This window comes from Trachypithecus francoisi, unplaced genomic scaffold (genome assembly GCF_009764315.1).
Source record: "Trachypithecus francoisi isolate TF-2019V2 unplaced genomic scaffold, Tfra_2.0 Lachesis_group2, whole genome shotgun sequence".
Classification (NCBI taxonomy): Eukaryota; Metazoa; Chordata; class Mammalia; order Primates; family Cercopithecidae; genus Trachypithecus; species Trachypithecus francoisi.
In genome coordinates this window covers 44,150,185-44,438,542 of record NW_022681465.1, presented here as the reverse complement: position 1 = coordinate 44,438,542, position 288,358 = coordinate 44,150,185, and the positions used below count along the sequence as shown (strand labels likewise).

General features: G+C 35.7%; 1 pseudogene; it reads right to left on the bottom strand.

The window, feature by feature from the left end:
- Positions 1-96,468: 96,468 nt before the first annotated feature.
- On the bottom strand, positions 96,469-253,361 carry LOC117066037 (annotated as a pseudogene).
- Positions 253,362-288,358: the final 34,997 nt, after the last annotated feature.

The following is a 288,358-nucleotide window of genomic DNA, read 5'->3' as shown; positions in this document are numbered from 1 at the left end:
AGTGGCTGGTACCAGTTTTTCCTTTCCATATTTAGTGATTCCTTCAGGAGCTCTTGCAAGGCAGGCCTGGTGGTGACAGAATCTCTCAGCATTTACTTGTCTGTAAAGGATTTTATTTCTCCTTCACTTATGAAGCTTAGTTTGCCTGGATATGAAATTCTGGGTTGAAAATTCTTTTTTTTTAAGGATGTTGAATATCGGCCCCCACTCTCTTCTGGCCTGTAGGGTTTCTGCAGAGAGATCCGCTGTTAGTCTGATGGGCTTCCCTTTGTGGGTAACCCGACCTTTCTCTCTGGCTGCCCTTAACATTTTTTCCTTCATTTCAACCTTGGTGAATCTGATGATTATGTGTCTTGGGATTGCTCTTCTCAAGGAGTATCTTTGTGGTGTTCTTTGTATTTCCTGAATTTGAATGTTAGCCTGTCTTGCTAGGTTGGGGAAGTTCTCCTGGATAATATCCTGAAGAGTGTTTTCCAACTTGGTTCCATTCTCCTGGTCACTTTCAGGTACACCAATCAAACGTAGGTTTGTTCTTTTCACATAGTTCCATATTTCTTAGAGGCTTTGTTTCTTCCCTTTCCTTCTTTTTTCTCTAATCTTGTCTTCTCACTTTATTTCATTAAGTTGATCTTTAATCTGTGATACCCTTTCTTCTGCTTGATTGATTCAGCTATTGATACTTGTGTATGCTTCATGAAATTCTCGTGCTGTGTTTTTCAGCTCCATCAAGTCATTTATCTTCTTCTCCAAACTGGTTATGCTAGTTAGCAGTTCCTCTAAACTTTTATCAAGATTCTTAGTTTCCTTGCATTGGATTATAACATGCTCCTTTAGCTCAGAGGAGTTTGTTATTACCCACCTTATGAAGCCTACTTCTGTCAATTCTTCAAACTCATTCTCAGTCCCGTTTTGTTCCTTTGCTGGCAAGGAGTTGTGAACCTTTACAGGAGAAGAGACATTATGCTTTTTGGAATTTTCAGCCTTTTTGTGCTGGTTTTTTCTCATCTTTGTGGATTTATCTACCTTTGGTCTTTGCTGTTGGTGACTTTCCAATGGAGTTTTTGCATGGTCATCCTTTTTCTTGATGTTGATGCTATTGCCTTCTGTTTGTTAGTTTTCCTCCTAACAGGCCCCTCATCTGCAAGTTTGTTGGAGTCTGCTGGAGGTCCACTCCAGACCGTATTTGCCTGGGTATCACCAACGGAGGCTGCAGAACAGCAAAGATTGCTGCCCGTTCCTTCCTCTGGAAGCTTTGTCCTAGAAGGGCTTCTACCAGATGCCAGCCAGAGCTCTCCTGTATAAGGTATCTGTCGACTCCTGCTGGATGGTGTCTCCCAGTCAGGAGGCACGGGGGTCAGGGCACACTTGGAGGCAGTCTGTGCCTTAGCAGAGCTTGAGCACTGTGCTGGGAGACCTACCATTCTCTTCAGAGCTAGTGGGCAGGAATGCATCCTCAGCTGCCTCTTCCCCCAGGTGCTCTGTCCCAGGGAGATGGGAGTTTTATCTATGAGACCCTGACTAGGGCTGCTGCCTTTCTTTCGGAGATTCCCTAGCTGGAGAGAAGGAATCTAAAGAAGCAGTTTGGCTATAGCAGCTTTGCAGTGCTGACTGCAAAGTCACACAGTCTGACTTCCAGGAGGCTTTGTTTACACTGTGAGGGGAACACCGCCTACTCAAGCCTCAGTAATGGCGGACGCCCCTCCCCCCAAAAAGCTAGAGGGTCCCAGGTTGACTTAAGTCTGCTGTGCTGGCAGCAAGAATTTCAAGGCAGTGGATCTTAGCTTGCTGGGCTCTGTAGGGGTGTGATCTGTTGAGCAAGACCACTTGGCTCCCGAGCTTCAGCCCCCTTTGCAGGGGAGTGAATGGTTCTGTCTCGCTGGCATTCCAGGCACCACTGGGGTACAAAAAAAAAAAAAAAAAAAAACACTTGCAGCTAGCTCTGTGTCTGCTCAAATGGCCATCTGTTATTGTCATCAATAAGATTTTAACTTTAACTGAAAGGCCAAGAAAGGAGAATAAACTATATAATTATTCACTGGAAAATAATTAAATTTTTAAAATTTTCAATCCTGCTGGAGATGGCATCTGGCTGGTTTCAGATTAGCTTGTAATAGGTTTCTTTCTATGACATTCTTTCTTGCCAACTTGTGAGCTTCTGCTTTGTAACATTTAATTTATATTTTCCATTTCAAGCTAATATATATGTTGATTTGTACAGTTTTCTACTTTAGCCTTATAGGATTGCCTTTTGAGTGATTTTTCCCTACTTACTACTCTATATAGTTAGATGCTTGTTTGAGACCCAAAGAAATATGTTACTGACAACTACTTAATATTATTTGATTAACTTATAAAAAGCAGAAAATGTCTTTCTGCCAGGAATTGATACAATATTTTAAAGCATAACTAAGGACTACATAATTTATGTGGTTAGCATTAATTTGGATAATGAAATCGTTTCTTTTACTTAGTAAGTGGAATACTAAATGATGTACCTACTAAATGATTATGGTATAAAGTAATATTTATAAGTAAAACACTTAACATATTTAACAAAATGTTATGTGAGATAATATTTATAGAAGAATAATAAAACCTCTTGTGCTCCTGGGACACTATCCTCTTGAAAATAATGTCCACAGTTCTAGGTATGATCAAAATATATTTTGGATTTACAAATAGATTTTCATTGCCTTTCTTTAAGAATGTAAGTTAATTAGTGTTTAATACCTACTGGTTTTTTAGAAAAAAAAAAGAAAAACATTCGTGGGTATGTGTGACAGAAAGTGTGTGTGTGTGTATGTGTGTGTGTTTTGAAAACATGCAGGTCCCTTCTGTGGTGAACTTGTATGGCTTAGCTGCTACATCTTTTGGACATTTAGAAATATTGTTATTTGTGAGAGAACATGGTAGGATTGCTACAGACTATGGGCAAAACAAACATAAACAGTTTAATTGATGTTAACAATAATAATAGATTGTCTCTAAGACCACAGAAAAATATAGGGGCAGAGGTTCAATTTTTCCATACAATTATGAACATGTTTTAAGATTTTCATGCTTTGATTTTTTTTTTTTTAGAAACAGTAGGAGTAACAGCTGTAAACAATAGTAATAACAACTGTAACAAGCATTAACCGAATCACTTCTTACCCTTCCTCTCCTCTCTAGCATTACCATCTTGATTCAAAGAGAGATTGTTAATTGCAGTGTAAAAGTTTATTTCCCCAATGATCTGGCATGAATAAAAATCGACAATACCAAATTATTGGTCTCTCTTCAACCCAGTCTTCCCAACTCTAAAATAATGCCCAAGAAATTTGGTCTGTAATTATCTTAGGAAAATACTTTGAACATGGCATAGCTCTTACCAGAGATTTGAAAATCCTCTTGGAGTAATTTTGTTAGAGACTGTGATAAATGACAGAAGACTAGAACTAGATGAGAGACCAACATATGAAGTTTGTTTCGTAAGAATCTCAGGACTATCCTATAGTGAAGACCTTCCAGAGCAGCTGCAGTCTGGACTGTGCAAGGCTGAACTGTCCAACCTGGATTTATGCCCCAGGAGTAGCTCTCCAAGTGGCCCATTTTCTTTAGAAATAATCATTCAACTTACTTTTCACCTGTGTGTTGTGGGTCTACATGGACTTGCCAAGAAGGGCAGTTCCTGGTGGTTTTTCAAAGTTAAAAAGAGTTGAGAGACACCATCCAGACTGACACCGACACTAACGAGATATCACATATAAAGGAATAAAAACTTTATATAATAAGACTGTTAAAAAAATTCATTATATATTTTCCAAATTGGAGAGAGGCAACAAAATCCATTTGTTTTTTCAAACATCATCAATAAACATCTCTTGAAGAATTAATGCCTATGTATCAGGGATAATGCACAGTGGGTACAAATACTCTAGCAGACTCTCCAGCCAGTATACAAACACGGACTTTTAGGAATTAATTGGGCAAGCAGTTTTTGGTGTTTTTGATTTCCAGAGGTTGGAGCACATCAACTGATTTCCCAAACTCACTGAGTCAAATGAGATACTAGAATTAATAAAACACACTCTCTGACCTCAAGTAAACTGACAAAATATTATAGCAGGACTAAAATTTTATGGTAGCTATAAATGCAAACACTAAAAATGTTACATAAGAGTAAAAATGAACTTTGTTGAGATTTAGCACATATTCTTTCATAAAAGACACATACCAACCTTGTGAGGGAAATGGCAGTATTCCATTTAGCAAATGAGAGAACAGAGGTGCAAAAATCCTCAGTTCAGACTCACACTGCAAATACGTAGCAGACTTAGGATTTCAATATGTTTTTTTGTCCCCTCAGCTCTTAAACCTATGTATTTCCATTATACCTACTAGAAATAAATATATACATATTTGAAAGTGAAAAAGGGACCAAACACTTCCACATGGTTGTGGGTAGAATCAAGAAAGGTTTTGCATTTTTAAATGCTTCAGGGCCAGGGGTGGTGGCTCATACCTGTAATCCCAGCACTTTGGAAGCCCAAGGCGGGTGGATCACTTGAGGTCAGGAGTTCGAGACTAGCCTGGCCAACATGGCGAAACCCTGTCTCTACTAAAAATACAAAAATTAGCCAGGCGTGGTGGCATGTTCCTGTAGTCCCGGATACCCTGAAGGCTGAGGCAGGAGAATCCCTTGAACCCAGGAGGCGGAGGTTGCAGTGAGCCGAGATTGCACTGCTGGACTCCAGCCTGGGTGACAGAGCAAGACTCCGTCTCTAAAATAAAATGAAATAAAATATAAAAATGTTTCAAAGTTTGAATAGGAGTTGAAGACAATGACAAGATGAGAAGCACTTTATTTGCAGGGCTCAGAGGGCATGCTCACACATTTTACAGTGATCCAAAATATGTTTTTTTCTATATTATGAAATATTAGAGAATTAATCAATAATTAAATATACAATTAAGAAACAATTTACCATCTAAAGAATGAGCTACTTCAAATAATTTCATAAGCAGGAAATGAATTACAATAAAATAAAATCATAAATGAAATGCCTTATTCCAAGAGCATTATTTTGTTTATTGTCAATAAGAGCAAAGAAAATAGTATTCTGCCTCCAAAGAGTTCACTGTGTGTGTTTATTACTGGCAATTGCAGAGTCATTTGAAAATATTCCTGGTGGTTATATTTATCCTCTCGTAATTTTACACAAAATATGATACAACTATTTTTCTTTTCCTTTTTTACTGTTAAGGACACTTAACGTGAGATTACCTTTGTACCAAATTTTAAACTGCACAGTACAATGTTGTTCAGTAGAGGCACAGGGTTGTACAGCAGATCTCTAGAGCATATTCATCTTGCATAACAAAAACTTATACTCATTAACCAGCAACTTTCCATTTTTCCTTTCCCTCAGCTCCTCGCAACTACCATTCTGTTCTCTGTTTCTTTGAATTGGATTATTATATATACCTCATATGAGTGGAATCAAGCAGTATTAATCTTTCTATGACTGGGATTATATAACTTAGAATAATGTCCTTCAGGCTCCTCTGTGTTGTCACAGATGGCAGAATATCCTTCTTTTTAAAGGCTGAATTATATTTTCTTGTAAATATATACCACATTTTGTTCATCTGTTTATCTGTAGATGGACATTTAGGTTGTTTCTAATCTTGGCTCTTGTGAATAATGCTGCAATGAACACAAAATCTTCAAGATCCTGATTTCAATACTTTTGGATGTATACTCAGAAGTAAGATTGCCAGATCACATGGTAATTCTGTTTTTATTTTTTGAGGAGCCATCATACTGTTTTTTATAGTGGCTGCACCAGTTGCCTTTCCTACAAGAGTGCATGAAGCTTCCAATTTCTCCACATTCCTGCCAAAACTTGTTATCTTTTGTTTTTTGATAATCGCCATTCTCACAGGTGTTAGGTGCTATTATATGGTAGTTTCAATTTGCATTTCCCTGAAGACTAGTGATGTTGAGCATTTTTTCACATACTTGTTGGCATTTTTATGTCTTCTTTAGAGAAATATCTATTCAAGTCCTTTGCCCAGTTTGTAATTAGATTATTCGTCTTTCGGCTGTTGAGTTGTACCTTGCATATTTTGAATATTAACCCCTCATCAGATATATGGCTTTCAAATATTTTGTCTAATTCTGTATGCTGCCTTTTTACTCTGTTGATTGTTTTATTTGCTGTGCAGCAGCTTTTAGTTTGATATAGTCTCCCTTTATTTTTTCCTTTTCTTTTATTTTAAATGTAGGGGTACATGTGCAGGTTTGTTATATAGGTAAACTTGTGTCATGGTTGTTTGTTGCACAGGTTATTTCATCACCACCCACTACCCTCCAATAACTGTGTGTTGTTCTCCTCTATGTGTCCTTGTATTCTCATCATTTAGCTTTTCTGTTGCCTGTGCTTTTTATGTCATACCCAAGAAATAACTGCCAGGCATGATGTCGTGAAGGCTTTCTCCTATTTTTCTTCTCAGAGTTTTACATTTTCACTTTTTACATTATTGTTAAGCTTTTTTGAGACCGTTTTTCTTTTTGTATAGTGTTAGGGCCATATTTCATTCTTTTGCATATGGATATCCAGTTTCCACAACAATATATGTGAAATTTCCCCATTGTGTGTTTTCTTCCCCTTTGTGTATTCTTGGCATTCTTGTCAAAGATCAGTTGACTATATACACATAGATTTATTTCAGGGCTGTCAATTCTATCTTATGTGTCTATTTTGTCTTTTATATCAGAACCACACTGTTTTAATTAGCATAGCTTTGTAATATATTATGAAATCATTAACTGTTATGTCTCCTGTTATGTATTTTTTTCTCAAGATTGCTTTGGTTATTCAGTCTTCTCTGGTTCTATAAAAATGTTAAGATTTTTTTCTATTTCTGCAAAAAATGTCATTGGGAATTTGGTAGGGATTGCATTGAATCAGTCGATTGCTTTGGGTAGTATGGACATTGAAACATTATTAAGTCTTCCAATTGATGAGCAAGATATCTTTCCACGTATTTGCATCAATTTAAATTTATTGCATCATTGATTGTAGTTTTTAATATACCAGTCTTTTACCTTCTTAGTTGAGTGTACGCCTAAGAATTTTATTCTTTTTTATGCTATTATGAATGTGATGTTTTTCTTAATTACCTTTTGTATAGTTCATTGTTAGTATATATAAATGCTACTGATTTTTGTGTGTTGATTTTGTATTTTGCAACTTTCCTGTATTGGTTTATTAGTGTTAACTTTTTGTGTGTGTGTGGAGTCTTTGGGACTTCCAATATTTAAGATCATACTGTATGCAAACAAGGCAATTTTACTTCTTCCTTTCTGATTTGAAATGACTTTCATTGCCTAACTGCTCTTGTTAGAACTTCCAGTACAATGTGAATAGAAGTGGTGAGAGTGAACATACTTGCCTTGTTTTTGAAGCTAGAGAAATACTTTTCATTTTTTCACTATTGAGAATGATGTTAGCTATGGGCTTCTCATATATGATCTTTATTATGTTGAAGTAAATTCCTGCTATATATAGTTTGTTGAAAATTTTCATTATGAAATTGTGTTAAATTTTGTCAAATGTCCTTTCTGCATTCATCAAAATGATCATGTTATTTTCATCCTTCAGTCACATTAATTGATTTGCATATGTTTAATCATCTTTGCATCCCAGATATAAGTCCCACTTGATCATGCTGTATGATGTTTTTTAAGTGCTATTGGATTTAATTTTATATTATTTTGTTGAGGATTTGTGCATCTATATTCATCTGGGATATTGGCCTGTAGTTTTCTTTTCTCACATTGTCTTGGACTTTGGTATCAGGATAATGCTGGCTTCATAAAACAAGTTTGGAAGTTTCTCTCTTCTTCAATTTTTTGAAAGGGTTTAAGAAGGATTGGTGTTTGTTTTTCTTTAAATGTTTCATAGAATTTACCAGTGAAGCCATCTGGTTCTGGGATTTTCTTTGTTAGGAGGTTTTTATTTACGTTTTCAGTCTTACTCATTATTGGCCTGTTCAAGTTTTCCATTTCTTCATGATTTAGTTTTGGTAGGTTGTATGTTTCCAGGAATTTATCCATTTCTTCTAGGTTATCCAATTTGTTGGTATATAATTTTTTATAATAGTTCCTTATTTATTTCTGTTGCATCAGTTATAATGTCTCTTCTTTAATTTCTGATTTTATTTTCAATTTTGTTGATTTTTTAAAAATTCCAACTGTTTCACTGATTTTTAAATTATTTTTCTGTTTTGTTTAATTTTGTTTTGATCTTTGTTATTTCCTCTCTTCTGCTAACTTTCAGCTTAGTTTTTTTTTTTTTTTTCGTTCCTGAAGGTATAGTTAGGTTGTTTATTTTATTTGAGATATTTCTTCTTTTTGAATGTGGGTGTTTCTCACTATAAATTTCCATGATAATGCTGGTTTTGCATATATTTCAAATTAAGAGGTAAGAGATGGAAATAACATTTTCCATAACTGTTCTAAATATACTTATGTAGTAATTATGTCTTAATGTTTTTCCTCAGAAAGTTTACATTATCATACAACAAGAGTTGGTATGTAATTATTATTTTAGTTCTTTACCTTCTGTTCCACTCAGTGCTTAAAATGTTGCACAAATTGTGTAGTGTTTTATGTTTTTATTCTAAATAATATGTTCTGCTGTCTGACAGGAGCAGGTCTCTTTTTATTCAGTAATACTGCATATGTTCTTCTAAATAAACATTTTTCAAGTTTATTTTAAATCAAGAATTATATTATTAAGTTCAAGTTTTGATTTAAAGATTTAGATAAGAATGGTTTATATGAGATACTTGGAACTGGACGTAGAGATATACACTGTGATTCATGCATAGATGTTGCTATTGAATGTAATACTGGCTTTCTGTTTAGCAAGGAAAAACTGTTTTATTTCATATAATAAAATCCATTTATTCGGATTTGGTTCTAAGTTTTAGCAATTACTTTTAGACATGTAGTAAATTATTATCTGTTATTTTCTTATTTAACTTTTTACGTTAATATTATGTTAAAAGAGTCTCTGATATTCATAATGATCTTTGGATTTCTAAAGGGGAGAAAAAATCAATATTCGTTCATAATGTTAATAATATTCTTTTAGTAGAGTACTGCATTCAAATTCCTAGTGCTTTATATAATTGCCAGTTATCTTTCTCAGTGAGATGAGTAAGAAGTTTGTTTTGTCAAAATAACGGACAAGAATATGTTCATGTAAGGTGAGCAACTAGACTCATCAAGTAATGGTTTTAAAGAAAGACAGACAGGAAACTTGTCAAAGGAAAAAAGATAATGGTTCCAAAAGGCTAACATAATACATAAGAATTTTGCCTAGTGCTAGTCCAGTGAAAAATAGTCACAATATAATAAACAGTCAACTGATTTTCAAAAAGAGTGCCAAGATACACAATGGGGAGAAGATAGTCTCTTCAACAGATGGTATTATGAAAACATAAACAAAATAAAATAAGATAATGATAGGTACATTCAATAGTTAAAAATGAGCATTAAACAAGAGAAAAATTAGCAAGTAATGGGGTACAGAAATTAAAAATACTTTGGCAGAACATTTTTTGTTTTGAATTAGTAGGAGAAATTATGATGAAATATATATGCACATTAATTTTCTGGGAAATAAGAAATATGTAACCTAAATATTATTATTTTATAATAATATTGAATAATAATATTGTTTGTTGCATGTTATATATATTTTCCTCAATAAAGGATAATATGTATTCAAATTAGTAGAAAAAATTCAAGATCCCAAGTAAATTAATGGGCAAACAATATAATAGTTTATACATGGGAAATACAATGGATAAATAAATGGGACAAATTTCTAGCTTCTTTAGTCATCAAAGAAATATAAAATAAGGCAATCTTAAAATTTTTTTTTCCCACAGTAAGGATAGTAAATAAACAAACAAAAACCAAAACATTCAATGTTGGCAATACTGCAAAGAAATTGCCATATTTGTTTATTAGTGCCAACTCTGTAATTTCATACAGAGTTTCTGAAAAGTAATATGGCAGAGAAGTTAAATTGCTTGAGACTTGAATATCATATTTTCATTCCTAATTTTATCCCACGTAAGCAATCTAACAGAAGCTTAAATACACTTAAATATGCTCACTATTGCTCTAGTAATGATAGCAAAACATGAACAAAATAAAATATTTTACTAACATATAGTACAATCTATTAGAATATACATGCATGCATATATTTGTGTTTACGTGTGTGTTGTATATCCATTTCTATAAATATGAAGGACCTGTAGAGAAACCAAAATGTTTATGACATAATTCTAAGTGAAAAACAGTATATAATGCATTACACTAATATTGCAAATAAATAAACATAGGTGCCACTGATCATTAACAGTGGATAGTGACAGGTTAATCACATTAATTAACCAATTCATTGGCTTGCTAATGTTAACATTACAAGGCATTTATTTGACTTGTAGATCTCTTTGCCTTTTTGTGTACCTAACCTATTTGCTAGATAAACAGGTATCATTTATGTCCCGATTACTTACAAAAGGAATGTATTGACCTAAATACTGAGTCAACAGATTTTGAAAAATAAAGATTAAGTTGAAAATTGTAGTAACGATTCTGGATGTATTTCCAATCTGATGAGCTATTCTTTACACTGAAATGTTATGCTGGAACTTTGGTAAATTCAACCTGCATACAGGGCCAATTCTCATTAAAATGACAGTGAATTTACAGTAGATAAAAACATGATTGCTAATGCAATTGAGTCATTTATTTATTCATTTTAATCATAAATATATCTTGCATCTCTAGTATGTGTCTGATATCATTCAGATCCTAAACAAGACTGAAACTGCAGTTGCTATTACAGAGCTTATAGTTTTTTTTTTTTTTTTTTTTTTTTTTTTGAGACGGAGTCTCGCTCTCCCGGGCTGGAGTGCAGTGGCCAGATCTCAGCTCACTGCAAGCTCCGCCTCCCGGGTTTACGCCATTCTCCTGCCTCAGCCTCCCGAGTAGCTGGGACTACAGGCGCCCGCCACCTCGCCCGGCTAGATTTTTGTATTTTTTTAGTAGAGACGGGGTTTCACCGTGTTAGCCAGGATGGTCTCGATCTCCTGACCTCGTGATCTGCCCGTCTCGGCCTCCCAAAGTGCTGGGATTACAGGCTTGAGCCACCGCGCCCGGCCACAGAGCTTATAGTTTCTAGAGAAGAAAACCAGTTGCCACAGACTCATAGGTGCCATGTTTACATTCCCTGGGAACCCTTTATTGGTTTGGTGCGTCTTCTCTGAGCTGTCATGATAGGATTTTGCTGCAATGACACACATCTGTAACCTTTTCTGGAGTGTTGCTCTTAGGATAGTGGAGTCATCTTACTTGGAGAGCCTAGGAATTAAGCCCTACCTCCCTGCCTTAAGGAAGTCTGTATCCAATGACTGATGCTGTGTACAGAAGTCCAGTAACTACCTTAAGACAGGATATACTTTGTGGGATAACTTAAGTTTTGGAGCTCCTCTGTGGGATCAGATTGAAGCTCAACTTTATGCCAGCCATATTTTGCTGAACTTCCTCTTTCGCTGTCCTGTTTCCCTCACTCTCATGCAAGTTTTTTTCCGAGAGTCCTCTCAATGTAGGAATCTTATAACCTAGATTAGAAAGTCAGAGGCATCTTCCTTGAGAAAAACGCATTTATATAAGACCCTATGTCTTTTGTGTATTTTGTTTAAAAAAAAAATAACATGCATTCGTGAAATGGATGCCTGTGATCTTTGATGATGACCATCATGAAATTCATCAATTAATATCATGACTGAATCCTTTTTCTTATTAGCATCAAACTGTAAACGTTGGTCACTGATGGGAATGAATCCACCACAAAGAGTAATGAGTTACTCAGGCACAATACCTATCAGGGCTCATTAGAGACTGCTGTAGGAAACATCCATGAAACTGTACCATTGAGCACTCCCTTTGACCTGCATGTGCATGTTTGTGTGTATATATGTAAATGCAGTTCTCTCTCTCTCTCTCTATATATATATATACATGTTTGTATTTCACAGCTGGGCATAGTTTCTTCGGTAATGAAAACTGGCTGGTAGAATTTGGGTGATAACCAAAATGACACTATGTTTAGCACAACTCTATTATGAGCCTCTAGTTCTATGTTTCTGCTTAATGCCACAGATATAATGCTTTTCTTAAATCAAATTTTGGAGTTAAAGTCCTTATTATGAATTTTAGTAGGACATTGATTCTCATCTATATCAGGTGTATTCTGTTTAAGGCACAGACCATAAGTATAAGCTGCACCAATCGCTGAGATCTTGGTGGAGAGAAGAGGTACAACTTTAAAAAAAAATCTGCGTGGTAGTTATGATGAAATCAAATAAGAAGGTAGACAGTCCTACTGCTTTTTAGTGTTTACTGTGCACTGCACACTAGAAAGCACAATTATGCTATATACAGTTTTCAAGTGGTTGTTATCATGGCAAAACACATGAAAATATTATTGATAAAAGGTAAGTGATAATAAAAGCCAGCAATTCCCATATACAATGTTTAGAAGAAAAAATAAATTTGGCAAACATGTTTGTCATGATTATGTTTAAATAATTCTACTTCACAGTATATAATATGGCTTATTAAAGGGCACATTTATTTTAAAATTCTTTTCATGTGCATAAAGAAGAACTGAAAGTATCCAGCAATATGTTGAAGATATCACAGAGGCACTGTAGCCATTGTGAGGATCATAAGTGGATGTAGCTTCTCATATTGACATTATTTTTAAAAATAGAATTTTTAACTTTTGAGAAAACAACACTTTCATTATCCTGGGACAATAAATTAAGCATCCAAATATAATGTTTGTCAAACTCTTTGGGAAAAGTTATCTTTTAACATGGATAGTTTGCCAGTATAATGGTAATCTTGGTTGATATCTATTATATTTTAGAGATTTTTGAATTCCATAAGTATACCAGAAGTAATAATACTCTATTATTTGAAAAACTTTAAGAAGATATTTTATAAACATTGCCTTTTTCCATTTGGACTTAACAGTACATAAAATTGATATCATTGTTATTGAAAGCATTTGAAATGTTATAGTAGAAAGCATTTGTAAATATGTACAAGAGAAAAATAAAGAAAGGAAAAGCATTTCATTAAACAGTGGTTTAAATGCCTTTGTAAGTGGAAACTATGGTAGGGGTTAAATATGCATTTATTTTAGCAAAGCTTCTTTTATTTTTTTCTTTTTCTTTTTTTTAAAAAAATCAACAGGTAAAATCACTGTTATAACTCAACAAATTGTAAAACTGAGGGGCTCTTGGGTCCAGGACTCTTTGGAGAGAAAATACTAGCTCAATATTGTACTTAGCCCCACAGTAAATTAATTACTTAGGGCTTATGTGGTTTTTATGCAGGACACAATCATTTTGAAGGTGGGAGTTGTTTATTAAAGGTATATTAAAATCAGAATCTAGGCAAGAAAATAGTGAATAATATGCAAAACAAATGCTGAACATAGTTAATTATCAATTAAAAAATTTAAGAACATAAGGTTAGGTTAAATGCTGTAGAAATTTGGCTGAGACAACTGTATCCTTAATATTATTATATATCACCCTCTGATTAGTAAATCAGCTGATGCCTATTCATGGAGGACCTCCATGCCCAAGAGTTTAATAATTGAACAAGACAATGTGGAGCAAAGCAGGCTTATACTCTAGTTAAGAACATGAGGAATGATAAAATTAACAAATAAAATGTTAACACAGATGTATATAAGAATGTCACAAATAATCATGTGTTTAGTTTTATAGCATGGATAGAGAATAAGACACCCACTAAATTTAAATTTTCATATGTGGTATTTATGTCTCACTCTGTCACCCAGGCTGGAGTGCAGAAGTGTGATCACGCCTCACTGCAGCCTCGACTTCCCATTAGTCAGATGATCCCTCCACCCCAGCCTCTCAAGTAGCTGGGATTACAGGTATGAGCTACCACATCCAGCTAATTTTTGTATTTTTTGCAGAAATGGGGTTTCATCATGTTGTTCAGGCTGGTCTTGAATTACTGGGCTCAAGCTCCTGCCTTGGCCTCCCAAAGTGCTGGGATTACAGACATGAGCCACCTTGCCTGGCCAGGAATCAATTTTTGTTTATGAGAAAGGTCTTTAATTTTGTTACAAGGATCTCATTTTGTATTCAAAATGGATCATGCTCATAGAATTAATTTGAGATTCTTCCTGTTTTTCCTTTTCTATAAAATAATTTGTAGAAGATTGAAATACCCATTCATTTAGTAAACTTTCCTATAAAACTCTTTGTGGCTTTCTTTGTAGAAAACTTTTGAATTACTTACTATTTTTCTTTTTGGTTATAGTACTCTTTAAGTTCTATTTTATATTGAATGAGGTAATATAAATTTGTTTGGAAATTTGCGGAGTGTTTGCATATTTTTAAGTATATTGGAATAAATTTTTAATCATGTGTTATTATTTAACAATCTCTACTACACCTGTGTTTGTATCATTTTGTTAATTCCCAATATTATTTGACTGTTACATTTTGTTTTATTCTTTTTAATTAGTCTTGCCAAATAATTCTCAATGCTACTACAGAGTCTTTTATTAGGCCAGACTTTTGACTTTGTTCTTTAATCTTCTCTATTGTGTTTTCCTTTTTATATTTTATTAATTTGTCATATTATATTTATTAGTTCCTTATCTCTGCTTTTCTTGGGTTCATTGTATCATTTTTCTACTAATTCCTTACGATTGATGCTTAGTTTATTAACTTCAGTCATATACAAAGAGTTGTGTTAAAATCTATTCTGATCATGGGCTTGTCAATGTATCTTTGTAGCTGCCAATTTTTTTTTTTTTTTTGCTTTACATATTTTGAAGCTATGTTTTTAGATGTGCACCAATTTGGAGTTATTGTATCTTATTGGTGAATTAAAGCATATCACATATGTAGTTTTTCTTTATCTCTACTAATTCTTTTGCCCTGAAGTTTATGTTGTCTAAAATTAAATGGTTATACCAGGCTTTCATTGTGAACTATTTTCTTCAGATGTACTTCCTTCATCATTTTACTTTCTACCTTTCAGTGTCATGTTTACAAATACTTCTTAGAAGCAATTTATAGTGGGATTTTGTTTATATCCAATCTAACTCTTAAATAAATAAGAGTGTGGAATGCTTTAAGTCCCATCATCCTTCCTTTTATGTGGTATTGTTCTTTAGGATTTTTGCACTATCTTGATTTTTTCCCCCATTTGTAACCTACTAAACTAGATGTTATTATTATTTAATGCTGTCAATAGTATTTTATATTTACCTATAGACTCACCATGTTTTAAGGTTGATTTTCTTTCTTCCTAAAGTTCATCTTAAAATTTCCTTTAGTGAAGATCTGGTACCATGCTAGTAAACTCTCAATTTTTGTTTATTCCAAAATGTTCTTCTTTGTTCTTGGTATTGAAAGATAATTCAAGGGTTGAGATTGTAGACTTACCTAATTAACTGGAGGATTTAGGAGAAAAATATATCCCTATTTTTAAAAAAATATTTGTTTCAACATCTTCTTAATGTTTTTATTTGGAATGAGAGCCACAGCAGTCTTTTTGGTTATAAAATTCACTCTTTCCAAAGCTGTGCCAATCTTTTTAGTCAAAATGCCAAATGTTGGATATGTATATGCTTTGCAAATTACTATATGGGCAAGAATGACTGCCACCTTGTAGAAACACCTCCTAACAACAAGAACAAGAACAATATCAAAAACCTCAGACTTTTTATCTCCCAAACCACATCTTGCCACCTGAGGTTTCCCAGATGATCTTTTGGCAGTTCCAATTTGTCCCCTTTTTACTGTTAGCAGAGTTATTTCTCTAAAATGATCATCTGATCACTTCTTCCCTTTGCTTAATATTCTTTAATGATTCCCTTTATTCATTATGATTAAATGTAAGCCTCTTTGCCTTAAACACAAGTCTCCTTCTGATAAACTTCCTGTTGACCATATCTTGCCATTTCCTTCCCCTTCCCCACATGTAGTACTTTGAAATTTCTTATGTGCCTCTTAGACTTTGCACACTCTTCTTTTTTTGTGTAATGCTCCTCTGATCCCTGCTGCCCTTACCCTTAGCCTTATCCTTATGCTCCACCCTTTCCCCTTGGTTTTTCTCTCTGTGTCTCCATATTTTGTGATTGTCTTATGAGAAACATTCTGTGTATCTTCAGTCTGGGCTGGGTAGTTCTCTGAATTCTCTCAGCATAGCCAGCACTCATTGTGCCTTATTAAAATCATCTATTATTTGACTGATTCTCTTTCCTATTCTCTGATTATTAGAGCTAATCGAAAGCAGAGGCTGCACTTGTGTTCATCTGTTTCTATAGTGCCGAGTATAGTGACAAACATGAAGCACGTGAATAAAAAAAAATTCTGGCTTAGTTACTAGGCTTTAAGTAAATGGCTCATTAAAGTAAGAAAACAATCTTTAAATATACCTACTGCAGAACTTCTGCTGTTCTGAGAACAGTATTTCATGGCTTACCTAAATAGGAGTAACAAAATTATTAGTTAACCTAAGTGTCAACACAAGCACAATCTTCTTAACTTCCCTTTTCTATTTATCTTCAATTAGGGAAGCTTATACAAAGTCAAATAGCTGCTCTATGTCAAAACCCTTTCATAGTAACCATGGTGGAGTATGAAATAATTTACTTATATGTAAAATTTTGGAATTTTGGTGCTTGGAAACAAATTAAGATGGGAGAGTACAGATTATTCTTTGTTCTGACTCTTCTCTTAATTATTAAAATCCTGATTCTACTGCTTCCTAGTCTAGGGAAGCTGATATAAAAAAACAAATGAAAACCAAAAACCTTGTTTAATTAAACACAGTATGTACATTTTCACCTCTGGCTAACATATTTACAGACATTTTATATAATTTACATAAATGGGTGTTCATTATCGGTCTTGCAGTTATTCAGTTATGTCTCATCTGGAATTTATAGAGGAAAATTCTCATAAATTCAATTTATACAGTGCCTGGCTCAGTACCATCAGAGACGCATAATACATGTTTTTTATAATGATGTTAAAATGTTCAGTTGCAAACGTGGGCTGTGGTCACATAATCTTTCTATTCCCTGTTCAATGAATAATTCAAGTAGTAGCCTTCACACTTCTCATAAGATTGAGATGATATATCTATTCCCAAGTCTTGTTTTCTATTATTGAGATGTAAGACGCTACTGCAAATGCAAAGTCTCTGGGGCCTTGTTACAGTGGCCAGCTTCAAGTTTCCTTTGTGAACTCAAAAGGATGTGCCAGGAGAAACTTCAGAATAGAATCACTAGTGAAAAAGCAGGCACAGTTTTGGGGGCAATGTTCACATTACATGGAAAGTATATGTGTTTTTAGCAAAACTGCGTGTGCTTGGAAGGAAGGGGGTGTTCCTTCACCGTTTTTGTGTTTTCTAACATAAACAAGTAGTAAAATCTCTTAGTGGATATTTTTTGAAAATATATACTCTTGTATGTGAATGGCAGATTTTAAAATTACATGCTTTGCTTATGATTATAATGTGGTACTGCACATTAATTTGATACTTGTAATTACAATAACATATAAGAATCCCCAAAAATATTTATGTGTTTTTTTGTGTGGGGAGAAAACAAAGAGAAAATGTAAACTGGAATATAAAGCTACAAACAACTATCCAATTTATCTTATAACAAACACCCATTGGACAAAAGCAAAGTAAGGCATTCATTAAGTCTTAGATTGTGATCATTAAAATATAATGCTTATTACTTCAAAGGAAGATAATGTGAGAGGTAAGCTACATAAGCCACATTTAGTTTTAAAGGAAAATGTTCTGTCTTGAATGAAAATATTCTCATCTGTACAGTAGCTGAGACTTTACATTTTATTTCAAGTATGTAAAAATAAATACAGCAAAACCATTTATTCTGTTTCCCAAAGATATTAAGTGCTTCATGAAAGCAAAGAGCATTAAACTCTAATAATGAATTTCCTATAATTATGGACAAACAACTTACTAAGTTTTTTCTTTCTAGATCCTGACTTAATGAAACCAACCATTTTCTACACTACTAACTTTCCTATTTCAAGCGGTGCCTGGAAAGAAAGTCCTAGGTGAATACTTTCAAAAATATTGCTTCATTTACAATTTTGAATAATACTTTCACAAGAATTCTGATAACAAAGACAGCCCAAAAAGGAAAAACAATAGAAAAGTTTATGACGTATAAAATGAATTCTTCAAAAGAATTTTGTTTCGAAATGCCAAGGGTTATAAGTCAAATATATGCAGTGCACATTACTATTTATTACCTTGCATTGGCTGAAATTCATCTCTTCTGACAACTCTGGGTAAATCATGTTACATATTTCATAAAATATGAGTGTTGGTCCTTTTCTGAAGATGCCACTTACTGTGTGAACTCACTGCCATTGGCTACATCCCAGTTGCTGTAAGCTCCCTTAAGACCACTACTTCTGCAGAGTCCTATGGCAGTTGAATCAGAGAAGAAAAGGTATTTATAGAAAACATATGCAAAAGGTTGATAGCTCGTCCAGTTTTTAGTGCACAGACTGACAGCTAAATACAAATTGAGAAATGTAAGTTTCACTTTGAGCAAATTTACTGGGTGAAAACCTCATTTTTTTCATTTCATTTGAATATGTTCACTGCTTCTCAGAATATGCAACTTTATAGTAAGCATATTTTTTATTCTTGAAGGCTCATTATTTTACAGTGAGGTTACTGAACCTAGACCACATAGTACAGATTACCCAGCATAATATTAATCAAAATATACATGGCAAATGGGATTCCAAACAGTGCCAAATATGCATCTGCTTTCAACAGAGAATAAAAAAGTACATTTAGCACCTTTATTAAAAGGTATTATGGGCAATTTATTTTTAAGCCATCTCTCTAACACTATTAACTAGCATATAATTTAATGTACTCCCAAGCAACTTGACTTTTACTGTTTCCTTCAAAACATTAATTTGTAAAAGCAAGTTAATGTAAAAGATGCCTTTGACCCAGAGAAAAGATTCGAATCATTAAAAATAAATTAAGTGATCTTTTAGACACATGTAACTGTTACTTTGGGGCTTGCAAAATAACATATTTTCTGTTGCCATGTATGACATGATATTTCATAAGGAAAAATAAAGCTAGTGCTACTTCTACTGGAACAGTTTATAGCCTCTGAATGAATCAAATCAGTTTTGGAAGTTTTGCCTAAATTTGAACAGAGCTGCCCGATGCCTAAATATTCCTCAATGAACAAATTAGAGGAGTTCTGCCAAGTTTTTATAAGGGAGAAATACGTTCTATGTCCATTTAGGAAGTTTTGGATTGTTTAGTGGGCACTTGGTTTTGTACATCTTTATAGTGTTAACTTTATAGAGAAAAGGAAACCAATTCACTGCTATTGAAATGTAGCCAGCCACTTTTATACTAAATAGGCAATGGAGATAATAACAGGAAAATAAAAAAAGTTCTAGCTTAAGCAGTATAAGATAAACTGAAAACTGTGACATGTTTATGTGGGTAAAATTTTTGAGTGGTAAGTGGCAAATAAAACTTAAATTAAGAAAGTAATACAAGGATGAATACTCCCTTTAAGGAAGTGAAAGTATTCAAGAATAATAGTACTACATGAAAAATAACAAAAGCAAAAACAAAATCTCAATGTCACCTGGATTGCCCACAATAAAATTCCACTGCCTTACTGTAGGTAACTGCCATGAACAATTTGGATAGTATCCTTCAAGGTCTTTTCCTATATATTTACATAATGATATATTTATATCTTGGATGCATGTGTGCACATGTATATAAAATAAGCACACATTGCATATGTATATATTATAAATAGTCCACAGCCAGTTTAGTTTTCACTTGATAATAAAATGAACATCAGTACTTTACTATATACATCTTTTAGTTTTCTTATTTTTTATGCTATTTTTGAGTAGGAACGTGCTTACATAATTTAAACCATTCGCTACTGATAGATATTTGGATTATTTTTACTTTTTTTGTTTAAAAAAAAATCTAAAGAAATCCTTATGCTATCTGGAAGATAAATTTCTAAGTAATTGGTTTTAATAAATATTGTAAAATGATCTGTGACAAATTTTTATTAGTTTGTGTCCTCTCTCAACAGTTGATAAGACTTGCTAAGACTTTCTTCATATTTTTATACTTTAAATTATTGATCTTTAATTTTTATTAATCTACTAGTAAAAGATATCATGATATTAATATGCATTTCCATTATTACTGGTGAGGTTGAGCAATTTTACCTGTTTATTATACATAGGTACACACACACAGATTCCATTCTTATTTCTGTTATTTATATTCTATAAAATTGTTGTGAATACGGAATTAGCAAATACTGAATTATTGATCCTAGGGAAAATACATACATACTTATGTTATATATTTATATATATAATCTTACATATATTATAGTTTTAAATCCTGAAAAACAACTCATCCTAGTAGATTCTTCTTTTTTTTTTTATTTTGCAAAAGAGAAAATGTTCAGGAATGTTAAGTGGCTTACCTGAGGGTACCCCATTACCAGGTGCCACTGTTTGATTTGAGGGTTCCAAACAAATTTTAGGGAATAGGTGAATTCTTAAATATGAAATAATAAATAATAAAGATCAACTGTACACACACAATAGACATATAATGTACATACATACATATCCATTTGAATTGTCTCTTAAAATATTTTATGGATGTGTTTATTTTCTTTTGTAGAATCCATCTCTAGATTATGTCCGTTACCCTTTCTTTATTCCGTATTTTCCAAACATTTTCTCCCAGTTTGGACTTCTTATTTTAAGTCTGTTAATAGTATATTTAACCATTCAGGAGAATTACATTTCTATGTAGTCAAATATGTCGATATTTCCTATGTCTTTTGTGTTTTATTTAGAAAGGACTTCTTCACCAACTGATAAAACAGTTCTCTTTTCAACTTTCAGCACTTTAATTCACCTTGAATTAATTTTTGATTTATATTATGATGTTGGCGTTTTTATTCATCTTTTTTCCAAGATGAAACTCAACTGTCTCAAAGATATTGCTTGAGTCACCTATTATTTCCCTGATTTCAAATGTTCCCTTTATTTCTAAATATGTATGCTTTGTTTCTGAGCTCTTTACTCTTTTTCATTGATCTATGTGTCTATACCCAAATCAAGAGACATCCTGTTTTAATGGTTTAATTTTACAACGCATGATTGGAAATAAATCCTCTTTTTATGGCCCTTCTTTTTCAGAATTGTCATGGTAATTCTTTAATATTTTTCTAGATGCAATTTAATAGTGGCTTTTAAAATTCCATAAAAGGTTTTCTTATATTTGTATTGGATTCTATATTAGTTACCTACTGCTATGTAACAAATTACTCCAAAATTTAGTATCTTAAAACAACTACACTATTAACTGCATCAAATAGAAAAAATGTTATCTCAGAGTTTCTGTGAGTCAGGAGTCAGCCCCAAGATAGTTTTCCTGAGTGCCTCTGCCTCAAGGTCTTTCATAAGGCTGCAAGCAAAATATCAGCTGGGACTGCAGTTATCTCAAGGTTTGAGTGGGGTCTCATTTGATTCCATGCTCACTCTTTTGGGTGTCAAGATACAGTTCCTCATGGACTGTGGGAACAAGGGCCTTACTTTATCTCTGAGTGTTAACCAAAGGCTGCTCTCAGTTTCTTGCTGCCTTTACTCCTTTATAAACCAGGGTATAACATGGTCACTGGACCTCCCTCAGAACCAGCCACAGAATGAAAAAGAGGGAGTGAGACAACCAGAATGTTTTTTTGTAATCTAAAGTCAGAAGAACAACGCATCACTTGTGCCATATTTCATTCATTATAAGTGAGTAACTAGGTCCAGTCCACAGTAAAAGGGGTGGGGGTACTACACAAGGGCATAAACACCAGGAGGTGGCTGTTGTCAGGGGCTGTTTTAGAGGTTGCCTATAACACAAATGCATAGAATAACTGCCAAACTGACAGCTTCACAATATTGATTCTTCTCATAGAAGAATATGGAGGATTTCCTTAATTCAATAGTTGTTCTTATATATGTTTTTATTATTTTGTTATTGTGAATAGAATTTTATGAATTTCTAATTGGAGTTGATATCACTTTTTTATGCATTATGGTAATTTTTTATTTTTCAGTGTACACAGCATTATACACATGACAGGCACTCAAAAATTAGGTGAATTGTATGCAGATGATATAATTACAGCATTTTCAACCTTATGATACCACTTAATTCAAGTCCTAGTATTCCAGATGAGAAAAATGAAGCCAACAGAAGTTCTTGCTCAAGATCTTATGATTAAGATATAATTTAAAAATAATCCAAGCACAACGTTTGCTTAGGAAATAGGTGTTTCATTCATGTTCTTATTTAACCTATTTGTTTAGTAAATAAACTTGCCTTTTCACCAGCATTGCAGAATTGTATCTCATCCCTACTACTGCTGGGATCAGTGAAGATGTGATATATTTACTGTTGTCTTTAGAACACTGATGCTGTCATTTATATGTATCAACACATTTGCAAATGCTTATACACTTTCTCTTTCTAACTTGATGGTTTTAGGCTTCATTGTGAAGTCTCCATCCTTTGCTGCAATTGGAATGATTTCATCTCCGCTCACATAGAGCTTTGTTTCTGCCTGGACTTTATTGCTTACCACAATTAGACCTGCATTGTGATTTGGTGAATAGATGTTTGTGTCCCCTACTATTCTGGGGCTGTTTGAGGGTGGGGAATCACATAATGATCATCTTGGTTTCTCTATAGCACCTAGCCCAGTTGTTTGAATACAGTAGAAACTTCATAAATGCTGAATAAATTGTTTTGTTCAGTCTAATATAATGAAATGATAGTTACAGGACTGTGTTTCTGAAATCAGGCATTTTGCATGAAAATGCTAACCAGAGCCTCTTGCCCACTATTTGAAGAGGAGAAAGAATATAATACTTGGCAACACAAAACAACCCACCAATTTCCTAAAAGATAACTAAACCCAGCAAAATGTGTAGGTAGAAGTAACTACCATGTTAGGAGTAAAAAGCTTAAGCATCACTTTCTGATCACTAATTAATTAGGCTGTTAGTAATGACTGTGTACATAGTAACATGTACAGTTTTTATACCACATCATAAATATTTTGTTTATGATAAGGCATAGAAATAAACACACATCAATAAATAAAGCTGTTAGGGAAAAAACAAAAAGTTACAATAAGAGTTTGTTTCTTGTAATAAATTCTTCATCATCTGCAGCTTAAAAAAAGTTGAGAATTGAACTGGGGAGAAGGATTGAAGCAGTGGTTTGTCAAGGGTTATGGAAAGAGGTGGTGTGAGGAGTTGCTGTGCGTGGGTGACTGTGTTGGTCCCCTTGGGCTGTAGTAACAGAATACCATTGACTGGGTGGCTTATACACAATAGGAATTTATTGCTCCCGGTTCTGGAGACTGACAAGTCCAGATTCAGTGTCTGGTGAAGGCCAGCTTCCTGGTTCCTAGATATTGCCTCTCACTGTGTCCTCACATGGTGGAAGTGGGGAGGGCGCTCTCTCGGACCTCTTTGATAAGAATACTAATCCTATTCATGAGGTTTCCATCTGTATGGCCAAATCACCTCCTAAGGTTCCATCTCCTAACACCATCACTTTGGGGGTTAGTATTTCTTTCTTTTATTTTTTTAATGCTTTTCTAAAAAATTATTATTATACTTTAAGTTCTAGGGTACATGTGCATAACGTGCAGGTTTGTTACATATGTATACTTGTGCCATGTTGGTGTGCTGCACCCATCAACTCGTCAGCACCCATCAACTCGTCCTTTACATCAGGTATAACTCCCAAAGCAATCCCTCCCCCCTCCGCCCTCCCCATAATAGGCCCCGGTGTGTGACATTCCCCTTCCCAAGTCCAAGTGATCTCATTGTTCAGTTCCTACCTATGAGTGAGAACATGCGGTGTTTGGTTTTCTGTTCTTGCGATAGTTTGCTGAGAATGAAGGTTTCCAGCTGCATCCATGTCCCTACAAAGGACACAAACTCATCCTTTTTTATGGCTGCATAGTATTCCATGGTGTATATGTGTCACATTTTCTTAATCCAGTCTGTCACTGATGGACATTTGGGTTGATTCCAAGTCTTTGCTATTGTGAATGGTGCCGCAATGAACATATGTGTGCATGTGTCTTTATAGCAGCATGATTTATAATCCTTTGGGTATATACCCAGTAATGGGATGGCTGGGTCATATGGTACTTCCAGTTCTAGATCCTTGAGGAATCGCCATACTGTTTTCCATAATGGTTGAACTAGTTTACAATCCAACCAACAGTGTAAAAGTGTTCCTGTTTCTCCACATCCTCTCCAGCACTTGATGTTTCCTGACTTTTTAATGATTGCTATTCTAACTGGTGTGAGATGGTATCTCATTGTGGTTTTGATTTGCATTTCTCTGATGGCCAGTGATGACAAGCATTTTTTCGTGTGTCTGTTGGCTGTATGCATGTCTTCTTTTGAGAAATGTCTGTTCATATCCCTTGCCCACTTTTTGATGGGGTTGTTTGCTTTTTTCTTGTAAATTTGAGTTCTTTGTAGGTTCTGGATATTAGCCCTTTGTCAGATGAGTAGATTGCAAAAATTTTCTCCCATTCTGTGGGTTGCCTGTTCACTCTGATGGTAGTTTATTTTGCTGTGCAGAAGCTCTTTAGTTTAATTAGATCCCATTTGTCAATTTTGGCTTTTGTTGCCATTGCTTTTGGTGTTTTAGACATGAAGTCCTTGCCCATGCCTATGTCCTGAATAATATTACCTAGGTTTTCTTCTAGAGTTTTTATGGTTTTAGGTCTAACATTTAAGTCTCTAATCCATCTTGAATTAGTTTTTATATAAGGAGTAAGGAAAGGATCCAGTTTCAGCTTTCTACTTATGGCTAGCCAATTTTCCCAGCACCATTTATTAAATAGGGAATCCTTTCCCCATTTCTTGTTTCTCTCAGGTTTGTCAAAGATCAGATGGCTGTAGATGTGTGGTATTATTTCTGAGGACTCTGTTCTGTTCCATTGGTCTATATCTCTGTATTGGTACCAGTACCATGCTGTTTTGGTTACTGTAGCCTTGTAGTATAGTTTGAGGTCAGATATCATGATGCCTCCAGTTTTGTTCTTTTGACTTAGGATTGTCTTGGCAATGCGGGCTCTTTTTTGGTTCCATATGAACTTTAAAGCAGTTTTTCCAATTCTGTGAAGAAATTCATTGGTAGCTTGATGGGGATGGCATTGAATCTATAAATGACCTTGGGCAGTATGGCCATTTTCACGATATTGATTCTTCCTATCCATGAGCATGGTATGTTCTTCCATTTGTTTGTGTCCTCTTTTATTTCACTGAGCAGTGGTTTGTAGTTCTCCTTGAAGAGGTCCTTCATATCCCTTGTAAGTTGGATTCCTAGGTATTTTATTCTCTTTGAAGCAATTGTGAATGGAAGTTCATTCATGATTTTGCTCTCTGTTTGTCTGTTACTGGTGTAGAAGAATGCTTGTGATTTTTGCACATTAATTCTGTATCCTGAGACTTTGCTGAAGTTGCTTATCAGCTTAAGGAGATTTTGGGCTGAGATGATTGGGTTTTCTAAATATACAATCATGTCATCTGCAAACAGGGACAATTCGACTTCTTCTTTTCCTAACTGAATACCCTTGATTTCTTTCTCTTGCCTGATTGCCCTAGCCAGAACTTCCAACACTATGTTGAATAGGAGTGGTGAGAGAGGGCATCCCTGTCTTGTGCCAGTTTTCAAAGGGAATGCTTCCAGTTTTTGCCCATTCAGTATGATATTGGCTGTGGGTTTCTCATAAATAGCTCTTATTATTTTGAGATACGTTCCATCAATACCGAATTTATTGAGAGTTTTTAGCATGAAGGGCTGTTGAATTTTGTCAAAGGCCTTTTCTGCTTCTATTGAGATAATCATGTGGTTTTTGTCTTTGGTTCTGTTTGTATGCTGGATTACGTTTATTGATTTGCGTATGTTGAACCAGCCTTGCATCCCAGGGATGAAGCCCACTTGATCACGGTGGATAAGCTTTTTGATGTGCTGATTCGGTTTGCCAGTATTTTATTGAGGTTTTTTGCATCGATGTTCATCAGGGATATTGGTCTACAATTCTCTTTTTTTGTTGTGTCTCTGCCAGGCTTTGGTATCAGGATGATGTTGGCCTCATCAAATGAGTTAGGAAGGATTCCCTCTTTTTCTATTGATTGGAATAGTTTCAGAAGGAATGGTACCAGCTCCTCCTTGTACCTCTGGTAGAATTCAGCCTGTGAATCCATCTGATCCTGGACTTTTTTTTGGTTGGTATGCTATTAATTATTGCCTCAATTTCAGAGCCTGCTATTGGTCTATTCAGGGATTCAACTTCTTCCTGGTTTAGTCTTGGTAGAGTGTAAGTGTCCAGGAAATTATCCATTTCTTCTAGATTTTCTAGTTTATTTGCGTACAGGTGTTTATAGTATTCTCTGATGGTAGTTTGTATTTCTGTGGGGTCGGTGGTGATATCCCCTTTATCATTTTTTATTGCGTCTATTTGATTCTTCTCTCTTTTCTTCTTTATTAGTCTTGCTAGAGGTCTGTCAATTTTGTTGATCTTTTCAAAAAACCAACTCCTGGATTCATTGATTTTTTGGAGGGTTTTTTGTGTCTCTATCTCCTTCAGTTCTGCTCTGATCTTAGTTATTTCTTGCCTTCTGCTAGCTTTTGAATGTGTTTGCTCTTGCCTCTCTAGTTCTTTTAATTGTGATGTTAGAGTGTCAATTTTAGATCTTTCCAGCTTTCTCTTGTGGGCATTTAGTGCTATAAATTTCCCTCTACACACTGGTTTAAATGTGTCCCAGAGATTCTGGTATGTTGTATCTTTGTTCTCCTTGGTTTCAAAGAACATCTTTATTTCTGCCTTCATTTCTTTATGTACCCAGTAATCATTCAGGAGCAGGTTGTTCAGTTTCCATGTAGTTGAGCGGTTTTGATTGAGTTTCTTAATCCTGTGTTCTAGTTTGATCTCACTGTGGCCTGAGAGAGAGTTTGTTATAATTTCTGTTCTTGTACATTTGTTGAGGAGTGCTTTACTTTCAATTATGTGGTCAATTTTGGAATAAGTGCGATGTGGTGCTGAGAAGAATGTATATTCTGTTGATTTGGGGTGGAGAGTTCTGTAAATGTCTATTAGGTCTGCTTGGTGCAGAGGTGAGTTCAATTCCTGGATATCCTTGTTAACTTTCTGTCTCATTGATCTGGCTAATGTTGACAGTGGGGTGTTGAAGTCTCCCATTATTATTGTATGGGAGTCTAAGTTTCTTTGTAAGTCTCTATGGACTTGCTTTATGAATCTGAGTGCTCCTGTATTGGGTGCATACATATTGAGAATAGTTAACTCTTCCTGTTGAATTGATCCCTTTACCATTATGTAATGATCTTCTTTGTCTCTTTTGATCTTTGATGGTTTAAAGTCTGTTTTATCAGAGAGTAGGATTGCAACCCTGCTTTTTTGTGTTCTCCATTTGCTTGGTAGATCTTCCTCCATCCCTTTATTTTGAGCCTATGTGTGTCTCTGCATGTGAGATCGGTCTCCCGAATACAGCAAACTGATGGGTCTTGACTCTTTATCCAGTTTGCCAGTCTGTGTCTTTTAATTGGAGCATTTAGTTCATTTACATTTAAGGTTAATATTGTTATGTGTGAACTTGATCCTGTCATTATGATATTAACTGGTTAGTTTGCTTGTTAGTTGATGCAGTTTCTTCCTAGCGTTGATGGTCTTTACATTTTGGCATGTTTTTGCAATGGCTGGTACCAGTTGTTCCTTTCCATATTTATTGCTTCCTTCAGGGTCTCTTTAAGGCAGGCCTGGTGGTGACAAAATCTCTAAGCATTTGCTTGTCTGTAAAGGATTTTATTTCTCCTTCACTTATGAAAGTTAGTTTGGCTGGATATGAAATTCTGGATTAAAAATTCTTTTCTTTAAGAATGTTGAATATTGGCCCCCACTCTCTTCTGGCTTGTAGAGTTTCTGCTGAGAGATCTGCTGTTAGTCTAATGGGCTTCCCTTTGTGGGTAACCCGACCTTTCTCTTGGCTGCCCTTAACAGTTTTTCCTTCATTTCAACTCTGGTGAATCTGCCAATTATGTGTCTTGGAGTTGCTCTTCTCGAGGAGTATCTTTGTGGCATTCTCTGTATTTCCTGAATTTGGATGTTGGCCTGCCTTACTAGGTTGGGGAAGTTCTCCTGGATGATATCTTGCAGAGTGTTTTCCAACTTGGTTCCATTTCCCCCCTCACTTTCTGGCACCCCAATCAGACGTACATTTGGTCTTTTCACATAATCCCATGCTTGTTGAAGGCTTTGTTCATTTCTTTTTCCTCTTTTTTCTTTAGACTTCTCTTCTTGGTTCATTTCATTCATTTGATCCTCAGTAGCTGATACTCTTTCTTCCAGTTGACAAGTCAGTTACTGAAGCTTGTGCATTTGTCACGCATTTCTCATGTCATGGTTTTTATCTCTGTCAGTTCGTTTATAGCCTTCTCTGCATTGATTATTCTAGCTATCCATTCTTCCATTCTTTTTTCAAGATTTTTAGTTTCTTTGTGCTGGGTACGTAATTCCTCCTTTAGCTCTGAGAAGTTTGATGGACTGAAGCCTTCTTCTCTCAACTCATCAAAGTCATTCTCCATCCAGCTTTGATCCGTTGCTGGCGATGAGCTGCATTCCTTTGGAGGGTGAGATGCGCTCTTATTTTTTGAATTTCCAGCTTTTCTGCCCTGCTTTTTCCCCATCTTTGTGGTTTTATCTGCCTTTGGTCTTTGATGATGGTGACATACTGATGGGGTTTTCGTGTGAGTGTCCTTCCTGTTTGTTAGTTTTCCTTCTAACAGTCAGGACCCTCAGCTGTAGGTCTGTTGGAGATTGCTTGAGGTCCACTCCAGACCCTGTTTGCCTGGGTGTCAGCAGCAGAGGCTTCAGAAGATAGAATATTGCTGAACAGCGATTTTACCTGTCTGATTCTTGCTTTGGAAGCTTCATCTCCGGGGTGTACCCTGCCATGTGAAGTGTGGGGTGACGGTCTGCCCCTAGTGGGGGATGTCTCCCATTTAGGCTACTCAGGGGTCAGGGACCCACTTGAGCAGGCAGTCTGTCTGTTCTCAGATCTCAACCTCTGTGTTGGGAGATCCACTGCTCTCTTCAAAGCTGTCAGACAGGGTCATTTGCATCTGCAGAGGTTTCTGCTGCTTTTTTGTTTGTTTGTTTAGCTGTGTCCTGTCCCCAGAGGTGGAGTCTACAGAGATAGGCAGGCCTCCTTGAGCTGCTGTGGGCTCCACCCAGTTCCAGTTTCCCAGTGGCTTTGTTTACCTACTTAAGCCTCATCAATGGCGGGCGCCCCTCCCCCAGTCTGGCTGCTGCCTTGCCGTTAGATCGCAGACTGCTGTGCTAGCAATGAGGGAGATTCCGTGGGCATGGGACCCTCCCGGCCAGGTGTTGGATATAATCTCCTGGTGTGCCCTTTGCTAATACCCTTGGTAAAGCACAGTATTGGGGTGGGAGTTACCCGATTTTCCAAGTGTTGTGTGTCTCAGTTCCCCTGGCTAGGAAAAGAGATTCCCTTCCCCCTTGCACTTCCCAGGTGAGGCGATGCCTCGCTCTGCTTCAGCTCTTGCTGGCCGGGCTGCAGCAGCTGACCAGCACCGATTGTCCGGCACTCTCTAGTGAGATGAACCCAGTACCTCAGTTGAAAATGCAGAAATCACCCATCTTCTGTGTCACTGGTGCTGGGAGCTGGAGACTGGAGCTGTTCCTATTTGGCCATCTTGCTCTGCCCCGATATCACTTTTATACAAAAGTTTCTCTCTCTCTCTCTGTATGTGTGTATATGTGCATATGTATTTATTTTACCTTTTGACTTTTCTCTGTTAGCATATTTTGTCTCTAAACAACAATGGCTTTAATTTATACCTTTTATATATTGATACTTCTTAGTTATTTTTCTTATTTTATTGCCTTGGTTAATACAATCAAAATGAAGCCATTTAGTTGTAGTGGCAGCAAGCAGCTTGTGTTACTGTTGTCTTCAGTGGAAATGTTTAATGTTTTCCATTAGCATAATAATTGTTCTTTCATTATCAAGTTATAATGCTTTTCATCTTTTATTCTGATAATAAATTGCATTAGATTTTCCAATGTTGAAACTATCTTTCCATCTCTAAATTGTACAGGTTATTACACTGTTGAATTCAGTGAGCTGGTATTTTATTTAGGAGTTTTGTGTACACATTCAAATGCAAGATTGTTGTGTCTCTTCTGTTTTTCTTTATCATAAGATTTTAATATGTCTTATGATACACTGATAGAATGCTTTAGACTACCATTTTAGCAATAATTATATAGTTTATAGAGTACAGGAATTAGTGTGATATCATGTAATGATTTGCCTGCAGAATCGTGAAATTAACAAGAAGCAGTAAAGTGAAATTCTTTCTTTCAAACTTTTATTTTAGGTTCAGGGTTATCTGTGCAGGTTTGCTACATAGGTAAATTGTGTGGCACCAACATTTGGTGCAGAGATTATTTTATCTCACAGATAATAAACACGGTACCTGATAGGTAGTTTTTCTATCCTTACCCTCCTCCCACCCTCCACTCTTAGGTAAGACCCAGTGTTGTCGTTTCCTTCCTTGTGTCCATGTGTACTCAATGTTTAGCTCCCATTTATGAGTGAGAGCATGTGATATTTGACTTTCTGTTCCTGTGTTAGTTCAATTAGGATAGTAACCTCCAGTTCCACCCATGTTCCTGCAAAGGACATGTTCTTGTTCTTTTTTATGGTTGTATAGTATTCCATGGTGTATGTGTACTACATTTTGTTGACATAGTCTGCTGTTGATTGGCATTTAGGTTGATTCCATGCCTTTACTATTGTGAATAGTGCTGCAATGAGCATACACGTGCATGTGTCTTTGTGGTAGAGTAATTTATATTCCTTTGGGTATATACCCAGTAGTTGGATTGCTGGTTCCAATGGTAGCTGTGTTTCAAGTTCTTTGAGAATCACCAAACCACTTTCCCCAATGACTGAACTAATTTACATTCACACCAGCAGTGTATAAGTGTTCTCTTTTCTCCACAATCTTGCCAACCTCTGTTATTTTTGACTTTTTAATAGCAGCTATTTTGACTGGTGTGAGATGGTAACTCATTGTGGCTTTGATTTGCATTTCTCTCATGATTAGTGATGTGGAGCATTGTTTTATATTTATGGGCCATGTGTATGTCTTTTTTTGAAAAGTATCCATTCGTGACCTTTGCCCACTTTTTAATGGGACTGTTTTTTACTTGTTTATGTGCCTAAATTCCTTACAGATTCTGGGTATTAGACCTTCGTTGGATACATAGTTTACAAATATTTTCTCCTATTCTGTAGTTTGTCTATTTAGTCTGTTGATAGCTTCTTTTGCTGTCCAGAAGCACTTTGGTTGAATTAGATCCCATTTTTCAATTTTTTGGTTTTCTTTCTATTGCCTTTTGTGTCTTTGTTATGAAATATTTGCCAGGTCCTATGTCCAGAATGGTATTTAATAGGTTATTTTCCAGAGTTTTTCTAGTTTTCTATATTTATGTTTTTAATCCATCTTGAGTTGTTTTTTGTGTGTGGTAAAAGGAAGGGGTCCAATTTCAATCTTCTGAATATGGCTAGCCAGTTAACCCAGCACCCTTTGGGGAAAAAGTCTTTTCCCCACTGCTTCTTTTTGTCAGTTTTGTCAAAGATCATATGATGTAGGTATGTGGTATTATTTCTGGGCTCTCTACTCTGTTCCACTGGTCTATGTGTCTGTTTTTGTACCAGTACTATGCTGTTTTAGTTATTGTAGCCCTGCAATATAGTTTGAAGTTGGATAATATGTCTCCAGCTTTGCTCTTTTTGCTTAGGATTGACTTGGCTATTCATGCTCTCCTGTGGTTCCATATGAATTTTAAAATGTTTTTATTCTAATTCTGTGAAGAATGTCATTGGTAGTTTGATAGAAATAGCATTGAATCTGTAAATTGCTTTGGGTAGTATGGCCATTTTAACAAAGCTGAGTCTTTCTATTCATGAATATGGAATGCTTTTCTGTTTGTTTGTGTCATCTCTAATTTATTTGAGCAGTGTTTTGTAATTATTGTTGTAGATATTGTTTACCTCTCTAGTTAAGGATGATCCTAGGTATTTTATTCTTGTTGTGGTTATTATGAATGGGATTGCACTCTCAATTTAGCTCTTAGCTTGAATGTTGCTGGTATGTAGAAATGCTACTGATTTTTGTACTTTAATTTTGTGTACTGAAACTTAGCTAAAGTTGTTTATCAGATCAATAAGGTTTCAGGCACAGACTATGGGATTTTCTAGGTATAGAATCATATTATCTTAAAACAGAGATAGTTTAACATTTTCTCTTCCTATTTGTATGCCTTCATTTATTTCTTTTGCCTGATTGGTCTGGCTAGGACTGCTAGTACTATGTTGAACAGGAGTGGTGAGAGGGAGTATCCTTGTCTTGTTCCGGTTTTCAAAGGAATTGCTTCCAACTTTTGCCCATTCAGTATGATGTTGGCTGTGGGTTTTTCATAGATGGTTCTTATTTTGAAGTATATTCCTTCAATGCCTAGTTTGTTGAGGGTTTTTAATATAAAGAGATGTTAAATTTTATAGAAAGCTTTTTCTGCATTTGTTGAGATGGTTGTGTGGTTTTTGTTTTTAGTTCTGTTTATGTGATTAATCACTTTTATCAATTTGCATATGTTGAACCAACCTTGCATATCAGGGATAAAACCTACTTGATCATGGTGGGTTAGCTTTTTCATGTGCTGCTGGATTTGGTTTGCTAAGTTTTTGTTGAGGATTTTTACATCTATCTTCATCAAGGATAATGGCCAGAAGTTTTCTTTTTTGTATGTCTCTGTCAAGTTTTGGTATCAGGTTGATGCTGGGCTCATAGAATGAGTTCAAGAAGAGTTCCTCCTCCTCATTTTTTTTGGAATAGGAATGGTACCATCCTTTCTCTATACATCTGGTAGAATTAGGCTATGAATTCATTTCATACTAGGCTTTTTCTCTAATAGGCTTTTTATTACTGATTCAATTTTGGAGCCCACTATTGATCTGTTCAGGAATTCAGTTTTTTCCTGGTCAAACTGGGGAGATTGTATGTTTTTAGGAATTTATTTCTTCTGGGTTTTCTAGCTTGTTTGCATGGAGGTGTTCATAGTAGTCTTCTGAAGCATTTTTTGTGTTGTTGTGTGGTCAGTGGTAATGCCTCCTTTGCCATTTTTGATTACATTTATTTCAGTCTTCTCTCTTTTTTTCTTTTATCAGTCTAGCTAGTAGTCTATCTATCTTATTTATTATTTCAAAGAACCAACTACTGAGCTCATTGCTCCTTTTAATGGTTTTTCATGTCTCAGTTTCCTCAGTATAGCTCTAATTTTGGTTATTTCTTGTCTTCTGCTAATTTGGGAGTTGGTTTGCTCTCGTTTCTCTAGGTCCTCTGGGTGTGATGTTAGGTTGTTAACTTGAGGTCTTTTTAATGTTTTGATGTGGGTGTTTAGTGATGTATATATCCCTCTTAACACTGCTTTAGCTGTGTCCTAGAGATTCTTGTATGTTTTAGCTTAGTTCTCATTAATTTCAAAAAATGTCTTGATTTCTGTCTTAATTTCATTGTTTACCCAAAGGTTATTCAAGAGCAGATTGTATGATTTTCATATAATTGTATGGTTTTAAGTGATGCTCTTAGTATTGATTTCTATTTTTATTGTGCTGTGGTTTGAGAGTGTGGTTGATATGATTTTGAGGGTTTTTTTTTGTTTGTATTTTTTTTGAGACAGAATCTCACTCTGTCACCCAGGCTGGAGTGCAGTGGCCGGATCTCAGCTCACTGCAAGCTCCGCCTCCCGAGTTCACGCCATCCTCCTGCCTCAGCCTCCCGGGTAGCTGGGACTACAGGCGCCCGCCACCTCGCCCAGCTAGTTTTTCATATTTTTTAGTAGAGACGGGGTTTCACCGTGTTAGCCAGGATGGTTTCAATCTCCTGACCTCGTGATCTGCCCGTCTCGGCCTCCCAAAGTGCGGGGATTACAGGCTTGAGCCACTGCGCCAGGCCGATTTTGAGTTTTGATAATCTGCTGAAGTTTGTTTTATGCCTAATTGTGGGGTTGATATTAGAGTATGTACCATGTGATGATAAGAAGAATGTATATTCTGTTGCTTTTGTGTACAGAGTTCTGTAGATGTTTATTAGGTTCATTTAGCCAAATGTTGAGTTCAGGTGCCAAATATCTTTGCTAGTTTTATGCCTTGATATTCTCTCTTACACTGTTAGTGGGGTGTTGTAGTCTCCCACTATTATTGTGTGGTTATCTAAGTCTCTTTGTAGGCCTCTAAGAATTTGTTTTATGAATGTAGGTTCTCCTGTGTTGGGTGCATATATATTTAGGATAGTTAGATCTTCTTGTCGAATTAAACCCTCTACCATTATGTAATGTCTTTCTTTTTGATGTGTGTGAATTTGATCTGTCATCATGTTGTCATCTGGCTATAATGCAGACTTGTTTGTGATTGCTTTAAAATGTCAATGGTCTATGTACTTAAGTACATAATGACTGGTAGCAGTCTTTCCATATTTAGTGCTTCCTTCAAGAGCGTCTGTCAGGCAGGTCTGATGGTCATGGATTTCTTTAACATTTGCTTTTCTGAAAAGGATCTTATTTCTCCTTTGCTTATGAAGTTTAGTTTGGTTGGATATAAAATTCTTGGTTGAAATTTCTTTTCTTTAAGAATGCTGAAAATTGGCACTGAGTCTTTTCTTGTTTTTTTTTTTTTTTTTCCCGGAAAGGTTTGCTCTTAGCCTGATGGGATTCTCTTTTTAGGTGAACTGTGCCTTCCCTCTAGCTGACTTTAACATTTTTTTTTCTTTCCTTTTGACCTTGGACAATCTGATGACTATGGTCATCTTGTAGTATCTCACAAGGATTCTCTGAATTTTCTGAATTTGATTGTAGGTCTTTGTAGTGAGGTTGGAGAAATTTTCATGGACAATTTGCATAATCCCATATCTCCCAGAGGCTTTGTTCATTCTTCTTTAATCCTTTTTCTTTATTCTTATCTGACTGAGTTATTTCGGAGAAGTGCTCTTCAAGATCTGAAATTCTTTCCTTAGCTTGATCATTTCTATTGTTAACTTGTGATTTTATTTTGGATTTTTTAAATATCTTTTGATGCTCTTGAGGTTTTGCTTATAGTATGAGGTGGGTTCAGTCAACTGACTTTACTTCTGAAAGATTTTAGGGGGTCAAATCTCAGCTCAGCACTCCTGGGTTGCATTTTCTAACACTGGGGGGCTGGTTTCAGGCCTTTGTTCTCTGGCTCCTCCAGGTTAGGAACCTGCTATGCTGGAGGAGATGAGGTATTCCTGAACTATTGGCCACAGCACTCTGACGTGTGGTGTCAACCAAAGCTCTTTGTCAGGGAAGTGGCAGTGAGTTCTGTGCTCGTTCACAATTGCCAGCAGCACAGGCAGTATGGTTAGGTGCACAAGAGTTGGCTGGGGCAGGGTATCAGTGGGAGCGGGACTGTGTTGTTCCTATATGTGCTCACACAGGTGGCAGTGGTAGCAGTGGGGGCGGCACGGCAGGCTTGGGGCTGTCGGCCTCCATGTGTGCGCTTGTAGTGTTGATGGTCGCAGTGTGGGGTGGAGGGGCAGGGTAGTTTGAAATCCTTAAATATATAAAAATCAATATAGCCCTGATTAAAGTCTTTAGCATGCATTCATTCTTCACATGTATAATGCAGTAGTAGGAGTTTATTTTAAAGTCGTACTTTTAATTGAAACTCTAAATTACAATTCAGAAAGTGCATTGCTGTAAGATAGTATTTTTTAGACATTGGAAAATTATTTAGGATGAAAGAATTTTACTTTTCTTAAAAAAAAAAAAAACCCATACTTGTTATGTTTTGAAGACATCAATGTTTTGTTATTTCCTTACTGTAGATGTTTGCTGTTTTGGTACAAGATGTATCAGAAATATCTATTACTTTATTCTGAAAACTAATAGACCATTTTTGAGCAGTTTTTCAGTTTATAAAAAGAAATAGAAAGACTTCCTACATATTCCCTCACGCACTACCCCCTGCCTAGTTTTCATTATTATTAACATCTTGTATCAGTGTACCACATTTGTATTACCTTATTTTTAATGACCTTGAAAGCAATTATTAAGTAATCTTCTGCTGTGACTTGTTACTATTATTTTTCCTGAAAACATCTTGCAATTTTATATTGGATAATAAATTTGGGGAAAAAATTGGATAAAAAATTTGGAAATAGTGGGTATTTATATTTTAAAATGAAAATAAGTTCATGATTGGTTGGCAAACTAGTAACATGCTTAAAGAAAATAAACATTTCTATTTCTAAACATTAATGGATTTTTTAACACTTAAGAAAATAGAATGTTGAATGTATAATGTAAACCATTCTTTTAAGTTGTATTTAAATATTGCCCCAAACAGGTGAGAAGGAATCACTCAATGTAATAAATACTGGTAAATATAAATATAAAACAAACACCTAACATCTATTTAAAAACTTTTAACATCTATTATTTATTTATTTATATAGACAGGGTTTTGCTCTGTTGCCCATGTTGGAGTGCAGTGGTGCAATCATGGCTCACTGCTGCTGTGAACTCCTAGGTTCAAGCAATTCTCCCATCTCAGCCTCCCTTGTAGCTGCGACTGCAGGTCCATACCACCACGCCTGCCTATTTTTTAAATCTTTTCTAGTTACAAGATCTTGTTTTGTTGCCCAAGCTTGTTTCAAAACCCTGAGCTCAAGCACTTCTCCCACCTTGGCTTTCCAAAGTGCTGAGATTACAGATGTGAGCCACCGTGCCCAGCCTTATACAATTTAATGAGAGCTAGAGGTTTTTATACTCATAAATGTGAGTAACTATCTGATATTTAACTTACTTCTTCAAATATTAAAAAAAAACTTAACTTTTTCCCCTTATAAACTACAGGTTGTAGTTGCTTTGCTCTGTAGTTTTTAACCGTTTTCCCATTTAAAAATAAAAGGTACAGCTCGCTACCAATGGTCATTTAATTATTTTGCACAAACACCCTCTTTGAGGGTGAAGCAAATCTGACTGACTTTCAATGTAAAAATAAAATATAAAAACTGTTCTTGGAGTTATTTCTAAACAGAACTAACATCAGAATCATCTACCTCAGAAAAATCAGCTTCATCAAATGAATCTTTGGCCAACTATTCAAGAACAATGTTAACATCACATGTAAGAATGCTACATTTTTTACAATTTGACATTTTCAGCAATCGAGAATTACTATATTTTTAAATGGAAGTACCATTACTAAAATAGAAAATATCTTCTGTTTCCAAAGTAGATATATTAGGGCAATGAGAGAATAATAGTAAAAGTAAGATACTGTGTGGCAAAGTTATCTCAGGGTAAACACTACAGCTGCAACTGTCACCAGCAAGTATTCTCAGGGCGAATGAGAAAAGGGTTAGCTTTTCAAAACAATTAATTGTTATTTTTATTAGACTATTCAGCTGATAAAGGCTTTATAAGTTTTTTCTTTTAAATATTTGAAAAATGTTTTGACATTTTGAGTTTTATTATTTCTTTATATTTTGAGCTATCATTGTCATGTAAAGAATACTACCTTGAGAAGGCCTATGTTATGGTTCTCCCAGGTAGCTGGAGATTTAAATTATTAACAACCGTTTAAGGGAAGGTGGCAACATTGTCCAATAAGTAAGTGTGTGTGTGTGTGTGTGTGTGTGTGTGCGCCTGTGTAGTGTTTGGTGTGGGAGAGATGTTGTTGTGAAGGGAAGGCTTCCAAACTTCCCTGTACATCATATGTACCCATCCAACATTACTTCTCCTCCAGACATATTTCTTTTTGCCCCCTTCCAAAAGATATTCAAAATAATAACAAGGGGTAAATCAAAAGTAAAGGGAAAATAAATAAGAATTCATATGCTAATATTGAGATAACATAATGCTGAAATGGTTTGATTTCAAGTAGTCAATGACTTGATTGAGCATGTTTTAGAATCCTTCTGATCTTTGGATAGCCATGCTGATAGACTTCTCAAACATTATGAGAACCACTTTTCAAATGGTGGAGGTAAGAGTACCCAACAATCTGCTCCTCCATAAAAGCAAGAAAACAAGTGATGAAAAATGTTAAAATAACATTTTTCAGAATTCTGTAAATTAAGTAAATATTTGTTACTACAATTTGAGGAAAGATACATTTCCTTTCTACTAATTAAAAAAAGGCATATTATCTACATTGCTGTAAGGACAGTGAGCTGTCAGGGTTCCCCATCCCCATGTCCCTGACTGTAGCTCCACACTAGCCTTGAAAATCAACAGCCTCAGAACTACCATATCTGTGAAAGGCAATGGCCTGGCAGCTACCTAAGGGGATGAGAGGTTTCAAACTCCCCCAGAATTCTATCTCCAGAGAGTGTTACTATTTGCCCTGTCTGGCAGTTCCATGAAAAGCTTCCTCCTTGGGTGTTGTCTTTTTTCTCTTTTCTTTTTTTTTTTGAGACAAGTCTTGCTCTGTTGCCCGGGCCGGAGTGCAGTGGCATGATCTTGGCTCACTGCAACCTCTGCCTCTCTGCCTCCCAGGTTCAAGCGATTCTCCTGCCTCAGCCTCCTGAGTAGCTGGGATTACAGGCACGTGCCACTACGCCCGGCTAATTTTTGTATTTTTAGTAGAGAAGGGGCTTCACCATGTTAGTCAGGCTGGTCTCGAACTGCTGACCTCATGATCCACCTGCCTTGGCCTCCCAAAGTGCTGGGATTACAAGCGAGGCTTGTCTTTATTAGAGTTCTCTCTGTGTACACAGCTTTATCCCCAACACATTTTTATAAAAAATCAGTGGCAGTTGTTTTACATCACAACTACCTGAGGAAGCAATAACAGTTGGGGCTAGCAATCAGCTGATTGAAAAAAGAAGAAGAAGAAAATGGGAGAATAAAACGTCCATAAAGGGCTTTGTAAAGTGCCTACATATTTCTGGAAATCCATAAGGCCACAAAAATGTAGAGGACTGTACATACATCCAGGAATGATAGGAGAAGGGGTTAATCTTTTACCCCTGCTGATTTAGACGCTCTGTACTAGCAGGAATTGAAAGCTAAAGTAGAGTTGTAATGCTCCTGGCAGGGGTTAAAAATGTGTTATTGAACACATGAAGAATGCCTGGTCAAGGTTGGGAGGCTTACTGGATCAAGAGATCTAGAAAAACCTTTGTCAAATAATTAGCCAACCACTAAGCCAACCAAACAGAGACTTCAGTGGCCATACATAACAGAACACATAATTTTCAGATTTAGTCCAAAATAATGATTAAGCAAACAAACATCAGCAATAATTTCTTGCTGGGAGGGCACTAGTTGTGGGAATATTCAATTACATTTATAGAATTGCCACATTATTTTGTTTAAAATATCTAGTTCTTAAGAAAAATTACAAAATGTGCAAAGCAACAGACAGGGTTGACCAATACACAGGAAAAAAGGTAATCAATAGAACCTGTTCCTGAGGAAGCCCAAATATTGGACTTTAGAAAGATGTCAAATCACCTATTTTATATCTATATCTATATCTATATCTATATAGAGAACTAAAGAAAATAATGTATAATTAGAAAAGTATGACAATGATGTATCAAAAGAGAAAATATGAATAAGGAGATAGAAATGATAAAAAAGAACCAAATGGAAATTCTGAAGTTGAAAAGTATAATGCCTAAAATAAAAAATTTAGTAGAAATGTTCTGGAACAGATTTGCGTTGGCAAAAGAAAGAATTAGTGAATTTGAAGATAGGCCAACTGAGAAGATTCAGTATAAAACACAAAGTAAAAAATGAGTAAAGTGACAAGAGGCTCAGAGGCATTAGGACACAATCATACTAATATGTACATAACAGAAGTTTCAAAAGCAGAGGAAACTGGGAAAAGGATAAAAATAATATTAAAGAGATAAAAACCAACAAATTCTCAAATTTTAATATAAAATTAAAAAGAGTTTTAATAAATACATCTAAGAAGTTCAAAAATCTCCAAGTAAGATAAACTCAAAGAGATTCACACCTAAGCATATCATAATCAAAGTGTCAAAACTAAAGATAAAGAGAATTCTTGAATACTACAAGAGAAAGATGATTTGTTACTTGAAGATATTATAATAAGATCAGCATTAGGTTTCTCAGCAGAATCCATGATGGCCAGAAGGCAGTGAAATGATCTATTTAAAGTGGTGAAAAAAAAAGATTGTGAACCGGGAATTCTGTACCCAGTAAAACTATCCTTCTTGAAGTAAAGAAGAAATCAAAACATTCCCAGATAAACAAAAACTGAGAATGTTTGTCATTAGATCATCTTTTCTACAAAAATACCAAGGAGTCCATTGAGTTCAAATGAAAGGTCACTAGATACTTACTGGAATGTATACAAAGAAATGAAAAACATCAGCAAAGGTAGCTAGATAGATAAATATGAAAGAAAGTATAGAAATACTTTGTGACTCTATTCTTTTTTCTGTATGATTTAAGAAATTACTTCATAAAGCAATAATTTAAAAATCATGTTCTTTAGATATTTTGAGTTCCTGGCATCTACATATGAAATTTAATATTAGTTTGTCAGTTTCTAAAGAAAAGCCAACTGGGGTTTTGATAGGAATTGCTTTGGATCTATAGATCAATTTGAGGTATATTTCCATCTTAAGAATATTAAATCTTTTGGTCTGAGATTATGAGGTATCTTTCCATTTATTTGGTCCTTCTTTAATTTCTCTCAGCAATATTTTGTAATTTTCAGAGTAAAAGTTTTGCATTTCTTTTGTTACATTTATTCCTAAGAGTAATATCCTCTTGATGCTATTTTAAGTGGAACTGTGGTTTTAATTTCCTTTTCCATTGTTCACTGCTACAACTGATTCAGAACAGTTTTACAGGAATACTTTTAGTCACTGTTTAGGTAACTTGGATAACAACTTTGGTTTTAGGAATGAGAAAAATAGATTCATTCAACTTTTTATAGTTACCATGACTAATGCTCCTAAAATTGGAAATGTTTTGGCCAAACCACAATTTTGGAAGAGGAGATCTGAGATAGATAACTATGTAAGTGTTTCAATGCTGGAATATGTTTTTTATGAGGGTTGATAAGATCTTACCAGATGATTCTATGGGTTTGCAGACAAAGAAACTGGTAGAAATTCAATTCAGATTCTTGGAAAATGCAGTTGCTCTTTGACAGAACTCAATGTGAATTTTGAAGTAAACTATGAGAACTCTGTTACCATTTGCTAGAAGGTTTTTCTATGAATTTTGGTTTTAAAACTTTGCTACCATAGGAATAAAACATTTTGAATTCATTAAATAAATTGAATATACTGAATACACTTTCAGCTTCCCATATAAGCCAAACAATAGCAGCTGTCTATTGAAATTAACTTTTATACAGAAATAAAGTTTATATTTGGTTTTGTTTGTGCAACTTACTAAAGTTGTTTACAGGAAGTGAGTGTTATTTTGCACAAAAAATTAGAAAAAGAGGATCACACTTTTTTTCAGCATTGTCTCTATGGTTTACGTAGATAGAATTATCAAAGCATAAAAATTAAATATATGCATATTTTGTGTGTATATGTTCACGTGTCTGTCACCTGCTTCTGAAAAGGTCCCAAATATCTAGTAAATTAGAAACCATTGTTATATAAAATGATTTAAATAATTCAATTTAGGCTTCAAGGACAAGTGTGTACTTTCATTTTAGAATTACTGATTTGTATTTTTTATTTTTCATTCTATACTCAGTTGCTTACTCAAAATCTATATTTAATTATTTAATAAAGTTGCAAACTTAACATTTCCAATATTGTCTCCTGATTTTCTCCTACTAAAGATGTTCCTCCCACAGTTTCCCTCATCTTAGTTATTGACAACTCTTTGCCTCCACTTGCTCAGGAGAAAAGCCCTAGTCATTCTTGAATCTGCTTTCTCATACCCCATGTTCAATCTACCAGAACACTGTGTTACTTTCTTTACATTGATTGTCTGATTTAGTGCTAACAAACCTATGCAGTAGGTATTATTTCTATATTTAAATAAATAAACATTAATAAAAGACAATAATAATCATAGCATTTACTAGGTACCAGGTACTCTTCAAGTCATCTTACTTATAATAGCCCAAATTATCCTACTAATAACTCTATATGGTTGTTACAATTATTATATTCATTTTACGTGTGGAAAAACCAAGGCATACAAGGCTAAGTATCTTTTCCAAATTCTCATAATTTGTAAGTGTAGGAGCCAAGTTTCAAACCCAAACATAGTACACTAAAATACATTAAGCACTTGCAACTCTAAAGAGGAAGTTTTAGGAAAAGTTTCTAAATGAAATACTTCATAATTAACAGACACTAAATGTATAGGATTTTATTTTCCTTTTCTTACCAATATCCAACACACATTTATAGTTTTCCACACGTGCCGGATATTAATGCAGAAAGATGACTCCAGTGTGTTTCTTGCCCAGAGGAAGATCATAATCACATAGGAGAAGAGAGAAGAAATTAAAAAATGAATAAATGAATGAAGATGTCATTAAAATATGAAATATATGAGTATTTTTCATATATTATAAGATGGAGTGCTAAATATATTGCAACAATCACTTGTGATACACAAATAAGTTTGTAAAATAGAAATAAAGTATTCAGGCTGAGCATGGTGACTCATGTCTGTAATCCCAACACTTTGGGAGGCTGAGGCAACCAGATTGCTTTGAGCTCAGGAGTTTGAGACCAGCTTGGGCAACATGACAAAATCTCATCTCTACAAAAATTATAAAAATTAGCCTGGTGTTGGTGGCTCTAAGTAGTAAGCCTTTAGAACATTCTATTTTCTTTTCTGCTAAGAAACACAAGTACTGCATCTACAAGGTATGTATGATAGAAAATGAAATTAAATGAAAGGTCTGAAAGATGTGTTTTGAACTAAACAAAATACAACTTTAGATTTTTGGGGGTATGTGAATACATTGCATTTTTCTTACAGAGCATTTGACAGATAAAATCCAGTTTGTAAATTGCATAACTGTAATGATGTTATATAAGATTTAAATGTATTAAATGCAACAGAATATTTAACCAAAGTCCTTTCTCTTTTTCACAAAAACAAGTCACATGCAGAGAAAAGGTAACAATTGACAGATATATTTTGAAACATGGGTCTTAAGTATTTACAGAGTTTAGAAAAGAATTATTTTTAAGTCTCAACTACGTAATGTTTAAGGTTTCTCAGATTATTCAAGTTATTGATATTTACCTCTGTTTCTATGACTATCAAACATGCAGTAGAGAAAATAAGAGAAATTGTTCAAAAACTGTATCCTCTATAAGGAAGTTCATTTTAGGAGCAAGTACATCTTGCTGCTTGAATAGTTCCTTTTAAATGAACTCTTGATGATGTAAAAGAACAAGATTTATCTTTAAAGATGTAAAAGAACAGTCCAGTAGAATAAAGTACATGTGTTTTCTATGTAAATTGCAAATATGAAAAACATTTTACTTCATGGCATTAAAGTCACAGGTCAAAGTCAAGAGTTTATTGCCAATTTAGAAGAAAATTTCTTTTCAATGACATATGGCATGACCTTCAACTTCTACTAGTTGTAGAATGGTTAAGGTCAACGCTTCGTACGTTCAGAAAATCCAAATGATGTACATGACAAATGGTAGAGTCTATCGTAACTGATTTCTGGGGCAAACGCAGTAAAATATTGCACAGTGGGATGAAAGGTTATTGACCTTGTGATATTATGTCTGACACTAATCATTATTTCCCAATTGAGCTGTTTGAAAGGATAGTTAATATTTTGTTTATTTTTTCTGATTGTTTATAAGAATTGGAAATGCTCTGCCCCCTCCCTGCACCCTACTAAATGGAATACAGCTATTTCTGTTGGGATTTTGTCAACTAAGGACAAGTTTAAGTGAACAAAAGAGTGTTTTAATTTACTTTCAGTATAGTTTTTCTTTTTTGCTTCTGTTTTAGTCAGAATTTTGTTTTTAGCCTCACACAATAGGAAAAAATACGAACCTTCATGAAGAGTTAAAATTTCAGTGTTAATACTTTACTGTCCAGAAAGAAAAATAATATTGAGTATTCACTCTTTATATACTAAAAGTATCCTGGCTTTTTTTTTTTTTTTTTTTTTAAAGAAAGCCTCAATAAACACTGATTTAGACATGTTTCATCTATCTCCTCTCTAAAATGTGCTCTGCTTCTGGGTTCTGTAGCCCTGCCAGTGGAATTTTTTTCTCTTTTCCCAAGTTGACATGTTCTCATCTATTGTCCTTTTCTCCTACACTCCAGAAGTCCAATTGCCAATTAACAGCTGCTACCCAGAGATTTTCTCATAGCACATTGGACTAAGGCTATTGTCCTTTTTCACTATATGTCCCATTCATTATGGGACTTTGGCTTCTTTTTGTATTTTGAAACCTTAATACATCTAAGCACCACATATGCATTCATCTGCTGTTCTTTCTGTGTAAACCATGGTCTAAATTTCTCCGCACTAAAAATGCATTAGAGATCATCATTTGAATTTACTTTAGGCAACTGGAGATATGACAAGAAATAAGCACTACATAAACGAATTTGCCCAACTGTTAAACCTATGAAGGGCAGGAAATGTGTATCCCACGCATTATTCTCCAAGTCTTCTTGACATGACCTAAAGCAGTAAACTTGAGCACCCGGAGTATCTGTGTAAGCTAAGAAAATGGGCTCACTCTGGGCCCACTATTCATGGGACTGCAGATAGAAAGAATCCTAGAAGCTGTAGTTACAAAATAAAATTCTTCTATATCTTTCATTATGCAAAGTTTGTCTTTAGTCACTATTATTATTACTTTTGTTGTTGTTATGTTTATTTTCAGGTTTGTTACTTTGTCTATACTATTAATCTACTAATATTTCTATTATTCTAGAATCAACCTTGCTATGCCCCTAACTTTGAAGCAACAAAGAAAAAAAGATTTTCTATTTTAAAAACAGAGATGACTCTATAATAGGCTGTAAAATGGCCCAAATGTGAGACCAAGTATCATGAAGAACTTTCCAGGTAACTTTGGCGTAAGAGCTGTAAGAAGTTGCACATCATCACTAACCAGTGAAAGTCAAGCACAGAATATTTATGAGAATATGATAAAAACCAGGCTAAAATTCTTTCTTAGGAAAGCTCACAAGAAAGGAACTCAAAATGTCTGGCTCATTTTTTAGGAAAAGTGATCCAAGTACAGAAGTGTCCCAGGTCAGGAAACAACCTATTCCCATCACTTTTTTAAAGGTACAGCCTAGTCTGCCTTCCTTCCTTTACAGCATCGTTTACCCATGTAGGATATTTTGAGAAGCATCCGTCTCTCTAAAATGCTTTTCCCTAATAAGTTAATTAACCATTGAAATAATTATTTTAAATGGTAAACTAGGACGTTGATGATTCTGAGGCCGTTTTCTTGTAGCAGGGATGGCTGGGTTGTCATCGTTTTGGGAAAGTAAGAGCAATTCCATCGTTCTTAAGAAAAGATAATTTAGTATATAATAAGAAAGGCGTATTAAAAAACTAAAAAGCAAAAAATGGTATGTTCTTCAAAATTTGGTCTGTAACTAACCTTGTTCACTTCTTCACCATGAAACAAAAATTTCCCTTCTCGTCATATATAAACATCCTTATAAAAAAGTACAGTTTCTATTCTGCATTTTTCTAAATCTGTCTCAAGGAAGGTGAGTTTCAAATGAGTACCTTAACAAAGGAAACCCTCGGATTTCCTCATCTATGTGGTATTACTTGTATTTTATGAATGCCTTACAAACAATTAGTTCTTTCTTTTTTGGAGTCAGGCATCTATGAGACAGTTACTGAATTTAAAAGCACTACAGTTACTTGTAGAGTTCCTGCATTACTCAGGGTTATCCAGAAAAATAGAACCAAGAGTAGTGTATGTGTGTGTGTGTATATATATATATATATATACACACACACACATACACACACACACGTATATATATATACACTTGTATATGCACATGTATACAAAACAGTGTGTATATATATATACACACACACACACATACACACACATGTATATATATACACTTGTATATGCACATACATACAAAACTGTGTGTGTGTGTGTGTGTGTATATATATATATATATATATAGAGAGAGAGAGAGAGAGAGAGAGAGAGAGAGAGGAGATTTATTATGGGAATTGTCTCATGAGATTATGGAGACCAAGAACTCCAAAATTAATTTGGGACAAATAATTGCAAACCAAAGCTTGAGGTTACCTGTCTGATTGAGAACTGTGATGGTTAATTTTATGTGTCAAACTTGAGCAGGCTATGAGTTGTCCAGATAGCTGGTAAAATATTCTTTCTGGGTGTGTCTGTGAGGGTATTTCCTGAAAAGATGACAATTTGAATAGGAAGACTAAGTAAAGAAGATCATATTCACTGGTGTAAGTGCACAGTATCCAATCTGTTGTGGGCCTAAATAGAACAAAACGGAAGAAGAAGGGCAACTTTTCTGTGTTTCTATTCCAGCTGACACAGGGACATCCATCTTCTCTTGCCCTCGGACATTGGCATTCCTGATTCTTCAGCCTCTGGACCCAACCATAGACCCTCCTCCACTATGCCTATTCTCAGGTCTTTGGATCAGGAGTTATACCAGGTTTTTGGACTTGGACTAAATTACAACCACCAGCTTTCCTAGTTCTCCAGATTGCAGACTGTGGGAGTTCTTGGTCTCCATAATCTCATGAGCCAATTCCCATAATAAATCTCCTCTCTGTCTTCTCCCCCTCTCTATATATACACACACTGTTGTGTATATATGTATGTATATATATACACACACAGACACACACACACTTGGTTCTGTTTTTCTGGATAACCCCGAATAATGCAGGAACTCTACTAGTGACTGTAATGTTTTTAAATTCAGATGGTATCTTAAATTATAGATAGAAAAGCTGAGATCCAAAATCTTAAGTTATTACTCTCAGGTCATAAAATAAGTATGTTACAAAGCTGAAAGTAAAACCTGAAATACTAATTCTTGGATTGGTACTCTAGCCTCCAGTATATCACACTGCTTTTCCAACCTCAGTTGACCAAACTCTCCCTTAGTTAGACTGTCTTACAAAAGCCTATTGTTTTATATATTAAAATGAGGAAATAATTTTTTAGGTTTGTCTTGTGTATGCAAGCAATATAGTAATTATTTTTATCTCCATTTTTAAGGTATGTAACCTGAGTCTTTATGGAATTTCCCAGGCCACATCTCACATCAAATTCTAGACTATGAATTTCTAGGGAAGTATAGACTTTTATACTATAAGTAACAAACCTATGTTCAAAGACAGAAATAATTTTTGCAAGTTAATAAGGAAAGAAAATGTCAGAATCTGGGCATATTTCATGTACTGTGATGGTGCCAATCTCATGGACTCTCTACTCCTGGTTTGGTCTGTTCTTACAATAAAAGTGTCAAAACCTTGGTCAAGTGCAATGCACAGGAGTTGCATCCATAACAGCAGTTAGTCAGAAAGAAGAGGTATTATCCAAGGATGCTACAATATAGTAGCTTTCCACTTGAATTAATCATTTTCAGAAAATAAGACTAAAAGTACTGTTAAGAAGCAACAAGGGCAAAAGGGAGATTTACTGCTGATCGAAATGGACTAGTAATTCTTTGTTCATCCTCATAAAAATCATGCAGTGCAGCAGGGGGGAGAAATTAAAGAAGCATTTAGAAGGCCAGTGGCAATGGTATACCACTGTAAAGACGAAAGAATGAGAGCATATTAGGTGAACCATAGCACCAAAGAAAGAGAAGTAGGTGCCTACTGTCCTCCTTTGATCTTACCTTATTCATCACGGCAAACTTGTCTATGTAACATAGGAAGTTTCTCCTTACAGGAAAAGAAAAATATTTTGAAAGAGACATATAAAATCCTCTTGTGCAATTCTTTATGTATATGTAAAAATATATTTCTGCCAGAATTGGAAGATGAATCATATTTGTAGTATTTGCTAAAGTGTAAAAATTTTGTTGACAACAGAGATACATACTTTAGATTACTTTTGTAATTCTTGACAAAATTTTCTATAGAGGTTTTAATTTCTAAAGATATTTGAACTTTTCTGATGTGCTTTCATGCCTTTTTTTCCATTCATTTATTTGTTTACAGATATTTGTGAAATGGCTGCTGTGGCTGGACTCTGTCCTAGATGCTGGTGATGCATTGGTGAATAAGACAAACCTTGCTCTGACTGTTGGAAGCTTACATTTTCATGATGGAAAGACAAACAATGCACAACTAAATAAACAAGATGTTTTTGGAGAGTGACAGAAGAACTAAGATCAGATTGGTAAGAGTGTGAGTTCCTATTAGGAGCTAATCGAAAGTGGTCTGGGAGGATCATTGTGATGAGGGGACTCTAGAGTGAGAAGGAGCTAGCCAGGGCGAAGATTATTATTAATTTCTTTTAAGCACTCTGAGAGGTATTTTGACCCTGTGCTAATGCACCTATTTTATGAAATAGGAGCATGAGACATAGAGAGAATAGCTGACTCCCCTAGGGAGCACAGTGCATTAATAGCATAGCCAAGGCTAAACCCAGGCCTCCTCGTTTTTCTATGACCATGTTTAAAATATGAGAAATGCATGGCAGATTAAGATTTATAGTATGGATTGGTAAAATAAATGCAAAATAAAATGTTCATTATTCTGGAGTGATGTATATTTTTCTCACTCAGTGTTATTGGATTTGTTTTCTGTGTTTTTTGTTTGCTTTAGTGCAGCTTATGTCTGTTTGTGTATTATGAACCAGTGCTTCAGAGTACTCATTTCTTTAAAAAACTGTAACTTAAATTAGCAATTATGTATGTTTAAAAGTACATATTTTACCAATAAAGAGAAGGATTTCAAATAGTTTTATATTAGCAGGGATTCAAGAATGAAATACATATACTTTTCTTCCCAGAGCCTTGTGCCCATTTTCTAAACTTCTGTATTTTAGGAATCCCCCACTAAAGATAAAACTGCCAGACACTCAGTCTCCCAGCATCCCTTCTGGCTTGTCTAGGACAATTGGATGCATCACCCCTTATTCTGAATTAGGAACTAGAAAACAAATGAGCAAGGGTTAGAATCCATTTTCATGGTAGATGGCGGCCAAGCATCAATATCATTCATATTTCAGGGGCATCAGAAAAGGCAGGGCCAGTGCCATGCAGAGTGCCCCAAGCCAGCCACAGCGGCAGTGCAGGGGCAGCATCTGGTACTCATGGGCTGGGAGTCTTCTCTGAGGTTTGGATTTTGGGGTATGACTTTGCTGCTGCTCTTGCTCTTGCCTAGCTGTTTTTGATTTGTCCATTTCTGAGATGCTTATCAGACTGTGGACATGTCAATATGTCTCAACGTAACATCAGTAAATATCTTCTCTGGTTAAATAGGTCAGAAGTGATTTCTGTTATTTGTAACTTTCAAATCATATCTAGATACAGCTTCTCTGAATAAAATTATGTGTGTGTGTGTATATGTATGTATAACAGATATTAGTTTTATTAGAAATCTCAGATTGGAGCTAGGTCAGAAGACAAATATATGAAATTTATAATATCTCCACAGGAAAATTCTGCCCCTATTGAGAACCTCTGGAATTTTAAATTCATTGATTCCTAAGGCAGAAATCAGTGGTGGGGGAGGTGCGGGTGGGGTGGAGGGAAGAAACATTTGGTTGAATTTTTGTCTTTTGTGGGTCCAAGATTCTGAGCATTATGGAAATACATTTTGCAAACACAATTGAGGGAGCCTGAGAATCATGGGAGATGCCACATATATAAACAAAGCCAATCTGTTACAAATTAATCTTAAACATATATAAAAACATATGGATAAAACACTTTTCAAAAAAAGTTTAAAAATATTTATAGTATATGTTTTGTGAAAATTATATTGAGCAAAATGAGAGCGAATTTCTTTAACCAATCTTTTTCTACTTGTTTTAGTCTCTACATTCACAGAGTTTCATATTTGGAGGAAACAATAAAACTTCTCAATAAACTAAAAGTAAACAAACAAACAAACAAACATAACTACCCTATCTCTAAAAGAAAGGGAGGAAATAAAAAGTCTACTAGCCATATCCTGAAGGGTGAAATGCCCCAAATTTGCAAACATATTACATAAGTGAAATATGAGTGCCAATATTGCATATCTTTAATAATTTTCTTGCATATCTTTAATAATCATTTTAATAAATTTCTTAGGAAGAATGGGTGGCTTTTTGAGATGAAAAATAAAGGTTTTATTTTTCAAAAGCCTATAAACCATAAACTCAAATTGAATTAGCAAAATATGTAGTTGCCATTTTTATAGGATGGCATCAGATACAATTTTTGACTTTATCTGCATGCTATGACTATAACACCAGTGGGCATAGGATTTTACTTCAAGAAGCTAACAGATAATTAACCATCTGAACACCCTAATGAGTGACTCTCTAACTTGTATTGGAGAAATTATATATGCAGATGACATTGCAACATTGTCATTTCTACTTCATTATTATTTCTTGTTTATTTATATTTCCATTCCTGGGTGATAATGATTTGTCATTCAATATAGTAACCATCATCCTTTAAGATCCCAGTATAAAGTACAAGTATAAATTCAGCCTTATTTTAAAACATAACCCTCACGATTATGCTGCTATCAAAGAGTTTAGTGCAATGTTCTTGTGATGCATTACAAATATAAACATTCCATTGTTTCAGCAGAATTGAGCTTCAAATAAGAACAGAGGGCACTTGACAGACAGGTATCAAAGTTTAGGCATAATTAATATCCTTCTCTGACCCACAGGTCAAGAACTAGGCTTACATTAACACTGAGTAATTTAGATTAACAAAGGTTTATCGAGTAAGCAGCAGGGGATCCACTGGAATGCCATAAATAACTGAATAGTGTTATATGGAATCAAGAGGATATCGATTGAGTTGTTGTCCTGGGAACACTGGAGTGGCTTCTAATTTTCTTCAGCACTGTTCTATAATAGGACATCCCTGCATGTGTTTCCAGATGGTGATTTTTCCTGAGTGCCAAAGTTAAGTCAATGCCACCAGAGAAAGTGGGAGAAGAAACTACCCTACTATCCACATTTAGGGAATTCTCACTGAAGGTATGATTTCATCTCTTAGCATCTCTTAGTGACTTAATATTCAAAAATTTTAACTGATGTTGTTTCATTTACCACAAGGTAGAAATTCCAGCAATGTAAATTAGTTGTTATTAATAAGTCCTAGATTTCATTGTTAAAAAGTTAAATTTAATGATTCTACAGGGAATACATTTAAGGGAACAAAGTAAAAGTGAGAAGTAATAACACATAAAATTCAGTGTTTTACCTCATGTCTTTCAAAAGCTTTGCAGACCTAATTCCAAACACTTTGCAATTGTTCTTGTATACCTCTTGTCCCCCCTTCCAAGTTTCTCACATTCCTCATTGGCTCAAAACCTGTCATTTGCCAAGTCCCATCCAAATCATCACTAATCCTAGTTTTGGAAGACCATTTTCATCTTCCTCCTGACCTCCCTCCCCTTCTTTGTCTCTTGTGATTTTACAGTGTCAACTTCACCTATAAATAGGCTTTGTCTCTTCCACATCAGGCCTCTGTGGTTCATTCCTTCTCTGCTGGTTCTCCATTTCCCCCTTTTAAAAGTCTAGGAATTAGCTTGACTGAAACAGCTTCTCTGTAGAAGGTAGAGAAAGGTAGAGGAAACTTAACTGAGAAGACAATTAAGACTGGTGTGAAATGATAGTAGAAGTTGGGAAAAGGAGGCTGAGGTAAGCAATGGGTAAAAATATGTATATAACATATTATATACATATTTTTACTGGATTTCCTCAAAAATGTATGTTGTGATGCCATGAAAGGGAAGGATGTGTTGATTTTCTTTGGTTGTTTAAATATCTGTCACTTACCTTCTTGTATATAGTTTTGCTGCTCTAATTTCAGTTTTGATTTTATAAATCCCAACTTGCATTTTGTTTTTCATATCACAACAAAATAATTTCCCTGAACTTTGAACAGTAAAATCAAATTACATGGAAACCAAATGTCTATAGGTCTTTATAATCCTAAATTATGTGTTACTCAAGAAATGGCATAATGAGTGCAACCTAGGTTATTGTAAAACATGTGCATGCCTTAAGAGACCTGGATTCTCTAGTACTATGCTCTCCATTTAAATGCCTAAGTTTTGTGTTGCTACTTACATTCAAATTTATAGAAGCATCCTGAGAAAAACCTAAGTGAAGGCTATATCATATTAATTTCCTCTCAGTGAATATCCTATGGATTTTCCTAAAATAGCAATATGTACATTTTGACATATTTGAATATATAGCTCTGTAGTAGTCCATTCTCATGCTGCTAATAAAGACATACCCGAGACTGGGTAATTTATAAAGGGAAGACGTTTAATTGACTCACAGTTCAGCATGGCTGGGGAGAAATGTACAATCATAGCAGAAGGAGAAGCAAACGCATCCTTCTTCATGTGGTGGCAGGAGTGAGAAGTGCAGAGCAAAGGGGCATGGGAGGGAAGACCTTTATAATACTATCAGATCTCACGAGAACTCACTATCATGAGTATAGTGTGGAAGTAAACATCCCCATGATTCAATTACCTCCCACCGGGTCCCTCCCATGACACTGGGGATGATGGGAACTACAATTCAAGATGAAATTTGGGTGAGGACACAGCCAAACCATATCATTCCACCCCTGGCACCTCCCAAATCTCATGTACTCATTTTTCAAAACCAGTCATGCCTTCCCAACAGTACCCCAAAGTTTTAACTCATTTCAGCATTAATTCAAAGTGCACAGTTCAAGCCTCATCAGAGGTTAAGGCAAGTCCCTTCTGCTCATGAGCCTACAAAACCAAAAGCAAGTTATTTACTTCCTAGATACCATGGGGTATAGGCATTTGGTAAATATGGTCATTCAAACTTGGAGAAATTGGCCAGAATAAAGGGGCTACAGGCCCCATGCAAGTCTGAAATCCAATAGGACAGTCATTAAACCTTAAAATTCCAAAATGATCTCATTTGACTCCTTGTCTCAGATCTAGGTCATGCTAATGCAAGAGGTGGGCTTACACAGCCTTGGGTAGCTCCACCGCTGTGGCTTTGCAGGATACAGCCACCTCCCAGCTGCTTTCATGGACTGGCATTGAGTGTGGCTTTTCCAAGCACATGGCGCAAGCTGTTGGTGGCTCTACCATTCTGCACTCTAAAGGACAGTGGCCCTCTTCTCACAGCTCCACTAGGCAGTGCCCCAGTGGGGACTCTGTGTGGTGGCCCCAACCCCACATTTCCCTTCTTCACTGCCCTAGCAGATGTTTTCCATGAGGGCCCTGACCATGTAGCAAACTTCTGCCTGGACACCCAGGTGTTTCCATACATCCTCTGAAATCTAGGTGGAGGTTCCCAAAACTCAATTCTTGACTTCTGTGCACCCACAGGCTCAACACCACATGGAAGCTGCCAAGCTTGGGGCTTATACCCTCTGAAGCCATGGCCTGAGCTGTACGTTGGCTCCTTTTAGCCAAGGCTAGCCCAGCTGGGACACAGAACATCTAGTCCCTAGGCTACACATAGCAGGGAGCCCTGGATCCAGCCCAGGAAACCATTTTTCTCTCCTAGGCCTCTGGTTCTGTGATGGGAGGATCTGCCATGAAGGTCTCTGACTTGTCCTGGAGATATTTTCCCCATTGTTTGGTGATTATCACTGGGCTCCTTGTTATTTATGTGAATTTCTGGAGCCAGCTTGAATTTCTCCCCAGGAAATGGGTTTTTCTTTTCTATCACATTGTCAGCCTGCAAATTTTCCAAACTTTTTTTTTTTTTTTTTTGAGATAGAGTCTCACTCTGTTGCCCAGGCTGGAGTGCAGTGGTGCAATCTCGACTCACTGCAAGCTCCATCTCCTGGGTTCATGCCATTCTCCCGCCTCAGCCTCCCAAGTAGCTGGGACTACAGGCACCTGCCACCATGCCCGGCAAATTTTTTGTATTTTTAGTAGAGATGGGGGTTTCACCGTGTTAGCCAGGATGGTCTTGATCTCCTGACCTTGTGATCCGCCCACCTCAGCCTCCCACAGTGCTGGGATTACAGGTGTAAGCCACCGCACCCGGCCTAAATTTTCCAAACTTTTATGCGCTGCTTCCTCTTGAACACTTTGCCATTTAGAAATTTCTTCCACTAGATCCCCCAAATCTTCTCTTTCAAGTTCAAAGTTCCACATATCTCTAGGGCAGGGGCAAAAAGTCAGCAGTGTCTTTACTAAAGCATAACAAGAATCACCTTTGCCTCCCAATGAGTTCCCCATGAGTTCCTCATCTCCATCTGAGACCACTTCAGCCTGGACTTTATTGTCCATATCACCATCAGCATTTGGTTAAAGCCATTCAACAAGTCTCTAGGAAGTTCCAAACTTTCCCACATCTTTCTATCTTCTGAACACTCCAAGTCTCTAGGAAGTTTTACCACATTTTCTTTTATTCTTCTGAGCCCTCCAAACTGTTCCAACCACTGCCTGTTACCCAGTTCCAAAGTCAATTTCACATTTTCAGGTATCTTTACAGCAGTATCCCACTCCACCCGTACCAATTTACTGTATAAGTCCATTCTCAAGCTGCCGGTAAAGCCATACCCAAAACTGGGTAACTTATAAAGGAAAGAGGCTTAACTGATTCACAGTTTAGCATGGCTGAGGAGGCCTCAGGAAATTTATAATCATGGCAGAAGGGGAAGCAAACACATCCTTCTTCATGTGGTGGCAGGAGAAAGAAGTGCGGAGTGAAGGGCAGAGTGGGGGAAGCCCTGTATGAAACCATCAGATCTCATAAGAACTTATTATCATGAGAACAGCATGGAGGTAACCATCCCCGTGATTCAATTACCTCCCACCAGACACATGGGGATTATAAGACCCACAATTCAAGATGAGATTTGGGTGGGGACACAGCCAAACCATATCAAGCTCATCAGGCACTATGATAATTTTAGCTTTCAGAGTTTGAGACTCTAAAAATTGAAAATTCATACCTTTGGATTTACGCTTCAGGTTAAACTAGTGCCAATACGAGTGGATAGAGTTAGGTAATGGTTCTTGGTCAGAAGTGATTTTGTCCCTCCTCCCCTACATAAAAGACATTAGGCATTACTTGATTTTTATAATTCTATGGGTGCTATTGGCACCTACTGGGTAAAAGCCAGGAATGCTGCTAAATAGCTTACAATGAACAGAACATCTCCCAAACAATTATCATATCTAAAATGTCAATGATAGTGACAAGGTTGAAAAACCCTTGATCACATATTTATGAAGTGGTCTTACCAAGTTTTTTTCTCTAGGCCTTTGACAGCAACCAAGACGTGACTTCAAGATATGCTGCTCAGCACTACTTGTATAACTTTTGCTGTGATATAGGTTTTTAAAAATGTATCTTTTAGGCAATATATCATAATACAATCCAAGAGAAATTTAGTTAAGAATATTCTGACAGTGGCAGGAGGCAGTCAAATGCCTAGGCAGATTGGGGAGGGTCCCTGGTAAAACCCCACCTTCAAACCAAAGACAGCTTAAAGCCTACAAGCCAAGCTACAAGTTCTGGGTAAATCCACAGGCCAGACTGAGAACCTCTCTTCCCTTTTGGTACACTTTCCTCTGATTGATCCCCACCCTTCACCTATTTTGCATATACCTACCCTTCACTGATTGATTTTCACACTGTCATGTCCACCTTTCAGTAGTGCCTTTGTTTTAGCCTTTTTTGCTTACTCACAAGCAAATCAGCATGCACTCCTCCATTTTGGGCCCATAAAAGCCCCAGACCCAGCCACAGTGAGAGACTGACCACACGACTTTAGGTGGGGGACTACCCTCACATCCCCTCTCTGCTGAAAGCTGTTTTGTCACTCAGTAAAACTCTTCTCCCTCCTCACTCTTTGTTAGCGTAACGTCATTCTTCTTGGATGAAGGACAAAAACTCAGGACCCACCAAACATAGGAATTGCAAAGAAGACTGTAACATTCTGCCCTCTGCTGGTGAAGGGCAGTCAACCCATGTGATGGGAAACAGTGGTGGGGCCAATCTGTTCTTGGAGCCATGGGTCAGAGTAGAGTGATGGGACTGACAGAGCTGTTTACACACTGCTGTCCATGAGGCTGTGGATGACAGGACTAAAAGAGCTATTAGCATGCTGTAACACCCTCTCTGGGGCTTCAGGGTTGTGGGCTTCCTTGTTTGGGTGCCACCATATTTCCCTTGTCTGGACACTGGAGTCTAACATGCGAGTCACTTGTGACATGCTTGGTCCAGCCACAAGCCCTACACAGAGCCTGCTCCTGTACTAGCACTTGCAGTGACCAGCCAGACCTCACACTAGTTCACCCACACATCCCCTGCATCCAGGGGGTAAGTGTACAGTTGCAGCATCTGGGGGATCTGCACTGGAGCACAAGCCAAGATTTGCCTGGCAGGCCAAGTGGGTGGGATGCCTCCTGTGGTGAACCCACGGCCAAGCGAGGCCTGGGCAGGAGCATTGCTGACTGGAGGTCTCTGGCTGGCAAAGTGGCTAAGAAAAATCGTATGTCATTTCTACTTCAATTATGATGGGTAATAAATATGAATTTTAATAATATTTTTGATTTTGATAAAGACACTTCTTATGTGAATACTATTCTGTCACTTTATCCCTTTTTTAGCTCAAATGTTATTCCAACATACCTTAGTGATAAATACTGTGAGTAAACTTTAATCTAAGTTTCAGAAAGGCTCTGAGTGTCCATATATTGACAAAGGATTCTAAAATGCTTTAGGTTATTATTTTTATCCTACAGATTAGGTTTTGACTTTTAATATTTGTTCAGAAAGTATAAAGCATTGGAAAATTAACTGTTAATTTATTAGAATTTTTAATTGCTTTTCCGAAAAGTATTTACTCTTTCATATATAGACCTTGAGTTTTTTTTAAGTTCTGCAATTGAATCAAAATACTGATAATAAAGGCTTATTTTATATTTTCTCCACTAAAAACTTATTTAGATATTCTACTTTGCATATGTGGGTATATAAAATAAACCTTTATTAATCATGTAAGGTTACTATAAATAGTTTAATTCAATTTAAGTTTTTGAATTATAGAATAAAAGTCTAATTGGAATTACAAAAGTTCACCTTCTGAATTGAAGTCCCCTATACAATTGAGTTTGATTTTAAATATTTATTGAGCATCTTGCATGTATAAAGCATCATATAACATGTTATATCTCTACAAATAATCTACTTAGTCATTTCCATCACAGATCAGAAACACTTCAAATTAGGTGTTTCCATTAAGATGTAGTAACCCACAAGATAACAACAAAACAAAAACAAATCAACATAATATACAAAAATCATAATTTGTGTAAGGTATTAAAGAGCTGAGATTATAAAGCAATCAAATGAGCTGATTTCCAAAGGGTGACAAGACTCTCCAACAGAGAAGGTTCACACAAACTGTTTCATATTTGGCAGAGAATGAATGAAAGAAGAAGCCAACATAGAAGTGAGTAAGAAGAAAACAAGAAAAATTTTAACAAATTCTTAAGAACTGAATGTGGGCTAACATAACAGTTTAGAATCCCTGGGAGCCTCAGGCAGATGGGTAGTCCACATACATTTCTCCAGATCTTTTTCATAGTGTTCCATTGGGTGTCAATGAGAAAAATGGGAGTAAGGCAAAATACTTGAGAAAGGACTATTTGGTGGTGCTCGGACACCAACTCCACACACTTTCTAGAAGCTTCTGTCATTTAAAGGAGGAGTCATAAGTCTAAGTCACTGGGGAGGAGTCAGGAGACCCTCTAACACCCAGGGTGCAGGAAAACATCAACTTTTCCTGAGGCAGGGGTAGAAACAAAAGCAGTTTTAGCACACAGGATTTGCCTAAAACTGAGGTATGAGCAGAAAAACTAAGAAAATCCCTGGCTTCACCATTATACTTGTCCCAATTATCAAGCAACAGCAGTGTGACACTGAGGGAAAAAAATGTGGAAGAATGTAAGAAAAGACCACCTCTATAGTACAGAAATGACTTGTCTTCTGAACGCTTAAGGTGAAGCAAGAATGCTGAGAATAATCCTCTGGCACCCCAGACCACCCAATAAGTTCAAGAAAGCAGCAGCCCACCACTGGAAAAATTTGAAATCACTGCTATACTCTACAAATAACAAGAAAAATTATGCCAGTAACGAATCCCAAACCTAGCTCAACTGCTGACTACATTGACTAGACCGCTGACACTGATAGCCTAATCAAAGAAAAGTCATGTCTTTTTTGGCCATAAGTTCTATTTACTTTAGTCTCTACTGCTCTTCTACAACAATTTCTAACATTAAAATAAAAATATAAGACACACACACAAAAGCAATTGAAAAAAAATGACCCCTTGTCAAGAGACCAAATGGTCAACCAAACCAGACCAGAACCAGAGATGACATTTATTGAACTCTCTGTATCAGGCACTATATTGCCTACTTTATGAATGAGATATAATTTAATGCTATTATTCCCATATTATATCCACATTATTTATAATCTATTATATATGTTACACATATGAAAAAATGTGTAAAGAGATAAAGACATGTTCCCAATCCACAGAACTAGTATATGTTGGAATTAGGATTTAGATACAAGTCAGTATGTTTTCAGTGGCCAAATCAGTCATACAATCTTCCAAATATGGCAGTATAAGAAGAAGTAATTGAGCACAGAAATTTGTGTATGAATTATTTCTTCATGTACTTTTAGAAAAAGATACATGACAGTTATTTTTTTCTAAAAATAGAATTAGAATAGGAAGAATGTTAGAGAATAACTTTCTATGTGCTATTTCCTCTGCTTCTATATCAGTTCTCAAGTTTTCTTACCTAAATATCTGCTGAGTGTTAAGAGATTCATGTCTATGGGTTATCTTGTTGAACAACATTGATTTAACTATTTAGATATTTAAATATACAGCCTTGATAGTTCTGGCTGTGAGGGGAAATATTTTATTGGAAAATCTACTAGACTCCTGGGAATATTAAAGTTTCAGTCTTTCATTCTTTCCAAGGCAGCAGGTTCCAGAATGGAAACATTGTTTCAGGTTGGCAGGAGGTCTATAAGACAGGTAAATATTTTATCTTCATCCTACCACTAGACCAGTGGTCACATATAGAGACCATTTTTTATAAATGTTGGAATAGGATATAAAAAGGAAACAAGAACATGAAAAAGGCAAAACACATTTTGGAAAAAGGTGCAAACAAGACCAAACCCTCCATTCAAAATTTAATGTTAAAACTCTCCCAATACTAGTGTATTTGGTTAGTACAAGGGCTAACCAAAGGACTTGAGGAATCCAAATAATTTATACAGGTCTAGTATCTCTTATCTGAAATGCTTGACACCTGAATTGTTTCAGACTTCAAATTTTTTCAGATTTTATAATATTTATATCTGAAATAAAATGTTTTGGGGATAAGACACATATCTAAACCCAAAATTCATTCATGTTTCATATACACCTTATACATGTAGACTGAAAGTGATTTTATACAATATATTTTTGTTTTCTTTTTCTTTTTTTTTCTTCAGACAGAGTGTCTTTCTGTCCAGGCTGGAGTGTAGTGGCACAATCATAGCTCACTGCAACCTTGAACTCCTGGGTTTAAGCCATCCTTCTGCCTCAGCCTCCTGAACAACTAGGACTACAGGCATGTGGCACCACACCCAGCTAACTTTATTTTTTGTAGAGGTGGGGTCTTGTTATGTTGCCCAGGCTAGTCTTGAACTCCTGGCCTTAAGCAATCCTCCCAACTTGGCCAATATGTTTTAAATGTTGTGCATTAAGCAAAGTTTGTGTTACATACTTATGTGTAGAATTTTCCACGTGTGGTACTTTGTTGGTGCTCAAAAAGTTTCAGATTTTGGAGCATTTTGGTTTTCAGATTTTAGGGTTGGGGTGCTCAACCTGCACTTAGTTGCTTGGAAGACCTTGGAGAAAGGATTCATAGGGAATTGCGTGTCATCAAGAAAAAGATCATGAGGAGACGATCTGTGTTAAAGCCACACAGATTCAGTTGTCCCCAAACATTTCATGAGAGGTTTGCCCCAGGTACCAGCTACATATAGTACCTGGATAATTGGTTCAGTTTTTTTTTTTTATATTATAAACTAAGAAAAGAGATGGCAATCTCTATTGCTTCAGGCCTGGCCAGCTGATTCCATCTCTCGTAGTCCTAAAATCAAAATCTTGGGCATCATAAATCCAATTAAATTAAATTTCGTTAATTTAATTTAATTCAAGATGAGATAATTATTATAATTATGAGAACTAAGAATTCATGAAAAGAGGACATATGAGGTTCGTGTAATATACTTTGTTGTTGCCTACAAAATGTCTATTGGTTACTTTCTACTTTGCCTATGGTTTCTGTTTTCAGCCAACAAAAATGACCATAGTTGTTTTAGCTAATTATAATAGTTTATACCCTTGATGTCCTGAAATAGTTGCCATTACCTGTATGGGACTTTTGAGAATTTAAAATGTAAACAGTCCAAATTAAGATATGCTGTGAGTATAATGTCTCATCAGATATTGAAGAAGTAGTACAAAAACATTATATAATTTATTATTCTTATTATTAATACATTATTTATTTATTTGTAGAAACAAGTTCTTGTTATATCATCCAGGCTGGAGTGTAGTGGAGCAAACATAACTCACTGCAGCCTTAATCTCCTGTGCTCAAGTGATCCTACCACCTCAGTCTTCTGTAGTAGCTGGGACTACAGGCACATGCCACCATTTCCAGCAATTTCTTTTTTTTTTTAAATTTTGAGATGGCGTCTTGCTATGTTGCCCAGGCTAGTCTTGAACTCCTGGCCTCAAGTATTCCTCCCATCTTGGTCTTTCAAAGGGCTGGGATTACAGGAGGGGCGCTGAGCCCAGCCTGTTGTTATTTTTAATACTTATGTATTGAAATAATAATATTTTGATTATATTACATTAAACAAGATACATTACTGAAATTTTGCCTCTTTTTGCCATTTTAATGTAGGTATTATGAATTAACAATTACGTATGTGGCTTGCCTTATACTTTTATTGGATGGATAGCAGGTTTTGAGTTGTATATTTTAAAGAGTCTTTGTTTTGCCTTCATTTTGAATGAAGAAATGTTAAAAGAAGTCCTTCATGCAGAAAAAAAAATAATACCAGATGGAAATACAAATCTACGTAAAGGGGAAGGTCATTAGGAATGATAATTGTATGGGTAAATATCATTACTTATTATTTAAAATTACTTTAGAGGATAATTGACAGTTCACAAGAAAAACAATGAATAATGAAAAATATTGTGGAGTTTGTAAATAGATGGAAACAAATATATGACAATAAAACCAAGCCCAAGAGGGAGGTGTGGTAGTTGAAGTATACTGTGTTAAGGGTTTTGGGCTCTAAGTTAAGACTACTTGATGGTATGACTTGAAGGTAGATTATGATAGCTAAAGATGTATTTTATCAACTCTGAAGGAGCCCATACAAATAGTATAGCTAATTTGTCAACAAAGAACATAAAGTGGAATCATACAACATATGACATTAATCCAAAAGGAGGCAGGAGAGGAGGAGTACAAGGAAAAGGTGATAATCATAGCACACAAATAGCTATTTGGTAGATTCAAACTAAAAGTACCAGTAAAATCTTAAATGCAAATGGTTTAAGTGCCTCAATTAAATTTTCTTTTCTGATTTTTTTCCAGATAGACTAATAAAAAGCAAGACACAGCTTTGTGATGCCTACAAACATATAAAAATGTAAATAGGTCGAATGCAAAAGCATTAAGAAACCACACCCATATTAACACTAATTCAAAGAAAACTGTAGTGAATTGAAGACAGATACTTAAAACACTGCTTATATATGAATGTTAATAGCAGCGCTGTTTATAGCTTTCGTCTTCCAGAATAACTATCAGTTGTTAAACATTTACCTGCATACTCCAATCCTCATAGATGCAGGAAAAATGTTTGACCAAATTCAACACCAATCCATAATTAAAAATGCATTTCAGACTGGGTGCAGTGGCTCACGCCTGTAATCCCAGCACTTTGGGAGCCTAAGGTGGGCATATTGCCTGAGGTCAGGAGTTCGAGATCAGTCTGGCCAACATGGCGAAACCCTGTCTCTACTAAAAATACAAAAAAAAAAAAAAAAAAAGCCAGGTGTGGTGGCATGCGCCTGTAATCACAGCTACTTGGGAGACTGAGGCAGGGGAACTGCTTGAACCAAGGAGGTGGAGGTTGTAGTGAGCCGAGATCGCGCCACTGCATTCCAGCCTGGGCGACAGAGCGAGACTCTGTTTCAAAAAAAAAAAAAAAAAAGCAGTGCAAACTAGGAGCAGAAGGAAGCATCCTCGTGTTGATAAAGGACATCTACACAAAACCCTTCAGCTAGCATTGTGCTTACTAGTAAAAGACAATTTTTTCCACCTAAGATTGGGTCTGAAAAGATATTGCTCTCACAACTCATATTCAACATATTATGGGAGGTTTTAGGCAGTTCAATAAGGTTAAAAAAATTAAAAGCATACAAGTTGGAAAGAAACTGCCTCCATTCACAGGCAACATAATTGCCTACATGGAAAACTCCAAAGAATCTACAGAAGAGTTACCAAACTAATAAGTTACTTTAATAATGTTTCAGGTTGCTAGGTCAATAAACAAAAATCAATTGAATTTCTATATCCCAGCATTAAAGAATTGTAGATTGAAATAAAAATATGTATTACTTACAACTGCACACAAAATTATGTAAATCTAATAAAACATGTTCCAGGCCTTTATGCCGAGAATTACAAAATACAGATGAAAAAAGTCAAAGATGATGCAAGTAAATGGAGAGAAATGTGTTTTTGAATTGGAAGATTCAACATTGTTTAGATTTCACTTTTCTCCTAAATAATATATAAATTCAAAGAACTTCCAAAAACATCCACGTAATATTTTTTAGACATTATCAAGTTAATTCTAAGATTTATTTGGAAAGGCAAAAAAAAAAAAAAAAACCTAGAATAGCAAAAAACAACAACAACAAAAAACAAAGTTTAGAGCTCACACTAAGTTATTTCAAGACTTACTATGAAACTACAATAATTTGTCAATGCAGCTTTGATGAAATTATAAACAGACCAATAAGACAGAATATAGAATTCAGAAATAGCCTCACACAAATAAAATTAGTTGATTCTTGACAAAGATATGAAGGCAATTCAATGGAGAAAGAATTACCTTTTCAACAAATGGTGCTGGAACAACTGGATCTCTATATGCAAATAAAAAACAAAACAAAAACTTTGATATAGAAGAAAAATTAACTCAAAATGGATTATATCGCTAAATGTAATACATACAACTAGAAAAAATTATCAAACAAACTTTGTGAAACAAATCTTTGTGATTTGCCTTTGGTAAAGATTTCTTTGGTAAAATTTTAAAAAAGCACAATTCACTAAAAATTAAGAACTTGAACTTTATCAAAGTAAAATACATGTCTTTCAAAGACACATTGTTAAGAGAAGGAAAGGGCAAACCACAGACTAGCTGAAAATAGTTGTAAATATTTGAATCAAGTATAGAATTTTAATTAGGAATATATGAAGGAATTTCAAAACTCAATAATGTAAAAACCTCAAACTGTAAAAATCCTAGAAGAAAACCTAGGAAATACTGTTCTTGACATTAGCCTTGGCAAAGAATTTATGGCTAAGTTTCCAGAAGCAACTGCAACAAAACCAAAATTGACAAGTGGGGATGTAATTAAACTAAAGAGGTTCTGCACAGCAAAAGAAACTACCAACAGAGTAATCAGACAGCCTACAGAATGGAATAAAATATTTTCAAACTATGCATCCAACAAAGGTCTAATATCCAGAATCTATAAGAAATTTAAACAAATTAACAAGCAAAAACCAAATAATCCTGTTAAGAAATGGACAAAGAATATAAACAGATACTTTTCAAAAGAATACGTACAAGCAGCCAACAAACATGAAAAAATGCTTCACATCTCTGATCATCAGAAAAATGCACGCCAAAACCACAATGAGATACCATCTTATGCAGTCAGAATGGCTATTAATAAAAAGTCAGAAAACAACAGATGCTGCTGAGGCTGTGGGGAAAAAGGAATGCTTATACACTACTGGTGGGAATGTAAGTTAGTTCAACCACTGTGGAAAGCAGTTTGGTGATTTCTCAAAGAACTTAGAGCTATCATTCAACCCAGGAATCCCATTATAGGGTATATACCTAGATGAAAATAATTCATTCTACCAAAAAGACACATGCACTCGTATATTCATCACCACACTATTCACAATAGAAAAGACATGAAATCAACCTAGGTGCCCATCAATGGTGGACTGATTAAAGGAAATGTGGTCCATATATACTATGGACTACTATACAGCCATAAAAAATAATGAAATCATGTCCTTTGCAGCAACATGGATGCAGGTAAAGGCCATAATCCATAATCCTAAGCAAATTAACGTAGGAACAGAAAACTAAATATTGAACCTTCTCACTTATAAGTGGTAGCTGAACACTGAACACAGAAAGAAGAAGAACAGACACTGAGGCCTACTTGAGGGTGGATGGTGGAAGGAGGATGAGGATCAAAAACTACATACGAGTATTATGGTCACTACTTGTGTGATGTGATTCATACCCCAAACTTCAGCATCACACAATATACTTATCTAAGAAACCTGCACATGTACCTCCTGTATCTAAAATAAAAGTTTAAATTTAAAAATACAATGAAATAAAAAACCATAAGAAAGTAAACATCCCAGTTAAAAATATGTTCTAATGATTTCAACAGACCCACTACCAAAGAAGACATACAGATAGAAAATAAGCACACAAAATATGTTCAACATCATTAGTTGCTAGGGAAACACAAACTAAAGTCAAATCTCATAGAACAGAAATAATAAGTAAAGACAAAAACCAACAAACCATGAAGATGGGAGCAGCAAATGGAAATCTCATCCATTGACGGTAAAAATGCAAATGGTACAATCACTTTACAAGTGTTCCCTAGAAAGTTACCATACCCTTACTACACCTAGCAATCACATGGTAAAATCTTATGTTCACACAAATATCTGTATGCAAATATTAATATGGTTTTATTTGTTATTCACATAAATATATACACAGGCCCAACTCAATATTATTCAAAGGAGTTAAACATTTTTTCAAAATGGAATACTACTTCCAGCTATGATAATGATTTAAGTATTAGACTTAATCTTCTACTGTAAACAATGAGCAAGTAAAAAAACACATGGAGTGACTGTTTTGTGTGACAATGACAATGGGCTCTTACCTCTGAGAAAAGCAAAACAAAGATGGTGAGCCCCAATGTCACCCAAGTTTTCTGCCCAGTGGGAGTTTCTAGATTATGAGCACAGTGAGGGAAACCTAAATAGAGTCTGTTGGCCATGCTGAGTTGGAGCTGGAAACTGGAATTCAGGGAAACTGAGACAGCTAGAAGTTTCAGCAAATAGAGAATTACATAAAAAGTAGTTACAGATATCTGCATGGGGTGTCCTTCAGTATTTCATAAGAATTATACTGCATATAAATAGATTCAAACTCTACAAAATATGACTAACATTCATTTTCAGGTGAGCAATATTGGTCTTTAGTATCCACCAATTTCTCCTAGATGGACTCTTTGCCCTAATCTTGGAGGCCAGGTCCCATATGTACATTCTTTACCACACTAGCCATTTTCCCCCATCTCAACCAAATAAAAGATTCTTTTCACTAAGGGGTTTGATAGCACCAATTGACCAAATAAAACATGTTAAGCGAACTTACTTGATTAAAAAATAATTGATCAATATCCATCATGGACAGTAACAAAAACTGTGTAGTAACGACAAAGAGATAGACACATGAATCAAGGGAACTATATAGAGAATAAAAAAACTGACCTACAAAATATGGCCATTTGATTAATGTTAAAGATGCAAAAGCATCTTAAATGAAGAAAGATGAGCCTTTTAAATAAATATTGTTGGAACAATGGGTCATCCATTTGAAAACACATAAACCTAGACCTAAACTTTATTCCTTACACAAGAGTTAATACAAAATGGATCACAGATCTATATTTAAAACATGAATCTATAAAAGCTTTAATAGAAAACATAGGAGTCAATCTTCCTCCTCTGAGGTTAGGCCAAGAAATTTTAGAAATTACGTGAAAAGCATGATTCATGAGAAAAATTTTTGGAAAATTGACTTATTTTAAACTAAAAACTTTTTTTTTTTTTAACCAAAGACACTATCAAGAAAATAAAAAGACAAGCTACAGATTGAGTACTTGCAAGTCATGTCTCTGATAAATATGAGGAATTCCTAAACCTCAATAATAAGAAAATAACCCAATTAAGGGCAGAGTGTGGTGGCTCATGTCTATAATTCCAGCACTGTGGGAGGCTGAGGTGGGCAGATTGCCTGAGTTCAGGAGTTCAAGACCAGCCTGGGCAACATGGTGAAATCCCATCTCTAATAAAGTGTAAAAAAATTAGCCAAGTGTGGTGGTGCACACCTGTAGTCCCAGCTACTAGGGAAGCTGAGATGGGAGAATCGCTTGGACTCAGGTGGCAGAGGTTGCAGTGAACTGAGATCACACCACTGTACTCCAGCTGGGGCGACACAGCAAGCCTCTGTCTCTAAATAAATAAATAAATAGACAAAAACTTGGACACTTCATCAAAGAGTTGTAAGTGTGAAAAATAATTACATAAACTATATTCAACACTATTATCCATTAGAAAAATTCTAATGAAATAACTACTAAACACCTACTAGAATGGACTAAAATAAAAAATACAGTATCAAGTGTGGTAAAGATGTGGAACAACTGTAATTTTCATACATTGCTGGTGAGAATGCAAAGTGATACAGTCTGGAAATAGATTGGCAATTTTTAATCAGTTAAACATATACCTACCACATGAGTCAGCAATGCCACTTTTACCCATGTTCCTGAGACTAAAGAAGACTTACATTCACACAAAGTCATGTACATGAATGTTGATAACAACTTTGTAATAGTCATACCTCTTCTGTGGGTAGGGTTAGGGCAGAAAATAGCTGAGAATTTGGTTCAGGGAACTTGTTTCACGAAGATGGAGAAGTGGTTACTAGGCACAAAGAAGGGCTTAGAGACAGCAGAAATGGCAAAATTGAAAGTACTACTACGATTAGGAAAGCAGATGTTTTTGTGGCAGTTGGCATTGATTGATAACCATGACATTCCTGCCAAGGGAAGTACCATAGAATGAGTAGAACTGACGTTTTCATATTTCAATGAGATGGTTGTTGATTGCAAGAAAATAGTGAAAATTATTTTTATTCACACATCTGAATGTATGGACTTATATTCATTACATATATAAATCTTAACTTTTTTATTCTTAAAAATGTTAACTCAAAACAAGTCCTCAAAGAAATACACAAACAATTCTTTGTATTTTTGGGGTATCTTTGTTATTCAGTTATATTGTCTTGCTTTTTATCTGCTTTGAGGAGTTATTTGACCCTATTCATACTTGAAAAACGAGGGCAGAATGTAATTTTTAATAAGGAGAATATTATAACCTACTAATATTCTATGTGTCTTTTACTTCTCTAGTTCATTGACTGTTGAAATGGTATACATGTATGAATAAAAATTTATTCAACAAATGTTTAAGATTATTAGTTAGGTACCTGCTAGATTTTGACACAGGTTTTCTAGCTCTTATTTCTTTTAGGAAAAAAAAGAAATAATGGAAATATGTTTGCTATTTTGCCTGAAGACTCAATTATCTATGATTAATATTTGATAAAATTCCAACATGGATTTTGGGATTCCCACTAAGTTACCTGTTTATGTTCAGTAATATATGAGAGTCGCTGGGAAAAAACAGTTGCCTACTCTCAAAGTTAGATCTATCACTCACCTTTGACACAGTAGGCAGTGATATATTGTTAGATCTTCCAGAAACGTGAGTTGGAATTTCTGAGACAGCATTAAATTGGTTTGAAATGTAATTATCTTTGTCAGCAGACACAGCGTAGTATATTGGGTACCAGTTCATCAGAAACAGTTACTGTAAAATGTGTGGTCCCTCAGGGCTCTATTCTTGTCCTTTTATTTTTATATTTATATGCTTTTCATGGCAGTATCATTAATAGATCTGGATTTGATTATCATACCTATGCCAGTCTTACTCAGATTTACTAACTGGTTCTTGTAGAACCAAGTCATATGATTTCCCAACTCCCTTTCTGCTTTATTAAGACTTAGAATTGAATGATAGGTTAGTTCCTTCAAAAGGATATTCATAGGAAAACATTAATATTAATCTATCTATTTTATGGATTTTTTTCATATTGCACTTTCTTTCATCTAGATTACATGACATCAATTAAAAAATTATATTAAAGGACACTATACTGTCCTTATTGACTGCATTCTTATTTCTGTGTGGCATGGGAACTTCACAAAATATATTTTTTATTGTATTATGAGTAGAAGTTGTACAGAATTATGATTTCTTTACTCTGGAATTCTCTAATTTTTGAATCAGATGCAGAGTTATGTAAATCCAGTGGGACCATCCGATTCTATCACATTATAATAGAGTCACTAATAGAAATGTCCCCGCAGCAAATTTTATCATTCTCAAGATTTGAAGTGATTACAAAAGTGTGATGGATGATATAGTGTGTTTTAAAAAATGATCTCACAGTGAAATGCTATGGTGGTCATCTTTGGCTTCTGGGACCAAGTTTCAACTCTTAAAAATGATCTTCAAGTCCCAAACCTCCCTTTTTAGCTGAATCACTCAGTTTATTGTTTGTCTCTTTGTTTGTATGTATGGGTTATTAAGTTACCTACCAACAGGAGTGAACCAGAGATTCACTCATTCTGGAAAATACGTTAACCTTGCTTTTTCCCCTTAAAATATGGTGTTAATGAGTACCTCTCTTTTAGTTTTATTTCAGGCCACAAAGGCCATAATTGCGAAAAGAATTAGATATTCTCTTATCCTAAAGTAAGATGTTTTGTTATCCTTGCAGCACATGCTAAGAGACAGTAAGCTAGTCCTAGAACTGCCTCCTTTCTCACGTGTAAGTTGTAACAGAAGAATGTTGAATACTAAGGTGGGGAGAGATTTCTTTGAAGATATTTTTTAAGTGTGCTCTGGATTCCCCATTCATTTTACGGAGCACAGAATTTCTATGCTGTCCTCTCAAGTGGATTTTTATAAGGCTAATACAAGGTTGGATACCTTTGTGAGGTCCAGATCTGCTTCCCAAGACACATCCACTTCACTTCCTCCAAACTCTGAAACTGAAGCTCATGCAGATGCAATTACTTCTCTGTGTTAAGTCTTCAGGAAGAGGCACTTTCAGCCAAATTTGATTTTCTTTTTAGGTATGGAGGTAAGGAGGTAAAGACAGGTATTTTCTTCTCACCTCAGATCAAGTGAAAGAAACTTCAAAAGAATGACTCAGGAAGTTCAACAAAATTTCACTGGAATTTGAAGGATCTCATGACTCATCCTCATTCATACCTAAAAAGACAAGAGAATCTGGCTGCAGGTGCCTCTTCCCGAAGACTTAACACAGAGAAGTAATCACATGTATGTGAGCTTCAGTTTCAGAGTTTAGAGGAAGTTAAGTGGGTGTTTCTTAAGGAACAGATGTGAGCCGTGCACAAAGTATCCAACCTTGTGTAGCCTTTTAAAAAAAAATTCCACTCAAGAGAACCACACTGAAGTGTGCAACTATCTCAACAGAGGAGGCGTTGCAAATGGCCAGCCAGTGCCAGCATTGTGGGAGCTACAGTGGGAGCGCCTCATCAGAAGCATCTCTGTGGAATCCACAAGATCACCCAATGAGAGAGAAAACAGCAATGACTCAACAGCCATTCAGAGGGTACCACAGTATAATCCTACCACCCATATCAGACTAAGTTTTTCTTCTTAATTTCCCTTACCTATGTTATGTTTCCCAGGCCCTGGAAGTAGTTTAAATTGGATAGTAGTTTGATGTTATTAAAATATATTGGGCTGACCTAAAGTTATGGGGTCAGGAGAACGGTCGGGCATTTCAATTATTTAAAGGTAACTGGAAAAATCTATGGGACCTGTCTTTTTATTTCAGGGATGGTGATAAATGAATCCTCATAGTGAATTTGTAGTACTTAGAGTTAGAAAAAAAAATAAACTTGCTTTTTTCTTCTCTCCAGTGAAGTCCAGCTTATCCTATAAATGAGCTGCATTAGTTCTTTTTCCATAATCTTCACCTGCACAGATCAAAGTTCAACTTCCAAAATGAACTTTCAAACCGAAGTCTGTTCTGACTTTATGGATATTAATTTCTCTATATCATATTTTCTCCATGAAAATCCTTTCTCATTTCTACATACTTCCAAGGCACTTTGAACTTCTTTCACACTGACCTGTCTTCATGGATTGGACTGCTTAATAAAGTGTAACAATTAAACACAAATAGAAACATAAGGAATGCATCAAAGGAATTACAATAAGGAGCCTCAATGGGATGCAGTTTTCCCTGAAGAAGTGACCTTCAGATGAGGAGTGAAAATGAGTCAATGTTAACCACCTGAAGTCAGAAAGATAGTGTGATTCAGGTAAAAGGAGAAGACTGGGAAATTGAAAAAAATTATGATTGCTAGGGTAGAGAGAGGGTAAAAAGAATGAAAATACTAGAGAAGCAGGCATAAATTTGATGATAGCCTTGCAATCCTTATGTAACAGTGCTTGGATCTACTCAATATTTATTTACTCTTCTTTTTGTAACAAATTCCCAATTTTTAGCTGGGGATATTACCACCTGAAATAAGTGTTAAAAATTTTCAGCCTCCCTACTGGCTAAGTATGGCATTTTTATTTAATTCAGGGCAATATGGTATGATGAAGTGAGGTGCATTAATTCTGAAATGTGTTCCTAAAGGGCGAGGCCATTTTGCCACCTCTCTCTTCTCCATCCTGCTGTTTGGAATGTGGTTGGGTGGGCAGCCATCTTAGATGGCAGAGCAAAGGCAAAACCTGAGGAATGACAAAGCAGCAACATAGAAGGATGCTGGATTGTTTGATACTGGAAGCAATGCTTCCATTCAGTCCAAAGCTGACTTCCAGACTTTTACATTAGGAAGACATTATTTTCTATGTAATTTAAGTCACTCATGTTGAGTTTTGTTACTCACAGCTTAGCCATATACCTAGTAAAACCACATTAAAGATTTTTCACTTTATCTTAAGGGCAAGCACTGAATTGTTATGCAAATGAAAGATAGATATTAAAGATGCAAATGGTTTGAGAAGGGGGCTGGAGAAGGCTAAAGAGTGTTTTTTCAGATGAATGGATAATTTATATGGCACAATAAGCAATGCAGTTTTACAAAAGAAGAGGTATAGACTTAAGTAATTAGAGGGAACTTTAAGATGTAGAACTGGGACAGGAATATAGGAAATGAAGAAGATAGTTTTAGAAAAAATTTCCACTGTTTGGTGGAGAAGGAGGACAAAGAAACAAGACGTGAGTATTGAGAAGTCATAGGGACTGAGACACCAAGATAAAATGAAGGCAGATGACATTAAAGCTCTGAGAGCTAGACAGAACAAAATGAGTTTGTTTGGGAAATCCATAGTGAATCATGATGCAAATGTTTGAGAGGGCTGATACATCTTTAGTAGGGTTTTGTGAAAATTGATCTGGTAGTATTAAATAACTATTAACTCCATCCTGGAGAGGGGGATTCATTAATCCCAGAAGAGTACCTAAATATAGTATATTGAAATGCTAGACAAAGATATAGTATCTATAAAATGTAATTTGTGTACAAGCTAATTTTATTTGTATTTAACATGAGAATCAACACTGGCACCCACTCTTAAACAGAGAGTCACACATTACATAATATATGCAAAGCATTCTGGGGCAGGAAAGGTGTTCCCCATCATCTTATGGTACCCTCAGTAGTTTGCTTACTTTCCATGCCTTGTTACTTGTCATAGTTTAGGAGTATCCTATGAAGAAGATTTGTAGATTACCCTTTCTGGTTTTATTTAATCTTATTTTTCAAAGAGTACTAGTAAACTAGTCCCCTAGAGAGAGTTCACATCAGAAGCAATACTAATAGCACTGGCACAAGTAAACTACTAGAAAATTGCTGAGTTAGCATTTCTTTCACCCTTAACTCAAGTTTCTTGTCTTTATTACATAGAAAGTTTAAGTTTTTATATAAATTACTTTTTATAGATGTTATATCTTTACCTAGTTTTCTAATATACTATATTGGGTGTTCCTCTGGGGTTAAAGCACAGAGTCAAACTGATTAGACCTAAATCATCACTTTTAAAAAAATTATACTTTAGCTTCTGGGATACATGTGCAGAACGTGCAGGTTTGTAACATAGGTATACACGTGCCATGGTGGTTTACTGCACCCATCAACCCGTCATCTACACTAGGTATTTCTCCTAATGCTATCTCTCCCCTATCCCCTCACCCACCGGCAGGCCCCCATGTGAGATGTTCCCCTCCCCGTGTCCATGTGTTATTATTGTTCAACTCCCAATTACGAGTGAGAACATGTGGTGTTTGGTTTTCTGTTCCCGTGTTAGTTTGCTGAGAATGATGATTTCCATCTTCATTCATGTCCCTGCAAAGGGCATGAATTCATCCGTTTTATGGCTGCGTAGTATTCCATGATGTATATACGCTACATCCAGTCTATCATTGATGGGCCTTTGGGTTGGTTCCAACTCTTTGCTATTGTGAACAGTGCTGCAATGAACATACGTGTGCATGTGTCTTTATAGTAGAATGATTTATAATCCTTTGGATATATTCCTAGTAACGGGATTGCTAGGTCAAATGGTATTTCTGACTCTAGATTCTTGAGGAGTCACCACTGTCTTCCAAAATGGTTGAACTAATTTACATGCCCACCAACAGTGTAAAAGCGTTCCTATTTCTCCACATCCTCTCCAGCATCTGTTGTTTCCTGACTTTTTAATGATCGCCATTCTAACTGGTGTGAGATGTTACCTCATTATGGTTTTGATTTGCATTTCTCTAATGAAGAGTGATGATGAGCTTTTTTTCATATGTTTGTTGGCTGTATAAATGTCTTCTTTTGAGAAGTGTCTGTTCATATCCTTTGCCCACTTTTTGATGGGGTTGTTTGTTTTTTTTCTTATAAATTTGTTTAAGTCCTTTGTAGATTATGGATATTAGCCCTTTGTCATATGGATAGATTGCAAAAATGTTCTCCCATTCTTAGGTTTCCTGTTCACTCTGATGATAGTTTCTTTCGCTGTGCAGAAGCTCTTTAGTTTAATTGTATCCCATTTGTCAATATTGGCTTTCGTTGCCATTGCTTTTGGTGTTTTAGTTATGAAGTCTTTGCCCATGCCTATGTCTTGAATGGTGTTGCCTAGGTTTTGTTCTAGGGTTTTTATGGTTTTAGGTCTTATGTTTAAGTCTTTAATCCATCTTGAGTTAATTTTTGTATAAGGTGTAAGGAAGGGGTCCAATTTTAGTTTTCTGCATATGGCTAGGCAGTTTTCCCAACACCATTTATTAAATAGAGAATTCTTTCTCCATTGCTTGTTTTTGTCAGGTTTGTCAAAGATCAGATGGTTGTAGATGTGTGATGCTATTTCTGAGGCCTCTGTTCTGTTCCATTGGTCTGTATATCTGTTTTGGTACCAGTACCATGCTGTTTTGGTTACTGAAGCCTTATAGTATAGTTTGAAGTCAGGCAGTGTGATGCCTCCAGTTTTGTTCTTTTTGCTTAGGATAGTCTTGGGTATACGGGCTCTTTTTTGGTTCCATATGAAATTTAAAGTAGTTTTTTCTAATTCTGTGAAGAAAGTCAGTGGTAGCTTGACGGGGATTAGAGAGGATGCAAAAAAAATGGAAAACTGATCCATGCTCATGGACAAGAAGAATCAATATCATGCAAATGGCCATACTGATCATCACTTGTTAACCTAACAGTAAGACAGAAAATTAAAAGTGAGCATATTCACTCATATGTCTCACAGACTGATGGTCAATGATAAATAGATGTATTTGAGGAAGAAGCAATGAAGGAGCCTGGAGACTAGTGGAGGGGCTATTTCTGGCTATTTTTAAGCTTTTTGATTTTTTTTCTAAAATTAAGTGAATTTATATAGGTGCGTGTTGTGATGACCCAAAATTAAACGAAAAAGAGCAAGGATTAGGATAGAAAGAGAAAAGTGATAGATCTGAAATGTATTTTAAGTGTTATTTCCTTTATGGTAATGCTCAAAATGTTTCATCTACCATAACTAGCAGTTTCTTGGATGGTGCATATAATATTTTAAACTTTTACCTTACATTCTATTTGAAACTCTTATGTGATTTTAACCCTGGACTTTGAACTTTTCATGTGTTCTCCCTACATCTTTTAGATTAACAGAGCATTGTGACAGAATCTTAAAAACATAATAAAACTTTAGTCCTTTCTTGATTCAACAACACCCCCTTTCAGTTTTATAATTTTATTCAATCTCATGTCCCCCACTTTGTAGATTGGTTCCTTAAAAAAATATTTTCCCAATTGGTCATAGATATGGTAAGAATATTATAAATTCAAATGCCCCAGTCAAAAGAGGCAAATATGTAGGATAGGATTTTATTTACAAAGTCAGGTATTCCCTGAAAATATTCCTGAGTTAAGTTATGGCTATCCTTAGTTTGCTCACTTCCATTTTGGCATGCAAGGAGTTAAACTACATATTATGGCTTGTTATGGTCTGTTGTGCTCATGAAATCACTCAATTTGGCTACTCTTTGTGCCTCTTTAGATACTGGAATTGTAAGTACAAGAAATAGTTAAATTATAAATAATGTATTTGTGTTTTAATAATAATTTTGTTTATCAAACCTATTACACAATAATATAAAGAAATACTTAACACCAACCCATGTTTGTAGTCAAAATAAAATTTAGAAATCTAGTTGTAGGTGTATTTTAAAGCAAATAGAATGTCCAATGGCTCTTACTTTTTAGTAAACAGTGGGAATTGGTCATTAATTTGAGATGTATAAACCCTTCCTGGAGAGGAGACTGGGATTACTACTCTAAGCTAAAAGTACATTCACCTTCAAATTTGGGAAGTCCATTTCCTTTTCATAAATTAGTTTATATCAACTAAAAATCGATCTCAGAGGGATCCAAAGACAGGTTTCTCTTGGTTTTTAGCACCTTATTGGAGAAAAGTTGTAACATCAAAGTAAAACAAATTAAGTGCAACCAGAATCTTTAGAAACCATTTGGGAGCCAAAGAACATCTGACTTACGTCATTAAGAGAAGGAGCAATAGTACCTTGTGGACTGTTTAATACTCAGTCTTGATCTCTGACTTAAAAATTTACCTGTAAATTTTTGTTTTGATTATTTTTATGACTATGTTATAAAGACCTTTCCTAAAGAATTGCTCATGTAAGTGTGTGTGTGCATGCCTGTACGTGTATTGCCAAAATGAGCATTTTTCTTTCTACTGCCTGGGAAGATCATACTCAATCATTAGTATTTACATAGCACTTGTTTCTATCAAATTCTAAGAGCAGAGGGATTCTGTTTTAAAGTCATCGGTAAGACAGTTTGTTTTTCTATGAACATACTGAAATTATGCACTGGGCAAATTAGTGAATTTTACCAAATATGTCTCAAGGATAAATATAGTAATTTTCACAGTGAATGTTTTCCATCTCTCAGGAAATCTATGTTTGTCATGAAATGACAAGTTTTTTTGGAGGGTTGGGGGAATGGGGTGGTTGTCTTTGAAAACTGATTTTAAATTTAATTAAATAACAAGGCAAACCTGAAAAATATTTTACATTTAATGGAAGAATTTAAGCATGATCTTTTGGTGGAATGCAAGTGGCAAAAAAATTTAACACATCTCCTGAAGAAACAGATTTTCCTTTTCCTGGGTTATCATTATAAACCGTAACTTTAAAATTTTAAATTATGAAAAATATCTTATCTTGGGAATGAGAATTTATACCAATAAACTATTCTTGTAACGTTGTAACTGAGAATTAATGTGCTTTTATAAGATGATAACTTTACTATTTTTCTGTGCAGTAATGCCAAAAAATAATCAGGCTTAAAATATGACTTGACTTGTAGTGTAAATTGGCATAAAAGATTTCATATTTGTGTCTTTACTGCTATATTTTTCTTAAGAATGAAATGAATAAAATACTAGCTGGAGAAGTACCTAAGATTTTACGCCTACTAAAGGCATGTAGATAATATAAAACCCAATGTGTACAGATGACCTAAATTCTTCCTATGTCTTACCAGTAGCTCTCTGTATAGACCCAGATCTTCAAACCAGTTATTAAAATTATAGTGAGAGTTAACTATGAGTATGGTCATGTGCCAATTATCTGATAATATTACAGGGATGTGAGCTGAGAAATACTAGAAAAGTATAGCTATAATAGAGTTCTTCAAATTATTTCTCTAAGAAGTATTCTTTCTGGTGGAAATTAAAAAAACAAACCAGAAGAACCACAACAATAAAACAGCAACAAAGCAATGGTGAAGTGTTTTGCAAATAGTTTCCCCAAATCAAATTAAAGTGGCAAAGCTTTCATTTTATGTCTATCTCTCAGATCTCTATGAATTTTTGTTTTCTGTTTGGTTTGAGTGATCTATATAAGGAGGCTTTAACAATGAAATGCTGTGGAAGTGACCTGTTTGTTTTTCTTTTTGTGTCTTTCTGCTGTTTATGTGACACTTCGTTTAGGGAGACCTTACCTTATGGCCCTGTTTTTCTTTATGCCAAAGCGATGTGGATTTTAGTGGTTAGTTTAATATTTGACATCATAGTGTAGTCTCTTTATGTCTTAAGCCACTCTCTGTTTAGAAAGTCTAATTAAGACAATCCTTAATGTAGAAAGTAAAGGGCAAAAAAAAAAAAAAAAGCCAAGCGTTTTTTCTTCTCGTAAAATTGTTGTCAATCAGAAATTATGTTATAAGTGGCTCTCCTATCATATCCATGTGTAAAAGAGCACTGATTGACAAGAAAGATTTTATAAATTGATATGATTCATCGTTAGCTTTTAACTAGTTTTCTGACTGACAGTTTAACAAAACAAAAATGACACCACCTGGGGTAAGAGTAGTCATAATAATAATAACTTTTTTTCTAGAGGATATTAGGACAACTGACCACACATATGTTAAGTTATATATTATCTCTCACTAATCTACTACTAATGTTTAACTATCTCCTATAAAGCTGATGCTACCAATATAAAGTAACTTACCATGATTGACAAAAATTCCACAGTGGTTGTTTCAATAATTTATAAGCTAATTCATTATTGTTTTCCTACCAATTGGCAGGATTTTGTGTTTGCATCTGGAAGATGTTTGAGATTCTGCATAACCCAGGTTTATTTTCTGTGTTTGCAAAATGCAGGATGTTCCCTTTAATAACCTGAAATTTTAATAAGGACCTAAGAAATAGTTGAAAAAGTGAATGAACTTGTATTTAAATTAGGTCTTTGAGAGCTTGGAGATTCTAACTTGGTGAACTCTAATTAAATCCCTTAAGGCCACTGGGTCTGCCTCCCTAGTTCTTGATAGTGAAAATAAGGTCTTCAAAAAGAGTCCCTTGGCAGTATACAAGTGGAGGGGAAAAAATCCTGCAACCCTTCACTATAGCATTTTATAAAGCCGGAATTCCAGAAGGAGTTCCAGACAAGGAAAACAATAGAGACTGAAACCCGAGAACTAGTAAAGCAAGGAAAGTAAGGGAAATAGAATTTGGACAGAGTGGTTATTCAAGAAGAACATCACTCATTCAGATCAGAGCATGAATGCAGAGCAAGACAAAGGGGCAAATAAGATATACTAGTGCTGGTAACGACATAGCAAATCTTAGTTGGCACATTTTGCAATTAACATTTCCAGTAAGAAATGCTCAAATACAAAACTGCCATTTTTCAGTTCTGACATTATAGTGGCTTTTTCCTCACGGCACATTTTCCACATAAATATCTAAGCATTTTTTTTTTCTTTCCAGCTAGATTTCAGTACTCATTTGTGTGGGTGAATTTAACTGTGATGGTGGGAACAAAACAGGTATTGAATCTACTTAGAGCCAAGAGGAGATAAGTAAAAGGTAATCAAAACGTGGACATTAAACTTGAGCGTTTTTTCAGCATCATTGCCTATGCAACAATACAGATATACGAATTGAGTGGGTGCTTCTTTATTTCTGTCAATATGCTAGAAGGTGAAGGTACAGGGAGATTTTGTACTTTCTCCTTAACATTTAAAATACATTCTAAATAGTGTTTCTTGGTATCATAAAATTCACAGTTGAACCTCCTCATCCAGTTATGAACCAATAATCTAAATCACCTCCTAAAAAGAAGAAAGAAATACCAACTTTGCAGATAGTTTCCCCTGACTCGCAGATATTCAGTTAATACCAAAATATCCAGTTTGGCTGCCAACATGTGCATCATTTCCCCCATATACCTCAGTCTCATTTCTTTTCACGTTTCGGCATTTGCACTCTGTTTCTGAGTCTTTATTTCAACAGATTAAAGGAAGATAAAGATCTGCTAGTGGTGACAAAATACCCACAGAGGTTCCTCACCCAGTGGACTCCTGTGAAAATCGACAGAAAGCTAATTGAAGAGGAGAGGCACGCTGCTTGGCTCTCATTAGTCTATTCCTGTGCCATGGCCACGTGGACCAGTGCATTCTTTCATAACTGATTGATATGTGATGCCCTCGCACCCCCCATCCTGACCAAATGTTCTACAAAGTAGGAGCGATGTAGGAAAACTTGGAATTTATACTTTTGTAGTTTGCTCTACTTTTTATTTCAAAAGGCTTTTAAAGTTCTATGAACACTATTTAGATCACTTGTATGTCTAGATGGAAATACCGATTCTTGATGCTCTGAATAAACCCCTAACCCCAAAGGGATATTGAACTACTGGGTGCTAGCTTTGTTCTTAAGTATAAGTTCCAAAAAGTTTTATTTACTTTTTGAACTCTTTACTAGGATGAAAGTATCACAGTGCTTTTGTGGTCTGCCACTTAAGTGGCTTCATCTTTTCTTGGGGGAAAAAAATGAAAGTAACAAGCAAAATATAGAGGAGATTTTAGTTCGTTCTTTGATCAAAAGGGTCATTTATTGATCTGGGGCTTAAAAGGAAAAGATCTGTTTTGGGGAAAGTCATTGTACTACCCACAGTTTGAACTCTTCTTTTTTTACTATCTATTAGAGCATGATAAGTCTACATTTTTTTTTTTTTTTTTTTTTGCAGAAGCAAAACTCACAATTAAAATAAGAACTCCATTATCACTATGATCATATGACTATTGCAGTAAACTTGCAAAACTGAAAATAGTATCGACATTAATTGAAATGCTGGTAATGTATAGTCTTAAATAGAGATAATTTCTTTTAAATTGTGACTTTACATGACTTTTTTTTTGTTTCTTCTTTTACTTCAACAAGAAAAGGAAAATGAGTTGTACTTTAAAATTAAACATCATCTGCTTTCTTTTCTACCCCTTCACTTTTCAGACTCCAGGAATCAGCTTGAATATTCTACAGAGGATTGTCCAGTGACTATAAAATAAACTGGAAGCAGAAATTTCAGTAATTAGTTCAACTATAGAGTCGTTACGTGAACTACAACAAGTTAGTAAGTCCTTCCTATATTTGTTTACTTCTTGGAATCTTATAATAAGGGAAATAAAAAAATCAGTGTTTTGAATTAGAATTATTTCCCTTCTAATAAGGGAAATAAAAAAGTCAGTACATTGATAAAGTGAGGTACATAGGATATTTTATAGAAAAGACATTTGACTTAATAGCATCATACCTAAAGATTTTTGGATGGGTGTATAATATATCTCTATAATGAGATAGATACATATCTATGTATGTGTGTGTGCATATGAGCTACTGTCATAAATTATGTACTCCAGCATGTTACACAAATATTGGGTAAATACATGGAAATTTGCTGACACAGCTTTTCGAAACTTTGTTCTTTGGACTAGTGTTTAATAAGATATTGATGTGTATACTTTGGAGGAAAATTGTACCTGTTGAAATAAGAGGGAAATTATTTTTTATAGAGATTCACACTATAAATTGGAATATTAATGACTCTGAGAAGGAATTTAGAAAGAAAGTCTTTGCTTCTAACACTTACTTAATCTCATTATAGTGTTTAAGGTAAAACCTTTATTAAAAATTCAATCACTGTTCCAAATACACATTCCAGAATAAAACTTTATATGGGCAAAAATACACATTTTAAAATATCACAACACTCCTGTTTAAATATTATCTCAATTGTTTACTAACTGTAATACCAGGGGAAATTGTTTAGCCCTTTCTTATATGTCAATCCTTATTTGCAAAATGAAGGTAATATTTATCCTGTGCTTGTTGTAAGTGTTTACAATATATGGGCTGTGTGATATATCAACTTGCTGTGCATTCCACTCTGCTCTGCTATTTTAGTTGAGTTTTCTTTTTAGTTCCTCTATTTTGATATAATTGGATTCAATGTCATCGTTAAGTGAGTTCCACATGGGAAATCGTAGGTTTCAAGAGGTTGTCAAAGCAATACACAAAACTAAGCATCTATGTCAGCTAATAATGTATTTGCCTACAAATGACAGGAAATCTAACTACAATGACTTAAACAGTTTTTGTTTGTTTTTCCATATGTGGGAAGTCTAGAAAAAAGCACTCTTGGGATATTATATGCAGCAACAATAGCATTAGGGACCAACATTTCTATCTTTCTGCTCCTTCATCCTGGGCATGTTGACTTTCCTCTCCTTGCTTGTCACTTTATGGTGACTAGATGGTGAAGTTGCTGAAGCCGGTGAATAAGTGGTGATTGTACCTTCAGGCATCATGTCTGCATTCTGGAGAGAAGAGTTCAGGAAGAGTCAGATACTAAGCCAGGCCCATCTATCATGTAAAACAAAACTTTTCCAGAACCATCTAAGCCAGAACTGGTGCAGGTGGCATCTCTTGCTTCAAGGGAGGCTGGCAAATTTGGCGAAAGTGTTGTAGTTGAGATAGACCAATCATCATCCATTGCCCAGCTCTAAGCTTATTGCTGACTCTAAGACAATTGTAGTTTTCTTAACAAGAAAGAGAGAAGCAAAATGACATTATTTGCACAAATTGACTTATGTCATAGATTCCCTTTTAAATGCATAAATTAATATGACTCAAGGATAGCATCCAGAATTAGATAATGACCCAGAAAAGTTTTCATGTTTAAGGTGGAGGAAGTCAACATTTGGGAATTTGCATTTTTAACAATCCCACGTGGTAATTCTCACCAAATGGCTTTGCTTGCCAAGCTCTCTAAAACATGGAGCCAATGCACCTAATTTCAGTGTGCAGGGAGAGTGAGGAATAAGGGCAAGCAGGCAAGGAACAGATGTGGAAAATAAATAAATGGAATGCTGTGTTTTTATGTCTGGCTACTGCTTCCCAATAGGCCATGATGTTACTAGGCAGGTGTAACAGCTCAGCACACAGTATATTCCTGGACATGCTGTATGAAATTATTAAGTTGGAGGGTAAGGAAAAAAGAAGACCTTTATCATCCTGGGTTCCCTTTTCCTCTCTTTCCTGCTGGTCAAAGCTTTCCCCACAGGGAGTTAGCGCTCCATCAATTCCAAGTTACATCATTCTGTCCCTTTGCACGCCAACATCTTTGATGCAGAAGATGGTGTGTCAGATCTCATGTCCTGTGATGAGACATTCCGTTAAAATCCAGAAGCAGAGGGAAAGCATACAAACTCCAGGAATGCAGCTTGTCTGCCTAGCTGTGTGGCAACTGCCAAGGGAGAGAGATGACGCTGACAGAGGGAATGCTTGGTTGGGCCCCAGTGGCAGCAGCGCTGTCCAGAATGGGAGAACCACAGGAGTCTGCAAATGATAATAACATTTTTTTTTTTTTGTCTGATGCACTACATTTGAGAATTGGTGCTTTAGAATTTAATTTATCTCTGGAGTCTAGATTAACTTCAAAGTTAAAAGATCCTCATGCCAATTAGTGTTGCCCCATATAACTTCTACAAAAGTCTTCAGGCATAACAGGTTTCCTAAACCTTCATTATAGGCTGTATTGCTGGTAGACAGTGGATCACACTGGTTAATAACAGGACTTTGGTTTCACACACAATGAGACTTGAATCTGGGCTGTGCTGTTGTTTATCTTTGTCACTCTGGCAAGCCATTTTTTAACCCGGCCTCAATTACATATATATATTGTATATTTTATATTACAAATATATATATTACATATATATGTATATATATTTCACTAAAAAAGTGAAAGTATTGACAATGTTTTTCTTTAAGGCTTGGGGAGGATGGTATCTGACAGTCTGTTTAATGAATTTGGTATACAACTTTTTGTCAGATATAACTATTTCATTCACTTTATCCTTCTTTCTTGAAGATAATTTCTAAAATTTCAATAGCTTTGCTTGTCAGGTCAATCAAACTTCAACAGTCTGGAGAGCCACAGTGAGTCGGGAATTTCTGGGTTTTGTCTTGCTCTCTGGTCCAGGTAGACCAGAAGAGACCACACAAATCCCAGACCAATTCCACTTTGAAAAATGCAAACTGCTGAACACATTTTGCTTTCCCTGGGGAAAAGTCTCAGGTAACATATGAGGATGTTGAAATAACACCACACCCACCTCTTACCAGAGCAGCTAATTTAAAATCACTCGCAATCTGGGAGAATCTGTCTCAATATCTTCTTGTAAGAACCTACAGCTAACTGTTTGCTGAAAGGTTTCCTGAGAATAGGATCTTATCCAAGGCTTTGTGACAGTGGTAACTTAGAATGAGGCTACAGAGATCTAATTAAAAAGGTGATTTCCTAACATATGGAGTGCCTATGTGAAATCAAGAGAGTTTTCTCTGCTGGGGGAGAGGCTGACCCTGTAAATTCTTATGACGTTAGGCTTAAATCTTAGCTGCTAAACACCTTTCAAATATTTATCTCTTCCCAAGTAAATGTACTCCCTGCAAAGCTCTATTTGTTGACTTTTATCCCAGTTGGATCGACTGTGGGGACTGTATCACTGAGACCTGTGCATTAAGTGGTACATATGTTGAATAAACAGCCAGACAGCTACCAACTGTCAAGCTGCTTTACTAGAGTAGAAAAAATAAGCACATATGCCATGTTGAAAAGCAAAAGAAAAACAAAAGTTTATCATAGAACTAGGAAGTGATTCAGGTAAAACGCAGTCACGTGCTTATGTGCATGATTATTCTTGAAAATATCATTATAATTTTTTTGAAGGATAAATGAAAATCCAGGAATGATCTCAAATGTAGCATTAGATATGAAATCTCCCCTGGTGGCTCATAGTTTATTAGAGAATTAATAAATGGGAAAGGACACCAGGTATGTTAATATAAGCAAAAGCTGGAATGTGTGCTCAGTGAGGAAATGCAGGTTTGATTTTCTTACAAGTGGCAGATGGAAATAAGGGGACAGGTTGTTCTTTACAGGTATGGATGAAACAACAGAACACACCAGCTTTTCTGGCAAGGAGAGTGGAAGTATTTATAGATAGTTTTCCATCTTGTTGCCACCAGCATTGCTCTCCTATAATACCATAATGGAACAACATTGACTATGCATTCCAGGTGGCCACCTGCAGAGTAGAAAGGATCCTGGTCACCAGCAATTGATTTGTGCAGGAGACATAGTAGCCCTGTTACTTTAAAAGTTGTCTCCGCTTATTTTGGTAAGGAAATGAACTGAAGTTATAATCATGAGTGTCAGTTCAGGTGCTCTGGAAGCAGGTGGCAAGCAGGTTACAAGTGCAAAAAATGTATTAGAAGTATTATGCATTTGAGATAAAGAGGAGAGGGGAAAGATGATGAAAAGAGATCAAACGATGATGCAGGTTTAACACTTAGAAAAGGAGCAGGGAAAGGAAGGAGAATTGGATAGAAGGGACCTCAGAGTACAGTGTTGCCCTGACAAAGTTTCAGTCAACTCATTGATTGCCCTAGAGGATTCCATGATAGACAAAAGCAGCCAGGCCCTAGAAGAATATTCTGCCATCATTGGTGAGAGCAGTCCATGGAAAATATGTGTTCTTATATTACATACCAGGGCAGATTCCAAGGGTGGTACAACCAAAGTTTGTTGGCTGATTGCTTTTCTGTGGCAAATTGTCTCTTGATAGGAGAACTGAGTGGAACAGCTCTGTGGCTGAGACAGTAGACTTTCCAAAGATGACATTGGAGTAGACTTCTAAGAAAGAGTGACTTTCACACATTCATTTCTAATAAAAGACAAATATGACTTGGTCAGTGTGGATTCTTTTATGAGTTTATATCCATAAAAAAGCCTCAAGGTGGTAAAACACTTTGTGTCAGCCTCTACTCATTTTCCCATCCGTTCTTTTTTGCATGGTTTGGAAACAAAATATACTAGACAGTCAGGCAGAAGTTTTCCTAGGGTGGAAGAACACTATCAAATTATTATTTTTTCAATTTTACTTTAAGTTGCAGGATGCATGTGCAGAATGTGCAGGCTTGTTACACAGGTATACATGTGCCATGGTGGTTTGCTGCACCTATCAACCCATCATCTAGGTTTTAAGCCCCACATGCATTAGGTATTTGTTCTAATGCTCTCCCTCCCCTTGCCCCCCATTCCCCAACAGGCCACAGTGTGTGATGTTCCCCTCCCTGTGTCCATGTATTCTCATTGTTCAGCTCCCACTTATGAGTGAGAACATGCAAACACTATCAAATTCTAAGAACACAAATGCACTTTGCTGGTTTAGTGATGAAGAGCCAGGAGAACTGAAGTTGAAATCCTAGTTTTGTCACTCCCTAACTAAGAAATTGAGTAACTTAATTTCTCTGTGTTTCATTTTCTACATAATAAAAAAAAGCAAAAAGCAAACAAACCAACACACAAGCAAACCAGTATCAAGTAGTTTCCTTTGCTGAGTGATTTTTTGAAAGATTTCCCTATTCTAGAAACTTTTATTTTTATAAGATGTTTGCTGTAGTTTGTGTTAATCTTAAACACTGAGGAAGCCCATCTGGCTAATTCAGGGTAACCTCCCAGTATCAAGATCCTTAATTTAATCTCATCACCAAAGTCCCCTTTGCCATGTAAGGTGACAGAATTCATATGTTCCAGGGATTAACACATGGACATCTTTGGAGGACAAAGAATGTGGGCAGCCTGGAGAAGCTGGAAAAGGTAAGGAATAGCATTCTTCCCTATAACCTCCAGAAATGTAAGCAGGAATAGAAAACTAACATGCTACCCAAGTTGCCTGAGTTTATTCTCACTGCACTAAATTTCACTCTACTGACAGATACAGCTGTCCTTCCTCTTATCCCTAGGTCGGGTCTGCCGATCTGAGTGACTAGCAGATGTCATATTCAATTAGTCTCCAAAATGTCTCTTGCACAGCTCTTTTGTTGCCTGTCTCGACGCCTTTGCTTGTGCTCTTTCCAGTTTTGGAAATGACTCAATCATTGGCTCTGCCTATTCAAATCTCAGGTATTACTTAAGGTTCTGATAATAACCTGTGTCCTTCCTGAAGACTTTTCTACCTACTCTAACTCACTCCAAATGCTTACAACTGAGAATTCCAATTATTTAGAATCAAAGACTGGCACTTTAGTTCAGAATGTTTCATATTAGCAATATCTCCTCCAATCCAAACAGTGTCAAACTCCTCAAGAGCAGGGACAATCTGTTATATATCTTTTGTGTCTCATTCAGCCTCAGCCAATGCTACACAGCCAGTGCCAAATCAGTGGTAGATTAGTACTTTGTTTATTGAGAAATAGTAAACATTTAAAATATAAATACCTCTGAGAGTTGATTACATCCTTTTAGCGATGAACATTTCACTGTAGTTTATGTAATAAATGGAAGCAAATTCTTTTGTATTTATTACATTTTAGTTGACAAATAAAATTGTATTTATTTATAATGGACAACATGATGTTATGAAATATGTATGCACTGGGGAATGGCTAAATCGTATTAATTAATATATGCATTACTTTCCATTATCATGTACATACACATCACTTAAAATCTACTCTCACCAATTTTAAAGAATACACTATGTTGTTAACTACAGCCACCATATTGTACAATAGATCCAAAAGATCTTTTGAATTTTTTCCTCCTATCTACCTAAAAATTTGTATCATTTATCCAACATTTCTCCCCACCCTGGAGCTGCGGTCCTTGGTAAGCACAGTTCTATTTTCTGCTTCTAAGAGTTAAACATTTATAGATTCCACGTGTGAGTGAGATTATGCAGTATTTGTTCCGTGCCTCGCTTATTTCACTGAATGTAATGTCCTCCAGGTTCAACCATGTTGTCACGAATGACAGGATCTCCTTTTTTGTTTGTTTGTTTGTTTGTTGTTTGTTTGTTGTTTTTAAGGCTGAAGAGTACTCTGTTGTTTATGTACATCATATTTTCTTCATTCATCCATCCAGTGATAAACCCGTTGATTGGTTCCATATCTTGGCTTAGAAGGGGGCCAGTGGGTTTTCTAGGAAGCCATAAGAAGGCTTGGAAACATTGCTTATCAGGGTAGTAGGTGGAGGCACCAATCGGGCAGATAAAGATAGGGAGAGGGAAAGTAGAAAGGCCAGTTTCATCGATTTCACATTTTACCTTGACTGTCCACATGTTTAATATATCCTTGCATTCACAGAGTCTATGTTCTGAGAAATGAGGTAGTTGATATGATCAAAACTGGAATAAAATGTATATTTCATCAAGAAACAGGTGGATCTTAAGAATTTGGTTAAAAAAAAAAAAAAAAGTAGAATTTGGCATAGTTTGAATGTTTGCATGTAGAAAGAGAATATTACATTGTGGCATTTCCCGTTTCTTTTTACATGTGAAATTACAGTGAACTTATAAAAATCCCCCTCTGTCTTTTTCTTTTTTTTCTTTTTTCTTTCTTTCTTTTTCTGAGACAGAGTCTCACTCTGTCGCCCAGGCTGGAGTACAGTGGTGTGATATCAGCTCACTGCAACCTCTGCCTTCTGGGTTCAAGTGATTCTCCTGCCTCAGCCTCCCAAGTAGCTGAAATTACAGGTGCATGCCACCACACCTGGCTAATTTTTGTATTTTTGGTAGAGATGGCATTTCATGTTGTTGGCCAGGCTGGTCTTGAACTCCTGACCTCAGGTGATTCACCTGCCTTGGCCTCCCAAAGTGCTGGGAGCCCAGCCCAACTCTGTCTCTTTGTACGCACATGCATACATATTTTGTGTATATATTTAACCACATCATCTATCTGTCATTACTTTCCATTAATTATATTGCTAAAATATGTGAATAATTTAAATTTTAATTTTAAACTTTAATACTTATGAAAAGGATAACTGCATAAAAGTTAAATTAAAAATACAACCATAGGCTTATGTTTCCAGACAGGTTTTGAAAGAGTACATGTGTTCAATCATAATACATTTCCTTTTCTAACAAATAGCTAAAATTTATTCTAACTCTAAATCATTAATATTATATATACAAGATTGAGCTCTGAGAGTTTATTAGAAAAAAAGTTTACATTTCTCTCTCCCTTCAATGCTTTCATAAACAAAATTACTTTAACATGACTTTCAATGAGCAAATATAATATTTACATTTTTGCTCTGCAAAATTTCTTTAACAAATTGGAGTGTAACTATACTGTCAGTTTTTATATATTGGTGAATAAGGTTTGTTTTAGTTAATTATCATCTTTCTATAACTGAATAACTCAGAAAAATTATATATTACCAACACAACCAAAATAAAATAAGATTATTATTATATGTCCTCCAAATGTTCTTTAACGCTTTTTAAAAAGTGTTTATTTTGTTATGCTTTATGAGTCAATGCATTGTGCTATATTCTGAATATAAAGAGATATTTAAATAGGACTTGCTTTGATGAACCAACCACGAATTCTGAGTTTTAACATGCATGCTAAGTTTTATAAATTTGGTGTGAAAATGAATGGGAATTCATGTGGGTTGTAACACAGAGATTCATAGTATCAGAAATTGAATGAATGCACCACTAAGACTATTTAAATTTCCATTGCCTCTTCCAGTACTCTCTTGTATTTGACCTGAATTCAAGAACTCACATGCCATTTACTTAATTGTGTGTATTTTTTAGGCTTATAGCCCATATTTCAACTTGGGAATGAATTTCACATTTCTTTGTGTCCCAAGCACAAAGCGTGTTGAACATGAGATTCTTAGTAAACAACTGATTGCTTCAAGTTTAGGTCCAGTCCACACTGAGACCAGTCTGTGATAGACTATCTGGACATCCTTATTCAACCCAAGCATTTGGAAAAATGAAGTCCTTCCGGTGCTTTTTTTTGACTATCTCCAGGAAAGGGATAGTTGTCTAGTTATCCGGAGTTAGCCAAGTAGTCTCTGATTTTCAGAAATCATCCAGTGTAATATGAAACTCATTACATCACAAATACCCCTGCTTTGAAATGAATTATTACCTATACAGATCCAATTTAATCTATACTTCACTTTTCTTCTTGTGGATGATTACTATGTTATTCCTATTGTCTATTACTATTGTTATTCCTATTATGTTATTCCTACATATTGGGGACCTTAATAAATATTAGTTGAAGTAAGAAATAAATGATGTATTAATGTTAATGAATCATCAATCTAGAGTTAAACAATCCTACAGCATAACTGGCATTTGCTAGGACAGTCCTTGAGAAAAACCTTCAGTTATTTCAGGAAAAGGAACAAGGCCCCAGAGGTCTGTTACACTGGAAACTGCCTACCATGGGTAACCACCCATATAAACTGGTCCCAGTCAGCATATTCAAGATGTTTGTGCTAGTGGTGCCACAACCTATTCCTTGGCCAGAAGACCCTCTTCTTTTATAATTCAAGAATGCTTAAGACTTTCTCTCCAAAGTGTATTGACTTAAAAAGCTAGACATCCTAGAAGTGGCTGTACATCCTAGAAGTGGCTGTTCTATACCTCCGATAGAACATGGTGTGTTTCTAATGGAGGAATTTAGAAATAAATATGGGACATTTGAGGCTCTAGACTTCACAGAAACTTTTTGTATTATACTTCTTTGTCTCCAAAGGCAAAAGGTTGTGACATATACATTTAAATGAGTTATTGTTACTGTGAGAGGGATTCTGCCACAGTAAATAGTTGTTGAGACAGTAGAGAGGTGAATGAAATCAAGTTACAGCTGATACTGGGGTGTGTGCTTTTGGTTCAGAGTAAAAGACTGTATATTTTCTAGTCCATGTGATGCTGTTACATTGGTTTATATATTTAAAGGAAAATTAAACCCTAAATATGATGCTATCTGAGCCCTTTCCTGTGGCTTCTTTAAACTATAGGGTTTGGTAGGTTTACACACGGAAGTCTGGAGAATGGGGGTGGGACATATTGCAAAGAATAACATGTCTGAAAGTTAAAGTTACAGTGACAGTAGTAGGAGCCTTTAAAATCAAGCTGCAGTGTTCTTTTCCTATGCTAGGGTCACAGATAGAAAGATGATGAAAGTGAAACACACGCACACACACACATATAAATATACTCACATATATGTGAAGTCAGTAATTAATTCAGTAGTAAATCTGCTTAGGCCTTCCTCTTCTATTTTCAAAATTTCAGGGCTTTTGTCTACTATTTTCTAATTCCAAATTTCATTTGAAAATAAAAACCTGTGATCTTTCAACAATTTTTATACACAAAATAAAGTTTAGGAGAAGAAAAGCTAGCTGTGAGAATGACTTGAGACGTGGTCATTCCTATCATTTTAGTTTGAAATTCAGCAAGTAGATCACAAACACAAGTACGCTCCAGGGAAGGAAGAAAACGTGCTATCCTGTGGGCTGTCCTAATACCCCTTCAATTCCTTGAAAAGTCTTTCCAGTATGTATAATTAAGAGGGCATTCTCTGCCTCATAAAATTCTCCAAAATAGCTTTATTTTTTATTTTTTATTTTTTTGCTGTGGCTATTTTGCTTTTGCTGCTTATTTCTACCTAACGATGAGTTTTGCACATTCTGTATCTTTGTCCTAGCTATGCAACAGATCTAACTGCCCACCTTTCCAGGCTCATTTTGATGAGGTAGAACCAGAATTACAGTTCTCTGGTAGTTTGAGAATAAGCACTGCTGTAATATATAACATTTCTGAGAACACAGTGACCTTTTCCTGTTAGTAAGATTCTTTGAAATCTTGGGGATGTTTCCATTGCTATATTGATACATCTTATGTACTTTGCCAAAACCAGGCAGTGATATTTCCATTTCTGTTCTCTCTTTTTCAGCCACCCTCTGGGCTTGCTTTGCACCCCACACTATAAACACTGAACATGGTGTCTGAGTATGAGACAGGAATGGTCTAACCACCTGGGAGTCTAAACCTCCTCCATTCATTTTCAAAACAGGATCACAAAAACTGTGCTACACCTGCTTGTTCCAGACAAGGACTAGATTCCCTAGTTCTTAGATAGTTTTACAGACCATTTCCCTACATATTCAGCTGTCAGCTATTGTTACTTTTTACAATCCAGAAGAATATGCTAATTATACTGACACATAATGCAATATGCTTAAGAACATGCCACTCAAACGTGTGGCTCTCAGGAGAATTCTACCTTCAAGAAACTTCATCTATAAGGAAATACCCCTTTGAGATAAAGGCAGTTCTTTTGTAATAACAGAGGGGAAGGCTAAAATGTGATTTACAGCACATCACAACACTCGATAGTGTGATTTAACTGTTGTATAAAAACATATAGATTTAGGTTGAATTTAAATAGATGGGTGAGAAAGAGAGAGAAAGAGAGAGATTAAAATAACAGATGACTTCCAACTATAAAAAGTTCTCTAAGAAATGACAGAATAGTTAATGCATAGATTTCAAAGAAAACTACTGTTTCATACTATTGAGTATTAAACCTCTAATTTCTATAAAAGTCTCTAATTTTTCCACATATTAAGTCAAGGAGCTAAAAATGTCTTCTGTGGATATTTTTATAATAATATTTTCTGTTATAAAAAAGGCATTGCCAGACACTACCATCTGTCGTGTAGACTGACAGTGTATGAATCTGATGTCTTTCTGTGACTTCCTATCTTATATAATTGGAGGTTTCAGCCCAGAATGATGCTTCGTTTCCACCTAAGGACAACCAAGTTTGAGTTCGCCTGAAATATTTTAATCATTTCCCTGCTATGCGCTGATAAGACCAGTATTCTGCATAGTTAAAAGCTATAAATGTGTCTATTGAGAGGGTGTTAAAAATTCTCCTCTGAGCTTCTGGCCATCATCCAGAATTATTACCATAATACCTTCTGAAATGAGACAGAAAACATAATGCATTATAATTGATAAATGTTTCATTTGTACTTACTTTATTTTAGAAATTTGAAACATTCAAAATGTTTTGGCTTCATCAACATGGGGAAAGGTTTATTTTACTATTTTTTGATGAAAAAGCTGTCTTTGCAAAGTGTTTATGTAAAGATTGGAATATTTGTCTACCATGCTTTTAAAAGAGTTCAAGGACATTAAAACTACTCTATTGACTCAGATGTGTGCATGTGTGTGTATGTGTGTAAGGGTACATGTAATCATCCTAATCCCAGTCAAGGAGACAAGATTATGGATTCACTTTTGTAGTTTTTTATTTTAAAAAAAAAAACCTTTTTCAATAAAAGAGAAATTGTTATAGTTAAAACCTGTTAATTGGAGATAATGTCTGTGTAACTGAGCATTGTCCAAGGGTAATGACCTCCTGGTGCTAAGCCGTGAAAATGTTGACAGGAAGCCAACACATTTGTTTTCAAAGCAGGAGACATAGGTCCTTTGACATGATTCTATTAAAATGGCTTTATTTTTGTTGCACTACGTAATAGACAGCAATCTAATCATTCTAGTTTATGTTATCACTGCACTCCCATTTTTCTACCTCCAAATATCTTTGTAGGTTATGTTTTCACTGCTACTAAATGCACCAATTAGCACCTTTGCTGCTGCTGAGTAGCTGATCTCATAATAATACAGTCAGTTAAGTTAATTCGGTAGGTTGTCAAAAAGCGCTGAAACGAGTTAGTATTCATTAAGGTATGCCACTCAATACAATGTAATAATCAATGCTTTGTAATTCATTGTAGCTGACAAAAGAGGCTGGGTAATGTATAAAGAAATAGTGACAAGGGTTCCCCACTTCCCTGCCCCATACTTCATTTGGCTAATGTTTGAAATTTCATTTGTCTAACGTATAAAATTTCACTTAAAAATATTCTTCTGGGTTGACTGAGATTTTTATCAGTAAGAATAAAGGATCTAAGAGCTGGTTTCCTTATGGGATTAGATGTGCATGAAGGAGTGTTAACCTGAGGTAGGGAAAGAGGAGATCTTAAAGTATTAAAGCATCCATAATGTGAGGACTGGAGGAGCTTAGGACCAATTCTGAATGCTCTTCAGAGACAACCTGAGTGGTGACTGCTGAACCACTTGCATTATGGTTGTATGGAAAGAATAATTGCAATGATTCTCTTTCTGGCTATAGAGGGAAACTTTTGTCATACTTTAAAAACACTTATATTAATATCCTGGCCCTATCCTCAGTGATTTTTTAATTCAATTGTTTTAGGATAGGGCCCTGGTAGTCACATCAATATTTTTTTAAGCTCAATAGGTGATTCTAATTCATAGCCAGAGTCTTCTGTTCTGTGGCTCTGAGAGTCACCAGGAGGGCCTGTTGAAACACAGTGGGCTGCACCCCTACCCCTCCAAAGAGCTTCTGGTACAGTGAGTCTAAGGAACAGCCTGAGAATTTGCATTTCTGGTAAGTTCTCAGGTGGTGCTGATGCTGCACTAGAATGTATAGGAAGCCATTTAAATTATGTCACCTTAGTCATTTCTTTATTCCTGATGACTTTCAAAGGAAAAAAAGGGAAGACTCAAGACGGCAAGAGTCAAGTGGGGGCCAAGTTAGACTGTGTTTTCCCCTTACACACCACTGTGTTGTGGTAGTTCTAAAATAGCTTTTTGATTCCTTTCAAGTTTTCCATTTCCCTGGTTTATTTAAAATTTGTTATTTCTAAACACATAGATTTTTAAAAAAATACTAACTTTATAGCTAATACTTATTGAAAATTCAGTAACCATCAGGATCCAAACTCAGTGTTATATATTACCTCATTTAATCTTCACCACTTAAACAGATGCTCTTATTATCATAATCAGTATTTACTTTCTTAAGGTCACACAACTAATAGGTAGTAGATTTGGAATTGTAATACAAGCAAACTGACTCTACAGCCTAAAACCTTAATTTCTCTATACTGCTTCCGCATACCTAATGATTTATGAAACATGATCTTACAACTCTGTGGGGCTAAGTATATCATTGTTTATTATCAAATTTTTCTTGATGACGGAATGATGATAAAGTAGCCTCCATTTATTGAGTGCCTGCTTAGGGCCATGCACTATGGTAAGCCCTACTGTAAAATTCCCAAGTGTTTAAGGGATGAGACAATTAAGTGGTGAAATTAGGGGTTAAATCTATGCCTTCTGGCGGGTGTTGGAGTTCTGCCCCCGCAAAAGGAACTATTTAGGTTCCTGATAACATTCCAGTTTTGGATTCAAAATTCTGAAAAAATGCAGCTATGGTCCTAACAACATCCCTGTATAATTCTGGGAAATTTACTTTTGCTTAAGAATGTCTGATATGAGTTCTGTTACAGTTATAAAAAAAAAGCTTTGATTAAAATGGTGGTCATTTTGGTGTATGAATATGAGGTCCCTGAGGCTTGAAGAGTTGAAGAGTTTAAATGACTTTAACTAAGATCACCCAAACTAAACAATGGAAGTAGGAATAGATAACTTTTAGGCTTATTTCCTTTCTGCTGCAACAATTTACTCCTCATGTCTGGTTTTGCACCTTTTCTTAGATCACCTGTGTGAGAAGATCACAGTACAAACCATAAATCCTTAATTTTTTTCTTCCATAGCGCGTTTCTGAGTGGTGGCCCAATGAGTCTTATGAGCAAATAGAAGGAAGGACTGCTGCTAGTGTGTTTTCAAGAGTCGTGCATAGCCCTCCAGGAATCATTGTCTAGACCTCACGAGCTTGTTGTGAAGAGATAAATAAAATAGCAGATGCCAAGTGCTTGGCAAATAGGAAGCACAAGGTTCAGTAAATGGTGGCGATTACTGTATTGTCCTAATGGCAATAGGAGGAGGGAAGTGAGAGGGAAGAGCAAAGCTCCGTACTAACTCAGATGACTCCCAGGTTTCAAAGATATCATTTGAGTATAGAAAATATTTGGTTAGTATGTAAAGAAAAGTGAACTTTTCAAAAGTCAGTATCAGTCATTTTTATAGCTCTTGTGTTTATGAGGTTTATCAACTCATATCAACAGGTTCAAATCAATTTGACTTGCACATGCTGCGTGCATACTGAGAACCAGGTGATGTGCAGATTTATTGTTGGAGAGCTGTTTCCAGTAACTTAGTGCCAAGAAATATTGTTATTATCATGTAGAGGGGTGGAACTCTGTATACAAAATGCTGAGGCACAGGAGACATTTATTTTTCTGTCTGTTGTTCTGTCTGTCTGTATCTATCCTCTCTCTCTCTGGCTAAATTAACTTTCTATTTTTTTTTCTTTTTTCTTTTTTTTTTTAAATTATACTTCAAGTTCTAGGGTACATGTGCATAACGTGCAGGTTTGTTACATATGTATACTTGTGCCATGTTGGTGCGCTGCACCCATCAACTCATCAGCACCCATCAATTCGTCATTTATATCAGGTATAACTCCCAGTGCAATCCATCCCCCCTCCCCCCTCCCCCCTCCCCCCTCCCCCCTCCCCATGATAGGCCCCGATGTGTGATGTTCCCCTTCCCGAGTCCAAGTGATGTCATTGTTCAGTTCCCACTTATAAGTGAGAACATGTGGTGTTTGGTTTTCTGTTCTTGTGATAGTTTGCTAAGAATGATGGTTTCCAGCTGCATCCATGTCCCTACAAAGGACGCAAACTCATCCTTTTCTATGGCTGCATAATATTCCTACTCATCTGACAAAGGGCTAATATCCAGAACCTACAAAGAACTCAAACGCATTTACAAGATAAAGACAAACAACCCCATCAAAAAGTGGGCAAAGGATATGAACAGACATTTCTCAAAAGAAGACATTCATACAGCCAACAGACACATGAAAAAATGCTCATCATCACTGGCCATCAGAGAGCTGCAAATCAAAACCACAATGAGATACCATCTCACACCAGTTAGAATGGCAATCATTCAAAAGTTAGGAAACAACAGGTGCTGGAGAGGACGTGGAGAAATAGGAACACTTTTACACTGTTGGTGGGATTGTAAACTAGTTCAACCATTATGGAAAACAGTATGGCGATTCCTCAAGGATCTAGAACTAGATGTACCATATGACCCAGTCATCCCACTACTGGGTATATACCCAAAGGATTATAAATCATGCTGCTATAAAGACACATGCATATGTATGTTTATTGCGGCACTATTCACAATAGCAAAGACTTGGAACTTTCTATTTTTTAAAGGAATTAAAAGGCTTTAATTAAAAATCATGAGTGGATAATAGAGTGTAGAAATAGAAAATTTACAAACTATTAAAAACTGGAATCACTGTTCAGAACAGATGGATCATGAATGGTGGTGAACAGCAGAAAGATATTATGGATGAATCTACATTATTTTAGCTGCTCCCCATGCCACCTGTCTCAGAGGAAAGCCTGACATTTATTAGATATTGAACTAGACTAATGCTGGCAGCAGATCCAGTGATTGTAACCTGCTATCAGTAGATCCTTCCACTGGGTTCAAAATTTTGATCTGCACCCCACACTTCGGAGGAATCTCCTTGATTTGGGTGCCTTGATGTCTGAAATTATTCAGCCAATCAAATGATTTGGAATGGTGAGTTTATGAGAAGTAGTTGGAGCAGATGCATCCAAACCTGCACTGAATCCAGTGTCGCCATGAGTCGTGGGAAAATAAGCCTGTTGCATTGCCCACTGGTGCAGCTTAGTCAACTCTAGAGGTGATCCCTCCAGATAAGCATTGAAGCACATGGACAGGGTGGTGTAGGGAAAGCTCACGCTGTTGCTGCTTGTGATATACTTGTCCTTACCACCTGCAAAGATGACCAGAGAACTCAATAATGGCTTGGGCTGGTAAGGGATAGTCATGCCCTTCCTGGGGTACTGGGAGAGACTCCAGCATGACTATGCATGTCTGTTTGACACACTCAATTATGGATTGCAGAGTGTTAGCAATAGTGATGGCCCACTCAGTTGAGTTGGGAGCATATCCTCTGTCAGCTGCACCTGAGCCTCTACACTCTCTCATATTTCCTTGATTTTGCAACCACCTTTTCCAATAAAAGGGTCACACTGATTAGGATGACCAAGGGTCTACTGGCACCTGTGCTATTGGTTATAGAGCTGCTGATGTCCTCTTCCAGTTTGTCAGTTATCATAGGAAGCCTTTGAAGATGGCATTAGTGAGTCCAGCCAAAGTGATAACTTTCTCAGGACAATTTTCTAATTTCTTTATTGAAAAACATCCGTTTGCAAAGTTGGGGGCATTACCCTATATGACACTAGATGGTATAAGTGAATTTAACATAAATTATTTATATTATTAGATATTACTTAACTGTGACTGCATGCATCATAATGCTGTGTTTACCTGATAAACCACCACCATGCCCAGCTATCTGTTTTTTTTTTTTTTTTTTGAGACAACGTCTCACTCCATTGTCCAGGTTGGAGTGCAGTAGCATGATCTCAGCTCACTGCAACCTCTGCCTCCAAGTTCAAGTGATTCTACTGCCTCAACCTCCTGAGTAGCTGGGATTAGAAAGGCGTGTACCACCATGCCCGGCGATTTTTTGTAGTTTTAGTAGAGATGGGGTTCCACCATGTTGGCCAGGCTGGTCTCGAACTCCTGGACTCAAGTGATCTGCCTGCCTCGGCCTCTCAAAGTGCTGGGATTACAGACGTGACCCACCGCGCCCAGCCCTAATTTTGTGTTTTTAGTAGAGATAGGGTTTCACGATGTTGGCCAGGCTAGTCTTGAACTCCTGACCCCAGGAGACCCATCTGCCTTGGCCTCACAAAGTGCTGGCATTATAGGCATGAACCACCACGTCCGGCCTAGTGTTTATGTTTTGACTTTTATTGTTTGTCACCTATTCATCTTGATCATGCTATTTCTTATCCCAACATTTGGCATATCAGTTCTAACACAGTCTTGATATGTAACCTCTTTAAAAATATATACATGTAGGCTGGGCGTGGTGGCTTACCCCTGTAATCCCAGCACTTTGGGAGGCCGAGGCAGGAGAATCACTTGAGGCCAGGAGTTCAACACCAGCCTGGCCAACATAGCAAAACCCTGTCTCTACTAAAAATTAAAAAATTAGCCAGGTGTGGTGGCACATGCCTGTAATCCCAGCTACTCAGGAGGCTGAGGCAGGAGAATTGCTTGAATCTGGAGGCAGTGGTTGCAGCGATCCGAGATTGCACCATTGCACTCCAACCTGGGTAATAGAGTGAGACTTTGTCTCAAAACAAACAAACAAACAAACAAAATATATATATATACACACACACATATATATATACACACACATACACACACACAGAGAGGAGAGAGAGAGAGAGAGAGAGAGAGAGAGAGAGAGAGAAGCCCACCCCAGAAAATATTTTAAAAATAAAATTATAAAAATAGGACAAATGTTAAAAGTGAATTCAAAATTTAACTGTTATTAGGATTTTAATGTTATCCACTCCAGTTATTTGGAAACAATTTAAAATGTATACTTATAACAAACATATCCATATTTGTTGCATCAATAAATACAAAGTTTAAGTATTATAATTGTCTTCATTCTTTATTATTTCTTTTTGAGACAGAGTCTCGTTCTGTCGCCCTGGCTGGAGTACAGTGGTACCATCTCTGCTCACTGCAAACTCTACCTCTCAGGTTCAAGCAATTCTCCTGCCTCAGCCTCCTGAGTAGCTGGAATTACAGGAGTTCCCCATCATACCTGGCTAATTTTTGTATTTTTTTTTTAGTAGAGACAGGGTTTCACCATGTTGGCCAGGTTGGTCTCAACTCCTGACCTCAGGTGATCCGTCCGCCTCGGCCTCCCAAAGTGCTGGGATTACAGGCATGAGCCACCATGTCTGGCCTGTCTTTATTCTTTAACAGTAGTTACAATTAATATTCTAAATACAGTCATAAATTTTATCTAGTGGACCAGTGATAATATACTAAAACCTTCCCCCACTAGTAGACATTGGGGTGCTTCAAATTGTTCGTAGTGTAATGCTATACCTTCATATATGTAACTTTTTCAGTATTTTGACTGATTTCATTAGGCTAGATTCCAAGGACTGGGACTGCCTTTAACAAGGTATTTGTCAAATTGCTTTCTAGAAGAATTATACTCATTTATGTTGTCATCAAGAATGAATGGGATAGTAAGTTCACTATACTTTCACCAGCATGTTAGATATTTATTTACTTATTTATTTTTGTAGTTCTATATGTCAAATGGTACTTGCTTTAATCTACATTTTCTGGTTACAAGAAAGTTCTTACATTCTCAAATCTGTATTTGATAATTCTGTTTCCTTTAAATGTCAATTATCTGTTTAAACCCTTATCCATGTATCTGTCATATTATTAGTGACTTTTCTATCGGAAGTTTGAATGTTTCACATGCATCTTTCACATGCATAAAAATAAAATCAAGTCATTAAACCAATACTACATTTGTTGGAAAATTTCTCAGTTTAACTTTAAAATTTTTTTATATTCACATTTTAAATGTTATGGTACTATTTACTGATATTTTCCTTTGTGCATTTTTTACATATTCAAAGAATTGAAAATAATTTCTTTGTTGGAGGTTTGATAAATATCAATATAATTTTCTTTTTTCTTTGACTTAATTTTCAGTAAAATCTACTTTTTAACACATCTGGAATTTGTTTCAGGCTATGATGTGAAGCGAATATATTTGAATTTTAAATAATTTACTATACAGTGACCCAGCTTCCTGATTTCCCTTACAAGTTGCCAGATGCCCACTGAAAGAAGAATGTTCTTATATTTTGTGTTCATTGAGATAACATTGGTTACTTTATTAAGCATGCCAGAGTTTTTTTTACTGAGAAATCTATGCCTCACTTCATTTGTTTTCAAAAAGTTGAATGATCAGAAGGGTATAATTTAATACAATATTATTTTGTATATTTTGTGTTACCCTATTTATTACAAGAGTACACTTTAACAAACTACTGCAGGTACTTTTGGATTTTTATAAGTATATTAGCCTACAATTGTTAATATATGTATTTTTTAATGTTCTAGGTGAACTTAGATATAAAAATCTGAGTTTGAAGTATGTCCCAATGACTGATTCGTTATGTGATTTTACACAAAGTTTAATCTTCTGAGTCTGTTTTCTCTCCAGACAATAGGGATAATGTAATCTACATTATGAGACAATGATAATAATTCAATGAAAAAATATATGTAAAATGATCAGAAGATGGCCTGATAAAGAAGAAACCTCACAGATGCATTATTTTCTTCTCATGTTTTTATGGTATATGCTATCGGTCATCTGAACTGGTGAAAGAGAACCAATGCTCCTAGTAAAATCCACAGGGACAATTTTTGACTTTGAATATGTCTCCTTTAAATTTTGAATATAGTTATTTCTGGGGGGGCGGAGCAAGATGGCCGAATAGGAGCAGCTCCAGTCTCCAACTCCCAGCGCGAGCGACACAGAAGACCGGTGATTTCTGCGTTTTCAACTGAGGTACTGGGGTCATCTCGCTAGGGAGTGCCGGACAATCGGTGCTGGTCAGCTGCTGCAGCCTGACCAGCGTGAGCTGAAGCAGGGCGAGGCATCGCCTCACCTGGAAGCGCAAGGGGGAAAGGAATCCCTTTTTCCTAGCCAGGGGAACTGAGACACACAACACCTGGAAAATCGGGTAACTCCCACCCCAATACTGCGCTTTAAGGAAACAGGCACACCAGGAGAATATATCCCACACCTGGCCGGGAGGGTCCCACGCCCACGGAACCTCCCTCACTGCTAACACAGCCGTCTGCGGCGATCTATCTGCAAGGCAGCAGCGAGGCTGGGGGAGGGGCACCCGCCATTGCTGAGGCTTAAGTAGGTAAACAAAGCCGCTGGGAAGCTCGAACTGGGTGGAGCTCACAGCAGCTCAAGGAAGCCTGCCTGTCTCTGTAGACTCTACCTCTGCGGACAGCGCACAGCTGCAGCCCATTAGGGGAAAGAGCGGGGGCGGTGCAGACGCGAACGACTCTGTCTGACAGCTTTGGGGAGAGCCGTGGATCTCCTAACGCGGAGGTTGAGATCCGAGAACGGACAGACTGCCTGCTCAGGTGGGTCCCTGACCCCTGAGTAGCCTAGCTGGGAGACATCCCCCACTAGGGGCAGTCTGACACCCCACACCTCACAGGGTGGCGTCACCCCTGAGAGGAAACTTCCAAAGAAAGAATCAGACAGGTACACTCGCTGTTCAGCAATATTCTATCTTCGGCAACCTCTGCTGCTGATACCCAGGCAAACAGGGTCTGGAGTGGACCTCAAGCAATCTCCAACAGACCAACAGACAGTCCTTCTGACTGTCAGACGGAAAACTATCAAACAGGAAGGACACCTATACCAAAACCCCATCAGTACGTCACCATCATCAAAGTCCAGAGACAGATAAAACCACAAAGATGGGGAAGAAGCAGGGCAGAAAAGCTGGAAATTCAAAAAATAAGAGCGCATCTCCCCCTGCAAAGGAGCGCAGCCCATCGCCAGCAACGGATCAAAGCTGGTCAGAGAATGACTTTGACGAGATGAGAGAAGAAGGCTTCATTCACCATCAAACCTCTCAGAGCTAAAGGAGGAATTACGTACCCAGCGCAAAGAAACTAAAAATCTTGAAAAAAAAGTGGAAGAATTGACAGCTAGATTAATTAATGCAGAGAAGATCATAAACGAAATGACAGAGATGAAAACCATGACACGAGAAATACGTGACAAATGCACAAGCTTCAGTAACCGACTCGATCAACTGGAAGAAAGAGTATCAGCGATTGAGGATCAAATGAATGAAATGAAGCGAGAAGAGAAAACCAAAAGAAAAAAGAAGAAAAAGAAATGAACAAAGCCTGCAAGAAGTATGGGATTATGTAAAAAGACCAAATCTACGTCTGATTGGGGTGCCTGAAAGTGAGGGGGAAAATGGAACCAAGTTGGAAAACACTCTTCAGGATATCATCCAGGAGAACTTCCCCAACCTAGTAGGGCAGGCCAACATTCAAATTCAGGAAATACAGAGAACGCCACAAAGATACTCCTCCAGAAGAGCAACTCCAAGACACATAATTGCCAGATTCACCAAAGTTGAAATGAAGGAAAAAATCTTAAGGGCAGCCAGAGAGAAAGGTCGGGTTACCCACAAAGGGAAGCCCATCAGAATAACAGCAGACCTCTCGGCAGAAACTCTACAAGCCAGAAGAGAGTGGGGGCCAATATTCAACGTTCTTAAAGAAAAGAATTTTCAACCCAGAATTTCATATCCAGCCAAACTAAGCTTCATCAGTGAAGGAGAAATAAAATCCTTTACAGATAAGCAAATGCTTAGAGATTTTGTCACCACCAGGCCTGCCTTACAAGAGACCCTGAAGGAAGCCCTAAACATGGAAAGGAACAAGCGGTACCAGCCATTGCAAAAACATGCCAAAATGTAAAGACCATCGAGGCTAGGAAGAAACTGCATCAACTAACGAGCAAAATAACCAGTTAATATCATAATGACAGGATCAAGTTCACACATAACAATATTAACCTTAAATGTCAATGGACTAAATGCTCCAATTAAAAGACACAGACTGGCAAACTGGATCAAGAGTCAAGACCCATCAGTCTGCTGTATTCAGGAGACCCATCTCACATGCAGAGACATACATAGGCTCAAAATAAAGGGATGGAGGAAGATCTACCAAGCAAATGGAGAACAAAAAAAAGCAGGGGTTGCAATCCTAGTCTCTGATAAAACAGACTTTAAACCATCAAAGATCAAAAGAGACAAAGAAGGCCATTACATCATGGTAAAGGGATCAATTCAACAGGAAGAGCTAACTCTCCTAAATATATATGCACCCAATACAGGAGCACCCAGATTCATAAAGCAAGTCCTTAGAGACCTACAAAGAGACTTAGACTCCCATACAATAATAATGGGAGACTTCAACACTCCACTGTCAACATTAGACAGATCAACGAGACAGAAAGTTAACAAGGATATCCAGGAATTGAACTCATCTCTGCACCAAGCGGACCTAATAGACATCTATAGAACTCTCCACCCCAAATCAACAGAATATACATTCTTCTCAGCACCACATCGCACTTATTCCAAAATTGACCACATAATTGGAAGTAAAGCACTCCTCAGCAAATGTACAAGAACAGAAATTATAACAAACTGTCTCTCAGACCACAGTGCAATCAAACTAGAACTCAGGACTAAGAAACTCAATCCAAACCGCTCAACTACATGGAAACTGAACAACCTGCTCCTGAATGACTACTGGGTACATAACGAAATGAAAGCAGAAATAAAGATGTTCTTTGAAACCAATGAGAACAAAGATACAACATACCAGAATCTCTGGGACACATTTAAAGCAGTGTGTAGAGGGAAATTTATAGCACTAAATGCCCACAAGAGAAAGCAGGAGAGATCTAAAATTGACACTCTAACATCACAATTAAAAGAACTAGAGAGCAAGAGCAAACACATTCAAAAGCTAGCAGAAGGCAAGAAATAACTAAGATCAGAGCAGAACTGAAGGAGATAGAGACACAAAAAACCCTCCAAAAAATCAATGAATCCAGGAGTTGGTTTTTTGAAAAGATCAACAAAATTGACAGACCGCTAGCAAGACTAATAAAGAAGAAAAGAGAGAGGAATCAAATAGACGCAATAAAAAATGATAAAGGGGATATCACCACCGACCCCACAGAAATACAAACTACCATCAGAGAATACTATAAACACCTCTACGCAAATCAACTAGAAAATCTAGAAGAAATGGATAATTTCCTGGACACTTACACTCTCCCAAGACTAAACCAGGAAGAAGTTGAATCCCTGAATAGACCAATAGCAGGCTCTGAAATTGAGGCAACAATTAATAGCCTACCCACCAAAAAAAGTCCAGGACCAGATGGATTCACAGCTGAATTCTACCAGAGGTACAAGGAGGAGCTGGTACCATTCCTTCTGAAACTATTTCAATCAATAGAAAAAGAGGGAATCCTCCCTAACTCTTTTTATGAGGCCAACATCATCCTGATACCAAAGCCTGGCAGAGACACAACAAAAAGAGAGAATTTTAGACCAATATCCCTGATGAACATCGATGCAAAAATCCTCAATAAAATACTGGCAAACCGGATTCAGCAGCACATCAAAAAGCTTATCCACCATGATCAAGTGGGCTTCATCCCTGGGATGCAAGGCTGGTTCAACATTCGCAAATCAATAAACGTAATCCAGCATATAAACAGAACCAAAGACAAGAACCACATGATTATCTCAATAGATGCAGAAAAGGCTTTTGACAAAATTCAACAGCCCTTATGCTAAAAACGCTCAATAAATTTGGTATTGATGGAACGTACCTCAAAATAATAAGAGCTATTTATGACAAACCCACAGCTAATATCATACTGAATGGGCAAAAACTGGAAAAATTCCCTTTGAAAACTGGCACAAGACAGGGATGCCCTCTCTCACCACTCCTATTCAACATAGTGTTGGAAGTTCTGGCTAGGGCAATCAGGCAAGAGAAAGAAATCAAGGGTATCCAGTTAGGAAAAGAAGAAGTCAAATTGTCCCTGTTTGCAGATGACATGATTGTATATTTAGAAAACCCCATTGTCTCAGCCCAAAATCTGCTTAAGCTGATAAGCAACTTCAGCAAAGTCTCAGGATACAAAATTAATGTGCAAAAATCACAAGCATTCTTATACACCAGTAACAGACAAGCAGAGAGCCAAATCAGGAATCAACTTCCATTCACAATTGCTTCAAAGAGAATCAAATACCTAGGAATCCAGCTTACAAGGGATGTAAAGGACCTCTTCAAGGAGAACTACAAACCACTGCTCAGTGAAATCAAAGAGGACACAAACAAATGGAAGAACATACCATGCTCATGGATAGGAAGAATCAATATCGTGAAAATGGCCATACTGCCCAAGGTGATTTATAGATTCAATGCCATCCCCATCAAGCTACCAATGACTTTCTTCACAGAATTGGAAAAAACGGCTTTAAAGTTCATATGGAACCAAAAAAGAGCCCGCATTGCCAAGACAATCCTAAGTCAAAAGGACAAAGCTGGAGGCGTCACGCTACCTGACTTCAAACTATACTACAAGGCTACAGTAACCAAAACAGCATGGTACTGGTACCACAACAGAGATATAGACCAATGGAACAGAACAGAGTCCTCAGAAATAATACCACACATCTACAGCCATCTGATCTTTGACAAACCTGAGAGAAACAAGAAATGGGGAAAGGATTCCCTATTTAATAAATGGTGCTGGGAAAATTGGCTAGCCATAAGTAGAAAGCTGAAACTGGATCCTTTCCTTACCCCTTATACGAAAATTAATTCAAGATGGATTAGAGACTTAAATGTTAGACCTAATACCATAAAAACCCTAGAAGAAAATCTAGGTAGTACCATTCAGGACATAGGCATGGGCAAGGACTTCATGTCTAAAACACCAAAAGCAACGGCAGCAAAAGCAAAAATTGACACATGGGATCTAATTAAACTAAAGAGCTTTTGCACAGCCAAAGAAACTACCATCAGAGTGAACAGGCAACCTACAGAATGGGAAAAAATTTTTGCAACCTACTCATCTGACAAAGGGCTAATATCCAGAATCTACAAAGAACTCAAACAAATATACAAGAAAAAAGCAAACAACCCCATCAAAAAGTGGGGAAAGGATATGAACAGACATTTCTCAAAAGAAGACATCCATACAGCCAACAGACACATGAAAAAATGCTCATCATCACTGGCCATCAGAGAAATGCAAATCAAAACCACAATGAGATACCATCTCACACCAGTTAGAATGGCAATCATTAAGAAGTCAGGAAACAACAGGTGTTGGAGAGGATGTGGAGAAATAGGAACACTTTTACACTGTTGGTGGGATTGTAAACTAGTTCAACCATTATGGAAAACAGTATGGCGATTCCTCAAGGATCTAGAACTAGATGTACCATATGACCCAGCCATCCCACTACTGGGTATATACCCAAAGGATTATAAATTACTCTACTACAAAGACACATGCACACGTATGTTTATTGCGGCACTATTCACAATAGCAAAGACTTGGAATCAACCCAAATGTCCATCTGTGACAGACTGGATTAAGAAAATGTGGCACATATACACCATGGAATACTATGCAGCCATCAAAAAGGATGAGTTTGCGTCCTTTGTAGGGACATGGATGCAGCTGGAAACCATCATTCTTAGCAAACTATCACAAGAAGAGAAAACCAAACACCGCATGTTCTCACTCATAGGTGGGAACTGAACAATGAGATCACTTGGACTCGGGAAGGGGAACATCACACACTGGGGCCTATCATGGGGAGGGGGGAGGAGGGAGGGATTGCATTGGGGAGTTATACATGATATAAACGTCATGCACATGTACCTAGAACTTAAAGTATAATAAAAAAAAAAAAAAAAAAAAAAAAGAATATAGTTATTTCTGATCTTTAGGGAATTTAAACAACATAATGAAAGTATAGAGCTAATACCTATTCTAGGCTCTTTTAATTTTTTCTTATGTTCAACTACATGCTAAGAAAAGATAACTCATTTTAAAACTTCCCTAAGGCAGAAATGATGGTAAGTGTTTGAACTTCAAAGGGTTTGCCTAGTCAGATGAGGACTGTATGCTTAGTAAAAGTAAACAGATAGGAAAGAGACCAATAAGAACAGTAATTAAATAATGTATGTAGCTCAAATGTCTAATTATGATATTTGCCTTAAAAAAATCTACCTAGGATTTCTGTTTAGTTATCTATTAATGTGATTTTAGAGACATGGGAAAGACTCCTATCACAATCTATCCAGCTTGCCATCCATAAAATCTGACACACATACCTGTGTTATAACACGTCTCATTGTGTCCAGTGATCTTTTTTACTAATTTGTAGCCTGCTAAACAGGGCTTTATAAAGACAGAGGACAGGTCTTGTACTTCTTTGCAGTGATCCTGATGATCATTAGGATTCTCTATAAAACTTTCATGTCAGAAGTTCAGTATTCCTATATTTAGGGCTTTTGTACCATTGTGCATGAGATTATAATTACTGTTGTCTAAAACTTCATATAGGATCTTGGACAAGGATTTGTCAGGTTGGGGCCTGGGGGAGGACAAGAACATAAGAGACTAGATACTGAACTAATAATGATGCAAATAAGTTGATTTAGCTGAATTCTTTAAAAAGCAGAGCCTGAGGTACGGATTAAGATGCTATTATTTTATTTAGAAGATTTAAGCCCACTGAAGTATAAATGAAAAACAGAAGCAAAGCGAGGAAGTTGAAGAGAAATTTAATGCCTTATGTTACAACACTGGTCACCATTGCATGATGAGTCACTAAGAGATACTGCCAGATGCATAGTGCATGTGTTCACACAACACATAGAACTTCTTCGGAAGTGTGATAAGAATGAGTCATTCCTAGGAGAGGGAAAGGAGGAGAAATGTGTGTTCCCAGCTTTCTCCCATCTCGAGTTACCTATTGGTCAAATCTTACGCAGAGTGTTTTGCCCCTACACTGATGGCTTGTATAACCTGGCTTGTCAGTGCCATTCAGAGAGATCCCTTGTATTATGGACTGTTTCATCCAAGTCCAAAGGTAAACCAGTGATCATAATATGAATGCAGACTTGACCAGAAAAGAGAGAGCAGAAAAGGTGGTCAAGAGAATCTGAGAAAGCATACAAAGTTTGTTTCCTAAAAATGTAAGAGATGTGGACATTAAGGAAGTTGGGAGCATTGAAAACTACAGTTGTAGGGTGATAAAAGTAATACTTTTTTGCTGTATTGGTCAGGTCAAGGGTTGCTATATGCAAAACTAATGCATCCCAAATTACGGTGGTTTAAATCACTAAGAGCTCTGTTTCTTGCTTCTGTCTCAGTTAAGTATGGGTTGAGGGAACTCAAATTCCTTTGACTTAGTGACTCTGCCATTTCTAGGATTCCTAGGATCCAGAATGCCTCCAGTGTATCCTCTGCATCTGGCTGCCAGGCCAGGGAAAATAATGACAGCATGGGGGATTGCCTGGGGATTTTTTATGTGCCTTATTGTGAGGCATCACACAACCCCACCTAACAGCAGGGGAGACTGAGGAATGTAGTCTACTAGTATACCCAGAAGGACGAAAGGAGGGCTTGTGAACAGTTAGTAGTTTGTGTCAGATATCCTAACCAGGTGAAGTTTTTGCTGTAGGAGAATGTTGCACAGTGGTGGTATACTTTGACCTTAATCTCCTTAAGTAATGAAGTAAAGATTCATTTTAATCAGATGCCACTCTTTTGCCCTCTGCAAAATTTTTCTAAGTTTTCCCATAACATCACCATCTTGCTTTTGCTTTTTCCGGAAAAATGTAATCAACTTGAGGAATCAATTCTACTCTAGCTTCCAAGACAAACCTTCACCTTAGGGTATTAATATTACCATCTGTGAAGGTACTCATGGAATCAGCCCCTCCAGACTCACAGAAGCTGGGCTTCCCAAATGAAACTACTACTTTCCAATGTGTGGACTCACCATCCTTGCAAGGTAATTTAGCAAACTTTATATAAGCTATGCCTTAGCCTGAGACTTTTCACAGTCACTGCACTCTTTGATAATTTCATCCCTAACTTTTCTCTCAATGAAAAGGCAATTTACTGACTTTTACCAAGAAAATTACCTTTCTTATTCTTCTGTCATTGCCTGTAAAAGACAGCTGGGAACAAAATGGTGAGGCAATTAATAAAGTTCTTCTTAATTTCTCTCTTCACAGGATCCTGGTACAACAACTGCCTATAAACACTTGCCCAGTCTGAGATCAAGCTACTAATTGCAGTAGTCACAATAGGAGGTGTCTTCACTATAAAAAAAAAAAGTATGAAAATTTTGAGTATATTTACTGTGAGAATGCTTTGCAAAGACTTGACAAAAAAGTATTTCACATTGTAATAGTCCTGGAGCATGAGTCACCAGGTAGTAATCAAGTTGTCCTTTTGAATCAGAATGAAGACCATCAATTTCAAGTTAGTTTTTTTATGTCATGAATGGAATGAGGAAGAGATACCATAGCTCTCTTTTCGGAGAGAATCAGATATACTTTCCAGATACACTTGGGACACTGTAATCCTTGGCACAGGTTACATCCATGTTCTCAAAAAGGAGTTTGCATCATTTTTGCAGAACGTGCTCATGGCTCTCATATTAAAGTCTGTTCTGTGGAGATACATCCAGAAGTTCAGCATAAATACACTGATTTTCAAAAACCTTGGAATTATCCTGCTTATACCTTTTATTATCTGGAAAAATTATTCCAAGTAATTGGATCTTGGTTTCCTCATTTGTAAAATGAAAATATTGTTATTTACCCCATAAGGATATTAAATTGATAAGATAACACACATGAGAATGATCAGCAGAGTGTCTGGCATAGACACTTTGCCTTAGAAGTATTGAAATGATATTTGAAGTTTGACATTGTTGATGCTGATTGACTGCCTATTTCACTGCATTAGTTCTCTCTGGTCTTCTCTGGGATTGCCATCAAGAATTTTAAAATTTATCCTTAGTCTGAGCAGAGAGAAAGAAATTCATATGCCATATTTTTGCTTTTGATTTGAACTTATAGATTCAGACCTTCCTTCTAGACATATATCCATGTTTTTGAAGATGTTCCCATCTCTAAATGACTTCTTTCCTAATTGTGTTTGTGTATTATACCCTGATCTCCTGATCCTGTTCTTCACTGTGGCTGCTAAACTCTAAAATCTCTAGTATAGAAGTCCTCCCTTATCTGCACAGGTTATGTTCCAAAACCCTTAGTGGATGCCTGAAACTGATTAGTACCAAACCCTATATATACCATAATTTTTCCTATATATATGTACCTATGATAAAGTTTAATTTATAAATTAGGCACAGTAAGAGATTAACACAGTAATTCATAATAAAATAAAGCAATTTTAACAATCTATTGCATTGAAAATTATGTGAATGTGGTCTCTCTCTCTGTCTTTTAAAATACTTTAGTATTTTTGGACTGAGGTTGACTGTGGGTAACTGAAACCACAGAAAGAAAAATCATGGATAGGTGGGGAATGCAATAATATAACTCATTCTGCAAACTCTCAAACCGTTGCTTGAATCTCACTAAGAAATTTCAAAACAACTTTCTTTGCAAAAGTGAAAGCACAGGTAATAATGAAGCCAAAATAAAGTAAAAGGTACACAGCCCAGTCCTGAGCTATAGATAAGCAAGGCATCTAATTATTAATCTGATGTGAAATGATACTGGCCCCTAAAGATCCTGTTATGGATATTTTATGGATCATTTTGAAACTAGTGTTCTTGCTGCTTATTTTTCCTCCTGATGAGGAAGGAAGTAAAAATAATCACATGCTATGGCTTTGTGAAGAACTTTAAGGGAAAGTAAAACATGAGTTCTTCTCATTTTTTCCTTCTAGGTTCTAATTCTTTTCACATTTAACTGGGGAATCAATGAAATTCAGCCCTTTTGACTCTCCATAAACATGGGATAAGTGGTGAAAACTGAACACCATGATGAGAGACTCCAGACCTAGATTACTTAATTAGTGTTTTGTCTTAGGCAAAGCCTTAAATCTCTGTTTCCCAGTTTTCTTACTTATTAAATGGAGTAATAGCTTCCTTACATCACTAGGATATTTTGAGAATTAGATAAAATTATGAATGTCAAAATTCTTTTGTAAAAAGCAAATGTTATTTTTAGACAAATATAAAATGTTGCAAATAAGTGATACTCTCCCACCCTCTCTATTATACTAACGCTAGCATATTCAATTATAAATATCAGCATAACTTAATTTTATAATACTTAATATAAATAAAAATCTTATGGAAAGTGCACATTATTTTTCTCACTGTAGTCGTTCATGACACTTGTCAAATTATCATCTCAGCACAACTTTAACTTATTAACCAGGTACATTGTAATTCTTCATCAATGTGCTTACTGTGGAAATTTACTTAGAGCAATTTGATAAAGAGCTGTGCTAATTCAATTATTGAATTTCATGCTTTATATTTAAAGTCTATAAACAAAAATTACCAAAAAGTACTTAAGTTATTGCATTACTTTACTGCTCTGAATAGCATTTGTACTTGAGATCGGTAGGCAGCATATTTAAGTGATGTGTTCATGAAAGTGAAATATTAAAAACAGCTTAAGAAAATCTCCCATCTGGCAGTTAAAATTGATCAGAAATCTACTCTTCAGCATTATTTTGAAAATAGCATGCGTTTTTAATTAAAACTGTTCATTCAATTTATTAATGTAAGTAAAACCTCCCATCTGATCATGTTTAACTTAAGAAAGTGGTTTTCTAAAACCCCTTTTATGAATTGAATGATACAATTTTCAATAAAGAATAGTTATAAAAGATGTCAGACATTTATTTGCTATTAATCTTTTTTGTCCTTAATTTCACAATTGATCTATGAACATGCTTGCTTAAAAATATTTGATGAAGTCATGGTCTTAATTCTTATTTTATTTTAAATCTAAGTGAGCTACAAAGGATCTAAGATAAAAATCTTTAATAAATCATGTTAAGGGATACTTTATGTTAGTTAAGTTAAATTAAGTTTCAATGGACAAGATATAAGCAGATTATTAAGGTTAAAATTTCTCACAGCGAGAAATAAAAGCAAATTACAAATGCTTTTATTCAGTTGCTATGTTCATTACATACATTATTGAAATTAATCCTATTAAGAATCCTGTTTCTCCGCAAAAGGATTTCAGCTCAGGCCATTGGACTTCAAATCACAGGCATTTCATCCCTTCCCTACTTGTCCTGGCTATGGGAGGTTTATATGAACGACTCTGCTGGATTCTCTCCAGGAAGCTCAGTACCTGGATTAGATGCCATGATAATTCCCAGACAAGGTTGCTTGTCAAAGGGATTATTAAGGCTATGAACTAATACCTTATAAAAATGGAAAACAAATTTCTTTAACATGTTAACTATTCTGGGTAAATGTCTATATCCTTCATGTTTTACACTGGTTAAACATCATGCCAACCATCTTAGATCAAAAGTAGGTAATTTCTCTGTATGTTCAGGTACACAATATTATTTCTGATGTGTTAATAGTAATGGCTCTCCTTTCCAAGTGAATTTTTAAAATACATAGATAGTTTATTTGTGATTGAGACTTCTAGATTTTAGAATGAAAGTCAACAGGTGTGGGAGATATTTCTGCAACCCACTTAGTGATTAATGGAAGCATACCATGTCACCAGTAAATGAAAGTCAATGGGCTTAATTATTGTCAGCCTTCTTGAATGATTATATTTTACATAAATATAAAAAATCTAATATATATTATATGTATAAGTTATAACATAGTATATATTCATATATTATATATTATATGATATATATTATATAAATATAAATATATAAATATAATCATTCAAGAACTTACAGTTAAGTCCAAAGTCATGACCTTTATGTTTGGCTGTTGTTATTAGATTCTTAGCCTCGTTTCACAGGGTTTGGGATAAATGTGTTTGGAGGATCTTTCAGGTTATGTCTCTCCTTGTAAATATATCTATAGTCATTAGGTGCAGAGTGTCTGTATCTTCCACTGGCACCTTATATAATTATAGATATATTCTACTTTTCAAGTTTTCCAGTGTGCTTGTTTCATACACAATCAATAGCCATGTTCCCCAGCAAGGGAGCAAGAAAAGGTTGAAAACTGGTTCTACCAACAGCTCAGCTTGTAAAACCATGAATGCTATCTGTGCTGTTTTTCAGCCTATATCTATGATTTGTATCTCTGAAACTTTCACTTACATAATCTTATCAACAGCATTTCTCAAAATTATCTTATTTCCAATGATTTATCCAAGAATTATATTGCTACTGCTGTTTCCAACCTTTTCAACAAAAAATTTTATTAGCTCTAAATATGTTTCCTTGAAAATAAATTCCAGAGTGTTGTTTTAAGTTACTTATTTACCATGATTTTGAGTTTTAACAAAAATAATTTATTAGAACTTATAAACCTGCATGCAAGACAAAATGAATTTTAAATGTGTGAGAAAGTCAAAGGAAAGGGAGAGTAAAATTTTAAAAAGTAAAATCCAGCCAAATTGAGGTTGGTACATAAAATATTTGCCCTGAAGTTCTATACACGTGCTAAAGGTAGACCACAAATTCAACTTTAAGCTTTTTAGAAACCAATCAAAAGTGGGAAATGTAATCAATATCTCCAAGGTATAAGGAAATGAGTTGCTTCGGAGATGCATATTAACTATTCATGAAACTAAGGTTAGGAAACAAATTTTTATACATTTTTATGTTGGAAGAAAGAAAAATTGAAAACATGTATCACAGAGTAAGGAGTTTCTAAATATTTCCCAAAATTCTAAATATTGGGAAATGCTATCTTGCCATGGTACAATCTAATAAAAGGTATTTTTGTGGGAAGGTAGTATTTATAATATGTGATCCAGTCATAGTACCCTTTGATGGTCCAGCTGGTACAAGGAGAGATTTCAGAATCTCTGAAATTCTGCAGAAGAAGTGAGGAGCAACCTCTCTGCAAATGGTCCCAAAGCTTCAACTTCAGCTACCTCAAAATAGAACTTCATTTCAGCTTACATTCGTCTGATCCTTCTTGGAAACTGATGGCATCATTGCTCCTAAGTACAAGGTTCTCCATTCTCTCACTGGTTTTATTAAGAAAATCCTACAACCATGGATAAGAAAGACTTAGGTAGAGAAGAGTGGAGATTATTATTTACTCATCTCTGTGACTCCAGGGTTGCTATTGAGATGCAAGGGCACACAATAGATGCTGATACATGTTGCTTTCCTACAAACTCTGAAATTAACTATTTTAATGTAGGCAAATAACTTCACCTATAAAAGAGGGATAATGATACTAACCCTGGTGGAACAAGATAAATTAATACACATTGGTTATTAACAAGCACTTAATAAATATTTGCTGGATCAAGGAATGAAGTCTAACGCACTATGCAATGTAAAAGATGAGAAATTAGTAAATTATCTCAATACTGCCACAATAAATATTTTAGTATTGGATTTCCAAGGCGATATTGAAAAAGAGAGTATCATGTTGAATACAGGAAAATGTATTACTTTGTAGAAGAGTTACATATACAGATAATTAACTTACATATAGAGGTAGACTATTAAGTGCTAATATTCTCAGTAACACTATTTTAATAAATAATCTAAAATATAAGAATATGCATTTTTCCCATGATATGTAATATAGGCATATTTTTATTTTGAATGAGGATAAAAAGCAATTTGCAAGTTTTTTTTTCAATTACACAGACTTTCCTTCAAAAAACGTGTATCACCATAGATCTAAATTCTAGTATGAATGGACTACATATTTTTGATAATTCTCTCTAAATATTTTTTCTCTGTACAGAGATTTTGACTGATATCAAGTAATAGGAAATTTAAGATTATATTACCTAACATAGTAGATGGTGAATAAATTTTGTCCATTAACTGACAATCAGTTGATTAACAAACACTTGATTTCTAAATATACTTAAATATTTCTAGTCTAATCTTACCATCACATAATCATGTTCCTTATTGAATAATTTATCTACTTCTAAATGTAACTCTTCTACAAAATAATACATTTTCCTCTATTCAGCATGGTACCATCTTCTTCAATATTGCCTTGGAAATCCAGTCCCCAGTATTTGTTCTTATATCGTTTTATATTGCATAACTTAATGCTGAGCTGTAGATTTCCAAACTGGCCACCATATGTATGATGATACGTATAGCTGATCATTTAAAGAGCTATATGTATGTATATGCTTAATAACAATATATACTGTAGTAGTTTTGGTGAACTTTCATCCATGCAAAATACCAAGTTGTCTTCTACTATTGTGCTTCTTCCTGGTCCACCATTTCTGATGGGGGGATTTTTGGATATTTTGGTTTTGTTCTCGAGAAATATATACCTTTTCTTCTAGCTCTTCTGCTCTTTTCTTCCTATTCCTCTTAACATAAGTTTTTAAAAAAGATATCTACATTTTACATTTTATTATATAACACTGTCTATTTCAATATGATCTCTAGTCTACTACTTTCCAATTTGTGATTTAACAGAAATCAACTCCACCAAACATAATGCAGAAATTATTGATCTTTTTGAGCCATCTGTATGTTTTTTGACTTTATAAATTCAATTGGAAAATTTTTAATTTTTATAACTAATTATATAATTTAAAAATTTAGTTTCAACTTAAAAATTGAAGTAAAATTTTTACTTATTTATAACACTGACTTATTCAAAAGTGATGGTTTGGATATTGAATTCATCAGGTATTGTGTTGGTTATTAACTTGTTCAGTATTTCCAATTTTTCACCATTCAGGCCCATGCTGTTACATCACTTTCAGGTCCTGCTGTGCTTGCAGGAAGGGGGACATGAAACTATTTCCACTCAATGAATTCCTAGCAAAAGTAACGTGTGTCAATTCGGAGCCTTACCAGTGCAGAATCTTCTAGAGTTATACTCTCTGGGGCAGTAGTTGATAACATTTAAGATGATGGCTCACTGTCAGAACCTTGATCCTTGAATGAGTTCATTGATCAGAGCTCCCCAGCCCCCGCCCCCGTTAATTGTATCCTGAACAAAAATTAACTTCCTTTATTTTAAGCCATTGAGGGATCTTTTTTTTTTTTTTTTTTTTTTTTTTTAAACTACAGCATAACCCAATTTAAAGAGACTGGTACAGGGAATGCTTGGTTTTGAAATTTTCTGGGTAATGTTAAAAAATATTTGAGATTGCAGCAAGCACTGCCAGTGTTCTACTCAGACCCCTGCAGATCCCATTTACAATCCCTGCACACCATTTTCTCACTTTTCATGTGTTTTCGCATCTAACAGCATGCACTTGCAATTCTCTTCAGAGGATTGCCCTCGAGTTACTGAAGTTACTTAGGAGCACATAAGCCAATGATTGACTGACTCATGAAATCCCAGCTTTCTTACATCCAGAGAGAACAATCTTATGATAAACTTACATCCCAGAATTTCCTTGCAAGATCAGTCTGAAGTTACCTTCTGTGGGAGCTTGCATGAAATCTTCCATTACTTAACTGCTTCTTGTTTCTATACTCTGCATCCTGACTCCCTTCTAGGTTTCTCCTAGAAGGAAGTCTTCCTTAATAAATCACTTGCATATGTGGCTTATGTTAGAGTCTGTTTCTGGGAAGTCCTGTCTAAGACTAGGAATGGAATATACAATATGTAATTTCATAATAATGTTGAAGAGAATATGTTTGGCTGGATTTTAAAATACAATGGTATGTAAAAATGACATAAAACTTTAGAAGGTTGATTTTGAACTTTTAATCATTTAAGCTAGGAATTTTATCATGTTTAACTTGCTATTCTTCAGCAGATCAGAATATGTTGCTGCTTAATTTTTCTTAGTCACACATGCTTTTTTTATAATCATTACATCATTTCTCCACGTTGGGTGGTGGATTTTAATTATTCTATCTGTTCGCTGTCCTCAAGCATCTTCAGACCCTGGAAAACATAACGAGATATACATGCGATTGGGTCAAAGCCTGTGATCACATAACAGACCATAGTTCACTAGCCACACAAAAGTGAAATCTACCAATGAACTCTCATTACTGTAGTGCTCTAATGAATTGTTGTAATTGACCATTGATAATGATGGCATAGAAAAATAAAGGGGGAAAACACTTCCTTCTTCTGATTATGTTTTGTGGTGTCAGTTCTTAAATGTCCTTAATTTTATTTATCCTTTTGGCTATGATATTCTGCATGCTAACTTCCATGACATACAATTCTGATTTTGATTTTCTCTTTGTTTTACTTCTGAAATTATATTGAGATCCAATTATATATATTTTAGGAGATAAAATGTTTTTGCAATTTATAAATGCAGAATTTCTTCTAAAACAGGGTACTTTATCTTATTCTAGGTTAATAGGGTCTGTGTAGACAGAATAGATTACCACAAGTATCCTTTGTTTGAATGTGTGTCAACCTCTGAAGAAATAATGAGTATTCTCTTGGGACATGTACCTTGTCATGATGTGGGGATCTTTGAACTATACTTGGTTGGTCAAGTAAAAAAGAAATTTTCAAGATTTCATGTATATTCTAGTTAGTGAAGTAGAATGCCTAAAAATTTAGTTACCCCTTATCTCTTTATTATCTGTTCTCTCCATTTTCCCTCCTTAGATTACTTCTTGAGATAACTTATATGTATGTTTGATGAACAAAAATAAAAGTTACAAGCAAATCTTTAGGTGCCATAAATTTTATAGAGATAGAAGAGAAACATACCTACCACTTATGCCTCTGAGATATAGACAATCATATTAGCCCATTTTCATTTTCACACTGCTATGAATAATTACCTGAGACTGTAATTTATAAAGAAAGTAAGTTTAATTTTTTCACAGTTCCACATGGCTTAGGAGGCCTCAGGAAGCTTACAATCATGGTGTCAGGTGAAGGAGAAGCAAGAGCCTTCTTCACAAAGTGGAAGCAGAAAGAGAGAGAGCACGAGGGGGGAACTGTCACACTTTTAAACCATCAGATCTCATTAGAACTCACTCACTATCATGAGAATAGCACGTGGGAAATCCTCCCACATGATCCAATCACCTCCCACCAGGCCTCTCTTTCAATCTGTGGGGATTAGAATTTCACTTGAGATTTGAGTAAAGACAAAGAGCCAAACCATATCAACAATAAATGATGTATGTGAGTATAGTAAACACTTGGAAAGTAATATGACATTATTTAATTTTAACATATACATGTATCTTTTGACTTAGCCTCTTCATTTTAAAGAATTTTTGTAAAAAAGTGATAATACATAAAACATATACAATGAGATTTATTTTACCGTTGGTTATAATGGCAAAAACCTGGACATAATCTAGATATCTGCAAATAGATGAATCGTACATGGTTGCAGAAGTTAAGTACAATTTTAACTGGGAATATTTTGTAGCTATTAGTATGAACGAGTGAAATTAATATATCCTGATCTGAAAATACGCACTTGATATAGAAAAGAGCAATTGTAGAAAAATGGGTATCACATGAACCAATTTTCGTTAAGAGAAAAATCCCTCCATATTATTATAAGCATAGAGGCATATCTCAAATAATGCACACTAAAATTTTAACATTGGATAACTCAGAGGTAGCAGAGCTGGGGAAGTGTTGTCTAATAACATTTTAATGTGTTTGTATTATTTAGCATGATACGGCATGTGCACATTTCTTTTGATAAAGTAAAGTGTTTTAAAGAAGAGTGAGGAATAAAGATAAATAAATGTATCTGCCTCTTTTATTTGGGAAGTTCTTTTATGATAAAATTATTCTTTCTAGGCTAAGTATATCTATTTTTCTCAAAGGTTTCTATTTTTGACTTTTGACAACAGATTTCATTTGGAGTATAAATGTAGAAAGACCCATTTCAGACCTTATTTAAATGCAGCACCCACAAATGTAATATATGATGTAGGAAGATGGAACTAGCTATGCAAAGATGGCCAAATAAGTTTCTGTTTTCCATGTTATTAGGCAGAGGTTGCTCCTCAACTCTATGAATCCACCTTCAAAGAAATAAAGAACACAGATTATCCAAGTGGTTAATTCATAGACATCCCTAATGTTCACCAATACTTCTGGATCTCTGCTTCATGTGGACATGCGAAAAGGATTATGACTTTTCATTCCCTTAAAGTAGACAAGGGCATCAGAATTACTCTGAATAATGACATGTGAGCTCAGATGCTTGGTATTATTTCCAAGGGAACAAGTAAGAAGCTTTCTGTTGTTGTTTATTACCACAGCACAAACTGTTATGCCTGACTAATAACAGTTACTGAACACACTTCAGCTGTCTTTATAACACTTTGATCCTATACACTAGGAGTTGGCAAAGATTCTATAAGTAGGAGACCCAATTTTGGAATTACATATGAAATAAAATTTTTTTTAATTCCGTAAAATTCCATTTTTTATCCAATGAGAGTTTGTATAAGGTTGATCGATATAGGTTCATAGCTTGGCTCAGCCAATTACTTGGTAATCTTGTACAAAAACTCCATTTTTCTCAGCCTCAGTTTCCATCACTAAAATGAAAGTATGCATGCCCATGTCACATGGTTATGTGAATTAAATAGCATAACTTGTGTGACCTAGTGCTTTATTCATAGCGTGTGTTCAAAAACTGCTAGTCATCTGTATAGGAAATCCTTGTGAAATATTTTAAGTGAACTTGAGAGTAGAGAGAAAGATGGCTTTAGGATAAAAAGAGGGAGGCCGTTATTGATATCAGGAATGTCCATTACCCCCAATTTGAGTAGCTTTGCCCATTGAGGCTTGGAAAATGTTGTAGATGAGTATGCATCCTTTGGAATCTTAGATGTTTAATTGACTTTATGATATTTATTCCATCATGGGAGAAAAGCTAATAATTTCCCTCATACAGCCAAAGTAAATCAATTTACTGAGTTCTATTTAATTCTCTATTTTATTTTAAATTTATTGAAACACAATCCTCTCTCTATTTGAGCCCCTTGTCCATCATCTTCTACCATGCAGGCATTAATCTGAAAGGTAGGCAGAGTACTGTTCTCCTATCTGCTACCTCTCTGCTTCTATACCAAGATAGCATCTACCAAGAGGAATCTGAGCAGATTGCAGAGGAATTGGCACATGCATTCCAGCATGGAAGTCCCAAACACTGAAATTCTGTAGGTAGAAACATACCAGAAAAATGCTAGTAGTACAACTCCCACTTATGAGTGAGAATGTGCGGTGTTTTTGTTTTCTGTTCCTGTGTTAGTTTGCTGAGAATGATGGCTTCCAGCTTCATCCGTGTCAAAGTACATGAACTCATTCTTTTTTATGGCTGCATAGTATTCCATGATATATATATGCCACACTTTCTTTATCCAGTCTATCATTGATGGACATTTGGATAGGTTCTAAGTTGAACAATGAGAATACATGGACATACGGAGGGGGACATCACACACAGGGGTCTGTCAGGGGTTAGGAGGTAAGGGGAAGGGAGAGCATTAGGACAAATACCTAATTCAAGAGGGGCTTAACACCTAGATGAGGGGTTGATAGGTACAGCAAACCAATATGACACATGATACCTATGTAACAAGCCTGCACATTCTGCACATGTATCCCAGAACTTAAAGTAACATTTTTAAAAAATGTAAAAAAATATGCTAGCAGTTATACTTGGAAACGGAGTCAGTCATGTATATATCACTCATTCACATTTCAGAGCATGGAGCAATGGGGATGGGAGAGCTATCACCTTAGTAAACTGAGCTGCTTATTTAAATAAATTCATGTAAGCCACTGAGAGTTGGAGTTGATGAGCTCAGTAATTTAATTTCCAGCCATGGATCTTGGAAAGATATTTCACTATTACACATTTGGTCAGATTGAGACAAATCAGACTTAAAGGTTATGACATGGTAACTCTGAATGATTACTCCAAGGCAAAGTGTTTCTATTCCTTCTTACCAGGAATTAGTTTAGGAATGGGCAATTCTGGCCATTGATATATGACAGACTGGGGGCACTTCTGAAAAACGTTCCCTTGCTCCATCAGTCTTAAAAAGAGACTTAAGATAGTGTCTATCTTCCTGTAAATGTTGTCATGTTTGGATATGATGCCTCAATCTACTGAAGTCACTTTATGACTATGAGTGTATCATTTTGAGGACAAATCTAACGCACTGAAATATTTGATGAGATGGCTAAACTTTTTTTGAGACAGAGTCTTGCTCTGTCACCCAGGCTGGAGTGCAATGGTGCCATTTTGGCTTACTGCAACTTCTGCCTCCCGGGTTCAAGTGATTTCCCTGCCTCAGCCTCCTGAGTAGCTGAGATTACAGGAATGCACCACCATGCCCGGCTAATTTTTGTATTTTTAGCAGAGACGGGGTTTTCACCATGTTGGTCATGCTGGTCTTGAACTCCTGACCTCGTGATCCACCCACCTCGGCCTCCCAAAGTGCTGGGATTACATGAGATGGCTAAACTTCTGATTATACTGATCCTGGAATTGTACTGCTGCTAGAGACTTCTTGTTATATAAAATGATTTTTTTTATTGTTTAAAACATTTGAGTTAAATTTTTTGTTACTGTGACTTTAGGTTGTTTGTTTGTTTTTTTTTTATTTAGACGACATGTTGCTCTGTCTCCCAGGCTGATGTGCAGTGGCACAATCTCAGCTCACTGCAACCTCCACCTCCCCAGTTCAAGCGATTCTTCTGCCTCAGCCTCCCAAGTAGCTGGGATTACAACCACCTGCCATCATGCCTAGCTAACTTTTGTATTTTTAGTACAGACAGGGTTTTGCCATGTTGACCAGGCTGGTCTTGAACTCCTGACCTCAGGTGATCAGCCTGCCTTGGCCTACCAAAGTGCTGGGATTACAGGCCACTGTGCCCAGCCCACCTTAGGCATTTAAATTAATACATAGCTAGATTAAAAAGTTGAATTTAAAATTCATAATTATTGAATAATGAAACAAAATTGATTGAATTTTTAATATGCACTTTTCAAAACATAGCCAATGCTTAAGAACACAGATGTAGCCTATGCTTTCAGATTTTGCAGTTAAGTAATTAAACAATTTATCTGCACTACAACACAGCATCAGTATGCAAGTATATGTCTGACATCATATGAGAAGGATGCCTGATCCAATCTTGTGAGATCAAATAATGCTTTTCAAAGGATAAAACTTCCAGTCTGCAATCAAAATGATGAAGAGATGTTGGCTAAGCATATAGAGCGACAGTTGTAAAGACCTTTTTGTGTGTGGCAAATGACACGAAGTTATTGGCTACTTTAACTGGAAAATCCAGTTGTAGTCTGAGGCCCAGCTACATTGATAGGGTTAATTCATATCATCATGAACAACATGAACAGTTTGGACAACCAGAAAGATGGAATTCCCACTGGAAATGGGAAAGGGAACACAAGTTTTGGTGGAAATATTAAGAAACTCAATTTTGAATGTATTAGTTTTGAGATGCCATTTATATTTTCAGATGGGGAACTCAATGAGATAGTTAGAGATACAAATCTAGAGTTTAGGGAAATTTTCTTGGCTGTAGGTACAAATTTGTGAATTGTTACTGCATAGTATTGAAGATAGTACTGAAGGCAGTGAGGCTGGACAAGATCCCTGTAGGAGTAAGGATAGATAGAAAACAGTAAAAGGTTCAAAGAATGCATTTCTGGGATTCCAACATGGAAGGGTTGGGGAGATAAGAGAAAATATGTAAAGAATATGAAAATGAGCAGCCATAGACGTAGGATACAAATCAGAAGAACATTGTCTTGGAAGCAGATATATGTAAATATAAAAGGTGGAGAGAGGTGGCCGGGCATGATGGCTCATGCCTGTAATTGCAGCACTTTGGGAAGCCAAGGCAAGAGGATCACATAAGCCTAGGAATTTGAGACTAGCCTGGGCAACATGGCGAGATCCCATCTCTATGTAAAATTTTAAAATTAGCTGGATGTGATGGTGTGTGCCTGTGATTTCAACTACTGGGGAGGCTGAGGCAGGAGGATTACTTGGGTCCAGGAGGTTGAGGCCACAGTGAGCCATGTTCATACCACTGCACTCCAGCCTGGGCAACAGAGTGTGACCCTGTATCAGAAAAATAAATTGTAGAGAGAAGAAAAATATTTCCACAGGGCCCTTACACTGGCCTGCATCTATGCCTAAATATTCAGCCTTCTCTCCTGTGTCTGTGGGTGGAATTTACATTTACCATTTACATATTCTTAGAAAAAGCTATCTCCCCCTTCCTAGAATTTTCCTATCTTCTTTGACCTGGAAAAGTTTGACCTAAATAAAGAGGTTATGTTTTATTTGCTAAGTAAAAGTGAGGAGAAAAATGAGCAATACTATAGGAAAATAAGCAAGCAATAACATACTGCTTTTGTTTCCTTTTTCCTCAATCCTTCAATCTCAAATTTTGAGGTTGGCGACACTAAAATCTCTAAAAGGTAATAAGTTGTCCTCCAGATCATGACCCTCTCGCCTCAGCTTCCATAACTACAGGTGTCTTTGCCATCAAATCATTCTAATCTGCTTACAGATATTCATATTTTTTGTAAAGTTCGATAATTAGAACTTGGGAAAGAAAGCTAAATTTTCATCTTGCTTTCATCATAATGCAGTCATGTAACCTTATGTAATATATGGATGTATATGAGATATAGCCAGTTAACAAAAGTCTAGTAATCAGGAGAGCTGAATCCTATACTTGGACGGGTCATTAACAAGATTTCAAATATGGAAGCAAGTAAGTTTTGAATTCTAGAACTCACACTCCCAATTAGTGCTCAAACTGCCTCTTGGACTCCTGTGATGAAAAAATTAACATTGGAAAGTGATTTGACAATGTTAAAAGCATTGTGCATGTAATCAGTATGGTTATCTATTTACTTTCTTATTTCAAAGATAAACCAGGAACATCTGGATACCCTTACACCGTGGGTACCCTGTTAAAGACTCCTTTCTAAAGGGGTGTGTGTGTGCATGTGTGTGTGTGTGTGTGCGCGCCTGCCTTTGTAACTGTGTATATGTATAAAACGCTAGTTGTTTTGGATTGATTTGTTAAACCTATTTAGAAAATGTGTTTCTTTCCTAAGCACCCATTGGCCTGATTGTCACTAGATGGCAGAAACAGATCCTACTTCTGTGGGAAAATGAGAGTTCATTTTGCATTCGGGAAGGGCACAAAAAGCTTCCCACAGACAATGTTTACAGGCTTTCTTTATTTTGACATTTCTTCTGAATACATTAATGTTTTTGGAAATTCCCTGTTAGGTCCCCTGCAGGGGTATACTGCAAAGTGATCTTGGCTTACACAGGAAAAAGAATGGCTTGCATTCTGCATTTCAGTTTATAATTTTAGAATGAATACTACTTTATTTAAGGGCAGGGGAGAGTGTGAAGGAGGTGGAGTTAAATACTAAGAAAAATCAAGAAGCTGTGTCACATTACTAAAGCACTGCTGCTGTAATATTTCATCTGAGCCATGACTTTACTGAGATGACTTTACTATAATTCATTCTCTTTGGGGTAAGAGGAGTTGACAGTCCAGGTGTCAAATATAAATATATTGTACAATTCTCTATGTAAATTTTTGTGCTGAAATTTTTTTTCTCTTTCTTCCTTTCCAAATCAGTTATTGCTTCTGAGCACTATTAGTTTCTCATACAATTAAATGACTGAGATAGTACTTATTTGCAAAGCCAAACCGATGTTCCAGAGGCTTTATGAACAATGTTTTTTCAGTGTCCAAACAATCATTGATCTTCAGCTTCTTTGTACACATGCCAATTATGGTATTCCTTAACAATACCTAACTAGAAATGGCTTAATTCAGAGAAAACCATTACAATGTGTTGAGGCTGCAATTGTAGATGAACGATTATGCTTGATGTGTGTGCTCCCATGTATCTTTAAAAACACTTTAAAAATAAACCCATCTTTTAAAAATTACTTTTGTTCCTCTTAGAAAATATTTTTATGTCCATTGGGATCATTTCTGGCCCATGAAAAGGACAGTTTTAGCATTGTATTTACTTGCTTAAAATGCAATTTAAAAATATATGTTTCATGTATTTGTGGTTGTGGGAATTCCAAAGCCATAGGAAGAAATGCTTGGTGAATTCATTTGCATACCAATACCCAGAATGCTTTTCCAGCTCACTGCTATTTAATCTAAGTCAGCTGGTGTTAGAGCCCTGGGAACAAACTGAATGATTTTGACATGCTTCTCTGTGCATGTACTGAGTTCTTTTTCTGCATGCACTGAGTACACAATGAACACTCAAAATTTCATCTCTACTATAAATTTTTTAGAGAAGACTTAGATATTTCTAAATATTTATTTTCTTTTCAATTTTTCTTTAACCCTTTCTATTAAATGTTATTCTAATTACTGTAATAAAGTTCTAATTGATAAATGAGTCTAGAACTACTGATTACCTGGAATACATGTTAACTTGAATAACTTGTGACTCAGAACACAAATGGGAGAATTGGAAGAACACATTCATCCATTTTGAAAAAGGTCAAGTTGGAGAGAATAGGATACATTTGAGAAAATCTGCAGATTTGGTGGCTGAGAGCTGATGGGGTCTTATCAATGTCAAAGATTTAGCTGATCTATACTTTTAATGTATTAAGGTGTGGTGATGGCATTGCAAATATGTTTTTTAAGGGTACGTATGTTTTTGAGATGCATTTGGAAATGTTTACAGATTAAATGAGATGCTATCCAGGATTTGCTTTAAAATAACATGGGAGAGGAAGAAGTAAATGGGAGTGTAGATGAAATAAAATTGCCATTTGTCTATAATTGTTGAATCTGGATAATGAATATGTGGAGGTTCATTATATTTATTATGTCTACTCTAGTAATTTTTGAAAGTGTTTGTAATAAAGATCTTCAAAAGCAGAAATAAAAAATATATCACAAAGTACCTGAGCATTTGAGTTTAGTCTATACTTTCCTTCCAAAAATGGTTTGATTATCTCCTTAGGCATTTTAACACACATATCTATGTGAAAGAAATTTTGTCAATTAATAGATAAGAGAAAAGAATACATGCAAATTTCTCTTGATTTCTGCCCTCCTTCCATCTGCTTCTGTTTGTTACTCTGTCCTTCCTGGATCTGTAATCATATTCTGCCTTCTAGATACGGTTCAGTGGTATTGAAACAGTCTCTTTGATCTTACACAAATTGTTTTGACCTTATGTTCTCTTCTTAACACTCTCTCTTCTTCAGAAGATTCTTTAAAAATTATTTATACTTTCCCTGTTCTCGTCTTGCCCTACCAGCCATTCTTGAAAACATAATAGTGAAAAATATACCATAGACTCAAAGAAAATGATGAAATGAACACTCATGTGCCAATTATCTGCAAGGAAATAGAATATTTTCAGCAATTTAGAATTTCTAATATGTCTTTCCTTAATCATATCCACCTTGTGCTATATTGTATATATTGCAATAAGGTAGCAACCTTACTGAGGTTTTTGTTTTTGTTTTCCATGGTGGTCTTCATTGGTTTACCACTTTGTATCTATTAATATTATTAAACCTCATTTTTCAGTTTTACCTGCTTGATAGAATTTTAAACATTGAATCATACTATGGTGCTTATCTTGGCTTAGAATATTAGGCCTGACAGACACTGATTTATATAAATAACATTTTTATTTTTTATTTTATTTTATTTTTTTTGAGGTGGAGTCTCGCTCTGTCGCCCAGGCTGGAGTGCAGTGGCCGGATCTCAGCTCACTGCAAGCTCCGCCTCCCAGGTTTACGCCATTCTCCTGCCTCAGCCTCCCCAGTAGCTGGGACTACAGGCGCCCGCCATCTCGCCCGGCTAGTTTTTGTATTTTTAGTAGAGACGGGGTTTCACCGTGTTAGCCAGGATGGTCTCGATCTCCTGACCTCGTGATCCACCCGTCTCGGCCTCCCAAAGTGCTGGGATTACAGGCTTGAGCCACCGCGCCCGGCCAAAATTTTTAATTTTATAATCCTTCTGGAGATTTTTTCATATTTCTATGTAATCTGTAATGAATGGTCTGTTGTCTGTATAACATCAATAGTTATGTCTCTGTGTGTTTGCTTTTAAAAATCATTTCCTCAAAGCCCTCAATGGCTCCCTAACCTACTCAGAATAAAATCCAAAGTCTTTGTTTTATGTCCCAAAAGGTCCTCGGCCTCCTTCTGGTATAGGTTTGTTCTCACTCTCTTCTTCTTGCCTTCTTTGTCATTGATTTGGCCACAATGGCCACTTCAGTCTTCTCTGAAGATGCCAACTACTATTCTGCCCCAGTGCTTTTGCGCTTGCTGCTGTCCCCTGGCTATGACAATTTCCCCTGACATATTTGTGTAAATTGCTTCCTTCTTTCTTCATGTTTTTCGTCAAATGCCACCTTAACTGAATGGCTTTACTTGGCTCCTTATCTAAAATCGCAAATTGTATTGTCACACTATGTCCTCTTTATTCTGCTTTAATCTTCTTTTAATCTACTTATTTATTTTGTGTCTCTTCTCCATTTCTCTCTCCAATATAATAAGGTTAATGAAAGCACAGACCTTTGTGTTTGGTTAATTCTCATAACCTCAGTATTTATAACATTGTTTATCATTTAAAAGGCCCTCATTAAAGGCTTATAAAGTGAATAAGAGTGTCAAAAAAAGACACCAGAAGATTCAGAAAATATGTGACATGGTGACTAAGCACAGGAATTTTGAATCAGTCTGCCTGTGTATGACTTTGTCACTCACTAGTTGGACAAATTACTTCATCTGTTAGTATCTCATTTACCTTATTTTTAATCTGAAAATCATGATTGCAATTACCTCATAGTGTTGCTGTAAGGAGTAAGAAAGATGTTACAAAGAAAACCATTGTTCTAAGTGCTAGTTCTCATGTCTGGTATATAGTAATCACTCAGTAAGTATTTAACCCTTATTATTATTAGCAGCGTAAATCAACGCAACTTATGGATTTCACCATTTATGTAAGAAATATTTATTGAGTCCCCTACATGCTAGACATTTTGCTGAAGATAGGGGTTACAATAGGACATAGATCTGCCTTAAAAATTACTTCATGAGAACACAATATAAAGGTATATTTGCTATTTAAATATTTTGAATTAATCTAAAATGTATTAATGAGTGTCCAACACTCAAATACAATTCTAAAGAATAGCATTTTTTTCTTTTTACATTATACATCTGTAAATAGCAATTCAAATTTCCACCAGGGCTTAGCAAGTTGATATTTATTAAAAATCTCTAACTCTGGCAAAACTCTCCCTTCAGTTCATATGCTATTGATCCTCAGCTCCATGAAGAGAAACGTAAAAATCATCTAATAATTGTACTGCCACTCCAAAATCTGTGGCTTACAAGCATAGGAAACAGTCGATGATAGATTCAAAATACTGCCTCTTTATCATTTACCTTACTTTAAATGTTATCTTTTTTATTTTGTGAGTTGAGGCAGCAATGAGTGGGGCTTGTGGCTTAAAGTAACTTGTATAGATGTGTTCAAAAGTTATTCATGCCCCCCTGCCAGCTGTACCCCTCAACCCAAGTGTGTGTTCAGGTAAGCACCAATTGACATCTCTTGGAGTCAAAGCATTCTTCAGAACTTTCTTTCTTTCTTTCTTTCTTTTTAATTTTTCTATTGAAAAATCTTTAAAACTTTTGTTTTGTGTTCCCTGATCCCTTGCTTGTCACCTCATGAGTTCCATTTGCTTGTTTCTTAGTTGCTCAATGTTATTTTTTTTGTGCTCAGCAGCACATCATTTAATACTAATTTACTCTATCTTGAAAAAAAGTATATAAATAATTTTTAAAGGTAAGCTAAAGGACCATCTTTAGAGCAGCTCTGATATGTTTTCCAGGAAATTGGCAATACGTCTGGTCTCATGAGTGGATGTTATAATTCAGGCAGAATTAAATAGTTTCCTTTTCTCACCCTGGTCCCCCAAGCAAAAACATTTCCACCATTTTCTAGTCAGAATCTAAAATACATACTTGAGTATAATTCCTTTGGATCCTAAAGGTTTTTTGGCCTTAGAGTCCCATATTTAAATAGAAATTCTAATGAAAAAAATGTCCCCTCAACCTTTGATTACTCTTATCACTCTGGTCCCTGTACCATTTAGTCTACCTTCAGAAATATAGTCTGGATGCCTGAAGACGTGGGGCATTTTATGAGGAGGGGAATCTTGAGAGAGGGGAGGGACACTGCAATGGGGACTTATGACACTACTAAAGATAAAAGTCGCATATTTTATACTTTTTCCCCAGACCCTTCCATGAGAAAATGAATTTAGATCTGTAACTAGTCTAATAGAATGTGGTTACAATTCTAAAATCTTGGAATAAAAAGACTATTTTTGAATTAATTGGGTTTTCATTGCCACTCACTCTTTTCTTAATAGAAAGACAGAATATTTGAGGAAAATAATTTAGTTTCATTAAGTTCTTCCTTTGACATGAAAAGCCCTTAATTTCAAAAAGCTATTTCCAATTAAGTTTGCAAACCAGTTACCAACTGTCTACCAAACATATTATTAGTAATATGGATATTTGGGGTGTTGCCAACATCAGCTTATAAATGGGCTGTTCTAAATAGTGTCATACATTTTCAACAGCTTCAGCCAAATATATACCACTATTTCCATTGTTAATTTATTTTTCCATGAATAGGCTTCAGCTTGCCCCCAATGATTTTGTGAGTGAAGCCTAATATTGTTTTTAAAGGAAAAAGCTCAACATTGCCATTAGCAACCTAGGTATAATGTTCATGACCAAAAGACTTACAAAACTCTTAGGGATCAATTGGGGAATCTAGTACTCTGTTTAAACCAAGAAGAGAAATTAAGCTCAATGCTGAGAAAAGAGAATGCTATCTACCAGTGCACATCTATTAAGTGGTTGCTCTAAACCAGGCTCCAGACCAGATGAAAATAACAAACTTCTTATATTTAATCAAGAAGCTCATAACTTTGTGCTGAACAAAGGTAAGTACGCAATCCTTTAACAGGCTATGTTTCACATACTTGAAGAGAGACTAAAGAAGGCTCCCCAGAGAGAACTTCCAGTTGTATCTATATTCTCAGAGAAAACTATTAGTTGAATGTTGAAGAATTCGGTAGAAAGAGAAAGACATTCTAAGAAAAGGAAAGCATGAAACCACAAGGGGAGGACTAAAAAGTCTAGTAAGGCAAGACCAGAAAAATATAGAAGAGTGCTGGGAAATATGACTGGAGGGAGCTTTGAAAAGCATGGTTCAGAGAATGGACTTATCCTGTAGATTCTAGGAACCATGACAGTTTTAGTAGGTTTGCTCGAAGTGCATTTTGAAAGATATATTGGAGTTAGAATGATATTACTTCCATCATGGCAAGAAATCAAGAGGAAACTAATTAAAGTGGTGCTAGTTTGGATGGAGAAGACTGAAATAATTTGCAAATTACTTTAGGTAACTGACTTGCAGGAAAGTGAAAGAAAGGGAGAAGTAGGTTTCTGACTTGGGCAACTAGTCTGAGGGTAGTATCATTTTGATATAATGTATGAAGGGAGAAAACACATAAGAATAAAAGAGGATTTGTAGCTTGAGTTAGCAGCATATCTGGGTAAAAGTGCGTAGTGGAAAGTTAATAACAGAGATTTGTAGTTGTATAAATAGATGTGTCAGGAGATACACGGTATCTGAAGTTGTCAGGGTTAGGAATGAGATTACACAGAGAGTGAATAATGGGAAACTAGAAATTGAAGAAGAAGGGAACATTGAAGAACACTGAAGCTTAAGAACTCTGTATATCAGGAAGATCTCAAGTGCAAATACATGTAAAAGAACCAAGAGAATGTTGCATTACCAAAATTAGGGGAGAAAAATCTTTCAAAATTGTGGGAATAGTAAATAGTGCCAAGGGTATCTTTAGGATCAAGAAAAATGAAGACTTAAAAGTGTCCCTTGGTCTTGGTGATTAGAAGGTGATTACTGACCTTAACAAAAGCAATTTTGGCGAACAGAAGTCAAATGTTAGTGGTTAAGAAGTAAATTGAAACTGTGGAAATTGAGACAGTGAATGTATATTATTCCTTAGGAAGTGTGACTCTAACAAGTAACAGAATTTTTTTAAGTAGACGCTGGGCAAGCAGGAAATGTTTTTGTGTGTCTAGTTTTCTTCTTTCTCTTACTTTTTCAAATGGAAGATAATTGAAAGAATCAATTTCAAAGGAAAGACATTAAATAAATCAATTTCTTGAAATCTTTCCTCTAATATATAAAACAAGATATTCGATGTCAATAAAAGTAGAACGGGATCTTTCAGAATAAGGTAATTCTTGATAGTGAACGCTTGATGAAAAATGTCCTATTTTATTTTTTATGATATCAATCAGTAAAAACTTGATCATGGAGCAAAACAACTGATCTAGTGTGGAGGCAAAGTTCTATTCCTGAACAGGCATAGGGCCATCTTTTTTTCCTTGCATCAGTATGGGATGAAGTATGATGTTTGAGGATAAATCATTTTTTTAAAAAATGGTAAGAGGCAGAAAGTTGAGGAAATGAATTTTAGATAATCTTTGTTTTCCCTACAAAATAAGAGACAAATATATACTGGGAGTGAGTAAACATTTAATACTGGGTTTCAAGGGAATAACAAAATTTTGGAACAGATACTCTAGAAATGAAAAAGGTATTTAAAAAGGACATTACAATTACCAATCAACCTGGAAGGCACTGTTAAAATCAGAAGCCATATATTTGTAAAAACACCAAGAATCATTATTTTGTGATTTTTTCTCCAGCACTGCTCAGCATGTAGAAATGAAGACAGTAGATGCTTAATCTTATCAGGTATAGGTGTTGATAGGATATGGGCACAGGAAATATAAGCATAAGAGAGAGGTTTAAGTCATTGACCAAGGGTTTTAGGCTGGCTAGGGAGGGAAGGATGGCCAGGAGGTAAGGCCATGTAGAGACCCACAAGAAAATAAGGGGCAATGCTTTGTATTTCTGAAAGTGGTACAATCAGAGAAAAGAAAATGAGCCAAGCATTTCTTTCACATGTACTAGAAATACATACATCCGAGCTATTATAAGGGCTGATTAGTTGAGAAAAGTAATAGTGAAAATAAAAATATTGAGAAAATAGGAAATATGTTTTATAAAACAAATCAGGATGAGTTTCAATTGACTTAATGCAGAGTGGTATCTTTCAGGGCAAAAGCATAGTAATACAAGTACAAAGTAGAGAAACAGACAAAGATGAGTGGAAAATAATAGATTTGGGTACTGTCTAAACAAAGGCTTATATGTTTAGGGCAATTGTGGGGAGAAATAAACTTGGATTATTTTCTTTTAGACAATTTCAGAAATCTGAGGATGTAGGGACATTTTTGAAAAGGTAATTGAGTATGTGAGACAAGAAATGAAAGTAAAATGTCCTAATTTCCAGCTGAAAACCCCCTGAAATTTTCTCCCATTTCTATTCATAGTACAAACAGTGGACTATCAGGAGCAATGTGCAAAGAATCATTTGTTGCATAGATATATTTACTTCAGATAGAGCACCAAGACTCAAGTTCATGTTCTTGGTATAATTTATATTCAGATTTATTGGGATTTATTTTCCTTAAGTGCATTAAAAAGAAAATAGGTTTCTCAAGAACAGCATGATATATATAAAACAAATAAACAAGGGTTGGCTAATGTTTTAATGTAGTAGAATTTACAATCATACAATAATATATTGAATGGTATAATAACAAATGACCCATGAATGGATCAAATAGTGAATCTTGTATTTGATGTGCATGTAAGCTTACCCTAGCTCACTGAGACACACTTTTAGATGGGCCCCTACCTTTTTGCTGTTCTCTGTGGGCCAGAGCACTCATCAAACAATGCTCCCTGGACAGCTGGCTCTGCCATGAACCATCTGGAGTTCCTACTCCCTAGTGATGCCCATTACGGAAAAGTTTCCAGTCTTCAACTTCACCTTTAGGGAATCTATATATCATTTAACGAGACATCCAGTAGCATATTTACCGGATGATGCTGGCAAAAAGAAGTGTTTGGGGAATTCCAACAGTTTTATTTTAAGATAAATTATAACTACCTCAAAACCGTTGAGATCAGAAAAGGTCCATCTTCTCAAAGGAGCTAACAGCAAACATGAATTAAGCAATTACTATGTGCTAGCCACTGTGCTAAGGGCTTTAAATGCATTGTTTCACCACCCCATGAAGAAATTATTTACAATTATAAGTCAGGAATCTAAAATTTCATAGATTAAGCAAAGTCTCCGGTAAATAGCAAGCAGCACTTACCACAATCTGTGTACATTTGTTTTTGAACTTGTGTTTTTTGAAGACATACTGGCTTTGGGGCATCATTTTGGGTAAAGGGGTTAAAAAGATATATAAGCTGTATATCTTTCAGGCAGGTTATTTATGCTTTACTAGTCCAGGTGAATATGTGAACAACCTTCTATAACATGATAAGTTCTAAAATAGGAATGTATACACAGTTCTTTGGGGGCAAATTGGAGAACAAATGTTTTTTCCTAAGAAAGAAGAAAAAGTATTCATAGTAGAGGTGAGTTTTGAACTGGGCTGTAAAATATTATTAGATTCCACTAAAAGAACTTTGCATATATTTGAATGATACAGCTTAAACATTTCATTCTCTACAATCTGAGAAAATTTACCAGGCATCATTAAAAAAAATTTTTTTTTACTGCTGTTTTATGCTTCCAAGAGATAGAGAAATAAATAGAAAGGGGGATTTATAGCATAAAACAGAAAGAAAAGGAAAAAAAGAGAACAGAAACAGAAAAGAAGAGAACAGAAGTAGCAATCAGAAAGAAGAGAGGAACCCAGATGTAGGAATATGTAAAATAAAGATAGAAGCACAACCAGGATTACAAATGAAATTTGAAATAACTGGAAAAACAGAAGCACAAGAGGAAGAGGTGTCTAAGAAAACTGGTGGTGAAATAAAGGAGGGAAGATTCATAGAAAGGAAAACAGAGATTTGAGAAAGAAGGCAAGAGAAATTTTAAAAGCTATAATTGCACTGTTGTTTTAGGCTGTTATAATAAAAATATAATCCCTCAATAATTTTTGAACTAAAATATAGAAAATGCTTGTTCATAACAGTTAAAATCAAGAATGCTCAGAAAACATATTCATGTATTTGTCTTTCATATAGATATAAACACATCTTTAAATATAGGAGATGAAGTCAAAAAAAATCTGATGTATAGCTTCATAGTATCTTATTTCCTTGAGTCATATTTTGAAAACAAAAATCAGTGATGCTGATTTTGGAGTCTATCTTCAGAAAAGACGACACTAACTTTTCATAGAGAATGAATGGCTTTGTTTTAGTATTTTAAATAAGATATGTATTTCAATATATGATTTTTCTTTAAAAATTCTGACATCCTAATTTGTTTATAAATGGTTGAGTTGATGTGCTTTCAGAAAATATAGAGAACATCTTTAAGGTAGTGGTAATACAAGGCTTTGGTGCTTTGTGAAAATTCCATTTCTGTTTCTATAGAATTGTTTGTGTTTAAATCCCACTACCACCCACTGTTTTTTTGTTGATGTTCTGATGTTTTTAAGAGTGTATGTATGTGTGTGTGTTTATGTTGTTGGGGTTGTTATTGTTACAGTAGAAAGACTGGGGTGTGGGACTTTTCTAACTATCGCTGTAAACTCTTACAACACACAACAAACAGCCGATCCGAGAAATGGCAAACATTGTCTGTATTCTCTGTGCACTTGGCAGGGATTTTTCATATTGTATATTATTGGCTCTGCTGTGTGATAGCACAACAGAGCCTTTGTAATGCTCTGGGCAGAGCGATTTATATACTGCGACTCTACTAAGTACCTTTCCCTCTGCTGGTGTTCTTCCACTGGCTCAAAGAGAAAGTGAGTCGCCCAAATAAAAAAAGTATGGATTGACATTGCTTAGAGCACAGGATGCTGTAAAGGCAAAATAAGTCTTTATATAGCTCACATTAAATATCATTATTTTCAGTTGAATGGTAAAATGAAGGTTAGCCCAAAATGAAGAAAAGGATATTTTTGTCTAGCAGACCAAGATAATTAGAATCTGGTTTGCATGCACCTGAGTTTAATGCTCTAAATATGTTATGTCAAGGACCATGGACTCTGGGGGTATCTGGCTATCAGTGCTTTTCCTCATCAACTGCTCAGATTAAAACTTATAAAAGATGGATGCCAAGAGGTCCCCTTTCATCTGTGGTCACTTTTTAAAACGGGTTACTGAAAATTTAAGTAACTTGGCTATATACACTGCTCAATAAGGACAGCAAATATAAAACCCAGTAACAAAAAAGTGAGAATGAGTATTATCTTTCCCCTAGATTTGTTCCATCCAAACTACAAGCTAAAAATCTAGATCTGACAGATAAATTACCTAGGAAGATACAGTTATGATTTTTTTCATATATCATATTTAAGTTGACAGTGGATCTTATACATTTGAAACTTTACTTCCTTCTCAAAAGTAACCCAAAACATTTATGTTTTCCTGAATTTATTTAGACTTCATCAGTACCACTATGCCTGTACTTTTATAAGGAAATCTGATTGATAGGATATTCTAGCATTAACTGGACATAGGCTGTGTTCTCTGTTATGAGATTCAACCAACACGAGCTGGTCTCCAATTTGACATTTTTATTCATATTAAAAGGTTGATATTTGGATTCACTCATATTCAGTCATGACATGTTCAACAGCATGACTTTAAAAATAGCATAAGATGGATAAAAATAATAAGGGAAAGAGATACTAGCAGAATGTGATGCTCCAGTTAATGTCACACTGACCTGAGGATATAGAAAAATGTCAGTTTTCTGTGGTTAAAGCAGACCACAATGTGTGTGCAGTCTCAGGGAAAAAATGATTATGTAAAAGAGTGATGATCTTTTATTTGCTGTTTGTTCACTTCTTGGTTAACTGTGGAAAAGATCAGGAAGACACAAGAAGAGTAACTTTCTGGTCCTTACTAGAACAATAAGGTAAATCTGAGGAGGAGATAGGAAAAAAAGAAAAAGAGCTTTCAACTATTTTAAATAAAGTTTTTTAAATGCACTTACTTAATGAATAATATTATTTTGATTTAAAACCCAGGTATTTGTATTCTTCTTCAAATATGTTATAAATCTATTCACTTCTTTAAAATCTCTGCCAACAATGATCCATCCAGTTATTACCTGACATCCTTTTTCTGTAGGGCATAAGGGATAATCTGAGTACATTTACCTAATGTATTATCCCACAAAAACAATTTAATAGCTTATATGAAAACTCATTGAGTTAGCAAAAATTGAAGACCCGATATGATTTGTGTCCCGACTTTCAAACTTTATAGGTATGAAAATTTTGCAATTAAAAGTAATTGTAAAAATCACAATTACTTTTACACCAACCTTACTTACTGTAATAAAAAATTATTTGAGTAAGAGGAAGCAACTGAATCTGAAATACAGAGGACTTATCTAGGTACAAAAAGACTATACTTAAAAGCGAGTTTCTGATTTGATTCATAAGTAGGCTGCAACATTTTTTTCCCCAGAAAAATACTATGTAAGGTCTTTAGAATTATGGCATAGTCTTTGAAAATGACATTAAAACTACTAAATAAAGTATATGGTCCTTGGCTATCCTTGAATGAATAGAAGAGTAGAAGTATATCTTATGAAGCATGCATTTTATACCATTAAATATTTGAGAAAAATGGATTATCCTGTCAAATATGTACAGGACATTTTGCGTGTTATAACTCTCTCTCAAAATTCAAGAGGCATATTAATACATCAAACTTTCGGAGAAGGTCTACACTCAAGAAAACTGTTTACTCTACTTTAACACAATATCTTAAAAACGTATCTGACCATGGAATCATTTTATTACACAGCCCCAATTAATACCCAGGAAAACCAGCATTTCAGATAACACCATTTAGGCATGCCAGCTGACAGTGGAGAAAAGTAACTACATTTTAAAATAAACTGTCTTGCAAGGTACCAAGTAGTATACATTATTATCTTGTTTAATATTTATATCTGCCTGGTAGGTATTTTCTTCATTTTAAAGATGAGGAAACTCAGGTTCAGAGAAGGGTACTTATCTGCTTTGGTAACAGAAACTCAATCAGCAGCCGGGTCAGAATTCAAACCTAGGTTTATGTGATTTCAAAGCCCATGATTCTCTCTCTCCTCTTCTTGCATCTCCTGAAAATGTTTTGCTGCATGTTTAAGTCCACCACCCAATTTTTGTACCTTTTTGTAGATCAGAAACAGAGTAAGTGACTTTTTCAAAAAAGTAAAAGGTAACCATTGATCATTTTTTGTCTGTTACATTGAGATCATACTATTTGTGTTTTGAAAGAATTTACTGTCCAAGGAACATCAAAAAAGTGCTTTAATGACAACGATAAGCAGTGTTTGTTAGGAACCCAGATCAATGGAGCAGAAAGTTTGGAATTTAAGTGCTCGCACCAGGGTGAGATAAGTATGTGTCTCTCCTTCCCTTCTTCTGCTTAGATTACATGGGGCCATTATCATCATCACATCCTTGGATCTTTCCCAGGGTCTGTGTCTCCAAACATTTTTAGTGGCCTAGCAAATCCTTAACTCATTTTGTAAATAACATTCTACCTTCTCCATGCCTGCATATGAAGAGTTGCAAGAGACTTAGAGAAAAATCAGACATACAAGATGATGAATCTCAAGTCCTTAGAGCTACTCCATTTTCTACACTTCCGCTTTTCTCAACTACTCTTTCCCATTTTCTCTTCCCTCCTCAAACTTTTTCCAGACAGAATCTCGCTCTGTCACCCAGTCTGGAGTGCAGTGGTGTGATCTCTGCTCACTGCGACCTTTGCCTTCCAGGTTCAAGCAATTCTCCTGCTTTAGCCTCCCAAGTAGCTGGGATTACAGGCATCTGCCACCACGCCCGAGTAATTTTATGTATTTTTAGTAGAGACGGAGTTTTGCCATGTTGGTCAGGCTGGTCTCAAACTCCTGGCCTCAGGTAATCCACCTGCCTCATCCTCCCAAAATGCTGGGATTACAGGTGTGAGCCACTGTGCCCAGCCCCCACCTCAAACTTCTTATGCCAGTCCCATATAATCACACTCTTCTGGTGACCTTATTACCTATTTTAGGGACAATAGAACAGGCCAAAGTTCTACATGCTCCCATGTCTATCAATATACTTGCATTTTTATATGTGTTCTGCCTTCTCTGATAACATAGAGTAAATTTATCCTTATTTCTATGCCCAATCCCCCTGACCTTTTATTTTTCCTCAGAAATCATAAAAATGTTTTTTTTTTTTTTAAAACTTATTTGGATACATAGTAGATCTATATATTTTATGTATAGAGCACATGAGATATTTTGATGCAATCATACAATGAATAATAATCACATCAGAGTAAATGGGGTGTCCATCACTTCAAGAATTTACCATTTCTTTGTGTTATGAGCATTCCAAATGTACTCCCTCAGTTTTTCTAAAATTTACAACAAATTATCGCTGACTGTAGTTACCCTGTTGTGCTATCGAATACTATATTTTATTTATTTTATTTTTGAGACAGGATCTAATTCTGTCACCAAGACTGGAGTGCAGTGGTGTGACTCCTGGGCTCAAATGATCCGCCCACCTCAACCTCCCAAAGTGCTGGGATTACAGACATGAGCTACTGTGCCCAGCCAAAATACAAGATATTATTCGTTGTATCTAATTATATTTTTGTACCCATTAACCATCCCCATTTCTCACAGCCCCCCAATCCACTGCCCTTCCCTGCCTCAGGTAACTATCCTTCTACTCTCTGTCTCCATGAGTTCAATTGTTTTAATTTTTAGCTCACATAAATGAGAATATGTAAAGTTTGTATTTCTATGCCTGACTTCTTTCACTTAATATAATATCCTCCAGTTTTATTCATGTTGTTGCAAATGACAAAATCTCATTCTTTTTTATGGCTGAATAGTACTCCATTGTGTATATATATCACATTTTCTTTATCCATTCATCTGTTGATGGATAATTAGGTTGATTCCAAATCTTGACTATTGTGAATTGTGCTGCAAGACACATGGGAGTGCAGATATCTCCTCAATATACTGATTTTCTTTCTTTTGGGTATATACTTAGCAGTGGCATGTGTACTTGTTATCAAGAATTTTCCTGAAAAACTCCTTTGAACCAATTCTAACCGGGCTTTCATTGCTATCCATCCCCTTAAACAGTTGACATAGGCAACAGTAACTGCCATGTGGCAAAACGTAATGATTGCATTACAATTCTCTTCCTATTTGACTTCACAGCAGCTTTTTTCACACGAGTGATTACCCTTTCTTTCTTGAAACACTTTCTTCCATTAAATTCCAAGACACTGTCACCTCTGTTGTCTTGCCTACCTGTTGCTCCTTTTAGTCTCCTTGGCTAATTCCAGAGAGCCACAAGATCACTGAACTTTTCATTTTTGTCAACTTTCACTGCCTGAGTGAGTTCGTTTTGTCTCCTGTCTTTAAATACCGTCTATTTGATGATTACTCAAATGAATACATCCTTTCCAGATTTCTTTCTCTGAAGTCTTCACATTGATATCAAATGGGAACTTCAAAGTCAAAACAGAAATCCTGAATCTTCCTCCTCCTGCAACCTTTCTCATCTCCATAAATGGCAACACTTTCTTTCTGTATACTCTTACTGGTTTAGAGCAGACACTTCATTATGTAGCACAGCTCTCCAACAGCCCAAGCCATTGTCTATCTACTAACACTATACTGGTTAATAGACCATCGTTCATTCTATAAGCTTAGCTGTTTCAGGGTAATGGTTACAGTAAGAAACTAAAATTTAAAGGCGTCAGTCTTTTACCTAACTTTCTTCATTATGAAGCAAATTCCTTGATGCTTATGAATGAGATATCTAGTCAGCAATTAGATTATTTTGATGGCAGAAACATGGTAGATAGATAGGTAGATAAGAAAAATCCAAATCCAGAAAAGGTTTTTTTTTTTTTTTTTCTTAGTGAGTCAAATCTCTGATCTCTCCATGATGGAAAGAATTTAGTGTAATAGGCAAATGGATGATTGAGTCTAGTGATTTATAGCAAAATTTGAGAGTTTCAAATTGGTCTATCATGCTAACACCTTGACACTTAGCAGGGGAAGTAGCCAGATTAGTTTGGGTGAAAGGGAGTCCATTTCACTGGGCTTGTATATATTCTTTATCTATGCTATACCAGCATTTTGTAAGTCCATTGTGAACATACTGACCTAGGGGGTTACTGTGAAAAAGAAGCTGAAACCATTCACACAGAAGTTTCTTGTCTGCCTGATAATTGAGAGCCTCTTCCACAGTAGAGGCAAACAAACATTGTTCTGTGGGACACAAATACTCTCCCATGTTGAGAATATGCCAAGAGCTCCACCCAGACACGTTTTGCCTAACCCAGCTTGTCATTAATCCTCAAATATGTGGAATCCCTGATGACCTGACCACATTTCAGCTACTGTATACATGTTGGATAAAGGTTTACTTCTCTTATGACTATATCTCCTACCAGGAAAAGTGGGCAGTGAGATGTGCCATACAAAGTACCACCCCACAGAAGATTTTCTTTATCCTTCAGGGACTGTCCTGAGGGTTCACTCTGGCTGGAGCCAGCATATGGTACAAAGCCAACTGTAAACCAAATTCAATTTTTTCTCCTCAGTCAAATAATCATAGGGAACTCCTTGGGAGTCCATAAATGTGGACTGATAGATAAACAGAAGCATGACAGGGATTGTCATGCTGAAAAGGTAAGTCAGATTTTCCTGCAACTTACTTTTACATTCATACACTTCTGCCCTTTACCATATGTAAAACTTTCATTTGACAATCAAGGGATGTCGGTACATCTGAATTCATGGCTTCAAATGACACTGAACAGGTTATGTGTTGTTTCACAGTGAAGGGTAAAAAGGCCGAGTTATTTTTAAAATGAACAATACTGTTTGCAGAAGACATAATTTTGCTAGAAAATTCTAGAGAAAACTGAAGTGATGATCTTTTCGTCTGGTGTTAGAACATTCCATCAGGTTTCAGATAACCCTCCTACCACTACACAAAAACTCACAAGCTGTAGCCTTGCTATCACTCACCCATAAGCAAGCTTCAGGTGTTTATTGAGATAAAGTGCCACATTTATTGTAGTATTTGTGCATTTCTTAACAATCTGACATTTGTAAAACTGAGCTACTGTTTTTGTTAGTTTTCTATTTTTTAAAAAATGTGTCACCAATTAAGTTGTGCCCCTGGACTCATTTTTCCCATAAGCCTAGTCTAGTGACTTTGTTGTATGTTTTTGCATAATGTGGTGACTTTTAGAAACACATATGTACCACTATAACAGAACTGACTATACAACACAATGCTGCAAGAGATTCCCACAAACAGGAAGATAAGTCAGATATTTGGAGACCAACAATAAAAGGCATTTTTTTCCCCACAGAAAATGGAGTAGTAAATGCTAAGGACTCAAACAAGAAAGTGAATGCAGTACCAAAGTATCGATTATTTACTACATAGCAGATACAATATTAACTTTTAAAGTTGAAAATTTTACAGGAGAATTCTCAAGGTAATGTCAGAATGGTAGGACAAACATCACATGACACAGAAACGACTGGGAATGACTGCCAAGGAGATACTTTTCATTATAGACTATTAGAAATACTTGAGTTATCTAGTCCTTAGGAAATATTTGGGTTGAGCCAATGATATGGCTCCTTTGAAAAGGAAAATTAATATACCAAAATGCATGAATGTGAGACTGTCGGGCATTCTTCCTTTAAGCAGTTTATATACTTAATTATGAGAGGAATGACATATTCGTAAACCAGTATTAATAGGTGATATGTTATCAATACCAAAATTTGTGCTGTGAATTCTTTGGAGATGGAATCATGTTTGCTCCAAAGAGCAGGTGTTGGTTTTGCTGTTAAAAACAAACAAAGCAATTTGGATGTAGAGAAAAAGGAGAGAACATTCTCAGAGGAAGGAAAAAGAGGGACAAAGGAAGAAGGGAGAATGTGCCTGACACATTAGAAAGGAGTTTCAAGGAGGAGGAAATCCAAACAGAGAAATAATGCAAGAAGTAATCCAAAGACAGTTAGAAAGACAAATTAATAGCATGTGTAAAGGAGTATTTTAAGTGGGACTGTGGAGTTGGAAGTCAAATTAGCTAAGTGGGGTGAGGGCAGTGAGGAAATATAGAAGCGGTGGGATTCAGACCACTTGTTTTTACAAAGTTTGACAGAAAAGATGCAGGAAAGGCACTACAATAGTTAAGGTTCAGAATGTTCAAGCAAAGTTATTCAAAAGAGCATATATCCATGCTAGAAGACAAACATGAGTCTATAAAAATCTTGAATCAATATAAACTCTTTGATCTGGAGTATAAACTATACACATGGGTCAAGGTCATTCTTTATACTGAAGTGTTTTGCATTACTTTTATTGTTTTTGTTCATTTATAAATGTTTTACTTATTTACTCTAGTATCTCATTTATAAAGGGTACATTTTCATTCAAAATTTATATTTTTAATACATAATTCTGAAGTAAAATTATGAATATTCTCATGGTTTTCTATTTAAATTGATTTGTGAATATTCTTTTTTTTTTTTTTTTTTTTTTTTTTTTTTTTGAGGCGGAGTCTCGCTCTGTCGCCCAGGCTGGAGTGCAGTGGCCGGATCTCAGCTCACTGCAAGCTCCGCCTCCCGGGTTTACGCCATTCTCCTGCCTCAGCCTCCCGAGTAGCTGGGACTACAGGCGCCCGCCACCTCGCCCGGCTAGTTTTTGTATTTTTAGTAGAGACGGGGTTTCACTGTATCAGCCAGGAGGGTCTCGATCTCCTGACCTCGTGATCCGCCCGTCTCGGCCTCCCAAAGTGCTGGGATTACAGGCTTGAGCCACCGCGCCCGGCCGTGAATATTCTTTTCTGCTCAAATCACCTTACTTTGGAAGTGCTTTAATCAGTTTTATGGTATTTGATTTTATTCCTTGAACCACAAATCCTTGATATAGTAATCTAGAACATGGCTTAATAAAAACAATCAATGAAGATGTCATTTAAAGGTAATCATACACAGCCAGTAAAAATATGATTGTCATTAGCAGTCTTAAAAATTTGTAACACATGAGTCTTAAAATAATCTTATCAATTTGTTCAGAAACTCCAGTTAAAATAATTTTTTAAAGAATACTTTTATAATAAATTTCATTATAGTTTCATTTATAATGAAAAACAAAATAGAAAAACTCCAAATAGGGGAATAATTAAAATGAGTGTGGTATTTCTATACAGTGAAATGTTCAGTAGCAATTTGAAAATTTTTCAAATACTATATGATCATACAGGAAATTCTGAATACATAGATTACAATATAGGGAGAGGAAACAGAAAGTTAAATTTATATTTTAATGTGAGTTTAACATTATAAGTATTATGTGTATATATGGAAGAAATTTATCAAAATTAACTGTTGTCTTTTGTTTTAATTTTTCTTGATTGTGGCTTTATGGATGATTTGAACTTTTCTCTTTGCGCCTGCCTGCATTTTCCAAATTCTTTATTATAAACATAAACTACTTGTATAATTGGAGAAATTTTTAAAAAAATTTAAATGATAAACACACAATAACATCAAAAATACAAAATGAGAAGACAGCAAGTTAACCCAAACTCTAACAAATGTTGTACATAGAAATGACAATAGTGATATTATAGTTTTCATCATACAGTTACTGTAATTAGAAATAAATGAATGCTTAGCTTCAATGTGTACTCTTGGAAAAAGCTGATGAGAAAAACAAAGGAGAAATCTCATTCTTTTTTGGAAAGGGCATTAGAATTTTTTTTTAAAGCAGAAATTAGGTTTGCTACTGAATCACTGTGTTTGCTACCAGATGCTTCTCTTTAGTTTTTATGAGGATCGTTGTTGTTCACCTCTAAAAAATTAACTACTGTTTGGCTAGTGTGCAAATGCTAAATCAAACACCTGCTTTCAAGACATTCACTGTTGATAGTCTGCCGACTCTAATCCATCTGATGCTAGATGTTGCATTTTTGGAGGAAGTAATATAAGAGGAATCTCCACCTCTAAATCATGGAAAAACATGGGGATTCTCCTTCTGTTCTTTTATCACGTTTTTTAGCATGCACACTCTTATTTTTTTATTTTTGTAGCCTTTATATTCAATACCCATTTTCTGCTTATTATCCCATGACCGCAGGTACTAACAAGCAACTTTCTGGTAATTTTATTCTGAGATGCATCTGCTTCTTAGCTGGACATCTTTCCTTGTGTTTGCTAGGCGATGTCCAAGGTAGGTTTTGCCAAGATCCTATGTTTGCACTTAGAGATAAATTAGACAGATAGATAGATCTGTTGATACAGAGAGATGATTTTAAATTTACACACACACACACACACACACAAACTTCAATTCATAGGTAAAATAAGTTATTTTTTCATCTTGAATAAGTTGCATTAATTTCAGAATCTTGAAAGAATGTGGTATATGTTTAGGTATGAAGCAACAAGTGACTTCTCCATTCATCAAAAGTTTGTTGAATGCATGTTTAACCAGTAGAACACAAGAACCTGTGGAGCAGACAAAGATTAATTATACCTGTACTCATGCAACAATGTTTGTGTTCCAAACAAATTATATTTGCTTGTGTTTAAACGATGCATAAATCTGATGCGTGCAGATGAACGTGTGTTCAGGATGAGTGAGCACACTTGTTTGAATGTCATATTTATCCCTGTATTTTGTCAGAAAATTAACTTCTTTGGAGTTTGTGCTTGAGCTGAGCATATGGTTGTTGATCTCTGGAGATGACAGCCTATCTGAGCAATAGCTCCTTATGGCTCCAGCTCTCCTCGGCTGGCAGATGCTTTGGGCTTTTCTACAATTAAGTGGAGATCATCACTGTTTTCTTTGAGCACTGCTGTGCCTTGTACTCTGAAGTGTTTTGTTAATCACTGTCTGCCTTCGACAGAAGCTGCCAAAGCTCTCATTAAGTTTGAATTTTGAGATGTCATGCTCGAATGATGGAATTTCATCCTTTTTCTGCATGAATGGAATTGGCTATGGAAAGGTGCCAGAAAAAAAAATCATGTCACTAAAGTATACTTGCTTTATATTTCAGAGATAAAACAAAAGGCAGTTGGGGGAGGAGGATTCCCAATAATTTGTCAACCCTGGAGCATGTAGTTTCCTAGGTGATATAATTGTTGGGTGCTCACCCTTATTAACAGGAATGGTTCCTTCATTGCATAGATCAACGATCAGTCATTTCCTTGTTCCCTAAGTGAACTTCAAATGTCTTTTCTTACTGACTCCAAGACCTTTCATGGCATTTGATATCGACTCTTGGTATGCTGAAACAAAGTAGATGTAAGTTGTACACAAGTAAAGCAATTGCTTTAATAACCTGTCTGTCTAATTGGAGGCAAGTGAAGATATTTGATAGTAAAAGAAAAAAAAACCCGTCACGTTGCCCTTCAAAATAATTGCGTGAAGTTGTATAGAGACTAAAAACTAAATGCATCTGTTGACTATTTAATGATTTGCTGCAGGAAACTAAGTGTTATGGGAAATACGGTTTGAAAAGACATTACCCATTTCTCTTGGCGAATCTAATTGTTTCAGTTGAATGAGGAAAAGTAGAAAGCCTTAAAGAAAAACAATACTTAGAGTAATTAGCTCTAATGCCTAATCACTTGAGTCATAAAACATTTATAAATGTATTAAACTGACCTATAAAGTCCTATATATGCAAACACTGACATCTTCCACTTGTTAACAAACTTCAAAGGCAACACTGTTTTTGTGTCCAATGTGTCTGTGGCTCAATTATTTTAGTCAACAGCTTATGTGATGGATATTTTATGGAAACATTTTAATGGTCACAAACAAAACAAAATTCAAACCTGTTACTTAGCACTAGGAAGAAAGTTGGCTACTCTGGCTGCAGTAATCCCGCAACCTCTTGACTTCTGTATGAATACAACGTGCATTTTCCGTAAAGACAGAAACAGATTTTTATAACACACTGTTTAAGTACAGTGCCTACCCTTTTAGATTATTTTATTGAATGTGCATATTGAAAGTGCTGGAGTAAAATGCTGATTGAGACTTTTGAGGTAAAACATTAGCTAATGAATTTTATGGGTGATTAGAAAATTACTATTATTTCTGCACTCTCGGAACACTTGAGGAATATGCTCTAGGAAACTTGTTGCTGTAACAGTAGAAGAGAAACGTAAGATCTTCGACAGAAACTAAGAAAAACTTTCAGATAAGTGTATGTTCCTATAAATTCCTGATTTCATCTTTTGTCCTATGTTTAGACAGAGAAGCTGACCACTTGTCTGACATAAATTCATTTATACCATGAGATCCTACTCCTACTACCCAAAATATCAGCTCCACCTTAGGTTAAAGAACTGCCTTTAGAAAGAAAAATAACATTAAGTTACAAATATCCCTTGAGCCAGATTTTTCTCTTTTCACATCAGTAGGAATTATACATCCTACTTAGCTCACTGTCTCCTATTAGAGAACAAAACGTGAGGGTAGCTGCCAATTTTAATAAGATCTGAAAGGCCTAGTGTAAAGCATTTCTCACAGAGCTGACTGGCAGAGTGCTCACTCGTTGGATGTACTTGATGTTTTAGAAATGAGATGGTGGTGCTCTGGTACACAGAGTTGCGAGAACTAAGGGAAAAAATGTTAACTTGATCTATTTGACAATTTAGAATCCAAGTTCACTCCCATGCTATTTCAGGGGAAGATGTAACAAATATTGGAAAAAAAAAATATGGCTAAAATATCTGGCCTCTGTTCATAGATTTGAGCCATATGGGTTACAGAGAAACCACATAAACTATCTAAACTTCATTATCCACTCTGTCTACCTCCAAGTGACATTGTGACTATAATATAAATTGAGTATGGAGGACCACTGAAAACCTAAAGCACTGTGCAGTGGTAAGGCAATGTAACACCAACATTCAACTTCAAAACCTAGTCCTTTCTTCATTGACTCCTTTCTCTAGATTCTAGATTTCAGGAAGTATTCACATCTAAAGTGACTCAAACAGATATTCTTTTAAAGAATTTTCTATAATGGTAATGATAGAGCACTTGGCAACTCGGTCTTTCTCTCTATATAATACTTGTGCATCGAATGTATGTATATCATTGAGATCTATATTCTTCGATTTATGATAGCTGTTTAAATATATTCATATTTGTCTTTAGAATTTGTGTACATATTTATTTATCTCGAATATTGTCCAAAATTAAAGGAATATTATCTGCCTGGAATAAGTTTAATTATTCAAGTTCATTTTCATTAAATGATTTTGAAATGTGTTAAAGTAGAGACTAAACTATAAGAACATCCTGACATTGATAAGAAATCTGTCAAATAATTTGAAAAAATTTAATCATCTTCAAAATGGAAGACCTCTTTTTTAATTCAAAAAATTTCTTTTCTCTAATTGGTAAAGTGCAAATGAGGTAGAAAGATAAGTTTTATCATTTTTAAATGCACCATTTTTTTCTAAAAAAATAAAAGTGGTAACTCTTCATTTTAGAAAATACAGACAGGTAAGTAAATAAAACCAAAAATATGGGGGTTAAGGACAGACATAATCCCATTACTCAGAAATAACCAAAGATATTGGTCAGGCATATGAAAAGGTACTCAACATCATTGGTATTAGAGAAGTTCAAATCAACACCACAATGAGATGTCATCTCTCCCCATTTAAAATGGCTTCCATCCCAAAGACAGGCGATAACAAATGCTGGAGAGGATGTGGAGAATAGGGAACCCGCGTACATTGTTAGTGGGAATGAAAATTAGTACAACCACTAAAGAGGATAGTTTGGAGATTCCTCAAAAAATTAGAGCTACCATATGATCTAACAGTCTCACTGCTGGATATATACTTGAAAGAATGAAACTCAATATATCAAAGAGATATCTTTACTCTCATATTTATTGCAGCACTGTTCACAATGGTCATTATTTGGAAGCTACCTGTGTCCATTAACAGAAGAATGGATAAAGAAAATGTGGTACATATACACAATGGAGTAGTATTCAGCCATAAAAAAGAAGGAGATCCTGTCATTAGCAAAAGCATGGATGGAGCTGGAGGTTATTATGTTAAGTGAAATAAATCAGGCAAAGAAACACAAACTTCACATGTTCTCACTTATTTGTGGGGGCTAAAAAAAAATCAAAACAGTTGAACTCCTGGAGATAAAGAATAGAATGATGGTTACCAGAGGCTAGGGAGGGTAGTTGGGGCTCAGGGAGAAGTGGGGATGGTAAATGGCATCAAAAAATAGTTAGAAAGAATGAATAAGACCAGCATTTGATAGAACAACAGGATGACTATAGTTAATAATAATGTAATTGTACATTTAAAAATAACTGAAAGAGTACAATTAGATTGTAAACAAAGGATAAATGTTTGAGGGTATGCATATCTCATTTTCCAAAATGTGATGAGTATGCATTGCATGCCTATATCAAAGTATCTTTTCATGTACCCCATAAATATAGACATCTACAATGCACCCACAAAAATTAAAAGTATAGAAAAATTGCTGTTGGTCCCTTATAGTATGTTTTTTCTTTTCTTTTTTTTTTTTTTGAGGCGGAGTCTCGCTCTGTCGCCTGGACTGGAGTGCGGTGGCCGGATCTCAGCTCACTGCAAGCTCCGTCTCCCAGGTTCACGCCATTCTCCTGCCTCAGCCTCCCGAGTAGCTGGGACTACAGGCGCCCGCCACCTCGCCCGGCTAGTTTTTGTATTTTTAGTAGAGACGGGGTTTCACCGTGTTAGCCAGGATGGTCTCGATCTCCTGACCTCGTGATCCGCCCGTCTCGGCCTCCCAAAGTGCTGGGATTACAGGCTTGAGCCACCGCGCCCGGCCATTTTTTCTTTTATGTAAATATGATCATCTCAATTATTGTATAATATTGAATCCTGTGCTTTCCATTTAACATTATATAAAACTACATGTATTGTTAAAATTCTAAAACAGCTTTTTGTATGTATAATTTCACATACACATTGCTATATATATGTATATATATTCTTTGTATGTGGATTATTTTGTCAATATTATGCTATCGTGAGCACTTAGTATTTTTCCAGTGTTTTGCTGTTCTAGATAAAAATACACTAAATGTTTTCCCAAATAAAACTTTTTCTGAACTTGGTCTCATTTTCTTATTTTAGAATATAAGGAATTTAATTCCTGCCTAAAAGGTCATGTGAGAATTGTTCAGGTTTTGATATATAAGGCTAAATTTCGTATTTGGACTTTGATTTAAAACTTGATAGACTTTTGATTTTCCATCAATAGAATCATATCTCACTGAACTTCTGATTAGGAGAGTGAAAACCTTGTAAAGTTTTTCTTTCTTTTTACATGCCAGCGCCCCCAGTGTGAGCACACACAGACACATATATATTACAAAATAGAGAAGAAAATGTTTTGCATAAAAGTATCTAATGTCTTTCTTTCTTGAAGGAAATATAAATGACAATGCTGAAATACATAGTACTTATTGGCAATGTAACCTCTTGAGTGTTAGCAGAGAAGGCAGAAAAGTTACCCCACCATTTTGTTTTTCAGATGTTCTCTAGCACCACTGTTCTTACCTTCTCAGTACCTATTCTCTTTCTTCCCTCCATACTCGCTCCTCTCATCTCCACTCCATCACCATTACCACATTGGCTTTGAAACATCACTAAAGCATTTTTAAGGAATACAATTCAAAATGGTACAATAATTTACATCGTCTACATTAACATAATGAGTCTTTTTTTTGGTAATCTATTTTTATTAGATCTTTATGAAAGTTAAACTAGATAACCCACATTAAATATTTGACAGAGTGCCTTATGGATGTTCAAGAAAGCATTAAGTTTCTTTTCTCCTCATGTTATGAATAAACTGACAGAGCAGTGATGTAACACTAGAAAGCTTATAAGGTGTCTATAATTAATGTCCAATATGTATTAAAAGTACACTAGCTTGGGTTAAAAAAAAAATCCAAAAGTTTGGGAAAATCTTCCTCAGCGAGACAAGTGCTATCACTAAACACATAGCTATCTAGGGACATGCATCCATTCCTTTTCTGCTAACATTTTGGAGACTTTTCTGGGATAGACATGACTACAAGAGTTTTCAGAGGTTATAATATTTTTAGTGTTTGGAATCAAACAAAAAAAGTAGAATTTAAGATAGATTGTTGTCCCTGTACTTCTATTTTTCTGTCTTTGTTAAGACAATATGTTTTATGTATAACTTAGTGGTACCAGTATGAACTCAGTGCCAAATACCTTGGAAGTGTTAAACTTATAAATATCGGGATTTATTTAAAATATAAAACTAATTTAATTGTACTCATATTTTAATGACATGTATTTTTGAGTATTTCAAAACAATCCATTTAAAAACAAAACGTGTTGCTTATGCGAGGAAAGAGATTTAGCTAGCTAGCATGGGCATGACGAGATGTCCTGCAGTCTATTGGAAACAGTGCTATCTCCTCACCTTTAAAAAGACAGCATTGGATGGCAAGTCTTTAAGAAAACTTAATTTCTCTGTCGTGATATTAGTAACATCTATACCAAATTTACAATATTTCTTTCTGCATTAATCATATAGAAAGACAACAGGATATTTAAAAAATATTGTAAGAAAATTATTACTGGCATCAAACCTTATATTGTCACATATTATACCCTCACCTTCAGACAATGGAAATGTAAATAAAAGTAGATTGGGTTAATGTACTAATATTCTGAATAAAATTAAATCCTACCAATTAAAGACAACAGAATAAAATATTTTGAATATTTCAGCAGATATATTTGAAAAATATTCTACCCCTAACAAAATTAGTTTGCACCACTAATACATATTATTATAAGCCAGATCAGGCTATTCTCTCCTGCTAATGCTTCACAGAATTACGCTTTTTATAACCAAGGAAATGGGGTGTGCTCTCTAAAAGTATCTACATAATCATCTCCCTTCAGAACAAGCCCAAAGTTTTGAATCTTGAGGAATACAAAGCACAAACTATCATTTATAGATTCTAGGGCAGATGGATAAGGCTAATTTTTTTGGCCTTCGTCTTTTTTTTTTTTTTTTTTTTTTTTTTTTTGAGACGGAGTCTCGCTCTGTCGCCCGGGCTGGAGTGCAGTGGCCGGATCTCAGCTCACTGTAAGCTACGCCTCCCGGGTTTACACCATTCTCCTGCCTCAGCCTCCCAAGTAGCTGGGACTACAGGCGCCAGCCACCTCGCCCAGCTAGCTTTTTTTGTATTTTTTTTTTAGTAGAGACGGGGTGTCACCGTGTTAGCCAGGATGGTCTCGAACTCCTGACCTCGTGATCCGCCCGTCTCGGCCTCCCAAAGTGCTGGGATTACAGGCTTGAGCCACCGCGCCCGGCTGGCCTTTGTCTTAAACACATGATGTGCTTCTTTTTTCTTAAATATATATGAGTATACTGTCACAGGTATGTATTAAAGTAAATTTTATTTGGTTTATATGTACTTTTTAAAACATGTCTCCTCTGACCACAGTGATTCTAGTCTTCCCTACATATTTCCTTAGCTGGGCCCCCAGAATCTTCTCTTCACTTTCCTGTCCTTCTTCCTTAGGCACACCCCATTCCAGAATAAGAATATAAGTACTATTTCAATCAATATTTGTTTCCTTACCAGGAATTAACCTTCAAGGGAACAATTATTATTGCTTTACTTTTGTCATCTATTGGTTCTGCCCAGATGTTATTCTAATTATTTCCCCCAAAAAGAACCCTACATACAATATATTCTACCCTCAAGGAATAAACACTTGAAAAAAGAAAGAAAAAAAACCTTGTATGTATAATTGTGTCGGGAGTTTCTTCCTTCCAGTGGGTTCGTGGTCTCGGTGACTTCAAGAATGAAACTACGGATCTTGGAGGTGAGTGTTATAGCTCTTAAGGATGGTGCGTCCAGAGTTTGTTCCTTCAGATGTGTCTGGAGTTTTTTCCTTCCAGTGGGTTCATGGTCTGGTTGACTTCAAGAATGAATCCTCCGACCTTCGCAGTGAGTGTTACAGCTCTCAAAGGTGGCGCGTGGAACCAAAGAGTGAGAAGAAGCAAGATTTATGGTGAAGAGCAAAGGAACAAAGATCCCACAGCGTGGAAAGGAACCCAACCAGGTTGCTGCTACTGGCTGGGGTGGCCAGCTTTTATTCCCTTATTTATCCCCACCCACGTCCTGCTGATTGGTCCATTTTACAGAATGCTGACTGGTCCATTTTACAGAGCATTGATTGGTCCACTTTACAAACGTCTAGCTAGCTACAGAGCACTGATTGGTGCGTTTTACAATCCTAGCTACAGAGTGCTGAGTGGCACATTTTACAAGCCTCTTGAAAGACAGAAAAGTTCTCCAAGTCCCCACCCAAGCCAGAAGTCCAGCTGACTTCACCTCTCATAATGACCATAAAAATTTAAGGTGCTTTTAGTTTTTGCTTTACAGAAAATATAACTATGTTGTTAGTCATCAAATATGTAGAGAAAAATAATCATGTGTTACAATGAAATCTAATGAGAAAAACGTAATAAAAAAGCTGATATTCAGCTGCTGACCTTAAAAAATAGGATTGCATTGCTTCTCAGCCTTTGAGCTAAGATAAAGTATGAAAAATAGGATTACATATTTGGTCCTTAGTTTTGCAGTCAAGGGAATTAATTTCAGAGAAAAATGTTGAGCTTCTTTCTTTTTTCCTTTCTTTTTTAATTTAGTTTTGAGGTTGGAAGATTCATGTCACAGAACCATTTTAATACCTAAAATATTTTTGTTTACAATTTTGTTATTTTGCAACAAGTTAAAATACTAAAGAGAAAGTAAACGATATAGTAGAAATGTCTTCTGGTCCAGAGTGAATTAGGAGTTATGAAGAATAGAGATGTTGAGACAAGAGAGTTGGCCTGACTATTTCTTGTTGAAGATTGAGAGAGGGGAAGGAGGGTTCAGTAAGGTGCATGGAGTGGGGAGATCAAAGGCACAATCACGTCAACATGGCATATCTTTGTGATCCTGTAGCAAGAACTCTTGAGCTTAGCTAGTATAAAATAGACAAGACCAAGGACCAGATGACAATATGTCTACAGAGTCTGCTGGAGGAAATATGGCAAATTGAATTATTGCTCCCAATACCTCACTATCTTCTCTCATAGAAGTATACATTTAAGGCCTTTAACATGTAAATTTCCAGGGCTTCTGACCAGAGTATGAAGATTATACACCCCTCCACCCCACCACCATACATTGATTTTGGTTTGGACTTATGTCTTTCTTTGGCCAGTGTGCTCTAGGTAGAAGTGGCAGTGTGCCAGTTTTGAGCCATGACCTTAAGAGGTACTGCATGGGCGCCTCTTGCTCTTCTAGTCTCCATCATGAGAAGATCACAACCTGGGTAGCAATGACTCTCTGAATACTAAGCATATGAAAAAACAACATCAGACTTGCAGCGGAAAGTAGAGCCACCTAAGCCAAACCACAAACCTATGACTCACAACGAAAATAAATGTCTTTGTATGACATTGATATCTGGGGGACATTTTTGCGTGTGCAAAATTATCACAGGAGGAATCTGATAATATAAGGAGGATTCAGCAGAAGGACCTTGCCATGAGATGGCTCTCCTTCCAGGGCTACAGATCAGACTCTCCAAGATCAAATGTGAGAACTGTGCTAACTCCAGCATGAGCCTAGATGAGGCCTATCAGTAGAGGAGTACTCCCTCTTCCCAAAGATACTAAGAGATCAGATTAGGTTATGTCATCAGAGTCTTCCCTTTCCAAGGCCAGCTGGGCAAACAGTACCTATGTGGACAAAAAATATAACCTTATAAATCAGAGGGGACAGTGAACATTTTATCCAAGGGCCTGACATTTCCTTGTTTCCTTAAGTTCTCAGGCATTTCTGCTACACTTAGAATTCATCTTCCAAGAAGAAAATTGAAATGAGGAGACTGTGAAACAGAAATAATTATTCAAGAAAGAATAAACACTTCTTAAATAGACAATGTATATTGTCACTCAGTTTGGGCTTTAAAAATTAGCCATTTAGGCTAGGCGCGGTGGGTCATGCCTGTAATCCCAGCACTTTGGGAGGCCAAGGCTGGCAGATCATGAGGTCAGGAGTTCAAGACCAGGCTGGCCAAGATGGTGAAATCCCACCTCTGCTAAAAATACAAAAATTAGCCAGGTGTGGTTGAGTTTCTTTCTGGGCGCCTGTAATCCCAGCTGCTTGGGAGGCTGAGGCAGAGAATTGTTCAAACCTGGTAGGTGGAGGTTGCAGTGGGCCAAGATTGCGCCACTGCACTCTAGCCTGGGTGACAGAATGAGACTCCATCTAAAAAAAACAAAACAAAACAAACAAACAAAAAATTAGCCTTTTAATTCCTTGTTTGCTTGTTTGCATTCCCCTGATAACTACAAATTAGGGGGTTAGGATAAAGATTAGACTGGTTCTGGGCAAAATAAAGATACTTTTCTCTATTAATCAAGAACTACATTGAATTACAACTAGTTAAAATGGTTTGTTAAGGTTTCAAGGAGGAAGTAGGATACATAAGCAGAATTATGAAAGAATAGGAAAAGATAAATTGTGGTGAAAGATGAGTGGTGTGGGTCTCCATTTTGTTTCCCTATATCCACATTTGGTGCTTCCATGTACCCTGTGGTTGTTTATGAAGAAGGAAGATCACTCAAAGGAAACAAAGACAGTTTCACAGTTCAGTTCTTGCTTATCCAAAAAGAGTGAAGAGCATGCCAAAGGGTGTAATTTCGTTTTAACTTAAGATTTCTGTATGTTTTTAAATAACACTTTTCTAAATAGACTATTCCCATGAAGTTTAAAAGGCAAAGAAAACACAAGCCTTGTAACCTTATTAATTGTTGCGAAATCACTACCGATGGAAACTTTTATACTTAGAATGTACTATTCTGCTAAGTAAATAAAATAATTCAGCTGTTGCTCTTATTATTTTCATTTACTTTGAATCACAGAGGATATCGATAGGCTTTTAAGTTCATAAAATGTGCACACTGATGAATATAAATAGCTATTTCTTAAAAATTGCATCTCTGGACATTTTTTTAAATCAACAAACACCTACTTATGGATTGGGTCTGGTTGTGGATCTAGTCCATAATTTCATAATTTTGGTTCTTGCATAGTATTGATCCTTAGTCTGTTACTTTTTATATTTGTTATGGACTGAATGTTTGTGTCCTCCTGCAAATTCATATATTCAAATCTTAACCCCCCAAAGTGATGATATCACGAGGTACTAAGAGGAGAAGCCAGCTGGGTTTCTGGGTTGGGTGGGGATGTGGAGAACTTTTCTGTCTAGCTAAAGGATTGTAAACACACCAATCCGTGCTCTCTGTCTAGCTAAAAGTTTATAAATGCACCAATCAGCACTTGTTAAATGGACCAATCAGCACTCTGTAAAATGGACCAATCAGCAGGACATGGGTGGGGCCAAATAAGGGAATAAAAGCTGGCCACCTGAGCCAGCAGGGGCAACCCACTTGGGTCCCCTTCCATGCTGTGGAAGCTTTGTTCTTTTGCTCTTAGCAATAAATCTTGCTGCTGCTCACTCTTTGGGTCTGCACTACCTTTATGAGCTGTAACACTCACTCCCAAGGTCTGCAGCTTCACTCCTGAAGCCAGCGAGACCACGAACCCACCGGGAGGAATGAAAAACTCAGGATGCCCCGCCTAACACTCACTGCAAAGGTCTGCAGCTTCACTCCTGAAGTCAGTGAGACCATGAACCCACCAGAAGGAAGAAACTCTGGACACATCTGAACATGTGAAGGAACAAACTCCGGACACACCATATTTAAGAACTGTAACACTCACTACGAGAGTCTGCGGCTTCATTCTTGAAGTCAGTGAGACCAAGAACCCACCGGAAGGAACCAATTCCAGACACAGTAGGACCTTTCGGAGGTAATTACATCGTGAATGGAAAGCTTTCATCAATAGGATTAGTGCCGTTATAAGAAGAGACAGGAGAGAGATGATTTTTTTTTCTCCCGGCCATGTGAGAACAAAACGAAAAATAATTAGCCATTTCAAAGGAAGTAAAGTGTCCTCACCAGACGCTAGATCTTCTGGAGCTTTGATCTTGGACTCCCCAGCCTCCATAACCCTGAGAAGTAAATGCTGTTTAAGCTACCTAATCTGTGGTGTCTCAATATGGCAGCCTAATCAGACTAACACAATAATCAAATAACATATTATCTTAATTTGTCACAAATATCTACCATAGGCAATTAAGTTTTTTGTGTGTTCTTATTGATTACAAAACCAATAAAACATAAAGAAATAAATGTATTTATTTATTTATTTTTGACGAGTCTTGCTCTGTCACCCAGGCTGGAGTGCAGTGGCTGCGATCTCGGCTCACTGCAAGCTCCGCCTCCCAGGTTCGCACCACTCTCCTGCCTCAGCGTCCTGAGTAGCTGGGACTACAGGTGCCTGCCACCACACCTAGCTAATTTTTTTTTTTTTTGTATTTTTGATAGAGACAGGGTTTCACCATATTGACCAGGATGATCTTGATCTCCTGACCTCGTGATCCACCCACCATGGCCTCCCATAGTTCTGGGATTACAGGCGTAAGCCACCGTGCCCAGCCTAAAGAAATGTATTTATTGACTGGATGTCAGTATGATTGATTTCCAGTCTATCTCTGCTGACTTAAAGAAAGTCACAATAGGGATTAACACACTTTTATTAAAAATGATCAATCTTAAAGTTTTTTCTCCTTTTAAGTGTTTAGATTTTACCTCTTCAAATGCTTTCCGCAATTCAGTGAAATATTTCTATTCAGATAGTAGTGACATTAGCAGTTTGAACAAGATTAGAAATAAAGCGACACCTCTGAGGGAAGATGTCTCAGAAGTTCTAAGATTCGAGATTGTGTACGTTGATTTTTAGCAAAACATTTTTACTACTTTTGTCTTTGAAAAACTTAATAGGTGAAAATCCTGCACGTTACATATAATCATTGATGTGATAGCACTACTATACATGATACTGCAGTGGTTTACAAAACTATCCCTGCAGAAAGGACCTGAAAGATAAAGCTATTTATTTTCAGTTCTTCAATCAACATTTTAAAGCAGGAGTCTTGAAAATATTAACATATTTTCTGGCTCTGGTTGCCAAGATACAATTTCTTATCAAGATTTCATTTTATTGTTTAGAATTACATTTCTAAATTAATTATTGAATACTTTGCTGGAATAGTTAAGTGACCTTTATGTCCTTTGGTCTTTGTAAAAAATTTCTTTTTAGATTTCTACTGGAAAATAACATATATAAAACACACATTTTAAAATACAAAATCACCACTCCTAAGCAGTAGCATTAAGGTATGACCAATAATACAAACTTCACACAGTTCTTTCCGAAGTTAGTCTTCCTTTGAAATGCTTATGTACCATCAATCTCTGTGATCGGTTGCCATATTTATTATATCAGCATAGTATTCTAAAACGTTCCATTTCTCTTGAAGAAATTGGCCTCCAGGCTTTCTGGTTTCCATTTACTTATTCATTTTCATACAACAGAGACACTCTGGTGGTTCCATCTACTGGGCTGTAGTTTCTCCATGAAGAAACAGAATACCCTTCCCCTGAAAAAGTCCTATTAGATACTTCTCTGAGGGAACAGTGCTACAGGTGATAAATACGAACAGTACCTTTGTTTTGAGGGTAATGTTTTTCAAATGCATTGTTAGGTTATATTCAAAATGTTGTCACTATAGTAACATCTTTAATTTGGAGCTGATACAAAATCAAACTAAATAATGCAGAATTTTCAAAAACCATTTTAGATTTTGCCAATTGTTTTACAGAATTGAATAAAATTTCTTGTGTTAACCTATGAAAGGCTAACAAAAGTTAGCTAGTATAAATAACTTCATCCCTATGAGCACTAGTAGTTAAATATTCAAAACAAGTTCATGTTGTCTTATGGGTATGGTAATATCTGAAGTAAAGTGTAAAATAACATCTGAAAATGAAAATGTTAAAAAAAAACCCCAAACCATGAAACATCTAAATACATCAACATATCAACAACTGTAATTAAACAAATAAATCAAAATTTTAACATGTGTTTTCTATCCAGGCTCTAAATTTTAATATAATAGTTTTAGTTTTCTTTGCATTCTTGTAAATAACACCCATTTTCAGTAATGTTGTTCTTTTGGTCTATTTCCATAATATAATGTTCATGTTTTGGAGTTACCCTGAAATAAATACCCTTCAATTCTTTTAGAAATAAATATACAAAGGGAAGTAAATGCATATGAACTCTCACACACACACAACTTACAGGTAGTAAAAGGAGTCAGAAGTTCTGTCAGATGTCGCAGGTTTGTTAATGGAAGAAGATGTGGGAGTTATTGTATCTTGGCATCGAGATGGCATTCCTTTGACTATTCTTCGGTTTATTTGCACCATCATCTCACCTATTTTCTATTCATAGGGAATCTTAAATATTATTTCTATACTATTATATATTATATTATACTATTATATACTGTTATTATTTTATACTATTTCTTTCACATATCTAATCTTAAGAAGCAGTTTAATAGTTGTATTATAAATGTCAACATCTTTAAAAATTTCAATTATTATGTATTCTGATAGATGCATTCTAGTTATTGCACATATCAAAATGAACTTAGGAAGTTTAACTTCTTTAAGATTTAGTGTTTGTGTGTGTGTGTGTGTGCATACATATGTATAAATACACACAGAGACGTTTCTGTGAAATATAGTATCGAATGGGTGAGATCTGTTTAGAAATCTCATGCATAGATTATTGGTCAGATTGCAGAGATATCTGAGGCAGAAAAGACGTTAGCTCAGCATAATGAATATGTCTGCCAGCCATTTTTATAATGACTTGCTGCAGTTTTTATTGTCTGACAAACCGTATGCTGTGCTGTACTGTGAGCTTTCTTGTTCGACATAATCAAAAATGATGCAATGTATCCCTCGAAGTCTAGCTGGATGAAAGGAAGGCAGCAGAGTGCTGCTTCTGCCAATAGTTTGGTTGCATATTCTGTTGAAATTGTTCTGCAGGTGATAAATGTGCAATTACCATCATTCATAATGCATTGTTTATAATCTATTGCAGAGATATTATTCAGATTATAGAGCTTTTAAATCTATTCATACATCCAAAACTTCTTCCTATACATGAATGAAACCACCAGGTGTATTTAAACTTCTTGAGATAAAAATATTTACCTATACTTAGAAAGCTACGAAATAATTTACTTTTGGTTTGTTAATTTATTACTATATTTTATGTGACATTTTCAAAAAACATTTGCTAATCAGGGAAAAAATATTTCAAAAGATAAAAGATCCTAGTTAACAGTTAAATACATCAATATTTCATTAAAGGTTTAGAATTAATATGAGTGATCATTTTTAATCTACCACTTTTGTATGTATGAAAAGATACATGCTCATTTTTAATAAGAATGTATTAATATAAGGTCTATAAAGTACACTGGGCAGGAGTGTTTTACAATAGAACGGCATGGTATGTATATTCACTTTGGTGATAAATGCTTCATTCCTCCTTTAGAGGATTATTAAAAGCATTCTCTGGAGGAATAAAATGGTGGAAGTCACACATTTAATAGCTCAGGTACAAAGAGTCAGATTGTGCCAGTTGGCAAAAGTTAGCAGGAAGCTGTCACAATAAATGGCAGCAGCTGCTCATAGTTCTAAAGAGTATGTCCCAGTCAGAACTGAAAACTGATGGCATCTACATTAATACTACCTTAATGGCCCATCTGCTGCTCCATAGGGTCCCTAGCTGCTGTATGGAGTCATAGGCATTTGACAGGCAGTCTCTGTATGCCAGACGCACATTGTGCCAAATGTTTTAGGCTGCTTCATCTCGTTCTGATCTGTCAGATTCTCCCTACTCATTTATCAGGCAAGAAGTTATGAGGATTTTTCTTTTCTACACGTCATTGGCTGTCAGCATTGGGGCAGCTAAGAATTTGGAAGTCAAACTATTTTGGTTATTTTTTTTTTCTAATTGACAATGCAAGGCAAAGTTGTCTAATACACTGTACTGTAGTGGGTAGGTTAACAAAGCACTATGACAAGCAAGCCCTGTGGAGAAATCAATTGAGTGTATTTTAAAATGCAAGGCTGCCTAAATATGTTTCTGTGATTATATTGGAGGAAAATATTATATATTTCTATAGAACCTTATCAACTGGGCAAATATAAAGAAAGCTTACCTTTAGGTTACTAAGATAAAAAATAGTAATATCTTACTGGAATACTGTTAAAATACTTTAATAGGAAATGAAAACTTAACATTTAAGAGCATTTCTTAAAACTTATTTTGCTAAAGTTGAAAAACCTTCAAAGTAAAGTAAAACACAAATATGAACAAGTTTCTGTCTGGGAGCAGTTGATTAAATTGTACATAAATAATGTTCAATGTTGATGATGAAGTATTATTCATATTTCATGTTCTGAATGGTCATTGCAGTGCAATTCATATGTCATTAACTAATGGAAAATATATTATCAAATTTATAATTCTTATATCAAAAATGTGAAAAATTTCTTTATGATAAAGATCTCTTGACAATGGGATAAATCATAACTCTTGAATTAAACAGTTATGGCATCTCTCATTTTAGGGACCAGTCACAAAATGGTTGCCAATTATATACATTTTAGAAAACTTAGTTCTCTTCTGATGAAGAGAGCTGACAGATAAGCCCTGCTTTCACTAGAATCTCCCTAGCCTTCTTGATATTTTAGATGTTTCTAAAACATAACTGCTCCATATTTGTAAGTGTCCTTCTGTCGATATGACCTATATAGTTTTTGTAATGGTTTCTGTCTCTGTTTAGAATATCCAGATTTTGGAGGTTTAATCTGATTGTTTTAAGACCTCATGATAGACAAATAAAAATGATACACACAAAAAACCCTATCAATAGGTACAGATAAACCAGACAAGTCAAATGTTATGGTGTTCAAACAAGAAAGTGTGGGAGAAACTGTTACTTTTTTCCAAGTTCCTGTAGGTTTCTCAACCACAATCAGTAACAATGACAACAATAATATTAATACTAATTTTAAAATAAGCTTAAAATATTGCTTTTTTTTTAGAAACTCAATCAATAATCAATTTGCCTTGAAGAATAGATCATACGGAAGCAAGAGAGTTTAATGCAAGCCTGTGGGTATGCAAGGGCATGTGCACACACATGCACTGTGAAGGCATCGGAAATGTTTTTGGTGGGTTCACATATTTAATTATTGTTAAAATTTTCTCAATTTCTGTGAGTCTATGCTATTTCAGTATATGTATTTTTAAGATACAAAACAATATAGAAGTTTAATATAACTTTTAGAGATGTTTAAGATTTCTTAAATTATTTCTATATTCACATGGACCCAGCATTATGGTGATTGTTACCCAGTCTCTAGTAGAGTTAAAATCTTAAGTATTGAAACCAATTTGTAATTCATGCTATTGTATTCTTGTGACCGTACATCGTGGGCATCTTGTCTGGCAGGTACAGAGCACTGAAGGTTTTGGTGAGAAGGGTCAGGCACAGCCCTGTTCTTTCCTAAGATGCTCTTGCAACACTAATTTTCACTGGCATTTGGGAATCATCTTCTAGGATAAAAAATACCAGTTATTTAGAAGAGATCGGGTGTGTTCAGGGTGGTATGGCCATAGACAAGTACCAGTTATTCAATACTTAGAATGTGCTAGAGATGGTATTAGAAGCATTGTGTATTGTTTTTGATATTCACAACAACTCTGTGATCAAAGTATTACTCTGTTATACAGATACCGAAAAGGAGACCAGAATCGTACATAATTTACTCACGATCACAAATGAGATTGAGTTGACTTTGAACCATGGCTGTGAGAAGCCAAAGTTATACTGCCCGGTTGTTTACAATTGTGATCTTGAAAAAGATAAAGTATCAGACATTTTAGGTATACATTAAAGAAAACAGTACTGGAAGAAGCAGTGTGGGCCTTGAGAAAGGGCGCACCATAAAAGGAGTCTGGCAGACAAAACGAGCCCAGGGTCAAGGCCTATACATCAGAGGGGAGTGTTTGTTCTCACCACAGCATGTTGGTGACAGCAGAACTCATGGTGACACAGACATCTCTTTGACATTTGTAGGTTCTTGGGAAATAGCTTTGACTGTGTATTATAAGGGCTGCAAATCTTTGGGACCTAGGCAACTTTGCTGTGGGACAGCCCTTGATGAAATGTAATAGAAAAAGAGAGTGCTGCTTTTCACCATGAGGTAGGTGGCACTGAGGATAAATTTTCAGTGCAAACAACATCTAATTGGCTTCAGCAATTGCTTGTGAACTACCACAGAAGTGTCTGGTTCAGAGAAATACCTCTCAGTTCTAGCTTCTCTTATTGAAGACTATGTACAATGATCAGGCTAATTTGTGGGGGCAGGTAAACAGATAAGGAAATTTAGAAAATTGGAGATGAAAACATAGAAAAGATAAGCTCACTTACAAGTCAAATAAACGTGATTGCAACAGAAATTTGGGATATTAATGTAAATTGCCTTCATTGTACAAAAGACATGTTAAGCATGGGGCAGTAGGATTTGTACTTTTGGCCTTTGTTGTCAGAGTGAATTCTTATTCAAATACTTTAGTGTGGGTTTACGAGGCTAGAGATACGGAAGATGAAAAGTTTGTTTTCATACAGCAATGACTAATATGTAGAAGAAATTCAAAGTAGTGGCCAATCTTTAACTTACTACTACTTGAAGTAGAAGTGTTTTCTTTTTTTTTTCCAGACTTGTATTTAAGGCTTTGAGTGCATGCATTATTTTCCCAAAAAAATAAAAGAGCAAAGAAACAAAAAATATAGCAGAGAAATTGGAGACAGAAAAAGACCAACAAAGGATCATTCCCTCAAAATTTACAGCGATATTTTAATATGAACCCCTGTAAGGGGTTATGTAAGCATTTCTTACATAAGAGTTTTTCTATGCTTTTCCAGTAATTAAAAGTAAGAAATAAAAAGGAAGAGCTAGAAAAAGAGAAATGTGCTTACAGTTCTTTGTGGTGTCCATGTGCTCATATTACTTATGTGATACAATGCATTCTAATACAGAATAGTAATGAAGATAATAGAAAAATAATGGCTCACTACTCCCAGCTAGAGATGTTGACAAGATCCCATTTGGATAGGATTTTGCTGAGTTAAATAATTTTCTGGAGAGCAAGAAATTTTTCTTAGAACACAGTCCTGAGAATGAAAGAAGAAATGTGAAGAAGGCAAGTAATAGAATTGGCCTTAACAGGAAAAATATCTTGTAAGAAAATGCCTTCAGATTGATCTTTAAAGGAAACAACAATGCCACACATAGAACTGTAAGGGAAGCTAAACCTTTTGTATGTGTCCTTCCAGTACTTCTATTAGGGTCTTGCCTGCCATTTGCTCCTATAAATCATTTCCTCATTCTGACTCAAGCAATCTAGAGCCCTAACATGGCACAGCATATCTGTAAATGTGGCTAAATTATGTCAGTTTCTATTGGTTGACTTGGTTGTGTGTGTGTGTGTGTGTGTCTTTATTTTTGCAGTAATCGGTTATAAAAATTTAGTCAGATAAACTCATTCTTATTGTGCAACTAGCCAATATATTATCTCTTCTAGGTAGTTTACTGGTATAATATCTAAAACCAATTGAACTTTTATAAATATAATCAACAAATATATAACTGAGATAGGAATTTCCTGGGGGGAGGGAGACTCTTAGTGGCAGATTAATATTAGCCTCTCTAGCAGCCATCTGAAAAATACATTCTTGTTAACTAAACCCTTTTCAGGGTCTTTGTCTTTCAAAGGATCATGGGACTCCTCAGTTGCAATGGGTGCATCTAGATTTGCTTAAAACATTAAAAGTGACCCCATTCTTCATACCAAGTGATTGAATTGGAGATAGGAGCTTGAAACATCCTATTCTGTGAAGGGTTTGGTTAATATGCCAAGCATGGTTTGGCAGAAAATTGGTAAGAACCTGTATCATTGATGTCACTGAACTAGTAAAAAAAACCCTGAAAATAATCACTTCCAGAATTCTCTTTATGTCAAACAGTAAACTACTTACTGTTTAAGCTATTTCATATCGTAGTACTCAGCTGCTAACAACTGAAGTTATTCTAACTGATGTAGTCCTTTTAGACAAGAACTTAAGACAAAAAAACATAGTAGAGTAAATTGATTTGAGTATCCACATGTAGGCAGAGAAGGATTTACGTACGAAGTGAAGCTAAGAAAGGTAGGTTACAATTAGACTACAAGCATCCTAATTCTAATTTTAGACATTTGACTGGCATTGTGTAGACATAAGGGACAGGTATTGAGGATTTGGAGCAAGAAGTCTGAAATGATGAAACCAGTGTCTTGCCAACATTGATCTTGATTTTGTAGCAATATATACAATTTGTTGGGTGGGGGAAGCATTCTAAAAATAGGGACATGAACTGGGAGAACAAGTGTGAAGCAATGAGGATTAGAATGACAATTGCAAGGCCGGGCACGGTGGCTCAAGCCTGTAATCCCAGCACTTTGGGAGGCCGAGACGGGCGGATCATGAGGTCAGGAGATGGAGACCATCCTGGCTAACATGGTGAAACCCTGTCTCTACTAAAAAATACAAAAAACTAGCCGGGCGAGGTGGCAGGCACCTGTAGTTCCAGCTTCTCAGGAGGCTGAGGCAGGAGAATGGCATAAACTCGGAAGGCGGAGCTTGCAGTGAGCTGAGATCCGGCCACTGCACTCCAGCCTGGGTGACAGAGCGAGACTCTGTCTCAAAAAAAAAAAGAATGACAATTGTAATGAAAAGGAAAGGATTAGGCAAAAGAAGTTGAAAATCAATTGATAGACTTAATGACTGGTTAAATACAGGGAATGAAAAGAAGAGGATGAGATAATGATTGCTCTGAGGTTTTGAGTCTTGAGTGGACTGAAGATTTGTGTCACTCGCTAATTCATAGGTTGAAATCCTAATCCCCAGTGTGATGGCATTAGAAGGTGGGATCTTTGGGAGGTAATTAGGTCATGAGGGTGGATCCCTCCTGAATGTTATTCGTGCCTTTATAACAGGCGACCCCAGAGAGCTCTCTTGTTCTCTTTATACAATATGATAAAATGAGAAATCTTTAGTTTGCAGCCTGGAAGAGGGCGTTCACAAGAAACTAACCATGTTGGTACCTTCTTCTTGGGCTTTCAACCTCTAGAACTGTGAGAAATAAATTTCTGTTGTTTATAAACCACTCAGTCCATGGTACCTTGCTACAGAAGCCCAAACTGATTAATATACTAAGTGAAAGAATAGACCCATTCATTGAAAACAGGGAAATTGGGAAGATAATTTTGAGAGATGAAAACCAAATTAAGTTTAAAAAGGCGAGTAGAGAATTCAATAGGAAAATATCTTTTATGCTGCTGTAAATTCAGGACCATTCTTTAAGATGAGAATTTCATGTTTTAAGATTTGAATTATATTTGTGGACATAAAAACAACTTCTAAAGGCATAAACCATGACTTTTTTTCTACATGTAGTGTAAGTCTCAGAAGAAACTCACATTTGTTTAGCAGTAATAGACATTTAAAACTCCTACGTCTTAAATTTTAGTTTCAATTTATTATGTAGTAGGAAATTTGTTCTTAAGCAGGTGATAATAGAGATTGAACTCTTAAAATAGAGACTGATTATTATGTCATTACAATGTGACTTAAAAAAATTCCTAGGGACTGTAGGAAAAGAATAAAATACTGGAACAAAGGTTTCAGGAGTGTGTGTGTGTGTAATCATTGTGCCCAGTTACATAAGAAGAAAAAATAAACCCAAACATTCAGTCTTACTAACTTTGCTAAATTGAATAAATGTTCTGTTGACAAGAAAAAAATACAATAAATTCTTTGTCCTCTTTTTTTCTCTGGTTGGAAATACAAATTATCATAATGGAGGATAATGAGAAAACATTTTTATGTGAGAGGAAGCCTTAGCAGATATAAAAACAAATTTTTAAATATTTGTTTTACATTTGTTTTTTGAAGCTGAGAAGGCAGCCACCAAGAAAAAAAGCACTGATAGACCTAGAAAACGAGATACGAAAATTTCTGAAGAGAATATTTATTTATTTATTTATTTATTTTTATTTATATTTTTATTTTTATTTTTATTTTTTGAGACGGAGTCTTGCTCTGTCATCCGGGCTGGAGTGCAGTGGCCGGATCTCAGCTCACTGCAAGCTCCACCTCCCGGGTTTACGCCATTCTCCTGCCTCAGCCTCCGGAGTAGCTGGGACTACAGGCGCCGGCCACCTCGCCCGGCTAGTTTTTTGTATTTTTAGTAGAGACGGGGTTTCACCGTGTTAGCCACGATGGTCTTGATCTCCTGACCTCGTGATCCGCCCGTCTCAGCCTCCCAAAGTGCTGGGATTACAGGCTTGAGCCACCGCGCCCGGCCAAGAATATTTATTTTTTTAAGGCATCCAAGGAAAACCATAAGAGGAACATCAATGTGATATTGATATGAATATTGGTATAACACAGAACAGATCCTTCAGGAGAAATTGGTCAGCCTGTGACTTGGTTAAATTGATAGCACCTTGTAAAACTCAATATATGTTTCCAATTCAGTGGCATAGAATATATTTGAGTGTGGTGGAGAAAGTATTAAGGAATACCTTCAACATGTAACTGGTAGAACTAGACCATAACTGCCTAGCTGAGGACCTTAAACAAAGTTTCTCTCTATCATGCCATTTCTCCATCTGCCCAATGGGAATGTTACATTCTCTGACTAATTTACAGAATTGTAAGCAATACTTTCAAAGGTGTGTATGTTTTGAAAAACATAACATTTTATGCGTACATAGGGAATAAAGATAATATTATTTTAGTAAAAGAAATATTGCGACTGGGCGGAGTGGCTCACGCCTGTAATCCCAGCACTTTGGGAGGCCAAGGCAGTTGGATCACAAGTTCAAGAGATCGAGACCATCCTGGCCAACATGGTGAAACCCTGTCTCTACTAAAAATACAAAAATTAGCTGGGTGTGGTGGTGCACGCCTGTAGCCCCAGCTACTCAGGAGGCTGAGGCAAGAGAATCGCTTGAACCTAGGAGGTGGAGGTTACAGTGAGCCGAGATCAAGCCACTGCACTCCAGCCTGGCGACAGTGAGACTCCATCTCAAATAATAAAAAAAAAAGAAGAATTTTTGCCCATTTCCAACGTAAGAATGAATGCAGCCAGTTGACATATCACACAACCAAAGGGAAAAGAGGCCTGCCATTTAGGAAGTGATGCAAACAGAAAAGGATTCTATCTTGGATTATAGTTTCAAATATTTGCTCTGTCCATTTGTCCATTTTTCTTTTCTCTTTCAGGGACACAGATGATAAAAGTATTACTTCTTCTTTACGGGTCCTCCATTTCCACTACTTTCTTTCTAAGCCTTTTTATTTCTTTCATGACTTATTTTCTTGGTTGCTTTCCTACCTGTCATCAGTGCCCCTTGTTAGATATTTATTTGAGACTATCCTCTGAGAACCTTGCAATTTATTTTTTATTTTTGAGGTAATGTCTTTGTTTTTCCATTTCTTTTCTGAGTTCAATCAACTTTCTTTATTCTCTCTATGCCTATTTTTAATTTTTATTTATGAATTTCTCGTTTGAGATGCTTTTGCCTATCCTCAAATGCTTGATTAAGTACATTTAATCATATTTCTCATGTTGATTTTCAGTTTTCTTCTAATTCAAGGCTATTTTGTAGAAGGAAGTGGTTTACTCAGTTGGTTTTTTGTAACATGTTGTTCCCTGATTTTTTGCGATAACTTAATATGGACTTACATTTCCTATTGTTTGCTTTTATACCAAGATATTTCATGAAATTCCTAGCTTGATGTCACAATTTCACCCTATCTGTTAGTACAGCAACTCCAGGTTCTCTGTCCTGTTTGTTCCTTTATTTGTTTTGGTATGGTAGGATGGGGGTTGGGAGTCCTCTGAATTTATGGTTCTCTTTGGCCAGGATCCTGTATTTCTCCTGTCTTATTTTTTTCTTTTCCTCTTCACCACACAATTGTCAGAGTGCTTTTCCCATTTTTATTTTTGTTGTATTGTCTTTCTCAGAAGCTATGCATTTTGAAAAGTGTCCTTTTTAAATTGAAACTGTCCTTCCACATATACTTTGAAATTTCTTCCCTGTAGTCCATGCTCTGATCTGCTTGAACATTCTTTTAGTATTTTTAAATTTAGGATGTACTTAGTCTTTTGGTATTTGTTTTGATCACCCTTAGGCACCTTCACCCAGTTTTCTTCTTTTTTCTTCTCTGAAGTTATTCTTGATCTGGCTTTGCTTCCTCAAAGCCTTATAGCAAGGCAATAGGGCAGGGAGGGAAAGGAAGCACAAGAGTCAGGCTACACAAATTTGGTAACTTTTCTCTTTCTACATACATTTGTTTTGATGCTTCAGTATTGTCTATTTTTGATTAATGTTGAAGGCATAGCCTTATGTAGAGTTTACATTTTTGTTCTTGTTCCGATTGTTTGGGACAATATTGGAAGGTAGGAAGCTATGCAGATGTCACTGTCTGTAGTCTCCTAGAAGTACTGAGATTTTATGCATAACTGTTATAAACATTTGAGTGAAAGTCTTTTTGTGTATGTATATTTTTATTTCTTCTGGATAAATATATAGGGGTGGAGTTCCTGGGTCATATGATATACATTTAACTTTTTAAGGCCGGGCGCGGTGGCTCAAGCCTGTAATCCCAGCACTTTGGGAGGCCGAGACGGGCGGATCACGAGGTCAGGAGATCGAGACCATCCTGGCTAACATGGTGAAACCCCGTCTCTACTAAAAATACAAAAAACTAGCCGGCGAGGTGGCGGCGCCTGTAGTCCCAGCTACTCTGAGGCTGAGGCAGGAGAATGGCGTGAACCCGGGAGGCGGAGCTTGCAGTGAGCCGAGATTGCGCCACTGCACTCCAGTCTGGGCGACAGAGCGAGACTCTGCCTCAAAAAAAAAAAAAAAAAAAAAAAAAAAAAAAAAAAAAAAAAAAACTTTTTAAGAAATTGCCAAACAGTTCTCAAAAGTCGTTGTACCATTTGAATCTCCCACTTGCAATGTAGAGAGTTCCAGCTGATGGAGAGATTGAGAGCAGACTGAAACTACTCTGTTTGGTCTTCCATTGTTGCTGCTATGAAGTCAGCTGTCAGTTTTATTGCTTTTCCTTTTATTGGATCTTTCTTTGATCTCCAGTTACATCTAATATCTTCTTTTCATCTTTGATGCTCCATAATTTCACCAGGATATTTGCAGATGTGATTTATTTTCACTTATAATGCTTGAGGTCCATTTGGCTTTCTCAGGCTCAGGTTTAGTGCTCTCCCATAAACCTAGAGAAATATTAGCCATCATCTCTGATCTCTGGTCATTGCTTCATCTCCTTTATTTCATGTTCTTTTTCTAGTACTAGTATGTTAGACTAACTTTTAAATTTTTCATGTATTGGTTTGTTTAACACTTCTTTTATATAAATTCTCTGGATCTATGTTTTGGTTACATTGACATTTTAGTTGTATTATACACTTTAAAAATTCTATATTACTTTTTTCAGTATGACTGAATGCACTTCATGCACTCTTATTTCTTGCTTGTATTTTTGAGCTTTTCTTTTTTCATATTAATCATATTTATTTCATATTTGGTGCTGATCCTTTCAACATCTAAAATCTTTAAGGATATGAATCTACTGTTCTTCCTTAGATCTTTTTCATGGTGGGTTTTTCCCTTGTATGTTTTGTAAATTTAAATGTAAGCTGCTTATTTATCTTATGAAACATCATAAGGTATAATTCTTTGAAAATTCTTTTTTGCTTGAGTTCAAATTACAATTCTCCAAGAGTATTCATGCTTGCTTCTGTCAATTTCCTGAAATAAACCCAACCAGGACCACTAAAATTAAATTTTTTTCATGATGTTTTCCAGACATTTTGGAAGGCTAAATTATGATTACAAAAAATTCTTAGAGACGAATTTGTGTGTGTTCGTTTGTTTCATCCACTTAGTTTGCAAGATTAGGACAGGCAATATTCCTTGTTCTTTCTTTCTTGTGGCAACTTCATTTTTATATCACCTTTAAAATAAGGATATATCCACAGAGGTCTTAGTTTTAGGTGGGGAATTTCTTCTTACCTTCCCCAGCTTAGCAGGTTCTAGGATTTATATCCTGTTCCATACTTTGTGCAACCATCAATGGAAACTAAGAATTCTGGATTTGATTAAAAAAATTCACGGAAAGATTTAGATCACTGGGTCATTCCTATCACTTATTTTCTAGTCACTATGCATTTTTTGGCTACATTTTAATTTTCTTCCCCATTTTCTTTTACTTATTTCATTGTATTTTATTTGGTGGGTTCTCCAGAGTATTTTTTCTGTCATTCTGCTAGATCTGGAAGTCTGCATGCTATTTTAAATGACTGTTGAAGCACTAGTGGGGAATTTTATATGGAACAATGCACTAGATAAATAAATAAAAGTGAAAAAGGATTAAGTTTGATCCCAGAGCCTTGGAGGAAAGAAATTAAATAGTTATGTTATCAAAATTAGAATAAATGCCATTTAATACAATGTACTGACAATCTATATTTACACTCACTCGAAGTTCTACTGAATGTAAGAACAAATATCTCTATCATACTTTTAGCTATTTCCACAAAGAAAACAAAACACAAACAGATTGATTGCAACTTAAGTTTAGATCTGTCAACCAAAAATATCTTAACATTTTACAATATCAATATTGTTCAATCATAAATGTAGATAGAGCATAAATGTAGGTAGAGCATAAGTGTAGATGGAAAACACAAGCAGAAGAGAGAGATTGCTAGACAGATAATTGAAGTAAAACAAAAATAATTGTTAGTCATTTAAAAGAGATTAATTTGTTTAGAAGTTGTTAGCAAAAGGCAATAATAATTTTTTAATGAAGAATTAATTCTGTTAAACAGAAAAATTGATATCTCTTTGTAAAATAACCAGCAAGGACTAAAAATAACTGTTTAACTGGAACCATTTTGTATATGAAACTTAAGCTTTGACAGGTTTAAATCTTAATTGGTTTTTATTTTATTTTGTGTCACATTCAACTGGTATGTGTCTGTTTTAAAATCTGATAGAAATTTGGGACTACATTGAAGACTATATGAGATTGAGGTTTTGGACAATACTAACAGCTCTAGTCCATTGGACATAGAACATTTTTATATAAATCTTTCCTCTGAAGATCCAGAAGAACTTCTTAACTCTATTTTTCCATAAATTAAAAATCAACCTTAAGGCATTATAGTTTTGCTTTTGTTGTTGCCTTGTTTTGTTTTTTTGAGACAGTGTCTCATTCTGTCACCCAGGCTGGAATGTGGTGGCACAATCACAGCTCACTGTAGCCTGGACTTCCTGGGCTTAATTTTCTCACTAGAGCCTCCCAAGTAGCTGGGACTAGGTGTATGTCACCACATCTGGCTAACGTATTTATTTATTTATTTTGTAGAGATGAAGTCTCTTTATGTTGCCTATGCTGGTTTTGAACTCTTGGGTTCTAGTGATCCTCCAGCCTGAGCCTCCCAAATTGCTGGGATTACAGACATGAGCCACAGAATCTGGCCCATTAAGTGGTAAGAGGCAGGTGTTAGAATCTTTTCATATATCATTCACAAATCCATATCTGTACTTTTATATTCTTTGTTTAAACATCTTATCCCAGTGCTTGGCAATTTTTAAATGCTCAGCAATATTACTGAATAAATAGCTTAGGAAGTTTCTGCATTTCTTTATCTCTGAACATTTATAGTGTATATATTCATAGGGTTTTGTGTACCTCCATATTTTATACATATCTTCATCTTTAATTCTGAAATTCTCTATGGAAAGGACGTTTACATAACTTTCGTTTTTCTTGTGCGAAAAGTGTAGCCTTGAGATCTGGTGTAGCTTTATGATCTAGAGAAATCCAGATGTGGATTTTTCTGTTTGGTCCAGTAGGGGGCTATAACAATGATTTCTGGGGTCAGTTAAATGTACATTATTTGGGTGACATAGGAGTAAAACTGTAAGAAAACATAATCGTGACTTCAAACTTGCTTTATTGCACCTACTCTTACTTAGAAACACTATGGATCTATGCCCAGTATTGAGTATGAGATGGACATTTAGAGGTTATCTATTTTAAATTGCTGTTTCTTAGAACAAAACCTAGTCATTTGGAATTCATTTAGATTATCTTTCTAATATGGTTGGGCTTTGTGTCCCCACCCAAATATCATCTTGAATTGTAATCCCCATGATCTCCATAATTTCCACTTGTCAAGGAAGAGATCAGGTGGAGGTAATCGAATCATGGAGGTGGTTTCCTCTATGCTGTTCTCATGATAGTGAGTGAATTCTCATGAGATCTGATGGTTTTGTAAGGGGCTCTTCCTGTTTTGCTAAGCACTTCTTCCTGCGGCCTTGTGAAGAAGGTGCCTTGCTTCCTCTTCACCTTCTGCCATGATTGTAAATTTCCTGAGGCCTCCCCAGCAATGCTAAACTGTGAGTCAGTTAAGCCTCTTTCCTTTATAAATTACTCAGTCTTGGGCAGTTCTTTGTAGCAGTATGAAAATGGACTAATACACTTTCCTTATCTAACTCTATTCAGAATTGAAAATATGGCAGTCACATTTAGCTATTCCGTCTTTGTGAGCTTGTTCTGATTTTCCTTTGGTGTGAACACATCTATATAATATCCCACATTTTTTTTTTTTTTTTGAGACGGAGTCTCGCTCTGTCGCCCAGGCTGGAGTGCAGTGGCCGGATCTCAGCTCACTGCAAGCTCCGCCTCCCGGGTTTACGCCATTCTCTCGCCTCAGCCTCCCGAGTAGCTGGGACTACAGGCGCCCGCCATCTCGCCCGGCTAATTTTTTGTGTTTTTTTTTTTTTTAGTAGAGACGGGGTTTCACCGTGTTAGCCAGGATGGTCTCGATCTCCTGACCTCGTGATCCGCCCGTCTCGGCCTCCCAAAGTGCTGGGATTACAGGCTTGAGCCACTGCGCCCGGCCATATCCCACATTTATATAGACCTTATTTAGAGCATTTGTACATCTGTTATCTCAACTTTATAATAACCATCCGTGTTGCATAGGAAGTTATCATTATCATTTCATAGCTGGAGAAAATGATGCTAAGGGAGGTTAAGTGGTTTGTTCAATGTCACAGTTATTGAGAAGTCAGAGGACTAAAATCTAGGTGTCTTAGCCCAAGATCTTTCTCATTACATCACACTGCATCTCTTTTTATATCCACAGTGCAATTAGTTAATTATACTTGCAAAAAATCTACCAAATATTTCATCAAATATTTGATTAATGACCCTAAATATTTTTTGAGTTTATATACTAATCTTCTCATTTTAGGATGTTCTTTCTCATAAAACTAAACATTTCTCTTTGCTTTAACACAATTTATTCAACAAACATGTCTTAAGTTTCTACAATACACTAAGCATTCTTCTAGGCAATGTTATTTTATTATGATAAAGATCAGTTCATTTTTTAAAGAAAATGAGTGTATCTTCAACTCAGCTACAAAGTAACATTATGTAAAAATTTAGAGTTAAGAATAAATCATTTGGGACCTGCCAGTTTGTACTATATTTTTCATTTATACTTGTTTGGAAAAACATGGAAATTGAGAAGTCCAAATTCACTTTGGCACATACCAAATATTGTGCTTTATTGTTGTAAAGCTGTATATATCTTATAACAATAGAATGAAATAAATAATGCATTGTTTATCATCACGGGAATAAAATATTCACATAAGTGAAAATTTCAGACAATTATTAACTTTTCAGCTTCCAAATACTAACAATATAGATGTAAATATGTTTAAAATCTAATAAATAATTTCATTTTTCTTGTTATTAAACCAAACTTAAATGTTTTTGATGACTCAATCTTTATTATTATGTGTTCCAATATACTATAGTGAGTAGCTCGAAGCCACTGTATGTTTCGTGGTTCTCTTGGCTTTGCTCTCTCTTCTTTTTAAAATGTCTCATTCTGTCAGCTTCTAAAAATACCTTGCTAACTTTTAAAAAATGTATTTTCTACATACTGTAATTTAGAAAGAAATGATATTTGAAAGGTACGAATGTAGGCAGCTTTAGTTTAAAAATCAACTTATTTTCATTGGAAACATAAAGTTATGAAATAAAATGACTGAACATAAATGTCTGAAAAATTTTTCATCTCACTAGTAAACAAAAATATCCCTGTTAGAATAATAACATTCCAGTTTTCTTCCATCAATTTGGTATTTTTATATTAATGCTCACATTTTTAGTGTGAAAAATGGGCATTATTGTACTGTATACGGTTGCAATTTAGAAATGTGTATCAATAGCTATAAAATGATACAAAGCTGATCTAAAACGTGTACTTCTGTATATTTGTGCTAAAAATTCAGGTTATTTTACAAATCTATAAGTAGACACATATAAATATATTATATTGTATATAATTCCATTGTATTCTTTCTTAGAGACAGAAATATATCTATATATATATATAGAGAGAGAGAGAGATGCATCAGCATTTATATAGAAGAGGCATTATTAAATGAAAAATGTTAAGTTTTAAATATTCTATTTTTAATGAAACATTTATGTATTTCTAAATAAATAGAAATAGAAATTAGTCCAGAGAATTAACACTCAATTGTCAACTAGAGTTATTTCCGAGTAGTGAAAATATGGATGATTTTCCTTATTTTTTCTGTAATAGTTTTTAAAAAATCAGCACATACTAATTTTATAAAAATAGTCATCTTAATGGTGTAGAAAGTAGGGAGTGAGAGCAAACAGGCAGTGGAGTTAAGGAACAATACTATGGCAATAACATTAATGAGAGCTTACACTCTACTTCGGAATTTTGACATTGTTATATTGATTAAGCATCATTATGTATGTCATTTTGCTTAATCTTTACAACGGCATTGTTTTCCTATTTTTACAGATAAGGAAACTGAGACTGAGAATAACTTACTTAATTTGCCATTTCTAGTAAAAAGTAGATCTGGGGCCTAAATCCAGAGGGGCCTACTTTCAGACTGAATTTTCTTTCCATCCTCCAGTATTACGGCAGGCTTATGCTCAGAAGCCCTTTTGCCTGGTTTTTCATTTTGGAATGTGTTCTAGAAATGTGACATTACTGTTCATATATTGTGAACATAAGGCAGACTTCTATCCATATCAGACTGCTATGATTTGATCTTACTCTGCCATTTAAGACTTGTTACTTTATCTCAGTTTTCCTTGTCTATTTTCTGATCTGTGAAATGGGGTAGTCATGATACCTATCACACAGTGTGTGTTGTATAGTTAGTGACATTGTGGGATAATGCATGAAAAGTGTATGACACAGTATGTGGTCACTATCATTATCACTATTAATGTTGTATTCAGTAATAAATAATGATTTCCTATCTTTGGAACAATTATTTGAGCCATCAGTTATAGCTTTATCTAATTTGTTAAATGGGCCTAAAGTTAGTTTATAGTCCCCTCAAAGTTAGGCATTTTGCTTTCTTGTCTGCAATAGCAGTAGACTTATTCTGTTGCTTGGAAGAATGCAAATGCATACAGATTTTAAGCCGACGTCCCAGTGACAGGTTGTTTAAGATGATAAGTTTTGTCTTCTCTTGCTTTGAGAGGTGTGCATAGTCAAAGTTTATTGCAGGGCAATATATGACAAATCCATAGAAATGACTACTATATACAGTTGATCCTTGAACAACATTGTTTGAACTACAGGGATCCACTTATTGTGCATTTTTTTCAACCAAATGCAGATCAAAATACGGTACCGGAGAGATGCAGACCCAGTGTATATGGAGGGTTTACTTTTATATCTACAAATTCTGTAGGGCTATGGCGCTTAAGTATAGTTGGATTTTGATGTGTGTGCGGGTCCTGGAACCAGTCCTTCATATTTACCAAAGGAGGACTATATATATTTTTTGATATATATTATTGCATGGTTATCTGTGTGCTATGGTTTGAATATTTCTTTGTCTCCCCACAACACTCATGCTAAAATTTGGTCCCCAATGTGGAGGTGTTGGGAGGTGGAGCCTTGTGGAAGGTGTTTGGGGCAGGTCGCTCATGAATGGTTTGGTGCTGTTCTCAGGGTAGTAGGTGAGTTCTCACTGTCTGAGACTGGGGTTATTCTCTCATGAAGGGGCCATCTCCTTCAAGAGTGGGTCGTCATAAAGCTAGGACACCCTTGGCTTTGGTTACTCTTCACGGGTGTTTGCTTGCCCTTTGACCTTCTCTGCTATGTTGTGATATAGCACAAAAAAACCCCATGGAGCCAGGCCCATGCCCCTGAGCTCTTCAGCCTACAGAATCATGAGCTAAATGAACCTCTTTTCTTCATAAATTACCCAGTTTCAGATATTCTTTTATAGCAACACAAAACAGACTAAGACACAGTGTTAAGTCCTCATTTAAATTCTATGTGGGAAAAAAGGAATACGTAAAATTTAGTCTTTCACAAAACAGCTACAGAAACAACTAAAAAAAAAAGAAAATCTGCTAGAAAATAAATACCATAAAATAGATACACGTAAACTAGAAATTTAGACAAAGGAGAGAATAGAGCTAATGGAAGAATCAGTAAATACCAGGTAGTCAGCATGCGAGTTAGATTTTAGGGATTTGGTAAAATTCAGAAATGCAGAGGTGAATGCATGCATGGTATGTGGGTGTGTATGTAAACCAGACATTCTAGTCAGAGGGGATCACACAAAGAAAGCCACAGATATTGGAATGTGTTGGGCACAGACTTAGAACTGGAAGTAGTTACGTAAGTTCTGTGCACAAGGATTGTGAGAATTGAAAGTTTACAGATGAATGGTAAGCTGGTACAGAGCAGAATGGAGAACTTTGATGCCATTCCAGGAAAGTAGAATTTTGTTTTATAGTCAACAGGGAGCCACTGAAAGATTTCAATGATGTAATGATCAGATTACAGTTATGCTTTGGAAAAATTAGGCCAATAATAGCACATTCAGTGGATTATAGGGAAGAATTCAGAATTGGGCAAGTGAGGTAGGAAAGTTTTAAAAGGCTGCAGATTTAAAATTATACCTTTGCCTTTACAGGATTCATAGGGCTGATTATGTAACACATTGGTGTAAAGGGAGACTGTGGCTCAGTATCGTGAAAGTTATCAATTGCCTTGATTTGAGAGGATTTGTATGGAAAGAGTATGAACAAATTAAGAATTAATGAAGAATTAAGCACTATCAAATCTGATGTTTATGAATCTGTAAATACAGTCTGTCCTTAATATGTGGGTTTTTAATATCAAAATTTTTGCAGTTACAAAGGTGGATATCAAAGGAAAAACATTATAACCTGCAAATAAACTGATTTCTGACAGTTTCTACTGAATCATTTTCCCCAAACCTTAACCCTAGCATCTTTCTCATTATCTGTATAGTTCATTATCTTTCTAATTGTCAAATGTTGTGTATCTCTGTAATGGAAATATCACTCTTAATTTTGATTTAAAAATTTAAAGTAGGTGATCAACAACAATTAGATTACTCATATACATCAAAACCTTAACAAAATTGTAGGAAATTTAAAGGGATTTGAAGAAGTTTTTTTTCTTTTTCTTTTTCTTTTTTTTTTTTTTTTTTAAGACAACTTCTTGTTCTGTCACCCAGACTGGAGTGCAGTGGCACTATCTTGGCTCACTGCAGCCTTGACCTCCTGGGCTCAAGTGATCCTCCCATCTAGCCTCTCGAATAGATGGGACTACAGGCATATGCCAGCATGCCTGGCTAAATCTTTGTATTTTTTGTAGAGATGGGGTTTCACCATGTTGCCCAGACTGGTCTTGAACTCCTGGGCTCAAGTGATTCATCTGCCTCAGCCTCCCAAAGTGCTAGGATTATAGGAGTGAGCCAGCTTGGGAGATACTTTCTTTGGAGATAGCATGGTTGGGATTCTCATTGTGTAAAACAAATGAGTATAGATAAGGGCATGCCTGCTCCTCACCTTGGGTTTTCAGCAAGGACAGCTTGAAATGCAGGGTTTTGTTTTGTTTTGTTTTTGCCCTAGAAGGACACAGTGAACTGATATCTGATTCACATTGGAAAGAGTGCTAAAGGGCAAGATTTGGCTAAAACAGCCTGGGTCGGTGAAGGAGGTCAGCATAGACTTCTGCCATGGTGAAGACAGCTAAGCATGAAGACAGCTAAGCACAAGGAGGTACAGAAGCTGAGGGGAACTATTAAGTAATAAGCCAAAGGACAACAATGATTGTGTCAAACAGTTGGAGAAATCCAGGAAGGGTATCCCCCGAAAAATAGCACAAGTGTCTGATTTAAGCATTTCCCAGGACCAAAGAAATTGAAACCATCTTATAATAGCAACAATAATAGAGAAATGTTTCCCTCCCAAAGCCCCCTGCCTCTTTTCACATTTCCCTGAACTATATTTGCTTTAGTCCTAATTGGAAATGGTAGAAACTCTTGCTTATAACAGAAGTGGCATAGGAATGCCATGTAGAAATACCATACAAGGAAAGAGAGAAGAAGTAACTTATACCCTGTCTCCCTCCCCCTTTAAGAGGCAATAGGAGTTTGCATCTAATGAAAGAGCTAACTTTAAATCAAGTTTAAAGTTTGGATTATTATCAGGATCTACGAATTTTAGATTAAATTATGAATTGAAACTTATTACTCAGGAGCAATGAGTAAAGTCATGGGGCCTGCATGAATCGTTATTCAGGAATGGGGGCTGGAGAAACAGTGCATGCATCAACATTATTTAAGAGGAATGTGAGAATGTGATGAAGTGGCTTTAATGTTTTTACATCATGGATCTTGCTTGTTTCATGATATTGTGCTGCAAAAGCTAAGACGAAATTTCAGGTTATAAAACTGTTGAAGGTTTTCATTAAGTCCATGAAAGTGATGTTAGGATCCAATTAAAAAATGAAGAGTAGGGCTGGGCCGGTGGCTCACGCCTGTAATCCTAGCACTTCAGGAGGCCAAAGTAGGTGGATCACCTCGGTCAGGAGATCGAGACCATCTAACGTGGTAAAACCCCATCTCTACTAAAATACAAAGAATTAACCGGGTGTGTTGGCACTCACCTGTAATTCCAGCTACTCTGGAGGCTGAGGCAGGAGAATCACTTGAACCCGGGAGGTGGAGGTTGCAGTGAGCTGAGATTGCACCATTGTACTCTGCTCTGGGGAACAGAGCAAGACTCTGTACCAAAAAAAAAAAAAAAAAAAAAAAGAGAGTTGACAGAATTAGAGAGTTAACAATTGAGAAATAGAAAGTCAACGAGTGACAATCAGAAATAATTCAAATCAGAACATAGATATCTTTATCATGATGCAGTGGCGGTTGTAGCACTATATGCATTTGACAAAAGCCATCAAGTTGTACACTAAAAACTGGGGAATGTTATTGTATGTAAATTATATACTACTTAAAAAAGGAGACTGAATGAATAAATGCTCCATAAATTTTATAGATTTCTGATTAATTTCCAGGATCCTGAAAAAGTTGAACTTGACGATTTTTGCTAGTGTTCTTACTGCTTTTATGAAAGAGCAGATTTCAGAACATTCTTTCTCTTCCATTTGGAAACGTCACTTCTATAAATGGAATTTTAAAATATGTGTTTATTTCTTCCTGGCTTCTTTCTTTCAACATTATCTTCATTAGATGAATATTTGTAGTTTATTTTCTTTGCTCTATAATGCTCTATAACAGTGATTCTCTCACCCTTTTTGGCATCAGAGACTGATTTTGTGGAAGATATTTTTTCCACAGACTGGGTGCAGGGGTGGAGATGGTGAGGGTGGTGGGGTGGTTTCAGAGGCATTAGATTTTCCTAAGGAGCAAGCAAGCTACATCACTTGCATTAGCAGTTCCCATTGGGATTTGTGCTCCTATGAGAATCTAATGCTGCTGCTGATCTAACTGGACGCAGTGCTCAGGTGGTAATGCACACGCCTGTGCAGCTCACCTCCTGCTGTGTGGCCCAGTTCCTAACAGGTCATGGATGGGTACCAGTGTAATGTTTTAGGAATGTACATATGTTCTGGCTATGCATCTTGTGTCATGTATATACATACATATGAAGTATCTTCTGAATTAATGTATTATATTTTTGTTGTATTTATCTTGATGAGGTGAAGAATTTCAACAATCTTTTTGTATTTATTGAGATGATTATATAAACTTTCTTCTTTATTTCCTAGTGCACATATTTATTTTCTAATACAACACCCACCTTGCATTCCTTAAATAAAACCAACTTGGTCCAGATGTGTAATTCTTTAAATATGTCACTAGATTTTATTTTCTGTTATTTTGTTTATTTAGGATCCGTTTCACAAAATAAATTGCCCGTAATTTTTTTTCTTTTAATATTCTTTCCATGTTTGGTTTTAAAATCATGCTGACCTCACAGAATACTTAGATGGTGTTTCCTGTTTTTCTATTCTTTGGAAGAGTTTGTTTAAAATTGGCATGTTTCTTTTTATATATTTGGAAATTTTACAAGTGAAACAATCTATGTCTAAGATTCTCTTTGTAAGTAGGTTATTGTTTAGAAATTCAGTTTACTAATAGATATAATGCTACTCAGATATTTATTTTTGCTTTTCGGTAAGTCGTGTCTTCAAAATTATTAGCATATCACCGGTCAAAATACCCTCTTGTTACATTTTTTAATGCTTCTAGAATATGTGGTGATATTTTCCTTTTCATTCTTGATATTAGTTATTTGTGGTTTCTTTCTTTATTCCCCTTGATTAGTATTTTTGTTTTCTTGATCTTTCCAAATAAGCAAGTTTAAAAGATTTAAACATCTTTTCTGTTAATATGTCTCCTACTTTATTAGCTTCTGGTCATTTGTTATTTTCTTTCCTCTACATCCTGTGAGTTTAATTTGCTCTTCTTTTTCTAATTTCTTGAAGCTGATATTTAGATAACTGATTTTTTAGTCTTTCATTTCTGCTAACATATGCATTAAAGTTAGAAATTTTTCTCTTAGTCCATTTATTGTTTCATACCAAAAGTTTCATAGCAAGATTAAAGTTTTTACATTTCTAACTATAATTTTGGATTAGTATTCTTGTCCTTTTTATTCTGTCAGTTTTTTTCTTTATATATTTGGAGGCTATTAATTAGCTGCAAAAAGTGTTACATCTTTTTGTTACATCAATCCTTTACATTTAAAAAAAAAATCCCTCTTTCCTTCTAGTAATACTTGATAAGTTGAGAGAAAATATTTGAGAAAATATTTGCAAATCACATATCTGAAAAACATATCAGAATATATAAAGAACTTTTAAAACTCAAAAATATACAAACAAACCAAAAACAAGCAGAAAATATGAATATACACTTTCTTATTTTATTTTTACTGTGGTAAAATTTACATAATGTAAAATTTACCATGTTAACTCTTTTTGATGTGTACAATTCAGTGATATTAAGTACTTGTGCAACCATCACCACTATCCATCTTTTGAACTTTGCATTGTCCCAAAATGAAACTATCAATTACAATATTCCTTTTATTTTTAAAGATGTCATAATACATATTTCCTTTTGCTGTTTAATATAGGATTCTACAGCTGTGGCTATAGACATATTTTGTCAAAATTGATTTGTGATTCAATTCTCTTAAAAATAATCTACAGATCTTGGCCGGGCGTGGTGGCTCAAGCCTGTAATCCCAGCACTTTGGGAGGCCAAGACGGGCGGATCACGAGGTCAGGCGATCAAGACCATCCTGGCTAACATGGTGAAACCCCGTCTCTACTAAAAATACAAAAACTAGCCGGGCGAGGTGGCGGGTGCCTGTAGTCCCAGCTACTCGGGAGGCTGAGGCAGGAGAATGGCGTAAACCCGGAAGGCGGAGCTTGCAGTGAGCTGAGATCGGGCCACTGCACTCCAGTCCGGGCGACAGAGCGAGACTCCGCCTCAAAAAAAAAAAAAAAAAAAAAAAAAATATATATACAGATCTTTACAACTGACTGAAAGTTTTTATTATACTATCTAAATATGAGTAAACATAAAACAAGGAATAAACTAACTTGGTTATAACTACAAAGCCAAAATGAACTTATAAATTAAAATAAAAACAACTATAAAACCAAAACAATTCAAATCATTAGCTGAAGTAAACATTTAAAATTCAAATATTTACAAACTAAATGTATAATGCTGATTACTATGGCACAAATTATTTTGAAGTTGGCAGTCCTGTATTACCAAAATGTGGGATGAAGTCTCCATTTTCAATTGTAACTAACATGAATGTGTGCACCTCATTTGACTTTGCTTAGAGCAGTGTTTCTCAAGCTTAACCTAATACCAGCCTAACCAGGGAACTTTCAAGAATACTAATGACGGGGCCTCACCTGCAAAGATTCTGTGTAATTGCCCTAGACGTGACCTGAGCCCTGGGGTGTTTTAAATGTCCCCAGCTGAACCTAATGACAAGTCAAGGTGTCCACTCAAGGTTGAGGACTGTGGATTTATGTGAATAAGTTGTTTGTATGCCACTTCTACCACTATTATTTTTCTCATTAGACTCTAATTAACATATAATTACTTGGAACTGACAGTATATGACAGTATAGTAAACCAAATGTAATGCAAAACTAAATGTTTTATGGCAATACTGGTTATATACCTAATCCAAAAAATGCCTATGTTAATTTGTGTTGATATATTTTTCATTAAAAAAGCACAAGGTAAAATTTTTTGAAGACAGGTTATCTGTCTCCAAGAATATGTCTGAGGACCAACAAAGATCTACAAATCATAATTTGAATAGTGTTCCTATAACTATTTAACATTATATAAGAACAAAAACAGCCGACCTTATTGGTTCTCAACCATGGCTACACACATTAAAATCAACTGGCAAGCTTAAAAGGCAAAAAAAAAAACAAAAAAAAAAAACAAAAAAAACTCACCCCATTTTCAACCTGAGAGTAACTAAATCCCCGGAGGTAAGAGTAAAACAATGTCTTTTACAAGCTTCCCAGGTGATTCTCCTGTGCAGGCAAGGGTGAGATTGACTATTCTGTTATTTGCAAATTACGTAAACTAAGTTGGAAATGTTGAGAAAGATTTAAATGCATTTGCATCCTTTATGTAATCTTAAAAATCACTTATTTGTAAATAAATTGTAAAGAAAGTCTGGATTTTTATAATTACAAGAGAAATAAATGCATTGCCATATTTAAATGATATTCTCATTTTTTAAATAAAAAATTGAAAGCCGGCAGCTATGTTTCACGTATTACTAACTGTCTTAAGCATTTAGCTTAGGGCAGAGTTGGGTAACATGCATGAAGATAAACTTTAACTCTTTAAGGATTTTTTTAAGGAGAATAAAATGGCAAAAAGATTGACAAATTATAAAAGGCAACAAGATTTCAATAAAGGTAACATGTGGTGCTATAAGATGGAAAGAAAATTGTATAGTTTTGAGTAAAGTGATCCACAATTACCTAGAAAGTTCAGGAAAAAGACTGAGATTATTTTAGTAACTTTTTATTCGGTAGCCATTTCCTGAAATATTCTTCATAATAGAAACAGCACATATTATACACACACACACACACACACAGACACACACACACACGTAGGACTGGCAAACGATAATGTCAAAAACTCCACAAATGTCTGTGAATTCTGATGTACTTTTATGAAGTTTCTCAGTAAAATAACATTGAGAAATCTACCTAATCTTGTTTGAAGTCTAAGATATCTGGTATTGGGACTGAACTTTTTTCATACAAAAGTTTTTGTTGTTTTTTCAGAAGACATTATATATTTGCAATACTAGGGAGTTCTTTAATTGATTCAATGATGTATTTACTATTGCTATGTGTCAGGCACTGCAGTAGGATCTAGGGAGTTACAAATGATTAACTTTTAAAGTATTTATTGGAGCAATGGACAGATCAGTCAACAATTACAATTTAATTTGAGTGCTATAAATACTATTATTACTATTAAAAATAATATTAACTAAAACAAATGGGATTACATCAAACTAAAAAGTTCTGCATAGTAAAGGAAACAATCAACAGAGTGAAAAAGACAACCTATGGAATGGAAAAATACATTTGTAAACCATACATCTGATAAGGCGTTAACATTCAGAATATTTAAAATGTTTAAACAATACAATTGTAAGAAAACAAGTAACCTGATTTTAAAAATGGTCAAGGAAACTAAATAGACACTTTAAAAAAAAGATATATAAGTGGCCAACAGGTAGATTGAAAGAATGTTCAACATCGCTAATTATCAGAAATTGCAAGTCAAAACCACAAGAAGATACAACCTCACACCTGTTAGAATGACTATTATTAAACAGCAAAAGTTAACAAGTGTTGGTGAGGATGTGGAGAAACAGGATCCCTTGTACACCACTGATAAGAATGTAAATTAGTACATCCGTTATGGAAAACAGTATGGAGGTTCTTCAAAAACTTAAAAATAGAACTACCATATGATCCAGCAATCCCACTTCTAGATATACATCCAAAGGATATGAAATCAGTATGTTGAAGAGATAGCAGCACTCTTATGTTCATTGCAGTATTATTCACAATAGCCAAAATATGGAATCAACCTGTATCTATCAGAGGATGAAAAGATAAATAATTTGTGGTACATATACATAATAGAATACCATTCAGCCTTAAAAAAAAAAAGAAAATCCTGTCATTTGCAACATCGTGGATGAACCTGGAGGACAATATGTTAAGTGAAATAAGCCAGGCACAGAAAGATAAATGGTGCATGATCTCACTTTTACGTGGAGTGTAAAAACGTCAAACTCCTAGAAACAAAGAGTAAAATGTTAGCTACCAATGAGAGGGGGTGGTGGTGAGGGGTTGGGAGATGTTGATCAAAAGATATATTAATAATTTCAGTTAAATAGAAAAATTTCAAGACATCTATTGTCCCTCATGGTGAATATAGTTAATGACAATGTATTGTATACTTACAAATTACTGACTAGATTTTGTTCTCATCCCCCAAAAATAAGTGAGGTAATGCATATGTTAATTAGCTTGATTCTGTCATTCCAAAATGTGTATATATACATCAAAACGTATGTTGTACACTATAAATACAGATAATTTTTCCCAACTAAAAATAATAGGCCAGGTGCAGTGGCTCACACCTGTAATCCCAGCACTTTGGGGGGCCGAGGCGGGTGGATCACGAGGTCAGGAGATCGAGGCCATCCTGGCTAACATGGTGAAACCCCATCTCTACTAAAAATACAAAAAATTAGCCGGGCATGGTGGTAGGTGCCTGTAGTCCCAGCTACTCGGGAGGCTGAGGCAGGAGAATGGCGTGAACCCGGGAGGCAGAGCTTGCAGTGAGCCGAGATCATGCCACCGCACCCCAGCCTGGGTGACAGAGCAAGACTCCGTCTCAAAAAAAAAAATAAATAAAATAAAAATAATAATACCAGCTAATAGTAATAGAACACTTGCTATATGCTGGACTCTGTTCTTAGAATTTCAGATGTATTAATTAAATTAATAATATAACACTGGCTGCTTCTGTAATGCAACAAGTCAATTGCTGTCTAATCCCTATGACACCAAAGAAGTTAGTGATTGTTCAGAGTCATAAAACATAAATAATTCCTGGCCAATTCAAAGAAGCATTGAAGAAATAGTCTAAATAGAGGGAATAGCATTTGCAAATGCATGGATGCATGGATCGTCCATTGAACCACAGATAATTTAGTATATTTGGATCATTGGGAATATGAAATAGTGGTAGGAGGAAAGGATGAAAAAGTTCAGGAATTGTATCTTGAGGAACTAATATTTTATGCTGATGAAGTTGGACTAGACAGAAAGTGAAGGGAAGCTATTTAACAATTTAAAGCATCGTATTTACATAATCAGAATATTGTATTTTAGAACGACTAATCCTTTGATCATTCCAGTTGGTATAGAGAATGAATTAGGAAGGAAAAGTTGGAGTTAGAGAGTTAAGAGACTATTGTAAGTCAAAGCAGAGCTAATAGCCTGGACATAAAGCGGTAGAGAGGGGATAGCGGCAGTCAATAAAGTTGATAGATATTAAGAAGTAAAATAGAGGTCAGGTATGGTGGCTCATGCTTTTAGTTCCAGCTCCCTTCTGGAGGTTGAGGCAGTAGGATGGCATGAGCCTGAAAGGTCAAGGCTGCAGTGAGCTGTGATGACACCACTGCACTCCCGCCTGGGTGGCAGAGCGATGTCCTGTTTCAAAAAACTAAGAAAAAATAAGTAAAATAGAAAAGGAATGCTAGTCAATTTTGTGGTGAGAAACTCTGAAGTTTGATTTTATGTGTACCCTTGGCTAGGTTAATGTACCCAGATATTTGGTCAAACATTATGTTAGATGTTTCTGTTAAGGTAGATTTTAGGTGAGATTAAAATCTAAATCAACAGACTTTTAGTAGAGCAGATTACCCTGCTTACATTATGAGGTTCCTTAGATTGCATAACGTGGATTGGCATCATCCAATAAACTGAGGACCTTAATAGAAAAATACTGACCTCCCTGGAAGAAGAGAGAATACTGCCAGCAAGACTTTGAACTTGAATTGCAATGTTTCCCTGGGTCTCCAGCCTGCTGGCCTACTCTGAAGATTTTGGACTTGTCAGGATTTCCCAATCACGTGAGCAAATTCCTTAAAATAAATCTTTCTCTCTATATATCCTGTTGGTCCTGTTTCTCTGGAGAAACTTGACTAACATGGAGGGTAATTGAAAAGGAAGAGTCTAGGATTATGCCTGCAATGGATAGTTGTCGGGGCCATTCACAGGCATTGGAAACACAGAAGGAAAGATGACTTGGGAGGATATAAAGAATTCAGTAAATCAGATGTCTGAGGCACATACAAATGGATAGGATTAGTGGAAATTTTATAGGGCTAAAAGTCAAGCAAGAAATCTGGGATAGATATTCCACTCTAGGAGAGGGGTTCTGTATTTGGAAAAAAAAAATCCGTTCAAGAAAAACAGCAACATAAAGATAAAAATAGAAGCCTGGGATAAAGTAAGAGAATGAGGAGACTAGCAAAAACCTTTTAGGGTTGAAAATTTAAAAACTGGGACAGAGTGGAATCACAGAAGTCAAGAGACAGATAATTTTAAGAAAGGATGAGTCAAATGCTACCAGACTACATAATTTTGAAATTAGAACGAAATCAGTGCCCTTAGGAAGAAGAGTTTTCAAGACCTATAGATTTAAGATCGACAAAAGCCAAACAGCACTTACTACAATAGTGTTTAGAAAAGCAAGTCACATTTTTATCTATCTCATAGCCAGATTTGTAATGAAATTAGGAAGGGTATTTTCACTTAGCATACACATATTGATTTGATGTGCAGAACAACTTTGAGGCTGAGAGAGTTCAGGAAACTCGCCATCTTCCCTTGTGACATAATGGCATATCCAGAATTTGAACTTGTGTTCAGTGCTCCATAAGAGAGTCATAATACATTGATTTGCTGTAATAAAGCAAGACAAGTAGCCACATATAGCAATAGCTGAGAAGGGAAGAGAAAGAGACAGAGGGAAACAAATAGGAATAAATAATCTTACACACAAACTTGCAGTTATTTATAAGAAAAGAAACAAATGAAGGATCTTAGACTGAGAAGAGAGGTTGTTAGCTGGCCACAGGGAATATGAAACAGAAGGATTTCCACAATGGTCATTATACGAGAAAATGCATAAATATAAGATGAATGATTGTTTGAGAAATATTGGTTTATTAAGAATCTGTGCCTTTAGGTGACTCAGAGAAGGAAATTCAAATTTCTCAAGTGGGGCTTCAGAATTCTGCATCAGTACTACTTTGAGTTATTTAAAAAAAAATATTGGGCTGCATGTCAGAACTTTTGACTCTAAATATGTGGGAATGAAGATCTGCTTTAAAAAATTTATATATAGGAGCTATCTATATTTTATATGTATACACTCAAATAAAGCATCAGTGTGTTTAAGGGAGGATGAATGAGTATAAATGCATTCTACATGTTCTAGAAATTAGATACATTAAAATGCATGTCAGCATTTCTCTAATAAATAAAAATATTAAAAGTATGTGTTTATATAATTATATTTTTAAAATTCTGTTCTACATCTATTGTTTTTATAATAAATTCCCATCTAAATCTGAAAGAGTGGTAGAATTTTCTAATTCTTTTGAAAATCAGCTGTAAACTTTTTCTAGTGTACATGTATTATAACAAAATTCAAGAGTTGGCTACAATAATTTTTAATCTCCAAAATTTTGCAAGTTGCCATTCATTAGCAAAGGTAAGAAAAGATATTGTCCAAAATTTAACAACAAAGAAATTATACCAATCAAGTGTCCTTTAAAATATTATATAATTTATGTATTTGATATGCTTGTTTGCTTATTAACAATTTACAGAGTAGTAAATCAAAAGTGACATCTTAAGCATTTTGAAAAAGAATATATGAGACAAAATAATGGGTGCCTACAGAAACAAGCTTCTAATGCTTTTATATTCTTAATGAAAAACATTACTTGTAGGTATTAACATATAAATGCCTGTTCCCCACACCCAAGTTCACGTCATCAACACAGTTAATCTAGTAGGTGTATGCATTATTTCAATATACTTTCGAGAACATAAATTCTCCAGTTTTAAAAAATTCTATTATCTTAGATATTAACCTACTTGTACTTAAATATAGTTGAATGACTTTTGCTGCTCAGGTTTTTAATTATTTATAATTTTTGCTATTTTATTTCACTAGATAATATAAACTAAATAAATGATATAAGCTACAGATATGCTTAATCTCTACTTCCATTAATAATTTTACTTTTATATCTATCCCAGGAGTATTAGACCTTTCCATACTAGTAGGATGGTTAGTTAAGGCAATCCAGAAAGGAGAAAGAAAACACAAATGCATGAACTTTAAACTTTTTTAAATGAATATTTTGTATTAAATATTTTGTATTAAATGAATATTTTATAATTTTACAGGATGTTTTCCTGTAAAATTAAATATGTAAGCCAAAATCCAAATTATTTCTTCATGCATTTTTTTATTTTGCCCAACCTCTAACAGTTATTCCAACAATTTATTCCTTCTGAGGTAAAAAGTTATGTATTTTGGGAAGTCATCTAAATTAAGTAGGTATGTTTGTGTGTGTTCGTGTGTGTAATTTCAGTTATAAATTTATAGATTATATGACCTTTCTGTGAATATAGATGAACTCCCTCATATATCATTGTATTCAGCTCATATTGTTTAAGTTTAACAAAATTTAACCCTGAATACTTGTTTTTGTAATTATACTTCAATCTGTGCACAGCATTTCTTGTCATACAAAAATTACAGGCTTCTAGGTTATGGGAGTGGATCCTTGATTACAAACAACAAGATGGAAAAATGAGTGGAAGTAATTTATTTTACAGATAATTGTGAAGTAATTTATTTCAACAAGCACTTTGTTTTCTTTATAATTGCTATATAATAGAGCAGATTTAGTAATTTATTACTTCGTATCAATAACAACCAACATTTTCAGTGCAAACACTTCAGAAAATTGCCCTTATTGGAGAAAACAGACATTGCATTTTATTTCCAAATAGCTTTCTAAGTGACAATAGGAAAGACACACCATTACCTACCATTTCCTAACGCTAAAAATCATAAAGCAAAAATAGTTTTTCTTTCAGGTCTAAACGGAAAACATAAAACTTTCCTTTTAAAATAAGAATCTCATGACGCGTCCTTTAGTCTTCAAATGACCAGGTGTTTTATGACAAAGATTTCCAAAGGTTCTTAGTTTTCAAATTTCTATCAATTTCCTCTTAATATAAAACTTATGCTATATTTGATTTTTTTTCCTCACAGAAATCCCAAATACTTGGATATTCTCTTCTCTTTGAATATATTTCATAACTGTTGTTATGGTAAATCCAAATTTACTTTGCTTAATCTAGTTATCTATCCATAAAAGTCTTCCAAGTATTCAGTTCTAAAAACAGCCTTTTATTTTTCTTCTCCACTGACTCATATTTTAAGCAAATTGCCTATTACTCATGCTTTGAAGAGAATGTTTTTAGTTTGCTACTTTACTTTTTCCTTAGGGGAAAAGAAACATTTTTCGTGTTCTAAATTCTTAAATTCTTAATTTAAATTAAGACATTTTGGGGGTGGGGTGGGGAACTTGTTTGTATTGACCACTTCACTCCATGTGTTTCAGGTTTCACAGAAAAGTCATAGCAACTAGAGGACTCTAGTATAGATACTGCCACTTAGCCAATGGTTTAGAAATTTTCACAAGTTTAGATTTAAAGGAAATATTAATACACTGAGTTTCATTAAATTTTTTCAACACAATATGATACTGTCACATAAAATTTGAAACTTACATAACTTTTAAAAAATGTTACCCTTTTGTGAGTTTTTAGAGTTGTGCTTTTAAATTTAGTTGTGTTTTTAAATAAAATTGAATAAAATCACACAAGGAGCAAATTTAATGCTATTGTAATGCCTCTAGAGGGCAGTATTAAATTATTTGAGACTGTAACCTAGACTTTCTCAAGCAAGTCACTCAATATTTGAAGAGGTGACAATGAAAATGGAAGAGGGTAGTGTTCTTTTTGTAATCTTATTCATGGATGCAAATGGCTGTGAAATCCAAGTCCTCACACTTGAATCAACAAGTGTTGTGGGAAGACGGTTTTTTTAATTGAGCTTCTTATCTGCTCTGCAGAGAAAGAGCTTATTTTCTCCTACTACTAAGGTCTCTGGACTTTCATTGGCACACTTAAAATACGTGATACTTATAGAGTGAAAATAAGTAATTGCTTTCCAATAAGGACTCTTTCCCTGCAGATCACTGTAAGAACCACACTTTTGGTCAGATCACATTATTTTCACATTTGTGATTCGAATTGTGGATTTTGAAATATTCAAATAAATTAATTGTTTCAATGATCTTTCAAAATTGTATCAGCTACAAGTATAATTTTTTTCCTATGAGAACTGTTTTCCTCACTACATAGAGATACAAAATTTTTCAGGTGGTTTCTTAGCTCTCCAATACAATAAAAAGAACAAGTAAATATAAGGGATAATGAAATCCTTACTAACTGGTGTCAATTAACTTTAGCCCTTTTCTCACAGAAACCATGCTTCATCCCTGAAGCACGAGAGACTCCTGAGACAAGGGTGAATTATTGGCCCTGTTCAAATAGATAACTATAATTTACAGTTTTTCATTTCAGTTCTTTTCTTTGTAGATGTATCTTTCCAAAGTTATAAAGTCAATTTGATTTTTCCTGAATAATCATGTTACACCCTGAGGTGATGAAAGAAGATTCGAGAACCCAGCTGCTTTCCTGTATTCAAAACTGGTTGAAAGCATGAAGGTTTATTCTTCTTGTTGTTTATATAAAAGGTAGGATCAGCATGACTGCTTTACTCATTCTTCTGACATTCTCTTTGGGAGTGTAGAATATATTTTCTTTTATAGAATATGCTTCCAACCTGAATACAGAATTTGAAGGAAGGTTTTACATTTCTTCCAATAATTTTTGTGAAAGAAATATTAAATATGCCCTTTAAATTTGTAGCAGCCATGCTTAATTTAAAATTAAGTACATAGGAAATTTTGATTTTGGAAAAAAAACTTGTTTGTTAAGATAGCTTATACACTTTATCTTCTTAGTACCCTATTTGTACAATATTGTACATATTTTATGAAACCTTACGGTATCTGTGTGAGAGGTATAAAGCATTATTCCTGCTTTTAAATGGGAAACATTGAATTCTAGAGTCAAAAGTGACTTCTGTAAGGTTACTTATAGATCAACATTGGCATGCATAAGAAAAAAGTTTTCTAATTTCTGTTGAAAATGTCTTATTTATTTTAAATAAATCCTTTCTGCATCAGAAAACAGACATCCTCTAAAAGTAAAGAAAAAAAAGGCTATTTGTTTCCAACTTTCTCTTAACACCTGGAGTCTCCTCAGAAGGCAGATCTCCACTCCTCGAGTGCTACACACTTGTCTGCCCCTCTAGCCAGCCAGTGGTACAGAATATACTAAACTGCAGATATTTCTGCTGTAAATGCACCGATAGTTTTGCCTCAGAGTGCAGCCACTGTGGACTAAGAGAATGATTGGTCAATGAACACAGGGGTCTTCTGATATTTTTAATACACTTGGATACAATTGTCATTAGCATTCCAGGAAAGTCCCTGATTTGGAACGTATCACTAATATTTCCCACTGGTTCCTGTGGCATAAGGGATACCGTGATGTACATTGTTTCAAACATGGGACATCACACCTGGTGGGAGTACCCTGAATTCATCAGTGGCTCTGCTCCTCACATACCCCTGTGCATATGCTAGTTTGTGAAACTCTTGGAGGCCGCATGGCTTGTGAAACACGTGGAGGTCCAGCAAACTCAAAGAACTCCATACAATCACTGTAACCATTTACTGACCAATCTCTTAGTCTGTTTTTCAACCCCTAGATTCTCTCTTTCTACCCTAATACATCCCACTTTCTGCCACTGCTGTTCAAAATGTGTCCAGACTCAGCATCCCAAGCTCCGTGTAATCTCATCCCTTTTACTTACTATTCAGGCAAATATCTCTCTCTCATGCAATATCTACCATGAAAACAAAACAAGTCATGTGTATGCCAAAAACTTCCAACACTCTTTGTTCAATCCAACTCGTGCTTCAGAGTTCTAGACTTGTATATATCCAGTAGCCCCTTGGCATCAGTACTTAGATGTGCCATAGAAAAACTGACCTCATCCGGAACGTAGTTCATCATCTCCATACACAAACCTGTTTTTCTTCCTGTGCTTTCAATCACAGTGAAGAACATCACAATTCAGCAGTTGCCCAAACCAGGAACTGCTGCTTTCTTCATCTGTAACTTCCGATTATTCCTGAAATCCTAAATATTTCTTGAATCCTTTCACTTATCTCCTCTTCCTGAGTCTAGCTCACCATCATCTCTTGAAGCGACTCAGAAACAGAAAGCCACAAACTGCACGTTCTCACTTACAAATAGGTAAGCAATGGGTACAGATGGACATACAATGTGTAATCACAGACACTAGAGACACCAACAGGTGGGAGGGTGTCAAGGCGGTGAGGAATGAATTATTACCTGTTGGGCACAATGTAGGTGATTTAGTGTATACTATTCAGGGTACACTAAAAGCCCACACTTCACCACTACACAATATATCCATGTAATACCACTGCACTTGTGCTCCCTTAATCTATTTTAAAAAACTAGAAAAATAAAAATAAATAAATAATAAAATACTACAGCATTTCTCATAATGGAATCAAAATAACTAAAACAAAATTTCTTCACTTGAAACTCTTAAATGATTCATTTTTGCTTTCAGGATAAAGTCCGTATCAATTATATGGTTTTCAAGATCCTGTATTATCTGGGCTTTGCTTATTCAACCAACCACGATCTTGGCTTTCCTAAGATTGGCACCAACCATGAAAAAAATCCATTTTTTCCTGCAGGAAAACAATTCCCACCTTGAATTCTAAATGTGAGGGAATTCATGGCTGTGAATTGTGGTAATCAAGTGTTCTCAGTTTGTTACAGACAGTTGCCTTATATTAATATTTCCAAATACTAATTCAGACACATCTCCAAGTGAATCGCTTCTCTCAAGCACATCCTATTCTAAACAGTGACCTTGCTTTTTGACTCTTCCTCAAGCATCAGGCTTTAGCTTACATACAAATTTTTATAGGATGCCTACCCTACAAGGTAGGTATGTGGGGTCCTACCTGTGTGTGCATGTAGCATCCTGCATTTCCTCCATCACATGGTTATTATATCTTGATTTCCTATTCACTTAATTGTATTGTCTACTATACTCTTAGCTCCATGAGGGCAGGGGCTCTGTCTCTCTTGTTCCCACATTTGTACTCAACTCTGGGTACAGTGCTTAGAACCATTAGGTGCTCAATTAACATTAGTTAAGTGAATGAATGTAGCAAATATATCTCAGAGTTCTAAGCCTTATGTCATATTGTTCCATTTTTGGGAAAGCCCACATTTTTGTTTATATTTTTGTATTAAATTTTATTTATTTTCAAATAATCTCAAATATATAGAAAAGTTGAAAAAACAGTATAAAGAATTTTTTTTCCTGAACTATTTGAGACTATATTGCCAAATTGTTGCCTCATGATCCCTTAATCTCTTTTGGCTGCTATAACAAAATACTTTAGACTGAGAAATTTACAAACACAGGAATTAATTGCTCAAAATTCTGGAGACTGGGAAGTTCCAGATTAGGTGTCAGCTCTTTCAGTGTCTGGTGAGGGTCCATTCCTCATAGATAGTGCCTTCTATGTGTCCTATGGTGGAAGGGCAAGGAGACTCCTCCTCCAAGCTTCTTTTAGAAGGGCATTAATTCTATTCCTGAGGGCTTCACTCTTATGACTTAATCATCTTTTAAAGGTTCTGCCTCTTAATATCATCCCAGGGTGGGTTAGGTCTCAATATATGAATTCACAGGATGGGGAAGGGACACACAAATATTCAGACCATAGTAACTCATAATACTTTGACATGTGTTTTCTAAAACACATGGATATTCTCCTATATAACCAACATGGAACCATGGAAATTAGAAAATACAAGATAAGTGACTGCTAATTTTCAGACCCCTTTCAATTCTTGTCAAATGTACCAATACATCCTGATCCATACATGGCAATGTCAGGTCTGTTGGATGGAAGAAATAAATTAACCAATCCCTGAGCTGCCTTAACTCATGACTTTTTCTAACATACATAATACATTTTTATATTGTTAGAGCCACTTTGAATTGACTTTTTTAATGTTTGCAAATAAAGGCAACCTCATTGTTAAATAATATTTGAACAGTTGTATGCTGTTATTTTATGCACGTTGGTCTTGTATCTCCATTCTAAATTTCAAATCTTAAAGCATATGGACCATAATTAAGAATCATTTTCCATATTTCCCGGCATCAAGCACAGTGTTTGCTGCATAATAAATATTTAATAAATATCTGTTTATTATTATATTCTCCTTTAAACCTTATTAGATTATTCATTTCTTCTCTTAAATTTGAAAGGTAAATATTTTATATACTTCCATGACCATGAAAGAATTCAAATTGTCCCTGTTTACAGATGATATGACCGTATATTTAGAAAACCCCATTGTCTCAGCCCAAAATCTCCTTAAGCTGATAAGAAACTTCAGCAAAGTCTCAGGATACAAAATCAATGTGCAAAAATCACAAGCATTCTTAGACACCAGTAACATACAAATAGCCAAATCATGAATGAACTCCCATTCACAATAGTTTCAAAGAGAATAAAATACCTAGGAATCCAACTTACAAGGGATGTAAAGGACCTCTTCAAGGAGAACTACAAACCACTGCTCAGTGAAATAAAAGAGAACACAAACAAATGGAAGAACATACCATGCTCAAGGATAGGAAGAATCAATATTGTGAAAATGGCCATACTGCCCAAGGTAATTTATAGATTCAATGCCATCCCCATCAAGCTACCAATGAGTTTCTTCACAGAATTGGAAAAAACTGCTTTAAAGTTCATATGGAACCAAAAAAGAGCCCGCATTGCCAAGACAATCCTAAGTCAAAAGAACAAAACTGGAGGCATCACGCTACCTGACTTCAAACTATACTACAAGGCTACAGTAACCAAAACAGCATGGTATTGGTACCAAAACAGAGATATAGACCAATGGAACAGAACAGACTCCTCAGAAATAATACCACACATGTATAGGCATCTGATCTCTGACAAACCTGACAAAAACAAGAAATGGGGAAAGGATTCCCTATTTAATAAATGGTGCTGGGAAAATTAACTAGCTATAAGTAGAAAGCTGAAACTAGATGCTTTCTTTACTCCTTATATGAAAATTAATTCAAGATGGATTAGAGACTTAAATGTTAGACCTAAAACCATAAAAACCCTAGAAGAAAACCTAGGTAATACCATTCAGGACATAGGCATGGGCAAGGACTTCATGTCTAAAACACCAAAAGCAATGGCAACAAAAGCCAAAATTTACCAATGGGATCTAATTAAACTAAAGAGCTTCTGCACAGCAAAAGAAACTACCTTCAGAGTGAACAGGCAACCTACAGAATGGGAGAAAATTTTTGCAATCTAGTCATCTGACAAAGGGCTAATATCCAGAACCTATAAAGAACTAAATCAAATTTACAAGAAAAAAACAAACAACCCCATCTAAAAGTGGGCAAAGGATATGAATAGACACTTCTCAAAAGAAGACATTCAGACAGCCAACAGATACGTGAAAAATGCTCATGATCACTCGCCATCAGAGAAATGCAAATCAAAACCACAATGAGACACCACCTCATACCAGTTAGAATGACAATCATTAAAAAATCAGGAAACAACAGGTGCTGGAGAGGATGTGGAGAAATAGGAACACTTTTACACTGTTGGTGGGACTGTAAACTAGTTCAACCATTGTGGAAAGTAGTGTGGCGATTTCTCAAGGATCTAGAATTAGAAATACCATTTAACCCAGCCATCCCATTACTGGGGATATACCCAAAGGATTATAAGTCATGCTGCTATAAACACACATGCACACATATGTTTATTGCGGCACTATTCACCATAGCAAAGACTTGGAATCAACCCAAATGTCCATCAGTGACAGACTGGATTAAGAAAATGTGGCACATATACACCATGGAATACTATGCAGCCATAAAAAAGGATGAGTTCGTGTCCTTTGTAGGCACATGGATGCAGCTGGAAACCATCATTCTCAGCAAACTATTACAAGAACAGAAAATCAAATACCGCATGTTCTCACTCATAGGTGGGAATTGAACAATAAGATCACTTGGACACAGGAAGGGGAGCATCACACACCAGTTCCTATTGTGGGAAGGGAGTAGGCAGGAGGGATAGCATTAGGTGATATACCTAATGTAAATGATAAGTTAATGGGTGCAGCACACCAAATGGCACATGTATATATATGTAGCAAACCTGCACGTTGTGCACATGTACCCTAGAACTTAAAGTATAATTTTAAAAAAATGAAAACAAAAGAAAAAATCATCTAGAAATAAGACTATCAGAGCATACCATTTTAAGAGCAGAAATGTTTTTGTTAAATAAATTTATTGAGAGTTTTCTTTTCTCTTACTTTAGTGTAAGAGTATAAAATGTCAGATTTGAAAAGGATCTTATAGATGATCTAGCCAAATTCCATTTTAAAGAATTATATTCCATGGCTCAGGAATATTTTACAGTTTTAGTTATTTTTCACCAATCTCTAATTAGCCCTTCAAAATAGTCCTATATACAGTAGTCCAAAGTATTTGAAAAGCCACAGCCTTGACTACATCATGCTCTTTTGAATGATCTTTTTGGTCAAGTACAAACCATTACTTGAAAAATGTCTACAACTATTTAACATTTTGACTCAAATTTCTTCTTCGCTCCCAATAGTATTCTAACATACTTTATGTTATAACGAATTATTTAGTAAAATATATTATCTTTTTCCTTGTGTCATCATGCTTCTCCTATCAAACAATCTATTGTCTACAAAATATAAGATAAAATATTATAGTTATTAAGAGCATGGATTCTGGAACCACACTGATTGGGTTAGAACACCCATCTCTCCATTTGCTCCTTGTAGGAACATGAAAAATTTAAATTAATCTCTCAGGGCCCTTGTTTTCACATATACAAAACCAGAAGAATAGTAGTACTGGCCTTCCAGGATGGTTTTAAGGACTAAACTATTTAATACATGTACAGCTCAAGGAAGATGATGAGCACTCATTGAGCTAATCTTTTATATTATGGTGATTGGTACAGATCATCTATTTATGAAAACAAAAGGACATTCATAAAATACTATGTTTAAAGAAAGTTGTCCATGATTATTTCAGAACCGTATATGCATCTGTGTTCTCCTACACTGTGCTCTATTCTAATAAATGAGCACTCACTTCATTTTATATGTTTGTCATTTATGGAATGATTTGTAATTTCTTAAGATATTCTTTAATAAAAAGCATCTTTTTTTGTATTGTCTCAGTATATTTTTAACTCATTTAATGGCAAGTTGCCTTTGAGTTATGAAAATAAAAATCAATAGTAAAATGTTATATGTCTTTATACAGGCATACTTCAAAGATTTTGTGGGTTCAATTCCGGGACACCACAATAAAGCAAATATTATAATAAAACAAGTCACACAAATTTTTTGTTTTCCTGTGCATGTAAGAGTTGTTTACACTATACTGATCTCCATTAGGTGTGCAACAGCATTATGTCTAAAACTGTACATATCTTAATTTTAAACACTTTATTGCTGATAAATGCTAACAATCATCTGAGCCTTCTGAGAGTTGTAACCTTTTTTGCGGGCAGAGGTCTTGCCTCCGTGTTATTGGCTGCTGACTGATCAGGTGGTAGTTGCCAAAGATTTAGGTGACTGTGGCAGTTTCTTAAGACAACAGTGGAATTTGTTGCATCTATTTATGATTATTCTTTTCAGGAATAAGTTATCTGTGACATGCAATGCTGTCTGATAGCATTTTACCCAGTGTAGAGCTTCTTGCAAAATTGGATTCAGTCCTCTCAAACCCTGCCACTGTTTTATCAACAAAGTTTATCTACAATTCTAAATCCTTTGTGGTCATCTCAGCAATGTCCAGTGTCTTTACCAGGAGTAGACTCCATCATTTTCTTTGTTCATCAGTAATAAGCAATTCAGCAACTCATCTGTTGTTTTTTTTTTTTTATCATAGAGACTGTGGCAATTCGTATTTTCAGCCTTAGTTCTATATCTAGTCCTCTTGTTCTGTCCACCCCACCTGCAGTTACTTCCTTTCCATTAATGTTGGAGTAAACTTTCCAAATCCCTGAAAATGTTGATAGTTTGACCTCCTCCCATGAATCCCAAATGTTCTTAATGGCATCTAAAATAGTGAATCTTTTCCAGATTTTTAATTCACTTTGTCCATATCCATGAGAGAAATCACTATCTATGGCAGCTATGGCCTTACAAAATGTATTTCTTAAATAATAAGACTTGAAAATCAAAATTACTCCTTGATGTAAATGATAAAGTGCTGCAGAATGGATGTTGTGTTAGCAGGCATGAAAACAACATTAATCTTCTGTACATCTCCATTAGAGCCCTTGGGTGACCAGGTGCATTGCCAATGAGCAATAATATTTTGAAAGGATTGTTTTTCTGAGCCTTAGGTCTCAACAGAGGGCTTAAAATATTTAGTGAACCATGTTGTAAACAGATATGCTGCCATGTAGGATTTGTTTTTTCATTTGTACAGCATAGGCAGAGCAGATTTAACATAGCTCTTCAACTTAAAGTTACCAGCTGCATTAGCCCTTAACAAGAGAGTCAGACTGTTCTTTGAAGCTTTGAAGCTAGGCATGGACTTTTCCTCTGTAGCTATGAAATTCCTAGATGACATTGTCTACCAATAGAAAGCTCTTACATCTACATTGAAAATACGTTTGGTGTAGCCACCTTCATCAAAGATCTTAACTAGATCATCTGGATAACTTGCTACAGCTTCTAGAGCAGCACTTGCTGCTTCACCTTGTGTGTTCTTTTATGAGCCAACTTCTGCTAGCTTCCAACTTTTCTTCTTCAGCTTCCTCATCTTTCTGAGCTTACACAGAATTGAAGGAATTTAGGATCTTGTTCTGGATTAGGCTTTGGCTTAAGGGAATGTTGAGGTTGGTTTGATCTTCAATCCAGACCACCCAAACTTTCTCCACATCAGCAATAAGGCTGTTTTGTTTTCTTATCATTTGTATGTGTACTGGAGAACTACTTTTAATTTTCTTTAAGAACTTTTCCTTTGTATTCACAACTTGGCTAATTTTATGGTGCAAGAGGCCTAGCTTTCAGACTATTTTGGCTTTCCACATGCCTTACTCACTAAGCTTAATCATTTCTAGTTTTTTATTCCAAGTGAGAGGCATGTGACTCTTCCTTTCAGTTCTACACTTAGAGGCCTAATTGTAATATTGTTTTGTCTCAGGGAATAGGGAGGTCTGATGAGAGGGAGAGAGATGAGGGAAAGCCCAGTGGGTAGAGCGGTCAGAACATGCAGAACATTTATTAACTCCACCGTCTTATATGGACATGGTTTGTAGCAGCCCAGCACACTTATAATAGTAACATCAAAGATCACTGATCATAGATCACCATAATGATATAAGTATAACGAAAAAGTTTGAAATAGCTTGGAAATTACCAAGCTGTGCTGCAAATACATGAAATGAGCACATGCTGTTGGAAAAATGGTGCCAACAGACTTACTCAATTCAGGGTTGCCACAAACCTTTAATCTGTAAAAACTGTAATACCTGGAAAACACAATACACTGAAGTGTAATAAAATGAGGTTATGTCTGTAATGTAAAACTGTTTAATGAACTTAATGATAAAGTACTATAAGGATTTCTAGAAAAAGTTATACAGATGCTATATACTAATTGATATAATACAAAAATGAATCTTTTTTGTTACTGATTTTCTTACTAAAAAGTTTAATTTCTCAACTGGTTCAAATGTGCAGCTGCTTCTTGATACTTCAGGTATCTCTCAGACTAGAGATAGATAATTAAGAGGCATTAATATAGAATGAATAGTTGAGCAAAGCACTGTTCATGGAAGCAAAGTAAAAATAAAGAAGAAAGTTATAGCTTTGGAGAGATCAAAATAGATTATAGTAAAGTCAGTATGATGTTTTATGGTTTACAGTGTGCTTTCATATACACTATTGTTAACATGTTTCAAGGAAGAATTTTTAAATTTCTCAATCCCTACCCTTTGAACCATTGAAAGGATGTATTTGTTTATTATCTGATATTTTACTTTATTTCTCCTTACTTCAAATATATACTTTTACATGCATTCAAAATAATTTTGTGTTATCTTTTATATTATGTAATTCTGAATAACTCTGTAAGACTTCTCATCTATACACTTTCCTTATAGAAGTTCCATATTCCTTGTGATGAGACATTTGGGTACATAAAGAAGAGTTGCTATAGCTAGGAGCTGCTAAGAAGCATGTTAAATCCCTGCTGAGCTTACTTCAGTTAGCTACGAGATGGGTGGTGAGGATAAGAAAAAAAGAATAGGAGGAGGAAGAGCATATATTTCTTGCTCATATTTTCATCCACTTGGCAACTCAATCCTTTTGTGTTAACAAGCTCTTTGGGGAATATAAGTAACCACCAGGAAGGCCAGAACTGTGAATGATTCATTTTTTATCTTTTGTCTAAATCATATCAACAGCTAGAAGTGACTAGAGATTATACTGCTGTATGAGAAGATGGGAAAAGAACTGGTATATAGAAACAATAGAGAAAAAAAGGAAAAGAAAACTGTCAAATGTTGCCAGGCTGGAGCCTGGTTAGGCACTTATAACTAGGAGTACTATCAGCTTATAGTCTCCTTGATAACTCCTCCTTCGTTTCTCTTTCACTATTGGTAGTGTTCCTGGACAGTGGTCCCCATCCGGACCCCAAGAAAGGATTCTTAGATCCAGCACAAGAAAGATTTCAGGGCAAGTCTGCAGTGCAAAGTGAAAGCAAATTTATTAAGAAAGTAAAGGAATAAAAGAATGGCTACTCCATGCACAGAACAACCCAGAGGGCTGCTGGTTGCCCATTTTTACGGTTATTTCTTGATAATATGCTAAACAAGGGGTGTATGCCTCCCCTTTTTAGACCATATAGGGTAACTTCCTGATGTTGCCATGGCATTTATAAACTGTCATGGTGGGAGTGTAGCTGTGAGGACGACCAGAGGTCCCTCTCATGGCCATTTTGGTTTTGGTGGGTTTTGGCCGGCTCTGTTATTGTAAACTGTTTAATCAGCAAGGTCTTTATGACCGATATTTTGTGTTTTGACCTCTTATCTCATCCTGTGACCTAGAATGAATTAACCATCTAGGAATGCAGCCCAGTAGGTTTCAGCCTCATTTTACCCAGCTCCCATTTAAGATGGAGTTGCTCTGGTTTACACGCCTCTGACAGAAGCAAAGGATTTCCTTTATTCTTGGGCTTTCTGTAAGATACTTAGGACAGATATGGAGATTCTCTTTTATTTATTCAATATCAAGCTTCTACTAGGGATACACACTGGGGAAGGGGTGCTACTCAGAGTGGTTAGGAAGCGGGTACTACTTTCCCAACTTTCTCTTTCTTTCAACCGAACTCAAATTGAATCCTAATAGGTGTATATTGCAGAGTGACCAAAAAGAAAAATAAAAGGTCAAGATTTGTGTCATGACCTAATTCATACTCTTGTACCAAAAAGGGGACTGGGGCTCATAGCTTTAGGCCTTCTCTACGTAATGTTTCTCTTCCAGATCTTCATCAGTGCTTATCAAATTTCCCTGCCCTGCCTCTCCACACACCACAAGTGCACATGCGTGCACACACATACACACCCCATTCTCTTCGAAGACCCTCTCTAACCTTTAATATTTGATTCATTAGGACCTTTCTGTGTCCAAAATATACCAGTATTTCTTGTGTTCTCCACTTTTCCTAGACTTCAGTCACAGGCTTTTCCTCTCCTTTTTTATGAATTTGGATTCTGTCAGCGGTAAGATACAATGTGCGTAGTCTGGAGCAGCCCTGGAAAATTTCTGCAAGAGTAACTTGAAAGCAAGAACACTTACTATAAGACTCAACATAGCCTGGTCTCATGAAGAAGGCACATCCCTTTCATTAATATGACTTTGACCCTACTCCTTGAAAAAAATAACATTACTTCACAATAGAGTATGTATTTTACTAACTTCTAAGCCAGTTTATACAAATAGGCTGCTATATAAGCTGAGAAGAACTTTGTGTCACTCAGAATAGGTGTCAATGATTTACAGTGCAATCTGACTCTCTTTGTCTCCCAAGCAGAATGGAACACTTTGAATTCATCCCATTATACAAGGTGGGGAGGAGACACTCCAGTTTTCTTAAATAACACTTTGAAGACCAATTTAGTCTCTTCAACTTAAGTTTTCTCTGATAAGTTGAGAGATTTTTGTATCATGCATAAGAATGACAGGAACTTACTAAGTGCTCAAAAATATGTACTGAGTTTAAAAGAAATAAGATTGGCAATTCTCACCTATATTAAATTTCTTTAGAATTTGTCATATGAGACTACTCATCCATGCAGCAAGTAATTATTGAAGGCCTACTCTGTGCCACGTACTGTTTTATGATACTGCTTTTCAGTGTCCACTCCCTGTCATGTCTCTGAAAGATTTACACACAAAGCATGACTTTAGTAATGCCTCTCATCATATATAATAATTTTCAAAAGGACCCAAGAGAGGAATGTTCTAACAAAGGTATATGGGAATAGTCGGTGGCAGGGAGCCCCATGTAGACTGAAAAGCTCCTGACCCCATTCCCACATTCCACTCTGATATCCCAGACTCTTTTTATCCTCTACCCTACCTTCTTAGATATGAAAAGCCAGGAGCTAACAAGGCCAACTAACAAACTTGAATTCTGCTAACATATAGTACAATGTATTTTGTAATTGACAGCAATTTTTATAATCACAAGGTTTCAACTTCTTTTTAATATAATCTTCAGTTTTAAAAAGTTTTTGTGAGGTACTTTTCTGTGATACAAAAATTGCATTATGCCTAGCTAGAAACTTTAAAAGGAAAAAAATAGAGTTAATCTAATCTTCTTTTATACTTTTTTTATATTATGTTTTCTAAAAGGTTTTACTGTCAGTTTATCTTATGTTAAGATACTCAAATTATTTCTCCAAGTACATTGCTGGGACTTTTGAGAAGCAGATACCACATACACACACACTAAAGTTACATCTCTTCTGAGTGTTTAGGAACCAGGATTGGTTGATTTGCTTTATATGTTTTTTTTTTAGCAAAACTTTAGTAGAAAATGATTATGTCATTAAAATTCTCTCATGATAATAGATTCATAAAAGCTATGACTAAATCCAGAAATTATAGACCTTTATTCTGAGATAAGATTGTGTTTTTACTCATAATTTTAAAAAAATTATGCATTCAAATATTAAGAATTAATGTGGGAATCAATATAAGATGAAAAAGGAATAGAAATGCATAGCAAGCCATCATTTAAACATAAAAAAATAGTTTTGTGACATGAAAAAGATGGCATTAACACACCCCTCAGCATAATTAAATTTTAGACAGGCTTCTGCCTCACTCAGACCTCCATTTTCTTAAAGTATTTACTTCAGAAAACTTATCACTGTAAACTCCTTCTCTGTTTATTTGAGATGTAAATCTTTTAGAAAGCCTCTTGCCAGTTTTATAGCCTAGGAATGTCATTCTCAATGACTTGGGAGCCATCCCTTCAAATGTATTCAGCAAGGAAGATAGCATCCCTATCTCTCCAGTTTCTCCAGAAGGATAGGAGCCTAATTTCAGTGGACATTTTGCTGTAAGTTGTAAAACTATCTCCTGCATGAATATGTGAGAAAGTTTACTTTTCCTCTGGGTAAGGCCAGTAATCACACATCGGTAGCCTATTCTCCCCTCCCACCCCCAACTCTAGCTGTTAAAGTCTGGAAAACTTCAGCTCTTTGTTTCAATGGCATCAAGGTCAGGCTGAGTTCTGGTCTCTCTCCTGTATTCTAGTAGTCTTGAATAAAGTCTGCCTTGCCTGTTTAACTTTGTCTAGTGCAATTTTTGCTTTGACAAGCATTATGTCCTATAATAGGTTATTCTATAACTGAGGTAAGTGGTTCAGAAATATATATAACTGAATGAAATATTAGCATTTTGTTTCTTAAATAGTAATAGTGAGTCAGCCACCACAAATTCTACAGAAATTATAGTTTATGTAATGTGTTCAAATGAAAAGGCTTCTGTGTCTGAATCTATCATAAATGTATCCACTTTATATGGGGGTATATAGCCTTCTATTTGTTCCTAAATATGTGATACATTTGTTTGTCTATAGAAAAAAACACAAAAGGCATCTCTTATTCACTTAACAAATCAGTCAATAAACCCAGAGATGCTGTATTTGAACTTTAAATTTCTCATGCAGAGAATCCAATACATTCTTCCACAGATTCCCTTTGGCATCTGAGTACATTTCTAGTGCCCTTTAAATTTTTATGGCCATTTCTCTTCCTGTCTTACCCTAGAGACAATGTTTCACTACATTCACAGTGTTTCCATGTCTTTACTTGCTAATTCCCCCTCCCCCAATTCTGAGTTAACGCATAGCTGCTAGACTTTGCTAGTTTCCCCCGGTAATATCTCTTTCTGGCCCTTTCACTCTCTCTCTCAACACTCTTATCATTGCCCTTAGTGCACAAGTAATAAGAGATTCCTAGTATTCCCAACGATTAACCCAAAATGTCCAATGTACACACACACACACATGCATATATATATAACTGTATTTATTTATGTTCATGTTTATATTTATAGAGGCATTCAATCTTCCACAGGGTCATGTAAGAAAACAATAACAAAAAAAGACCTTTATGTTAGAATATATATTGATTTACAAGAAAAGCTTAAAGATAGAGTTATGTCAGAAGCTTATATATCACTAATTTGTTTTATAAATTTAATGAATAACAAAAACATTAGACATTTTTGATTAGTTTTAAGTCTTTAAAAACTTTGTGATATGAATATTCTTTAAAAAAAATCAAGGTCAAGTAACAATAAGGAATGGAAAAATTGTATTCAGTTGAACATATTCACATGATAACTTAGAGCTTTAATGTAAAGTGAACATTGCTCCAATAAGTACGTATCTTTATGTACTATATCATCATGTAAAATATTAAACAAAATAAAGAGGAAATCGCTTTTAAAGTACGAAATACAGAAGCTGGTCCAAATTATATAAATTGGTGTGGCTGAGTTCACTTCATTAGTTCTCTAGTTTTAATGATGATTGTGGATCAACCATTATTGATTCTGCCAGAGTGGTGAGTAGTGATGTTGAAGAAAAACACGGTGATTGCATTGACAAGTTGTCACTTATTGTGTTGTCCTCATATCAATGGGATGCTGATGTAGTATTAATGATTTGTGCAGCTCATCCCTGAGTCCTCAGTTCTAGCAATATTAACTGAAGTAAATAAAGTATTGGCAATATCCAAAACCTCTTTTCTACTATAAGTTAGCAGCTTCTTTAGCTTTTGTAAAAAATAAGCTACATTATTTATGAATTGGTTTTAATTTCAATTGGTGAGATTGCTAGTAATATACTCCTTTTACCTGTCATGAGACATGTCCTGATGAATGCAGATGATCGTTGATAGGTAGCACCTCCAATGTGCAAAATTTTACTGTGAAATTATGTGAATTTGAATGTTACTTCTGTTTATGTTGGATTAAATTCATATTTCTAAATTCAGCAGCCTCTTCTCTCTCTCTCTTGGTTCATTTTCAACTGTCAAAAGTCACAGCTTTCCCCAAAGCATTATAAATAACATAAAACAAATGTAAACGAACAAGAAATAAGAATGACAAATTCCCAAGTTTTTTGAGGGGCAGGAGGAGGTGTATGAAAAATACATTCTTCATCAAATCCACAATTAAATTCTGTATCATTTTCATAGGTTCAGGAAATTATAAAGCATCAATAAATCTTACAGATTTTCTTTTATTCTTAGGTCATCACTGATATTTCTTTCTCTTAAATAATAAGTGCACCCCACCCAATTTTTATCCTTTGCATTACAAAAAATATATGGCAATTATAGGTAGAGTATTAGTAATCTATGACTGTTTTTCCTTTTATGCATGTCAAAATATATTAGCTGCATTATAAGGATTTAGAAACAAATTTCCTCCCATAGAAGAAATTAACACTAATAAAAGAAACTATCATCAGAGTGAACAGGCAACCTACAGAATGGGAGAAAATTTTTGCAATCTATCCATCTGAAAAAGGGTTAATATCCAGAATTTACAAGAAATTTAAACTAATTTACAAGAAAAAAACAGACAACCCCATCAAAAAGTAGGTGAAGGATATGAACACTTCTCAAAAGAAGACATTTATGTGGCCAAAAAACATACGAAGAAAGGCTCATCATCACTGATCATTAGAGAAATACAAATCAAAACCACAATGAGATGCCATCTTACGCCAGTTAGAATGGTGATCATTAAAAAGTCAGGAAACAACATATGCTGGAGAGGATGTGGAGAAATAGGAATGCTTTTACACTGTTGGTGGGAGTGTAAATTAGTTTAACCATTGTGGAAGACAGTGGTGAGTCCTCAAGGATCTAGAAACAGAAATGCCATTTGACCCAACAATCCCATTACTGAGTATATACCCAAAGGATTATAAATCATTCTACTATAAAGACACATGCACACATATGTTTATTGCAGCACTGTTTACAATAGCAAAGACTTGGAACCAACCTAAATGCCCATTAGTGATAGATTGGATAAAGAAAATGTGGTACATAAACACCGTTGAATACTATGCAGCCATAAAAAAGGACACGTTCATATTCTTTGCAGGGACATGGATGAAGCTGGAAACTATCATTCTCAGCAAACTAACACAGGAACAGAAAACGAAACACTGCATGTTCTCACTCATAGTGGCAGTTCAACAGTGAGAACACATGGACACAGGGAGGGGAACATCAGACACTGGAGCCTGTCGGAGGGTGGGGGGCTAGGAGAGGGATAGCATTAGGAGAAATACCTAACGCAGATGATAGGTTGATAGGTGCAGCAAACCACCATGGGACATGTATACCTGTGTAACAAGCCTGCATGTTCTGCACATGTATCCCAGAACTTAAAGTATAATGATAAAAAAAGGAAAAAAAAAAAAGGAAATGTGATCAAATACACTGAATTAGTTTTTTTTATAATCTTGCAGGAATATTTGCTCTTGAATCATATATGAAGTATATCTTTGACAACATACGCTACCAAAATTTAATAGGTAACTGAATAATGTTGAATAAATACGTTTGTTCTACAAAGGGAAAACAGTTTTTATGTCTAAAGATTTAATGGAATTGTCATGAAATATAATTCATTTTATTTCAAACATTCTTCATACTAAAATTTAAACCTCGTACGTTTCCTTTAGGATGTTCTCGACAAGAATTAGGACATGTAAGCATTAGAATTCTTAAGATCTACTATTCTCATAAATTAAAATACATCAAAGAATGCATAATGTTTATGCCAATTAATGTAGCCGAGGTATAATTTTTATTGTTTTTAAGCTACACTAAAACTATGCTTTAGTAAATGCAATTGACATTTAAAAATGATGTGTAATTGGAGGCCATTTTAAAGGCTTTTGTCAATATTTATCCTCTACAATTACTGATATTTTATTGTATCATCATCTACATTTCAAAACTCATCAAGTACTATTAAAAGTCTCTATGGCTGCATAACAAACCACCCTAAACTCAGTGGTTTAACACAAACAGTATCTTCTTTGCTCCCAGTTGTGTTCCACAGTGTCAAGATCTTTGATTGGGATTTCATGAAAGACTAAGGCGTAGCTGGGACAGCTTGAATGGGGCAATATGTGTGGGTCGTCGGCTGCAAATATTGATTTAATTTCTAGGGTTTCCTCCATGTAGCTACTCTATGTGTCCAGCTTTGGCTAACTCAAAAGGTGGTGGTTTCTTGGTTCCAAGAACAAATCTTCTAAGGAGCAAATCTTCATTGTGCAAATGTTTTAACAAGCCTGTTTGCTTCATTCTTACTAATGTCTCATTGGTCAAAGCAAGTCACACGACCGAACCCAGAGTCAGTGTGAGAAGAGACCACACAAGGATGTGAATATCTAGAGGTCTAAGTCATCTGGCACCACTGATGTCAGAGTCTACTACAGAACTATTGTTGGGGATATAGAATTCCTACCTACTGGGGATCAAATTTGAATGTAGGTTTCCTAGTTTAATTTCTTATTTTTATTGTATTTTTTCCCATTTATAATGTGAAAATCAGAGAAAAACATGAGAAGCTAAACTTATACCGAAAAGATGATGGTGAATCTTAACAAAATCTTCTCAGTAGTTTTAAATTAACAACTGGAAAGGAAAATAAAATAGAATTGTGGACTGAGGTTTGGAGTTATAGATACAATCAATATTTCTTCAGAAACAAACATAAAGCCAACACATGAGATTAAGCTATCCAATGACATCTTACACATTTTAAAGTAGTAATAATGAGTACTATACCATTTCCATCAATCTTTTTGCACTTTTTAGAAACTTTTAGGAATCTTCTCTGCAGTCGAAAGATGTTCATAATCAGTTTTTCGTTTTTTACATAGTAAGCACACTGGGTGACTTTTAAGAAATCTCTACTATATCTATACCTTCCACCAAATACTTGATGTTTTTGTGTTTTTGTAACTTAAATTTGTTGATTTATAACTCCCACTTCTGAAAGTAGACTATAAGATGCAGAGTGACTTGGATGCTTAAGCTACAGAATGGCTCGCATTACTTTATGTGCCCTCCTCAATATCACTGAGTAGGTATTTCACAGACTGCCTCCTTTGTAGCCTGGGTTACATATTTTTTGCAATTGCACCCAAATAACTTCCTGTCAAAGCATTTGCCATCAATCAATTTCCTTTCTCATCTGAATGTGGTTTTCTGATTTGAATCTTTTTCCTTTTCTCTCTTTATCTTTTCAAAGATTCTATTGTAAGAATCTCTATTTCAAGACAACCCACTTTAACTTCCTTTTGAGGTTCCCAACACCCAGTTTCCGTTTTCAAAATGATCTTCAATAGAAGTGAGTGGAACTGATATTCTAGTAGTTGCAAAAAATATATAGAAATAAATTTGCATATATTTGAAATTCATATAATAAGAACTAAAATTGGAGAGGGATTACTTTATATGTAAAAATACTTTTCAGATTGTAAAGTGTTATACAAATTTAAGGTGTTATGAATAATAATAGCGATGTTGATGGTGATCATGAAATCAGTAGCCTTTACTAAAGGGTATTTCAGCTATGAGGAGTTGTTCAGTTAATTTAATATTCATTGAAGAATAACTTCCAAACCATTGAACTGTCCAGATTATAATAGCAGCTATTTTAGGAATATTTTTTGCATAGGTTCATTTACATATTAGAGTCTCCTTAAAAGTTCACTTTCAATGCCAATCCATGTAAGATGCAAGTTAGTAACTTGGAATCCCTATCGTCAGGTGGAATAATTAGAAGACAATTTGATAATCTCCTGGGTCTGATATTTTTATAGATTGTTTACAAGTCTGTAAATGTTGGGTTTATTTTAAAATATTCCACAACAAAATATGGACATAATATGTGTGCTGTTTTGCACAAAACAAAAAATCAATGGCAAATCTTAAGTAGTGAAAGGACATCATTGTAAACTAGTTATTGATGTGCTAAAAGTCATTTACACCTGCCATGGAAGATAGATTGTGACACTATTAATTTAACTGGCAGAGAATATACTAACATAGCTGCCATGTAAGCCAGCAGTCCACCATCTGTAAAATTTTATGCATATTTTGTGCAGATAGCTATACAGTATTTTGACAACCCCAAATCAGCTTTAATCTATCAATTTCAAAGTTTGTCACCAGAAAGTTCATCTGAAGGAGAGTGTCTGTTCAATTCATGTTAAATACAAAATGATTACAGTAGTTAACGCAAAATGCACCATTTCTTCAAAAAATAAAGTTGTTTAACATGGTTATTATGTACTTTCAAAGCATAATACAGTTTTTTTAAAAGCACATCTTAAAACACCAATTTACAGTAGTATAATGAAAGATATATTTTCTCATGGAAGGCATATGGCAATAGCAGTAAAAGTAAAGATGCTTTTCTCTGCAATAATTCTTCATTCACATAACAATATGTAAAGGGATAAATGGTGTAGTGCTGAATTTTCATTTCTGGTTCACTTTGAGGGAGGCTTGAGAAACTATCGCAAAGTGAACATTTTTTCAATAGTGTCCACAACTTTGTCATCCTTGGGCATTTAATGCCATTTGGCTTTTAGTAAAGTGTGGATCCCTTTAAAAGAGAGGCAGAGCTGTCTCTTCAGTGTCCCCTCCTTAACCATTCCAAGGGTAGCATTAAATAGCAGTTGAAAACTATCGAGGTACACAAAAGATCTGCCTCAAAGAAATTATAGTAAGAAATGGTGTTTCAACATAGCACTATTGCTAACATATGATCACTTAACACTTTTTATTTTTTATTTTTGTTCTCACCAACCACCCAGTTTTAATATTTAACTCAGATGTTGCATTTGGTGAAACAGCAAAAGGAAAATAATAATGAAAAAATGATAAAAAAAACTAATAAGCATCATGGCTCTTCAAAAACCATAATGGGGCATAATCACACTAAGTACATGAATGGTGCACATATTTTGCTTGATATTAGGACACATACTCCAGGTTAGATACATAAGGATTTTGGAATTTTTTTCTTTATCAAGTATGCTTTTTAAATTATTAAAAATCATTCATCCCAATCTTTCTTATTGTACAAGAGTTTTTGGACCGATTGTAATGAAAGTTATTTTTGTCCAATATGTTTTCCTGTAATTGTGTAACAGTTGAAGAGCACTTTCCATTAAAAAAAAAAAAAGGTTTAGGGCCGGGCACGGTGGCTCATGCCTGTAATCCCACCACTTTGGGGGACCGAGGCAGGTGGATCGCTTGAGCACAGGAGTTTGAGACCAGCCTGGGCAACATGGTGAAGCCCTATTTCTATAAAAAATACAAAATTTAGCTGGGTGTGATGTGGTGCAGCTGTAGTTCCAGCTCCTTGAGAGGCTGAGGCAGGAGAATAGCTTGAACCCGGGAAGCAGAGGTTGAGGTGAGATGAGATTATACGACACGAGATCCAGCCTGGGTGAGAGAGTGAAACCTTGTCGCAAAAAATTAAAAAAAAAAAAAAAAAAAAAAAACAGAAAGAAAGATTTAGTTGGGTAGAAGGAGAATGGGCTTGTGCCTTGGCTGTGTGCTGACAGCAGAAAGATTTTACTGTTCTATAGAAAAATGTCTGAATATAAATTGACACACACAGGATATATTAAATAACTGTTCAATATTTTCTTTATCCCTATGTGTGGAAATTTGTAATTACAAATGTTTTCATTTATAGATCTAATGGTATTACAGGATCATGTCTATAGGTTGTGCATAGTGAAATCTATTTCAACAACTCAAAGTTTAAAGGACATATCCTTCAAAATAGGAGCCTACTCCTCATTGCTTATATTGCCATCTTCTACTCCTTATTATGTCGCAGTTGGCTTTTTATCCCACTATTTTTATTTTTTTTATTTTTTTTTTTATAAAAATATATATTTTTTATTTTACTTTAAGTTCTGGGATACATGTGCAGAACACGCAGGTTTGTTACATTTGTATGTATGTGCCATGGTGGTTTGCTGCACCTATCAACCCGTCATCTAGGTTTTTTTTTTTTTTTTTATTATACTTTAAGTTCTAGGGTACATGTGCATGACGTTTATATCATGTATAACTCCCCAATGCAATCCCTCCCTCCTCCCCCCTCCCCATGATAGGCCCCAGTGTGTGATGTTCCCCTTCCCGAGTCCAAGTGATCTCATTGTTCAGTTCCCACCTATGAGTGAGAACATGCGGTGTTTGGTTTTCTCTTCTTGTGATAGTTTGCTAAGAATGATGGTTCCAGCTGCTTCCACGTCCCTACAAAGGACGCGAACTCATCCTTTTTTATGGCTGCATAGTATTCCATGGTGTATATGTGCCACATTTTCTTAATCCAGTCTGTCACAGATGGACATTTGGGTTGATTCCAAGTCTTTGCTATTGTGAATAGTGCCGCAATAAACATACGTGTGCATGTGTCTTTGTAGTAGAGTAATTTATAATCCTTTGGGTATATACCCAGTAGTGGGATGGCTGGGTCATATGGTACATCTAGTTCTAGATCCTTGAGGAATCGCCATACTGTTTTCCATAATGGTTGAACTAGTTTACAATCCCACCAACAGTGTAAAAGTGTTCCTATTTCTCACATCCTCTCCAACACCTGTTGTTTCCTGACTTCTTAATGATTGCCATTCTAACTGGTGTGAGATGGTATCTCATTGTGGTTTTGATTTGCATTTCTCTGATGGCGAGTGATGATGAGCATTTTTTCATGTGTCTGTTGGCTGTAAACGGCTTTAAAGTTCATATGGAACCAAAAAAGAGCCCGCATTGCCAAGACAATCCTAAGTCAAAAGGACAAAGCTGGAGGCGTCACGCTACCTGACTTCAAACTATACTACAAGGCTACAGTAACCAAAACAGCATGGTACTGGTACCACAACAGAGATATAGACCAATGGAACAGAACAGAGTCCTCAGAAATAATACCACACATCTACAGCCATCTGATCTTTGACAAACCTGACAAAAACAAGAAATGGGGAAAGGATTCCCTATTTAATAAATGGTGCTGGGAAAATTGGCTAGCCATAAGTAGAAAGCTGAAACTGGATCCTTTCCTTACCCCTTATACGAAATTAATTCAAGATGGATCAGAGACTTAAATGTTAGACCTAATACCATAAAAATCCTAGAAGAAAATCTAGGTAGTACCATTCAGGACATAGGCATGGGCAAGGATTCATGTCTAAAACACCAAAAGCAACGGCAGCAAAAGCAAAAATTGACACATGGGATCTCATTAAACTAAAGAGCTTTTGCACAGCTAAAGAAACTACCATCAGAGTGAACAGGCAACCTACAGAATGGGAGAAAATTTTTGCAACCTACTCATCTGACAAAGGGCTAATATCCAGAATCTACAAAGAACTCAAACAAATATACAAGAAAAAAACAAACAACCCCATCAAAAAGTGGGGAAAGGATATGAACAGACATTTATCCCACTATTTTTAAAATTATCTATGCAAGATCACAAATAACCTCTTAATTGATATGTTAATACCAGTTTTCTTTCTTTTTCCTTTCCCAAGTATTTAAAAATGCAAATCAACCACTACTTGAAGCTTTTGTTTCCTTACTTAGATGATCATTTTTTCTGTTTTCCCTTCATAGTTCTTAACCAATTTCACGATTCCTGAGTATAAACAATCTTCATGGTTAAGTTTTTATACTTCCTCCTTCTATTTTTGCTATGTCTAAATAAATTACCTAGACTCTTAAAGAATGAACTATTTCAAATCTCTTCCTAGCCTACCTGGCCAATGTTAATTCCTTTTTCTAAATGTCTACTAGACATTGATCAATTAATGTTATTCATTACATGTAGTAGTTACATATACTTCACCAGGCTTAACTTTGGAGACAAAAACATGAGGAAAAGCAAGATAGCCATTGCCATCACAGTTCCTTAATTCTTACGGGAGAACTAGAATTCAAATAATCACACAAATTAATGTAAAATTAAATATGTGATAAAGGGTATGAGCAAGTATGTTGTAAGAGCGTGACCTAGAGAACGCTGTTGTTGGAAGTCAGGTTTAAAGTGAGATATAAAGACTTTTGGTAGAAATTAACTAGGTGAGAAGGAGAGGTAAGGTGTTCCAGACAATTAAAATCACAGGTTTAAAGGTCATTAGCGAGCATGTTCTGGTTTGTTTGTATCTGAAAAAGGCCATTGTGGCTGGAGCACATGTGAGATGAAGCTAGTCAGGAGATGCCAGAGCTTAATGTCCTTTGTAAGCTATGACAAATAATTTTTATCTTTATCCTAAGAGCAAATTTTTAAGCAATATGAGGAGTGGTGTGGTATGACAGACGCTCATTTTGAAAATGTAGTGCTAGGTACAGATTGGAGAAGATACTTGGGGGAGCCTAGAGAGGTAGAGAACAGTGAAGAAACCCACTGAAGTGGTCTAGATAAAGGATTATCACACAGCAGGCTAAGCCATAGTGATGTACTGATTTGGAAGTGGCAGTGAGAGAAAGGAGGTTCAATGATTATGTCTTCCAAAGAGGGTTGTCAGATAAAATAAAAGATGCCAGTGAAATTTGAATTTCAGATAAACAGTAACATTTTTAGTGTATGTCCCATTTAATATTTGAAAGATATAACGCACACACACATGTGCACACACACACATGTGTGTGCACACACTTGGGAGGCCGCAGCCTCCCAAGGAGCTGGAACTACAGCTGCACCACATCACACCCAGCGAATTTTTGTATTTTTCATAGAAATAGGGCTTCACTGTGTTGCCCAGGCTGGTCTTAAACTCCTGTGCTCAAGAGATCCACCTGCCTTGGTCTCCCAGAGACCACATAACTCAAATTTGTTTGCTAAATCTTACAACCCGTTTTCCAGCTTGCCATATCTGATTTAGAAGCAATGGAAGAGAACCAGGTGAACAGGAGTAAGGTTTTGCTCATGTGGCATTCCTTTTAACTCTAGACAGCTGAGAAGAAATGTGAAACAGGCACTTGAATCTTGAATCTGGAACTGAGAGGAAAGGTCTGGGCTGAAGGTATTTTTGTATGGTTTCTTCAGAAATATATCAAATTTCACATGTTCTAAACAAATGTATACTTTTAATCATCAAACCACTTCCTTCCTGAAATTTCATCTTTGTGTTAGTGATACACAAAGTAGCAGATATAACCTCTTATTATCCCCAAATAACCGTTATCCCCAAGTAAGCAGAAATGAAACAATAATTATTGTAGGCTTTTCTTTTATATTGTCCTACTGATCCAGTCAGTTATCAAGTATTTCTACTTATCACCCCAATATCTCTCAATATCAATGTCACTCATTATGTCTATTCTTTATTTTTGAAATCGCATTAGTTTGAACACTCATTGTAAAAGTAAGTTCTAATCAGTTTCTAGTTTGTTGCTTCTAGGATCAATTTTTAAGCTTGTAATGCTTTGCTATTTCCAATAGAATAAAGGTCACTATAATCTTAATATTTTTGCATGAAGTGACTAAAATAATTTTTTCTTGACTGTAAGAGTCTAGAAGGCCAAACAAATCTTTATATAAATGCAAATATTTATGCTAAATGAATTTTCACTTTTACATGTAGTAAAGCTAAACAGCTGAACACATAGAAAAATAGTCTAATTGTTTATTATCCAAAAAATGATTTCTTAAGAATGGAAGAGATAAGAGATAAGATAGACAAAAGTGTCAGGAATCAACATGACAGTTTAAATTCTAAACTTTTGATTCATGATCATGTTGACCACTTAAGCATAAATCTGTTAACACAGGACGTGAGTATAGTATTAAGAAGATATAGATCTTTCAGAGGAAAAAAATTTATTGGTATTTTTCACCGAGCAATTCACAATTATTTTGAGCTAAAAATGATTTTCATGTCTCTCCAATCCCAAGGTACTCAACTATCACTCCTACGGTGACATTATTATTCAATTTGCAGGCAGTAAGGAATGCTTCTAGTTTCACAACTGTGCTATTACTAGGACGATGCTTGTTGCACAGTCACTTTTCTGCTGGGAGTACTTCTATTCTGTTATTTCAAGCATGAAAAGTACACTATTAGGTAAATAAATCTGTGCACAGTGAAGAATGAGCATGACCTAACAAAAAGCAGTAAAATAAAAGCCAAAAGACTTCCTGAGTTACTTGATCTTTATTGGTAGAGATTATCCATCAATTTTCTTATAACGTAATGTATTTCTGAATCCACACTGGGGATATTATCTAAGATTTTTCTCTTTGGGTAGTTAGATCCATACCTGCATGCTTTAAAGAAAGGAGTGGACCATGTTGTAGAAAGTGGACAAGATTACTTTTAAAATAGAATGAGTTGGAGACCACTGAGACAATAGAATATTAAGATAAATGGTCATTACTCATATGGTAAATGCAATTGGAGATTATTTGAAGGCGGTCACCTGATGGAAAATAAACTTTTAAGAAAAATATAACTTCTTGATGAGGGCTGTCATTTGACCCCATTATGGTACCTTGTCAGTGATATCTTTCATCTCCAATGGGATGGCATGTGCTAGTCAGTTTTGTGGTTATATGTCAAGTCATTCAATTCCTGTGTATGTCTTTCAAAACAGGGAAGGGCAGAGATGAGAAGAGGGAAGGGATATAAACTGACTTTGAACTCAAGATGGACTTTGTGAGTACTTCATCAAAACATAAGAATCTCTATTCCCATGACCTTGTCTAAACCTTTCTTAACATTTCATTTTTTCCTAGCATATATCAAATCTTCATTCTTTCATTTTTTCCTAGCATACATCAAATCTTCATGCCAAACTCACCTTTAAAAAGTGAGTTTCATTCCTTTCATTCCTTTTATTCAAATTTGCTTCTCCCCAGTGGTGCCACATCTACAATGCTGTCCCTTCCTATCTTTGGCTGAATTCTTAATTTACCCCTCTCACCCATAAGCTGTTGTCCCCTAAGGTGACAAAGTAATAGAGACTTGCACCATTTGACTCTCAGAAGCATAAAGACCAGGATGGAAATAAAGTTCATCCCGAAATGACACCCAAGTGCTGTCCAAATGCAAGTGAGAATCAGAGAGGAAACTTAAGCAATATTCAAAGTCCCTTTGCAGTCATACTCAGTCTTCTCCAAATTCTCCCAATACAAAACCCTGAGAATTTGCAAAGAAAAAGGAAGAAGGGGCAGGTGGTTAACATGTATCTTGTCCTTTGCCACTTTTAAAAACATAATGCCAAGGCAAATCCAGATGCCTCTCCACCTCATGCAATATTGAGAATCTTACAAAGTACAGCTATTGCATACCAATGAGGGTTGCCTTCCCTGTCTCTTCCTTGATCATCAGGGGTTGTAAAGAACGCTAAGCAAATTTGCATCCAGACATATGCAGAGGAAATCTAGTGTGATTATCTTGGGTCTAAAGGAATAATAGGACAACATTATGTAAGGTATGGACATGATATTATGCTTGGACATGATATTATGCTTTGAGAGATTAGCAGATGTCGCGGCTAATTTGAAGAACATGATTCAAAATAAAGGTAAGGAGGTAGGCAGGAGTGTGACCATGAAGGACCTTATCAGCTACATTTAAAATTCTGGTATATATCTTAAAAGTAATTAAAAATTCTTTAATAATATATTATATGCTTAATGTAGAAGATCTCATTAATACCATTCCTACAGCTAGTATTTGTTTGGTGCCTGCTACAAACAAGGCACTGAAGTGCTTCCTCCTCTAATAATTTCTTGACTCTTCAAATGATATTTGAACCCTGCTTCATCCAAATCCTTATAGCATTTTTATCATTAAATTTCTTATTATGTAATATGTATTTTAAATTTACATATGACATGTTAATCTCTGGCCCTTTGTCAAAATTTACAAAAGATCATTATTTCTTTATTGTTGTTATTTTTGCATAACTTTTTACTTTTGCAGTTAAAATACTTCCTAGAACAACATTGTTTGTACTAGGAGTTTATTTGGGGGTTCAGTATTGTTGAACTCTTTAGCAATAGAGAAGCAAGAATTATTAGATCAAAATGACCCTAAATTCAATTTTGATATCCTCTATATTTTAAATTATAAGGGGTTCTGACACAATATAAAGACCTCAAATTCCAAACTCTCAAACTACTGAAGTCCTTTCCAGAGGCGCTGATGTTGCTTAACTCTTCATTTCACTGTCTTTCATCTGGAATAGAACAAAGACATTTGAGATCAGTGACCACAAGCAGATCATATTAGTAGACCTGCTATCAACTTGTCATATCAGTGCTCAGTTACTCTCACTAAATTCATTTTGTATTGTTTATCAACATAGGCAGGGAGTTCAGAGAATTCATGATAATAACCATGGAGATGAAAAGATTGACAGGGAGGAATCATTATGGAGTTAAGCAAGTTTACACCCTATCCAATTAACTTCAACACTACTATCTGAGTTAACAACCGAAAGTAAAACAAACAAAAAAGGCTTCATCACTAAGGAAGAGTAATTCCTTATAAAAATAATTGATATTGTGCGCAAGTATTTCTGAATATGTATCAGTAAAGCAGAGTCATCTCAATGAAGCAAGTGTCACGTATCGTAAATATTTCCTAAATACTCTGCTATGGGAGGGATCATTACTTTTTAACATTCTCTAAAGTTAAATTAAAGAATGAAGACTCCAGATTATTGTTTCTCAAAGCTCGGTTCATGGAGAATTTGCATCAGAATAATGTGTGCTTTATTCATTCATTTGTTAGTAATTTATTCACTCATTCTTTCATCAACTATTTATTGTTTTTCATATAACAAGTATTATTTAATGTTCTGGGGTTGTAGTGGTGAAACTAAGAAAGCACCTTCTCTTGCTATTAGAGATGTGTATTATTTAAAAGGAAATTGTCCTAGGCCCAACACTGACCTACCAAATACGAATATATGGTGATTAGACCATCCAAACTTCTGTCTTAGATTTATAGGTAACATTGCTAATAGGGAGAAAAACTGCCCACAGTTAATTATTTCTGTGAGATATAACTTTTAAATAATGTATATTTTTCCACAATTTGTTTTCCCAAAACTATATATTAGAAATTAAAATAAAGAGTTCTCTTTCCTTATGTATAAGCACATGTATATACACAGACAACCCTCGAATTTTCTCACTCATGCAGGGAACTGAAGACACACACTAGAAACATCTAATCCTCTTTTATTTGGGCAGGAGGCTTCTGTTAAGCATTAAATGAACTCTTCAATAGACTTATTGAAGCCTGACCACTTTCTCTATGATTTTTACATTTGATTACTTCTTCTGTTCTATTTGCATCCCCGACCATCTTTTTAAAAATACATATTTAGTAATACAGATTGGATATGACTTACTGTTTCATCTGTTTCACCAATAGCATTCATATTTTCCAGATTATAAATTTAGCCTAATGTCAATGTTTTCTTATAGTGATCCTACACTACTCTTTCTGCCTCTTTAATTACAATTTAAGCCCAGATCCCTTTCATGTTTTTTAACTGGATTCTTTTTCCCTCATAGCTTTCCTAATTATTCTTTCACTCATGCCATTTTTGGTTGGGAAGGGGATCAATATCTTAACTAAATTTTTTTTTTAATGTGTCACCTGCTGATGTTAGAAGGCTTAGGCCCCACACAGCCAATAAAGTTAGCAAAGTCACTACCCCCAAGATAAAGTGAGACTAATTTGCTTTGGCAGCCAACATGTCCCAAGAGATTTGGGAGCCCAGCCAACCTGAACTCAGAAGCAGTGATAAAGCTGTCGACCGCCCAAGATTCCCTTCACTCTGATTCAGTGCAAAAAGGGTGGTACAGGACAAAGTGGTACCCAAATAGATTTTTTGCAGCCTAGATTTCATCCACAGTATGGTGCTATGAACCAAGTCACAATTAAGACAGGAAATAATGTAGAATAAAGCAATGCATCTTTGACAGAAAACATTTTAGGGTATCAAAATAATATGCTAATTATACAGTGATTTTTCTGCAACTGAGGAAGCTACAAATACTTTTCTAAGTATAATTTAAATGGATTCATTTACTTGCATTTTATGACCCCCAATACTCTTGTGAATTTACAGAGGCACATTTAGAAGAACAGAGTTGTGATGTCACCTATATACTTGGATGCTTTCAGTTGAATATATTTTTTTCCAGTGGATTACCATGAAATACCCCTGTAAAGAGCATATTCAAGATGTTCTTGATTAGCTTCAGAGCAGGTATGCACTGCTAGCAATTTCTCAGTGTCAGGATCAAATACAGTGATCATCTTAGCATCATTTCATTCATGGAAATTCCCATAGAAAAGTTAATCATGTAGAAATTTTAAAAATTCTGAACCCTGACATTCAATGTGTACAAGAAGAAACAAATATGACCAAATTGAACAAGATAGTAATAAACAAGTAACAATAATAACGATAATTGTGCATTTTTAATAACTTCATTAAATTTGGAATCTCTGATTCACTTAGTATATGTATACCATATAAAACTTATTTGTAGCTCTGCAAAGTAGTATAGGCCTAAGTTTTGCATTTTTCATCATTAAACTTGAAGGCTTATTTTAGAATTTTGTAGGAATTAATAGAATGTACTTTCTGTGAAGCTATCTTAAAGATTCTTAGAGAATTTTGAAATATTTTATGATGAATGAATCTTCCATATATTATACAAGATACTATAGTTTGCTGACATTTGAGGTTTTCTTTGATATCAAGGCAAGAAAATGAAATACTTAGATTCGTATTCCTAATTTCTCTCCCCATTTATTTCTGTCATCCTGCTGTTTGGCAGCTGCAAACCTAGCTCTTACCTCTAGGCAAGCAGGCAAGCAAGCGTCTCTTTCCTGAACTAATAGCCATGTAGCTCCTTGGATTAATTGGCAAGTCAGTGGTGCAGCCTGTGTGTTGTTTCCCCAGGAGACCTGGTACTTCACATCAGCAACTTTTTGAATTCAGTTTGGCCTTAAGTTTGCTCCCAATCTTAACCCTTTTTTGGCCTCTTATATTCAAATGGATGGTCATATTGAGTATATTGCATATACAGTACAGGGATACATCTATCAATAAAACTCAAGAAAAGTGGGAAAGAGCCACTGATTTTTTTACAAAATAGCTGAAACATGCTTTCAAGAAAGTTTCTTTTAAAAACTATCTTTTGTTTTGATCATTTGTATAAAGGAAGATCTTTAAGAGACTCTTAAGAAAACCCCTTTTTATGTGTTTTGCTGGATAGTTTCTATTTTAAATTATTTAAATTCTTAATTCCTTATACTTATTTAACCTTAGCAGAATAGATTGAAAATTAGAAGTTTTACTCCTGACTTGACCACAGACTTTTAAAATAATCTTGGAAACTCAACGTAAAGTAGGTTTTCTTCTGTGTAAGATTAACAATTTAGATAAGGTAAGACCTTTTCCAACTCCAAATTTCTGGATATATTTTAAAAATTCAGCCAGTGATTTGAAATATATTGTCAGTGATAAAGTCAGAGCCTCAAATACTTTTAATTATTTTAATTAGTTTTTCTGCTTAACAGAAGAAACTTTACTAGAGCTCAGGTGTTCTGCTTCATTTTTTTATTCAAGCACTACCTGAATTGAATGATTCATGAGTAATCTTAGCAAGAACTGCTTAGAAATTATTCTCTTCAAATGACCAGTGCTTCAGATAAGAACTGTCCAGTGGAAAATAGTTTGTCACATAAGCAATTTTTTTTTCCAGAGATAGGGGTCTCGCTCAGTCACCTAAGCTGGATTGGGTGTGATTGCAGTGGTACAATCACAGCTGAGCTCACTTCCGGCTTGACTGCTGACTCAAAGGATCCTCCCCTCTCAGCCTCCCAAAGTGCTGATTAAAGGCATGAGCCACAGTTTCTTTCTCCCTTCCCCCTCCCTTCCCCTTCCCTTTCCCTTTCCTTGCCATATCACTCTGTCACCCAGGCTGGAGAATAGTGGCCCAATCACAGCTCACTGCAGCCTAGAACTCCTGGACTCAAGCAGTCCTGTCACCTCAGCCTCTCAAATAACTGGGAACTATAGGTGTATGGCACCATGAGAGACTCTACGTAAGTAATTCTAAATTTTCTAGTAGTCACATTTAAAAACTAAAAAGAAACAGATGCAATTATTTTTAATATATATATTAAGCCAATATATCCAAAAATTGTCATTAAGACATATAGTCAATATTTTAAAACATATTCATAAAAATATTTTACATTGTTTTTTTCTTGCGTATTTTATATTTTCAGTACATCTCAATTTAGGCAGTAAATTTGTATCAGAAATAATTTATCTGCATTTCAAATGCATAACATTTACAGTTGAAAAAGTGAATTTATAGCTCCAAGTTATCCCACACATACTTACAAAGTTTTTAGTTAATTTTACAATTAAATTAAATTTAGTTAGATTTATATTAAATTTCAAAATTGAGTTCATTAGTGACACTAGTGACATTTCTAGTGCTCATGAAGCACATTTGCTGCGGTATTTGTGGGTATCTACACATAGAGCCACTTCTCACTGGAGATTAAACTTGAACATTTGCTGGCTTCTAATTTACCAGCAAAAATTCTACAAACGGTAAAAGAGATTTTCCTGTTAAATGCACACAGTTTAATGAAATATTAAGATAAATAATTTTGCCTGACTTTAAAAAAAATTCTGGTTCTTCTGTACAAATATGTGTTGCTTATATGAACAATAATTATTATCCTAGACTTTTTATTTTTGAGGTAATCCAAGTCACTCACCCTGTTCTTTAAGTAATCTAAAATCAGAGGCAATCCTTGCACAATATTTTTCTATTTTTTGCTGAGCTTTTACAATTTTGCAGGATAAAGCATCTCAAGAATGGAGAGAGAATATTGTCTAAATCAAAATATTTAAATACACTTGGGCCTTGATTTCCTAAGTACATATACTGCAAATGATCTTTTTGAAGCTCAAATTTTCTAAGCTATGAGTGAAAATTACTGGAGAAGAGGAAAGGTTTTTAACTTTGAATATAGTATTTTTTCTTATAACAGCAACTATTTGTTCATTGTGAAAAGCACAGCTAGACATCAGATTTTAGAAGTGAAACAAAATTAAAGATCATGTAATCTAAATTGCATGTTGCACAGGTAAAAATACTGAGCCCCAGAGAGGCAAAGTGACTTGTCTAAGATCACCCACAATTTTGTCACACATCCTGGGCTAGAACTCAGGTTTTTTATTTTTGTAGTTAGTACTTTTCCCCAAGCATTATGTATTAATCGATGAGCATAAATATAACATTGCAAAATTGGTACACTTAATTTCAAAAGGCTGGTAAGTAAGAACATAGAACAATAGAAAATTTAATTCTCACTTCTGCATACCAAAACACATTCCTAAATCGTAGCAGTAACAATTTTGTTCATTACATGCTTTTAATTCTCTCTAATTCTGAAGAAGTGCTTAGAACCCCATATAAATGTAGAAAATACAAACTAAAAACATAAAATTTACTATAAAACTTTTTAAAAAAGAGTAAATATTGCAAATGAAGTCCTCAAAGTGGAAGGTGAAGATCAATATATTTAATAGGGCATAAACACCCTCTGAGGCCGGGCGCGGTGGCTCAAGCCTGTAATCCCAGCACTTTGGGAGGCCGAGATGGGCGGATCACGATATCAGGAGATCGAGACCATCCTGGCTAACACGGTGAAACCCCGTCTCTACTAAAAAATACAAAAAAACTAGCCGGATGAGGTGGCGGGCGCCTGTAGTCCCAGCTACTCCGGAGGCTGAGGCAGGAGAATGGCGTAAACCTGGGAGGCGGAGCTTGCAGTGAGCTGAGATCCAGCCACTGCACTCCAGCCTGGGCGACAGAGCGAGACTCGGTCTCAAAAAAAAAAAAAAAAAAACCCTCTGAATATAGAGCAGCTGTTAATATGAAATGATAAAATGAAAATATCAGTTTACTTCACCAGATACATTATATTTTACCTACAAATAGTAACCTAAAAATGCTGAATCATATTCTTGTTTAAAAATGTGTATAAGTTTAACACAGATGTTACGGAAGTAAAATTCAGAAATTCATTTACAAATCAGATTTGTTAGATGCCTGTAGATTGATAGTAAATTAATTTCCCAAACATTTCAAGTTTGTAAAGAATGAATATTTCAGGATGATCTAAGCTAATGTAATTCTAAAAAGTTAATCAAAAATTGCTACATAAAATATTGATAATCATGGAAGCTAAATGCTGAATACACGGTAGTTCATACACTTATTTTCTCTACTTTCATATATATATTCAACATTTTCATAATATAAAACCTAAAAAAAGATGAAAAATAAGATGCCTATTTCTCAAGTTAATGTAATTGTAATAGTCTTTGCAGAGATGTGGTTTAAAAAGAACTATTAGTAATAAAAAAATTCCTAAGTATTTTGTGTAATCATTATAAGTTAAGAATACCTTGAAACATTGTTGCATTTAGGGATTTAAGAAAAAGCTCACAAATGCAAACACCTAGGATGGATCTACGCTCTTAATAGTAGGAGCTCCTACACATTCCCTAGAGTGTCCACTCCAATGTTAACATGGCTTAACCTTAACTTTTTCAGTTTTAAATTTGTAATTCAAACTATTGAGAAAAATAGCTGACTCTTTACTTGAGTCAGCCAATGGACTAGCTCCTTCTAGGTCAACTGACCATTTCTGGTCCAATCAGATGAAGCCTAAGGAATGAGGCTGTCTGTCATATGATATATGCGGAACCAATCTCTTCAGTGCAGTAGATGGCATAAGTTATTTCTGAAGGGAGAGGGATAGAAAGGAAATAATGGATATTTAAATATTACCTTTTTTGCATTAGTACTGCACTGTCTTCCATGTTTCTGCTGGCCTCAATGTGTTTGCTTTTTAATCAAAAGTTATGATATCCATACATATATATTTACTTACATTAACTTATTCATTTTATTTTAGTATTGTGCTGACATAGTATAATCTGTTTCTCTACCACTCCAACTTGTGAGTGATAAAAGGGTCCAGAAAAGTCTGTAACAAGATGGCATTTCTAAGTCTATCCACATCCAACTTCAGAACTTCAAGTTTCTTCAAATATCTCCTCATTTAATTCTTTAGGAGCCTTTAGGAGTATCCCATGTTTTTTCTTTTGTTTTTCTTTCCCTGAAAACGTCTCTTTCACAGCAGTTTTTTTTCTCTTCTTTCTGACAGTGCTTTCACAAAGATAATCAATGTCTAGGCTAGACATTTGAGAAGCCATCACATGTCTATTTTCTGTCACCACCAAAGCATCCAAAGCATCTAGTGCCAATACTGCCTATGTATGGAACTTATATGGCTCCATTCAGATCTCTCAGCAATTTCAGCATTGGCTTGTTATATTTTATTTTTATTTTGGGGGTATCTCTCCTTTGGGTTCGAACTTATGTGCATGTGAACATTTAAAATACATTAACTTATTCAATATTTTTTATTTTATAGTGGGCGTATCAGTTTTTTTTCCCCCTGGTTCATTATCCCTCTCTTTTCCTTTTGGCAAAGAGTTTCCAATTTCCCAAAGGAAATTTTCAAAATTATGTTTTCTTCTATTTTCTGCCACTGTGGCTTGGCTTGGGGCTGACTGACTCCTTGTAATCTCAGACATGAGTAGATTATTCAGCCAATAGGTATATCCCGTCTCCTTAACTGTATTGGTTGGTTCGGTGATGAACATATGACCCAAGTAAAGCCAATAAAAATCAGCCCCAGGACTTTTAAAGACACATTGAGAATAAAGCAGTATCTTTCCCCTGGGATTTGTGAGATGAGACACTATAAGCCTGAAATAGCTATCTTTGTCATAAAATTGGGAGAATTTAAAAAAGTGAAGATGAAGAATATCAGAAAAACTTGAAGAAATAATATAAGTCTAGTAATGCTTTCACACGCATGTGGAAGGAGGGATAACTCTTGTTGAGTTTGTTTGTTATAAACCCTAAGTCATTTAATAGTCTTGTAATTTCTTTCTTGTTTTTATTAAAATAAAAATAAAATAGAAACAAGCACACCAGCAAGAATATTAGTTTTAGGTGTTGAAAAACATAATGTTTATACAAATTGGTAAGTTTTCATTTTATTAGTAAGTAAATTTTATTTTTTTAGTTTGATTTTTTTAAATGTTATTTGCAACCCAAAGAACCCTGATTAACACAAGCATCTCTTATGTATCAGAGATATGCTAAAGACTGGATGATGGATTGAGAGACGTGCTCCTTGGCCTCATAGGATTTATATTCTTGGGTTATTTTCATTCTATGTGACAAACATAAAATTCTGTCAAATCACCTATTTTTTGCTGCTGTTGTTTGACAAGAACACTGTTGTTGTGGGCAGGAGATACGGAAATACTGAGTAGAAGAGGGTGGTTCCCCAGCAAAGTACCCACGCCCAAGCCTGGAAACCTTGGTCCTAAATGAGAAAAGACATTCCAAAATGTTGCTTTTTTGCCCAGCATGCCCTGCTATCATGTACCCATATAAGCCCCAAACCCCAGGCTCCACGAGCAGATGGGCAGATGAGCAGATGAACAGAAGAGCAGAGGAGCACAAGAGTAGTGTGGCAGAAAAGGAGAGAAGTGAAGGAGCATCTGAATGTCAAGAGAGGTTCAGCTGGGAACAGTCAGGGAGGAGATTGGCCACAGGACAGCTGAACTCCAGGAGAAGGTCAACTTACCACTCCATCTTCTTTCCAGCTCCCCACCCATGCCTCTGAGAGCAACTTCCATCACCCAATAAAATCCCTGCACTCACCATCCTTCAAGTCCACTTGTGACTTGTTATTCTTTCTGGACGCTGGACAAGAATCTGGGTACCAAGAGGGCACTGAGCTAGTTAACACATAAGCCGTCTGCAGACGGCAGACCTAAAAGAGCACTATAGCACACCAGCTGGGGCTTCAAGGGTCCCAGGAAAACACCCTTATGTGCCACTGTGGGGCCGGAGCCCAAAAGCACTCTCCCTGGCTCCTGCACCCCTGCCCATCTGCGTGCTACCCCTCCTGTAAGGGGTTTGAGCAGCAGCAGCCCCTGTCACACATCCTGCAGTTGGGGTCAGGGAACTGTCCTGTTTCACTGTGACTTTATAAGATCTTAATATTTGTGGAAGTTGAGTGAAGATTATACAATAATTCACTATAATTTGTTCAACTTTTCTCTAAGTCTAAAATTACTTAAAAATGAAAAGTTAAAAAATAAAAGAAAATCAAATTTAACAACACCAACCTACAAACTCTTTTTGGATCTTGCATCTTAACAGAGGATGTGTCCTTTTCTAGAAGTCTTAGTAGTTAGACCACATAAAGCTGAACCCTGAAAGGCTCCCTTCTATGATCTCTAAACAAGATGCAAAATTAATGATGTTTAATAGTAGTTTGCATAACACTTAATGTAGATGTTACATAACAGTCCAGAGTCAGGGAGAGAGCTGCCACAGATATTTAGTGACACAGTGGTTTCAGAATACTGAAGGAGACTATCAGTGATTTTTCTGGGCTTTCTTTTATATTGTTGAGATGGCTAATGTTACTCCAAGATTTATTCTCACGTGATTGAGTTCAAAGACAGAAAACAGGCAATAGCTTTCCAGCCATCATACTCTTACATCACCTTGACCAGATGTGGGTCACAATCTCATGCTTGAGATCAAAGGATCTCCATTCACTATCCAGTCAAAATTGGGATTTGATTAGGAAGAAGGTAGGAAGTAGTTTTGGTGGAAATGTTAAATGCTATTCACGACTCCACCTCTTCATTGTAATGTAGACACTAAAATTTTGACGGAATTGACTTTATCCTCAGTGGCCCTTGATTAGTGAAAGCCAATATGAGTTGTCCCATTCTCCTCTCCATAGTGATTAGTTCAGGAATTTAGGACAAAGACAATTGGTAGATGGCATGACTGTGGCCACAAGTAATGTGTTCGGGATTTAATTTGGCAAAATTAAGCTGACAGCCTTTTCTGGATTTTCCAGGAGACAGAAGCTCTCTCCTCCTAAAGAATGCCTTGTGCGGGGAAAGTTCTTTGGCCGTTTTGTCTCAATAAGTAAGAACGGACTTAGGATAATTCTGACCCTACAAAAGGCCGAGTAGAGAGAAGAAAACAAATTAGGTTCAGTGTTGATATTTCTGAGTTGCTGAATCAAATCAACTGTAAAGGCCACCAGTTAGGTGAGTCAGTCAATTCCTTTTATGTTGTAGTTAATTTGTTTAGGTGTTTCTGCTAATTGTTGGTCCTAAATAATACTGTAGGGATTTGATTTATTGTTAGTTTAAAAAAAATAAAAATTATACAAAAATTAAATTTCCATTTTTGAAGGAAGATTGCTCTAGCAAATCTATTGTAAAATTTTTTTTAAAGTCTACTGATATAGTTTGACTGTGTCCCCACCCAAATCTCAAATTGTAATTCCCGTAATTCCCATGTGTCATGGGAGGGACCCAGTGGGAGGTAATTGAATAGTGAGGGCTGGTCTTTCCTGAGCTGTTCTTGTGATAGTGAATATGTCTCATGAGATCTGATGGCTTTACAAAGGGGAGTTCCCCTGCACATGCTCTCTCTCCTGCCTGCTGCCATGTAAGACGTGATTTTGTTCCTCTTTTGCCTTCCACCACGATTGTGAGGACTCCCCAGCCATGTGGAACTGTGAATCCATTAAAATTCTTTATAAATTACCCTGTCTCAGGTGTGCCTTTATTAGCAGTGTGAGAACAGACTGATACATCTTCCCTTTTCATAAGAATGAAACCAATTAAAAAATATATTTAGCTGTAAATGATGATAAATTTTTTAGTGCAAGTTAGCCAGTCAGCATCTTTTTTTTTTTTTTTTTTTTTTTTGAGACGGAGTCTCGCTCTGTCACCCAGGCTGGAGTGCTGTGGCCGGATCTCAGCTCACTGCAAGCTCCGCCTCCCGGGTTCAGGCCATTCTCCTGCCTCAGCCTCCGGAGTAGCTGGGACTACAGGCGCCGCCACGTTGCCAGGCTAGTTTTTTGTAGTTTTTAGTAGAGACGGGGTTTCACCGTGTTAGCCAAGATGGTCTCCATCTCCTGACCTCGTGATCCGCCCATCTCGGCCTCCCAAAGTGCTGGGATTACAGGCTTGAGCCACCGTGCCCGGCCTAGCCAGTAAACATCTAAGCAAAGCATTTATTTTAGGATTTTTAAAAGAGAGATGCTATATAGTCCCTTGTTCGTATTTTGTGCTATTTTTAGCACAATTTTTTAAAGTTTTGTTTTACCGTATACATGGTACAAGCATGTTTGTACTATGTCCAGCCAAAAATTTTAAAGTTTATTCCTCTGAAGTTAAAAGATACCATAAATGTGATTCTAACATAGCACATATTGAATATGTAATTTGAACTTGCCTAATGGTAATACAGTCATGTGCTGCATAATTATATTTTGATTGAGAATTGACCACATATACAATGGTGGTCCCGTAAGATTATGATATTATATTTCTACTGTTCCTTTTTTCATGTTTAGATATATTTAGATACACAAATACTTATCATTGTGTTACAATTACCTATAGTATTCAGTACAGAAATATGCTGTACAGGTTTGTAGCCTAGGAGTAACAGGCTATACCATACAGCCTCAGTGTACAGAAGGCTGTAACATCTAGGTTTGTGTAAGTACACTCCTTTAGGTTGGTAAGGAACAAAATCAGCTAGCAACACATTTCTCAGAGTGTATTCTCATCGTTAAGCAATGCATAATCATATAGAAAACACTATTAATGAAATCTGATCACCTCATGTTGTTATTCCCAGTAATTCATTCACAAATCTATTGCAGGAAGTAAGGATATCCCTTCTATGAGCAGCCCTTTGTTTGGAGGCCTGTGGCTTGGTCTTCTCTTTCCACCTTCACTGCTGATGCTGCAGCTGCACCTGTTATCTTTGACTGCTTTGAGAGTGCCAACCTTGCTTTGCTTGGTTGGGCACAGTGGCCCAAAATCACTTCACTCCCATAGGGGTATTTCTTTGTTTGGATTGTGTAACAATTTATATAAAGAGATAGTCCTATGATTATTCATTAATAAGGATACTTGAGCTGTTTCCAAATACATGTCCACTTGTTATATTGGCCTGTAAATCCAGACCCCTTGCTCCCAATGCCACAGACATCCAGACAAAAACACACTTTCCTGGTTAGTTTATTAGAGCTTAAGGTACAAGTTGTCAAGTTTGGACTTGGATAAATTCACTCTCTGGGGTGATACAATATGAGAAAATTCTGTTTCGCTTGTTTTCTAAAAAGCCTGAGAATCTGGAGTAGATAGTGCTTGGGTTAGCAACGATGTTGCCGACCTTCTAGCTCTGGCCTTTCACTGAGTGCTGGTCTGCTTAAGTTGCCATCGGGAGGTTTAGTAGGCTTAACTGTGACATTTTAATATTTAGAGAAACCAAAACGTATGACCTAGAAATTTTTGTAATATGGACTCTTTGCTATTTAGTTTTATATAAACTCAAATATTATCATTACGATGCTTAATTTTTCTGTATATAATATTTATCTCTAACCAGGAACAAAATTTGTTCACATAAACTCTTTTTGTTATCATTGTTTACAAGTGTGTTTTACATACACAAGAGAAACTGTATATGGCTATTGCTGTATTAGCAACTTTAATTGAGTTAGTGTTCTTATTTTTAATATTTTCTTAAAATGTAATGGCCAGATATATGTGAAGACTACATTTAATGAACTAGCACCACCCTGCTGAGTTTTAACCATCAGTACATGCCTGTGCTAGGCCAGGTTTCATTTCCAGTTTATTTCAATTAAGTGTCTATAATGTAATTACATGGCACAGGAAGGATCTGTTGATGTTGTGAATTTGATTTTTAATAAGATTACTCTAAACTATAATCTGCCTTTATAACTTTGAAAATTCCTGTTAGGTAATTATCTTTCTATCAACTGTGAGGAAAAGACCAATTTACACAATTACTGGGCAGGATTTCCTTTAAGGTGGGTTACAGTGATGAGGGTATTAGAATCCCTTCTTGGTTTATTAATTGCAAACACTTTCTAAATACAACTGGCACTTTTGGGGCTAGAGGTAATGTCAAAATATCATATATGGAGAAGTAATGTTATTTAGAGTAAAAACTCCCCATTATTTGGATTTTAAAATATTTTCTTGATTTTTCTCCTACCATCTCTATCACCCACCCACATTTTCCTTACCCTTTTCTCAATTTTCCCAGATGGCTCTTGGGAAATCAGGTTTTAGGTGCTGGCAGTTCTCAATACTTAAGTTGCTAAAGAGTACTTGGCTTTTAGTTTGGGGACGTCATTTCTCTGCAACAATCACAGGCCAGGTGATCCTGTAAAGGGATTTCAGTCAGTTTCACTGTTCAACTCGTATCTTTTTGGTTTATATTTTCGCTAACATTGAGGAGGGAGCTGTAAAAATTCGCTCCTGCAGTGGAATGTGTTTTTGAAGAGAAACTTCCACAGTAATAATTTGATATTACTTGTAATATTCTCCATTATCTTGAATATTGAAGAATATATACAGTACTTCCATTATTTTATTATGTTGATTTATATGTTCTTCCCAGAAGATTTTTTTAAAAAAACAAAAGCAAACCTTTCCCACCTGGCTCTGTGTGCATGTGTAAGTGTGTGTATAGATTTTTTGGGTCACAATAAAAACACAGTAGCATATTTGCAAGAATGACTAATTAAGGTCAAATTTAAGACCCCTGAATTGAATGTGTCCTTTACCCTAAATAAATACAACAAATGGATAACCATGATTTTGATTTTATTTTATGACAAACCTGTACTGAAATACAAATGGAATAATTTTCATTTTAGGAATCTTTATTGCTTAGCTATATCAGCATCTTGGAATAAGTCAGTTTTATTTTAACGCATTTTAGGTAAAAATTGTATCCTATATTTTGCTAGAAAAATTACTAATTTAAATATGTGTAGTTTCCTTAATATTATAATCTAAAACTTTAAGAATTAAATACATGAAAGAGAGAAGGTGGCATTTAGATAGCTGTGCATACTAATGTCAAATACAGTATGAGGATAAATCAAATTGTGAAGTTTATACAGTGTTTATTGCATAATGAACTTACTTTATTCTTGTCTTCTTATACTTAAACATAATTTAGAGATAGAACAGAATCTAATTAAATAAAGTATTTCTATGGTTATTGATAGCATATTCAAAGTAGACTTTTTTGATACTAAAATTTTAGGAAGATAAAATAGGTTATATAATTGGAACAATTTTTAATTTAACTTATTTGTTAAGTTCTTACCATAATACAAATATCTAGATAACAAACTTAAATCTTTTGCATTACCTATTTCTCACTGTGACTTCTTTCAGCTTGAGGATTGAAATTGACCTCTAAGAACTGCCCCCGCAATAAAAACCTTCACTACAATCTCTGACATTGAGACTCTGGTCACTCTTTCTCCGGATCCTTTGAGACTGAAATCTGCCATATGATGTGAACTAGACTCAGTTATATACCAACCAGTTATATTCACCAGGGATCAAGACTGAGTAGCTTGGTAGACTTCTGAAATTAGTAGCCACCTTTACAAGAGTTGTTTATCTTTTTCTCTTATTTTAATTGATGAATGCTTATTGGATCTTAGAGAACTGTAAGTGACTGAGGCTGGTTGGCCCATAATACAAGATTTAGCCGCTACATTTTAGCACTTTTGTTTTCTTTTCCCCTTGGCTTCTAAAATAAGAGTTGAACAGTTAATACTATTTTTTAATATGTAATTTTTCATATGTAGTGCCATGTTGATTTTTTTATATATAAATGAACCAATGACATACTCATTCTAACTTTATTTGTTAAATACACCATAAAAATAGAATGATTTACTTTCTGAATTTACACTAGGCTGTGCAGCTAGGAGGAAAACCCTCTCTACATATACTGAGTTACCTTTATAAAATCTCAGTCCTGCAACTAAATTTTGAAATGGCATTTACCAAGCCTTGCTGTTTAGTAATGTCAATGACAAATAGTTTTTTAGGAAGAAAAATGGTTTTTGGGAAAGAGCTTTAATCAGTACTTTTATATATGTCAAGATGTATTAGTTATGCAGTGACTTGGTGACTACGAACTTTATCTTCTTTTCTAGAAGAGAGAAGGTCCCCCATCAGCCAAGGCCAATTCTGTGGAGAAGGGGTCAACTGTGAGCTGTTAGAAGCCAACACTTCTAGTGGCTGATAAACAGACTGGGAGACAGATGTGCCCGCCTGGTAAATGGAGTCTGTGTGGAGCATCACAGGGTTTGCTGTGGTTGGAAAGGGTTATAAGAACTATCTCTAAAATCATAAAATGTCACATAAGGTAACATTTAAAAATTCTACGTTAATACAATGAGGGGACACTTTGAAAACTGAGTAGTTTTAAGACAAATTTAAAAGTGCTGTTCTTCATAATGATTAATCATTATTGCTAACCTGGCAGCATCATAGTCATTGGATATAAAAATAAGTTTGGGTAAGTGTATGAGTAAAGAAAATCACAAATGATTTGGTGGGAAGCTGTAATAATTCCACCATTTAAGATTATTATTTGGAAGAATAACTTTCACTTGGAATGTCTGTTGACAATAAAGACTAAGCATGATCTGGTACTACAATAAGATATGTATTATGTTTATATTCATTCATGCATTCATTTGACAAATATTTATTGAAAATCTACTATGTTGTAAGCACGGTGCTAAAGATACAATACTCCCCAGAAAACCAGCATACAAATGCTCAGAAAAAGCATACAAAATACACAAAATGATACAATATTCCCCATAATGGCATGGGGGAGATGATTGTGATCCAGTAATGATACAAGGATACATTCTGCGAAGGAAAAGTTTGTGAAAGTATAAGAGCACATTTGCAGTATGAGAGGGTTAGGCTTAGGGTTTAGGGAAGAGTTCCCTGAGGAAATGGAGAAATGTCTGAGCGACGGTCTGAAAGATGATAGGTGTTAACTTAAAAAAAAAAAAAAAAAGGTGGAGTTTATCCCAAGAACATTAAACAGTGTATTCAGAGGACATGAGATGGAAGGGAGAATGCTTCTGTCAAGGAACAAAATCCAGGATAGAAAAGGATTTGAGAATACGGTTTTAAAGTGATAATTTGTAGATAAACATAAACTAGCTCATGAAGTCTTGTAGACCATAGTAAAGATATGGATCTTTATCCTAAAAGCAGTTGGAAATCATTGATGAGTTTTAAGGAGACAAAAAACATCAATGGATTGTTATTTTAAAATATGTGTTTGGTTTTGGTGGAATGGGGCAGCAGGAGTGGATGCTGGCAGGGCAGTGAAGGGGTTCTTACACTTGTACAGGTGAGAGAATATGAAAGTTTAGACAAATAGGAGGTTAATGGTAAGAATAAAGTGATGACTTATCTGTTGGGGGTAACAGACAAGGGCAACATTGAATCTTAATTTCTGCTTGCTCTGCTGAATAGATGACTCATGCCTGATGGGAGTGTTTTTCTCTGCTTTGTCAACAGTCTTGGCTATAGCAAGGGCTAAAAGTTAGCAGAGGGGACACGGAAGTGCAGTGCTGCCTTCAAAGTCCTAGTGAAGAGATACACGGTTTTCTAACTTTTAGTAATTTTGGCACATGTCACATTTCTACACTTCTCTACCATTTCTTTCAGGAAGCCAACAGTTGATTCTGAATCTGTGGTTCTCACAAGCCCATTCAATAGCATGTTTAATTGATGGCTTTAAATTATCTGTCATTCTAGCAAAGAGTCTGGCTGGAACATCAATATGTTCTCTCAAAAGCTTTGTTTTGTTGTCTCCCTTTTCTATGTCAGGCAATACCAATCCCAAATATCTAAGGATTGGGATTGTCCCTAAATAGTAGGAGCAATGTGGAAGCACATGGAGCAGAGCTAAGCAAGTAGCTTATGCACACACTTAACAAAAACTGCTAGAGCCCTTGTCTGATCTCTCAGGTGCCTCATTGATAGTCAGTGTTAAAAATCATTAAATGGATGGCGTGTTTATGGATAGCAGAGTTTCAGAGGAGCATTTTGGAGATGTCAAGTAGGCCACTCTCAATGGAGTTCTCTGGGTCAGGTGCATGGTTGGTATAATAATATAAATTTGAGAATCATTTGCATAGGGAGAGTGATGGATGGAGTGTGTTACCATGTAATTTATTGCCCAAACCAGAACACTTTAGACAGTAAAAGTGATGTTTTTAAAAATCCTACTGAGACAATAGGCAACTGAGGATGTCCTAGAAACACCAGGAAGAAAAATTAGCAAAATAATAAAAGAAATATCAGCAAAGAAAGAAACCTGGGAGTTGCATGATCTTGTCACAAATTCCTTCATAGATATTTCATCAATGGAACCTGACATTGTTTTGGATTAACATTGCCATGTAAAACACTGTTATTTGCAAACCATTCAGGTAGAAAAAAATCAACAAAATTGCTTTAAACTAAAATTGAAAGCTGTTCTGTTTTGTTAGGATTGAAACAAATGTTGTAGAGTCACTGTTTAGATATTTTTGTCAAGCTTTATTTTTTATTTTTATTTTTTTGGTTTTGAAGGCTCTTTGTAATTATAACCATAGAAAGTGAACTGATTTTAGATGAGCTATATCATTCTTAGTAGCTACTCAGCATCCTTTGACAATTCTTGCTTTCCTTTCTTTTGACACATGCCGTCCAAGGCTCCCTTGCCACTGTGTGCCAAGTAGCCTGCTGGGAAACCTGTTACTTTCTGTAAGAAAGTGACTGTTGTGGTTGATGCTGCTTTTTCCCTTGCCCGTCTTTGAACATAGAAATGATGCCTAAGCTATAAGAGCAGTCTTGCATCAGGGAGGGAAAGGCCAAAAATAGATATATTGGACCTGAATTATTGAGCTAGTTAGATGGTATTCAGTGTCATTAGCTATTTTTTGTTTTGTTTTACATGTGAGAAAAAAATGAACTCCTTTTATTTAAGACACCATTTATCGGTTTTTCTATACATTTGCGGCAAAAGCATTTCACAGTGATGCAAAGGGCCAAGAGGTGGTTACTAAGGAACTGTTCAAAAAATCTCTTGCAGAGCAGTTGTTCAGCATTCATGTTCATGGCCACTGATTTCCTTATAATGGATTTTAATTTCCTATACACTAAAACTTTAATGGTAAGTGATAACTTGAGTCCGAAAAAAGTCAATCAGGATGTGGAATCATCTTTTGGCAAGAGGAATGACATGACTGGGGTCAATTTGGATACTAATTGTTCATCAGTTCTTCTGAGGGATTCCAATGTAGCCTGGTAATGGTTTGACAACACCTGGGTGGTGTTTGTGTGCTCTGGTTTATATACTAATGGAGGCTGTTAACGGTCCCATGGGAGTGATTCACAAAATGAATTACACTGCCGATTTTGTTGTTCCAATCTGAATCGGGTAGACAGGATACTGTGGAGGCAGGGATCTACTTTCTACCTCCTTTTTGCCATTCCCAAACTTGCTGGGTGGAAGATGAGATTCAAGATCAAATCCAATTATATCTAAAATCTCATTCCAATGAAACTTTATGAGAAGGTTTCACTGTACTCCATGTCCATACTTAAAACACTTGTGTTCTTTGCAGAAATAGTAGCCTCTCATGTTAAGGTTCTGCCCTACTTAAAAAGTGAGGGATATATGGCACTCACCTCACTTCCCTTTGACCCATATCCCATGTACATAGGTTTGTGGCATGGATGGTAAAAGAGCACCTTCTTCGCTAAATGGTTTTCTATGAAGGCCACATTACAGAATCTTCATTGGGGTTTAGTCTTAACTTTTTTAGTTGTTTTTTTTTTTTTTCCCCTAAGAAATCCATTAGGCCAAATATTGGTTTTATTTTCTACTACAATGTCTTCTAAATTCAGTTCTGTAGTCATGTGCTTAGATAAGTTTGGAAAGGGTAAGCATTAAACGGTTATTTTTAACTTCAAGTCTTCTCAGAATTGTCATTCCTGAGCTTGTAAGATTGGTAGTGTAGAGAACGTTTTGGACACATTTGGTCACCAAACTCTTTCTTTTTTTTATTTTTTCATTTTATTGTTAGTTTTTTTAAAATTTGAGACAGTCTCGCTCTCTCTCCCAGGCTGGAGTGCAGTGGCGCGAGCTCGGCTCACTGCAAGCTCGCCTCTCGGGTTCACACCATTCTCCTGCCTCAGCCTCCCAAGTATCTGGGACTACAGGCGCCCACCACCACGCCCGGCTAATTTTTTGTATTTTTAGTAGAGATGGGGTTTCACCGTGTTAGCCAGGATGGTCTCGATCTCCTGACCTCGTGATTCGACCACCTTGGTCTCCCAAAGTGCTGGGATTACAGGTGTGAGCCACTGCGCCCGGCCACCAAACTCTTTCTTATGGAGAATATTGTGGAAATAATGTCTCATGAAACACACATGGGATATTGGCAGATTCATGTGGTAAATTTGGAGGTGTGTTTTCATTGTGGAATGAGGCAGTGCTATTTGTATTCTGTAGCCTCTCTTTTTAGTGTACTCCCTGTTCAAGTATTAGGTGTTTTCCCTTTCCAACATTTTTGTATTTGAAGACTAGCATCAAAGGAATCTCATGATATGAACTTGATTGTCAGAGTGGGAAATGCATTGCTCAGTTTGAGGAGTCTGGAGCAGCAATCTGGAGACCTATGGGCTAAATGTACAATATGACGCACTGTCTGATTGAAAAATGAAAAATGCAGTAATGAGTGTTAGAGCTGGAAGATACTTAGTTAACTATTTTACTCTTCTTATTTTACAAATGAGAAAATTAGTGCTCATTAGAGTAGCCTATTCTTGGTTAGCAGCCAGTTAGTGAAAGAACCAGAATTAAAACCATTAGCAAATTAGTATTTTTTCCCACTACACTATTCTTCCTCACAATTCTTATAACATAATAGTAATGTAGTAAATGTTCATTGAATAAATAAATGATTACATTAAAAATAATAACTGAGTATTTTCTCTAAAGCTGTCTGTCTATATTTTCCTTTGACATCTCTAGAATCATTCTCCTATAGTCTTTTATAACCTATCCTTCTAAATAGTAATTCTTCAGATATCAAGTGAATTAATTTGTCATCCAAGTTTTTTTCTTAAGAGTCATAAAAATCAACACTTTATTTCAGAATTCTTCCACAGTTACTCATAAGGGAAATAAGAAAGAAACTGTATGGCATAGATGCTTGGTAATAAAGATGAAAGCGAGACTGATAAAGTATTCTTTGAGAACAAATTTCTCACTCACACTTCACACTGCTTCCTACCAACTAACACCTAAAGTGGCTTTTGTCACTTACAGATGCACCATGATAGCCAAATGAGTTCACAGTAGACATTTCTCTGTGTTCTTAATTTGTGAAGTCCCAGTGGTCTCTAAATCGCTGGACCCACACTTCCCTCTTATGGTCTATCATCATTGTGTTTTCTGGGAACAAGTAGCACACTCTGACCTTTTTGCATTCTATTTGGGAACATGACCTGTATTCAATCAGAATGACCAAGCCTGACATTTTAGTTTAACCATTCATCCAAATCTGAATTAAGAGACCCATATGTGTGAATGCAAAGACACATCTGCATGCTATTAGGTGAGCAAATTTGTACATCTGTATATAAAACAGGCATATAATGAAAGTCACAAACATTAGGTAACAAAGCTATACCAATGCACTGTAACCTTTTTGGTGGATATAATGTCCTTAGTAATCTAAGACTTTGAAGACAACCACTCTCAAGTTGGCAGAAAGAGGTCAGAAAGAAGCTACTACGCATTCTATAGTGACATGCTCCCCAAAGTAGAGTGAAAGCGCTTCAGAAAGGTAAATTAAGTACTATAAATTCTATTCATATGGAATGTAATGTGCATCTGAACCTCTTCTTTACAAGTGCTCCCAGTTTCTCCCAGCTGTTTCATACCTATTAGTGTCTCATACTAAACCTCACTCCAGGGTTTTGATTACTGACATTCATAAGGTTAACTCGTTTGTATAAAAAGCTTGATGTCTCATGACAACCTACTGTGTTCAAGATATGAGTATGCAATGTTTTGGCAACTTTTCCTGATGCTTATTTTTACTTTTACATTCTTTAAGTAGTGATGCTCTTTTTGTTAAGTAAGAAAAAAAGGCCCACAAACCTCTTTGTGAACTATACAAAGTAACCAATTCTGTCCAGGTAATCTCATAAGCTAACAGAAAATGATGTCCAAAATGATATAATTCAGTGTTAACTCAAAAAACCTTCTGCCTTAAAACAGCTGTTGTTTTTTTTCATTTTCAGTTTGTTTTGGTATGTGTGTGTGTGTGTGTGTCTGTGTGTCTGTGTGTGTGTGTGCAGGTATGTGCAAACATGCTCAAATTAGTCATGATTTAGTGTGAAGCATTTCTTTCATGTGGTCCTCTTTTAAAACAGGAAGCTTTAGGAGATAGTAAAATAGTAAGCTCTTGATATTCAACTGTCAATAAATTTATGAGGTAATTTTCTCATCTGAGGAAAATGAAATAGAAATATTGAGTTTAGAGACACAAAAGATAGTTTTGGTTGATTTTCACAATTTTAAAATAATGAAACCTTGGAGTTGGAGAGAATGAACCCATACTTAATAGTCTTAATTTGTGTTTATGGGCGTTTGATATATCTTGAAGATACCATTAAGAGTAGGAAATAGTCTTTTCACATGTTGAGGTGGGTTCAGTGGAGGCCTCATGACTTAATTGTAAGAAGTATATTAATTTAATAGATGCAAAGTCAATAGCACTCAAACCACCATTTAAGTCAAATCACCCTTTATTCTTATATTCTGCACTTGATGCTCAATAAGTTGAATCAAAGATGATTTTCAAAGTGAGTTGACAGTGGTCAGATTTCTTTTATAATCGGGTGCCAAGATGATTATGCACACATCACATTTACAGAGGCCTTCTTCTCAAGTAGTAATTTCTATAACACTGGTTAGAAAAAAGTAGACAAGATGTGATTTTTGAGTACAGGTTCTCAAAAAAAAAATGTGCAAAGCTGGAATGTAATTGTAGGCTGTATTATTAACTCAAAGGCTGGCATCATTTCAGCATAAAAAAATAACAGTTATGGGAATGAGGACCCCCTTTTTTTAATCATGAAAGAGCTTGTGTATGGATATTATGAGGGATTTTCCTGAGCCTTATTCTTAAACAGATTACACTATTCAAAGTCTCAAAGAATCAAAATCGTGCTCAGCTGGGGCAGTCAATGTGCAGTCTAAACATGTGACAGATGCAGAGAAAACTTCAAAGATGCCATTACAAATGCCTGTGGAGATATTTCAGGAGCCAGATGCTACTGTTTCATGTCTTCCGCAGCTCTGAATGTGTCCTGTGATCACCTTCCAAAGAGGAGGTGTGGTTCAATATGGTGAGGAACAGAATGCCACCTAATCTTTTTGTTGTTGTTGTTTGCATACATTGTATGGTTGGGATGTGAGGGTCTGGGATCACTGATGCTAATAGGGAGGATATGTATGTGACTTTGCTATTCCTTATAAAAACATGAAGGCACAACTGCAGCAAAATATGTATATGATATATTCTGTGAAAGCTCTCCTGTCTAAAAAGACATGATTTATATGTGTGTATTGCCATGGAAGCACTTTTCTTTTCTTTAACTTTCACCATTTATTTAGACACTAAAAGAGGTAATAAATATATTCATTATGGTTGGTGTTTTTTTTCCCATTTTGTTTTGGTGTTGAAAAATAAATTACTTGAGACAACATATTATTAAGTGCATGTTTCATTTTCATCACTACTGCATTTTGGAGAATAACTTAAATAATATTTTGAGATAGAATGAAGCCCCAGGTAAATACAAAGGTGGTGAGATTTAACAAAAATTCTACAAAACACCACCTGCTTTTATTTTATATGGGTTCTTTATTTTTACAGTTTTCTTCTCCATAATAGACTATGGGAGAGAGTTTATTCTATCTCAACTTTAAAAAATACAATTTCATGGGCTTATTATTCCAAATAGAATAAAGGGAAAATAAAGACAACTTCTAGGAAAGATAGCATGTAGCAAATAAAACAAACCAAAACATTTGAGTCATATTTTTTATGTAGCAAAAGTGATTCTGCCCAAATTTATTCTTTTTATTACATGTGTGATTTATCCTAGCCTATCTTCTGCTAGATCAAACCTATGGAGAGATTATTTTATTAATTTCCAAACTGAAATTTGTGGCATATTATTTAAAAACTTATATACATAATTGTCTACATGAAAAGGGATGGCTATAAGTGGAAAATAAATAGCAAAGGATATTTTTCTTTCTAATGTAAACATCTGGCAGTAATCCTTGCTTACACAATTAATGGGCATTTAATTGGCAATGATCAGTTTATTGCTGCAATATGAAGTGAATGTTTCCCCAGGAACAAACAGCTGTTGCAAGAATTTCACAGTGATTTAGCAAACACCAGGTGATAGCTGTATCTAGAATGAAGTGCTCTGTCTCTCAGCAAATCACAGTGCACTAGAAAAGAAAAGAAAAGAAAAGAAAAAACTAGGTTAAAAGTAGCATAGCTGGAGAGATTGATTGTCATTGACATTAAAATCTATCTGAAAACCAAACTTAATAAAACAACAGATTAATTACATTAGATGGTATTCAGGTATTCACGCCTCAAATAAAAAGAAAGAATTTCTCTAAGAAGCTAATGCTAAATTGGCATGACATTCCTCTATTTAAAAGTAGTATTTTATGTCTTATTTAAGAGATATAACGGTTGATGAGATGTTTTTGTATTCTAATATTTTATCTTTTTATAAGTCTTAGAAAATTTGATAGTCATGATTCTAATTTTTTGATTAAAAAGTTATTGAAGTCATTCGATGGTTGCTGACAATTATATTTTTTCTTAATAGATTTTATTCAACTGTCTAAAATTAAATGTACCACTTTTTAATTTGCATTGCTTGTGTGCTGCTTTCCCATTAAGTTTTAAATAAAAAGTTTTTCATTTTTCATTATGCACTCTTATTACTAATTTAATAAAATGATAATAGCTATGCAAACTTTCTGTTACTACTCAGCTTTTGGCATAGATTAAATTATACATTTTAAATGTAGCACACTGGCAGACACTGTGATTTCATAAAGCTGAGTTTCATTAGTGAAGAAAGTAATTTTGCTTTAGCAAAAAAATGCTTTTATTTACTATGCTATTTAGTATTAGCTCATGCTAGAGTCTATGAACAATGAACTCAAATGAACAAAGCATCAAGGGCCAATTTATAGAACAATGCTTTTATTTTTTCATGCATGCATTCTGCAATAATTCATCTCCATGACAAAAGCAGACAATCAATCATCTTCTATTGTGCCTTTCTCAATAAAATTACCATTCTTGATGTAACAAAAGAAAGCTGCCTAAGTAACAGGAACAGTTTTACATGCTCAAATCAATAAATTGACCATACTTCAAAAAACCTTTACCCATTAATATGACAATGCAGTTTTATGTTTAACTTATCCGTATTAATATTAAATTATTGTTAAGTTTTATTCTTTTTTTCATTCAAGAAAATGAAAAATACAAGAAAATATTTTAAAGGAATGCTTTCAATTGTTTCAGGGACAAAACTTTTTGGCCTAAGAGTATTGGCGTACTATCATCTTGTAATTTTGTGTAAGTTGAAATATGTCACATTTAACAAATGAAATTCCTATATGTGTAACTCTTAAAATCACATGGCATCTATGTACTATTACAAAATGTGTTGTGAAATCGTGTAAAAATAGCAGATTTCAGTTGATCCTGTAATACATGGTATGGTTCCTAAGGTAAGATGTTTATATTGTAGAGTATGTTAAACAAAACAATTCGTCCACATATTTCAAAAAGTGAAATATGTAAATATGATGAAAAGAAAACTTAAGTTCAAAGGTTAAGTACAAATTTCCACAGCAGGAAAATCATGAAGAAATATTATAGATATAGCTACATACCCATTGTGAATAACTAGCTATTTTATTTTCAACTAGAATGGTCCCATAAAAAAGTAGACTTTAGAAATTTACTAGCTAATGTAGAGTACAATACAGAGATATGTATTTCACTTTCATATGATTTATAATTACAACACTATTTTTGGTCTAAAATATATCTTAAAGAAATCCAATGGAATTACAACAAAATTCTTAGAATAAAATATGAATAGTTCCAAATAACCTACCAAAGCAACAGGATTAATTTAAGCTAATAACACTCATGCCATTAACCACTCCAAAATTCATAGCCCTTTAGAATCTCTGAAGACTTTCTTTAATTGTATTTTTTTAAATTTCTGAATTAATAAGGCCAGGCCATAACATGTTTCAAGAAAACGAAATCCTTTGCTACAGAAATGCAAATGCAGTGGCTTAGCATCTAAAATACTATAGAGTATAAATGATTGAGAATAGTTTTATTGCAGTACATAGGCCATAACAATATTCACAGTTCACAGTTGTTTATATACCTATTATCTAATTAAATTCTGAATATTATCTGCTCATAATATTAGTGATTTCTGAATTTACAGTATCTTCATGGGTTAATTCACCATGTCACAAGAATAGTATTCTAAATTTGAGAGTAAAAAATAAATTACTGTGTATTTTGTCAGATTTTTTTAACTACTAGCAATTAATTTGAAAAATTGCAATAAAAAGTACTCCTATAATGGAAAGTTTAAAGTAAACAATGAAAATTTTACTACATTCTATTGTAAATTAAATGTGTTAAAGAAAATATTAGGTCATAATAGATTTTAAACGGTTTTTTTAAATCTTGTTTTCCTTTCCCTATGAATCTGTTAATTCATGTTTATTGAGTTCCAGGTTAGTGGGATATAATGAGTTATCTACTGAGAGAGATTTATTAACAGTCAACTCTTATTAAAAATATTTTTTATTTACGTGTTCTTCTAACTCATTTCAAAGGAACTTATTTCAGGGAATACTGGAAAGTCATTTTATGTTGGATACTTCATTTTTGTCTTAACGATCCTTAGCTATAGTTGCTGAAGAAAGCAAAAGCAGAAGATATAATTCAACAAGAAAACATAATGTTGTTTGTCATACCATGACATCTATATTGCTGAATTTTCTTGAACTGTAACTTAGCTTCGTAGAGACTTTATGCCAGGGATCAAGATTTGATTTTTTTTTTCCACATGTAGAAACTTTATAGCTCTACTGGTCAATTACTTTCTCTAGTAGCCATCTCAGACTCTCTTTCCCACACTCCTGTATCCTCTCTCCCTTCCTCTTTCTTTCCTTTCCCCTCCTCCTTCCCTAATGCTGCCAGATCAACTAAAGTGTAATGAACAACTTACCTAGGATTTCCTTACAACCTTCACTTTGAAGGCAGAGTGGAAGGAAGGCCCCTGAAATTCCCATCAAGTGCCATTTCACTAGCCCTGGGACTTTGTTTAAATTACATAGCCATTACTACTGTCTGTGAAAGTCCTTGGTTTCTTTCTCTTATGGATTGTAATATTTGTAAAGGTAAACTGAGGCTGGAGCCGAACCGGGAACGAAGACACAAGGCAAATGGCAGTGAGAATAGCGTTTATTAGGACTCGCAGGCGAGGTTCCTCGGTCCAAAGGTGCGGGCTGAGGAAGTCGCGCTGAAGGAGGAGGGTAGGGGCTTTTTTTTTTTTTTTTTTTTTGAGACGGAGTCTCCCTCTGCCGCCCAGGCTGGAGTGATGTGGCCAGATCTCAGCTCACTGCAAGCTCCGCCTCCCGGGTTCACGCCATTCTCCTGCCTCAGCCTCCCGAGTAGCTGGGACTACAGGCGCCCGCCACCTCGCCCAGCTAATTTTTTTGTATTTTTTTAGTAGAGATGGGGTTTCACCCTGTTAGCCAGGATGGTCTCGATCTCCTGACCTCGTGATCCGTCCGTCTCGGCCTCCCAAAGTGCTGGGACCACAGGCTTGAGCCACCGCGCCCGTCAGGTAGGGGCTTTTTATAGCCCAAGAGGTAGGGAAGCTGGTTGTGCAAACAGGGCCTGGGGGGGTCTTGAAACTACTAGGGCAGGAGTTGAGTAAGGGTCATGAGGAAGGGGTCTTTGGAAACTGTCAACCGAAACTGCTGTTTACGAACTTGTGGAATGCAGGTGAGCTGCAGGTCATGGGGGAGTGTGGTTGTCCAGCCTGAACCTCTGAGTGTGCAAGTCTTCGGGTGTGTTCAAAGAGGAAGGGAAGTCTGGAACAAAGGGCCTGCTACGCAGGGTGGCGCCGCCATGTCGGGTCTAGATTCCTGCCTAACAATATTTATTTCTAACACACCTTTTAACAGCAAAGCTGAAGAAACTAAAGTCACCTATGCTGGAAGGTACATGAACCAAGAGGATTCTATCAAAATTTGAAGTGTTTTTGTTCTGTTCTGTTTTGTTCTGTTTCCCCCACTTTAACAACCTTATTCAGATGAGTAGAGTGCTTCTTCTTATTTTGGGCTGTACTTTCACCGAATTTTAATCCTGGCTAATCTGTCCTTGTTGGTAAGATATTGGTTTGATATTATGGTTTTTGAAGAAATTTTGGTAAATAATATAAGCTAAAATCATAATTATTAGACAAAAATCCAGGCTGACCTTTTTGATCAATCAACTTGCATGTTGAGATTACTGTACTGTGGAGGTTCTCATACTTCAGAAAGCATCAGATTCACCTGGGGGGCTTATTAAAACACAGTTCACTGGCCCCCACTCCAAGAGTTTCTAATTCAGCAGAAGAGTGGGTGGCAGAGAATTTGCCTTTCTAACAAATTCCTATGGTATGCTGATTCTGCTGGTCTGGAGACAAGAGTTTGAGAACCGCTGTTGTGTTAGTTGATCTAAAAGATATTTTACATCTTAGACTTGTGAACCCTATAATCTAGTGAATATATCATATCATGTTGAGGTTTCTAAAAAAAAATATGACTTAATAGTTTGCCAAAGACTACATTATTTCATATAGTATGAACTGCATGCTTAATGTTTTTGACTCAGGCAGTTTGTGCCTTCAGGCTGATGTCACCAAATCCTAAACTTATTCTGCAAAGCTGGGTATTTTTACCAGATGTTGCTTTTAGAGATTAAAATTATTTATAAACCATAGTTGTCAAAGTTCTGATTAAAGACAAATTTCTTTTTATACTTGTACTTCAACAAAGTCAAGATTTGTAATGCCTTGACTCATACTTTTCTTTCATATAATTAAACCTTCCTGCCTCTACCTGCTTTACTACCCAGTGGAGAATGTGCATCATATCACTTCACTCACTCTCTTGCCAATTATCTCCTTTCTGATTTCTGTTTGCTCTTCAAAATTCTAACTCTAAATACATTCAATTATCCCTCTTTCCCTAAACTATACACAGTCTGCTGAGTGCTGATGAAAAGAAAATCACACTGCATAACCACCACAATCTATGACCTCCAATCTCAACTGGGTGCATCTTGCTATCTCTAGCAGCCCTTTCTTCGGTTGCTTTTTTTTTTTTTTACCTGCTGTACCTACTAAAACTTATCTTTCAAATTTACTAGGCAACCACAACATTCATCACTCTGCAAATGGTTTTAATATCTACTTTACAGAGAAAATGCTAGAAATTAAATAAAACACTCTCTACCATCATATTCACCCTTACCCCCAAGAAAGAAGAAAGAACAAGTACTCATTCTTAAAGCAAATCCATTTTCAGTGTTCTGGATGTACCTCTTTGTAAGACCTCATTTCCTTGATTATTCCCTATTCCAATCATATATTTCTTTTTCTCTCCACTTTCTTAATATCAGCATTAAACCATGGTTAAATTTCTTCTTGTTTTTCCATGTTTCTTTTCTCTAGAGACCCATCTTCTCACCCTTTTCCTGGCACACTTATTAAAGGATTTGCCTCATCTCATTCTCACCACTCCTAATTATTTACTTCCCAGCTCATGGCTAACAACTCTCTTCTAGAAATATCTTCTTTCCTTACCTTCTCCTACATTTTGACCGTTTTTTTTTTCACTCTATCTATTCTTCAGATACTGTTCTTTTTGCTGGTTTCACAAAGCAGGGTGATCTCCTCAACACCCAGTCTTTGTTATATTTTCAAATATAGCTTCCAGCCTGGTTTACTCCTTGAATACAAACCTGTGTATCCAACTGCCAGCTGGAGATCATTCCTAGAAGTCCCACATTCACTCCAAATTAAACTCATCATCTTGTTCCCTAAAATGTGCTGCTTATCATGTGGGTTTTTAATTCCATGAAAATGTAGAATAACACAGTATTGTTTGGACGAACGGAGGCAAGATGTGCACTTCCGGGTTCTTCATCCCCCCACCCCCAACTTTTCCCGTGGGCGCGAAAATGCAGCCAGCGACCCGGGAAGGTGCAGACCAACTAGGCATGCGCCAGATGATGTCAATCCGAAGAGACCAAGATTTACCTGGTCACACCTGCGGAACACCCCCTGACACGCCCGTGCCCCGCCTATTGCCCTCCCACTCCTAGAAAAGCCGCTCCTGAGGGACGCCACGCCCGGCCTTCCTCAGTCCTCCACTCCTGTCGGGATGTCAGGACTGCAGGAACTCCGTCCGAGAGCCCCACCGGGGGACTCTGTCAGCCTTCTTTGCCGGAGGCTGACAGACCTCTTCCCCACACCTTAGGAGACTAAAATAAACTTGCAGTTTTGCTCCTACACTTGCCTACTTGCTGGTTCTTTTGTGCCCGCTCTGGTGGTCTTAGAAAAACAAATCAGTTGGTGCCGAAGACCCGGGAGGAGACCCCTCCTCAGGCCTCTAAGGGTTGAGGAACCTCCTCCTGCTCCCACGCGGCAGAGGGACCAGGACCTGAGACCCGCTTCCCTCACTCTCACGGTCTCTCTGGGGTAAGTGCCCTTGTCTCCTCTTTACCTCCCTCGGCCAGAAATCCTGCGCAGGTCCAAGGCCCACTTTTGAGCCACCAAGTGGCTCGGGAGACCCGTTCAGGACGGAGACGTCCGCCTGAAGGTAATCTCCACTTTGGCTCCATGAGCCTCCAGTCTGTCTCTGCTGGTTCCAAAGGACGCTTTGAAGCCAGGCAGAGATCCACTTCCATTTCCATTGTGTCCATTGTGTAAGTAAAGAGGAAACAAACGGGAAACCCCCCAGTCCAAATTTCCAAAGAGCACCCCCTTAGGGTGCCTCCTAGCCAATTTAAAAATCTTACAGGTCGAACAAGACCTTAGGAGGAAGCGGTTAATTTTCCTTTCCACTGTGGCGTGATCGACCTCAGCAATTTCTGCCAGCGGCTAGGCAAGTGGTCTGAAATTAATTACATACAAGGCTTTTGGGCCTTATGCTCTCGTCCCGACCTGCCCTATACTCCTCCTTCTCTCCCCGCCCTCTCCAACCCCCTCCCTTCCTGCTCAGACTCCTCCTCCTCCCCCCATCCAGACTCCTCCTTCCTCCTCCTTATCTACTAGTAATCCACTCAGTCCCGTGCCTCCTGCCGGGCCCCCAACTGGCTGTCTTGAGTCCCCTATCTCTGCCCACCCCCTCCTACAGTGTTAGCACCTTTGCGAGAGGTGGCTGGGGCGGAGGGGGTAGTCAGAGTACATGTCCCTTTTTCATTGGCTGATCTTTCCAAAATTGAGAAGCGTTTAGGTGATTTCTCAGCTAATCCCACCATATACATAAAGGAATTTAGATACCTTTGTCAGGCCTATGACTTAACTTGGCATAACCTCCGTGTTATCCTAACCTCTACCCTAAACTGACTGAGGTTCTAACCCAGTATACCCGGTTAGATCCGACCTCCCCCACAGGGGCCACCATTTTGGCGTCTTATTTCATTTCTCAATCAGCTCCTGACATTCGTAAAAAACTTCAAAAGGTAGAGGATGGTCCTCAGACACCAATACAAGACCTGGTTAAATAAGCCTTTAAGGTCTATAACTCCAGAGAGGAGACGGCAGGCTCGCCTCAAACAGAAGGCCCAGCTCCTAGCAGCGGCTTTACAGCCTAGTCATAACCCCAGGCCAGAGAGCACACACTCCGCAGACTCCAAGGCCATGAAAGGAGCCTGCTATAAGTGCGGCAAGGCAGGACACTATGCCAACAGGTGTCCGCAAGGTCCCTGAGCCCCAACGCAGCCTTGCTATAAGTGCAAGGCATCAGGACATTGGGCCAATGAATGTCCTAACCCTTGTCCACCAGCAACCCCCTGCCCTGCTTGCTAGCAGGGAGGACACTGGAAGTCTCTCATTGCCCCACCCTGAGAACAGGTGCCGCGTCTCCACGTGACCCCCTTTCCCAGGATCCTGGGAGCTCCTTCCAGCTCCTACATCTGGACGACAACGACAACTGAAGGTGCAGAGACTCGGGGACCCCCATCACCCTTGCCGAGCCGCGGGTAACTCTCCTGGTAGCGGGTAAGACAATCAATTTTTTAATCAACAGCGAGGCTACCTATTCTGTTTTGCCGTCCTTCTCTGGACCTAGCCTTCCATCCAATATCTCTGTAGTAGGAGTAAGCAGAAAGCCATCCACTCCACAAAAACTCCACTCCTTAATTGCTGCCTGGCCAACAACTACTCTGCGCACTCGTTCCTCATTCCCAGCTAAAAAGGGCCCCTACCAAAAGCAATCAGTGGAAATCAGTTTGGCTTTCCCCCACTCGCCTCAAACTTACAAAACTTTCTTAACTAGTTCATGCTCCCTGACCCCTGGCGCTTAGCTCGCTTTCTCACCATCCTCTACATAAACCTATCAGACTTTCAATACATAACCCCAGACCCATATGTACCTCCAGACAATAGTCCAGAGCAGTGGTTCTCCCATCTCCTAACCTTCATCGAACATCTCCAGTGGCAAGGGACACTCTGTGACTACACTGAAAATGAAGCCTCATTTTATACTTATATTGCTGTTTCACTCATACACTCAGACCTTTGCTAGTCCGCCTACTGTATGGCAATTTTTTTTCTTTTCATCACTGAAACTTGGCCATAGGACAGCCGAACACACTCAGTAGTACATAGTTCTGCCAGTTGTCTTCCTTAAGGCTATCAAACTTCTCTCCGCACAATAGAGACCCCCTTCTCATAGCTTACACTTATCCGCCAAAGGCTAAACTTAACCTACACTGTGAATATAACCAATCTCTCCCACTGCTTCCTCTGTGAGGCTTTAGAAGGCCCCCGCCTAGTGGCAGCCCCCTGCCCATGGCCTTCAACACAACTGGTCAAACATCCCACAATTCACTCACACTCCAGGCGCCACTATACCAAAATCCAAATAGCCCAATCCTTCCTTTCCGTTATTCAACTCCAAATTCATCCTGAGGTAATCATACTCAGGCACCCAATGGAGGCCAAACAGCCCCCATTGGAGGCTATTTCTGGTGCAACTGGTCTCTCTCTAAAACTCTTAACCATACAGCCATTAACTGATCCCTCTATGTCCCCGTGTCCTTGGTCCCCAGTCTAACTTTATACAGCCAGGCAGAAGTAGCAGAGCTTTTCCAGCAACTTTCTATGCCACTACGCCACTTCCGTCAAAAACGGGCTGTTTTCCTCTCTCTAGTTATTGGAATCAGCTGAAAGCCTGGCCTCCCTGCAGCGCCGAACTACCTCAATAGCCCAAGTAGCTGCCCAAAACAGGCGAGCCCTAGACTTGCTTACAGCTGAAAAAGGAGGCACTTGTCTCTTTCTTGGAGAAGAGTGCTGCTATTATGTTAGCAAGTCAGTCCTAGTAGACACTAACATTCAAACCCTCAATAAAATAAAAAAACTGAGATACAGAACCTTAATACCCCAACCTTGCCGGGACCTTCCTTCTGGGTTTTGCCCATATTCCAACAAATGCTTCCATACCTCGTTCCTATGCTAATACTTTGCCTTATTTTATTCCTCATCCGTACGTCCAAATACCAACCATAGGCCCCGACCTTAACAGCGCCCCTTAACAGCAGGAAGTAGCCAGACAGACCACGGCACCCCTTTATTACTATTATCAATAAAAGGTTGGACTGTTTGGACGAACGGAGGCAAGATGGTGCACTTCCGGGTTCTTCATCCCCCCCCCCAAATTTCCCACGCGCGCAAAAATGCAGCCGGCGACCTGGGAAGGTGCAGGCCAACTAGGCATGCGCCAGGTGATGTCAATCCGAAGAGACCAAGATTTACCTGGTCGCACCTGCGGAACACCCCCTGACACGCCCGTGCCCCGCCTATTGCCCTCCCACTCCTAGAAAAGCCGCTCCTGAGGGACGCCACGCCCGGCCTTCTTCAGTCCTCCACTCCTGTCGGGATGTCAGGACTGCAGGAACTCTGTCCGAGAGCCCCACCGGGGGACTCTGTCAGCCTTCTTTGCCGGAGGCTGACAGACCTCTTCCCCACACCTTAGGAGACTAAAATAAACTTGCAGTTTTGCTCCTACACTTGCCTACTTGCTGGTTCTTTTGTGCCCGCTCTGGTGGTCTTAGAAAAACAAATCAAGTGTATAATATTTTACCTGGAGCCAATAGGTCTTAGAGTGCCACACTGCCACTATGTGAGTTGGTATAAGTCACACCACTACATCTCTGTTTCTTCTCTATAAAATTAGAATAACAAAATACATAAAATATTTGTATTTTGTTTTACATAAATTGTTTTTTCAGATACTTAAATGTTATTGCTTTATAAAAATGGTGCTTTAGTTGCTTCAAAAAGGCTAACATTTATTCAAGATACAGACATAGTTAGGCCTGCGGCTAAGCAAAACTAGCAATAACAAGAGCAGCAAAAGTAAGAACCATAAGGAGAACTTAATAGAATTGAGCTATTAGTTTTAGGGAAGGCGAGAAAGGCGTAACTTAATGGCCTGTGTGACGTGATAGGATCAACAATAGTAATGATTTATCTTATCCAGTGACTATTGAACAGAAAAGTGTGGGACAGATAGAGACTGTGATTATATATTAATACATATTTTCTGACAGTGAGAATTATTAAACATTGCAATGAGTTGCTTTAGAGGTCTCTAAGAATTGGATAGATTTTCACTAGTCCTGCAAGATCCTGACACATGAAATTGCACAGGGATATAGTGGGTACTCCTGAGGCATCCTTCATAATTTTATGACAGCTCTGAAAATTTGCTTGAAGGTATTTGAAACAAGAAATTTAGATTAATAGTCTTGGAAACATTCTGAAGGTTTAATTCAGTCTGAAAATTAACAGTTAGTCATCTAACTCACAAAATGGTTTTTTTATCTTTTACTTTTTCCCCTGTCCAATTAATCATACCATCTGTGGTTCAGATGAAAGATTCAAACATTTGACTGTGATCAGGTTGGTCCCATACTCAAAGACATTCACAGATTTCTTAGTGTAGATCTTTACATCCTTGATTTGATCCCCAAATGACATTCTAGCCCGATCTCCACCTCCATTTCTTCATGAATCATAAGTGTAGACAGACCTCATTCCACTTATTGACAAACTGGCTCTATACTTTTCCTTCCTCCTTTTCTCCCATCTATGTGTGTGCCTATTGTCTAATTGTGCACATGCTATTCCCACCATATGCAGTGCTCTTTTCATTTCTGTCTATAACATCCTGTTCACATCCTGTGAAGCTTTCCTTTCTCATCAGATGCAGGCTCACTATGCACCTATCATTTGTTTGTACCTTTATCTCTACTTCTAGATTATAAATTCAACAAAGCTAGAGTGTCTCTCTTATAAATCATTATATTCTCTGTGGGGTAGTGGTTACTTTTACATAGTAAACAGTTTCTGCAAATTTATCTAACTATAAGAATCACAATTAAGGATGCAGATTCCTGGGCTCACCCTGGCTACTGAATTAGGATCCTTAAGAGTGGTGGTAGGGAATCTTATCAGAAGGAAAGTTTGGAAATAACTAACACTCAATACTTAGTTAAAGGATGTTAAATAAATGAATGAACGAATTCCTTTTTGTTTCTTTGGAGTTTTCTTAAGAACATTTGCTTGAGTGTATTTTTCTTTGGCTTTTCTGCCTTTCCTGTCCCTCACATCTCCACTGGAACACTCTAGTTAGAAGGGTGTTAAACTCAGCAAAAATTAATTACTTTCATTAGGCAATAATAAATAATATTCGGAGTAACCTTGTAACTCTTACACATAACGAGTAGTTTTGAACAACATTTTCATCTGCTAAGAACGAGTTTAAAGTAATGTGGTTGGCACAGTGAGAAGACTGCAATGGAGTGTCTCTGGATGTTTTTAAGTCACTAGGTCGATTTCAGCTGCATGGACTTCTTCACAGGCAGCATAGAACTAAGGGAAAAGCCTGAACCAAAAGAATACTTATCCTTGCTTTATCAAAAACTTGTTATGTGACCTTTGGAAAGTTCCTTAATTTCACAGAGCTCAATTTATTCATATGTAAAATGAGGGGGTTGGAGTAGCTGATCTCTAAGGTCTCTTTCAGCTCTAAATTCCATGATTCTCTGATTCTTGTTTTAGCTGAGAATTTCATTTGTCTATGTGATTTCTTTCCTGCCTCTGAAATTATAATTGAGGGTTGATTATACGTATCCAGCGCAATTATCCATAGATCATAAAGATTTTTATTATTATATGTGGGAGATTAAGATGTATGAAGAGTGTAAGAATGAAATTTCTACAAAGTGTAATGATAAAAATACTGTTTTATATTATAAATTTTCTTCTGTAGAATATTATAGTGGCCCTTTATTAAAAAATTAAGATCAATACTTAATATTTAGTGTGTTTCCATTCTTAAACTAGTAAGAGACCTGAATTTAAAATGTATGCGTATTTAACATACTTTCATATAAATTTACATTACATCATTATTAAAAGCACTGAGCCATGGCAAATGATCTATTACATCATAATTTACTGTCCTGTATTATATCACTTGATGAATTATAGCATGTCACATTTTGATACATATAATTTTTAAGATAATTAGATATACAAAGCAAAAAAAGTTCATTACTCTTGACCATATAATTTAAATAGCTGATGGCACCATATGAGAAATACAAAAATTAAGACATTTTATAAGTTATTCGCATTATATATGTTTTTCTACTCTTATGTTATAGTATTATATCAGCCACGTTCTTGGAAACATAATCCTGTTTTTTCAAAGTACCAAAGTATTTTGCCTGCTAGCCTACTCAACTTTTATTGTCAGCATAAAGAATCTACTCAATGAATCAACAAAGATAGTTCTTAGTTGAATTGTAGAAAAAAGGTAACTTTGACAGAAAAATTGTCTGCATCTTTAATCTGATTAATAACATAATTCTTATGATGTTAACTATAAATTTGAATAAAGTAGGAATTGTCATGTGCTTCCGTATGAAGAGACCACCAAACAGGCTTTGTGTGAGCAACATGGTTATTTATTTCACCTGGGTGCAGGCAGGCTGAGTCCGAAAAGAGGGTCAGTGAAGGGAGATAAGGGTGGGGCCGTTTTATAGGATTTGGGTAGGTAAAGGAAAATTATAGTCAAAGGGGGTTGTTCTCTGGCGGGCAGGAGTGGGGGTCACAAGGTGCTCAGTGGGGGAGGTTTTTGAGCCAGAATGAGCCAGGAAAAGGAATTTCACAAGATAATATCATCGCTTAAGGCAAGGACTGGCCATTTTCACTTCTTTTGTGGTGGAATGTCATCGGTTAAGTCGAGGCAGGGCATTTGCACTTCTTTTGTGATTCTTCAGTTACTTCAGGCCAGCTGGGCGTATATGTGCAAGTCACAGGGGATGCGATGGCGTGGCTTGGGCTCAGAGGCCGGACAGGAATATTGTAATTTGCCAGAATTAAAAGGTGAAAACCTTAAAATTTCTTAAATGCCGAAGATTTATCATTTAGATACATTTTGGATAAAAATATAGACATTTTCCATACTGAGTTAACTTTTCTTGAGTTTTCTTAATTAAAAGATTATAATGTACCAATATTGCTATTGAGTTGGTTCTGGGTATCCAACAGAGCTAAATTCTGTTTCTGTCTACCCAATTTTCTAGTTGTATGGGCTAGCTAGACCATGACTTAAACTCCCCAAACTCACTTCTTCATCTGTAAAATGGGGTTAATAATCCTCTATCTTTTAGTAATGCTGTATTATGTGAAACTACATATTAACTTTCCCTAACAAATTGCTTATTGAGAAAAGTTCTCAATAAATATTAGCTGTTTGTTTTAGGTTTGTGCAATACTTCTTATTTAACTGATTTTGAAGTTTCTCTTTTCTTCTTTACTTCTTTTCATTCAAGTTTTGAGACATTCAATGTATACAAAGCTTTTTTTCTTGAAAAGTCTATATTCATGTGATTAAATCCTTCCTCAGTTTAGAGATTGTGCATTCTCTCAGACTAGCGTTTTCCTGATTGCATTGGCTTGGAGAATATGAAACTAGACACTTCTCTACAGAAGTTTTTCTGTATGCTTATATTTTCAAGCAACTCCATAGCTTAATAGAGCTTAGAAAGATAAAACACTAACAGAAATATGAAAAAAATTCAGTTTATTATCATGTAACTTATTTTTATTTTCATAATTTATTTGAGTTATCTGTGTTGAATTTTTTAAAATTTTGAATTAAATGAGAAACCTTGTCCATGTATCCTCTTTTTTGGCCTGTATATGTTTTGAATAAAACACAGTAGTATAGATTTTTAAATACGTGTGCTGGATATCTTTCTTCCATTTGCTTCTCCAAATACTCCATCCTTCACCTTTCTCTGTGCCCTAAGAAGTGTTTCTGAATGGATTATAACAACAGGGTTCTTGGCCCTCTAGCTTCCTGTTGGGTTAGCATGTGGAATTCAACAGGGATGGGAGGGAAGAAAGAAATTGAGGTTGGGGTTTATTCCTCCACATCCCTCCCTGCAGGTTTGTCTGAGGCTGGCTGCATCTCTCCATCACGAGTTACAGCTCATGCCAGATGGCCCTGACACTCAGACCTCTCCTTGTCTCATCTGGTTCTGGAAAATGTTGTCTCCCCTGCCTTTTCAGGCCAAGGGATAGGAGTGAATAATGATACTTTTATATTTTTCTAGCCCTTAACCTAGTACTAACTCTGTGTTTGTTTACATTTTTCCCACACTTTTACAATACTCACATTTATAATGTATTTTTATACTATTTGAATTGTAATTCCTTTGAGAACAAAAATTTGTTACATTTTAATTCACCTCATTTTGTAATCATAGGGTTGTGGCTGTATTAGGATAGAAATAATGGGTAGGTTAGATAACAGTGCTGGAATTGAGGCTTTGAGTTGGGTAAGATGTAAAGATATGTGCTGGGCAAGGGCCAACGGATTTCAGGAGGATATGGAGGGAACCTGGAAGTTTCCAGGGTTTCACTGACAAAGGCACTGGATTCCACAATATTCCACTGTCTCCCCAGTACACTGTAGCAGCTAGAGAAGGAATACAGATAGGGAGAGAAAGTAGAGTTTTTAAAATGTATTTATATATATATATATATACTTCATGGTGTATAAGCTGATGACTTTGCTATGTTGGTGAGCTCAGCTTAACATCTTTCGTGAGAGTACTCTTAGATACGATGGAGTCAAAGTATAAATAAAAGATCAGCATTGGTGTTTTACTAAGATATTTCAGAGATACCTGTTTCTTGGGGATGAAAACAATTGAGTTATATATGATCAAATAGTCTTCAAATATATTTATTTCAATATATGTGTGTGTATTCATATATATATATACACATATGTTATAGTCAATTTCATAGAGAAAATAGCTTCTAAAAATGTTCATGTACAAATATAAAGTATAGACACAGACCTTACATTTTTCACAAAACTTAAAATATAACGCAGACCTAAATGCAAAAATATAAAACTTCTAGAAGGTAAAATACGAGATAACCTAGATGACCTTAAGGTTGATGATGACTTTTTAGATATGACATCAAAGGGATGATCCATGAAAGAAAGATTTGGTAAGCTGGACTTTCTTAAAATTAAAAACTTCTACTCCGTGAAAAATATTGTCAAGAAAATAAAAAGGGAAGCTACAGACTGGGAGAAAATATTTTTAAAAGACATATCCAACAAACAACTATTATCTAAAATCTACAAAGAGCTCTTAAAACTCAAAGATAAAAAAGCAAACAGCCTGATTGAAAAGATCAAAGACCTTGACAGACATCTTGCCTCTTAACAGACATCTTGCCTAAGAAGATACACAGAGGACAAATAAGCATATGAAAAGATGTTCCATATCATATGTTATCAGAGAAAGCAAATTAAAGCAACAATTAAATACCACTGCCCACCTATTAGAATGACAAAACCAAATGCTGGAAACGATGTGGGGCAACAGAACTCTCACTCATTGCTGGTGAAAATGCAAAATAGTAAAATGACATTGAAAAAAAGTTTGGCAGTTTCTCACAAAATTAAGTATACTCTTATATGATTCAGCAATTGTGCTCCTTGGTATTTACCCAAAGGAGCTGAAAGTGTATATCCATGCGAAAAAACCAGCCCATGGATGTTTAAAGCAGCTTTACTTATGATTGCCAAAACGTAGAAGCAACCAAAATGTCTTTCAGTTGGTAAATAGATAAAGAAGCGGTACATCCAGATAACGGCATATTATTTGGTGTTAAAAAGAAATTAGCTAACCATCTGCAAAAAGACATGGAGGAAATATAAATACATATTCCTAAATGAAAGAAGCTAATATGAAAAGGCTACATACTGTATGATTTCAACAATATGACTGCTATTGATTGAATATGCTCCCCAAAATTCATGTGTTGGAAACTTAATCCCCAATGCAACAGTGTTGGAAGGTGGGACCTAATAAGAAGTGATTAGGTATAAAGGCTCTTCCTGCATACATGGATTAATGCCATTATGAAAGGAGTGGATCTGTTATGAAAGCAAGTTCAGCCTCTCTTGCCCTCTTGCTCTTGCCCTTTCTTGCCCTCTGTTTTTGTCACTGGATGATGGTGACACAGCATGATGGCATTTGCCAGATGCTGGCATCATGATGTTTGACTTTCCAGACTAGAAATCAATGATCCAAATAAATCTCTGTTCATTATAAATTACCCAGTCTCAGGTATTCTCTTACAGCAGCAGATAATGAACTAAGCCAATGACATTTTAGAAAAGGCAAAAGTATGGAGGCAATAAAAAGATCAGTGGTTGCCAGATAGCAGTGAAAAGTGAAGGATGAATGGAGTGAATAGAGGAACACAGAGATTTGTAGAGCCGTGAAACTATTCTGTATGACACCATAATGGTAGATGGACGTTACCATGCATTTGTCAAAACCCAACGGTTGTACAAGACCAAGAGTGAACCCTAATGTAAACTATGGATTTTGGGTGATAATGTCAATGATAGTGTCAATGCAGGTTTTCATCAGCTATAACAAATGTACCACTCTGGTGAAGATGTTGATAATGGGAGAAGGCATGTGTGTATGAGGGCAGGGGTTGTATGGGAAATCTCTGAAACTTCTATTCAATTTTGCTGTAAACCTACTCTAAAAAGAATAGAGTCTTTTTAAAGATCTATGCATCAATGTAGAATATGTTTTAAATTTGCTACTATATTCAACATTATTAATTAGTAGATGTGTTTTTGCCTAGAGTTTCACGAACTGTATATATTCTCAAGAATGTGAATATTTTGTAATGATTGTCTTTTGCAAAGTATTGCATCCACATAATTTCTAGGGCATCTATATAACTTACTTATTAACAATCTACAGAATTGCAAAATTGCATCAGTGAAGAACTGAAGGTAGTAGGTAAGTCCAGTTGTAATCCTTAAACCTGTTTAATCCCTAAAGGTACACTTGTATAAAAAAGCTAGAGATGAGATTATGAGCACATAATATATATTGATTTATCTATAACCTACAAATTTGATTGAACATAACTCTACTCCTTCATTCTAAATATATTTTGTGAGTCAAGGAAATAGAGCTGGGAGAACATTTACTTTATCACACAATCTTTTCCATGAAGATGCTTCTTCTTAGATTTCTAAGCACTAGGGTTTGAATTCAAGAAAACTTTTAGGTTATATTTTGGATAATTACGAAAAAGTTAAGTAATATAAGAATCCTCTGCAAATATCTGATTAGAGTCAAACATTTAGGTTGGTGTGTCCTCATGAGAAGAGGAATCCTACAATTCGCCATCATTTTACAGAAGAGCTTTGTTATGTACATGCGATTACTTATGTTACAGTTTTAGAAGAAAAAAATGAAGGCAGAAGAAGGGCAAGTATATGTAAGTTGTGTTATCCACTGCATTTAGGAGATAGTGTGTAAGCCTAGAGAGACATAATTAATTTTGTTTTCCTTAAAAGATGAAGAGGTTTGAAAACTCTCTGTATCCTGTTAAGTGACCTATTAAAGCCCCACTCATCATTACTATAGGTATTTTTAGGGGGGAGGGACTTCTAGCTCATTTGAAACTGGCTCTTTACTTATAGAAAAATTCAGATATTAACTGTTGGATTACATTTTGCCGAGTGACTATACTTTCAAGGGTAGAAGTTTCATTTTGTTAGGATATTAGTTTACCTGGTATGGTTCAGCTTTTATATAGGAAATAAAAATACATGCCATTACATTTTGAAGGAAAGGCACACAAGAATAATTATGATTGACCAGTTGTTAATATAACTTATATTACATTTGAGTGAAACCTTCAAATGTTATATAGAGAGGGTGCTACAAGGGAACTTACACAGAATTTGTCTATGGTGATAATATAAAAATATTTGATATAGTATAGGCACACAGAAATCTCCTACTGAAAATCCGAAGATAGTTTTATAGGAAAAAGAGTACATGCAAAAAGTATTTAACTATTTTGCTTTATACAGATTCACAGAGAGGTTTAATATTCAAGAATACTCTTCTTTTTCTCTTTGCATGCAGATGTAACATAATTTGCCAAATGTCTTAAATCTGTAACATGATTATCTTCCTTTATTCTATGGGAAATCCCTGTAGCAAGTTTTAACTACCACATTGGTTCAAAATATTGTAACTCATGTACTATTTAGCTCTGAAAAATACACGTTCATCCTCTGATGAACAAGGAACATGAAATACCTTCTTGTTTGTGGGCTTTGTTCTACAAATGTTAATGCACACTTGAAACTGATTTGATGAGTTTTACCTTTATTTTAAAACTCCAGTGCTAAATTCCCATATTACATTTTCATGTCCACGGCATCTGGGATCGGCTTTGGGCAAAAATATTATTTTTATTTCCTATTTCATTAGTTTTCTTCTGGCCAACCTAATAAAACACCCATGCTTCTCAAAATAACCAAAATAAGCTGAAAAACTGGATGGCAAGTGAAAGTGAAGACTACTTAGTCTTCTCAGAATCTCACAGAAACTAATTTATTTTCCAAATACTTACTAAGTAAGCATCTACTATACAACAGACATTTTGGGGGGATTCTCATCAACACTTCATTGAACAAAAATGGAAAAGACCCCTGTCCTCATTGCCATTACATTCTAATAAGAAGCAGGTTAAGATATATTTTAAAAAGTAAAACTAAAATAGTGGTTTCCAGGCTATGGAAAAGGATGAAGCAGGAAAGGAAACATATGAAGTATCAGCTGTAAGGTGGTCAGGAAAGGACTGAATGAAAAGGTGACAGTTGAGCTAAGACCTGAAGATGGAGAGGAAGCAATCCTTCAGGCAGAAGAGAGAGTGAATGGCCCCATTTAGGGAACACCTGGTAATTTGAGGAGGAGCAAGAAGGCCAGAGGGACTGGAGCAAAAAGAATGAGAACAATAGCAGGAGCAGAAACAACCAGAGGTTGAATCTTGTCAGTTATGGTAAGCTTGTATAAAATAAATGCTTTTATTCAGAGGGAGACAGATAGGAAGTGGAGAAATGATGAAATCTGATTTATATTATTAAAGGATGGTTCTGGTTGCTGGGTTGGGAAAAGATGATAGGCTGTCTGAGATGGTCAGTTAAGAGCCTTTTGGCAATAAGTCAGGCTAGAGATGAGGGTGAATGGATCAGGCTGGAGATGATGGAGGTGGTGAGAAATGATTGGAAGGGAGATGATTTGGAAGTTCTATGGATTGTAGAGATTCAAAAGTGCGAGTTCATTAGGAAGGCCTAACATGCCCTGACTTAAAGGTGGTGGAACCTGTAGGAGTCTATTTAAAAATTCAGAAATAGGAAAACTTCTGTGAGTAGAAATTCCCTTTTCACATGGATATGTAATAAACATATTCATATAGTATTGTTACATAATATGTCAGTGGTTCTGTTATAGATTGCTTGACTGAAATAATAAGAGAAAAATGTTTATCTAAATTGAAGAAACTAAAGAATTAACTAAGGATTATAATAGGTTAATAGTTTAGGACTTCGTTGTCAAATCATTGGTAGAATGCTTAATTGAAATTCTATAATTAAGAATAGACTATTCATAAAGTTCAAAGAAGGAAAAGTGTATTGACATTGGCCTTGACAAATGGATGTCCAAAAGATCAATATTTGACTAGTTGAGACAATAACACTTAGCAATGAAAAGAGAATTACATACCAAATCTTAGTGAGAGAAGGAAGAGAGGGAGAGAAGAGGGAATTAATGTTTATTGAATGCTTACTAATTTCTAGAAACTGTGCTGTGAGTTTTTCTTATGTTGTCTCATTTAAACCTCAAAATACTCCAGAAAATGAAATTAAAAGGAAGGCAATTAGGAAACTACTTAGCATTGAAGGTAAAGCAGCAAGGAGACCTGGAAAAGCGAGTAGTTCTATGCTTGCAATAAATTGAATGATTAGTGAGGAAATTAATGCTTTCATAATGAAGTTACTGAAGAATTTTAAGTAGTGTTGTGACTACCATATTTGCATAGTAGGTCAAGTTGGTAGCAGTGTGGAGGCTAGGATTATAGAAAGCCAAGGCTGGAACAACAAAAAAAGGACTAATTAGGAGGAAGCCGAATCAGTAAACACAAAAAATTAGTATGACCTAAGTAGGGCAGTAACTAAGAAGATGCTAAGACTGGAATAGATTCAAGAAACATTGAGAAATTCAAAACAAGAGAATTTGGTGATTATGTGGCAACATTAGATGTGAGATTTGAATGAAGAGAGACAGATAAAGAAAAATTCTGTACTTTTTGAATTGGTGACTAGGAAAAGGATATTTCTGTTGAAAGAAAGAAGGAAAGAAAGGAAGGAAGGAAGGAAAGAAAGAAGAGAAAGAAAGAAAGAAGGAAAGGAAGAAAGAAAGAAAGAGGAAAAGAGAAGAAGCAAGGAGGGAAGGAGGGAAGGGAAAGGAAAAGGTATAAATTTGGGCTTCTGTAAATGTTTTTCTACGTTTGGACATACTGGTTTTAAAGTTTCCTTTGGCCATCAAAAGGGACACATAGCTTTACTACAGAGTTAAAGAGATTGGTCTAAATGAGACACAGATTTGGGACCAATCCCCGTAGGAGCCTTAGACATAGATGCTATCATGGGACTTGATGAAAATTAGTAGAGTAGGACAAAGTAAAGGACAACAGCCAGATGAAAGGAGAAGAAAAATGCATCCATGAAAGAAACTATGAAGGAACAGTGGAACAATGGAAAGTTCATGGGGAGAAAGAAGAGAGTAGCATAGAAGCCCAGGGGAAAAAAAATGTTTAAAACAAAAAAGAGGAGTCAACACATAAAAATGAAAGACAGTAGTTAGTGAAGGTAAGAGCATGCTCATAATATTTGGCAGCAGGATATTCTTATGATCTTGATAGGAACATATCAGACCAATGTCTGGGACAAATATTCAATGGAAGTAGTTTAAGGAATGTATCAAGAGTTGAGAAAACAGAGGGAAGGAAGGGAAAGCACGGTATTACTTATACTACCCACAGTAATGACCGTCAAAGATATCCACATCCTAATTTCCAGCATCTGTGAGTATGTTACTTAACATTGCAGATGTGATTAAATTAAGAATCTTTTGATGGAGAAAGTATTCTGAATCATGTGGATGGACTCAATCTGATTTCAAGGTTTTTATATAGGAGAGGGGAAGGTAGAAGAGTCAGGCAAGGCAGAAAAGTCAGCGAAGGAGATGTGATAATGGAAGCAGAGGTCAGAGGGATACAATAAACTGGCTTTGAAGAAAGAAAGGGACCATGAGTCAAAGAATTCAGGAAGCCACCTGAAAGCGGAGTAAAGCAAGGAGATGAATCCCTAGAGCCTGCAGAAGAAAGACAGTTCTTCTGACACCTTGATTTTAGCCAAGTTAAAACCCATTTTGGAATTCTGACCTCCAGAATTTTAAGATTATTTATTTATTTATTTTACTTTAAGTTCTGTGATGCATGTGCTGAACATACAGGTTTATTACATAGGTATACATGTGCCGTGGTGGTTTGACACACCTATCAACCCGTCATTTAGGTTTTAAGCTCTGCATGCGTTAAGTATTTGTTAATTTATATTAATTTTAGCCACTGTCTTAGTCCATTGTGTGCTGCTATAACAAAATGCCTGAGACTGGATAATTTATGGAGAACAGAAATTTATTCTCTCACAGTTACAGAAGCCGAGAAGCCCAAGATCAGGTCATCTTCTTGCTGTGTCCTTACATGGTAGCAGGAGGAAGGGTGGAAAAGGATTGAATTCTGTGTCGTCACGTGGTAGAAGAACAGAAGCAAGAGGGCTCACTCCCATAAGACCTTTTTTATGGCAGCATTAATCCATGACCTAAACACTTCTCATTATGCCCTATTTTCCAACATTGTTGCATTGGGGATTAAATCTCCAACACATACATTTTGAGGAACATACTCAGACCATAGCAATCATTAAGTTTGTGGTAATTTGTTATATAAACAATAAGAAATTAATATGTTACTTTTTTTTTTGAGATGGAGTCTCACTTTGTTGTCCAGGCTGTAGTGCAGTGGTGCGATCTTGGCTCACTGCAACCTATACCTCCCAGGTTCAAGGGATTCTCCTGCCTCAGTCTCCCGGGTAGCTAGGACTACAGGCATGTGCCATCATGCCTGGCTAATTTTTTGTATTTTTAATAGAGAAATGGATTCACCATATTAGCCAAGATGGTCTCGATCTCCTGACCTTGTGATCTGCCCACCTCGGCCTCCCAAAGTGCTGGGATTACAGGTGTTAGCCACCGCACCAGGCTAAGAAATTAATATGTTACTTTTCTATAGAAGGGGAGAATAGGAGAGATAGGAAGACAGATGAGAACACAGAAAATACACACAAAGACACACATGTGTGTATAATGTGTATGTATGTGTGCATAATAGATACATGCATGTGTTTGTGTATATATACACAAATGCACTCATAACATATATGTATATTTACACAATATGTATATGTGTATATATGCATGTGTATTCATACATATATATGTATTTGTGTACATGTGTATGTGTTAAATATGTGTGTTTTTGTGTATATATATTACATATTACATATTATTTATATATTGTATATTGTATACATATAAAATCATTATCATCACAGATCCTTCAGACTGCCCCCATGACAATTCCGTAATATGGTAGGATGGTAGATTGGAATCTATTTATTGGGATGTTTTAATTATATGCAATTATATAAACAGTAACTAGTCTATTATTATGATTTTACTCAGTTCTTGTCATACACATTTGTCAAGGACTAAAGAAGCAGAGTTGACAGGTATACCATTGGACAATTTCATATTTGTGTACTTGTAATGTTTGTATACTCTCCTCTACAGACATTTAATTTTATATATGCAAATCCCTTCCCCATGTTATTTTTGTATATTTAAAATAAATCTCTGTTCAGGGTGTCATTATAATAATAGTGTGGTCCAGCTGTTTCTTAAAAAACTGGTAGAAAATAAATTCCTACAATATAATGAGGAGCCATGACACTATCCAAACTATCAAACCAAAATCATTTTCACTTGCTATTGGTTTTCATAATAATCCCTGACTAATTCCACTGCAGAAACATCAGAGTGGCAAAATGTAAAACTTCTCCATGTCTTTCAAAATGACATAATACCTTTGGAGAATTGGCTTAAAGAAAAGTTCAAGTGTTTGCAATCAAAGTAATCAATAAAAATTGGTTTGATATTTAATAATGAAACAGAATTCTGTTCTCCTACCCACTTATTAATTCAGACTTTTCTTACTGTTACATATTACTGACCATTATTATAATTTGTAAATAATTTAAATCAAGTGAAATAAGGTTTGCCTTTATATGATGTACTATGCTAATCCTATATATACTTTCTTCCTCAGACTATTGAAGCTAAAGATTAGTAAATTATACACTCTATCCTCACAAATACAAATTAAGTTTATTGCAAAAGATTAAAATAGAGACTTTGGGAGATAAAGTTAACTAGGTTTTTGGCATGTAACTGCTGTGTTTAGAGTTGCCCAAATTGACTTGAAGTATATTCAAAACAGTTTCCTGTAACATGTTTAGATAATTCTATTTTCTACTTAAATTATATAATATTTTTCCCTCTAAGCAACACTTTCCTCTGTGATTTCTTTTGTCTGTGTAATTGCCTATGCTGATCCTTTTATGTGCAATTCTCTCTCCTCCCATCTTTATCTCTCTCAAACCCCAACTCTAAATTGACTGATTTATTTTTATTTTTTTACCTTTTTCTTGTTTTAAGGGAAATAAAATTCACCACTTTCTTTTGGAACTTAACATTATAGCTCTTCATGAATTGATTGTTCATTCTCTACTATGAAATGTAAGATTATAGACGGAGGAATTATTCATCTTCCGATCTGTCACATCTATGGTTTCCGTGGTGTGGGCTTTCAACACAGTAGAAAATCTGTAATGATTAAGTGAAGAGTGAGGTTTTATTGTCCTCCTTTATTAGGTTACTGTATTTTTTAAAAAATAGATTGTTAGTTGTCTTTAAAGAATTGTTGTAATGGACTCCTCTCTTGATTAGTAAATAATCTTTAGTCTTTTAAATAGTAACATTGCTTTTAAAAAAAACTCTTCTTGAGAAATGTCTAAACATGGAGAAAATGGGTTTAAAGTTCTAGCTAAAAATACTCAGATATGTTTTCTAATGAATCAATTCATGATCATGATTCACCATTTATTTTATATATATATTTCACATTTCAGTAGAATTATTGGTATTGTCATAATTAATTTCATTTATTCTTAAAGTCTACATTTTATATAAACTATAAAATAATGCTACTATTATGTTTTCATTTAGATCTCATATTATTGATAAAATATAATAATAAAAAGCTTCTTTGGTAATCAATATGAGCCAGGCTTTCTATATGAATTTATTAAATCTTTACACTTACTTTATGGAGTACATACAATTATGATCTACATATAATAGATGAAGAAAGACATGTTTGAAGAGTTTAAGTAACGTGATTAAGATGATAAAACTGGTTAACAGCAGAGCAGAGATTTGAACCCATGAAGTGTGATGCTTAGCCACTAAACCTCAGTGCTTCCATATCCACTCGGTAGTCTTCCTTGATTTTTATTAGGAGATTCACACCACTTTTTTTTTTTTTTTTTTTTTTGAGATGGAGTCTCGCTCTGTCGCCCAGGCTGTAGTGCAGTGGCCGGATCTCAGCTCACTGCAAGCTCCGCCTCCCGGGTTTACGCCATTCTCTTGCCTCAGCCTCCCGAGTAGCTGGGACTACAGGCGCCCGCCACCTCGCCCGGCTAGTTTTTTGTATTTTTAGTAGAGACGGGGTTTCACCATGTTAGCCAGGATGGTCGATCTTATGACCTCGTGATCCGCCCGTCTCGGCCTCCCAAAGTGCTGGGATTACAGGCTTGAGCCACCGCGCCCGGCCAACACACCACTTTTAAAAATATCTTCATGAGCCCCTTCTAATGGCTTGAATCTTGTATTTTTTCATATGTTATTTTTCAAATCTTGGTTCACAAGACATTGAATGCATTGATGTCAGGGGCAGTGTGTTTATCATCCCTTTATCTCACTGCAACTAAGTTTCATTCATGAACTTTAATTTTTTCCTCCGTCAAATGGAAATGATAATGCCAATATTCAAGGTTAATGAGGGTGCCAATCAAGGTAAAGCATGCAAAATAACTGACATATTTCCTAAAATATAATCATTGCTTAATAAATACTAGTTCTATTTTTCCTTTAATCACCTCTAATTTAGTATTCGAGAAACAGTGTTTTAATCACCTCTAATTTAGTATTTGAGAAACAGTGTTTATCTGTGTAGAAAAATGACCATAAGAACACATCCTTCTAACTTGTAAAAATATTTTAACCAAAATGGCCTGTATTTGATGTGTAATCAGTTGTTGAATGCATTTCCTAGATCTTTCTCATATGGCAACACTAAAACTGTTCCTATCTACACTGATCATCTACACTTTTCATTTACTGATTACAAATCTGTGGGGCTCAAACACAAATTGGGGATAATAGTAGATGGGCTATTGTGTGTACATATGTGTGTATGTTCACATGTACGTATATGTGTTTATATTCCTAGTCTTAAAAGACACTGTGTGTAGGATTAATTATGGAATAAGGTAAAATGTCTAAATTGGAAATTTTGTTTAGTCATAATTCAATATATTGGTCATAAATCTCAGTTTTGTGAAAATTCTGTTTTGTGAAACACAGAATGTGAATTACAAAAGTAGTTCTTATCCCTGTAAGTTTTTACAATTCAGAGTTAAAGTAAAACATTGCTACTAAAGAATTTCCCAAATTATGGATGACCTTTCTTCCTCTTTGAAACACATACAATATTCATGCTTGCATGAAATACCTATTCGCCTTCCATGAAACAGTTTGGAAAATGTTAGTTTGAAGTGAGACAATTTAAGATGTTAAACCAATGTTTCCATAGATATGCATGATATGTTAAAAGTTGTTACTTGAAAAACTGAGTTACATAGATAAGTGTTGAAACTGTTAACTAATTTTTCTCTTATTGCAAGAATCCTTAGAAATTTTAATGTGTTAAATATGTCTGTTGTTAGTATTTCAATATGTCAAAATCTCTAAGAGGATACTACCATATGTAGCACAATCCAGAATAATTTGACTATTAATTGCTTTTCTGTAAGAATCCATGCCAACATTTCATGAAACACTGTCACAAAAATTCTGTCTTGGAAACTTTGTACTAAATCACTGGTTCTCACAGTATAGTTCCCAGACCAGCAGTATCAGCATCACCTGGGAACTTGTCAGAATGCAAATTTTCAGGCCCCATCTCAGACCCAAAGAATCAGAAACTCTGGGGGTGGGGCCCAGGAATCTGTGGTTTAACAAGCTCTCCAGGCCATTCTGATAAATGCTATGGTCTGAAAACCACTATGCTAGAGATGTGTAAGATTGAGCACAATAATTAGTACAAATAGTTTTAATGGAACTCAAATTAGAAATGTCATTTACAAAATAATAATACGTTAAATATTTTGTTATTACAGATTAAACTCTGTGCCACCAAAATTCATATGTTGAATTCCTAACCCCCAAGACCTTGTAATGGGATATATTTTGAGACAGTATCCTTAAATTAAGCTAAAATAGGGCATGTGAGTGGGCCTTAATTCACTAAGTGTGCACCCAGAGGAAAGGCCATTTGGGGATGTAGAATGAAATCGGCCATCTGCAAGCCAAGGAGAAGCCTAAGAAGAAACCAAAGCTCAGACACCTTGATCCTGGATTTTTATCTCCTAGAACTGTGAGAAAATAATTTTCTAAAGCCACTCAGTCTCAGGTATTTGTTATGGCAGCCCTAGCAAACTAATGCAGGTGTATATATAAATCACTGAATTCTATGACTTAGAGTCAAATCTATTCAAGGTGCGCCTTTTCAACTATAAAGTACTATGTTTACTCTGAAACGTATTCACATAAAAACTCACAAATCTTGTAACACTTTGGAGTCAATTACACAAAGCATTATTGCAATTGTTTAATTATATCCTGGGCTGTATCAGCCACAAGAGTCAAAGGAAAATTTAGAGCAGCGTTAGGAGCTGTTGGCTTGTGAATGCAGTTAGCCTTTTATTTTTTTCTTTCGTTTTGTCTAATTTTAAGATAAAAGCTTATGTCCATGCCACTCATCCTCTTGGTTTATCTGCTTTTCCAAGTTACAGTAATAGCATTTGGTATTGTGTTCAGCAAAGAAAGAGTACATTAGGAAACACCTAATTTATTTGGTGAAAAAATGCATTGCTTTTGTCAATTATTAATTCAAAGTACACTAAAATGTACTTTGCCTGATTTAATAAATATTTATTCCTCATACCATTAATAGATTTAATACCATGATAAATTTATGTGATGTCTGTGTATTGAGTGGATAAGGCCTTAGGTGGATAGAGTTAATTCTTTCTATATGGCTGCTTGTTATGAGACTTCCTCTGACATATATCTCATAATGGTTCCTGTTGATTGATCTAATTATATACACATGGTTTTATTGGAGCTTTGTGAATCTGGAGATACCCATGTTTGCTTAATGTTCTACAAGCACAATTCAAAACCCTTTAGGCTTACCAGGATTGCTTCCATAATCCTTAATTGAGAAAAGTAAGCCTCGAGAATTTTGAAATACCCGGTCTAAATCAAGCTCCTGGGCCAGCGCATTTTCCCTTTAGAATTTTTCTTTTGTAAAGAACAAACCTTATTTTTTAATACATACAATCTATTTTTTAAATGAGTGTCACTTTGTAATTAAGTGAAATACAGTTATTTCTGTGAGTATGCATAAAAATGTTCCTTCTTTTGGTCCTTGATTTTTATATTTGAGGAATGAATGTTTTGAAAAAGGAATATGTAAAATAATACATCTTAGTATGCAGTGAATAGCAGAGAAATAGCAACATTTCAATGCAAGGCTAACAATTCTTCAATTACTACATTTTATATATGAAGACAAATAATTGTTATTTTAATAACTAAGTAATTTCATTAAACACTTGAATAGTACATATGAATCTGTGAATCTGTTGTTTTTATTGGACTTCATTACACATTAAAAATATTATCCTGATGCTTGAAACTTGCAGTTGTGTCTCATCTATGATTTATCCTTTCTTTCTGCAGATTTAGCTATTTTTACCTCTTTTTTCTTTGTATTGCAGAAGAACAGTTCTGACAAATAAGATTAGTCTGTTATCTACTCCAGTGTTTTGGGGGTTTTGAACATCATTTTTTTAACAATGCTTTAGCTCACTGAAAGCCCAAGACAAACCTAAAGTTTTGAAACTTACTTCCACAGATCTAGTAAATTTTTCTTGACTGAATTATTTTATTTAATAAACAAAATCTTGTGAAACAAAACAGCAGAACTATAGTAGAGCCAATTAAAGTCTCTCCCATCAACCCTCTCTTCCCCAAATACAGACATGTGGACTCAAGGAGTGGCTCTATTGGAGCTGAATAACTGAGGATTTGGGGAAAAGGGAAGTGTCACTGCCTGAATGGGAAAAATAATAAGAAATGAAGACTTGCTAAAAAATGGAGAGCCTTGTAAGCAATAATCACATTCTTTAAGGAGTCTAAGTAGTTGCTTTTCTATTACTTATCTTGATTGGAGAAAAGAGTTGTCTAATAAACTTTGGAAACCTGAAGTGGGTCAATTAACTCCTAAAGGAAGGTAAACGGGTTCATTTGAAGTTTAAGATCAATGAATGCTGAAGGTTGCAGTATAACTTTAAGGAATTATTTTAAAAGTTTCTTTCTTTATGGAAAGACATTTTGATCAATGAATTGAAAGCTAAAAGAGCTTTATGTTCCAGAAAGGGTCAAAAATCAAAAATGAGGTGAGAACATGTAAGAGGGACTCCCAGTGTCAAAATGCACATGTGCTCATTTCAGAATGTCTCCTTATAAAAAATACCTTGTGATTGATTCAGGCTTTTTTATTTACAATGCCTGCAGACATTTAGTGAGCCCTTATTGTTAGGCACTCCATTAAGCACTTTTAAAATTAATCCTCTTAAGAAACTTATGAGGGTAGACACTATCTTTATCTTCATTTTACAGATGTGAAAACTGAGGCATAAAGAGGTTAAATAACTTGCTGATGGCAGAAGGCAGGAGTCAATCCCAGGCATTTTGATTGCATTCTTATCTCTACACAGTACTGCCTAATTGTGAAGTAAACGTTGAAAGCTTGAACATTACAAAACTAGGACATCTTTTCTTTTTTATTATCAAAAACCTCACCACACCAAACCAAAAACATTAAGAAATTGGCAGTCTCTGTTTACAAATGGAAAACAAGAAAAGATCAGTTTCTGTTTGGATCTTCAGATTTTGCTTTATTTACTAGTTCCCTCTTAACCATTTAGAATATGTTAATACAATCAAATTGAGATTAAATAAATAACTAATAATTTTTTTCAATATACTTCCTAATCCGTGTAACATAGGTTAAAACATATTTTCTTTTTTTCTTTCAAAACCTTTTTATCTGGACAATGCTTTTAAGTTTCTTTGCTGTTTGTAATTGTTTCTTTTCTTAGTGTTTTCCAAGAGAATAAATATTAGTCTTTAAATCTGTTAATGATGATCCTTTGAAGATTTAGGCAGTGATTCTGTTTTTGCCTAAGTGTATCTGTTCTGCCCAAGGAGATATGGGAGAGAAAACTTTAAACAGCAGATATGCAGTTCTGCTTTAAATCTGGATTAACAGTAGTGTCTTGAAAACTGGTTAACAATATGAAAATGTAGTATGCAGCTGTAGTTAGTGAGTTTGCTTTCTTATGTGCATAATATGAGCTTGTAATGGAAGTAATGTCATATAGTATTTAACTCTGACATTTAGTGTTTGCCCTAGTAGATGGTCTTCCTTTTACTTAAGTGCCATTACTTTTATGTAGTCCATTTTCATTGCATTTAGTCCCATTTTAGTAATAATGCTTGCATGATTTACCAGGCAAATGCAATCTTTGCCCTGAATGGCACAGTGCAAGAAAAAATGGAAGCTGTTAAGAGGCTGAATGGCAAAAAAGTATTATTGACCTATGCTGGCAGTCATGTGTTTCAATTATTTTCAAGAATCCATTTGTCAAATAAGTGAAGCGATGTGGGACGTCAAGTTCAAGCTGGGGTTAGTGCCTTTCTACATCTGATATGATGTATCTTCTGTAGCCATTTAATTGAATTACCCAATTTATTTTTCAAGCAACAATGCTCTACCAAGAGCCATGACATTAAACAATTAAATATGAGTTTAAAAGTCTGCATTTTGTGTAGTTCATCATTCCTCTGCAGCAGAAAGTGAGCCCAAGGGCCTGAAGATTTCTGATTCTGGTGTAGTAAAAGCTTAGATTCCAGAGGAACACCCTAACTATCCCATGTGGAAACATTTAAAAAAATAACAACACTTCATTATTCTTATTTCTTTCAGCAGAACAGTGATGTAAACATTTAGAATTTAACTGTGATTACTCAATAATTTCTTGAGATTCTGTTTGGAAAAGCAAAAAGCAAACTGGACTGGGATAACTGTAACTAATGCTCAATGAGTTTGATCAATAATGCTTTTTTTATTTGAAGTAGCTGCCTTTTGTGAATACAAAAGAGAAGTCCTAATGAATTAAAGATATCAGACTTTCAAAAAATTATGAAGGGAAAAATCCAGTTAAAAAATACTTACATTTACAAATCACTAAAATATTTTGGGCCATTATCACTTACAAAAATTCTTGAAACTTTTAAAGAAAAGCAAGTTAACCAATCATAATTCTTCTATTTGTAGGGAGGAAGGAAAGGTTGCATGGAGGTAAAGAGAGAGAGAGATAGGGAGAAAAAATTCAAATCAAATGAGTGCTGACTTTAAATGAGATCACTGTTGCAGAAATATTTTTAAATTTTAATTTATATTTACTTGGGTATTAATTCTATGATAAGTTTACAGAGCATTTTTAAAAGTTGTTTTCTTTTGTTGCTAACTTAGACACACAGATATGTTTTTGATCTGAGGAGAATAATTACTGTAACTCAGAACAGAAGCAACTTATATTTTTTTCAATTAACATTCAACAATTAAATTTTAATATGGTCAGGGAATTGTTCAGATCCTTTTGTATAGGGATACTGCACCTTTAATTATCTGCCCTCTGGTGCCAAGTCTTTTCTTTGAGTGCTTCCATAAAAGCTTATTGCAGCTAGTTATTGAGCAAATTAGTACTTGAGTTTTGGTGAAAAATGTCTTTATTAGTCCTAAAACCGGAGTCACTGTGCATTCCCAGAAGGCGTGATTTTGTTTGATGAATAAATCTAGTAATTATCCTGCTGTTAGGGCTGTACCGCAAATGTCATAAGCAGATAAACAGAGGGAGTAAGCCTTCCGTAAATTCTCTAATTATCTATGTTGGACTACTTATCGCCTGCAGATGATTTATGAGCATATTGATATATCCTTAAGTATGTTCATTTGAGTTCACAGATGCAAATAATTAAGGCACTAGTCATTTGCAAAGGAGGCTTCAGGTCAGGGTCATTTCATTATAAAACTTCAGTCTGGCTTATACTATAAAACAAGATATAAGTATAATCTACTTGACCAGGATATTTCCGAAGAGACTTTTCTTTCCTTTCTCTTTTTCTATAGATTTTATTGTTCTTACCCATTATTTTCATTAAATAAGACTCTTTCAACTTCCTTATGTAATCTATTTTTTATTTTCAAAAATATTAATTGTCCAGTTTTTAATTTAAACTGCTTGGTAAAATGATCCCTAGGAAATACCAGAAATTCTTTAAAACATTTAAAATGGCATTTTAAAATTTCTAAAACATATTCTTTGAACTCAGCTGCTTTATCTTTTTTCCTCTTAGACTACTCCATTTGAGGTAACCGATGACTTTCTTAAACAGAATATTTTACAAAGAATGTTTCATTTTTATATTTATTTTGTAATTGACTAAGAAATCAAAATGTATTAATGCCTTCAAAATAATATGCTATCCTTTAAAAATGAAAACTAATATACCGGTATATGATTGAAAAAAGAAAGTTACTCTGAAAAGTTGAATGTGAGCATTTAATAAAAGTATTTTATAATCTCTAACACATTCAATTATAAACAGTTTAAGAAGATGAATGGTCCTAAAATATATATTTTGTTACTTTTTCATCTGTGGTGTTTGGGAGAAAACATACCAATTGAAGGAGGATATAGACACTGTAGTATATTTTACAAATTGCACAAAAAATTAAGTAAGCAGAGGCATTGTGTAAGGGACAAACCTGTTTCTGACCAAATCCTTATTAAGGTGAAGTCTAGTTACATAATTCTTGAAAAAGATTACTGATAGTATTCTCAAGAGGTTTATTTCACTTTTGGGTCAATGTGTTTCCCAAAGTTTGATAAGAGCAAATTAATTGGAAATTAAGGCGTGTGTATGTGTGTGTGTGTGTGTGTATGTGTGTGTGTATCCTGCTTTTTTTTATACCTATGGGTGTGTGTATGTATATACACACACACATGTGGAAACATATACACACACACACATATGTGTAAGCAAAGCAGGATCAATCCGATAGTCTCAAATTAAGAGGGACAGTGGCTCAAAGCTCTAGAATCAATCCACTCTACATGGAGCCCTTTATGAAATTGATCTGCTTCTTGATATTAAAGGCAAATTTTTGGTAGACTTGCTACCAGATTAAAAACAAAACAAAACAAAACAAAACAAAAATGAGCCAAGGTTGGAAGGGCAGTGGCTGAATTGCTGAAAGTGTTACTTGGGATTTGTGAATGAATAGAAACCATTCAAATTAATTTAGTTTTATGATTATAACAGAATTTCATAAATAAAAGGGCATTTCTGTTTAATGTATCAAGGTGGTATTTCATGAAGGTTCATAACAAAGGGATTTTTCCTCTGAGGTGCCCTTTTTGCATTTTTTTTTTCCATTCTCCATACATATCTCCAGATATCTCCCACATCCTATTTCACTTGGCTCTACACAGTTGGTGTGTAACAGAGACCATATTCAGGTGCTTGGGATTCAATGTATCAGATTTGATATTCCTTCTCTTTTATCAAACACTAAAGCATTTGAATATTGTAAAGCCTATAAAAAAGAAAAAATTCAGTCAGCCTTTATTTTAGCTTGTCAACAATGATACTCTGAATGCCAATCCACTTCCGGAAATTATCTTATCATTAATTCAGAATTGCAAAAAAATACAGCTTATCATACAAATAGTTTATCAGTAGTAAGTCTTAGTAAAAACTAAGCTTTAGAGCCTTCAAAAATAATCACTTTTCACATTTCTACCAGTCCTATGTAAAAACTGACATTCCTATAACTTTGAAAATGCCTTTTTGGCAAATTGGTTTTGCAGATTTCCCTAAATGAGGTAAATATGCCCTTAACAATAGTTTGACATTATCACAAAAAAACATAAATTTTCATAAAGAGAATACAGATTTATAAACTAGGTCCCAAAAGTCAGTACTTTAACAAATAGACTTTTTTTTTTTTTTACTCAAAATGTTATTTCAGCATATATGAAAATATATTCCTAGAAAAAAATACTTAGACACAATTTAAAATTTCATGTTTTCTTCAGGCAGGTTAAGTGATCTATCCAAGATCATGTAGCTAGAAAAAACTTAGAATGTAGATCTCTGACTTCCCGTCAACTTTCCTGTACAGCATTGAATTTAGTCTACTTCCATTCTTTAGATCTCAATAAACATACTTTCTACTCAGACCCATCATTCTCTTCACATTTATTAACTAACTCTGGGAATTGTATAAATATTCTTATCTTATTAAGAGTTGTCATTTCCAGAGCATTTTGGTATTTATGATTCCAAATGCTCCACCAAACTAGTAAGAATAGACTTTCCCTCAATTATACAAATTTAATTTTTTTCTATTTTATGTTTAAAAATATGAGCATGAAACACAGTAAAAAGAGATCAGTAAAAGTGGGTTAAGCAAATGTCTGCATTAGTTAAACAAACACACACATACAATTTTGCTTTAACAAATGCACTCATTTTTTTCATGGCTACTTTCTTTTATAGACTCTCATTCTTATATATGCTACCATAAGCAGAATGTTCAGGACATGGCTGACATATTACAGTAAAGAAGAATAATGAAGCTACTGTTTAACAATTGTTTTCTTCTGAGTGAAAGTATATTTTATGTTATAGGCTTACATACATGCAAGTGTGTTATATAACCTGTTATATACCTAATACATATGTATATGCACACACACACACAAATTCTGGAACACTTTTTCATTTAATGTTGGTGCTTGAAAATGAGACTGCAGACAGAAACAGGTAAACAACACTCTTTCTATGGGGCATTTAATCACTGTCAATAGCATGTTTTTGTGAGTAGTAAATTTACCTACAAATTAAGCACAGCAAAGAAAAAGAATATTATGCTGGAATTTGAATAACAATATATCACCTGACTGGTTGTCTATTGCATAAAATAGAATCAGGAGATTCTATTGGCCTTGCGATAGGACTATTAACTGACATACAAGAATAAAAGCACAAAGGTAGATATCTAATTTCTTTGCTCCTTGCTCAAGTGAATATTTTTCAAAAGAGCTAACTAGTTAGAATCATTGATTTTCCTTTCCGCTATTCTATTCTCACCAAGATACTAGCTTATTTCTATTAGCATGACTCCATTAAATCTTATCATCTAGCAAAGAGGTAACATGCTTGGTAAAGAAGTAAATAGAAGTTCAGGAATACCACAAATCATAACTTGCCATTTCTGTAGTTATCTAATTTGTTATGTCTGACAAAATTATCTTAGAACTTTGATGTTAGATGTAGAATATTTTTCTGAATCTATTTTGTTTCTTTCCCTACCACCGAAACTTTTCTTTCCTTTTCCTATCAGTGGACATTTTACATAATCTAGTTGAACAGCTGTTTGTGTGTGTATTTGTTTGAAATATAATTATTGCCTTTAAATTTGTCTTTGATGATCCAAAAAAAATGAAAACAAAAGCAAAACCCCAATCCAGCTCATCAGAACTCTGGGACTTGTGCTTCCTGTTTATATCTCCTCTGCGGTTGTAGAGTTTTAATTTCCTACCACACTATTGATTGAAAAATCATACAATGTGGTACATTTACATACTAAAGAAAATGCGTTAATTGGTTTACAAAGTTGAATCTTTAAAAATGTTAGGCACATTCTTCACACTCTCTCTAGTTCTTCGTAATTTGTTTTTTGTTAGTGTTTTGTTTCATTTACTTCTGCTTCCTCTTCCAGAACTACCAAAAGTAAGAAGTGCCAAAATTTAGAAGGAGTTAAAAATGGAATAAACGATGAATAGTTTTTATTCTTTTTAGATGACACATCTTTGCTTACTTAGCAATAGGGAAAACAGGTATTTTGTTTTAAAGCTTGCCAGTGTTTGTAATCTCTTACCCTTAAAAATAGTCATTTAGCATCAAATGAAAAATCAATAATAAATATTTGAATTGGCCAATAGATGGGATGTATTTTGGATTTTCTCAAGTTGAATTATTTCAACTCATGTTCTTTGGATTCTATGGGTTGGCTGTATCTTGTGTGTATGTGCTGTTTTCAGCTTAACTAGAGAAAGCAATGACATCCATGAAGAGCCTATTTTCATGTCCCTCTGTGTAAGCTACGCTAATCAAAGAAATTCACTTATCCACCAAAAACTACAGCTAAAAGATGTTAAGAATATGTTTTCCAAGTGATAATTTTAGTGGAAAATATGTGAAAATCATGTATGATTTCTTCTGATATATTGCACAAAATTTGAAGGACAAATAGAAGGTCTTAAGAAACAGATAACATTTAGAGACATTACAGACATGTCTTTCACTCCACCTTTTTATCAAAATTATTCTCATTATTTGGCCAATAGAAATTGGAACCCTCATGTACTGCCGGTAGGAATGTAAAAGGGTGTAGGCACTATGGAAAACAATTATGGAGGTTCTTCAAAAATTAAAAATAGAACTATCATATGATCTGGCAATCCTACTTCTGGTTATTTATTCAAAAGAATTAAAATCAGGTTCTCAAAGAGCTAACTGCACTTCTGTGTTCACTGTAGCATTATTTATGATAGCCAAGATATGGAATATGGAAACAATCTAAATTCCCATCAAAAGAAAAACAAAGACAATGTGGCATATGCTTACAGTGAAATATTATTCAGCCTCAAAAAAGAAGGAAATCCAGTTATATGGGACAGTATGGATGAATCTGGAGGATATTATGCTAAGTGAAATAAGTGTCACTGAAGGACGCATGCTACATGGCTAAACATATGAGGTATCTAAAAGAGTCAAATACAGAAACAGAGTAGAATACTGCTTGTCAGTGGCTTGAGGGGATAGGGAAAATGGAGATTTGCTATTCACTGTGTATAGAGAATCAGTTTTGCAAGATGAAAAAGTTGTAGAGATCTGCTGCACAACACTGTGCCTATGGTTAATAATACTGTATTGTGCACTTAAAAATGTGTTAACATGCTAGACCCCATGTGAAATATTTCTACCATAATAGAAAAATAAATACAAAATTTTTTCTTTTGCATGAAGTAATAAAGTAACTTGGCACAAACCATTTTGGTGAAGTGTACCATGGAAGATTATGTATTAAATTCCAGCAAAAATAGAAGTAAAAGAAGGCAAATACTTTTGATTAGCATAGATAGAGGCTATATGTACATGGGAAAGCATGTTAATGACATTTATTAGTGCCCTTTTTTTTGCTAGAGATCTGTAGACAGAGGGTAAAATATTCTGAAACTGAGAAGTCTTGACTGTTGATATTCACTCCCTTGAAGACATTTTAAATAAGCACTTTCTGTTTAAAACATCTTGTATTTCATATATTTATTTCACAGGATCTTGAAGATACATAAAGGGCAGATTCTTGAAAATAACTAAAGAGACTGACTTCATGAAAGTACAATATTCATCATAGACGAGTAATTTTTAAACTTTCTAACTATATCAGAAATTTGACCTAATTTTAGATTTATATTATTACAAATGGTATGGCACACATTGCGTTATTGTACATGGATTCCTGATCTGTTACTTTATTTTTTGTTGATTTTTTTCATGAAGAAGTTATAAATATTTATACTCCAATGCAAAATACTCTTATACAGTATTTTAAAGATTTAAATCTAAATGTAATTGCATTCAAGTCTGAATTTCGTTGTAAATAGACAAGCAACTTCTCTTTGTGAAACACGGGGACTGCTTGTTATTTTCATTATCACATACTACCTGCAACTCCCTCACTAAAGAATCACTTTCTAAGTTAAAATACTGTTCCCTACAGGTGTCTCATTAAATTATAATCAATCAGTGTTCTGTTAGTAAAAGCCAGTGAATATGGTTTGGCTGTGTCCCCACCCAAAATTTCATCTTCAATTATAATCCCCATAATCACCACATGTCAACGGTGGGACCAAAGGTGGAGGTAATAGGATCATGAAGTGGTTTCCCTCATGCTGTTCTGATGATAGTGAGTGAGTCTCATGAGATCTGATGGTTTTATAAGCATCTGGCATTTCCCCTGCTTACAATTCTCCTTCTTGCAGCCCTGTGAAGAAGGTGCCTTTCTTCCCCTCTGTCTTCTGCTGTGATTGTAAGTTTCCTGGGGCTTTCGCAGCCATGTGGAACTGTCAGTCAATTAAACCTCTTTTATTTATAAATTACTCAGTCTTGGCTATTTCTTCATAGTTGCGTGAAAATGGACTAACACAGTAAATCGGTACTGGGAGTGGGGTGCTGTTGTAAAGATACCCAAAAATATGGAAGTGATTTTGGAACTGGATAAAGGACTCTGAAGAAGACAAGAATGATTCGGGAAAGTTTGGAACTTCCTAGAGACTTTTTGAATTACTTTGACCATAATGCTGATAATATGGACAATGAAGTCCAGGCTGAGGTAGTCTTAGATGGAGAAGAGGAACTTCTTGGGAACTGGAATAAAGGTCGCTCTTGCTATGCTTTAACAAAGAGACTGGTAGCACTTTGCCCTTGCCCTAGAGATCTGTGGAACTTTGAACTTGAGAGAGATGATTTAGCGTATCTGGTAGAGGAAATTTTGAAGTGGCAAAGGGTTCAAGAGGAAGCAGAGTATAAAAGTTTGTAAATCTTGCAGCCTTTCAATGGGAATAGAAAAGAAAAACCAATTTTCTGAGGAGAAATTCAAGCTGGTTGCAGAAATTTGCATAAATAGTGAGGAGTTGAATGTCAATCACTAAGACAATGGGGAAAATGTCTCCAGAACATGTCAGAGACCTTCACAGCAGTTCCTCCCATCACAGGCCCAGAGACCTGGGAGGGAAAAATGGTTTCCTGGGCCAGGGCCAGGGCCTTCCTGCTGTGTGCAGCCTGGTGACTTGGTACCCTGTGTCCCAGCTGCTTCACCTCCAGTCATGGCTAAAAGGGGACAAGGTACAGCTTGGGCCACTGCTTTAGAGGGTGCAAGCCCCAAATTCCACATGGTGTTGAGTCTGTGGTTGCACAGAAGTCAATAATTGAAGTTTGGGAAACTGTCTAGATTTCAGACGATGTATGGAAATGCCCGGACGTCCAGACAGAAGTTTGCTGCAGGGGTGGAGCCGTCATCGAGAACCTCTGCTAGGGCAGTGCAGAAGGGAAATGTGGGGTTGGACACCCCCCTTCCCCCAACAGAATCCTCACTGGGGCACTGTGTAGTGAAGCTGTGAGAAGAGGGTTACCGTCCTCCAGATCCCAGAATGGTAGATCCATCAACAGCTTGCACCATGCACCTGGAAAAGCCACAGGCACTCGATGTCAGCTCATGAAAGCAGCTTGTTGGGGGTCTGTACCCTGAAAAGCCACAGGGACAGAGTGGCCCAAGGCTGTAGGAGCCCACTTCTTGCATCAGCATGTTCTGAATGTGAGACAAGGAGTCAAAGGAGATCATTTTGGAACTTTAAGTTTTAATGACTGCCTTATTGGATTTCAAACTTGCATGGGGCCTGTAGCCCCTTTATTTTGGCCAATTTCTCTCATTTGTAGTGGGTATATTTACCCAACACTTCTATCCCCATTGTATCTAGGAAGCAACTAACTTGATTTTGATGTTACAGGCTCAAAGGCAGAAGAGTCTTGCCTTGTCTCAGATGAGACATTGGACTGTGGACTTTTGAGTTAATGCTGGAAAGAGTTAAGACATTGGGAGACTGTTGGAAAGGCATGATTGTGTTTTGAAATGTGAGGACATGAGATTTGGGAGGGGCTGGGGTGGAATCATATGGTTTGGCTGTGTCCCTGCACAAAAATCTCATCTTGAATTATAATCTCCATAATCCTCATGGGTCAAGGGTGGGACCAAGGGTGGAGATAATTGTATCGTGGGGGCAGTTTCTCCCATGCTATTTTTGTGGGACAGTGAGTGAGCTCTTATGAGATCTGATGGTTTTATAAGTGTCTGGCATTTCCCCTGCTTGCACTTCTCCTTCCTGCCACCCTATGAAGAAGGTGCCTTTCTTCTCCTTCACCTTCTGTCATGATTGTAAGTTTCCTGAGGCCTTTCCAGTAATGTGGAACTGTGAGTCAGTTAAAACTCTTTTCTTTATAAATTACCCGCTTTTTGGTATTTCTTCAAAGCATTGTGAGAACAGACTAATCCATCAATTTGTTGAGGTTTTTTTTTTTTTTTTTTTTAAGTTGACAACAGGTATAAATCGAAGCACTGAGGAAACAGATATTTTATAGAGTAGAGGACAATTTCCATTTCTAGAAAAAACTGAAAGTGGTTAATGAAAAAATTTGTCAACATCTTTAGGGGTTTTAACTTAATCAGAAAACAATGAGGAGTCACTGACATATATTAAGGAATGAAAAAAATGTGATTACATTTGCATTTAAGGAGGACTTGAAATACCCCCTTAGTTAAATTGGGATTCAAAGACTGGCTGTGGGCAAACCTGATGAGCAATGACCAGTGGGCCAAGGGGTTTACTGCATGTCCTTCATCCTGCTAACTGACCAACTACATCCACTGGGCATTTGCATTGGTTTATATGAGTTTGATTTATCTTTATTTGGTTGATTGTTTTCCTGAAGGAAAAAAAAAAAGAATTCTGGTGAGAAATGAATGAGAAAAGAGATAGGAAAAGATAGGGAGTGGACAGAAACGAAAGAATTCTGTTCTCTCTTGAGCTCGTTTCTAGGTATGGACATAGAAGTCACTTGACTTTGTTGAACTTTGGTCAAAATTAGGATAACATGAAGATTCTATAATTACTTAAAAGGGAAAATTCTGGAGATGAGTCCAGAAATTAGAGTTTTCATATGGGTAAAATAAGCAGGTCAACAACAACCTGAAAAATGTAATCTATTTCTATCTTGTTGAGGTTTACTTCTATTTGTCCAAGATAAATATCTAAAGAGACGCAAAGAAGGTATTATGGTCTGCTTTCATGGTAATCATTTTCTAATAGGAATCATTTGCAATAAATGCAAATGTCACCAAATCCCACAGGTCTACACAGGAATATAGACTACTATGCATGTTTTATCATATATTAGTGTTTAGTTTAGGGATAGACATTTCCTTAGAGGTGCCTTTCTTTCCTTCATTCTTCACGGAGATGCTGTGCACTCGATTCCCCATGCTCCACTGACTCAGAATTGCTTTATACATTAATTTTTCCTGTGTCTTCAGGCCTTCTTCTCCTCCTTCATCTAAGTCTTCAACAGTTTCTATAAAAAAAAAAAGACAACTTTACAAATCACAGTTTCTTGTCCCTCCCCCTCCCATCAAATGACGACTATTCAGTCATCCTTGATTGAAAAATTTGTGTATATTCTCTAATTTTCATTTCCCATCACCAAATGACATTCAGTATTCTATTAAGCTTATGATGCTGCTACTACTCTTTTGAAAATACTTTCCTGAAATACACATATCTCCAATCAGCAATAGTTTTTGGATCTTACCTGCCCTGACTTCTCTGTGCTCTTCACCACTTTCCACTAGGGATTCTCACTTTCTTTGACGTTTTCACTTGCTTCTCTATTAACCTGGCCATCCTTTCTGAGTCTTCTTTTCTGGCTCCTTCTTTTCCATGGAGGGTTTAAATACAGATAATATCTAGATTTTCATCTTATTGTGTATAGTCTCCCTCCAGTATCTCATCCACTGGTGGATATCAAGTACCATCCACTTACTACAGATGACATCCAATTCCCTTATATTAACCTCTCTCCTGAATGCATTATCTGTATTTATACCAAGAGAGGTGCATAACTTGCATTTGAAAACAAAATTAATATTACCTAACAAAATTAAATCTTCATATTGCATTCTCTGTCTCCAAGATAGAAACAGTGGAATCAACCTTGGCTAATTATTATTCTTCACATCCTATTTTTAATAATTGCCAAATTCTATTACTTTTATCACAGAAATGTTCACAATATCTGATTTTTCCTCTCATTGATTGTAGATGTCCTTAGCCTCATTAAAGCATTCCAGGTAGAGATACTATTACTTGTCTGGGATGGAGGATCTTGCATTTGAATTAAGGAGACATACCTACTGATGAGTAACAATGGGTGTCAAGGTAAGCACAAGGACCTTTGGAAGGCTGGATGAGGACATTTATCCGATATGCCTTTCTTCCCTGATCTCGGCTACTGCAATAGACTCCTCACTTCTCTCCTGGTCAGCAAAATTTCCTCCTCATCCATGCTCCAACCTTCTTTCATATTGCAACCAGAATATTCTTTCACAGAAACTGCATGATTTATCTTCACTTATTAAAAATCTCTTTGGGGTTTCCATTGCCTAAGCAGGAATTTATAATCTGGGTTTTAGATTTCTATGAAATCCCGTGAGAATGAATAACAAATTGTAGATATATACATGTGTATTTCTGGGACAAGGTCAACACATGCTGAACGACCAAAAATTAAATACCACCAACCAACAATATAAAACACAAACTTCTGTGGTCTATACATTCAATTGTATGTTTTATTTATATTTTACTTATCCAGCTCCTTTTCTTTCTTCTCCCCATTAAATCAATCCTATTCCCAGGCACATCAAACATTTCCCAGATACTCTTGACCTTTTAATGCTTTTCTGATTTTGTAGCTGCTATTACATAACTTGGAAGGGAATTGTCTATCAATCACCAGAACATGTTTCTATGGAGAACTAATTACAAGTATTTCAATAAGAAGCCCTAGGAGTGTTTGTCACTAGAACCTCCCTGTTTTACACTACTTTTGTCCAATTTTGATAAGTGGTAGTTATCAAATGATATAATTTAGTCCACATATGATATAATTTAATCCTCTATAACTGTCATATAGTTCTCATTGATCCTGTTTTCTGATAAGGGACTAGCACATCTCAGTTGCTTAAAAAAAATCCTTAGTGCTTAGTACATTGCCTGATGCATGAAAGTTGCTCAATACAAGTTAGTTGAATGAATTAATAAATGCAAAAGAAATGCAGAGGCTATTTCTTGGGCAAGACTATGTTTCTGACATTAATTCTGGTGAGAGGAGGTAAAAAGTAAAGCATGGGCAATTTTAGCAATAAATGATGTGTTTGAAATAAAGAAATAAAAATCTTATGAGTATAAATATGAGGTCCAGCTTGATTCAAGTGTGTATTAGGAGCTTCTGAGAAAAGAAATGTTAACCCTCAATAAAATCTTGGAGGGAGATAATTGCTTATTGGTTGGATTATGTGCCATTTATTTTTCTCATCTGCCAGTCCCTAATATATTTTTGTAAAGGTACTATACACTAAGTGCTAAAGAAAATAATTTTTTGAAACTTAATCCTAAATGTTTTTAAAGCCAATAAAGAAGATACTGTACCAGTACAGGAGTAAGGGTTATAGCTCAGAGTAAAGCCATGGAGATAATGAGAACAGCACAGTGCCTAGACATTTACAGGGAAAATTCACTGAGATCCAGTGGTGGCTGAATGTGAAAACTGATCAAAAGACAAAGTAAAGATGATAACCAGATGGAAGTCAGCTGTGCTGCTTGTGGTATTCAGAATGATGAAGCAAGTGTGTTTGTGTGGTGGAGGAAGGTAAGGAGTAGCATAATGAAATCTTTATTGGACCCTATGAAGGGCTCAATTTAAAATACTCTATAAGCGAATGAGTTGATTTAGAGTAACTTTGCTTTAAAGTCAATATAAAATAAGCTATAAGATACAGGCCTATCAATAAATGCAAGAATGATTAATTAAAAGGATGATGTGGCAGTCACTATACATGTATCATTTACTGAGTCTGTATTTATGTGCTAGGCATGGTACTGAACATCATCTCTTTTAATTTCCCAACAACCCTATGAGGAAGGTATTTTTATTATCTCAGTATTACAAGTAAGGAAACTGAGGCTTAGAGACATTAAGAAACTTGCCCAAAGTCACACAGCTGGAATGAAGCAAAGTAGGAACATGAATATGGGAACTTTTATTCCGCCTTCCATGTTTTCAATTAATATAATTATATTCTTCCCTCTTAGGCTATTAAACAATTCTAGATTTACTTGTATGTGTTTTTAAGATTTTAATAATATTTTAGTAAAGGATTTAATGTTGAGAGTTTATTAAAGATTGTGTCCAATAGTTCAGACAGACAGTATGAAACAGTATCTGTTCTCTTGCATTGCTGAGAGTTTGTTCTCCACTGCTACGTTTTCATTTGAATAGTTTTTCCTTATAAATACAGTTTAAGTACAGCACTGCATAGTCTATCTTAATATTTGAATTGCTTTTTAAAGCTACTTTAATGGATATTATCCCTAATTCTTTTTCTTTTTATCTCAATATTTATAGTTCTACAAATCTAACCTTTTTACAGTCGCATTTTGATTTGTGCAATCTGTCTGTATATTTGAGTTCACTCTCATTGCAAAGTTTCTTTAGGACTAATTATGGGGTGTGTGTGTGTGTGTGTGTGTGTGTGTGTGTGTATGTGTGTGTGCGCGCGCGTCTATGTGTTTGGAGTTAATAAGCTTAGATACTAGGGGGGAAAACACTGGAAAGATTATACCACAGATAATTAATAAAAATCAATTAGTTTGTTAATGAGTACTCTGTCAGTACCCAAGGTGCCGGAAACCAGCTGGGGGAAGGAAATCAGCATCCCTGAATAGGACATTTAGAATGCTTGAGTCCTGCTGAGAATTTGAGAGGAAATAACTATAAGAAGCACTACTTGGGTTAAAACTGGCTAAATTTCCTCTTGAGATTGCAATTCCTCCAGCTAATAAATCTAGTGAAAAAGTGATTCACCTTTAGTGTATGCCATAAAGCATTTTCTGAGGCCTTAAGTACATTGCTCACTGCCCTGTATTAAAAACAAACCCATAGTTGTAAATGTCAATGACTAAGAATATTATAGCCCTTGCATCTTTCTTATGTTAGTAGAAAAGCTGGAAGCACCCATTACCTCTTCTATGACTTTTTACATTGTATTTATGTAAATGGCAGAAGTCAAACATGAGCTGACAGAGGAATACAGAATCTGTCTTCCAATGGTCCTTGGATGAAAAAGCAGAAAATTCCAGTGATAGCAATTGACTTTTATCCAAAGTTTTTTTCAGAACAACTCATTTTTTCCACTGTTAATTATATCTGTGTTAAGGTTATACTTTCTCTTTCTATGTAATTATGAATTATTTATGGGAGTAATGCAGAAGAGGGGATTTGCATAGAAATAAATTAAATACATTTAGTTTACCATAGGGTGACCACTTAAAACTATTATTTCTGTTTCATGTGTCTTCTTCTAACGATTGAGGAAGAAAAGCTAAATGTATTCTAGTAGATTCATAGCTTTCATATAAATTTGTATATACAGTTTTATTGTAAATATCTTACATATGTATCCTATAATTCTCATAAACATCAATATGACTGCTAAACAGCCTCCCTTTTGGATAAAGAATAGAGGCTAAGAGATGTTTATAATTTTGGTTACCTTTTTATAACAGAAGTGTTCGATATTCTATGAAGTGAATTAATAGTATGGTATAAGATGTATGAAATTTCTATTGAAAAGTTGTACCTTACAACTCCCTCTCAGTATGAGGTCAGAGGGGCAGAAGATCATTGATTTAACTTACTCAACTCTTTCACTTTCATAGATAACATATTCCTTTAATTATCTGCAAAATATCTGGGTAGTGAAAAAGAGAGAGTTCATACATTAGTAGGAGAGAAAATACACTGAATACAAAGAAATGATTCTTTAAGCAATTTTAGACTATTTTTAGTCAACTAAATAAGTTAATGCTTTTTTACCTCTCACATATATGTTGCTACAGTTCCTTTTACAATATGCGCAACTATGTG